The sequence below is a fragment of the Heloderma suspectum genome, chromosome 14 (assembly GCF_057233095.1).
Source record: "Heloderma suspectum isolate Gila_16-S chromosome 14, 16-S_ref, whole genome shotgun sequence".
Classification (NCBI taxonomy): domain Eukaryota; kingdom Metazoa; phylum Chordata; class Lepidosauria; order Squamata; family Helodermatidae; genus Heloderma; species Heloderma suspectum.
In genome coordinates this window covers 13,153,904-13,442,261 of record NC_139471.1, presented here as the reverse complement: position 1 = coordinate 13,442,261, position 288,358 = coordinate 13,153,904, and the positions used below count along the sequence as shown (strand labels likewise).

The window sequence follows — 288,358 nt, the reverse complement described above, 5'->3', positions numbered from 1 at the left end:
GCCAGAATGCCCTCCCTCAGTTGCTTCCCCTACCCTCTGTGAATGGGTTTGAGAATTGGCGGATGGCATATCTCAATAGCCCAGTGTAACACAGAGATAATTTTGTTCCTCTCTGGAGGTCCTCTTCCAGATCCCCCACTCCCACCAGCTGCCATCAAAGATACGATGTAAGTACCCAAAACAAGGCCCAAGACTTGGGCCAAATGCCTGAGAGAGGTCGGCACAGCCCCAGCATGGCTCGCTTTTAGATGGGCACAGCCCCAGCGTGGCTCGCTTTTAGATGGGCATTTAGATGCTTTTATTTCAGTGAGCATTTGCAGAGCTTGATCTTTATGGGGTTGCTGCCTTTCAGGTTCGGTGTTTTCACTGAGGTTATCAGTGCTGAGGGGAAAGAGTTGTCTTTACTGTTGTGGTTTTTTATGACTATTTGTGTGTTTTAATTATGACTGTAACACGCCCCCCCCGCTTTGAATGTTGTGTAGAAAGGCGGGTTATAAATCATGATAATAACCTATGGAACTCATTGCCACATGTTGCATTGATGATGGGTACAAACTTGGAGGGATTTAAAAGGGGGATTAGGCAAGTCAATGGCCATTAGTCCAAGCAGACCTTATGATGTTGTTGTTGTTGTTCAGTCGTTCAGTCGTGTCCGATGCTGGGGACAAAAAGGCCCTTTTGAGCTGGCAATAGAACGTTGGATGAGAGGGGCCTTTGGCGAGATCTAGAAAGGCTGTTCTTATGATGCTTCCTACCTGCCTCATCAGGATCTGGGCCCGCTGCTTGAACACCGAGGCACTGGACACATCGAATCTCTGCTGCAGCCCTTCCAGCTTCAACTGGTCCATCTTCTCGTAGCAGGACTGCATCTTGACAGTGTGGAAAGCCAGTTGGGAAAGCTTCTCCATGTACTGGGAAGGCAGGGGAGAAGAGAAAGAAAGCCAAGGTTTAGAAACCGAGGCAGCAAGAAGAACCTGCTCGTCAAAGGACAGAGACTAACCCCCTTCCTCCCCTACAAACCTGCCCGGAACTTCCCAAGACAAAAAGTCCTGCCACAAAATGTTCAGTGTGGAGCATTCCTGTTTAGCATTCCAGCCAGCCTTACCCTCTTCTGGAATACTCCATTCCGCTCCCTCTCCCCCAATAGGCAGTCAGCACTCTGTGCCCCAGCATGCTCAGCCCCTCCTTGAGCTATTCTGTATCCTCTCCTCCTCTCAAGCTTTTTGTACTTCTGCCAGCTTTGGGGTTTCCCCCAGCCTACCAATTCTCCTTTTTGTGGTGGTGCCGTTTTGGTGACATGTTAAACATCTACAAACTTTAAGCCATGACCGCTGAATTACTGGGCACAACCAAAACCCCCCACAACACATAGGTTTTATGTTTAGGAGGGGTGACAGAGAGCATCTGCTTTGCATGCAGAAGTTTCCAGGCTCAGTCCCTGGCACTTCCAGTTAAAAGAAACCAGGTAGCAGGGGCAGGAAAAACCCTCCCTCTGTCTGAGACCCTTGCGAGTCACCACTGGTCACAGGTGCAAATCCTGGGCTCATTGGACAAAAAGTCTGATTGGGTAAAAAGCAGCTTCCTAAACAAATGAGTGTTGTCTATATCACATAGGCAACCTGGTATCCTCCAGATAGCTTGGACCACCACACCAATCATCCCTGACCATTGAGGATGATGGCTGGGGCTGATGGGAGTTGTAATCCAAAGTATCTGAGCAGCAGCACACTTCAGGGAGGTTCTTCGTCATTTCCGTCTTGTTTTGGTCATCTCTCTGCAGCCTTCGACTGATCTAGCAAGACCCTCCCTCCAAAACACCTGTTCTTCCATCCCTCGTCCCCCTTCCCCAACACCTGTTCTTCAGGACCCTCCCTGCAAGATACCTGTTCTTCCATCCCCTGTCCCCATCTAAAGATAGATAGATAGATAGATAGATAGATAGATAGATAGATAGATACTTTATTGCTTAAAGCCATAGGCCACTACAGTGTACATTAAAAAAGGAGAATAAAACAGTCCAGTCCAGTAATATATTTGTATATACATAAATTCACACATCCAACAGAATCATCCCCACTAGGCTGTTTGGGCTTTGGCACATATTTTCCTTGCTGCCAAGGCAATTTTTGCTACCTGGAGAGTGGTAAAAGCATCAGTGCCAGAAAAAAGGACACATATCTGTACTAAGGGCGGTCTATTTGAGAGGCACTGGAGAATGATGGCAAGAAATGTATGCCTAGGATGGCCATAGAGGGGACATCTTAGTAAGTAATGAGAGACATCCTCAACCTCCCCAGACCCACAGATACAGAGTCTCTGATGGACTGGGGCCCTGTCCCCATCTGTTCTTCCATCCCTCATCCCCCATCCCCAACACCTGTTCTTCAAGACTCTCCCGCTGAAACACCTGTTCTTCCATCCCCCATCGCCATCTTTTCTTTCTGCATTGGGACCGCCAGCATCAGTCTTACCTCCCCCAGCTTCTCTGTTCCCCCTTCGTTGACAATGTTCATGTTCAAGTCGGTGACCTCTTTGAAGAAAACCTCCCGCACCTCGGCAAAACCCTGGCTGGTGGGGATCATCAGAGCCTCCAGGATGGATGAGATGTAAGGCTGGACGTGGTTCCGGACACAGACCTCGGCTTTGGAGAAGACGGAGGCTGGGCGAGGAAGCAACAGGGAGGTTGGGACCATACCCACCGTCTCTACCCCCCCCCAATCTGAACACTCTCCGAATGCGGGTGGACCGCCACATGTTAAGAGCTCAGTTGACCCTTCACTCTGCTCTCCCTCCCTTTGGGGAAGGCAAAACTTCCCAATGTTAGGTTAGAAAACAGGTGAGTCATAACAGGGAAACAGAGGTAGGCAAGGGACTCTGGTCCATATGCGGTGGGACTGTCCCCAGGTTCAACACTTCTGGTCTGGAGCATTTGGGGTGATTTCAGGTCTTGCTGGTTGCATCCTTGCGCCAGATCCCCTCCTAACACTGCTATCGCTAAAGGATAATGTGAGAGGGAATTTGCCACATCGTGAAGATGTCCTGTTTTTGTTTCTGGTGGTGCGCCTAGAAATAGTACAACAATGGAAAACAGGTTCCAGCTGCACGATGCAGGACTGCTTCACCAATAGCTGGAAAATCACACTTTCAGGGCTCTGCCATGGTGGGTTAGTGTCTCTGAGAGGGGTGGCCAAACACGACCACTTCATAGAGATCTGGTTTCCCTTCGCTGCATTTGTCAACAAAGGGACGGTGGTCTATAAGCCTCCGATACCTGAAAAATCATTTTGGAAGGATCTGCTTAAATGAGGGGTGCCCTAAGGACATTCTACTGTTAACGTAACTCAGATAAGAATGGGAACACAGTTTCTTTTTATTTTGTTTGAATAGTTGACTGTTATTTGTTGACTATCAGCTCATTGTACTGTGAGCAATAATTGAATAAAACAAAGTTTAAAAAAACAGGGGTAGGTGAGCAAAGTTAAAAAAAACAAACCCAGAGGTAGGCAAACAGAGTTAAAAAAACAGAGGTCGGCAAACAAATTTAAAAAAACCAGAGGTGGGTAAACAAAGTAAAAAAACAAACAAAACAGAGATAGGCAAAAAAACTGAGGTAGGCCCTCCACATATTTTGGACTACAACTCCCATTATGCCTGGCCAGTGGTCATGCAGACTCGGGGTGAAGGGAGTTGCCCTCCAGATGTTTTGGACTATACAAGGTTGCCCACGACTGGGATCATGGTATATAAAAGTATGCATGGTGTGGAGGAAGTGGACAGAGAGAACCTTTCTTCTCCTCTCCTCATACTAGATCCCAGGCTCATCCAATAAAGAAGAATGTTGGGAGATTCAGGACAGACAAGAGAAAATACTTCTCCACACCGTGCACTGTTAAACTGTGGAATGTGCTACCAAAAGATGTGATGGCTACCAACTTGGATGGCTTTAAAAGGGGATTAGATACATTTATAGCGAAATATTCCCTCCAATATCAGAGGCTGTACGCCTTCGAATACTGGTTGTGGGGGAACACAAGCTGGAGGGGTGCCACTGTACTCATGTCCTGCTTGTGGGCTTCTCATCGGGGTTCTGGTCAGACACTGTGAGAGACAGGGCTGGAACAGATCAGCCTTTTGTCTACTCAGCACTGGTTAGGCCTCATCTGGAGTACTGTGTCCAGTTCTGGGCACCACACTTTAAGAAGGATGCAGACACGTTGGAGAGGGTTCAGAGGAGGGCAACAAAGATGATTAGCGGACTGGGAACAAAGCCCTATGAGGAGAGACTGAAAGAACAGGGCATGTTTAGCCGTGAGGAGGGAAGACTGAGGGGAGATAGGGTAGCCCTCTGCAAGGACTTGAAAGGTTGTCACAGAGAGGAAGGCCAGGATCTCTTCTCAGTCATCCCAGAGTCAGGACACGGAATAATGGGCTCAAGTGACAGGAAGCCAGATTCCGGCTGAACATCAGGAAAAACCTCCTGACTGTTAAGAGCAGTACGACAATGGAACCCATTCCCTAGGGAGATGGTGGGCTTTCCCACACTGGAGGCATTCAAGACGGGGCTGGACAGGGATGCTCTGACTTAGATTCCTACATTGAGCAGGGGGTTGGGCTCGATGGTCTTGTAGGCCCCTTCCAACCCTACTATTCTATGATTCTATGATCCAGCTTCAGGCCTCTTCTTATGAAGCCAGGCAACTGAGCAAAGATGGAAAAGGGGATCTGGAAGCCCCCTCTAAGTGGCTCGCCTTTCCCTACCTCGGATTTTGCTGGCCAAGTGCTCCTTGGACTGGATGATTTGGTCCATGTCAGTGCGGATGGTGCTTCGCATCTGGGGACTCTGAAGCTCACATTTCGCCATCGCCGCATCATAATGGGCCTTTGTCTGGTCGTAGACCATCCTGTACACAGCATCGGAGACCTAGAAAAAGGAAGGTTTGGAGGCAGGATAGGGAAGGGGAGAGAGAGGGCGGCTTCGTGAGCAGTCTTGAGATCCACGGGGTCACCCATCCAGACAGGGATTTTAATCCTTGAAGGTAGGCAACCTGGTGCCTTCTGGATGTTTTGGACTACATCTCCCATCATTGCTGACCACTGGCCATGCTGGCTGGGGCTTATGGGAGCTGTAGTTCAAAACATCAGGAGGGCATCAGGTTGCCAACCCCTGCCTTAAAAGGTTGCGTACCAAGGCTGTAGCAAACAACCAAAAAAATAGATCCACTCTGCAGCTCAAGACAGAACGTGTGCATGTGGGGGAATTATAACAACTCATTTTAAGCTGTGTGTTCACACACACCCCAGTCACCTCTGAAAGTTAATATTTTGCGGCCACACAACTCAAATTCTGCAGTCAAAAGGAGAGCTGAATTCTGCAGGCAAAACAAATTAGGTCATGCGAATTCCTATAGTTTGCATGATTTATCCTGGTAGGGGACAGGTAGGAAACGTGTTCCCTCCAAATGATTTGGACTACAACTCCCATCAGCCCCAACTAGTATGGGCTGTAGTCAGGAATCGTGGGAGTTGCAGCCCAAAACATCTGGAGGGGACCAGTTCGCCTACCCTTGCACGGACATCATGAGGAAAAGCAGGGCACAACAGCGGGGGCTTCAAACCCCAGTCCCCAAACCACTACAAGTTTTACGCAGCTGCTCTGTTGCCCTCTTTAGCTGCCACTGCCCACACACTTCAAGAATGTCTACACAGACATTCATAAGGGCTAGAAGCTTGATTTTCTTTTGTGAAATTGAAATTCCTGGAAGGTGAATTCTCAGCCCAGTTATCCATTTCTGTACCTTCTTGGCATGCCTGCATACCCAAACCCTGGCATATCATCTGAAAGTAACCAGAAATTTGTGGGGTGGGCATGGCAGAGATGCAAGGAAAGAAACTGAGGGGAAGGAAGAGGAAGACAGGGCACTTTCGACAAGGTGAGACATTGGTACACTAGAGGGAGTGTTCTAATTCCAAGTCAGGCTGAGAAGTAGATGCTGGGAATGGAAAAGTTGTTTTAAAAGGTGGTTTCTGCCCAGTTATTTTTAAAAATGGCTCACGTGGAAATATTTATGTTGGGTTTTCTCTCTCTCTCTCTCTCTCTCTCTGTCTCTCTCTCTCTATATATATATATATATTTCCTTCCCACCCAAAGTCTGACATTCAGGGCCAGAATTCTCTTACGGTGAGCTAAAAGTGTATTTACTAAACATAGTCTGGAGAAGGGCAGGCCCCAAAGAAACTGGGTTCCATCCTACACAATGGGCACCGCGGAATCTGGTATGGCAGGGGGCAGAAAGTATTCTTTGGGAGTTGGGGGAGTGACAGAGAGAAAAGGAAGATTATTTGCACTGGAATGAGGCTGGAGTTAAAAGAACAAAACAGAAAAACAGGAAGGCTTGTTCCGTCAGGCCTTCAAGGTGAAATAGGATTAAGGAGGGTGCGGCTCAGAGCAAAACCAGCCAGCAAGACAACCGAGAGAGAAAGAGAGAGAGAGAGATGTGTACACTTTGCGTGGAAGAAGTAAAAACCTCCATACCAATTGAAGCCAAGATATGAATATTAGAGTTGATTATGCTAGTTGAGGAAACCCAGATGGACTTATTTTGCACCATCTATCCAACAACTCTTCCTACGGCAATTTGAGGATCACCAGTCCCTCCTGAGATTTCTCCTACGGGCAGCCCAGGTTCGCACGCCAAAAGGACTAGCCACTTAAATATGAAATGGTTCTCAGGGCACTGTGGGAAGAACTACATGCAGAGCTCCCTGGACCCAGTGTTTGAGGGAGTGGGTATGCAGAGGAGCGTAGCACCTTCGTGGACTGCACAGAGAAGGTCCCCGGTTCCATATAGCCATTATTCCCTCTATTTCCAATGTTCAGGAGGCAACCCACCCCACACACACACACGAGAGAGAGGCATTTTCATGCCCCACTGGAGGGAACTGAGGATAAGCTACAGCTCCCAGAGGCAGATAACGCCAAGACGTTGCCCATGTCGGGAGATCTGGGGGAACCTGGGCCCTCAGGGAAATCACTGCTAGTCCATCCCTGCAGAAGGAGGAGGGGAGTTGCGCCTCTGAGAGTGTTGTCACTTCAAAAGGCAGGCCGGTAGGGCTGCTTTGAGAAGAAGTGCTCAATTACAAAGGAAGACTCGTCAGGAGCAAGGCCTTCCTCCTGAGTAGGACTTTTGCCAGAGGGCCTGTAACGCGTTGCAGCTGAGCCCTGGGTGGGGCCCAGGAGCTCTGGCTACATAAGTGTTCATTGCTGGAACAACTAAATTCTACCAGCTCCAGTGCTTCGTACCTTGTTTTCCTGACCTTGCCTTGTGACTGAACCTCTGCGCTACTGACCCTCGGACTCCTGCTCGACTCTTCTTCTTCGACTGTGCATTGCGTCTGACTGCTTAACTGTGCTTCGACCTTTGCTTCTTTCTTACCCACTCCTGCCTTAGCTTGATCCCACACTGGACTGAAAGCTTTGTGCTTGACCATTTGCCTACTTTCTTGCCTCGCCCTGTAATTTGCTCTAATGCCAAGTCTGATTTAGCCATAGCAGGACAGCCACCGGCAGGCTTGGGGGGAACCCCACGGTTGGCAGAAGTTAAAAAAAGAAAAAAAAAACCTTTAGGGAAAAAAACCCTAAGGAAGGGTGAAGAGAATGAGTGTGTGTGTGTGTGTGTGTGTGTAACAGAAAACAGAGGGCAAGGGGAGGAAGAGAATGGAACAGAGTGGCTGGAATCTTGAACAGGGGCATTCTGCACTGGAACATCTTGTGGAAGTGAGTTCCATCAGTTTATTACACACTGCTAGCTTTGGCACGCACTCAGCACGCGCTCACCTGGATCCACACCCGGTGCCTCTCCTGGGCTTTGCCCTTCAGCCGGGGTCCAATCATGTTCTTCAGCTCAGGAAGAATCTCCTCCATCACCAAATTGCTCAAGACCTGGATGGGTGAAAGAAGCCTTCAGTGACCAGCAACCTCCAAAACTGTATATTGTTTCGCAGGATCTTCTCTTCTCTTTGTTCTTTGCTGCTCCCCTTCAAATCCCCCCATCACCCCCACCCCCAATCTTCTCATTCACAAAAGGCCCAAAGCTTGAGAGAGCCAATTTGCCCCAGGACAAAGTGCATCACATGAAGCAGATGGACACAGGGTTTTTCTACATGAAGCTTTTTAACCTTTACCGAGGCTTCTGCTTCCCGTTTCTTTACAACAGAGCTGTGTGCAAATGGCCTCTTGAAATTCTCCACCTTACATGTGGCAGACACATTTGGGAGACAATTTCACCTAATTTCTCCAGGGGGAGGAGAAATTCTCCACAGTTTCTCCCAGTTGGGGCTCCCCATTGGCAGGGCTCGTAGCACAGCTTCTTTCTTTTTTGGTAAGGGTTTTGTGGGTTTTTGTGCTGCAATAGCATCAACTGTCTCAGCAGGCTGGCCCCCAGTTGCATCCACCATGATCCAGGTGGGGGCAGTGTGGTGTCTGGCTCCAGGGATGAGGTGGAGTTAGTGCGCTGTCAAAATCTATCCTCCAATATCCTGATTTTTTCTCCCTCCATGAAAGAGGCTTCCATTGTTCTGCCTCATTCAGGAGGTTTTATCTTTGTGGTGTTTTTGAGCTTACCTAATCACAGCAAGCCTCCCAGGCTGCATGCACGTCCTGGTCTGAAAAAGCCCTATGGGAGGAATGACCTCATGGTGCCTTAAACAGGGTTTAATTGAAGTGCTGGAAGCTAAGGAGGCTACAGGCAGCCAGAGAGATAATTGTACACTGAAAAACTGAGAGAGCCAGTGTGGTATAGTGGTGAGAGTGTTGGACTGGGAGTCGGGAGTCAAGTCCCCACTCGGCCATGGAAGCTCACTGGGTGACTTTGGGCCAGTCACAGACTCTCAGCCCAACCTACCTCACAGGGTCGTTGTTGTGAGGATAAAATGAGAGGAGGAGGATTATGTACGCTGCCTTAGGATCCTTATGGAGGGGGAAAAGGTGGGATATAAATGTAATAAAATAAACAAATAAATAAATAAATACTGGACATTTGCACTCACTCCTCAGTTATCTCCCAAGTAAGGTAACCCAAGAAACCCAAACTCAACCCATGAGAATTTCTCCAAAATTTCTTCACGACTGACTTTCTTTTCAGAAGTAATTTCTCTTCTATCAAATTGAATGAGAATGGTAGAAAAAAATGTGGGAGCAACGTTCGGCACAGCACTACTTTACAAGAGTAAGATCTGCTCCTTTACACATTTTTTCCCCAGGGTTTTTCTTTCCCTGGCTTTTTATAGGTTCCATTTTACAACACTAGGTGGCACTGTGGTACAGTGGAATTCCACAATTACACAGGATTCCTACGGCTCTATAGAGGCCATGAAGAAAATAATACCACACATTCCCTGTTAAGGGAAAAAGACGTGATGACAGTTTAAAAGCACGGGAGAGGCTGGTAGAGGACAATAAATCCACAAAGGCCCCACAAACTACCACAAGTGAGTAATTGCAAGCACACAATAAAGGCCTCATGTAGAAAGGCTCACTGCCACCCCTTGCAAACAGGAAAGGCTTGGGCAATAGTCAGGTTTTCTAGAACAAAAGTGTCAATCTAGTCCAGTGTGCTGTCAACAGCCAGATGCTTCCAAGTGGGACCAAGTCTGCTGCTCCCCTCCCACAACTTGGTGAATGCATAATCCCCAGCCATTGGTCATGCTTCCTGGGGCTGATGGAAACTGTAGTCCAAAACTTCCAGACAGCTCCAGGTGGAAGATGTGACCGGCCACGATGCACCCTGCATTGTCAAAGGCAAACGAAGCAGACACTCCCCAAGTCAGCATCACGGTGTCCATTCTTGTGCAGGTTTGTCCAATCAACGAGCTCATACAATTAAACCGATGTAAGAATTATTCCGTTCAGTGACTGCACTATTCGTTTGTGGCATTGGCTCCTCCCACCTTCCCCCAGCTGGCATCCCTCGGGGTTGTGTGGCTAAGATGCTGATCCTCTCCAAGACTCACCTGGCCTTCGTTGCCACAAAGCATGTCCCAGGTGCCATACTGCTCCTTCGACTGGCGGTACATCCGGACGGCATCAGTGAATGCAGGTGCCTCCACTTTGGAGTCCTCTGAGATTCCTGTGAGGGGAAAAAGATCGGCAAGTCAGTTCATTTATTTTAGGAGGGTGGGAATGAAAGGGAGATTAGAACCCTGTTTTGGCCTCCAATTCCCATCATCCCTCACCTTTAGCTATGCTGGCTGTGGCTGATGGGAGTTGTAGGCCAAAACATCGGGAGAGCTACCCATCTCTGGGACAAACATTAAACCAGTTCTTTCACCAAGAAAGCCCTATGATTTCATTTATTTATTTGCAACGTTTGTATACTGCTCCTCATCTAAAGAGATTCCAGAGCAGTGAACAAGAAGAGACAGAAGAATAAAAAGATAAAAAGAACAGAACACAATTTTAAAATTATTGTTTTTAAGAATGGAGTGCCAATAAAAACTGTGGCTGGTCAAACAAGGAAGGCTTCCTGGAATAGTGCAGTTTTCAGAAGGAGCCGAAAATGACACAGTGGTGGTGCCTGCCTGACCTCCAGAGGCAGGGAGTTCCACAGGAAGGGGGCCACCACACTGAAGGCTCTTCTCTGGATGGACTCCAATCGAGCCATAGGTCCATGTGGAACCAGCAGGAGCATGCCCTCTGATGCACTCAGTGACCAGGCAGGTTGGTAAGGGAGAAGGCGTTTTCCACTTTTCCAGACTGAAAAGAGGTACAGCTTTCCTGCACACATTTCTCTCCACGGCACTACCGTGAAAATGCAGCACTATAGCAATGGGGGAAGGTAGTAGCACCTAGACAGGAGAGTGAGGCAGTCCCTGAAATCCTCACCTACCAAGTTGGACTGGGAAAACTGGGTCCCCAATGAAGACCAAAAGTATGATGGAACCTCCAACCTAAGGTGGGTCAGACCAGGGCCCTAAACTACCATTTTATTTTGTCTTTTTAAAAAGTCATTTAAAAAGAAGAAGAGAAAGTGTATTTATTGAATGTATAACTGGCTTTTCCTCCAAGGAGCTCAGTGTGGCATCCCTGATTCCCTCCTCTTCCACATTATCTTCATAAGAACCCTGTGAGGTAGTCAGGCTGAGAGATAGCGACTGGAGCTTCAGAGGCGAGTAGGGATTTGAACCCAGGTCTCCCCAGGCCTACTCTAACCTCTATACCAGGCAATGTGGTGCCCTCCAAATGTTTTGGACTATAATTCCCTGAATCCCTGACCATTGGCCATACTGGCTGGGACTTATCGGAGTTGTAGCCAGGAGTGTCAGAGAAATCCACAATGGAACCAAATGAGTTCAGATTTTCATGAATCCAGCCTATGGATTCTGCAGCGGACCGGCTTTCCCCCTATTGGGCAGATTCCACAGACTTGTGGACCAATTTTCTAACTTTCTCGAATTTTGCAGAAATTTTGTTGTAGAAAAATACACAAAATTTAAAAAAAAGAAACTGACCAGAAATGTGCATTTCCCCCATAGGCTAAAGCATGAAAATGTGCATTCGGGTGAATGTGCACATTTCTGCACATGCATAAATGTAAATCTGCACACATTCGGGGGGGGGGGGAATCCAATTCCTTTGATGGCTGGACGGCAGAACAAAAGGCGCCTGACAATCCGCAAAACACAGATGGAATGAATTTCACACAATCCATACGTCCCTAGTTGTAGCCCAAAACATCTGGGGGGCACCTTTGCTTTATACTCTTACTTACACTATGCTGGCTCTCGAGAGGGTAAAACCTGAAAAATGGGATATTGAGAAAAATAGGGAGAAGAAGGGGATTAAAAGAGAGAAAGAAGCAAAAAGAGCAGCGCATATGGGAAACCAGCAGATGGACCCGGCTTCGCACAGGTGGGAATAGCCTTTACGCTGATATACTGAAGCCTTCAAGCAAACTTACATAGCTGTCAGAGTAGGACACATTGTGCCTGCCCTATCTGAGTGAAGCTCACTGACACCCCTAGGCACAGCCCCTGCCCTGAGGGGTCTGAACTTCCCCACAGCAGGGGGAGGTTCAGAAGTATAAATGTGTCCCTTGATGTACTAATCTGTCATGGCTTCAAACTGTATGCAGTGCAAAGCTATGTGCTGGTGAAGTCTCCCCTGGCGGCTGAAAATCTAACTGCAGGCTTCAACCACACAGACACACTAAAATTAATTAAAATTAAAGCATTTTAAAAACAAAATAACCCCAAAGTGCACATTCCTCGGGTCCCCTTAGTTTATATGCCACATTTCAGGTGTCTAGCTTTCATAGTCTTGGAGCTATGGCGATGACAGAGAGACAGACAGACAGTGACACATCCTCTTTTTTATTGTAAGTAATGTATGTATGTATGTATTACATTGATATCCCACCTTTTTTCCTCCTTAAGGAACCCAAGGCTGCTTAGGCAATCCTCCTCCACCATGTTATCCTCACAACAACAACCCTGCAAGGTGGGTTGGGCGGAGAGTCTGTGACCAGCCCAAAGTCACCCAGTGAGCTTCCGTGGCCGAGTGGGGACTCAAATCCGGATCTCCCGACTCCTCGTCCAACACTCTAGCCACTACACCACACTGGCTCTCAAGTAATCATATGGGTATGCTTAAAATCTGCTCGCCGCAGTGCTGAATCGTCATGTCAAGTTTAGTTGGAATGGATCACCTGTATTCATATAATCATAGAATAGTAGGGTTGGAAGGGGCCTACAAGGCCATCAAGTCCAACCCCATGCTCAACCCAGGAATCCAAGTCAGAGCATCCCTGACAGATGGCTGTCCAGCCTCGTTTTGAATGCCTCCAGTGTGGGAGAGCCCCCCACCTCCCTAAGTAATTGAAGCAGTAAATCTGTAAAAACACGGATCGGCCGCCATTTTGTTTCAAGATGGTGGATAAAATTGCCACTATGCCTAAAACCATCCCAGACAGAGGAAGAACAAATCCTAAAGTCTCATAACGATCAGATGTCAGACATACAAACAAACAGTTCCTTTCATATATGTATAAGAAGAAGATGACGTGAATCCCACTTAGAAAATTGGGGTTAAAGTTGAGTCCATGGTCTAAAAGGCGAGGGTGAGGAGAGTAGGGTACTGACTGGCACAAAAAGTCATCCCACTAGAGGTTTCTGGGTAGGCTCAGAGGAGTCTAGTTTCAGCCACAGGACTATTTGGGGTCAGGTTCCTTCCAGACAGGGTAGAGAGGCTGGAAGGATTTGCTTTCACCCAGGGCATGCAGCTTGGCTCGCTTGCGTGAAGTCACCTGGAGCCCTACGTGTGCTCTAAAGCACCTTCCGCTGCCCTGCAGTGGCTCTCCAGCACCCAGCATGGTCTAGGGAGAGAGCAAGTCCACTTGCACAGAGGCGGTCCGGAAGGGTTGCAGCCCTGCACCGCAGCAGAATGTATCCTTCTGGTCCCCAAGTAAGTTCGCAACCATTAAAAGATCACGGTCAATTTACAACAGGAGCCATACCAGCTTGCAAGGGACAGGGAGTGGGGGTGGCGGGGGGAGAAAAATGCAAGGCGGCTCAGGAAATCAGGGTTAAATCCACAAAGGAAGATTTATGTCTGGAGGCCCAAGCTGGCGGAAGTGAAGTCTCAGAAAGGAAATTGCCACATTCTGGCAGCGTTATGGGGAGGGGGGAGGAGAGAAAGTGATGAAAAATAGGATGACGGGAGGATGAATCACAGGCAGCACATGATTTCCAAAAAACTGACAAAACCAAAAAGAGAGAGGCACCCCCGTGGGGTGGAAGGGGTGCCTTCTGTGCTGTGGCTGAGATGCCTTCCGAGTGATTCATAGGAAGGGGTTGGGGAGGGGTGGGCTTACTTTTGCCCGGTCCCTTCTTTTTCCGACCCCTGCTTGGAAGAGACCAGGCCGCTTTGTGGGTGGGGAGCGAGGCCAGGAGATGGCCGGATCTCACAGGGGAAAGGCCAAGGTTGCACTGGCAAAATCTACCACAGTGGTGTAACCCACTCTCCTTTGGGAGAAGCGGGGGGTGGAATTAGAGCCACCCTTTCCCATATCATTTTAATGACTCTAACTGGCAGCCAGCCGTCACAGAGCACCGGAGGAAAAGGGAGGTGGGGGTGGGCAAAGAACTCTTTCTCTTTGCGACATTGGTCTCGGCATGCCTTTGGCTTCTCTGTAAGGGGTAGGGGGTGGGAGGGAGAAACTGGCTACTGGAAAGCATTCACAAAAGAGGTGTGCTGGAGAGGGGCAGTGTTCTCCCACTGGGTAAAACGGGAGATGCCGGAATCAGAAAGTGCATTTTTCTTGTCTTCAGGGAGAGTGAAGGAGGTATGCAGGATGTGACCGTGACACTCAGGGTTACGAAGACCGTCTCTCCCGCCAGAAGGATGCTGAAGTGCCAGATGTTGTGGCCAAGCCGTGTGTGTGCGTGAAATCCAAAGGCTTCGTTTCCTTCCCCCCACTGCCCCCTCCAAATCCAGTGCCGCCACCTACCCATGGGTGGGCCTTAGGGCATGAATGCGCCGTGGGAGGCGGAGGGAGGAAAGAGCCTCAGGACGTCATGCTACCATTTGGCAAACGAGGGCAGCGTCAGCTGAGCCTGGAGCAGCTTCAAAGGCAGTGCAACCATTTCCCCTTCCCGCGTCAGTGGCAGAACGCATGCGGGGCACGTACGGCAAGCCCCGTGGCTGGATCCCTAACATCTCCTCTGAAGCCCCGTGGAGGTTCAACCTTCCACAGCCACCCTGCCACAGTCCTGCCTGGGGCTGGACCACTCTGACCACAGATAAAGGAGACCCACCACCATCGGCAGCACGTTTGGTGGTGACGCAAAGGAGGGCCTCCTCCGTGGTGGCTCCCAGGCTCTGCACTCTTTGCCGAGGGAGGCTAGCTTGGCCCCCTCGCTGCTGTTCTTCCACTGGTGGACGAAGATGGTCTTATTCAAGCAGGTCTTTGGCATGAAAGCCGGTCTGCTGATGAAGAGGGCTTCGAAAGAGACGAAAAGGCGGGATAGAAGTTCAAAATAAACGGGAAACTGCTGGTCTTACATGTGCACAACCCCCCCCCCACAACAAAGTCATGAGGATGATATCCCCTGACTCCCTGGCATTCAGCAGGCAGGGAGATTTTCAACAAATGACATCCCATGTGCCTGCCAAGGCAGTACGGTTCACTCAATGAGCCTCTCTCAATATTTCAATCATGCGCTCAGGGAGTAGAGCTGGAAGGGGAAAAGGAGGCGATTCTACCTAGAATCAAAGCTACAGCCTCTCTGATAGATGGCTATCCAGCCGCTGTCTGCGTACCTCCAGTGAAGTAGAACCCAGCAGCTCCAGAGGCAGACTGCCCCACTGTCAAACAGCTCTTCCCATCAAGACATCCTTCCTAATGTTTAGCCGGAATCTGCTTCCTCGCAAATTCCACCCACTGGTTCTAAACCTGCCACTTCAGCTTGGATAAAGAGCTATTTGCATCTCACAAATGAACCATAGCAAAGGGCAGTGTTTGGCAATTTCCATGTAAAAAGAGAAAGAGCGGAGAGAGAGAGAGAGAGAGAGGGAGAGAGAGAGAGAGAGAGAGAAGGAAACTGCATTAAGATTCTAGTCCTTATGGCTACAGAAGGTAAGGCTAAAAACTGTAGGCACTCCTGCAGTCCAACTGCAATACCTTTGACTTCACTTGTCTTTATCTTCTTCTTCTTCCTCCTCCTCCTCCCCCGCCCACTTGGCTAAGCGAAGACAAGACTCTTCAAGGCTCTTGGCATCTTCCAGCTGACCCCACAAGCCACAATAAAGATGCTAACCCAAGATTAGGACACCAGAGCCAATCAACCCCATACTTGAGAGCAGTACAGCACAACACAGTGGTCAGTGTTTAACCAGGGGGATCTGGGTTCGAATCTCCACATGCCACAAAGCCCACTAGGTGAATCAATTATAACAGTAAGTAAATAAACAAAGAAAGAATAAATATAACCTCTCAGCCTAACCTGCCCTGCAAGATTGTTGCGAGAGTAACACACGTGTCTCCTCATGTGTACACATGCACGCATATACACAAAGCTCCATGGAAAGACACAATCTAACCTAATGTCCAGCAGATGCTTTGGACCACAATTCCCATGATCTGTGTCCATTGGCTGTGGCTGATCAGAGCTGTAGTCCAACACAACTGGAGGATGCCAGGTTGTGGGGGAGTTTGATCTCAAGCATCAGAAGGAAATAAAATAAATGAAGCAGCTCTGTCCTGTACCAAATTTCTGCCCCCTTCCCACTTGGGGAGTGGTGCTTATCGATAAACTCTCCCTCTTTATCAGCCACCCAGGAAAGTCATCCAGATCTCTCCCCTTCAGAACCATTCATGGTAGGCGACGAATACCACTGTAGCCATTTTGCTACTGGCTTTAAATTAATTTATTATGTAGGTTTAAATGTTGCTGTCATGGTGTGTGTCTTGGTTGTTGTTGTTTTTTTTTTAATGGATCCTATTTTAAATTGATGTTTGGAAACCCCTGGGGGACGGGGGAAGAGGAGAATTCTTTTTGAAGAACAGGGTATACATTTGTAAAGGAAGAAATAAAAGACGGAAACCCAGTCACGGGGTTCTCAACTGCCCTTCCCCTCCTGCTCCATTTGACTTTGCCTCATCTGGTCAGTTCTTCAACAGCCAGCCAAACCACTGCTTCATATAGGAAGATGGCCGCGGCACAAGAAAACGAACCTTGATGGCAATACCATAAATCCATATGCACTCTGCAGCCGAGCGCGAACTCCCAAATGCTCCAGCTCAAAACGAGAGAGGGAGACAGGGTGGCTATTGTGAGCAGGGCCAAGGGCTCTGCCCAACTCGGGAATGTCAGAGGGAGTTTCTCCCCAAGGGAGGGAGTGGGGGTGACGGATGGCCTTTCACTCACGGAGCCGCGTTAAGGCTATCCCACCCGCACAGAGCATTCCACACGGGCCCCAGAGCAGGAAACCTGCCAAGCCAAGGGATAGAGCGAGATGGGTGGGGATGACCGCGTACAAAATGCCACCCTCTGCCAACAGGGCCTCACCCTGGGCTGGGCAAACTTCCCAGCCTGCAGAGAGGTGTGCACGGTGTGTGTGTGTGTGTGTTTCGACCCTGCCAGAACACGTTAAGGGCCTGCTCAGGATGTGTGTGGGGGGTACGACAGGTTGCCATTTCGAAACGGGAAACAGCGAAAGGAGAGACGGACGTTGCTAGGAGAGCCTTGAGCTTTGAGCAGCTTGCCAGACTCTCCTGTAAGGGGACACCAGGGAAGGAATAACCCTGTCCCAGGGGAAGAGAGAGGCTCACAGCGCAGGTAGATTCTCAGAATTTAAATAAATCAGTATTTGATTCTGTGCCCACACAAGAGCAGTGTGTGTGTGTGTGTGGGGGGAGGCAGGGCAGGTTGCCACAGAGGAAGGTGATGCATTAGATGTTCTGAAAAACAACACTGAAAAACACATTATGTTAAGTAGTAATTTGTCACATGTTTACCCCTTCTCTAAGTAGTTCAGGGTGGCACCCATATGAGGCTTGTATCACAGCCACCCTGTGGAGGTAGGCTAGGCAAGAGCAAGAGACAGATATGCCTAAGGAAAGCCCATGAGCTCAATGGCTGCAGGGGGATTTGAACTCAGGTCTCCATGGGTCAAGTCCAATTCAATATTCACTACACCTCCCTCCCTCCCTCCCTGAGCCGTTCTACATGAGGCTTTTATTGTGTGATCATGCTTCCTCACTCACAGTAGTTTGCAGGCCTTTTACATGACACCATCATCCTCCAGGGCCTCTCCTCTGCTTTGCAACCATTACTGCAATTTTTACCCAATGAGGAAAGTCTAGTATTATTTCTGAATGGCATTCTAGAAACCTAGTGTAATTGCATCATTCCACTATTCCACAGTGCCACCTAGTGGTTGTGCACTAGAACATATAGAAGAGAAGAAAAAAAAAACCTGGAAAAACCCACGTGTAAAGGAGCCAATCTTAATCCCGCACCTTGGATAGCACCTTTAGAGTTCTGACTGAAACCCGGCGTGGATTCACCACCCCGCTGACATTGGAGCCTCCAAGCTCCACTGACTGCTAATAATAATAAATACATCATAATGATAAACAAAAAACAGAGCATGATTGCAAGACACTGCATGCCCAGTTGGTAACTTTGGACCCCTCCTGCTCTCTTCAGAAGCATCCCTTTTGTCCAAGCAGTCAGGCATGTGTTGGAAGGAGACTCATCCATGGAAAAACTCCACACTGTAAATTGTTCCAGCTGCCATTCATTCTCTCCCCCCAGCTTCTCTCTGAAGCTGGTCAGAGGCCAACAGAGAGTCTGGAAGGCACCAGATTGTGTAAGCCTGGGTTTGGGTGTTGGTATTAGATTGAGGATGTGAAGAGAAAACTCTTTGGAAAAGACCCTGATGCTGGGAAAGACTGAAGGCAAAAGGAGAAGGGGACGGCAGAGGATGAGATGGCTAGATAGCATCACCGATGCAATGAATATGAACTTGAGCACGCTCCGGGAGAGAGCGCAGGACAGGAAGGCCTGGCGTGCTGTGGTCCATGGGGTCACGAAGAGTCGGACACGACTGAACAACAACAACAACAACAACAACAACAATTAGATCGAGGAGTCCCAAGCTCAAATCTCCACTAAGCTATCAAGTTTGCTAGGTAATTTTGGATCAGTCTCTCACACACTCACTCTCACTAGCATACCTCTCAAGGTTGTTGTGTGGATTGGAGGGGGACAGATGTCACCCTAGGAGGAAGGGCAGGATAAAAATGTAACAAAACAGGAGGCGTAAAGGAGCATTTGTCTACCGTACAGCAGAAGCATGGGGTCTGGGACTGAATGAAGAATACAGAATCTGGAGGACTTCAGGTTTTGTTTAAATTTAAAATAGAAAGCAAGTTCCTGTTTGTGTATATTTTAGATTTGCAAGTATACGGGGGAAGTCCCAGAAATCTGAGTGTGACACTGGAGGTGGTTAATTACACCCACACAACTACCTACCTTGAACCAGGAGGAAGCTGGTGAAGAAGAGCAAGCAGGGGGGCCACATCCGAGAGAGAGAGAGACAGACAGACAGACAGACACAGAGAGACAGACAGAGACAGAGACACGAAGACACAAACACACACACAGAGAAACAGAGACACAAAGACACACACACACACAGAGAAACAGAGAGACAATGACAGAGAGCGAGAGACAGGGACCCAGAGAGAGACAGGGACACAGAGAGACACAAAGACACAGAGAGGGAGAGACAAAGAAAACAGAGACACAAAGACACAGAGAGAGACAGGGACACAGAGAGAGACAGGGTCACAGAGAGAGACAGGGACACAGAGAGACACAAAGACACACACAGAGGGACAGGGAGAGACACAGAGAGACAGCAACACAGAGCAAGACAGGGACACAGAGAGAGACAGACACACAGAGAGAGAGACACACAGAGAGAGAGACAGAGACCGCCAAGCCTACCGTTGTTGCAATGGCGCACACAATCCTGGAAGACAGCTCTCCACTTCTCCTGCTCCTTGCCGGTCATCAAGCAGAAGTAGTAGTGTCGGGCGTAAGGGTGCCAGAGGATGAGGGGGAACTGGGTAGGGCATTTCAAGATGGGGGCATTGCCTGATTTGGGTGCGGGACCTGAAACAATGAAAGGGAGAGGGAGATATATTTATGTAATTTCACATTTCTAACTCACCTTTCAGGACACACTGCCATCACAAGGCGGCTTACAAGAATCATGGACACACATCATCAAATCCACTAGTTTATAAGCAGCAGCAATTAAAAACAAAAACAAATCAAGCACAGCACATTAAAATTAATCAAATACAAGCTGGAATGCAGACATCTTTTAATGGTCCCTTAGCGATCAGCAATGGTGGGGCTATACGTATTTCCCTAGGAAGGGAGCTCTAAAAGTGTGGGGCCACCACTGAAAAGGCCCAGTCCCTGGGACTGATGGAGCTTATTTGAGATGGGATTATGAAGAAAAATGAAGCCGACCCACAATGGCACAGCGCCCCATTTTCAAAGCTTGGATCAAATCATGCAATTTATTCCAGCCTGGAAAACACACACAAGCACACATGCAGAAGTCCCAAGGAGAACACAAAAGGATCCAGCCAAATAGGAGTCTTCCTGTTGCTGCTCTGCATGATTTAGCACTCTCGGCTTGCCTCCTTCCAATATGGGCAAATTGGCCACACCTCTGTGCCATCACAGGGGTGCAGCAGGATTATCTTAGCCTCAGAGAAGGCTGCCCATCACATCTCTGCATGTCACTGTTCACAATCTGGAGGACGGCGCAGAGACAGAGTCCTCACAGGCTGAGCAACCCTACTACACACTTCATGTCAGGCATGGCTAGATCATTCAAGATCACTGTGAATGCAGAGAGGTGGCAAGAACCACGCACCCTCGGGGAGCTTACCTGCCATGCATCTGCATGAGTTGTTCTGGGTTCACTGCCTAGTTAGGAGACGCAGCTCAGATCAGTGACTCATATACAACACAGAAAGAACAGGCTCCTCCAAACGCTGGCAGTATTTACATAGTGTAAACCTTTCTGGGTGCAAGGCTCAAGTATGCCCTCAGTTTTAAAATCAGAAAATAAAAAGTTTCCAGAGCTAAGCAGAGATTTAGGAAAACACTGCCTTTTAACCAAGAGCCTTGGGTGAGGGAAATTGTGACTTTCCACTTGTTGGACTCCAGTGCCGATCAGCCCCAGCTAGCCTGGCCAATGGCCAGGGATGATGGGAACTGTAATCAAAAATTTGGATAGCCACAGGATCCTCAACCCTGGGGTAAGAATATCCCCCTTAATATGTGTGTGTGTGTGCGTGTGTGTGTGTGTGCGTGTGTGTGTGTGCGCGCGCGCATAATTAAATAAACAAAAATAGAATTAAGTAAAATATACAAAAATGACATTATTCATGATACAGTCATTAACTTAACTATTATTTAAATTCTAATACAATTAATCCTCCCTGTTGATCATCTTATCCTGCTCCTAATTCAACCAGATCAGACTAGCCATCTTAATATCCTTTTGTCCACTGAATAATTCCTAGATTTAATCCAAATTGTTCCAGCTAATGTAGATGTTTTGGCACAGTAATAGGGGGCAGGGGAATGTGAATGATTCATTTCCCCCCTCATTTTTGCAACAAGAAAGAGGGAGAGGGGCATACCTTTCTAGTTCTCTGTAAAAGCATCCAGATCCTTAAGCAGAAGTAGACTTTGGCAATATTAACCCAACATCAACCTGTCCCACGTTATCTGAAAGACCACCTACACCTGTATGAGCCCGCCCAAGCATTACGATCAGTGTCAGAGGCTCTTGCTCTCTGACCCACTAGCAAGAGGCATTAGGCTGGTGGGTAAACAGAATAGAGCTTTCTTGGTGGTGGCCCCACACCTATGGAACTCCCTCCCCAGGGAGAAATGTATGGCCTCATCACTGCTGGCTTTTAAAAACAAACAAACAAACCTGAAGACACATTTATCCCAGACTGCATTTGGTGCTTGAAAATTTTTTGTTGCTGCTGCTGTGTGTTGCATGCGTGCGTGTTTAATCGTTATGTTCATGTTTTATAATATTGTAAGCCACCATGTGAGGGCAATGCACCCTGAAAGACGGTCTGGAAACAATTCCATTCCATTCCATTCCATTCCCTCACTCACTAATAGCATTGGTGCCTTTATTCTGATTTCGTATTTTTTTAAAATGTTTATTGTGCTGTGAAGTGTCTTAGGAATCAATTGGTGTTGAGAGATGGTGTAGTATCATGATTACAGCCATTTATCTGGGAGGAAACATCACAAAACTCAACAGGACTTACTCCCAAGTAGAGGGGCAAAGAACTGCGCCATAACAGAAAAAGCTGCAAACCACAAAGTCCCCAGTTCAAATCTTGAAGGCTAATCTTAATAAGGCTAATAAGTTTCAGCTCTTGGGCAGTATAAAAATGAAATAAATACATAAATAAATAAACCAATCTACTTTGCATAGTCATTTTAAGGATTACAGCTAGAGAATGCATGTGAAGCACTTTGAACCCCTGTCAATTATTATTATTGAAGGGTGGTGTAAATATAAATAAATGCAATGTTTAGAGGAATTTTAGATGGGTGATACTTGGCTCAACAATACTACAAGCGAGAAAGATCCTGGAATTGTTGTAGATCACAAGCTGAATATGAATGTGGCTGCAAAAAAGGCAAATGCTATTTTGGGCTGCATTAATAGAAGTATAGCTTCCAAATCATGTGAAGTCCTAGTTCCCCTCTACTCAGCACTGGTTAGGCCTCATCTTGAGTACTGTGTCCAGTTCTGGGCACCACACTTTAAGACGCATGCAGACAAGCTGGAGAGGGTTCAGAGGAGGGCAATGAAGATGATCAGGCGACTGGAAACAAAGCCCTATGAGGAGAGACTGAAAGAACGGGGCATGTTTAGCCTTGAGAAGACTGAGGGGAGATAGGATAGTGCTCTTCAAGGACTTGAAAGGTTGTCACAGAGAGGAAGGCCGGGCTCTCTTCTCGAACATCCCAGAGTGCAGGACACGGAATCATGGGCTCAAGTCACAGGAAGCCAGATTCTGGCTGAACATCAGGAGAAACCTCCTGACTGTTAGAGCAAGATGACCATGGAACCAATTCCCTAGGGAGGTGGTGGGCTCTCCCACACTGGAAGTATTCAAGACAAGACTAGACAGCCATTTGTCAGGGATGCTCTGACTTGGATTCTTGCACTGAGCAGGGGGTTGGACTCAATGGCCTTGTAGGCCCCTTCCAACCCTACTATTCTATGATTCTATGAATTCGCATATTCGCACACACCTTGCCCAAAACAACACCAAAAGCCACACTTGAATTCAGGAATTGGAACAGAGGGGCAAGGGATGCAGGCGACGGCAGCACAGAGGGCCGGAGAGATGTTCCTGCCCCCGAGGACAGGCCAATGTGCAGCCCATCTGTGCTTCTGGATTGAACTGCCAATGGCAGAAAGCTGGAACATCTGGAAGCTGGAACATCTGGAAGCCTTAGTATCTTTCCGGCAAGAAGGATGCAGCAGGCAGAATCCCTTTTGCCAAGTGCCCATCATGTGAGGTTGCCAAGTCGTGCCTCACACCAACAGGACGCAAGCGACAGGAGTCCATATTCACTTGGGTTGCACCACTGTTCATGCACTATGATGTCTCCTAGGCAAAATGGCGTGAGCAGCTGGACAGCGGGACAGAGCACCTCAGGAGGTGGTGGAAGGATTTAAGCAGAAGCTGGATGTGCATTGCCTGTCGGGCATGCTGTAGTTGCATCCCACACTGCAGATCTTGCATTGAGCAGAAGGGTGGACTAGATGACCTCCACGGTCCCTTCCAACTTCCTGAATCTCCTCCCTGCTCCTGATCCTCTTGGGGCGGCTCAGAAAGTAGACTTTGCTCACGGCCAGGGGTCTGACTGGTCAGATTGGGCAGTGTCCTTGGGGATTTTCCAAGCATGCATTTCAGCCTGCTTGGAGGGCCATTTCAATTACTTCCTATGGTTTGCAGCCCTGCCTCACAGTCCTAACAGCTCCCAAGTGGCTTTACAATAAAAACAGAATTAAAGCAATTCACCGTTACAGCCACTCAAATCTGAAAAATAAAACAGAAGTCGATGGCAAAAAAGGTTTGCAACTGCAAAGACTTCTGGAAAGGGCAGAGCACACATCCAATGCGCATTGCATCTTTGTGATCTGCCCATGCTGGGGACCTGCGATGGCTCTCCTTCCTCTTGCCTATGGCTGGCAGACAGATAAGGTGGACACTCCCCTCCTCCCATGGCTGGGTCTGGGGCTCTGGCTGACTCACGGTTGTCTTAGGGCTGCTCACACAACAGCCAAACACAGGAAGTGACTGTTGGAGTAGCGGAAAAGGCAGTTGCTTCTTCCTACAGCAGAGATGGGGAACGTGCGACCCTCCAGATGTTGCAGGACTGCAAGTCCCATCATCCCCACCCATACCATTGGGTATGCTGGCTGGGGCTGATGGGAGTTGCAGGCCAGCAACATCTGGAAGGCCAAACATTCCCCACCGCTGCCCTAGAAGATCCTCTTCCCGCAGTGACCATCAGGGCTATTCTAGGAGGTGGAGAGCCTGCAAGGGGAGAAGGGGAAAGGGGTCGAGCCTCTCACCCTCTTTACGAGTGGAGATGTACAAATGGATCCATGGCCTGCACCATGGGCTTGGTGCTCCTCCTTCTCTCATGCATTCAGATGCCTCCCCCCTACACCCAAGCAGTCCCTTGCTTGCTGTGGCATTCGAACCAGGCACACAATAGTTACCGCAAACCATAGTTTGCCTCCAAGCTGCCATTTCCCCAGTTTGGCTTTGGTAGCGAACAATGGTTTGCGGCAACCAGAGCCTGCCCAATTTGGACATCCTGGAAAACTTGGGATGGATGAAATCGGAGCATGGGGGCGGGGCGGGGGGAGAAGGAGCACACTGCCCTGAAAGCTACTCACAACAGCCAAACCTAGGTTTGGGCCTTCTGGCTGAAAATCAGACTACTGTTTAACAATTGGGTGTGCTTTAATACGCGATCAAAATGAGTTTTTAAAACAGATAAATCTAGAATTTTTTTTTTTTCATTCTACTGCAAACACTGCAGGCATAGTAGTTACACATCCTGCTCGCGCCCTTGTTTTCTCTCCGTACAAACTTTACTGCTCTACTCTCGGTCCAATTAAGTAGCCTCGGCCACCGCCTGAAGAGGTGACCTCATTATTCCAAGTGGGAACCTGTAGAGCATGGCCAGCTTCTCTCTGAACAAACGTCTTTTCAGCCCACTGGAAAAGGACACCCTCATTCCACCCCACCCACCAACCGCATTCCCTCACCGCTGTGCTTTACAAGTGGCTGACACAACAGTTTGTCTCAAAACTTGGTGACTCACGCAAGGCCATGCAGCTGACTTGCTTCTCCTCATTAGCCCACGGATATTTGTCTGGAAGTAACCCTTCTCTCTGTCCCCATTCCACAAAAGAGGGAGAAAATGTGAGGCCATACCTATCACCACCCGACACCCTCACCCTCACCTTTCCAGACCTAAAGCTAGCTCCCTGAGAACCAGACGTTATTTAGGAGAGCTTCACTGTGGCCACTGTCACACCAGGGCATGGGGAAAAAATAGGCAGCCATAAAAGCTCTTCCCAGTGGAAAACCTCTGGACAACATCGCTTGGCTTTTGCTCTAAAGAGACAGAGGTTTGGCTTGCATAACTCACTTCTGCCTGGTAAGTATGCTGAAGTTTCACAGAATCATAGACTAGTAGGGCTGGAAGGGGCCTACAAGGCCATCGAGTCCAACCCCCTGCTCAATGCAGGAATCCAAGTCAGAGCATCCCCGACAGGTGGCTGTCCAGCCTCATCTTGAATGCCTCCAGTGTGGGAGAGTGCACCGCCTCCCTAGGTAATTGGTTCCATTGTCGTATTGCTCTAACAGTCAGGATGTTTTCCCTGATATTCAGCCGGAATCTGCCTTCCTGTAACTTGAGCCCATGATTCCGTGTCCTGCGCTCTGGGATGATCGAGAAGAGATCCTGGTCTTCTTCCCTGTGACAACCTTTCAGGTACTTGAAGAGCGCTATCCTATCTCCCCTCAGTCTTCTCTTCTCAAGGCTCAGCATGACCAGTCCTTTCAGTCTCTCCTCATAAGGCTTTGTTTCCAGTCCCCTGATCATCTGCATTGACCTTCTCTGAACCCCCTCCAGCTTGTCTGCATCCTTCTTAAAGTGTGGTGCCCAGAACTGGACACAGTACTCCAGAGGAGGCCTAACCAGCGCTGAGTAGAGGGGGACTAGTATGCTGCACACGAGTGCAGGAGAATTCTTTCGCCAGTGACGTATTCCTGATCATTCAAACCTGTCCCCAAGAATTCAAAGAGTCTTTTTTTTAAAAAAAAAAAAAAAGAGGAAAAACCCACCAACGGAGCAGAGGAAGACAAATAAAGCTTGTGGATCAACATTATCACTTGCATCTGAGACAAAGTTGGGAGCTGGATGTGCAGAAAGGCCCTGCTGTGCACTTGAGTGAGGGGAACTCTACAAGGCATGCACATAAATAAGGCATGTACGTAAGTGGTGCCTCCCACAGCTCTCAAACAGATAGTGACTCCATGCCCAGTCCTGCCTTCTTCCCTTCCTTCCTTCCATACCTAAGGGACACATCTGACCACGATCAAAAGAGCCAGATTCAACTTGAGAAGCTTATTCTTGGCCCGGCCTTCACCACAGTTCTTGCCACCCAATTCTTCAGCTCGGGCTTAAAAGATGAGGAGAAGGAAGCCACTGGATGGGATTTTGCATGCCGACAAGCAAGGTGGGTTTGCCAGCCCGGTCAGCTAGCCCATTGCCCTCAAATGTCCACATGCCCAGGCACTGAACAAAACCCAACATGAAGGTCAGGAGAGATGGAAGAGCCCCCAGCTGTGAAAGAACAACAGAGAGCAGAAGGTTGTTCTCAGAGGAAAACTCCTCCCTGGAAAGAAGCACCAAGGAGCATCTCTTGTAGGCCAGGGATGGGGGATGTGTGAGCCCTCCAGATGTTACTGGAGTACAACTCCCATCATCCCTCACCGTTGGCTATGCTGCCTGGGGCTGATGGGTGTTGCAGGCTACCAACACCTGGAAGGCTACATGTCCCCCACCCCATACTCCTCTGTGCCTGAAGGATGAGTTGGAGCAATCCAGGTCTCCAAGTCGAACTCACCTGGCAAGTTGCTGTTGACCAGTTCCAGATACTGTTCCAGGGAGGTGAGGATCTTGTAGCCAGCGCTGTTGATGAGGATTCGGGGCTGCAGCCCCCGCTCGAAGGCCTGTGGGAAGGGGACAGTCACACGTGAGCCCTGCAGTCCTTCTCACAACCTCACCATCACACTACATTTATACGCCCGCCTGTCTTCCATGGAAATCTAGGTGGTGTTCATGGGGTTGTCCTGGTGGTCTCCCACCCAGCCGTTGTGCTTAAGAACACGGGAAGCTGCCCTAGACCAGGTCACACTGTTTACTCTGACTGGTGGTGGCTCTCCAGGATCCCAGGCAGAGAAAAATCTTCCCCCATCACCTGCTCCCTGGTCCTTTTCAACTGGAAATGCCAAGGATGAAACCTGGGACTTCCTGCACGCAAAGGCCCACTGAGCCCTGGTCCCCCCTTTTAGGTTGTTGAGTCGTGTGCCTTGAAGACCACAGCTTGAGCAATGGGCTAAAACACTGTTAGGCCAACATTCAGCACTGTGGGCGTGATTATTCAGGATAGATCAAAGGAAGGACTTCAAACTATGGAATTCGCTACCTCAAGATGTAGTGATGGCCACCAACTTGGATGGCTTTAGAAAGGGGTTGGACAACTTCATAGAGGAAAAGGCTATTGATGGCTACTGTGCTTGAGGGCTATGTGCTAACTCCAGTACCAGAGGCAGTGAGCCTGTGTACACCCGTTGCTGGGGAACATAGGCAGAAGGGTGCTGTGGCACTCATGTACTGTTCGTGGGTTTCCTGCAAGTAGCTGGTTGGCCGCTGTGTGAACAGAATGCTGGACTAGATGGACTCTTGGTCTAACCCAGCAGGGCTCTTCTTATGTTCTTATGATTCATCTTCTTTAAACTGGGGAGAGGTGAGAGGCATATATGGTAGAAGAAGTTTTGAAAGCTCTCCCTTAGACTACGGAAGAACTTTCAAACCCTTTCCCCCCACATATGCCCCCCACCTCTCCCCCAATTTAAAGAAGACGAATAATCACACCTACAGTGCTGAATGCTGGGTTGTTCATCCAGCTAGGGGCCAGAGAATAAATCAGCTCCCAGCCACATCCAAAATATTCAAAGATGCGAAAGTCACTTTTTGGGTTGCGGCGGGGGAGAGATGGCAGCCATCTTAGTGGAACACAACGTTTGCATGCGAAACCCAGGGAACGGCCTTATTTTGACTCGCTGGTGCCCTCCAGATGCTTCAGACTACAACTCCCAGCATTCCTGATCCTAGGCCTTGTTGGCTGGGGCTGATGGGAGTTGCAGTCCAAAACACCTGGAGTGCAGCAGGTTGCGGAAGGCTGATCTAGAATGAACTACTGTATACGCCGAGTGCCAACAACTTCCAAGGTCTCAGGCAGAAGTCTACTGAACCTGAGATCTTCCGTGTGGTTGCCAGCCCTGAGTTGTGGACATCTCTGAGAAATCAAAAGGAAATCACAAGCCAGCCTACCCCTTCCTGCATGGCGATACATCAGCCAGGCTAAGCAAGTTAGAGGGCACAAGATGTCCTAATCCAGAAGTCTGCATGGCCGTGCAGAGTGCTGCTCCCGCTGCAATTATCCCCAGAAGCCGCTTTGAAAAACACAAGAGATCTCAAAAGGCACTCGGATGCCTACCGAGAGAGCTCCCATGGGGCAGGCCCCTCTCTGCCCAAACGGCTGCCCTCCCCCCTCCACCCACGTGAAGCAAGGGAGGGCCTCACCAGCTTATTCTCGTACAGCACCAGCCCATAATTGTGGGGGACGACGCTGAAGCGGTTCCTCCACTTCTTGTTTTCTTCCAAGTACTGGAAGAGGTTCCCCGAGAAGATGGTACGGTCCTCCAGCGGAACCTAGAGAGGGAAAGAAAGAAGGAAATATTGTGAGCTGGGGGGGGGAAAGGGTGCAGCGGGGATGGTTAGGGCTTTGGTGGCAGGCATCATCTTAGAAGATGCTTGCTTGCTTGCTTTCTCTTTCTCTCTCTCTCTTTCTCTCTCTCCCCCCTCTCTTTCTCTCTCTCTCTCTCCCCCCCCTCTCTCTCTCTTTCTCTCTCCCCCCTCTCTCTTTCTCTCTCCCTCTCTCCCCCCCCTCTCCCCCTCTCTTTCTCTCTCTCTCCCCCTCTCTCTTTCTCTCTCTCCCCCCTCTCTTTCTTTCTCTCTCTCTTTCTCTCTCCCTCCCTCCCTTTCTTCACTTCTCTCTCCCTCTCTCTCTCTCTCTCCTCTCTCTCTCTCTCTCTCTCTCTCTCTCTCACACACACACACACACACACCTCTTCCAAAATGGCGTATGGTGTGTGTGTGATCTTTTTTCTGTTGAGGGCCAGTGGAGAGAGCAGCCAGAGCCAAAAGCGGGTGGCCCCTTTCTCTCTCTTTCTTTTGCCACCTCCCCTGCTCCTTTTCTCTCTCTCATGCTTTCTCCCTGCCACCCCTTTTCTCCCTCTCCCCCTCACTCCTTCCTACCCATTAGGCTGCTGGAGAAGGGACAGATCATTCTTGCCTGTAGTTCGAAGTGATCACTTACGGAGAGCTTCCCCCCCCCCCAAGTAACAATGAACAGTAACAAATCCAAATACACTGCATGTGAGTCCATTTCTTTACAGTCTTTCTGATCACTCAGGACCTCTATTTGATGCAAGCAAGATTATCTGAGAAAGTGATCCCTAGTCATCCTAATAGATCACACCATAGAGTTCCATATGTCTTAGGAGGTTGTTGTGTGTATTCTTCTCAATATTCGCAAATTCAATAAATGGATACCATATTCCATAAAAAGTGTCACTTCCTACTTGGCCTCTTTGAACTTGAAGATGTTCTCCATTAGTGCAAGGTCCCAATTTTTCTGTTTCCACAGGATAAGAGAACGTTCATCTGCTGATTTCCATTTAGCAGCTATGACCAACCTGGCTGCTGTTCAGAAGACAGCCAGGAGCTCTTTGTGTATTAGAGTCCATATAAAGAGACAGTGGTCCCAGTTTTGCAGATAGCATTATATCTTGTTGTGCGACCGCACTGGCAAAGGCAAACACATGGATCCAAATCCTTTGCACCACTGGGCAATCCCAGCACACAGGCCGGGAGGTGCCTCTGAGGCACCACCCCCCACCCCAAACGATATGGGGCCATTCTATCCATCTACCATAATCCAAGCTAATAAAACTTGCTACAAGTAGAAATGTGTGCGGAGCCGACAACACAAGCACACAACCTCATCCACAGACTACACATCAAGCCACATAAATATACAACAAGCATATACACAGCAGTGTCAAGGAATTAAACATTTGTAAAATGAGTATATTTTTCTAGCTTGCCTTTAGACTAAAAAAGCTTACCTGCGATACAGAGGGAATGCGTCAGTGAAATTTAATTTTGTAAATGTTTATGCTGCTTTATGTCAACCTAACACAAGTAAAAGGTGAAATACTGAGGCCCCCGAGACAATAACAGCTAAGTAGGCCCTCCCTGCACTAACTTCCAACCCCACTCCGCAACTCAAACTCATATGATTACATTCATTTTTATTCATTCTATTGGACCGCATATCAACATTAAAGGCACGATTCTATGCATGATTAGACAGAAAAAAATCCCACAACTCCCAGCACTCCCCAGCCAGCATGGCCACGTATCAACATTAAAGGCACAATCCTATGCATGTTTAGACAGAAAAGAAGTCCTACAACTCCCAGCATTCCCCAGCCAGCATGGCTACGTATCAACATTAAAGGCACAATCCTATGCATGTTTAGACAGAAAAGAAGTCCTAGAACTCCCAGCATTCCCCAGCCAGCATGGCCATGTATCAACATTAAAGGCACAATCCTATGCATGTTTAGACAGAAAAGAAGTCCCATAACTCCCAGCACTCCCCAGCCAGCATGGACATGTATCAACTTTAAATGCGCAAACCTGTGCATGTTTAGACAGAAAAAGTCCTACAACTCCCAGCATTCCCCAGCCAGCATGGCCATGTATCAACATTAAAGGCACAATCCTATGCATGTTTAGACAGAAAAGAAGTCCTACAACTCCCAGCATTCCCCAGCCAGCATGGCCACGTATCAACATTAAAGGCACAATCCTATGCATGTTTAGACAGAAAAAAAGTCCTACAACTCCCAGCATTCCCCAGCCAGCATGGCCACGTATCAACATTAAAGGCACAATCCTATGCATGTTTAGACAGAAAAAAAGTCCTACAACTCCCAGCATTCCCCAGCCACCATGGGGAATTCCAGTTGCCACAGGCAATCAGGAGGGTGGCATGGATTAAGGGGTATGCTCCAGATTTGGACCTTCACATGCTCTGGAAGCCTCGCTAGCAGGATGTTAGGTCAGAGTAATAAATCAGATCTTAAGCTTTAACTTAACATAAGAAGAGCCCTGCTGGATCAGACCAAAGGGCTATGTAGTCTGGCATCCTGTTTCCCACAGGGGTCAACTGGGGGCCTCAACGGGAAGCCCAGAAGCAGGACATGCGCACAACAGCTTAAGCTCGTGTTCCCCAGCAATTAGCATTAGGAGGCACGCTACCTCTGACTGTGCACACTACCTCTGACTGTGAGGATTCCACAGGTTAACTATGCACTTTCATGCTTGCAACGGCACATCCCAAAGTTAGCACTTAGGTTGAAAGATGCAGGCCACACACACACTGCATGGCGTGCAGAGTGTACACACGGAGTACACTCCGCACACACGCAGGGGTGCATTCCACTCCTCAAGAAGACAAAGAAAAACAAATTCTCACACATAAATTCAGAAAACTTCATCCCCCTCCACCCCGAATGCTACAAGGAATTGCCTAAGGGTGCAATCCGATATGCACACTTACGAGGGAGTAAGTCCCATCAAACTCAGTGGTGCTTATGTGCCTTTGCAGAAAAGGGTAGCAAAGGGGATCACAGGGTTGGTGAAGCTTCCCTATGGGGGGAAGGCTGAAACCTTTGGGCTTCTCAAGTTTAGAAAATGGAACCTGCAACAAAATGTTGCAGTGCAGAATGTTCCCTGTTCAGGAATCCAGCTGCTCTATTCTATTCCTCCTCCCTCAATTTCTGTTCCCACCCCAACAACTGTCAGCATTCTGTGCCTACTGAGCACACTCAGTCCTCAATGTGCTGTTTGGGGGGTGGGGGTGGGGCACCCTGGGGCATAAGATACTGGGGGCCAGCTGGACCTTTGCTCTCAGCCAATGGGACAATGGGCATTGCGTAAAACTCTAGGCTGGCCCCCAAAGCCCATTCACAGAACTAAGACCCCCCATTCCGATCCAGGCCTACCAGCGTTGGGTTCTTTCTCCCAAGAACTGCCTGCCCTGGGAACGTTCTCAAACAAGGTTTGATGTCAACACCCGATCAGCCCTTCAGCACCCAAATATCAAAAACACCGCCTCTGTAACATGGGGGGGGGGACTTGTAGCCACCATGGCTATTAGCCTCAAACACACCCATCTTGCATGAGGTTTGGTTGAGTTACTTTTAAGAACGGCCAGTGGAACATAATGGCTAAGAACAGAAAACCTGGTTCAGATCTTACTTCCGCTAGACAGGCAGCCACAAGCCTCTCTCCTGCTGCCTTCTTAGTCCCAACTTCAAAGGGGGGGGGGAGACTGGCCTGCCTCAGGGGGCTGTTGTGAAGATGCACGGAACACTTGAAACGTGCCAAGTAATTATTACACCAGCGACCATCAAAATATCCAGAGGCAGGGAGTTCCACTGGTTGGGTGAAGCGTGAAGCGGTGTTGCTGGCCTCAACCCTGCCACCCATTAATTTCCGCAGAAGATCCTGCATTTATGCATTCTGGTTACACCGGAATTTAGTCACTCCTGGGCTTTACCAATTAGTTCTTTCTCTTTTGCTGTTGTTATTGTTGTTGTTAAGGCAGTCTTTGAGCAATTCTGGGAGTCCCACAGCAAAGATCTCCCCATGAGTCAGGAGCATTCACTTCCTCAGTGGGTTTGGGTGACCAAGGAACATAAAAGAGAAATAAACACACACAGAGACATCTTGCAGAAAGCACAAGCACAAATACTGAAACATCGCCAAAAAGGACAAATAGAGATTGGCAACAAAAAGGAGAAGGAAAAGACAAAAAGAGTGGGCACAGGGACCAGGGGGTGGGGAGGAGAGAAGCTAGCAATCCTAGACTTCAGCCTTCCTCAACCTGGTTTCCTCCAGATGGTTTGTACTCCAACTCCAATCAGCCCCAGCCAGCACAGCCAATGGTTAGGAATGCTGGGAGTTGTAGTTGAAAGCAACTGGAGTGTGCCCAGTTAGGGAAGCAATAAGCCCTGCTGAGTGCAGTGGGACTTGCTCTGGATCATTCGCGTTGGTCTTTGAGCGGCTTGGCATGCCAATAAGCGTGTTTCACAGCAGGGGTTGATATGGACGATGGTTGTCTCACAGTCATATCCCCCTTCCCACAGCGAGGGGATGTAGAAACCTCCCCGTATTGGGAGGTTCGAGGAACCAAGCCTCACATCACCTCACACCGCAGGTGGAGGCTCAAGTGACGGGATGCTCCTCAGGGCAAAACAAAGATGATTCCCTGCACATACAAAGCTAGCATATCAGGGGGGAGCCTAGGCTAGAACCTTTCCCCTGACACACTAGCTTTCTATGTGCAGGCAGAAGCATTCACATGAGTGCTATGTGCAGGCAGAAGCATTTATATAAGCTTGTTTCACAGCAAGGGTTGATATGGATGATGGCCGTCTCATATCCCACTTCCCACTGCGAGGGGATGTAGAAACCTTCCCTTATTGGGAGGTTCGAGGAAACAAACTTCACATCGCCTCACACCTCAGGTGGAGGCTCAAGTGACGGGATGCTCCTCAGGGCAAAACAAAGATGATTCCCTGCACATACAAAGCTAGCGTATCAGGGGGGAGTCTAGGCTAGAACCTTTCCCCTGACACACTAGCTTTCTAGCATTGAGCAGGGGGTTGGACTCGATGGCCTTGTAGGCTCCATCTAACCCTACTATTCTATGATTCTATGATTCTATGTGCAGGCAGAAGCAATCACATGAGCGCTATGTGCAGGCAGAAGCATTTATATGAGCACTCCTATTCCATCATGCTTAAGGACTGCCTTCATCGCTACGGTGCTGCCCATACATTCAAGATCTACTTCAGAGGCCATGCTTGTGTGCCCACCAGAAAAATAGGTTAGGCTGGCGAGCACCATAGATAGAGCTTTCTTGGTGGTGGCCCCAACAGTTATGGTACTCTGTTCTGGGGTTGATTCTCACTTAACCCCTTCAGTACCCTTGGAGGGAAACAAACCCTCTCTCTTTGCTGCAGCCTTTCCTCAAGGCTGTGAATGGCAATTCTCCTCTTAGTAATAGTACAACAATGTGATCTTCTCTCATTTCTCTCTGTACATTGCTCTGCAAGGGCCTGGCTCTCAAAAGCAGCTTATAAATACTGTGCATAAATAAATACAAATATGAGACCCTCCCTCCCAGAGGCTTATCACCTCAGTGAAAACTAGGCCAGAGGATGTTTATGGGAGACAAAACACACACACACAGAGGACTATCCAGTAATAAGACAGGCACAGCCAACATCCGCCCTCGCCAAGGTCACCCTCAGCCACAAGGGTGGGGCACCAAAAGGGTGCTTATTAAAGCCCAAATGCTTGTTTGCTGCAGGGCCCCCCGCGATAAACAGGAGGCCAAGGCAGACACAGCAGAGGGACAAAATTCAAGATGCACCCTTGGCTGTTTACGCACCCCAGAATTAAAAATGGATCTACCCCATTTCAAGAGACAGGATGGCAGACAAAAGAGCTCTCATTTGCAGCTCAGGGTTAGACAGGAAGCAGACGGAGTGGGCAAGCCAGCTGCCACATCCAGGGGAGGGATGCTCTGGGGCAGGGAGAGGCAACCTGGTGCTCTCCAGAGGTTCTGGGCTATAATTCTCATCATCTTCAACCAGCATGGCCTATGGTTAGGGATTATGGGATCTGGAGTCTATAAACATCAGAGGGAACCAGGTTGCATACCTCTGATTTAGTTAGGACAGAAGACTCAATTCTGGATTGGCCTTTTTAGTCCTCAGATGGTGATGGCCAGAACTGCTTGCCCATGCGCATATACCAACTAGTCATGCTTCCCATTTTCCTTCTGCACCCTGGCGTGGGAGCAATCAATGCAGCATTTGCTACTGCTTGCTCCGGGGGTGGGGGGGAGGAGGTGTCAGCCCTTGTGTCTGTTTTTGCTGTGGTCCCATGCTCGACTTGAAAGCAAATCACAGGCCACAAATGTCGAATCACTTCCCCACCCGATGCACATCAGGTTATTACCCTTGTAATTAAGAGGAAGAAAAAGCAAAGCTGATGGTTTGTTTGCCCTTTGTAAAACTGTGTTTGCCTTTGCTTTGCTTTTTTTTTTTTAAAAAAAAAACACCAATCTGCTTTTAATACGCAAGTTTCCAGCACCAATTTGAAAGAACGGCCATGTTGATGCAACCAACTCAAGTCAAATAGCGACAGCGCCTTCTTACAAAGCAACAACACACAGCATAAAATAAACACAGTGGTGAAGTCAAACAAAACGGCAACGGCACACCATGTAAACAGAAAAGAAAGTGACCTCTCAGACCATCCAACTGCCTATTAAAAAGCTGGGGTCTTAACCATGCACCCAAAACCTCACCAACAAAGAAGGTGCCAGGTCCACCTTGTTAGGGAAGGCACTACAGCATGAACAGGGTGCCACCACCGAGAAGGTGCCTTGTCTTCGAAGGCCAGAGCGCCCAGGGAAGGACCTCCTATGATGATCACCATGTCTGGGCAGATTCGTTCGAGAACTCGCTGTCCTTCAGATAGGAACATAGGAAGCTGCCTTATTCCAGATCAGACTATTCTGTCCACCTGGCCCAGTAGTATGTACTCTGACTGGCAGTAGCTGTCCGCTGTATAAAATCTATGTCATTCCCATCAACTGCCACCTGATCTTTTAACTGGAGTTGCCAAGAACTCAACCTGGGATTTCTGCATGCAAAGCAGATCCTCTGACAATAAGGTGAAGCCCTCCCAGAATACCCGGTTTGCAACCCTATGTATGGAGAAGGCTCTTACGAGTCCCCTGGACTGCAAGGAGGTCAAATCAGTCCATCCTAAAGGAAATCAACCCTGACTGCTCATTGGAAGGACAGATACTGAAGCTGAAGCTCAAATATTTTGGCCACCTAATGCGAAGAGAAAACTCTCTGGAAAAGACCCTGATGCTGGGAAAGATTGAAGGCAAAAGGAGAAGGGGACGGCAGAGGATGAGATGGCTAGATAGCATCACCGATGCAATGAATATGGACTTGAGCACGCTCTGGGAGAGAGCGCAGGACAGGAAGGCCTGGCATGCTATGGTCCATGGGGTCACGAAGAGTCGGACACGACTGAACAACAACAACAAACCCTATATATGGTTTTCAACATTTGGCCCAAACCTGGTCATTTAGACAAGGCCTTCGGCTGAAAAACGCACCCCCCCTTTTTATAAATACGTTAAGGCTGTTTTCCTTTCTCTGTGCCTTCCTTCATTTCTGAGCTCCAGGAGTTGCTGTTTTTATTGGTTTGGATTTTTTGTTTTTGTTTTTCATGGTGCTGGCATCTTCTGTTGGTTGTTTAATATATTGTATCAATTCAGTTTTACTGTATCTATGCTTTACTGTTGCAAGCTGCACTGAGTTTCTCTTGGGGTGGGTGGGTGTGAGAAACGTGGGATAGGTTTGAAAAAGAAGGACATAAAAATGCATTGTATCTGTATTTTGTTATTGCTAATCCCCTTTAGCACTTTTTTTTAGTGGATCAGTGGGTATAAATTAAATAAGTAAAAAAATAATAATACAGAAACAAAAGGGATTTAGGCTGCAATCCAATGTACCTGGCAGTTTCCTAACTCAGAGACTGCAGAGTATCCAATCCAATTTTTGCCTCCGTGCTCCAGCCGCCCTGCATTTCTGCTAGACAGGCAATTTTGCCTGTCTAGTAGCGCCACCTTGGAGGGAGAGGGAAGGAGTTTGGGGCAGCCATAGGATAGGCTGTAGAAGAGCTGCTCTGATCTCTCCCCACATCCTCTGGGAATGCCCCCTTTTCCCCATCTCCGTGCTCCATTTTCTGAGCACAGAGAAGTAGCTGGCACAGTTCTCTCTGCACTGGTTACGAGGGGGAGGAGGCAGGGAGTGCAATTTCCTTGCTCCGACCTCAGAGCCAGGAAACCAAACTATTCTATGCCCCCACCAGACACTGTTTGGGGGGCAGAGGATTGCTTCCTTCAAAGCACAAACCAGCACTTTTCGAATCATGCTTCCAACCAAATAGGAAGAAGCAGTGGGATTATTTCAATACTGGTGGGATACCCGTGAACCCACTGCATTCTCCACTAGCGGAGGTTTTCAGAACAGCCTTGTGGGGCTGCCCCACATACAATGTATTGCAGTAGGCTATGCTGGATGGTTAATAGGAAACAGACAGTAGTAGCATCTATAATCCAAGTTGGGGATACTTATTATCCAAGTATAGCCCTATGGGATCTGAGCTAGCGGTGACTGACCAGGAAAGAGATCTTGGGGTTATGGTGGACAGCTCAGTGAAGATGTCAACCCAGAGTGTGGCTTCTGCAAAAAGGGCAAACTTCATGTTAGGCATAAGTAGAAAAGGAATGGAGAATAGAACTGCCAATATCATACTGCCCCTATACAAATCTATGGTGCGTCCACACTTGGAATACTGTGTCCAGTTCTGGTCACCACACCTAAAAAAAGATATAGTAGAGCTGGGAAAAGTGCAGAAAAGGGCAACTAAAACAATCAAGGGGCTGGAGCATCTCCCCTATGAGAGCAGGTTACAACAGCTGGGATTGTTTAGCTTGGAAAAAAGGAGAGCAACGGGAGACATGATAGAGGTGTACAAAATGATGCATGGTGTGGAGAATGTGGAGAGGGAGACATTTTTCTCCTTCTCTCAAAATACTAGAACCCAATGGGGTCATCCCATGAAGCTGATTGGTGGGAGATTCAGGACAGATCAAAGGGAGGGCTTCTTCACACAGTGCAGAGTTAAACTATGGAATTTGCTACCACAGAAGGTAGTGATGGCCACCAATTTGGATGGGTTGAAAAGGGGGTTAGACAAATCCCTGGAGGAGAAGGCTATCAATGGCTATTAATCCTGATGGCTGTGTGCTACCTCCAGTACCAGAGGCAGTGTGCCTATGTATGCCAGTTGACGGGGAACATGGGTGGGAGGGTGCTGTTGCACTCATGCCCTGCTTGTGGCTTCCTGGTCAACCGTTGGTTGGCCACTGTATGAACAGAATGCTGGACTAGATGGACCCTTCGCCTAATCCAGCAGGGCTCTTCTGATGTTCTTATCCTTTATATAGGGGTATCGAACCTCTTCAGGCCCAGGACCAAATTCAGCTTTGGAGAAGCTCTTGGGAGTGGCATTCGAGTAGTGAGCAGGGCCAAAGACAAGAAGGGTGGGGCCAAAGATACCAAAACATCATGTTTTAGCTCAAGGTGCTTACTGTCAATAACAAAGCTTTAGGGAGAGACATGCTAACCTTTTAGAATGGAAAGGAATGTGTGCAAAAGCTAGGAAACCACCAAATGACTGGTAGTTGGAGAATGAGGGTCCCACAGGAAGTGGGTGTGGCCATTAAGGGAATCCTAGGGGGCCAGATGGGGACCTCAAGGAGCTGGATTTGGCCCACGGACCTGAGACGTCCTTGCTTTATGTACTTGCTTTTATATTCTCCAAAAGGGTTTTTGTTAAAGTGGGTGGGCAAAGAAAACAGCCATTGTCGCTTCCTTGTCCCAGTAGCCCCCAGTGGAACCCAAAATCCATTTAAAGTGCTGGTTTTGACCTTTAAAGCCTTAAATAGTTTGGGGCCAAGATACCTGAAGGACTGCCTTCACCCATATCAGCCTGCCTGCACTTTAAGATCAGAAAGAGATGCCCTTCTCACTGGCCACCCGTGAGAGCAGTCAGGTGGGTGACCACATGTGAGAGGGCCTTCCTTCTCTGTAGTGGCTCCGCACTTTTGGGACAAGTTGCCATCGGAGTTCTGCCATGCTCTGTCATTCTAGGCTTTTAAGAAGGCCTTGAAAACTTATTATTTTACTGTGGCCTTCTCTTGATATGATTGCTCTTGTTTCTGTTTTTACTCTTGTTGGTGGTTTTAATGTCGGCTTTTATTGTTGCCTTTATCACTATTTTATTGTGTTTATGTCTTTATCGCTTTTAATATTTTAACTGTTTTTATGTATTTTATTGCTGTGAGCCGCCTTGGGAGGGCTTCTGCCCTGAAAGGCGGTCAAGACATGTTTTCAGTAAATAAATAAATTTCACACCAAGCACAATTTGCCCTAATGGAGTCCTCCACTCCATAAAGGAAGGATGGTAGCTCAGTGGTAAAGCACTTGCTTTGGATGCAAGAGAGAGATCCCAGGTTCAGTAAGGCATCTCCAGATAAGGCTGGGAAAGATTCATTTCTGAAACCCTGGAGAACTGCTGCCAGTCAGTGCATGGTGGACAAGAATATGTCAGATGGAATAACTGTCTGAGTCAGCATCACACAGCTTTCTGTGTTTCATCTCATAACTGTTACAAGCTGCAAATGTTGAGACACTTCATCATATCCAGCTTTCTCTCTCCCACTTCTCTGTCTTCTGTTTTGCTTAACATCCAGCTTGATGAAGAATTTTCGGGGACAGGGAGGACTGGACCGTGGGGCGGGGGGTGGGGGGAAGAGCCTAAACATTTGCTCACTACTTTGTGGTATTTTAGTTGCCCCCCATACATTTTTATTAAAGAAATTCTATTACCCAAATGCAGCCTCTGGATTTTCTTTTCTTAATGGACCAACACAGCTACCTGCAATTTTGGAGTGCTGCTTTCTGTTTACCCCATCACTTGGGGGCCCATAAGTGGTTCGCCACTATGCGTTATAATCTCTTGCAAACATTGCCCCATATAACAATATTGAATTCATTCACTGGGTGTAGAACCTTATGTAGCCCAAATGGCACCATACACGAACAAGAGGGAGGTATCAGCAAGTTCAAGGTAACCCCAAGGTTTGTGGAAGTCCAAAAAAATATTCCCAGGGGAAGGGAAACCTCCCCGAACAGCCCAATCAAATGGACACTCAGCATTTTGTGTCCACTTGATTGGGCTGTTTTGCGTGGGTGGGGAAGACATAAAACCTGTGTGTGTGTGTGTGTGTGTGTGTTTGGAATGGAGTATCCTACAAGAGGGCATTATTGCCTGGCTGGCACCCTGAACTCCATGCGGCGAGATTTCGCTGCAGCAAGTTCCCACTTTTTCAATTATTTTCCAGCATCAAAATGCTAAGCATAATTTGTCTGCCCCTTTCGATAGTTGGTTTTTCTTGCCTTTTACGAAACAGCGGCATTCTTGAATGTTCAGTTTTCATTATATTTCATACAAATGGATTTAAAGATAGCTCTTTTTGCATAGCACCCCCGAAGAAAGATTTCTGTATTTGAGATACATTGGGCTCCATAAATACACTTCTGTGCACCCAGAGTCATCCACAGTCCTTTCTCTGCGTTTGGTGCCAGCCCATCTTGTTCTTTTCCTAGCCTGCAGTGGTGGTGGTTGCAGGGTGTGTGTATGTTGGGGAGAGAGATCTTCCAGAGTCCCCAGCTGGTATCGCAACATCTCCTTCCACCCACCCCATGCTCTAGGGTAAAGTCTGTCAGCACCTGGAATGGTATGCAAAACAGAGCTGGAGGCCCGTCTGCTACCAGCTCCGTGGCATCCTGTGCCGAGGGGTGCTGCAGGACTGCAAGCGCGCAGGAATCCGTCTGGATCAAAGGCTCAGGACAGATGACACACTGCACAGCCTGTCCGCGTCTGGGCGTCGCTTGCCCCGTGGCAGACAGACAGGGTTGCAATTAAGCTCTTAGGGTGTTTACACTGAGAAAAGGATGGAAGGTCAGCCGCAAAGAGACATCACTGATGCCGTTTTGGAGAAGGAAAATAAAGGAATAACTCTGGCTAACAATACAAACAACCAAACAAGGGGTTCTCTAGCAGCCTCTGGTTTCAATTTAGCCCAGTCAAACACAAACAAGCTACTGTTCCCGCAGGAGAATTTAAAGTGCCTTTTGACAGATAAAGCCAGCCTCGCAAGTTACTAGTCCACAATTAATTAACTAGCCCACTTGACTGAACATACCAATGCAAAAGGCTGGATGCGCCATATCTTGTCTGATCTCAGAAGCTAAGCAGGGTCAGCACTGGTCAGTACTTGGATGGGAGACTGCCTGGGAATCAGGCTTCCTGCATTGAGCGGGGGGTTGGACTCGTGGTCTTGTAGCCCCCTTCCAACCTAATGATTCTATGATGTCGAGCAAAGGGCTGGATGCGCCCAACCTCATCTGATCTCGGAAGCTAAGCAGGGTCAGCCCTGGTTAGTACTTGGATGGGAACCGCCTGAGAATCAGGCTTCCAACATTGAGTGGGGGGTTGGACTCGATGGTCTTGTAGACCCCTTCCAACCCTATGATTTTATGCTAGCCATTTCTTGTACACAAGCCACCGGAACCAAAACATCTTAACTTTCTTAGCCGGACAGTCATTGATGCAACGGTGGGCACCCTGCGACCATGGCTGTCTGCAGGATTTTTTTTTTTCCAGGGGGCGGGGGGAAGCTACACAGCAGCATGCAATTGTAATTCGCATGCATCAGGTGCGCCACTACAACACACCTGCACATTTTCCCTGTGTGCGCGCTTTGTGGCTTAGCGTCACATTCCATGACATTTAGAAGCCTACACAAAGCAGCAGAAAATCCCAGGGATTTGATAGCACTAAGGCAGAGGAGTATTCTAGTCAAGTTTCACACAAGAGGCATCATGAACTCCAACAAAGCTTTATTTGGAGTGAAGGATATTTAAAAAATAAACTACGAACAAGGAAAAAAACACACACAAAACAGATGCACACAGTACACCAGTCTTCAGATATTGGATATCTTATAGTATCCTATTTATTCCTTTGATTTGTACCTCACTTTTCCAACAAGAAAAATGGCACTCAAGATGGCTTACAATCCTAAATAAAACAAATGCATTAAAACGCAATTAAAAGCACAACAATAATGGAACAAAAACAGCACCCAACCCAACAGACCCACTTACACGCTAAAGCTCTGCTCGAATAAAAACATCTTTGCCTGCCGGTGGGAGGACAGCAGAGAGGGAGTGAAACTAACCTTCCTCAACAGGAAGTTCCACAGTTTGCGATGGCTACCGGGAAGACCTCTTTCATGTCCCCACCAAACACGCCTCTGAAGGCGGCTGTCTTGAAAGAAGGGCCTCCTCCTGAAAATCTGAAGACTCAGGCAGACCCATATGGGAGAAGGTGGTCTTTCAGGTAGCCTAGTCACAAGCCATATAAGGCTTTACAACTCATAACTAGCACTTTGAATTCTGTCCAGAAACAGATCGGTAGCCAGTGGAGCTGTTAAGAACATCAGAACATCAGAAGAGCCCTGCTGGATCAGACCCAGGGTCCATCTAGTCCAGCATTCTGTTCACACAGTGGCCAACCAGCTGCCTACAGGAAACCCACAAGGAGGACATGTACAACAGCACCCTCCTGCCCATATTCCCCAACAACTGGTGAACATAGGCATACTGCCTCTGATACATAGCTGTCAAGGGCTCCTTGGAGGCCTCTCTCAGTCTAATCCAGTAGCCAAGTCCAGACACAGACAAAGGGATTCTTTTCAAAGCTTTATTCTTCTTTTACAACTGTCAAGGGCTCCTTGGAGGGCTCTCTCAGTCTAATCCAGTAGCCAAGTCCAGACACAGACAAAGGGATTCTTTACAAAGCTTTATTCTTCTTTTACAACTGTCAAGGGCTCCTTGGAGGGCTCTCTCAGTCTAATCTAGTAGCCAAGTCCAGACACAGACAAAGGGATTCTTTTCAAAGCTTTATTCTTCTTTTACAACTTAACAACTCTACAGGTAGCAACTAGATCTGAGCAGCAGCATCCCTATGCCCTAAGTTGGAACAGTTGGTCCCCGTTTGAAAGGGAATTACTGGCAGACCCCTGAATATAAGGACTAGGGAGAATCCCTCCCCTTTTCCCTTGGATCCTCTGGGCGCAACCGTTCTTTGAGCGCCAACCGGGTGCTACACCTCCTTTCCACGCCCTCCATTTGGCGCCGCTCTCTGCGTCTGCGCCGCGCATCCACCCAGTCTACTATCTGTGCTGGGTCACTTCCTGGACTGCTTTCTAATCTAGGAATGTTGGTGGGAGGAATCTCTGTCAGCTGTGGGCCCTGGGAAAAAGGGGCGCGCTCATCTCCCAGGAGCGACTGCTCTTCCTCCGAATCAGAACTACTCTGGGATTCTATGGGCTCAGTGTCCACCCTGACAACAACTTAACAACTCTACTGTTAGCAACTAAATATGAGCAGCAGAGTACCTATGCCCTAAGTGGGAACAGTTGGTCCCCGTTTGAAGGAGAATCACTGGCAGACCCTGAACGTATGGGCTAGGGAGAGTCCCTCCCCTTTTCCCTTGGATCCTCTGGGCGCAACCGTTGCTTGCGCGCCAACCGGGCACTACGCCTCCTTTCCGCGCTCTCCATTTGGCGCCGCTCCCTGCGTCGGCGTCATGCGTCCAGCAAGTCTCTTCCCATGCTCTCTCACTCCCGGGACTGCTATCTATGCTAGGAATGCCAGTGGGAGGAATCCCTGCCAGCTGTTGGCCCTGGGAAAGATGAGTGCACTCCTCTCCCAGGAGCGGCTGCTCTTCCTCAGAATCAGAACTACTCTGGGATTCTATGGGCTTAGTGTCCACCCTGACAATAGCCATCAGGACTAGTAGCCATTGACAGCCTTCTCCTCCAGGAATGTATCTAACCCCCTTTTCAAGCCATCCAAATTGGTGGCCATCACTTCATGGTATGGTAGCGAATTCCATAGTTTAACTCTGCACTGTGTGAAGAAGTCCTTCCTTTGATCTGTCCTGAATCTCCCACCAATCACCTTCATGGGATGACCTTGGGTTCTAATATTATGCAAGAGGGACAGAAATGTCTCCCTATCCAACAAGGGAGTCACATGCTGCCTGTAACCAGCCCTGGTCAACAGTCTGGCTGCAGCATCCTGGACCAGCTGAAATTCCTGAAGACTTTTTGAAGGATGTAGAGCATGTTGTACAACTAGGACATCCGTGACAGGGCTGGATATGGTCTGAGACAGGCCCATGGTTGACATGGTGACCATGAAATCCTGAGACACTCCTGACAAGGTAGCCTCAACATGAATTTTGAAGTCCCCCAAGGCCACAGGCTTTGGGGTCCTCAATTCTACACTTGAGACCACCTCAGTCAGCTCAGGCACAGAGACCACAGGGCAGCGGAGTGGAAGGTACACCAACAGAATCCTAGTCCTGTCTTGGGTGCCCAACACCAGGTGCAGACACTCAAAACTGGTTGACTGTTGGATGGGGTATCTAACCAGAGGGATGGAATCCTTATAGACCAAGGCTACTCCTCTCCCCACACCTCTGGTTGAGCTTGGGCCATGGTGTGAACAGAATGCTGGATTAGATGGACCCTTGGTCTGATCCAGCAGGGCTCTTCTTCTTATGTTCTTATGTTCTAAGAAACCCTGGTGGACACATTTGGGAGAGACAGACTCCTCCCCAATCACCCAATCAGTTTTCAGTGGCACGGGCCAGGTTGGCCTGTTCTTCAGGTATAAGGATGACACAACCTTTCCCCCTAGCTGGCCTGACATTCATCAGCAGCACCTTCAGGTTAGAGGGGACCGCAGGCAAGCCACCAGAATTACTGAGGCTGGGAGGTGGGCTGGAAGGGGATAAAGCACACAGATGTCTCAGTCACTGCCCCCAGTTGGCACACTAGCCTCAGCTGCGCAAATGCACTCCTGGCCACCGCTGAGACCTGGGCATCCAGGTTCAAGGCCGAGTCCAGGAGTGCACCCAAACTGCAAGCCTGAGTCTTCAGGGGAAGTGTAACCCCATCCGGCACAAGATGAATCCCTATTCTCTGATCTGCCTTTGGACTGACGAGGTGCACCTCTGTCTTGCCTGGATTAAGCTTCCATTTGTTTGCCCTCGTCTGGTCCATTACTGACATGGGATGCTGGCTTAGAACTGTAACGACTTCCTTGGATTTGGATGGAAAGGAGAGGTAGAGTTGGGTGTCATCAGCATGCTAGTTTTTCACAAAACGAATGGGCAGAATGGGGGCTGCACAGTTTGACTCCTATCTTAGGTTCTACAGGGGCTAGTGACTTGCTTTTTAGAAGAAGAAGAAGAAGAAGAAGAAGAAGAAGAAGAAGAAGAAGAAGAAGAAGAAGAAGAGCAGGAGGAGGAGGAGGAGGAAGGAAGAAAGCTGGGAATCTGGTGATTTGGGGAGATCAGCTGCCCTGCTTGCTTGCTTGCTTCCAGATGCCCATGTTTGCTGCTCACAGTCTAATTTCAAAAGCCCTCTGCAAGCGATCAGTTCAGACTTATAGAATCATAGAATAGTAGGGTTGAAAGGGGCCTATAAGATGACCGAGTCCAACCCCCTGCTCAATGCAGAAATCCAAGTCAGAGCATCCCTGACAGATGGCTGTCCAGCCTCATCTTGAATGCCTCCAGTGTGGGAGAGCCCACCACCTCCCTCGGTAATTGGTTCCATGGTCGTCTTGCTCTAACAGGAAGTTTTTCCGCATGTTCAGCCAGAATCTGGCTTCCTGTAACTCGAGCCCATGATTCCGTGTCCTGCACTCCGGGATGGAACTCTGCTGGGTAGGAAGAAGAATTAGAAAAAGAGGGAGTGGCCAAGATTAAAGTGGTCACCCATTCAGAGCGAGGGTGGGAAGCACTGCCTTTGCTCTAATTTGGCTTTGCATCACCATTATATAGGCTGGGGATCACCTCAGCAGAAGCCCCCCATTTAGAGTACAGGGAAGTGGTGCTGAAAAATAGCTATGATCAGAGAAGGTGAGGGCTGAAAAATGTTTCACCCCAAATTTTGATGCCACTCTAGATTAGCCTTCTCCAACCCCCAGTGCCCTCCAGATGTGTTGGACTGCAACTTCCATCACTCCTGCCACTGGCCCTGCTGGTTGGGGATTATGGGAGATGTAGTCCAACACATCTGGAGGGCACTGGGGGTTGGAGACGTCTGCTCTAGCCTATATCCAACAGTCTCTCAACCTTGTTGAGAGAGTGAGAGAGCGAAAACCTCTTCCCTTCCTCTTACTGAATTCCCCCCCTCTACAGCCCCAAAATCTGAAACAGCCCCCTCCACAAGTGCTCCTACAGACCTGCCCTATGTCTCAGAAGGTCCCTTTCCCACCCAGCCCTAAAACAACACCTCCACTGCTTATCTGAGGCACACAATCTCTTTCCCCTTGCAAAAAATGGGAACGGTTCCAAACGCACCTCCTCAAATCGTGCTGGATCTCCTTATGGGGTGCTCAGGGTGGGAGGAAGAACAAGTTTCTTTTCGGCACTGAAAACACACACTTCCCAGGGGATAGGCAGGAGTCATGTCAGGTGAACACCGCTTCTCCCACCACAACTCTCCCAGGGGCCTCTCGGAGTATCGCCACCATCTTCTGGGTTTTCACAAAGCATGCTGAGGACGTGACGGCTCAAGTTTGTTCATTTTTTCCACCTCTTTTCCTCTCTGAGTGCTATTTGGAGAGGCTCGCGTGTAAAATTAAACCCGAGGACGCTCGCAGAATACAATGCCTCATTAACTACTTGGGCTGCCTGCCAAGTCACAGCGAGAGAGAAAAGGAAGGAAACGGACATCAAAAGCCGGCCACAAGGAGGACAGCAGGGTCAGGAAGCCAAGGTGGGTCTCCTCTGGATTCCCAAGGGCTGGTGGTAAGAATCCCAAAGCAACTCCTTGCCAAGCCGGGTTGGCTACCCTACTGCACATGAGCTACCTGGAACGCCAAGCACCATCACACCAGGCCTTTCTAGAAGGATTTAGAAGAGGATGCAGAATAAGCGATGAGTGCAGTGCAAGTCTGTGAAGCTTTCAGGCCTACAGAGGCAAAGGGGGAAAAGGTCAGGCTTAGAGGCCTGGAGTTTTTGTTGGGAAGGGAGCGACCCAGAGAGGAGTAGTTTCATTTCCCTGGTTATGTTTCATTTCCCCAGTTAACTTCCATTTCTTCAGGTTTGAAACAGTACTGCTGGTTTTGAGGGAGGGGGGTATATAAAGAGAGCGAGAGAGACAGTGAGAGCAGAGTTGGGGAGAGCAGAGCCTGAAGACAGAGCAGGAAGAAGCAGCCTGGAGAAGTCTAAGTACAGCTAGAGTAAAGTACCCTGCGTTTTGCAACTTTCCTGTTCTCTTAATACCTTTTTGTATCACTCAGCTCTATTGTGTAAATGCCTTTAGTTGTGATTTGCTTGCTTTAATTTACCAGTAAACTGTTGTGGCTAAACCCTGTGACTAGAGTGTCAGTCACCCCATGTGTACAGCTTAAACCCCACGTTATCGGAAAGGGAAAGGGAAAAGAAGGAAGGTGGGACTCTTAAGGAGGCAAGAGATCCTTAAGGAGTAGTTCAGGGGGTCCAGGTCCTAAGGGGAACCTTGACAAAATCACTACTGACTCCTGTGGAACAGCCACCCTGGATCAAAACACTTTCACACCATCTCCTGTCTGACACTTTTTAGCAGCAAGGTAGTTCAGTGCTCAATGGCCCAAAGGCCAATGTGTGGACATCCAGGGGAACTTGGCCCTGAATTCAATCATGTGTCTTGATTACATTATCATGCTGCCTTTCCTCCAAGGAGTTCAGAGTGGCATACTTAGAGATCTCTCTCCCACCCCTGCACAAGTTTTATCCTTAAACAATCACCCTGTGAGGTAGGACAGGCTGCAAAAGACAATGATTGGTCCTAAGTCACCCAGCAAGCATCATGGCAAGTGGAGATTTGGACCTGAGTGGGGGCGAATACTCACGCTCAGCCTTCCCCAACTAGGGGCGCTCCAGATGTGGTGGACTACAGCTCCCATCATCCCATAGCAGGGGGTGATGGCAGTTGTAATCTGGTGGTTGGGCTAACGACACCACACTGGCCCAGGACATCTAAATGACCAATCAAAGAATCAAAATAGCAGCGGACTGGACCTCCTTCTCATAACTAGTGTATAGATAATACTAGATAATATTAATAATTTTATAAGCATTTCTACAGCACTCAAAGACCCTTCTTGATGTTATCTCAGCAAACCTTACAACAGCCCTGTAAGGTAGGCCAGCGTTCATACCCCCATACAGCAGATGGGAGCTTGCTTGAAGCTTCCCAGCGATTTCAAGGCAGAGGGAAGATCTGAATGGCAGACTTCTTGGCCCGCGGCTCTCGCTCTTCTCCATTTTACCAGCCCTCCGTGGAGACAACAGACAGGAAGAAGTAGCACCTTCTGCCCACCCTCTCTCCCACAGGTAGGCAACCTGATGTTTTCCAGATGTTTTGGGCTACAACTCCCATCAGCATGGCCAATAGTCTAGGAATTTGGAATTGTAGCCCCACACAGAGGTTGCCTACATCTGCTCTAGGCGATTATTCATGCTCCCCCAACTTCCCAGGTGGGGAGAACAACCTCTCTTTTTTGGCTACCCTCCCTGAGGTCACAGAAAGCATCCCACCCCCACCCCTGCCCCATCCCATCATGAGCCAGGCATCAAAAAGACCCCAGCTTTAACCACTACAAGCAGAGGGAGCCGGGATCATAGAATCATAGAATAGTAGGGTTGGAAAGGGCCTACAAGGCCATCGAGTCCAACCCCCTGCTCGATGCAGGAATCCAAGTCAGAGCATCCCTGACAGATGGCTGTCCAGCCTCGTCTTGAACGCCTCCAGTGTGGGAGAGCCCACCACCTCCCCAGGGAATTGGTTCCATTGTCGTATTGCTCTAACAGTCAGGAGGTTTCTCCTGATGTTCAGCCGGAATCTGGCTTCCTGTAACTTGAGCCCATGATTCCGTGTCCTGCACTCTGGGATAATCACGAAGAGATCCTGGCCTTCCTCTCTGTGACAACCTTTCAAGTCCTTGAAGAGCGCTATCCTATCTCCCCTCAGTCTTCTCTTCTCAAGGCTAAACATGCCCTGTTCTTTCAGTCTCTCCTCATAGGGCTTTGTTTCCAGTCCCCTGATCATCTTTGTTGCCCTCCTCTGAACCCTCTCCAGTTTGTCTGCATCCTTCTTAAAGTGTGGTGCCCAGAACTGGACACAGTACTCCAGATGAGGCCTAACCAGTGCTGAGTAGAGGTCAGCAGTAGTTAAGTTGGGAAGAAAGACAAGACAACCTGTACACAAGCCTTGAGAAAAGAAGGCATATATCCCAAAACAAGACAGCTGCTTTCCTTGGGACAGGATCCCAAACTATGAGCATGTGCTGGACTGCTGAACCAGGGCACCAGGATCCAAGCCTTGCTCCAGCAATTTGCATTTTGTTCTGGGGCACCTCCAGGTCCCAGAAACAAGTGCAATGATAATGGAGTTGAAGGTGGTTTAGGACCAATGTGGCCTAGTGGTGATTCTGGGTTAGCAGCAATGCATTCCTAAGACACCAGGAGAGGGCAATCCATCGTCATGATCTAAAAATGCCTTTATTTCAGCAATACTTATAATGGAGTAAGAACGTCTTCGGAGCTGATTTTAACCATCTAAGCAAGAAGATGGAGGCAGGGTGAAGAGGAGGGTTATTACTTCTCCAGAACTTTACCGAGAAACTCCATTGTTAAAAGGTGATGGGTCTCTGCCACAAGAAGCTTACAGTCCCAAATTCCGCCAGTCAGGAAAAGGACAGAGGGAGGGATGTTTTATAAACATTTTTTTCTTTACATGAAATAAATGCGATGCATTAAAAAAACAGAACAGTTTTGGATTGGCATTGAACAATCCAAATTGAAAAAAGAAAAAGAAAGACTCAGAAGTGTGGACAGAGGGCCCAGTCCAACAAACGTAGCACCCAGGCAGCTGACCTTAAAACCCTGAGATCTGATCAGAGAAGCTCCTGTCATACCAGTTCTTCTCCATGTTGGTGCCATGGATGTGGTCTGAGGGCACATGATGCAACCACTTGAAGCTAAGCCAGTCTGGGTCTGGTCAGTGCCTGGATGGGAGACCACCTGGGAACCCTGCCTTGAGTTCCATGATGGTAGGATATCATGTAACTGTGCTAAACAAATAAAATTATTAGAAGATATAATCGGCCTGGCTTCTACTCCTAAGGTGGGAAAACCTGCTCATTTTTATTTGCAGCATTCAGTTGAACTTACTGAAAAAAGCTGTCCAAAAATCTTAAACCCTGAAGTGAATCCCTCTCCTTACTGCTGTTGCAACCAATAACTCTTTCTCCAGTCCTCGCAAGACATTTCAGAGTTTCCATCTCCAGTGCTTGGATTCAAATTTGCATTCTACCTCCTCTGCCCTTGCAACACCGGCAGGTTCAAGCCAAATCCCTCCTTTCTGATAGAGTATTGAAAGGGGAGGGACCATAGCTCAGTGAAAGAGCAACAGCTTTGCATGTTGAAGGCCCCAGGTTGAACCTCCAGCGTCATCAGTTAAAAAAGGACCAGGTAGCAGGCAACACAGAAAACCCTTCTCTGCTCAAGACCAGTCAGAGCAACGCTGCAGTAGATGGGCAAAGAGTCCAGCCATTTTTGCCAAACCCCAACGCACACACAGCTACTTGAAGAATACCAGCCAACAAGCTAGGAAGATGATGACACCCCAGCCAATATGGAATTGTGCAGGTTTTGACTTGGCCATGAGCCAAGCGGAGTGGGTACCTCCTTGGCAACAGAATTCAATTAAAGACAAACAACCATAGGGTGTTGACCAGCACTTTGGTAAACCATAAACCTTCTCCTACTACCCAAGTCTTCCCACAACACCAGCTGAACACTGACCTCTTACACGCACACACACACACACCCCAACACCACGTTTCCCCCCACACAATGGCATTTAATGCAGACAGTATGCACTATCCAAAATACAGGTATCTTTTCAGGTCGACTCACCACACCGAGAGACGAGCGAGGGCAGAGGTCCTCCAAAAGACAGAATTACGGAAGTACATGATTTCATGTGGGACCAGTGTCTCAGCAGATGCCCTCACGGCCATCCACCCACCTTCTAAAACCACCATCTTGTTGAGTGCCAACACTGCCCGCGGTCATCTCATGCCCTCAAATCCATCAACTGACTTACCTTGCGGTGCAGTAGCTGAGGTTGAGGCCCGCCACTGTCTTCGATCTCATACCGGACACTGTTGAAGAGTGCAACACCATACTGTTCCTCATAGAAGCGGCAAAACTCTGCAAGGATGTTCCCAGTCTTCTCTGCAACACAAAGAAATAAATATATGTGTAAAGAGAGGAATACAAGGAAAGCCCTTTGAAGTGGGGAGGAAAGTGAGATCCAATTGTTAGCACCAAAGCCAGATGAAGAAGATCAGGGGCTCCTTCACACTGAGCTTTTATCCTGCGACTGAGATTGCTCCTTTACGGAAGTCTGTGGGCTCTTTACATGACACCATGATCATTCAAGGCGTCTCCTGCACTAAATGCCCTTTGTTCCATTTTTAATAGATCTCAGATAACGAGCTATGAAATTACCCCAGTATGTTCCGCTTCAGTTTCCTCTGTGAAAAGAGTAAAAGTGCCAAGAACAGGAGTGAGATCAATGAAAGATAATGGAAGACTCAGATATGGGGAGAAGGAGGGGAAACAGGGTGGGGGGAAAGGAAGTATGTGGAAAAGGGAGTCGTCGTGATCCTGCATTTAAAACGGAAGCAGAAAGCCCCGTTTTAAACGCAGGATTTTAGGCTGGTGTAGAGATGCCCGAAGTGTTACCAATGCCAGAGCAATTCCTCTTTAAAATGGGGGTTCTAGGGGCATAAGGCTTCAGTGCAAGCCTCCCTCCGCAGTGTATATTTTTGCTGCCACACCTGTTTAATGTTCCTAGAAGCTCTGAGAGTCCCGGTTCATGGCAGATGCCAATTTTCCTCAGGAGGCAAGCACAACTGCTTCCTTCCATTGCTCTGTGACCTTGTGGGTGATCGGTTAATAAATACAGTGGCAGCCCAGCAACTGGGGACATGATCCCTGATGCCAGCAAGTACCTGGGCAACTTGAGGAAAAGACATGATGCAAATGTAATGCATAAATAAGAGAGGAAGCCAAAGAAAAAGCAAGTCGAGCTAAAATAAGCTGTGCTTTGGAATGAGAGCATCCTGCACCTTAGTAAATCAAATGCTCCATTGGCTGTGAATGATGGGAATTGCAGTCCCATCTGGAAGGTGCCAGGATTGGGGAAGATGTCTGGCCTTGCTCCGCATCTTGCCCAACTATGACGACAAATCATGCAGAGAGCTGTTGACGGGAGGCCTTGTGACTTTGGGTGGGTTCCCTAGAAATCAACAGTTTGAAAAACAAAAGAAAAAGAACACAGATCTTGAATGCTGGGCGAATCTCCTTATTTAGCATTTTTGGCCTCTTCCCAGAAACCAAAACCTCCCACAATGAAGGCAGGAAGTTATGCCCATAGAAGTTTCAAAGAGCCAATAGTCAGAAATCAGCATTCTCCAAACTCCCGGCATCTCCTCTCCTCTCCATCCCAACAATTTAAAAATTGGCAGCAACAGCGAGGAAGGGAAGAGACCACCTGTTGGGGTGTGGTCCCCAGCATGTGCCTGACTATGCCAACCTTGGAGGAGTTCACCCCCTGTTGGTCTAGGCATAGCTTCCAAATCGAAAAGAGACAAACTCTGCACAGCCATTCTGACCCGGAGGCTAACGGACAGCCTCCTCTCAGAGGAAGTTGCTCCAAAGCAGATTCTAGAACAGGCTGAGCCCTGAAGGAAAGCGAGACAGGCTCCTTGGAAAGACACAGCGGGTCATGCAGAGACACACAGCAGACCGGCCTCCTCTGTGGATCACTACCTTGGGTTCCATGGAGCGTTCATTTATTTCGGTTCATTTATTCTGTTTCCATACTGCCCCATAGCTGAAGCTGTCTGGGTAGTTCACAAAAATCAAGCTTGGCTTTGCCCAAGTTGAGTCAGCTCTGCCCAAGTTGAGTCAGCTCTGCCCAAGTTGAGTCAGCCTCCCCCAACAGGGTGCCTGCCAGATGCATGGGCTACAGCTCCCATCATCCCCAGTCAACAGCTAAGAGACTGAATTGTACGTCACTAAGTGCCACACTTCTCTCAGCCTTGGTCCCTTTCCCTGCCTCTGTCTGCAAATATGGGGATATTATTGACCTATCTCACAGGGTTGTAATCATGAATGTGTTCTTAAAAACAAAATGTTTTCCTTGTGTTTCTACCTGCCTTGTTTTTTACGGGGGGAGGGGGTGGGGGCGGGGGCGTTGAGGGGAGGAGGTTATAGTTTTATTGCATTTTATTATACTTATATTACTGTTAGCTACCTTGAGCACCATTTGGTAGGAAGGCAGCTATAAATTTAAACAAAAGCAGCAAAATGATGTCCTCTGAAATGCTATACCAATTGTAAGTATTGGGATAAGTCTAACAATGCCTGGACCATATATGGAAAAATTCAGAAGCAATTTCTCGTCATCGAAGGTGGCGGACCTGTAGCCCTCCAGATGATGTTGGACTCAAACACCCATCATCCTGGACCATTGGCTATGCTGGCTGGGGCTGATGGAGTCCAACAACATCTGGAGAGCCATGAGTCCCCCACCCCCGTTCTTCACTGAACACATGTGCAGAGATGCAGAATAGATCACCTAGGCTGTAAGGGCCTTGAACACGATCCGCAGGAATGTTTTCATACGACAGCCCCGCTGAAACTAATAGTTGTGCAAGAGCACGGAACGTGCACCAGAGAACTTCCCAGTAGACCAGCCATCCCCAACCTGGTGCCCTCCAGATGTTTTGGACTATAACTCCCATCAGTCCCAGCCAGGATGGCCAATGGTCAGGAATTCTGGGAGTTATACTCTGAAACCTCTGAAGGGCATTAGTAGGGATGTACAGATTGTATAAAATCCATTCCATCTGTGCTTCACAGATTGTCAGGCACCTTCCGTTCCGTGATCTGCTCATTGCCAGAACTGGATTATTTTGTTTCCAAATTTACGCAAATCCATATTTGCAGAAATGCGCAAATTTGTGTGTGCAAAAATGCGCAAATTCCCCCCAAATGTGCACTTTCATGCTTTAGCCAATGGGTATTTTTGGTCAGGTTAAAAAAAATGTGTATTTTTCTATGATGAAATCTGCACAAAATTCGGGAAAATCAGAAAAGCAGTCTGCAAGTCGGCAGAATTGGCCCGACGGGGGAAAGCCAGTCCCTTGCATAATCGGCAGGTCGGATTCATGAAAATCCAAACTCATTTGATTGCGCTGCATGTTTTTCCAACATCCCTAGGCACTGGGATGGAGCAGGCTGCATAAGACCACGCTTCTCAGTCATCACAGCTGTAGTCTCTGACTAATTTGGCATATGCTCAAAAAGTTACATAGTTTCTCTCGCTCGTCCAACAAGAGTCCAAATAAAGGCTCGTTTCATACCGCAGGAGGTATCGTGGGTTCTGTGAGTTTCCACAATGCAGGTAGGCACATCAAAACAAAAGAGGATGGAGAGAAGAAAATATTTGTGGGTCGTTTCTTCCTCACGTAGTTGTCCTCCCAACAGGGATTTTTCACCCCAAACCATTGGGTAACATTCCCCATTTTTCCCCAAATCCGTCTGGTAACATTAATATTGCATACAGAGAACGAAGACCAGTGTGGTGTATGGGTGGGGGGGAGGAAACAACAAATTATCATCTCAAAATGCAGGCAGCAATGTCCCAGGAACATCCAACCAAGCCAAAACACACAGTGGTTTGTAACATCCAGTGAAGGTTTTAGGCTGGCTCTACAAGCCTTGGGCTGCAAAATGGAGAGTGAGACCTAGAAATGCATGCAATCTACCTTCCCTGAATTATTATCTCATAAACCAGACGGGTAAAGCCGCAGTACAAAGGAAAACCAAGGTTAGATGGATAGGAATGGGCAAACTTGTCAATTTCAATTTCTTTCATTTTCTCATTCTTCCAATCTTAGCTTCATTCTGTCCCATTTCTGCATCAGTTTGTGATTTTTTTTTTAAGATGCCCACCCAAAAGTTCTGTGCACCTTTTCCGTGGTCATTTCTCCAAATACACACAATTTTTGGTAAGCCATTTTCCATAATGAAATGCATTTTTGTACATTATTTTCACCGATAGGCACCTGTTGGTATGCATTTTCCCCTCCCCACAATCACAAAATTAAGAGAAATACTGAAGGAGAATTGCATCTCAGTTCACATTTTGGTCCACAAAATGCAAATTAGGTGAGTTTGTCCAGCATCCTGTCCCCCATGGTGCCCAGCCTGATGCCCTTGCTTTTACCCCCCCTCCACCAACTAGTATTCAGAGGTATACTGTCTCTGAGCCTGGAGGTTCTATTTAGTTACCATGGCCAACAGCAGTTGATTGAGACCCTCCTCCTCCATAAACATCTGCAAGTCCATGTTACCACCTATCTCATCCAGTGCCCATCACCAAATCCCGTTGCAGCCAGTTCTGTAAGTTAACTCATTGTGCAAAGTAGTATTTGCTTCCCGACATTCCTGGTCAGAAGGAACAAGAGGGACCTCCAAAGTGTGGCAGTGTGGAAAGCTCCTGTCCAGGGTTCCAGCCAGCCCTGCCCTTGTCCCAGATGCTCCATTCTGTCCTGCCCTGCCCTTGTCCCAGATGCTCCATTCCACCCTGCCCTGCCCTTGTCTCGGATGCTCCATTCCACCCTGCCCTGCCTTTGTCCCGGATGCTCCATTCTGTCCTGCCCTGCCCTTGTCCCAGATGCTCCATTCCACCCTGCCCTGCCCTTGTCTCGGATGCTCCATTCCACCCTGCCCTGCCTTTGTCCTGGATGCTCCATTCCGCCCTGCCCTTGTCCCGGATGCTCCATTCCGCCCTGCCCTTGTCCCGGATGCTCCACTCCAGCCTGCCCTGTCCTTGTCCAGGATGCTCCACTCCAACAAGCCACGCTCTTGTCCAGGATACTTCACCACCATTCCACCACTTCCACCACCCGCCCCCAACAGACACTAGGCATTCTGTGGCCATCAAGCATGCTCAGTCCTCACTGGGCTGTTTTGAGGAGGGGTCCCCCTAAAGATTTGGGGCATTTCTGCAAACCTCGGGACCCCTGCGCCTGCTGTGCCACTGGGCTACATGATAATCCATGCTCAAGGTGCTGTATGATACAGGAAGGCCCATATTTGCTTTTATCTTTCATTTTCATCCACTTGGGAAATGTGAAGCGTCTCCTGCGACATTCAAACGGGGCCTTCAAAGTCACCTGATGAACTTTAGTCAAGTGCGGGTCTGAAGCCGAGGCACCCCAGTCCTAATGCGGCCCAGCCTTTCCTAACCTGGAGCCCTCCAGATACGTTGGACTGCAAATCCCATCATCCCCACTGGCTGGGGGCGATGGGAGCTGCAGTCCAACAGAGGTTGGGGAAGGCTACGCTAGCCACTACAACACATTGGCAAATTAAAGATTGCAGCTCTAGAAACTACAGCAGCAAGGGCATCCCAGGAAAAAAGTGCCCCCCCCCCCGAGCTTCTTGTGGGTTCTTCTCAGTCATACTGAAATGGAATGTGAGGCAGATGATACAGAGCCTTGGTGAAGTAGCTTATCCAGCTTGTGTCGTAATGCACAGCTCAATGCCTCTGACTCCAAGCTTCCTCTTGAACATTTCAAACCCGGGGAGAACATGTGGTTTCTTTGTAGGTCAAGGATCCCAGACGGCTGTGACATGCAAGGAAAAGACAAACACAGACACACGCGGCAGCGTCAAGAAATCCGGGCTGTCAGGGAAAGCCTAAATCTTATTTGTTGAAAGAGATGGAGCTCCTGGTGCGTACAAGGCCAGGAAGACTCTAAAACAGGCTTCCCGGTGGACTCCAGATGTTTTGGACGACAGCTCTGGTAGCTCGGGCTAATGGGAGTTGAAATCCAAAACATCTAGAGGGCTCCAGGTGGGGAAGGCTGTAAAAGGATGCTTTTCCCACCCCTTTTGGGATCACCAAAGGCCTGTTTCCAATTCTCCAAGAGAACCCAAGAGCGGCCCTGTTGAGTCACCACCCGAGGTCCATCTCATTCAGCACCCTGTTTCCCCACAGTGGACAACCAGATGCCTGCAGGAAGCCCTGAAGCAGGACAGGAGAGCAATACCAGCATGACCCCTTTGAAAGAACATACACCCCTTGTCATTTTTCCCCAACATCTAGTGGTACAATGCCTCTGAAGATGGAGGTACTGTTTAGCTAACAGTCATTGGGGCTGTTTACACAACAGGCTAACTCACACCCAGTGGTTGATTGTGGGTTGTTTTGAACCGTGGGTTGTTTGCTGAACTGTGGGTTAGCGTGTTGTCTGAACACAGCACGTTTTCCGCAGGGTGGGTTATCATGTTGTCTGAATGCAGCCAGGGGGGCTTGTTAACCATGCAGTGTGACTCGTTAACCACCCTGAACAACCCAACAACAAACCATGGGCTCTCAAGTGGCTTGTTCGAGAAAAATAAGCCACACGGCACGGTTAACAAGCCACCCTGGTGCGTTCAGACTGCATGCTAACCCATGGTTCAACAAACAACCCACGGTTCGAAACAACCCACATTCAAGCACTGAGTGTGGGTTAGCGTGTTGTGTGAACAGCCCCCGAGACTATTCTCCATCAGTCTACTCCATCCCTTTGCTTATTCCTCCCTAAGTCTTCCAAGCCAAGTAGCTGTCACTGCGCCTCATGGTTGCAAATACGATGCATCTGATAAACATCTGCTTCTGCTTTGTTTTTGTCTGCTCCCTGCAACCCCACTGCTACCACTTTGCCCTATTTGCTTCCAGCGAGAAGACTCTGGGGTTCCATTAAACAAACATACAAACAAAGCAAGTGGATCCCACAAGCCTGAAGTCCACCCACCCCTGATTTAACTGATTAAAGATTCCAACCTCTAATTTATGTATTGTGTAAATAACCACCAGCTTAGGTATTCAAGTCACTCGGTGTGGACACAACCTCTTCTTCATAAGCACTGCATCAGAAAGGAGGGTCTGGGAGAGGGCGAAGTATGTACAACAACAGGGACTGGGGTCAAGGGTGTGAAAGACGACGCACACACATCCACACGGAGTCATCTCAAACAGGCAACCATCAGTTCCGCTTTGTGGGGATCCCAGTTCCTTACTGGCTTAGTCACAGCGTTTCTTTCCTAACTGACCTCACAAGGGCTGGGGGAGCTGTATTTTCTTCAGAAAGCAGGAGGATGATTCATAGCCCAAAACTGCAAACCATGCAGGGTATTAACAAGGCCAGAAGAAAGCCATGATCCTCCTTTGGTGCTGGTTATGCAAAAGCAGCAGCGTAGTACCGCGTAAGAGAAGGGATGCACAATCCAGGCTGCCCCCTCCCCGAAGAATGCCAGCTCAAAATGCGCCTTCCCTGCCCTGTTCCAACAGACGTCCGTGGAAGAACCAGATGCCAGGACTGCGAATAGCAGGGAAGCTTTACAGATGTTTTGTACTTTTCCTCTGTTTTAGGCCAGCTCACGACTAGCACAGGCACACATAGGCTAAAAATAAAATTGTGAACTAGAAACTTACGTGGGCTTACTTGCGAGACTGCTTTAGACACCACCATACTCCGCCCAATCCTGTTTGCGTTGCCATGTGCCTGGCATTCGTCTTTGTGTGCTTAAAGTGAGAGATCTGTTTCTCTACATGGTCTCCCCGCACACACCCACACAGTTGCACTGCATCATAGGCTTTAGTCTCCAAACTTGTGTTTGTGTTCCAAGATCAAGAGATAGGTGGTCTGGTAAACAAAGTGGCATCACCAGAACTTGGTTGCTACAAGAAATGTACCAGAAAATCCCTTCTATGGATTGGGCTTTTTAACGTACCATGTGTGTCCTGGAAGGAATGCCATTCCTGAACACGGTATGTGGTGCCACCTCTCTCCCCAAATCCCTCCTCAAAACTAATTGTCTGCTGCTAGTCCCGATTGTCAATTGAATCAATGTGAATTCAGTTCAATGTGAATTGAATACAGCCTAATGACTGTATTAATTTGGGGTCCTGACCTTGTCTGGACCCTTACCAGATGAATACCAGAGGAGCCCTCCTTACCTTCAGCCCTCCTTACCAGAGGAGGGCAGTGAAGATGATCAGGAGACCGGAAACAAAGCCCTATGAGGAGAGACTGAAAGAACTGTGCATGTTTAGCCTTGAGAAGACTGAGGGGAGATAGGATAGCGCTCTTCAAGGACTTGAAAGGTTGTCACAGGGAAGAAGACCAGGATCTCTTCTCGATCATCCCAGAGCGCAGGACACGGAATCATGGGCTCAAGTGACAGGAAGCCAGATTCCGGCTGAACATCAGAAAAAATGTCCTGACTGCTAGAGCAATACGACAATGGAACCACTTACCTAGGGAGGTGGTGGACTCTCCCACACTGGAGGCGTTCAAGATGAGGCTGGACATCCACCTGTCAGAGATGCTCTAACTTGAATTCCTGCATTGAGCAGGGGGTTGGACTCGATGGTCTTATGGAAGGCCCCTTCCAACCCTACTTCTCGATGGAAGGCCCCTTCCAACCCTACTTCTCAATGGAAGGCCCCTTCCAACCCTACTTCTCGATGGAAGGCCCCTTCCAACCCTACTATTCTACGATTCTAATACATTTGGCGTCACAAACAGGATCTTGTGAAGAGTTGTGTCAGGTTCTTTGCCCTGCTTTATTTCTGCATCCATTTACCATTGCATGTGTCATCAATAACTGTTAAACTGATCCATTTGTGGCTTTGCCCCACTTCAGCTTATCTCAAATCCATTTTGGTGAGGATCCTGACAAGGTTTAGACCCCAGATTAATACACCAGCACGTCATGGTTTCATCACCAATTGAAACCACGCTGTGACGCACTTTCAACTGAAACCATTACCTTCCTTGCAATGTCTCCTCTGCTGTCAACATTTTGGGTTGTAGGCTTGCTGGCTGTTCTTTCCCTCCTTGCTTATTTGACTCTGAATTAGTGCCATCGACACCCACAGCGCTTTACGGGGGGGGCGGTGTCAAGAGGGCAGACACGGCTCACTCCTTCACCCCAAAAGGAGGACCCTCTCCCAGATTTGTTCCAGCCACATTGCAAACTATGCAGACCCCCCGCTCCTTTCCCGTTTTCCGCATGTGGGCCTCCAAACTTTTGACACGCATAGGTGCCAAACCCAATAACTAGACTAGCAGGTTTGGAAGCGAGGGACTCTTGCCAATAGAGGGAAAGGAAAATAGCTGCCACCCCCTTCTCTTTTTCTCTGTCTTAAAAAAAAATCATGTGAAAATGAATATGTTCTTTAAATAGCCGCAAAAGTGGCTCAGTGCCATCAGCTGACCTGGCAGCAGGGAGACAGCAGGACATAAGAGACAGGATGCTGCTGGATATGGACTGGCTGAAGCCAGCTGCAGGTTGAAAGAGGAGGCGGCGGCGGAGGAGAGAAAAGAGGAACGTTTTCGTCCATTCCTGTTCCAAGTTTACACAGCAGCCTTGTCAATAGCAGCTGGTTTCCCAAACAGCCTCTGATTGCTGCTTGCATCCTCCCAGCACCTGCGGCAGTGTGTTCAGTTTTTAACCTACCTTTCCACAGTCTGCACTCAAGACGGCTTACAAAACAAAGCTTCCCTTGGATTATTAAACATCAGCCACATAGCGGTAAAATTAAAAAGCTACCCAGCAGAAATTAATAATCCAAACCACGACAAATTGCCGAAAGCAATAGCAGAATTCAAGTTGGGCTACCAGGGGTGGGCAACTTGTGGCCCTCCAGACTACGACTCCCGTCAGCCCCAGCCAATGGTGGAGGGTGACGGGAGGTGCAGTCCAACAACATCTGGGAGTCATCTCTGTGTTAAACAACGAGCTCGGGAACGTAAGATAGCCTTCACCTGGTGTATACTATGACCACTATGCCAAGTGGACGCTTCTGGGGAGGTTGCTCCAAAGTCAGGGGGCCACCACGAAGAAAGCTGTGTCCCTAGTTGCCACCTGCTTAACATCTGGAAGCAAGGAACTCCGGGGTAGGGCCTTAGATGAGACTTCGACACTGGCCTGGTTTAGATTTAACAGCAAACCACAGTTGGTTGTTACAAGCATACCCGGTGCCAGGGGTCAGCATGGGCGGGCAGCCGCTGAGGACCCAGGGACATGAAAGGGCCCATTTCAGCCACTGCGCTGCCTTCCTTGTCTTCCTCCTCCTTGCCCCATTTCAAAAGAAAGATTTATCAACTTATATTTTGAGTAGCTGCAATCTGAAGCAATCTGATGATGCCTTTTGGGCGAACAAAACCAATGAGCGCACAGGATAGTTTTTACATCAGTCCTGGGCCCTCATTGGCCATGTCTCCTACCACCACCACAAGACTAACGTTATTTTTCCTTTCCTTTTTTAGCTCTGTTGATTTTTTATCATACTTTGCTCTCCGTTTCCCATTTGATTCAGTTTTGAACATATTTGGCGTTTTAAATGCCATGTTTGGTTTTTATTTCGTTTCGAGTATTGCCATGTTTTTACGCTTGTTGTTTTATCATGTGAACTGCCCAGAGAGCTTTTCTTGTAGGGCGGCCTACAAATAATGCAAATAAAATTAAATTAAAAAGTAAGGATGTATCCACAACCCTGGCCCAGCTGCGAAAAACATTTCCAGAAACCTTCAGGCGGGACGCCCCTGGAATGGGAATGTACGTTCAGCCTAGGCTCAAGATATTTATTTATTATTAAATTTATTTATTAAATTTATTAATCGCCCATCTGACTGGTCACCCAGCCACTCTGGGCGATGTACAACCCACCATAAACAATTTAAAACAATACAATTTTACCATAATTTTTTTTTTAAAAAAAATACCCTAACCCACCCCAAATGCCTGCCTGAACAACCACGTTTTTAATGCACGACGGAAGCTCATTAAAGAGGGGGCATGACGGAGTTCCCTAGGGAGGGAGTTGAGAGAAGGGTCACCATATGAGAGAAGGGTCACCATCACAGCAGGCCAAACCACAACCATGCTGTGATCATTCACGACAACGGCGGATTGATGGTTTGGCAATCGTTGGAGGCTTCCAGCCCAGCCTTGCACGGAGTTACTGGGTGTGGGGATAAGCATGCACAACTCCAATGCTTCCTCTTCTGATGTTGAAGGGCAACTGGATCATAGAATCATAGACTAGTAGGGTTGGAAGGGGCCTATAAGACCATCGAGTCCAACCCCCTGCTCAGAGCAGGAATCCAAGTCAGAGCATCCCTGACAGGTGGCTGTCCAGCCTCGTCTTGAACGCCTCCAGTGTGGGACAGCCCACCACCTCCCTAGGTCATTGGTTCCGTTGTCGTACTGCTCTAACAGTCAGGAGATTTTCCCTGATGTTCAGCCGGAATCTGGCTTCATGTCACTTGAGCCCATTATTCCGTGTCCTGCACTCTGGGATGATGGAGAAGAGATCCTGGCCTTCCTGCCTCCGACAACCTTTCAAGTCCTTGAAGAGCGCTATCCTATCTCCCCTCAGTCTTCTCTTCTCAAGGCTCAACATGCCCAGTTCTTTCAGTCTCTCCTCACAGGGCTTTGTTTCCAGTCCCCTGATCATCTTCGTTGCCCGCCTTTATGGAGGCACTTTATGGCAGGCACTTGGGTAGAGGGCGAGTAGCACTCTGCTTGGCTGATGCAAGCACAAAGGGAAAAGTCTTGATCAGCAGGAGAGAAGGGGTACCATAAACAGAGGTTAGAATATAAGAGCTGGATGAGACCCACGGTTCATCCAATCCAGCATTCTGTTCCCCCTGCCCATGGTGGCCAGGAAGATGCTTCTAGGAAACCCATAAGCTTGAAGATAACAAGTTCTTCCCCACTCTTTGTTTCCCATAGCAACTGGTATTTTTTTTGGAGGTAGACTCCTTCTGAACCTGCAGGGTCTGTTGAGCTAGCACAATTGAGCCCCCTCCACAAGTTTGTCTAATCCCCTTTAACAGCCATCTAAACCACATCCTGTGGCAGTGAAACGGAGTTAATCCTGCATTCTGTCCTGAATTTACTGCCAAGCAGTTTCATTAGATGAACCCAAGTCCTGGTATTATGGAAGAAGGACATTTTTTTTTTTTTTATGGTTACCAGAATGAGATCCATTGGGTTGGAACTAGAGTTAGACATGCTTAGAATAGCCCCACTGAAATCAATGGGTCAAGTTAGTCATGACTTAAGTACCACTGAAGGGATCTACTCAAAGCAGAACCAAGTCTGAATCCAAACCAGTATATGCAGCATAGTGACAAAGAACAATTATATATATATAAAAAAATTTGGGTAACCAACTACAATTGGACTACAATTCCCATCACCCCAGCCAGCATAACGAACGACCACGCTGGCTTGGAATGATGGAAATTGTCATTCAAGACGTCTGGAGGGAACCAGATTCCGGAACACTGCATTATACCGTGTCGAAAACTGAGCACACTACAGTTTTCCAAAGGGACCAAACAAATTAAAATGGTTTATTTTTCTTTCTCTAACCTGAATAGCTCAGGCTAGCTTTATTAGCTCAAACTGAAACTGAAAATATTTCAGATTCCTGCACTGGACAGAGCAAACTATTTGGGTCTAGGAAGCTGCCCTATTAGAATTCAGATCACTGATTTATCTAGCTCAAAATACTCTACTCTGGCTTGCAACACTTCTCAAATGGGGCTCTTTCCCAGCTCGGCAACCTTTGCCTTCATAAGGGCTAGAAACGTGTGTGTATGTGTGTGTACTTTAAAGAAAGTGTAGATCAGCCTTACTCAACTTGGTGCTCTCTAGATGTTTTGGACTACAACTCCCAGCATTCCTTGTGCCCTGGCCATGGTGGCTGGGGCTGATGGGAGTTGAAGTCCAAAGCATCTGGAGGGCACTAGCTCATGGAAGGTTGTTCTAACTGGGGACTGAGCTGTTGCGCATGGCAAACGTGTTCTCTGCTCCTTTCCTTTAAATCTTCTACAGGGCAGCATATGTATATATAAATATATAGGGGGCTGGGATGACCTGGGACCTGAAGTCTTTCCAAGCTCTGCTTGAGCTAAACAATCCAAATAAACATTTGGCCACACTAGAAAAAAGAAAACCCTCTGCACAGCTGTTAGCCTCAGAAACAGAAGGGGCAGCAAGGGAACTGCAAATTGCAGTTCAGAACAAAATCTCCTGGGGGGTCTAAGGAGAAGCCTGGAAGGTGAAAGAGAGAAAGAGCAAGCCCTGAAGGCAAAACAGAGTCATTTTCTTTGTCCCTAAGGTTTCTTCGTCCCTCCCCTGCTGCTTTCCTGGAAAGGGGTGGAGAGAAGATCACCCAAGGGCAGTAACCTACCAACCGGCGATTTTCCTAGGAGGCAGTTCAGAAGGTTACCTGCTCCTGGGTGCAGATTGTGAACAGCGATCAGCATGAAGTATATGAGGAAGGACAGATCTGGTGGGAAGACGTGGCTATGTCTTCACCACGGAGGGGCAAGTCCACTTGCTCCCCAGCCATTACAAGTCCACACAGCTATACAGGCATCTAAGGTGAATCATATCTACCAACCTGGGATCCCTGCAAAGAGCAGGAAGGCATTTCAAAGCTCACTGGGTCTTCTCATCCTCATCCCATAATCCTGTACATACCAATCGCAAACTCATTCTCCGAGTGCAGATCCTTATGTAGCCAAAACGATACCACCCACACACAAGAGGGAGGTAGTAGCAGGCTCAGGGGAAGCCCCAAAAGATTTTTTTTTTGGGGGGGGGAACACAACAACCCAAACACAGCCCTATGAGGACTAAGGGCTTCTCTACACCAGCAATTTATTGCATGCTTGTGATTGGCCACTCACAGAAGTTTGAGGGTCTGTCACATGACAGCCTCGACATCCAGGGCCCCTCCCACGCATTTTCAGGTTTTTCCCACTGTAAAAAACACGGAGCTAAATCAAGTCTTTAAAAAATGTGCAGAATTGGTAGCATGTAATGCCACATAGCGCTGTATTTCACCCACGAGATGGCGCTGTCCCGAGGAAAACAGTGCCAAAACGGAAGGTTTCAATTCAAACCACATGGTCGCCCATGTCCACCCGTATAATGGAACTGATTGTAATCCCCCAAAGAATCCAAGAGCAGAACGTCCGGTAAGGCAGCGGGATTTTCCATTAATGTGGAGAAGCCTAAACATGCACAGCTGCCACAGAATGCTGGCTGACTACTATGGAGGAAAAGATGGAAAATTGGGAGAGGGGAGAGGATGGAATGGAGTATCCTGGAAGAGGGTATGGTTGGACAGTGACCTGAACAAAAGCACTCGATGCAGCAACATTTTGTTGCAAGTCCCACATGTCAATACCAACGGTCCACATTGGATCTCTGCTGGTCCCTCTTTCCCAGGATCTTCCTTTAACAGCAGGTGTTGTGGACTAAAACCTGGGACCTTCCGCTTCCAAAGCACGTGTTCTGTCACTAAGCTGTCATCCTTCTGCTTAGCAATTCCTTTTGCCTCTTTTAAAATGTCAGCATTAGCTTGCACCTCCAAGTCTTGCTAACCAGGAGCCCTCCATTTATTCTTGCACCGAGAACGCTGGATTTGTTACCAAGAACATTCTACAGACACATTTCGAGGGGAAGGGCGGGGGGAGAGAGCCAGGCTCATGTTCCATTTTCAATTACACACAGAAGAAATGTCAAAGAGCGTTTCCATGGTTTTTATTTTATTTTTTTAAGGGTCCCTTCCCAACTATTCTTTGTCCCTCTTTACTCCAAGGGAGAACGGAACAGGAAGAAACTGAGAGCACTCACTTACGCTTTGGATTCCATCAGCAGAGAGGGAAAAGAAATCTAGCGATAAAAGATTTCCAGCCAGCTTCAGACATGAGCTATTTACAGTATTTCCTGCTTTCTTTCCCCCTGCCCACGGTGGAATGTATCCATTCCAAGAGCTGAAGCAGGAAGGCTGTTAGCCGCAACTTGCAATGGCTGGGAGGGGGGACAAAAATTTAAAAGGAAACATTTGCTTAAAGGTAGAAACTCCTTTGCATCACTCCGCAGACAACTGGACAGGTGAAAGGCCCCAAGGTTGGAGTTTCGGATTACGACAGCAAATGATTTAGAGACAGATCTTCTTGTGTGAAGGGGGTGCCGGAGGGGGTGGGGGTGAGAGCAATCACATCAGAACCATGTGTACATTACCCTGGAAGACTGAAAAAAATCTTGCACCTAAGTAATCCAAATTCCGGACTAAAAGCACTGGATTCTGTGAACTGGATACAACTCCACTGTATGTGTATACAACTCCACACACCCTTTATTTGCATAGATTCCACAATGCTTACTCTTTTTCTTACCTGTTCTGGGATGGGGCAGGGAGAAGCATCACGTACTGGAGCCTCCCTGGAGGCAAGGCCCTATCTCAGGTGCAGAATGCACTCTTGTTCACCCTCTGCAATAATCCTTCTGATTAAAGCCATGAGACTAGATTCGCACGCCCTTCCATAAAGCTGCAATCCTACATGCGCTTATGGACGAGAGGTGGGGCGGGGTGATATTTCCATTCTTTGTGGCAAAAACGTTTGAGGAAGAGTTGGAGCTCAGCAGTAGATCACATGCAGAAGGCCACAGGTTTGATCCCTGACATCTCCAGGGAGGGATGAGAAAGACACCTGCCCCAAACCCTGGAAAGCTGCTGCCAGTCAGTGTAGACCAGGGTGGGAAGACTTCAGGCTCGTGGGATCTACTTTATAGAAACCCAAGATTTACCAACCAGTGCAAAAGACAGATACGTAGAACTAAAGAATCCCAAGCCCAGGGATTTCTTTTTTTTTATTATTATGTTTACTGAGTTTTAATCACTTGTTTTCAATATGATCAATGAGCACATAAAATATTCTAACAAAACACAAACATTACATAGGAAATCCAGTTACAATCAACAGGGATCACAGGAGTTTCAATGTATTAATAACATTATATTTATCCACAGAGGTTCTTCAGGGGTTTAAGATTTTGTTGTGATTATCTAAGGGAGCAATCCTATGGCTGCTAGTCAGCAGCTAGACGGTCATAGGATATGCCGGTTTCCGGGAACCAACCTTCCCCCCACCACCGCTGCCTCGTAGGCAGCTTGGAACCACCCCGCGCTCAGAAGAGGAGCATGGAGCAGCGAAAATCGGGTGTTCCAGGGGGCGTTCCGGGGTGGGGAAGGCGGAAATGCTGGTATGGCAGCCCAAATCAGCTGTCTAGCTGCAAATGCAAGCCAGCTGAAGTGCGGAGGGGACAATCGCCTCCGTGCTTCTCCTGCCCTGCATTGGATAGGCGGTCACCTCTGAGTTTGGAGGCAGCCACCTATCCCCATAAGATTGCGCACTAAATGTACGGGGTGTTTCAAAAAGATGGCCCCGTTTTGAAATCGCTATATCTCTGCAACCACGAACCGCCCATGAATGAAACTCTTACCACTTGAAAGGGTGGGGCACAGAGTTTCAAATGATTACCGCTAGATGCCTCTCTCAGCACACAAACAGCCCCTAGCCTCAGGCGTTCGCAAGATGGTGACCCCGCAACACAAGGCGTTTTGCATTATGCAGTTCAGCAAGGCTGAATCCGCAATCGCGGTGCAGCGCGCATTTCAACGGCCCCCAAGATCTCCAGATGTTACACCCTGCGACTTTTTCTTGTGGGGAATGTCAAAGAACGTGTTTTTGTGCCACCATTACCGACTAATCTGGATGACCTCAAAAACAGAATCACGGCAGCGGTGACTTCAGTGGAAGAAGACACTTTCAGAGGCGTTTGGGACGAATTCAACTATCGTCTCAATATTGTCCGTACAGCAGGTGGAGGGCACATAGAGCATTTATAAAATGGTTAGTAAAACTTGATAACTCGTTAAACCATTTGTAACTTTTGGTGTAATTGTAACATGTTGCCAATTTGAAATATACTGCTTTGAAATTGGGTCCATCATTTTGAAACACCCTGTATAATTCCGTATCTGTCATGCTGGTGGTTTTCTCTGGGAACCTTGATTATTAATAAAGTCAATGGATTTATACCCTCCACCTTCCATATTTCTATGCCTGCAACAGTGTGTTTCCTGGAGCAAAGGGTCAGGGTGTGCATCTGGCAAACGTGACTGGGTCAGAAATGGCCAGCTTCATATGCACAAGTTTTTAAATGTGAGTGTTAGCCACACTTTGTGCATTCAGTGCAGGTAACACACACCAGCAAACATATTTGCATGTCGGTGCCCGAGGTCCCTCTGATTTTAGTGGCGGCCTGATCCCCCCCCCCAACAAACATTGGATCAGGCTGCAAAAGCCTCTTTGCATGTTATCCTTTCAGAAGCTGCAACAGAGGAAAGAAAAGAAAAACACGCCCAGCTCAGGTGACACAGCAGGAACATGCCTTCTTGGCAGCCCCTTTGGGACACGGTTAATCTATAATTTAGTAAATGTTTAGCTGAGCTCAAACCTCTGCAGCTTGCTCCCCCTGCCCCTGGAACCCAGGAAATATGCAAGTTGTTTGCCAAGCCAAGTCGCCAACCTGTAATTCCCTCCCCCACTTTTTTAAATAAAGGCCTCTACTATGCATCCCCTTTCAGTTTATACACATCGCCAGTTTTATGAATAGACGGAAACAGATTTTCATCTCGGTGCAAACACAGCAAAACAAAAGCCACAGAGTCCTTTTACACACACACCCATCTCTAGAGGCTATGCCACTTCCATGTGTAAACACCAAAAGCAACCTCCGTACCAATTCACACTCTGCCTGAGCACTATGGCAAGCACAGCTCCCCTCCGAGAGAGGCAGCACCGAGGGGTCAGCTTACACAATTCAAAATACATCACCCATCCAGACAGAGGCCCGGAGCTTATCTGTGCAAAGATACCTCAGGTTCTAAAGCCACCAGAATTTCATTGACGGGATGCATTGTTCAAGATATCGGCACACCCAGAAAGAGGTGGCATGCACATATTTCTCTCTAGAGAGACCATGGTATTTAAGAAAGGGGGGTGGGGTGGAGAAATTGGTGGGGTTAAAAAAAAAAAAAAGATGAATCAACTCAAATTTCAACTGATTAATCTATCTGGGGCAGATTTTAAAAACAGGCTGTGAGTTAAGGACATGCTGGTTTAATTTGTGTTTATGTTACTGTAATAGAGATCAAAGAGGATATTAAAAACATTAGAAGGAGAGGCCAAGAAGCAGTAACTTTTATTTATTAAATTATGAGATTACACCTCCTTTACTATTTCAAAAATGGAACCTTTTGAGTGGTTGGTGATATGCACATTTCAGTTGGCTGATCTGTTAAAAAGCAGGCAATTAAATAAAAAGAAAAATCAGTCAACAGGCCTAACAAAGAAAAATTATGCTCCAAAAGTAATCCAGATTTTGCACCAAGCAGAACTGTATACCATGACCTAAGCAGGTTATAATTAAACAAGTGCTGGTATATAGAAAGACATGCTATATACAAGCTCTGATACAGATGCTCTGATGTCCTGCTTCTTGACCAATGTAAGTCCTGCTTAGTTATTTTTATTTGTTTAAAATATTTCTAGGCCGGTTTTCAGGGGAGAAACTTAGGTCCCCTCACCTAATCTTTTGGCTTCTAACATTTCACTGCTTTGGCAAACAAATTTGAACCTTATTTTCAAACCCATAAGGACTAGAAACTTCCCCCCAAAAGGTTAAAAATGTCAAGTTATATGCTCCAGTACCATAGCTCAGTGATAGAGCACCTGCGGTGGATGTAAAAATGTCCAGGTTGAATCACCAACTTCTCCAGTTAAAGGATCAAATGTGGAAATGATGATGCGGAAGACCTCCGGCTAAGACCCTGGAGAGCCACTGCCTGAGTTGGCAATACTGGGCTAGATGAACAAATAGTCTGGTTCGGTATAAGAGAGTTTCCTGTGCCTACATTTCTATGTTTGCACCATGGGACTGAGGGACCCCAACAGCTGTGATAACAGTTCCCTTGATGTCACACAGCATCCAAGTCATTAAGTGCTTTCTGAATGGAACAGCCGGAACACTTACTTCCTCCATACAGCCTTTTTCGTGGACAGTTTACTCACACATGTCCTGCATTCTCATTAAAATACCCCGGCCGTTTTTTTTCCCGCAGGGACAGAGAAGGGATACCTGAACATGAAACCCAGGGCATTCGTAAAAAAAACCCATCCCGAGGTCCTAGAAATTCTGCACAATGCCATGCATTTAAGGTTTCAGGAAGCATTGCCAACTTTCAGTTCTATCTTTTGAAAGGAAATGTTGGCATTCTCAGAGGCATTCGGAGGCTGAAAGAAAACTCTGCACTTGCCCAACTGCAGAACATACGGCACTCTCAACCCCATTTCACCATGGGGCAGGGGAGAGACCATGATAAAGGCCCTTCTCTATGTCAAGTTTATGGCTGAGGTGGACCTTAAATGCAGGAGCTAGGTTCAGCTGTCTTGCCCTGATAGTAGGTACCTCATCCAAATGCCTGGCTTAGGGGCTCAATGCATTCTGGGATGCCGGTTTTGAAGCAAGACCAAGAACCCCGCTATAGACTTATAGACTCATAAGGTTAGAAGGGGCCTACCAGACCATCGAGTCCAACCCCCTGCTCAATGCAGGAAGCCTGATTCCCAGGTGGTCTCCCATCCAAGTACCAACCAGGGCTGACCCTGCTTAGCTTCCGAGATCAGACGAGATAATGTGTTCTCACACATGCGGACAAATGCCACAGGGCAACGGATGAAGCTCAAGAGCAGATAAGGGTACAAGAACCGGTTCGGGCAGAGGTAGGGCGAGCCCATCTTCTCTTCCACCAGCACCACGCCTGTTGTGAATCAGCGAGAAGAAGAATACCTATTGCCTAATGTGTTGTCCTCCAACCTCTCTGTCATTTCTGAAAACCTGCCTAGGGTCTCTGCGGGGGAATCAGCCCATGAACAAATTGCAGAGACGAGGAATCACTGCTGATCTAATCACTGGGCCAGACCTTTAGTTGATGCAGACCAAAGGCTTTATCAATGCTCACAAGGGGGGTAGTTTTGGAGCAACCAGTCTCCCACGCTTTCAGCAAGTTGACTGAAGGTATTGTTGCACTCATGCCCTGCTTGTAGGTTTCCTGTGGGCAGCTGGTTGGCCACTGTGCGTGGACTGATCCAGCAGGGCTCTTCTTATGTTCTTACGTTATGTTAGCTTCCTGTAACACACAAAGCTAGTAGTCCAGTCCCCCAAAACACCAGGATAGGTGGCTCAGACCAAGACATTGCCTTTCTTTTTGCAGGAAGCATGCAGAGAACATCACTGATGGACACAATCCAGAAAGAAGGTCTCTTGAGCATGCCCCTTTTGTTTCAGTGGAGTTTGCATCAGAGGGAAATATAGGTAGCCCGGATCTCGCTTACAGGCCTCCAATTACACACTGAGAATGTACTGCTATCTCTAGTGAATTTGAGGAAGAAGAAGAAGAAGAAAATACAGAGCTGCATTACTCTCTCTCCTTTTGCTTCTCATCCTAGTATGGATAAAAGATTGCTTGAAGGAAAGGGTGCAACCAAGTAAGAGTAATGATTCACAGTAGCAATATGGCACAGTCAGCTACCAAAAACATTATGATGGATCTGTCTTACTACGCAGAGTGTTTATTATTTATTTATTTCCTTTCTATACTGCCCAATAGCCGAAGCTTTGTTTGGCTCACAAGGTTTGCCATGTTCAAAATACCAACCTCGTTTAGAAGGTTATCCTCCGTTTCCTTTTAACTGAGAAGAGCCCTGATCTTACAAAAGTTTGACATGATTCCAGCAGTTGTTTTGGAAGGGCCATTGCCCTTGTCCCATAAGAATTTAAGAAGACCCATGCTGGATGAGACCACTCCAGCTGCACAGTGAGCAACCAGATGGCCTTTGGGAATCCCACAACTAGGACGTGAATGCAGTAACACTCTCCCATTTGTGTTCCCCAGTAGCTGGCATACAGAGGCATACTGCATCCAGTCCTGGAGATAACACACAGGCATTGTAACATACAGGCATCATAACTAGTAGCCGTTGACAGTCCTAACCTCCATAAATTTGTCTAATCTCCTTTTCAGCATATCTGTGTTGTCAGCCATCAGTACATCTTGTGATAGCGAATTCCGTAGTTTAACTACATGCTGCATGAAGTTAATCTTTTATCTTTCCTGAATCTCCCCCCATTCAGCTTCATGGTTCTCCCTCTCCACGTTCTCCACATAATGCATAATGTCATACATTCCTACCCTATTTCCCCTGACTTGTCTTTTTTAAAAAGCTAAACAGCCCCCCAAATTGCGACCCTTCCTCATATGGTCATTTTGGTTGACCTTTTCCATATGAAGTCAGTTTGTGTTTATGGCACAGGAGAAACAGAGGACCTTGTACCCTTTATTTTTAAAAAATGTCCCACCTCGCCTGTTGTTTGACTAGGTCAGATCCACATAGTTTTTATTTATGTTAGCTAACTGAAGAAATATCTTTTAAAGCAGCAGCTTACGCTTTAGCATTAATTAAAGATTGTGCTGTTTTTATTGAATAATACATTCCAAATTGCTACCATAACTGATTTTGGCTGAGGCAGCTTTTGCACATTGCTTCAGTTTGTAAGATATGGGTTCCCATTCTGTTTTTGTACTTTTGTTGCTTGAGGGGTTTGAGTGAACAATGTCCAACATGCCAAGTAACCAGTTGAGTCCTGAAGATGGATGCCTTTAGAGTTCAAGATCCATTGGATCACCAAGATCAGCCTCAGATGGCCTTCACTCTGTCCCATCAGCCAGGACAGCTAGGTTGGTGAGGACAAGGGAGAGGGCCTCCTCTGTGGTGGCCCCCACTCTGTGGAACTCCCTCCCAAGGGAACTCTGCCATGCCCCCTCTTTAATGAGCTTCCGCCACACATTAAAAACGTGGTTGTTCAGGCAGGCATTTGGGGTGGGTTAGGGTATGTTTAGAAATACGATGTTTTAATGTGAAATTTCATTGTTTTAAACTGTTGAATTATTGTACATCGCCCAGAGTGGCCGGATGACTGGCCAGATGGGCGATTAAGAAATTTAATAAATCAGTAAATAAATAAAGACAGCCCCTTGCCTCAACAGATAAATCCACCTCTGTTATGCAGCTATCACAGGGCTACCTCCACAGAGGAAAGCAGGAAAGCCATGAGGAATGCTTTCCCAAAACAACCTCCCACGGCCGCCTCAACACTTCAGAAAGTTTTCAGCCAGCAGCCCCCACTAAGGCCTAGTCTGGGAGAGAAGACCACCATCCTGGTTGCTAGGCAACCACCATCACTCCCAGACCTCCCATACAAACAGCAGGAGGAATATGGGGTGGGCACCTAGCTGTGCCTCCCCCAATTGCCAGGCAGAGGGGGAAGGAGCAGGGGCTCCCAACACCCCAAGCACTGAAACTCAAGTTCGGAGCAACACACCCCACTTGCAATCCTGCCAAGCAGAGATCTGATTTATGTGAGTGCTTTTACCTAGGCAAGCTTCGATGTTGCCTAGCGTGCTGCTTATCGTTAGCAGAGGAAGAGGAGGAAAAGGAAAGGAAAGGCACGAATGCAGAAATGAGAGAAAGCCTCCAAGGTGCACTGAGGTCTCATTCATTCAGTTCAACGCGTTTCAAACACCCTTTTTTTTTTTTTGGCCAGGGGAGCCAGGATCCCTTTGTAAGGCAGAGTACATAGAAAAAGAGAGAGTTACTTTGTTTTACCAAAGCGCCCCTGACAAAGAGCGCATTCAAAACATGTAGGGCAGAATATATTATCCTTTAGTGTATCCTGAAGAGAAGGTTTCTCTTCTCTCATTTCTGCCCCCACATTTGCAGACTCTGGCCCAGAGGAAGCTACCTGTTACGTATAGAAGTTGTTTGTCCGTGTGGTCTGCTATTTTTGTCCCCTATGACTGGCATGTTTGTGCCCTCAGGCTTTCAGGCAGAGAGAGGTCTTTTCCATGCCCTACTATCCGATCCTTCAAACTGGATATGGCACAAAGTGAGCCTGAGACCTTCTGAATGCAATGCTTGAGCTATGTTTCCCCTCCCTTACCGTGCTAATGGAAAACCATAGTGCCCACACCACACGCAACGGGGCTGTCTGAAAAGTAAACACAATGTTAGAGTACGAGGACCACGTGGAACCTCGCTTTTGCTAAATCTGCTGGCAAGCATAGGCCAAAAATCTGGATGTCTGCTTCTCTTCTTTTCGTAAAATAATAAGGGGCACAGAAGGCATCCAGAATCCTCCAGCCATTTTGAGAGTTCCACGTGAAAGCAGCCTCATGGGATATATGATTTAACAAGACAGTCTGGAGTTTGGCATTTTCCCAGACTTCAGGAGCTTCTAGAACAGGGAATACACACACCCTCGGGGAAAAGAGAGATTGCTTCCTGTTGGGAAAGAAAGGCCTTCCTGTACGTAATGAGCGTTCTACATTTGGCGTTAGCCCTTTGCTAGCGGACAGGACCACACGTGCTGGGCCCCTGCAAGACTACAACCATTTGCAAGATCGGGGCGACTAAAGCCCTGGAATGATCGGCATTTCCTCTCGGGGTATGTCCTCCAAACATCCTACAGCTTTGCCAGTTTCAACGCAGCATGCCAAGTTATACATCCCTCCACAACAGACATGGAGAGGGACTTCTGAGAGGGACTTAATGTGATCGTTTCGGAACGCAATTATTCCCCAAGACCCTGATATACTTACCCCAAGGCAGCCATGTAATTTGCAGCTTGCCTGGGGCAATTCACAACTGCTCTCCAGGCTAGCAACCAAGTGGTGTTACGTGCTGTGTAAGAATGACAGCTGTGCACAGCACGCACACACACACAGTCTCCTCCTTTCTCTCTGCCTCCCACCCACAACAGGGAAAGAATACCCAAGGCACACAACAAGGCAGCCCTGTACTACCCTGTTCCTCTGGACCTTTAAGGCCAGAAGAACCTCAAAGAGCTACCCACAGTGCTTCCATCTATTTAAATACAGGGCCCTGCTTGACCAGCTGCAGACGCAGCATCACACATGGGACATATTACTACTATGTCTTGCTTTGAGTGACCAGAGCAACAACATCCTCAATCCCTACTTACAAGGCTTCAAGGGAAGTGGACTTCCAACACCAATGTCGAGACCCAATCATAAGAATGTAAGAAGAGCCATGCTGGATCAGAACCAGGGTCCATCTAGTCCAGCATCCTGCTCACCCAGTGGCCAACCACCTGGTAACGGGAAACCCGTAAGCAGGACACGAGTGCGATAGCACCGGTGTCTCCGTTAAGGCCAGTCTCTCTTGGCCCAAAACCGCCTACAGTGTGACCGTCATGAGCCACGCAATCCGCACAGCCACATTTCAACAGCCAGAACAGATGTGTCTTAGCGAAAACAACACAGAACTTAAAACCACCATCAGCATACCTAGCTGCGCACCAAAAACCATAACTGGAAACTGCTCAGCTCCTTGACACACCGCCCATGCAGCTCGCCTATTTCTTGAGCACCCTTGACTCCAGTTTTAATGGGTCTCTGAAAATGATGCCCATCCAGGAGATGTTGTGCCTGCAGCCAGCCAAACAGCGCCTTGCGTTTCAATACGCAGCAGCACTCCGGCAATGCACATGTAGCTTCACATACATTTCTAGCCATAGATAGCTAGAACAGGGTGGTATCAGTTTGTGGGTCCCTACATCACATACAAAGGCAAACACTGGCTGGAAACCATCATTGGCTGGAACCAATGATTCCACAGGGCTCTATTTTATCCCCCATGTTGTTCAACACCTACATGAAACTGCTGGGGGAGGTCATCCGGAGGCGTGGGCTGAGGTGCCATCAATATGCAGATGACACCCAGCTCTATCTCTCCTTTTCATCAAATCCAGGTGAGGCAGTGGCTGTTCTGAATCAGTGCCTGAGCACAGTAATGGACTGGATGTGGGCGAATAAACTGAGACTCAATGCAGCCAAGGCAGAGGTACTGTTAGTGGGTGGCTCATCTGCCCTGCTAAGTGATGTTCAACCTGTTCTGGAGGGGGTTGCACTCGCCCTAAAGGATCAGGTCCATAGTTTGGGGGTGCTCTGTGATCCAGAGCTGTCACTCGAGGCACAGGTGGACTCAGTGGCACAAAGCATCTTTTATCAGCTTAGGCTGATATACCAACTACATCCTTATCTGGGCAGAGATGGCCAAACTATGGTCATCCATGCTTTGATAACCTCTTGTCTGGGTTACTGGGATGCATTATACATGGGGCTGCCTTTGAAAACAGTCCAGAAACTTCAGATGGTCCAAAACAGGGCACCGAGATTGTTAACAGGGACTGGCCAACGTGATCATATTATGCCAGTATTTTTCCATCTGCGTTGGCTGCCAGTCCATGTCTGGGGTGAATTCAAAGTGCAGGTATTAACATTCAAAGACCTAAATGGCTTGGGGCCAGGTTACCTGAAGGATCGTCTCCTCCCATATGTACCTGTTGGGACCCTAATATCATCCTCAGCAGTTCTTCTCCGGGAGCCCCTGCCAAAGGAAGTCAGGTGGATGGCTAGCAAGAACAGAGCCTTTTCTGCCGTGGCACCCTGGTTATGGAATGAACTTTCCAGAGAGGCTCACCGGGTGCCTACTTTGAGCTTTTTCCAGCACCAGGTGAAAATCTTTTTATTTTCCCAGGCATGTTAGTCCTTTAGCTCAGTTGTTTTAAATCTGTTATTGTATTCTAAATCTCTGCATTGCTGCTAGGTTTTATTCAGGTTTTTACTTCATGTTATACAGTAGTTTTATACTTTAAATTTGATAATGTATTTTTACTGTACTGTATGGTTTTAATTGTTGCGAAGGCCCCAGAGAGCTTCGGCTGTTGGCCGGTATAGAAATCTAATACAGAAATACAGAAATTTAGAGCTTTCTTTTGGGACTAGTTTATGTTATCCAGGGAGGGAAACCAGATATGTGAATTATTCCCACATGCTTCATTCTCCAGGCCATAAGGTTAATGGTGCGAAGGCAAGGATATGGCGCATACACCGCACATGGCATTTTCAAGGGGACTAACACATGGGAATGACCCCACCCTCAAATACAAAACACAGCCGAACTTTGGTCAAGATAAACATACGAAAATTTACACATATGCAGGCATATCTTGCATCGCCACCTCCTCCCACTGATGGCAGGTTCAATATCCAAGTCTTGCCAGTAAGTTGCTAAACATAGCAATGTGCAGATGTGAGAGAACAGTCATGTCTCAGTGCCGCCTAGAGTGCATTAGGGGTGAACAAAAACACTAAGCCACCCCTGTAAGTTGCCCGCAGAGTTCAAGCAGGTCTCTTCCCGGTCCTTGCATCAAGCGATACCTCCCTGTTAGTGTTGAGACAGGTTTCGACCGTTTTCCCGCTGTGAGCGTGCCAAAACATCCGGAAGCAGGCAGAAGTGCCAAGGCAGAGACCATTATTGTCGAAGGCGTTGGCAACAGCTTTGCACAAGCTGCAAAAACCCTGAAGCGCCATCTGCAAGGATTAGCCATTCTTTTATTTTCATTCATTCATTCATTCATTCATTCATTCATTCATTTCTTAAATGTCTTAATCGCCCATCGTAGCCAGTCACCCGGCCACTCTGGGTGATGTACAATCGAGCAAACCGTTTAAAAAGAATAAAATTACACATTAGAACATCATTTTCTAAAATTTCCCTCACCCACCTCCAATGCCTGCCTGATCAACCAAATTTTCAATGTGTGGCGGAAGCTCATTAAAGGGGGGCACGACGGAGTTCGCTAGGGAGCGAGTTCCACAGAGTGGGGGCCACCACAGAGAAGGCCCTCTCCCTCGTCCTCACCAGCCTAGCTGTCCTGGCGGATGGGACAGAGAGAAGGCCATCCAAGGCTGATCTCGTTGAGCGGCCTGTCTGGTGTTACTGGAGGCGCTCCTTGAGATAGGCAGGGCTGGAACTGTATACGGTTTTAAAGGTCAAAACCAACACCTTGAATTCGGCCCATTACATAGGTTGCTATCTCATATCTCACCCCAAGAGGTTTATCTTTTTGGAATCATTTTCACCACCGCCCCTATTTTTTTAAAAAAAGAAGTTAGACTTGCATATTTCCTGGCCAGACAGGAAATAATCTCAGATTTTTCCATATATTCATTCAAATAGCCAGGTTTTGGGGTAGTTTTCATCCATTTAGGAACAGCTGCCAATTTACTCTCTCTCTCTCTCTCTCTCACACACACACACACACACACACCCCACAGATGAACCCCAGCCTTCATTCAAACTCTGTTTTAAGTGTCCATTTTTGCCATGAGCTGCCATTTTTAGGTTTCCCCTCCTATTAGGAGCCTTTGAGCTTGTCATATGTAGCAATATAGGGACAGCTGACTTGCTCTTAATATGAGAAGAGGGAGGGAGCGCATCTCACAAAATAGTTACCTAGGTATCCATCTGCTTCTTGCCACCTCTCATGATACATGGGAATCACTTTGGGCCCAGCACAAGGGTGAAAATCTGTTGACCTCCAGGTGTCGGTGGACAACAACGCCCATGACTTGCAACCATTGGCCATGCCAGATGAAGTGACAACATCTGGAGAGCCACAGATTCCCCACCTCTGGCCTAAAGGTTTCTGTGCATATCAAGCTTCTGCAGGGACACAGAATACCTGCAGAATGTGGTACAAGATGAAGAATATATAGTTTCCTGGGAATCCCAACCTTTAAAAACAGAAGTAGCAAGTGAGCATCATGTTTCTAGTCCTCAAAATTCCATAGGGGTCAGGGATCAGTGGTAAACTACATGCAGAAGAAGTTCGTAAGATCAGCTGTGGCATCTCCATTCAGGGCATCTCCGGTAGAAGGGCTGGAGATGACCTCTGCCTGAAGCCTTGGAGAGTTGTTGCCACTCAGAGCAGACCAGGGGAGGGCAACCTGCGGCCCTCCAGATGTGTTGGCCTACAATTCCCATCAGCCCTAGCCAGCATAGCCAATGAGAGCTGGTGGGAGTTGTAGGTCGAAATATCTGGAGGGCCACAGGTTACCCACTCTTGGAGATGACAGTAAGCTGGATGGAACAGTGATGGTCTTCCTGAGCAGAAGGCAATAGAAGGCCATAGGTCAGTGGAAGATGACATGATTTGCATGAAGAAGATTCTGGGTCGAATCCCTGACATCTCATCAAAAAAAGATCCTGTTTAGCAGGGCTGGGAAAGGCCTCTGCTCCCTGATTACTGCTCCTTATGCTAGATAATGCCGGGCTAGATGGAGCAATGTTCTGAGTCAGGCGAAGGCACCCTCACACGTTCTCATGGAAGACATGCCTGAAAGTGTATGGGCAACCATTGCTGAGGTCATCAGAACCCAGAGGGCAGATGATGCACAACAGTAAGACAGCAGTACACCAGACAACAGTGCACGCCAGTTGCTGGGGAACATGGGAGGGAGGATGCTGTTGCACTCATGTCCTTCTTGGGGGTTTCCCACAGGCATGTAGTTGGCCACTGTGTCAACAGAATGCTGGACTAGATGGATCTTGGTCTGATCTTATGCTCTTAACAGGTAAGGCCTGCAACAAGATGTTGCAGTGTGGAATATTCTTGCTCAATGGTCCAGCCAACCACGCCCTCTTCCAGGATACTCCATTCTATCCCCCCCCAAAATTTTCAATTTATCTCCCCTCTTTCCCCAACTGACAGTCAGCATTCTGCTGCTACTGAGCATGCTCAGTCCTCATTGGGTTCTTTTTTTGAGAGGGGGTATTTGCCCCACTTAAGTTCCCCCCACCAAAGACAAGTAAGTTTGTACTTCTGTATGTCTTAGGGTTTCTCAAAGCAGGTCGATGCCTCCCTCTTGTTTCCTAGTGGGTCCTTTACACCAACAATCCTGTCGTCACATGCCAGCCAAGATCGCTACTAGAGGGAGCGATGTCAGAACAAGCAATGCAAAATAGGAGACAATGTACATTTGCTCAAGTTTGTACAGGTCCCCGAATGGAACTGTGCATGGCACAGAATTTGTGGAGGGTTTTCAGAACAGAAAATAGGCAAAGACTTCTGTGTGCACAAGACAAAACCCTTCAATGTGGAAGAAGGGGAGCTCTCGGAATCAGCGCTGTTCCTGAAGGTCAGACAGGAAGCCTCCATAAATGGCAGCTTGGATCCTCGGGCTGCCAGCTACTGACCTCTACTAAAGATGCTACATTGGTGTCATTTTTCCTCATTGTGACAGTGAAAGAACTGGGCATGTTTAGCCCTGAGAAGAGAAGACTGAGGGGAGATAGGATAGCGCTCTTCAAGTACTTGGAAGGTTGTCACAGAGAGGAAGGCCAGGATCTCTTCTCAACCATCCCAGAATGCAGGACACGGGATAATGGGCTCAAGTGACAGAAAGGCAGATTTCGGCTGAACGTCAGGAAACTTCCTGACTGTTAGAGCAATGGAGCTACAATGGAACCAATTGCCTAGGGAGGTGGTGGGCTCTCCCACACTGGAGGCATTCAAGACGAGGCTGGACAGCCATCTGTCAGGGATGCTCTGACTTGGATTCCTGCACTGAGCAGGGGGTTGGGCTCGATGGTCTTGTAGGCCCCTTCCAACCCTACTGCTCTATGATTCTATGACACAGAGGTCACAGGTACCAGGGATCAGATGTTCAACCCCAGCTCTGCACAGGACTCATACCTTTACAAATGCAGCCTCAAACTTCTAACAGTTTTCCAGCCCCACAGACTCGCTTCAAAAAGTCTTCGCAAAAGTTTTCGTGTGAACACATTCTACACCGAAGCTCCAACGCATTTAGTTTGGGGTGTCTGGAATTGCATCGCTAGAATTCTAACATGCCAACAAACCTTGGTTGAGGCAAAGAGGACGAAGCAGTGGCTGAAAGAAACCGGTTCTCTCACATAGCAACCAGCTGAGTGCAAGAGGGCCGCCACAGAACAGGGTGTTCCAGGCAAAGCCCAGGCATGGCACCCCTCTGGGCAGCGTCAAGAGCCAGGAGTTCCCTGGCATGCCACAAATATGCACAAGTCTGCAGATAGCCTTCACTAAGGAAAGGAAGCCGCTTCTCTCAGCAAGGTTAGAAAACCAAAAAATGAACAAACCCACCAAACCAACTACAACTAAGCCTCAAGCTGCTTCAGCATTGCTGACACTCTCTTGGCTGCCCCACAGCCTCTTCACACGTACTGTTTCATACTCTAGAATCAGCTTATAAGCATAAACTAAAGTGTCTACTGTATGCTCACCTTTGGAAAATAGGAATCACTTCTGGGTAGGGACGTTGGAGAAATCCACAACACAGCCAAATGAGTTCGGATTTTCACGAATCCGACTGGTGGATTCCACAGCAGACCAGTTTTCCCCCTGTCAGGTAGATTCTGCTGACGTGCAGAACAATTTTCTAACTTTCCCGAATTTTGCGCAGATTTCGTCACAGAAAAATACGCAACATTTTAAAAACCCAGCCAGATATGTGATCCCCCCGCCGCCGCAAAAACAGGCTAAAGCTTGAAAATGGGCATTTCAGGGAAATTGCGCATTTTTGCATGTGCAAAATTGTACACTCACACAAATGCGAGTTTGTGCAAATTCGGAAACAAAAATAATTCTGGCGATGGGCAGACGAAGGAACGAAAGGTGTCTGACAAGCCACAAAACACAGACTGCACGGATTCTACACAACCTGTACATCCCTGCCTCTAGGCAACTAGATCAGGACGTCTGTGTCAACTGGAAGAGAATTAGCACCCTCCCTTTTTTTTACATGTCTTTTAAGCAAGCAGTGCAACATACATGTCTAACCATACGTTTGGGCAAGCAGGGTAGCAGGAAAGTGGCATCCGCAAAGTCACTGGCAGATCTCAACTGTGACTTTGCATCCTTTGTGACTTGTACATGTGTAGAGAAAGTTGGCAACGTGCATGGAAGCGGTGCCCCCACCCTTCCCTTCCCCCACCTCCAACCCACTAAGACCAGAAATATTGTAGCCAGGGACATCCCTGGCCATGCAAGCACGGACGGACATCACCGCTGGGTTTCGCTTTGTTTGGGTGAGAGAACACCAGAGGGACTCAAGGCACCTCCCAACTGGTTTCTACAGTCCAGTCCAGTGTGTGGTGTAGTGGCTAGAGTGTTGGACTGGGAGCCGGGAAATCTGGGTTCTAGTTCCCACTCAGCCATGGAAGCTCACTGGGTGACTTTGGGCCAGTCACAGACTCTCAGCCTAACCCACCTCGCAGGGTTGTTGTTGTGAGGATAAAATGGAGAGGAGGAGGAGGTGGAGTTTGTAAGCCGCCTTGAGTTCCTTGGAGGAAAAAAGGTGGGATATAAATGCAATAAAATAAATAAATAATTTCTACCCCGCTGGCTTTAAAGAAACTCCTAGTGGCTCGCAATAAAAACAATATGATCCAGTGCAGTAAAAGGTTTCAATAACCGCAATAGATGAGACCAAGCTAAATTTGAATTTTTTTAAAAAAAAAAAAATCAGTGTTATTTGAAGGCCAGTCTGAAAACAGCAAGAGGTCCTTAAAAGCTTTTCCAAACAAGGGTACGACTCAGTGTTTTGCAGCTTCTTGGGTGGAACTTCGGTGAACTTGGGCGATGATGCCTTTTGCAGGGCTGGAGCTGCTGCAGAGAAAGCCCCACCTAACCATTGTAAGACCTTTTTCACAGGGGGCATTTCTGGGAGCTGGTGCATAAGCGCTTGGCATCAAATTTGGAACAGCCGGGCAAGGTGGGAACGAGGTGAGTTTTCAGTCTATAATGTGCCTTGGCCTGTCTAGTCCATTTCTACAGCACGCATAAGCAGACCGGAAGGGGAAGCCAACAGACATGCCCTCAAAGGCAGATCTCCTCCAAGGGGCAACTTGGTTACAAAGCCAAAGCTGCACCCCATCAAAAACAAAAAAAACACAAAATACCAGCCATCTCGGCTCCCTCGACTTCCATTCCCTCCAGCACGGCCACCTCCATTTCACACACGCCGACCCAGTGTACCTGCTGGGGCCTACTGCTGACCACCACACACCCAGAAGCCCCCTCACCCATCTTCAGCTCTTGTTCACTGTTGCTGCCCATTCACCAGCCTTCTCAGAGGGTAAAGGATTTACCTGGAACAAAGAAAAACAGCAAGGGCTTCTATTTGCTTTGCCCTCTCCTTTGGAGCAGTGGGGTGAAGTGGGCCCAGAGGGAGAACACAAGCAAATGGGCGGTGGTGACAGAGGCCAGGAGCAGGCTCCCATTCAGGGCATGTTGCTGATGGAAGTTGTAGTACAAAACATCTGGAGAGCTCCGGGCTGCCTACTCCATAGTCCCTGCCCATGAATGAGACATCAACCCCACCTTCCCAGACCATGAACCCGCAATCTGCCTAAGGGATGAAAAACATATATTCTCCCAGGGGTCTCCGTGAAAATATCGCACACTCATGCAGAAGTTACGACCTGACTTTATAGCCGAAGAGCGACATCCAAAAAGAACCAACACAACCAAACAGCAAATGCCTTTCTGGAAAGTCAGGGCTTCATCACCCGCCTAAAATTAAAAAATGAACAAAGGCAGCCAGCCAGGATACCCTTTGGAAGCAAATTTAAGGGGTGTGGGAAAAGAAGAGGAACCCCGGCTATGGAATGAGCTCCCTAGAGAGGTTCGCCTGGCACCTACGTTGTACTCCTTCCAGCGCCAGGTGAAGACCCTTTTATTCTCCCAGTATTTTAGCATTTTAGCTTCTTAGTCTTTTAGCTCTGTTGTTTTCAATCTGCATTTTAAATCTCTGTATTGCTGCTAGGTTTTATTCTGGCTGTACTGTTTTTTGTGGTTTTATGCTGTCATAGTTTATATTGTTTTATGCTGCACTTTGTGGCTTTAATTTTTGTGAACCACTCAGACAGCTTCGGCTATTGGGCGGTATAGAAATGAAATAAGTATTTATATTGTTGTTGGCTTTTTTAAATTCTAAAATTTTATACAATTAATATTATTGATGTAATTCTATTTTTAACTTTTGGATATATCTATTTATATGTTTTAACTGTACAAGTTTTTAATGCGGTAAAGTCACCTTGAGTACCAGTATTGGGAAAAAGGAGGGATAATGAAGAAGAAGAAGGAGAGAGGTGATAGAAGGAAGGCAATCCCTTAATTTCTGCTTTCGAGGTGTCCCGGGCTGCCCATGCCACCGCACAAAAACGGACTGCTCTCTTAAATCTTCACGGACATGCTCAAATCTCCAGCAACTTCCACACACTAGCAAGATGAAGATGGACGAGACAACCCATACAGAGCCTGCAAAACCAGGCTGTTCCATGGGGGCAGGCAAAGAAAAGGAGAAGTCACTTAGCTAGGACACGGCAGGCCACGTTCCATTTTCCACAGAACAGGGAGGCAATGGAGCTCAACGTTGCGTCTCTTGCCACAGCTTCGCCTGGCATGGTGTGCTTCTCGTTTTGGCAGCATGGCCTGCTCAGGGAAGAACAACATGGATCCAGCCAATAGCACTTGAAGACAGGCCAGGGCACCATACAGACTGAAAACCCACCTCATTCCCACCTTGCCCAACTGTTCCAAATTTGATGCCAAGTGCGTATGCACCAACTCCCAGAAATGGTCCTTGTGAAAAAGGTCTTAAGACAGATAGGTAGGGCTTTCTCTGCAGCAGCTCCAGCCCTGCAAAACGCATCATCCCCCAAGTTCACCGAAGTTCCACCTGAGAAGCTGCAAAACACTGAGTCATACCCTTGTTTGGAAAAGCTTTTAAGGATCTCTTGCAGCTTTCAGACTGGCCTTCAAATAACGCTGGGGGTTTTTTTTAAAGAAAAAATCTTTTTTTTTTTTCCAATTTAGCTTGGTCTCATCTATTGTGGTTATGAAACCTTTTACTGCACTGGATCATACCGGTTTTATTTTAAGCCGCCAGGAGGTTCTTTAAAGTCAGTGGAGTAGAAATTAAAGACAGCAGCACCTGGAGAAGCAAAGTCCAGCTCTTAAAGGCAGGAATAAAACTGCAACTTAAAATACATTGAACCGAGGTAGGAAATGTGGTGGCCTCTGTGTATTTCAGACTACGACTCCCATAAGCCCCAGCCAACACAACCAATAGTGAGGAATTGTGGGAGCTTATTATATACACATACACACACACACACACCACATTTTTTCCTACTTAAGGAACCCAAGGTGGCATACATAACCCTCCTCCTCTCCATTTTACCCTCACAACAACCTTGTGAGGTAGGTCAGGCCAAGAGTCCGTGACTGGCCCAAAGTCACCTAGTTAGCTACCATAGCCGAGGGGGGACAAGAACCCGGATCTGCCAACTCCCAGTCCAACATTCTAGCCACTACACCACACTGGTTGCAAGGTTTTATTATTTTAAAATTATTGTACATTGCCGTGATGACTTTTTAAAAGATAGGGAGGCATATAAATGCTAATAATAACAAATGAATAAGTTAATAAAGATGCAATCCCATAAATGCTTAGACCAAAAAAAAGCCCCACAACTCCCAATCCAGAACATCTGTAATCCAGAACATCTGTAATCCAGAACATCTGGAGGGTGCCAGATTGCCTACCTGTGAAATAGCATTCCCATGTGTTCAAAATGCTTCACAAGCATTATCGAGTTGGAATACTTACAACCCCGACCTGTTGTACTCCAGATGTGTTGGACTGCCACACCAACCATCCCCAGCCACTGGCTGGGGATGGTGGGAGTTGTAGTCCAACCATCTGGAGGGCACCAGGTCAGAGAAGGATGCTGTAGGGAAACTCAGTATTATTATACACCATATTACAGATGGAAACTGAGGCGGGGGGGGGGCATGCTGAAAACCACCTAACGCTTCACCTCCATTAGGCTTTCCGAAAGCCCCTTGGCTACTCCTAACTAGCGCTCTCCCCTCCCCAAACCAAACTCCTACGCTGAGACAGTACAAGACTAGAAAAACAAGCCCCATCAGAGTGCAGAGAGATGGATTTTTTTGCTCCTACGCTGTCCCCTCCCTGTAAGAGCATATTTGGAGGGAGAAAGACACACACACACAGAATCTGGGCACACAACCAGCAGCTCACGGCACAGCTCCTGGCACAAAAGCACCGATCCTCAATGCCAGGCTAGAAAGTCCAGCCCATCTGAGCCCAGCAGGGAAGGGAAGGGTCAAACAGACACCCTCCCAGAGCTTTCTCGCAAATGGAAGGGTAAATGTAAAGGGGAGGAGGAGGAAGAGAGCTTACTCGTCTCCCACCCAGACTGCAGAGTGTACGGAAAAAGAAAAGAAAGAAGTCTGGCTGCATTCAAAGGGCAACCCTTCTGGCAGCTTGGCGTGGGACAAGAGACGAGTGTTTCAGCCCCAGAATTTCTCTCCTCACTCCTGTTGCAAAAGCACAACACAGCTCAAAGCAAACACACACAGATCAGACCAAAAAAAAAAGGACTATTGCCCCTTTACAATGATGGGAAAGCAGTTTGGACAGTGCCAAGGGAAGGTGGGGGGGGAGTTGGTGTGGAAAGCCCTCCAACAGGCAACAAAAACAGGACCCCCCACCCAGGAAATGGGAATTCCCCCATAATGGAGGCGGGTGGCTCCGATGTCCATCGGGTGCTGTATTCACTCCAGGATTCGGTCAGAACCAGTCAGAACTCTAAAGGAGCTCTCCTGCATCAAAGGCGCAGAAAAGGGCAACTAAAATGATCGAGGGACTGGAGCATCTCCCCTACGAGAGAAGGTTACGACAGCTGGGATTGTTTAGCCTGGCAAAAAAGGAGGGTAAGGGGAGACATGACAGAGGCGTACAGAATTATGCACGGTGTGGAGAAAGTGGAGAGGGAGACATTTTTCTCCCTCTCTCAAAATACTAGAACCCAAGGAAGCTGATTGGTGGGAGATTCAGGACAGATCAAAGGAAGGACTTCTTCACACAGCGCAGAGTTAAACTGTGGAAGTCGCTACCATGGGATGGAGGGATGGCCACCAGCTTGGATGGCTCAAAAGGGGTTGGACAAACTCCAGGAGGAAAAGGCTATCAATGTCTGCTAGTCCTGATGGCTATATACTACCTTCCGTATCAGAGGCAGTATGCCTGTGTACACCCGTTGCTGGGGAACATGGGTGGGAGGGTGCTGTTGCGCTCCTGCCCTGCTGGTGGCTTCCTGGTCGACAGCTGGTTGGCCACTGTGTGAACAGGATGCTGGACTAGATGGACCCTTGGTCTGATCCAGCAGGGCTCTTCTGATGTTGTTATGAGTTAGGCCAGAGCCTAATGGTGCTTCATTGCCCCAGTAGATGGCCATATGCTACCTCCAGTATCAGAGGCAGTGTACCTATGAACACCAGTTGCTGGGGAACATGGGTGGGAGGGTGCTGTTGCACTTGTGTCTTGCTTGTGGGTTCCTGGTCAACAGCTGGTTGGCCACTGTGTGAACAGAACGCTGGACTAGATGGACCCTTGGTCTGATCCAGCAGGGCTCTTCTTATGTTCTTATGTTCCAAGGTGCTATCCAAGCTCCATACCTTAGAGAGCTCTGATGTACCTTCACTGAAATGTAGTTCCACAAATGGAACTCTGACTGTTACGCAAGGAGCCAAGAAGGCGTCAGATAGAGAACCGGTGTGGTGTAGTGGTCAGATCAGCCCTCCAGACGTTTTGCACACAGACTCCCAGCATTCCTGACCATTGGCCACACTGCCCGGGGCTGACGGGAACTGAAGTCCAAAGACATCTGGAGGGCATCTGGAGTGGCAAGAAATTCACATGTTGGTGGGAGGGCCCATTACGTAAGTACTAGGAAGGTGAACTGATGGAAGGGGAGGGCATTTTCTTTGCCTCTCAGTGTCAAACCAAGCTGTGCCATGCAACGTCCAAGGCCAAACTCAATGGAACGCAGAAGATGTGAAAAGGTTCCTTTCTGAGAAGGCTTTCTTCCTGATCAGCACCACCCTGCCTCCCCCAGCAGTTTCTCTCCCCAAGAGGAAAAGCTATAGGGGATGCTGAAATAATAATATTTTGTGCCCCACCCTGTGGGAAACACAGCTGGGAGAGAGAGATTTGGGGCAGAGCAACAGCAAGAAGAGAAAGAGAGAAGAACATACAAAGAGCCCTGCTGGATCAGACCAAAGGTCCATCTAGTCCAGCATTCTGTCCACACAGTGGCCAACCAGCTGTTGATCAGGAACCCACACCAGGACATGAACGCAACAGAACCCTCCCACCCATGTTCCCCAGCAACTGGTGTACACAGACATACTGCCTCTGGTGCTGAAGATAGCACATAGCCCTCAAGCCTCGTAGCCATTGTTAGATTTCTCCTCCAGGAATTTTTCTAACCCCCTAAGTACACACTAATCAAATTTGCAGCCTCTCATCTTCCTGGCAGCTATTATTATTATTATTATTACAACTACTACTACTACTACCACCACCACCACTATACCACCCCATAGCTGAAGCTCTCTGGGCAGTTTACAAAAGTTAAAACATTAGAATGTTTAAACAAAGTTTACCAAAGGTTTTAACAAAGTTTAAAACCATTTACATAAAACATACCGACAAACAACATATAACTAAAAACAACTATGAACTAAAAACAATTTGTTTAAAAAATCCAGCAATAAAACACAGCTTAAAATAACACAGTTTAAGAATAATATACAGAAGTCCGCAAAAGAAACAAGAGTTCTAAAAAGGAAAGGCCTGCTAGAATAACCGCGTCTTTAATGCCTGCTTAAAAACCTTCAGTGTGGTCAGCAGGTGCATTTCAACCGGCAGGTCGTTCCACAACTGAGGGGCAGCGAAGGAAAAAGTCCCCTTGCGTGTGGCTGCCAGTCTCACATTAGGTAGCCACAGCAAAGACCCCTCAGAAGACCTTAGGTGGACTGGGACATAGGGGAGAAGGCGGAGCTCCCTAAGGTACCTTGGACCTAGGCCATGTAAGGCCTGAAAGGTAAGAACCAGCACTTTACAATTCGCTCGGAAACAAATTGGCAGCCAGTGTAAAGATTTTTAAACCAGTGTAATGTGGTCTCCACGGGGGGTCCCAGAGACCAACCTGGCTGCCACGTTCTGTACCAGTTGAAGTTTCCAAACTAAATATAAAGGCAGGCCCAGTTACAGCGCATTGCAGAAATCAAGCCTAGAGGTTACCAGCGCATGCACCACTGTTACCAGGTCCGCATGTTCCAGGAATGGGCGTAGCTGAAAGTTGATAACAGGCACGTCTCACTGTCACCTCCACCTGATGTGCCAGGAGAAGGGTTGGGTCAAGAAGCCCCCGCAAGCTACGTACTTGCTCCTTCAGGGGGAGTGCAACCCCATCCAGAACTGGCTGACATACCTCAATACCTGAATTAGGACCCTTCATGATGAGCGCCTCTCTGTTGCCTGGATTCAATTTCAGCTTGCTCTCCCTCATCCAGCCCACTACCGACTTCAGGCAGTCATTCAGAGGAGTCATACCTTGGATAAAAATGTTATGAAGAAATAGATTTGGGTGTCATCAGCATGCTGATAACACTCAGCCCCAAACCTCCTGATGATCTCTCCCAGCAGTTCCATGTAGATATTGAACAGCATCGGGGACAGAATGAAGCCCTGAGGGACTCGACATAATAGTTCCTTTTTTGAGGAACAACTATCCCCGAGCGACACCATCTGGAACCATCCTGAAAGAAAGGAGCAGAACCACTGCAGAGCAGTGCCCCCAACCCCCTCAGGCGATCCAGAAGGATACCATGGTCGATGGTACTGAATGCTGCTGAGAGATCCAAAAGAATCAACAGGGATTTGTTCAGTCGTTCAGTCGTGTCCGACTCTTCGTGACCCCATGGACCATAGCACGCCAGGCCTTCCTGTCCTGCGCTCTCTCCCGGAGCGCAACAGGGATGCACTCCCCCTATTAATTCCCAGGCAAAGATCACCCACCAAGGCGACCATGGCAGTTTCAACTCCATATGCCACCCTGAAGCTGGTTTGAAATGGGTCCAGATAATCAGTTTCATCCAAGACTGCTTGGAGTTGAATGGACACTGCCTTCTCCATTACCTTGCCCAAAGATAAATATAGTCCTGAGTCTCCCATCTCTTTTCTAAAATTTGGCCCTTATGTTCAGAATACTGGCCATCTCCCCACCACCCGCTCCATCCCAGTGTCACCGGGATAGGTTTGAGGGTTAGGCTGGAGCACAGATAGAAGAATCCTGTTGTCCCTTTAAAAAGAAGCAGCACCATGTTTTATAAAGGCACCGAAAAATAGTTCTGCTCTGTTTAGCATGGGTTTTAACTACAGCTGGAGTCTTCTGACAATTTAATTGTTAAAGTTGCAAGCAATTTGGAGAAGATGCCAAGGAGAACAAGAGAATGAGGATGGTGGGTATGGCACAGACTGGCAAGAGCATAAAAACATAAGTCCAGAGACCAAGCAAACAGGAAAAAGGATAAAGAGTGACATCTTTTAAATATTAAGAACTGCACTTTGATAGTGGCTCAAAGCAGAAATCAAGCTACCAAGAGGTGGCTTGATTTCCATAAGACAGAGTGATGGCCACTAATGTGGACAGCTTTAAATGGGGGTTAGACAAATTCCTGGAGGAGAAGGCTATCAATGGCTACTAGTTCTGATTGCTCTATGCTACCTCCAATATCAGAGGAAGTAAGGCTATATATACCGGTTGCTGGGGAACATGGGCAGGAGGGTGCTGTTGCACTCAAGTCCTGCTTGTGAGATTCCCATTGGCAGCTGGTTAGCCACTGTGTGAACGGAATGCTCGACTAGATGGACCCTTGGTCTGATCCAGCAGGGCTATTATGTTCTTAAGCCAAGCCACGATGAAGACAGCTTAACTACAGTTTAGTGTGATGGCTGAATTTCCTAACTGGGCAGCAAACCAAGATCAGAAACCATGATCCAAAGTGGGTTTGCAAACCAGGGTTTGCATTAACTATAGTTTGGTATGATGCCTGAATTGACAAGCCTGCCTCAGTTATGGCCATCACTATGATGCCAGAGCAGAGAACAGATGCAGACAAGGATCTCTAGGCACTGGCATGCCTGGGATTCTTGGATGTGCAATCTTCAGTGCGATGCGCAAAGGGGCAGTTGATCACGTTCCTGTGGAAGGATATGATCAACCCAAAGCTATAATACATTCTTCCTCCCTTCCCTGTATACACTCCTAAGGATCCTAGCAGAGGGTGGAGGGGACAAGAGAGGAGCTTGTATGGGCAGGGAGGAGAAGCAGGCAGGAGTGAGGTCCTAATGAAAGAACAAACCACAGGACATGGCACCTGACTGCAGGATTAAGCCACTCCCAAGCTTGGGGACATGGAGTCAGCTGGTTTTGCGTAGCACACGTGAATATGAATCCAATATTCATGGTTGAGGTTCTCAGTGACAGTTAGCACAAACCATGGTTAGAAGCACTGACTGAATTGCACCAGTGAGAGTTAAGTACTAATTCCAACACAAAAACTGAAACGTAGCAAACCCGCATTTTCATGAAGAATGACTGGGACACTGGGACCTTAGGCATGTGCTTTGAAAGAAGAAGATCCCATGTTCACTTCCTGGCATCTCCAAGTAAATGGGAGAAGCAGTGGAGGCTGGTGGCTCCAATGTCAGTGGGGTGATTAATTCATTCCGGGTCCCAGTCAGAACTCTACAGGAGCTATTTGGAGAGCTCCTTTAGAGTTCTGACTGAAACCTGGAGTGGAATCACTGCCCCACTGACATTGGAGCCACCAGCCACCACTGGGTAGCAGGTAGAGTGAAAGACTTGTGCGCATGATCCTGGGGAGTGGCTGCCAGTAGTAGACCAGCCTTCTCCAACCCGGTGCCCTCCAGAGTAGACAGTACTGGGCTATAGGAACAAAGAGCTGGACCTCTTTGCTCCTATACAAAGGCAGCTCTTCGTATGTTCTACGTTGAATTTCCAGGGAAAATCAATGAATAGATTAGCTTCTTCCCCTCCCAGACTCAGAGTTATTTTCCTACAAAATCATGGCCAATTTGGCATCACATCCAACTTAATAAAATTAAAAGCAGAACCACTTCTTCACATTCCTTCACAGATATTTCTCTTTGGTGGCGAAAAACATATTGCTGGAATTGGCTCTCGGACCTGAGCAGCAGACCGAAATCCAAGGAAGACAAAGGACCAGTTAAAATGTTCAGGGACAAGGTTCAAAACGACCAAAGAGATGGGCAGGAGACAAACCGCTACCGGAATTGGTGGGGTCGCCCGTTCTGAATGAATAGTTCCCTCTCGAAGTGAGTTTGACCCAGTCAGTGAATAGTCCCCAATCCATCTCACCCATCACTTAAGACACAAAGGCTCTCTCATCAGCACAAATCATGGCGGGCAAGGCTGTAATGTCCAAACTGACAAACCATGGTTTGCAGTCAGCCAACAGATTACATTCAGAAACCATGGTCTGTGGTGGCTTTGCAACTAGGGTGAGACACAACGTCTGAAATGACAAACCAGCATTCTGGCTGCTGTTCTGCCTCCGGAGCGCGTTGTGCCACAGAAATGACAGTAAACTTACAAAGCAGGGAAAATGGAAAACGAACTCAGAGAACCATCTCTAACCATAGTTTGCATACCGGGCATTTGGAAGCCTGAGCAACGCGTTCGGTTCTCAGCGATGGCTGGTATAAATAACGACTTGGCAGGATGCCTGAACCGAGCATAAGCCTCAGGGCAGGGCCTGTGCCTTATTTCAAGCGCAGGGCCTCATTTACGTAGGCACTCGAGAAATAATATTAAGAGTAGTCACAGTGAATGCCTGAGTCAGGGCCATTCCACACATGCCACATGCAAACATGTGGAGGCACATTATGAGTGCGCCTGCATGACCGCACATTCACGCATTGTATTTTTAGGAGCGATCTTCAGTGCGATGCGCAAAGGGGCAGTTGATCACGTTCCTGTGGAAGAATATGATCAACCCAAAGCTATAATACATTCTTCCTCCCTTCCCTGTATACACTCCTAAGGATACTAGCAGAGGGTGGAGGGGACAAGGGAGGAGCTTGTTTGGGCAGGGAGGAGAAGCAGGCAGGAGTGAGGTCCTAAAGAAAGAACAAACCACAGGACATGGCACCTGATCACAGGATTAAGCCACTCTCAAGCTTGGGGACGTGGAGTCGGCTGGATTTGCGTAGCACACGTACAGCTGCAATAAACTGAGGGGCGGCACTGGGCCTCAGAGGGACAACTGCCCAGAACCAGCCCCAAGGCATCAGGAAGGAAGAGATTTTGAGCTGCAAACATTCGGGGGGGAGAGGAAAGACCTTCAGAAGGATTCTTGGAACATATTATTGGCTCCCACATCCACTGAGAAAACTCCTTGGGACATCCAGGCCTTTAAGGGTTGAGATTATATATAGTTTGTCAGCCAATGCTACAGAAGGAAAAATCATTTGATTTACTTTTCTACAGATCTGTGCTGGGGCTTTGTTATTGCTCCTGTGCCCGTTTGAAACCCCCTTTGCTTGGGTTTAACCAAAGACCTGTCACTCGAACCATAGTTCACACTTGTGATTTTGAGAAACTAGTCAGCAAATCTAAATTGATTCTTTTTTAAGATTACAGATTAATCTTTCAAATATTAGAGCAATAGGCAAGGGCAGAGGCTCTGAGGCATTTGTCTGTGGCCTATGGCATCTCCTTGGAATCTTAACAATCCAACTGTTCCAGTTTGTTCTTTAAAAAAAAAAAAGGGAAACAAAGTCTCTAGACCTCATGAGTAGTATGAAAACATGATGGCTGCTATACCAAGGAGGCAAAAGAGAGTACTGCTAGTACAAATGAAAGGTGTGTTTTGTTTTGTTCTGAAACTATTTGAACTAGTTTCCACGAAGATTTTCCAAGAACCCACTCATACATCTTGCATTTGTAGGGAATAATGTAAGGAAAATATGCTCCCTCTATTCAGACATCACACCAAACCAAGGCTAACAAATCAACAAGGCATGGTCTGTGATCCGATGGCAAACTAGACTAACAAGCCCTGGTTCCAAGTGGGGCTGCAAGCCACAGAGCGTGCTAAGCTTGGTTTGGTGTGATGTGACCAAGGCCATTTGGAAGATCAGATGATCCAACTGGCTAACAAGGCCATAGCCCAGGGCCTGGGATTTCCCTAATACGGGCTGGTGCAATCTACATATGTTCCATTAAGCCTCTCAGCCACCCACAGACTAGCAGAAATGCCTGTAGCTCCCAACACAGTTTCCTAAGAACTCTACAGCTCTGGCCAAGTTAAGACCCTAGAGATGCCCAGCTTCCACAGAAATCAATTCCACAATGATTCAGAGATCTGCGAGGGGGAAGGGATGAGGGAAGGCTCTAGAATGACCAGTCCTTCCTTTCCCACCAATGGGGCGACTCATCCGTTCCAGTTGGTCATGAAGCCACTTGAGTCATCATGGGATGACCCTTTCGGTATTCAGCTGGGTGCATGGCAGAGGAAATCACGACTGGAAGTCAGCTGCTCCTACCACGGCTGCCCTAGGATTTTGTGCAGGGTGGATAAACACTTTGAACATGCTCAGGAGCATGTCACACAATCAAAGAGCTGGAAGGGACCTTGGAGGTCATCTAGTCCAATCCCTGGGGCAAAGCCGATTCCATCTTCACTTCATCCATTTGAAGCTTTTCAAGGGGATGGAAGCAAACATAACACAAGCTGGAGGGCTGAGATGCTCAGGCGTCCTTTGAGAAGGGTCCAGAGCTCCATGGGAAAGCACCAACTTGGGAAGGGCCCAGCACTCCATGGGAAAGCACCAGCTTGGGAAGGGCCCAAGTTCAGTCATGGCATCTCCAGTTAAAAGGATCAGGGAACATGTACGGGGAGAGATTCTCTGCTCAAGACCTGGGACAGCCGCTGCCAGTCACAGTAGGCAGCACCAGGTTAAATCAGTCGAGCACTCTGACCTGTAGAAGGAAATTTCCCATGCATGCTCCTTAAGAGACAGATTTAAAAACAACTTAATTCCACTTGAATTTGGCTCCAACGCCTCTATTCCAAAAATTAGAGACAAGGAATTCTCCTCCCCCAACCACTGGGTACTTCTATTTTATTTTTAAACACTCTAGCACAAATATAATGGCCCTACGTGGTCACCTTGCCATGCCTTCCACATCCCGGAAGAGAGCACACCTTCAAAAAAAGGCCATTACGGGAAAAGGTGCATGAGCATTTACCGGTCCGCTGCAGGATCAACCCCTTTGCTCTCAATAACACGTGCAAGAAATGGAAGAGGTGCTGCAGGCTACGCTGAGGACCCATAAAGGGCATGAGCATTGCCCGAATTACAGCGGGGAGGCAGAGGGAGTCGCCGAGCCCCTTTACCTTTAAGCTTTTGTGGGTGTGACGGATGAGGGGGCAGGACTGGTTGGGCTGCATTTATGATTTTCTGTTTTACGAATCGTAGCTGTTTTACGGTCAAACTAAGCATGGCATTATTCACGTAATTGCGTGCGTGGGTATGTGCGTGGGAGAGAGATGGGGGGGCGTGTTAACTAAATAGCAGTTGCGTTGAGACCTATCCAGAGCACCCCATCCCACTCCCACACCCTTGGCTATTTGTGTCAGGAATAGAAATTATTGTAAGAAATAAATTAAATTAAACAGTGACTGGATAACTGGATTGGCTAAATGGATTTCCTTTAAGGACCACCCTACCCCTTCCTTCCCCACCCTCATAATTCAAGCACTTCCAGCATACACACACACACCCATGAACCTCCACTGACTAGAGCTGGAGGCTAAACATGGAAGACAAGCTGAGAAAGGCAAGAGGTCAAGGCGGAGAATTTACAGGGTCCAGGGAGGCTGGCTGCAGCCTCGCCAATTATTGACTTACAGGGGAGGGGAGAGAAGCAGACGGAGCTGACAGCTGACCTCTCCTACTCCACCCCCCCTTATTAGGGTCAATCCCGTATCTGCAGGCAGCAATTAGCATGGCCTCCCACTCCTTTTTCCCAGCCTATAATCAGTCTGACGCCTCCTCCAGCAAAAGAGCAATTGTGTAGACCGGCTACAAAACAGTCCAGTTCAGAGGGAGCGGGGGAAGGATGGGGGACGATCCCTCCCCAAAGGAGCCATACATCCCACTCCCCACACCCCAGGCTCCAGGGCTGGGGAGAGCGCAAGGCGCTTTTGCCGACCAATCTGTCTAGGAAAAGTAAACTCAGGTTGGCAACTCAGCCAAGGCCAAAGAGTGCTAAACTGCACACACCTGCAACACACAGTTGTGTAAATTATATATTATAATATAAGGGGGAAAGGGACAAAAACTGTATGTACACAAAAAGGACCCCAAGAGTAACAGCACAATAGCTTGTCCCCTTTCCCTGTATACATATTGTTTTTGTCCCCTTTCCCCTTATATTATAATGTCATATAATTCAGACTCGTGCCGCTGTGTGCAGTTTAGCATTCTTGGGTCTTGTTTTGGTACAACCGGCGACTCAGCCAAGCCTTGTGGCATAGTAGCCGGGGTGTGGGACTTGGCACTGGGAGACCTGGCCTCAAATCTTCGCTCACACACAACGCTTCCAGGGCCAGTCCGTATCTCTCAACCCAACCCACATTGCAGGGTTGTTGTTCGGCTCTTTGGGAGGGGAGAACGCACCCCCTATATGCTGCATCCAGCTCCTTGGAGGAAAAGTGGGGATAAAAATAATAGACATAATCGCTTTCATGTTATGTTTTAAACAAGATTTGGTTCTGATCTGTATTTTATTGTTAGCTGCCTTGGAAAGGTGAGATACAAATTTAAGAAATATTAACTCCAGCTGGGAAGGTGTGCGTCAGGAGAGGGGAACGTGAAGCCCTGCGGATGTGGTTGGGCTCCAACACCCATCAGCCCCAGCCAGCAATGGTAAGAGGTGATGGGAGTTGTAGTCCAGTGACATCTGGAGGGCCACAGGTTCACGGCCCCTGACAGACACCCAGATCCCTCAAGCTGAGAGGGGGGTTGACCCTTTGCCAACACTCCTACAGGCTGTCCACCTTTGCCTTAAAAATGGCAGGTGTGTAGGCTGCTTGTGGTTTCTCTGCAAAGGGGGACCTGTTCTCCACCCATGCTCAGGGGCATTTTTCCAGCTGTTCCAAGCCTGTGCTCCTCACCATTCAGGCAAGGTCCCCAAACTCATCCTTGGCACAAATTAAACGCTGCCAGGAATGCTGCATGCATGCAAACACAGCCCCATACAGGAGGGGTAGACAACCTGTTTGGGCCTCCAAGTATTTCATAGAATAGTAGGGTTGGAAGGGGCCTACAAGGCCATCAAGTCCAACCCCCAATTTTGGACTACAACTCCCATCAGCCCCAGTCAGCATGACCAATGGCCAGGGATTAAAGGCGTTGCAGTCCAAAACACCCAGAGGGCACTGAGCAGTCTCCCTCTGGCATCTCCAGAAAAAAAGGCATGGGGGGGGACCGGGGCGGGGGCAAAGAAGCCAGCTGCAAAGATTTGGGCACCTAAGATTTTTCTAGCCCTGCTTGGAGATAAGCAGCCAGGTAAGCAGTTTGTGATCTCAAGCACCTTGAAAGCAAACCGCTTCGGGAAAAAATCAACAGGGCATACCACCAGGGAAGAAAGCTGAACAGGGCTGGCAAAAGCTCTTATCGGCTAATGGCTCAAGTTTATGACCACTCGTAAGGCTGCCTGCGCACAGAGTTGCACCCTCTGCCGCGCCACGGTGATCCACCCAGAAGAATGGCCGCTCCCCGATTTTGCGATCACCATGCCGAAGCAACGAATTCCTGCTTTGCCAGCAAACGTTCACCGAAACTAAAAGCACCCCCCCAGACCTGCCCATGTGACCCTTCCACCAGCAGAAATCCAACAGGATACCCCTCCCTCGGAAACTGCTTAGCCTCCAATGCCATGGAAGAAGCGACACCTGTGTAATTTCAGCCTGTCATGCAGTTTGTATAGGTTTGGAAGCCCTACATCGCACACTCAAAACCTCTTAGTGAAGGGCACACACATTAAGTACGATGATATTTTCCCCCGTTTTATCCTTATCTCTTTTCCCTCTTGCCCATTTTACACTGCAAGCCCCTTGGGAGCAGGGACCTGTTTATTTCTCAGGCCCATAGCCAGAACTGTTTTCGTGGCAAGGGCATCTCTGCAGGACATTTGAAGCATTAGCACAGGTAGCTCATTACATTTAAGAAGTGAGCAATCAGGCAGAATCCAGCCTGTACTTTTCCGTCCACCTACACAGCCTTATATTGCGACAAACAAAAGGATCTATCAGCTTACTTTTTCTAAATAAGTGAAGGCCAAAAAGTAGAGCGTTGTGGCAAGATTGGGAAGACCTGGGTTCAAATCCCTACTCAGCAGTGACGTTCCCTGGCAGCACAACCCTATGCATATTTCCTCAGAAACAAGTACAGTTTGTGTCCAGTGAGACTTACTGCCCAGTAAGTGTGTTACCCAATGCAGCCTGGGTGACCTTTGGTCACTCTCTCTGTCAGCCTGAACCACCTCACAGGGTTGTTGTGAGGATATAGGAGGGGAAGACACCACATACATTCCTATGAGCTCCTTAGCGGAAAGACAGGATAAAAATGTAACACAAATTAATAATAATAATAATAATAATAATATGCTTGAGGGGAGGGCAGTCCCCGTCTGCCCTCTTCCCCCATGTCCGTTACTGCCCTGGTTTTACAGACACATAAAGGCCCTGATTGTACATTTTAAACTGCATGCTCCTCAGGGCAGAAACCTAACAGTTTTTGCCTACTGTAATACGGAAAAGTCTTCCCATAGGGCAGCCTTCCCCCCCCCCACTGGGCACACTGGGGATGTGGGGATGCTTTGGACTACAGCTCCTAGCATTTCTGACCATTGGCCATGCTGAATAGGAATGATGGGAGTAGAAGTCCAAACCTTCTGCAGGGCGCCTGGTTGGGGAAGGCTGCTGTATGATGTCAGGAGGACTAGAAGTCTGGCTAATAGGTGGCCACAAGAGCGCCAGCCTCTTTTTTCCTGACCAAGGGACAGCACGCGGGGGTCGGAAGGTGGGGAGGGGGGAGAGAGGGGGGGAGGGAGAGGGAGGGAGAGAGAGAGAGAGAGAGAGACGGGCTCCTCCTTCGCTCCCCCCCCAAACGCAAACAGCCTTTGCACAGACTTGCTTCTCAAGCAGGCGGCCCCGCTCCTCCCCGCCCCCCGTCTCCCTCCCTACTCCAGAAGCAAGGAGAGGGCGAGGTTGTAGAAAACTTCACAAGACTTGCAACGTGGAGAAAAGGGACAACACCCCCCCCCCCGCCTCCAACAACAGGAAAGCTACAAAAAGCCAAGCAGGAGCTGGACGGCTGGGGCGCTGACCCCCCCACCCATTGTCTTTCTTCTTCTTTTCCCCCCTCGTTCGCGCCTTGTTCATCTTTCTAACCCAGCCACCCATCTCCAAAAAACCCCTCTCTGCTTAAAGTCGCCGACCATACTTCGTATCACCCAGAATAGGTGATACAAACGGTCGCGTCATCCGCATCAGAATTCTAGTGAAATAATCAGGATTATTCACACACACACACGCGCACACGCGCGCCCCCCCCCCCGCCAGTTTTGCAGCCACGGTTCCCATCCCAGAATTGAGGGGCTGGCGGGGGCGTCCCGGCGACACCAGCGCGCCCCCCCACACACACACAGACACACCTGGAACCCAGCTGCGCCCCTGCCGGGCTCACCTGCGATGAACTGGCGGCGGCTGTCGTCCAGGTGCGCCGAGACCACGTCTCCCATGGCGGCGGCGGGTGCGAGGCGAGCGGGCGGCGGCCACGGGAGCGGCCGGAGGAAGGCGGCGATGCCCGGCTAAAGGCGCAGAGGAGAGGGGCCCCGGCGGGCGCTCCGCTCCATGGGCGGGCGGATGAGCGAGCGAGCGAGCGAGCCCGTGCGCGCTGGCCCGCCCTTGCGCCCGCCTCGCCCGCGGCGCGCTCCTTCCTCCTCCCCACGACACGCCTCCCGCCGCCCGCCCCCGCGCTTCTGCGGGGCTTCTTCGCGAAGGGCTGCTCGCGTGGGCTCCGGTGCGGCCGCCCCGGGGGACCGGAGGGCGGGCGCGCCGCGCGAGCCGGATCCTTCCCCCATCGCCACGGCCCCCAAGAGTACGACGATCGCGGTGGAGGGACAAAGAGAGAGGCAGGCGGGGAGGGAGAAAGAAACAAAGGACGCAGGCAACAGCGAACGTCAAGGGTCGAATCCGCTGTTACTCCTACTTAGAGTAGACCCACTGAAATGAAGGGGGCGTCAGTTAGTCCTGGACCCATTGAAAAGACTGGGAGTTCAGTTAGTCCCAGACCACTGAAATGAAGGGGGAGTCAGTTAGTCCTAGACCCACTGAAGAGAATGGGAGTTCAGTTAGTCCTGGACCCACTGAAATGAAGGGGGCGTCAGTTAGTCCTAGACCCATTGAAGAGAATGGGAGTTCAGTTAGTCCTGGACCCACTGAAATGAAGGGGGCGTCAGTTAGTCCTAGACCCATTGAAGAGAATGGGAGTTCAGTTAGTCCTGGACCCATTGAAAAGACTGGGAGTTCAGTTAGTCCTAGACCCACTGAAATGAAGAGGTCGTCAGTTAGTCCTGGATCCATTGAAAAGAATGGGAGTACAGTTAGTCCTAGACCCACTGAAATGAAGGAGACATGAGTTAGTCCTGGACCCATTGAAAAGACTGGGAGTTCAGTTAGTCCTAGACCCACTGAAATGAAGGTGGTGTCAGTCCTAGACCCATTGAAAAGACTGGGAGTTCAGTTAGTCCTAGACCCACTGAAATAAAGGGGGCGTCAGTTAGTCCTAGACCCATTGAAAAGACTGGGAGTTCAGTTAGTCCTAGACCCACTGAAATGAAGGTGGAGTCAGTTAGTCCTAGACCCATTGAAAAGAATGGGAGTTCAGTTAGTCCTGGACCCATTGAAAAGAATGGGAGTTCGGTTAGTCCCAGACCCATTGAAAAGAATGGGAGTTCAGTTAGTCCTAGACCCACTGAAATGAAGGTGGCGTCAGTTAGTCCTGGACCCATTGAAAAGAATGGGAGTTCAGTTAGTCCTGGACCCATTGAAAAGAATGGGAGTTCGGTTAGTCCCAGACCCATTGAAAAGAATGGGAGTTCGGTTAGTCCCAGACCCATTGAAAAGAATGGGAGTTCAGTTAGTCCTGGACCCATTGAAAAGAATGAGAGTACAGTTAGTCCCAGACCCACTGAAATGAAGGGGACGTCACTTAGTCTTGACTAACTGAAGTCCCCTTTCAATAGGTCAACTCTAAGTAAAATCCACATTGGATACTACCCCCTCCCCCTTCCCAGACTAAGCGTGACTACACGGAAGTAAGCCTCACTGAGCTCGATGGGCTTTACTCCAGGGCAATCACCTGTGCAACGCATTTTGGCTGAACAGCCAGCTCCCCCGTGCCAGGTCTACTCACAAGGAGTTTGGTGGGGCTTACTCCCAGGTAAGCATGCCTAGCTGAACATCTCAGGTGGGTCTACTTGGAAGTAAAACTGCCTCACAGCTGTTCGGGCTTTAATACCCAGGAAAGCGTTCCTGGGACTGCAGCCTTGTTGCTACGCCACGCTGTATGTGGCTACTCAGGAGTAAACCCCATTGACTTTAAAGGGACTGAGTGCCAGGTCACCCTTTATTAAAATCGCAGCCTCGGTCTGTTGCAGCCAACCACTGCAGTCTTTCCACAACCTGGGGAGCTCGAGATGTGTGGGACTACAACTCCCATCACCCCCAGCCAACATGGCAATTGGATATGCTGGCTGGGGATGACGAAAGTTGTAGTCAAACACGTTTGGAGGCCTCCAGGTGGGGAAAACTGGACTAAGGCAATCGTATGCACACTTACTTGGGAGTAAATCTCATGGAACTCAGTGGGACATACTTTGGCACAAACATGCACAAGATCTGGGCTGTTGGGCTGCAGGAGGAACTGGATGCAGGGGGGGTCTTACTTCTGAGTAGACATGCCTTGCCATGCCAGATCAAAGAAGAAAGGAGATGAGGATGGCATGTGTGCTTTACAACGTGAGCATCATCTTTTTGTCAGCATGTAGTCACTGATTTTAGAGAGGTGCATCATACGTTATCTCAGCAAAACAACAGTCTTGTAAGGTAGGGCAGCTTTATAATCCCACAGAATTGATTGGTATTTCCGGTGTCATCGTCCCTGCATTTTGATGGTGGGGGAGGGGGGACGTTTCTGCTGCAAGCAACTAAACATACAAACCTATGTCCGGGATTCTGTTAGATAGCCACTACTCTGTAATTATTCTTATATTCCATATTTCTTTGAGGGGGGGTCTCCAGCTGTGGAAGTCCTTCCCCAGGGTGATTAGGTGACCCCCTTTTTATCGGCTTTTGGATGGCTGTTAGAAACGATACTGTTCCACTGAGCATTTAGTGTTCGATGCCGCGCCTTGATTTTGGAGGGTCCCTCTGCCTTCACGTAACGTTATGTATTTCATCCGTCTTGGCTTTGGTTTTTGAAATGATTGCACGCCAGCCTTCTCCAACCTGGCACCTTCCACGTGTGTTGGACTACAGCTCCCATCACCAGGGTTGTCCAGCACATCTGGAAGACTCCAGATTGGGGAAGTCTATCGTACTGTGTTCTTTTTAGGGTTTTATTGCAAATTGCCTTGAGCTCTGAAAGAGCGCTGATGGACCGGAGGAGTTATTAAAAAATACATGAAATAAATACAAAACCTGGAGATGCCGGGACCTCCTCCATGCACAGCGTGTGCGTCACCACTTGGCTACAGCCTATCCTGGTTGAAAGGACTCACTTGTGCAACTTGATCCTATGCGTGTTTATTCTAAAGCAAGGCCCATAAAGAGTGAATAGTGTCTTGGCTTTGCTGTTTCAAAGGCTGGTGGCTACTAGGTACTGGCTTAACTATGTCTTGGCTTTACTGTTTCAGACTGCAGGTTATGGGCTTGTAAAATAAATAAGATCCCTGCTCGTAGAACACTAGCAAATCTAGCACTCTTTCCCCTGACAGGAGAGCTTTCTATCTGCAGTGATTTGCTTTGTACAGAAGTGCATTTAACTGCGTTGAAATGTCAATATCTTTGGGGATGGAAGCATTTGGAAAATACCAACTGCTAGGAGAGGGCAGGGCTAAGCAGGCCTATTGAGGCAAGAGAAGAGGAGCTTTAGAAAGGCCCTTGAACCCTCCCCGTGACTAGCAAAAGCGGAATTATTCCAGTATATGCCAATGTGGATGATTTGCATAATATATGCAGGTCACAGAAATCAGGTGACAAGAGGATAATGAACTTGCCTCCTGTTGGCTTTTGTATAATTGTTTTATTTTTAAATTCATTTATTTAACCAATTAAAAGATTTATGTACCACCCTTCAGCATGGCTGCCAGGGCGGCTTTACGTAAACAAATAGCTCCAACTGTTTCTTTCGTGGTCACTCAAGGCTAAAAGATGCTTGCTTCAATTTTCATTGATGGCCGGTGGCTACTAGCTACTGCATGTGTCTCACCTGCTTGGCTCTGGGTGGTGGCTGAAGAAAAACAAATAGTTGCAAGGTAGCCAGTAACAGGGACATGAAGTCTGAGCTTTTGCCGTCTTGGGGCTCAAAGGGACACCCGTTTACTTCCCTGGCTAGTGGGACTGCCGCTGCTTTAAAGACTAGTGTTGTCTTACTGAATGCTTTCCTGTGCCCCCCCCCGCCCAACTTGTATATTTGTGTGTGTGTGTATTAAAATTACAGGGACGCTATAAGGGTAGCAGATGCCCCCAGAGCTCCCTTTCCCATTTGTGGAAGCAAGGAATGTGAAACAATACCCGTGAAATGCATCCTTTGAGCACTTATTACAGACACTCATTTGTTTGAGCTGGGAGAGAAATGTACTTGCATTTGAAAAACAGAGCCCATCTTCTAAATGGCAAAGCTCTGCGACGGAATGATTCTAAAACACAGTTTCTCCCACCCTTTTGCAGAGCCCAAACCATGTGCTGTTCTTCTGACAGCCGAAAGTCGTCACTGGGGAATTTGTCAGCAGCGAGAGTTGCCCAAAGTAACCCTGGAACAGAAATGGACCAGTGGACCTCACGCTGCAGAAAGCTTTCAGGAGGGGAGGGGTTTTCCCCCTTTTGTCTTCCCAGAGGAACTGCCTAAACGGTCTTCCAGGAGGAGGGATGTTGCCAAAAATCCAGACTTCCTGGCTCGGAATGACCAATCTCAGCTGCTTGTCGAGGCAAACATTATGGCCCCCGAAAATCATCCCCAGTTTGGGTTCTAAATCTGAGCCAGAGGGGAAAAATCAAGGCCACCCACCTCCAGAAACCCCACCAACTGACCAAACCTATTGCTCTAGCGAAGGCAGGTTGGTAAGCAGGTGGACTGAAGAGAGACAGGCGGGTAGGTGAGAGATGGAGGGTGGGCGGGCATTTGGGGGCTCACTGGGAGGGGGGAGGGATTGGACCCTTAATTAAAACATTTATATCCCACTCTGCGACACAACTTTCAGGACAGTTTACAAAAACAAGTAGCTGCATTCACAGGCACTCGCAGCTCTAAGATGCTTGCTGAAATGGGTATTGATGGCTGGTGGCTACTAGGAACGGTGCACATTTTACCTGCTTCAGTGCAGGTGGTGGCTGAAGAAAAACAGTTGGAATGCAGCCAGCAATAGGGATATTAAGCCAGCTTTTGCAGTTGGCTTGGGGCTCAAGATGTTTTTCTCTCTCTCTCTCAAAATACTTGAACCCGGAGTCATCCCCTGAAGCTGATTGGTGGGAGAGTCAGGACAGATCAAAGGAAGTACTTCTTCGCACAGCGTATAAACGATGGCATTTGCTACCACAGGATGTAGTGATGGCCACCAATTTGGATGGCTTTAAAAGGGGTTAGACAAATTCCTGAAGGAGAAGGCCTCCAGTCCTGATGGCCATGTGCTACCTCCAGTATCAGAGGCAGTGTGCCTATGTACGCCAGTTGCTGGGGAACATGGGTGGGAGGGTGCTGTTGCACTCACATCCTTCTTGTGGGTTCCTGGTCGTCAGCTGGTTGGCCACTGTGTGATCAGAACGCTGGACCAGATGGACCCTTGGTCTGATCCAGCACGGCTCTTCTTATGTAACGGGGCATGGTTGGGGTCAGAATAAACAAGCTGTCTTCTGAGTTTTGAGGAAGGACTGTAGCTCCGTGGGTGTGCGTAAGCTTTGCCCATAGACGGTCCCAGGCTCAGCCCCGGGCATTTCCAGGTAGGCCTGAGAAAGACGCTGTGTCTGAAACCCTGGAGAGCCCCTCTCAGTCAGCATAGACCAAGGGTGGGGAACCTTTTTTTTTCTGTCAATGGACACATTCTCTTGAGAGTGATCTGTTGGGGGCGGCATTCTGGCAGTAAGCAGAGCCAGAGCCAAAGTGAGCAGGGCCCACCCTTTTCTCTCTCCCTCTCTCTTCCACCCCCTTATCTCTCTCTCTCTCTTCCTCCCTCCTCGCCTGGCAGGATGCTCGAGGAAGGACAGATTGCTCTTGTCAGAGCTTTGAACTTGCCTAGGGTTCAAATTAGCCTGAGGGCCGCAGGAAAGTCTGGCTGAGGGCCACAGGTTGCCCGCTGCTGATGTAGACGCCATGGAAGTAGACACCCCAGTGGTATAAGGCAGATTCCTTGGAGGAATAAAATCTGCTTTTCTGAGCCCAATTCAGAGCCTGTTCAGGAGAGTTTTCCCCATCACTAGCCAGAAGCCTCAATTAGCAAGGGCTATGCACGCACAGGGCTATGCACGCACAGGGCTATGCACGCACAAGGGCTATGCACGCACAGCATATTTCAGCCTGTACCATTATGCCTCAGGCATATCTATATCTTCAGCCAATTCAGTGCTTTGACAGTGATGATTATTCTAGATCCTTCGCCTTTACCCTTTTCAGCCCTGGGACCCCACCTAGAGTCACAACACCGGACCCGCATTTAAGTTTCTTGCCCCTGTATGTCCATCATTCTCCTCTCTTGAGGGTGCAGAGGAATTCTTTCGATTCTGACAACCATATAATCAAGAGATGAGCTTTCTTCTGGGCTTTTGTATAGGAAAGAGCTACGGCTGTGATTTGTCAATGGTCACCCATGGCTAGAAGATGCTGGCTTAAAGGAACATGGGTGGCTGATGCCTACTAGCTACTGAACGTTCGTCATCACTTTGCAACCGCGCTCCTGCAGAAGAGGGAATTTTGTCCAATGCAGTTTCTCTCACCCCCGCAGAACAACCTGCAGCTGCCATCATTCTCCAAAGTGAAGATGTTCTCGTTCACTTTTCATCTGATCTTTCTGTTTCTTTCTTTTTTAAGCCCTAAAGAGGGGGCAAAACAGTGGGGCACACTGGCATGAAGTGTGTGTCCATCCAGACCTGCCAGTCAAAGACCAGCACCTTAAACAGAAGTTGAGTCAATGGGCCAATAGAAGTTGGATGAATGCCAAAACCATAGATCCCATTGTTGAATAAGAACGGGGGGAAGCCCAAAGATGATCGGCCTAGGATGAGTCAGCTGCTGCAGTTATTATGACATATTTAAAAAGTAACCCCCCCACTTTTGCGATGCTACATTGCTTTAAAAAAAATAAAAAGAGCATTCATTCTTGCATATATCCATTAGTGGGTCTTACAATCCCCTGTGTGGCTGCAGCTGAAAGGGGACCCATAACCACCTATAAGTCCTTCTGGTAGTTCCTGCCCCAGGACCATGACACCAGCTGCTCCTTCCTGCCATGAGGTTCTACTTCTGATATTGCCTCAGCCGTGATTGCAAGATCTGCCCTTCCCATCCCGCCCGGAGTTATTCTTCTCATAAACCCGTCATGCAGGCTTCATCCTTCCCTAATCTTCAGGTGTGTGTTGCCGAGACAGGATACAGAGAGGGTGGGTGGGGAAGGCATGGGAACCCGAACCTGAGCAAAGATCTAGGGGAGGAACGATGTGGGGTGGGAGGTGGAGAGAGATTCTTGGCCCAAGGCCTGCGCGCTCGCTCTCTCTCTCTCTCTCTCTCTCTCTCTCTCTGTATGTAAGCATAATATGGCTCCGTCTGCTCCTGTCTGAGCTCTCTCTTGGCCCAGGGGCAGGTGGCAAATTAATGCAAATGGCTGTGGAAAATCGGAAGAGGTGCTCTACACACCCACACACCAAATGCTCGTGTGCTTTGGCTTTTTTGTCCTCAGAACGTCGTCGTTGCTGCAAATCTTCCCGTGGAAATGGCAGCAGTTTGGATGATGCGGAGAACAGGCTCGTGCTGACAGGAGTGCACTGTTCGAGACGTTCCGGCCCGCTTTAAAACTGGAAGGGAGTTACCAGCATTCAGAGCAATCTAGGTGGGACACACACACTGCCCGGACAAATGCATAGCTCAGTCTGTAAAGATAGGCAAACACCCTCCATTAGAGACCCAGATCTCCCCCCCCCTTCCCCTTAAACATAAACGTTTGCAGGAAACAAACAGCATGGTCTTATCTTCTGCATATCATCAGTGGTGTCGCCAGAGCTCACAATGCTGGGCTTGGGAGTGTGAATCCCAAGAGATATAATGCTTGCATCAATTAAGTGGTGTGCATTAAGAAACTCCTTCCTCCTTTTTCTCCAGCTTGGGTTTTAATCCAAGCTGGAGAACTGTCTCTCCTCTGACCTTTCTCCCATCCAGTCCATCACCAAACCCCTCCCACCAATCTCCCAAATCCTTTCGCCTTCCATCCCATCTCGCTTGCCAGTTAGGAGGTGCCACTGCTCTTGTTCCGGAAGTGCAAAGCCACTGGGAGAGGGAAGGGAAGGCGGCTTCTTGACTTTCCCCGCTCTGACGCCTGGTGAAGTGCATGGCCCCCCGGGAGCCCTGCAAAGGGCTCATGTCATTGCCTCACCTCAAGACTTTCTGGGATGAGGCGATTGGCACATTGCTAGAGACAACGGAATTTTGGACTTTTGGGGTTCCGTTTCCATCTCTGCCACAGACAAACTGGGCGGCCTTGGATAAACCACTTCCTTCACCTCTGTGCCCCATCTGTAAAATGGGAATTGCCAGAGACTCGCTTCTAAAAGTTGCTTTGGGAACAAAAGACCAAAAGGGGGAAAGATTCAGCCAAAGTCAACTCTCATGTTTGCTTGGCTGGAGAATAATTCAAAATACACAGAACTCTCTAATTGATTTTAATGGGATTTTAGTGTCCTTAATGTTGGGGTGGGTGGGAGAGAAATACAGCTCAGTGGCTGAGCACATACCAAAGACTGCAAGATTCATCCCTGGTCCCTCCGGTTTTGTTGTTCAGTCGTGTCCGACTCTTCGTGACCCCAGGGACCATAGCAGGCCAGGCCTTCCTGTCCTGCGCTGTCTCCCGGAGCATGCTCAGGTTCATATTCATTGCATCGGTGATGCTATCTAGCCATCTCATCCTCTGCCGTCCCCTTCTCCTTTTGCCTTCAATCTTTCCCAGCATCAGGGTCTTTTCCAATGACTTTTTCCCAAGATGTCGATGTTCAATCTTGCCATCTCATGTTTGACCACCTCCAGCTTACCTTGATTCATTGATCTGACATTCCAGGTTCCTAAACAATATTGTTCTTTACAGCATTGGATTTTCTTTTCACCACCAGACACATCCACAGCCGAGTGTCCTTTCGGCTTTGGCCCAGCCGCTTCACTCTTTCTGGCGCTACTTGGAAATTCCCTCTGCTCTTCCCCAGTAGTATATTGGACACCTTCTCAAAGAACAGGACTGAGAGTTAACGTCAGGGTTGACGGCTAGTTAAAAGAAGAAAAGAATGGCGGCCTAGATTAGGCACTCGTGGTGGGCCTTGCTGGGGTGTGCCTTGTCTGAAACCATGGAGACCTCCAATTTCTGGATCAACTCCAGAGACTGTAGGGTGTAGTGCTTAGAGTGTTAGACTTGGACTCAGGAGACCCAGGTTCTAGTCCCCACTTGACCTTGAAGCTCACTGGGTGACTTTGGGCCAGTCACTGACTCTCAGCCCAACCTACCTCACGGGGTTGTTGTGAGGATAAAATGGGGGGGGAGGGGGACCATGTAAGCTGCCTTGGGTTCCTTGCAAGAAGAAGAAAGGCGGGATATAAATGTAATCATAAATAATAAAAATAAGAAGTGTCATATCAAATGTAATATTCCTAAAACAAAGTAGTGAATATTTATCAGGTTTTAGATGGAAGATGGAAGATGTAAGATGAGAGAGAGAGAGAGAAAGAAAGAAAAAGAAAGAAAGAAAGAAAGAAAGAAAGAAAGAAAGAAAGAAAGAAAGATGCAAATTAACATTTTGCCCAGATATTCACAAGTGGCCACTATGTGAGATATAGTAACATTTGGTTTGGGCATCAGGTGAGGCTGTACCCCAACAACACAGAAAACACACACAGAAAACACACACAGAAAAGGCAGTGTCTGTGTCCTCCCCAACCCCCCACCCCTTCCCTTGACGTGGGCTGAGATTGTGTCCAAAGAGCAAAGAGAGAGAGAAACTGTCAAAAACGTTTGCTGGGCATGATCTTAAGGCCCTGTGTTTCCACCCAGCTGCAGTGTTTACCCCGGACTCGGCTGCTTAGGTGAGAGCGCAAGATTTTATGGCATGGCTGCCCTGTACAGAAGGGATCCTGTTTATTCTGTCTGGCATTGCTTTCCTTGGCAGACAGAGCAGCGGAAGATTCGAGTGACTTTGCCAGACCTTGGCTGGGAGGTGCCCTTCTCTGCTGCCTGTCTGAACATGCTTCCCGACCGCTTCCGGGTTGAAGAACATGCTTGAACCAATGCAACTGGTGACAGTGGGTTGGTGTTCTCCTTACTTGGTGCCGTTAGCTAGGAGGGAAGGATGGGCCTGAACCACAGCTAGAAGCATCCATCAAGGAGTATAGCCAACACATGTGGAGTAGTGCTGTGCCGAAAATTTCTCCCACTTTTTTTCAACCGTTCCATTTAATTTGATAGAAAAGAAATGGCTTTCGAAAAGAAATTCAAAGGAGGAGAAATCTCGGAGGAATCCTCAGCAATTGGGTTTGGGGTTCTTGTGCTTACCTTACTTATGAGGTGGCTGAGGAATGTGCGTGAGTGTCCTGTCGGCCGTTGTACAATAATCTATCTGGCAGCCAGTAGCCTCCTCAATTTCCCGCACTTCAGTTATAGCCATCAAGAGGAAGATGTCCTGAGGCCATTCCTCCCATGGGGCTTTTTCAGTTCAGGGAGTGCAGGTGGCCTGGGAGGCTGCAGAGCAATGGAGAGATGTGTAGCAGAAAGAGAAGACACGCACGGCACCCTCGGCCACCTCGCAGGGATTAGGTAAGCTCAAAAAGACCACCAAAAGAAATTCAAAATTCTGCCTCAGAAGAGTGGAAGTCTCAACACCGTTGATGCTGTTGCCACTTGCAGGAGCAGTGCAATAAACCAAAAATCCCTTAGGAAAAAGAATAAACCTGTGCTACAACCCCTGATAATAGTGAGCCCTATCTGTGAGAAACTGTTGGAGAATTTCTCTGCCCCTAGGAGAAATTTGGTGAACTTGTCCCCCCCCCCTTTCTCTGCCCTCAAATTTTGGAGAATTTTGAGAGGCCATTTGCACGCAATTCTAGTGTGGAGTGCTAAACTGGAATCTTCCAACCCCCTTGGGAAAAAAGGTGACCGCCGCATGTTAAGAGAACCAGCATGAGCTTTGCAAAAGGTGAGCTGCAAGAGCAAACCAGAACGTCTGCCAACAGCTCAACTCCTCTGCAAAGTATGTTTACCTCTTAAAGCACAATCCTATGCATATTTAGACAGAAAAAAAGCTGGCTGGGGAATGCTGGGAACTGTAGGACTTTTTGCTCTCTAAACATGCATAGGATTGTGCCTTTAGATTTTTATTGCACCCTCCTTCCAAGGACCTCAGAGTGGCATACATGGTCACACACACACACACCCTCCACCACCTTGTCAGAACAATCCTATTGTATTTGCACGACTGCTGGTTTTTACTTTGATTTTATACTGTAGTTTCAAACTTTTAAAAGTTTTATATTATGTTTTATCATGCTTTATTTCATGGTTTTAATTCTTCTGAAATACCTAGAGCGCTTCAGCTATTCAGTGGTATAGGAAGGAAGGAAGGAAGGAAGGAAGGAAGGAAGGAAGGAAGGAAGGAAGGTTAGGCTGAGAGGCAATAATTGAACCAAGGTCAACCAGTAAGCTTTGTGGATGAGTATGAATTTCAGTCCAGGTCTCCCCAGTCTAAATTCAATGCTCTCTATCCATTGAACCACAAGACAATCTGAGCAGTCCTGAGGCAAGAGGTGAATTGAATACATCAAAGTCAGATGTGATTCTTACCTTTGTTCAGTATGCAACATCATTTTTTTTTTAAAAAAAAGACATTTGTATCTAGCAGAGCAGAATGAGCATTTACCAGTCCCACATGCACACAAGGCTGAAAAAAGAGAGACCACACTCTTCTTTAGTAAAGAAAAAGTAAAATGGTTTACTCACAATATCTTGCATAAAAATGCAGCTAGCGCGTAGAGTTTCAGACAAAAGTTTGTTTAGTCCATTTCTTTGTGTTCTATAACACCAGCAGGAACAAGAGAGCAAACACAACTGCTCCCAGCAATGGCGGAGGTCAGAGAGAGAGAGAGAGAGGAAAAGGTGGGAAGGAAGGAAGGAAGGAAGGAAGGAAGGAGAGGAGAGGAGCAAATCACAGGAAACCACACTGTAGGCTATAGAGATCCTAAGGCTAGCTATGCCCAAATTCCCATGAAGTAACTGCAAGACTGCCCCCTTCCTGTAACTTCCAGACAAGGTTGCAATATTCCCAACTGAAGGTTACACAAGATTCTACACAAGTCCAGAACATTAATCGAAGCCAGGGCAGAGTGAGGAAACCTTTTCCTCTCAAAGTCTGCATTACCTAGGTCAAAACCTGCCGAGGTCCACCTTCCAGCAGTGAGCATGGCCAGTGCTGAAAACTGGCAGGACCAGAGCCAAAAGTGGTTCAAGATACAGATGTGTCTCTTGCTTTTGTTCAGTATGCAACATCTTTTGTTTATGAGACATTTGTATCTATCACTCTCCTTCCCCAATATGTGCAAGGCTCCCTCGTTCAGCTTTGTAGTTAGGGACAGAGCAGGACGGAGTAGGCAATATCAGCAACCCAGAGCAGGGGCAGTGAGGGAGCGGAGACGAGGCAGGGCCTGGGCAAAGTCTGTAGGTCCAGAATGAGGGGCCTGGAGGTCCGCATTTGGTCCAAGGGCTGAAGGTTCCCCCCCCCCGCCCCAATCTAACAGGTGAGTGGAAAACAAACCCACATATGGCATACCTGAAATATTTGACCTCAAGCATTCCATTTTCCTCTGCTGAAACTAACAAGAAAAACAGAAAAAAAATGTATGTATTGGCCCTGTTCAGACGCACATTGGGGAAGGGTGGTTAGGCTAACCATGGTGCCTGGTGGTTACTGCGAGTGCTACTGCCACACGTGCAGGCAACCATGTTCCACAATGTGGTTAGACTAACCATTCTCTAACCACCCTCCCTCCCACAGGAACCCACAGTCCCCCAGATGGACAGCCATGCATCCCAGTAGTCTTTGCACTGTCGCCATTTTGGTGCTGCTCCTCCTTTGGCCGCTCTTGCCATGGAGCTGTATGGCAGCTGTCAATTAACCACCAAGGATGTTCAGACATCACGCTAAGCCATGGTAGAGCCAACTAACCATCTTGCAGCAAGTGGTTAGTGAACGTGGTTAGTCTGTGGTTAATAAACCACCATGGCTGGGAAAGATGCCTGTTCAGACAACACACTAAGCCAACATAGTTAGCTCAAAACTTCTAACCATCATGGCTTAGCGTGCTGTCTGAACAGGCCCTATTAACTTGGGTTTGGACATGAATTCTCATGATGTTGGGCTATATTTATAATACCAATGATCCCACAGTCTCTCTCACATGCATACCATTTTTTTAATGGGAACAATTGATGTTGTAAATTTAGGGATGCCGCGGGCACCTGACTGGGGTCGGAAATTTGTCGGGCAACCCCCACCCTCAACCCCTGAACTGCGCCTGCCAAGACGCTGTCCTTGTTCGCCCCCCGCTCGTGCCAGTTTGCCCTCCCCAATACTCACCGTGATCCCGTTAGATGAGCGCCACCATTTTTGCGCCTTTGATTTCTGCACAGAACAGGAAGTTAAAAAAAATGTGCATATTCAAATATGCACAGTTTGGAGCTGGGAAAGCTAAATATTAGAGGTATAATCCCTCTAATGTTGTGCTAATTTAGCTTTCCCAGCTCCAAACTGTGCATAATTGAATATGTGCATTTTTTTAACTTCCTGTTTTGTGCAGAAATCAAAGGCACGAAAATGGCAGCGCTCACTGAATGGGTTCACGGTGAGCCCGGGGAACTCACCGAAGTCACGGGTGGCCCGAGCACAGGTTCGGGGGGGTGCGAGCAAGGGCGCTGCTTTGGCGAGTGCCCGGAGAAACCGAACTAGGGTGAGTTCTTACATCCCTATGTAAATTATCCAGTGAATTCTTTAAAAACCAAACTAATATTAATGCAACACTGGCAGCTTGGCAAATGAAGAGGAACTGTTTCTAATATTTGTTTCAGCTGTTGAGTGCATAGTTGGACAGACAGCCCAGGACAGGTACCTAGGGATGTACGAAAGTCACCTTTTTGAAGGGTCACATTCGCGGTGGGGAGGGAGGCGCTCTGTCCCTCCCCCCGAAATTCTCTTTAGCCGGCTCTGCTCTGCAGAGATTCCGCAGAGCCGCTGGCCGGGGCCACCCGCTCTGTCCCTCCCCCCGAAATTCTCTCCAGCCGGCTACGCTCTGCAGAGATTCCACAGAGCCGCTGGCCGGGGCCACCCGCAGCCAGACATCCGGCCGCTGGGCAGCCTGCAGTGACACAAATGGCGGCTGCTGTAGCCGCCGCCATTTGCATCCCTGTATTTTGCCGTGATAGGCATGACGTAGCCTATCATGGGGGGGGGGAACAGCGGACGCAAATGGTGGCGGCTATGGCAGCCGCCATTTGCGTTCCCTTTTTTTTTTGCCGTTTTAACCTACGTAAATATCTACGTAGGCTATTACGGCAAAAAAAAAAAAAAAGGAACGCAAATGGTGGCCGCCGTAGCCGCCGCCATTTGCTTTCCCTTAGTTAAGCCGTGATAGGCTACGTAAATACTTGCATAGCCTATCACGGCTTCTGCAGGGATGCAAATGGCGTCCCTGCATTAGCCGTGATAGGCTATATAAGTATTTACGTAGCCTATCACGGCTACATGGAAGAAGCGAATTCGCAAGTCAGCGCAGACGGCAGCAGGTAGGTGCTCCGTTCCGGGCCCATTTCATGGGGGGGGGGCTTCGTTCCACCACAGATTTCAGGGGGCCAAATGCACTGGCATTCGGCCTCACCGAGATCCATGGCAGAATTCTCTGACATCCCTACAGGTACCCCACCACCACCACAAGCCCAGTGCCCCTTGTGATTTTCTGGTTGGCCTTCTCTTAAATTCACTCCAGCCCTAGTTGAGAGAGTCCTGCAGGATCTGCAGCCTGCCGAGCCAAATGCTTCCCAACAGCCTCATGAGAGACAGTGGGGTTCTCCACACAGGGCTTTTATCCAGGACCTCTCCCGTGCTTTGTGACCATTTCTGCAACTTTATTTGTAACACAGAAAATGAGCTATTAAAAACTGGTGGTTTGAACTGATTTGAATTTCACCATGTAATGATGGAGTTACACTATAATAACAGCACCATCTAATGGCTGCATAATGAAACATATAGAATTTACAGATAAAGCAGGGGCAAAACTCAGGGGCTTGGACTCGATGGCCTTGTAGGCCCCTTCCAACCCTACTATTCTATGATTCAAAGACGGAGTGCATGATCTTAATCCCACACAGAATCCGGAAGTGTCTTGAGTTTCTTGGAGGAAAGACAATATATGCAATGAACAAACGGGGTGTGTGTGTGTGTGTGTGTGAGAGAGAGAGAGAGAGAGAGAAAGGCCTGACAGCCCATAATGTCACCTTGGGGGAACAATAAATATTGATGAAGAAACAGCCATCTCTCTCTGGGTCCTGAAGTTAGCTGTTTGAAGGAAAGCTAGATGGGGATGTTGCTTTGCTACTGTTTATATCGGGCTTGGCAACCCAACATCCTCCAGAGAGAGCACCTGCTTTGCATGCAGGAGGCCCCAAGTTTAAATGCTGCTCTTCCCAGTTAAAAGGATCAGCTAACAGGAGATGGGTAAGACCCCTGCCCAAGACCCTGGATTGCCACAGGTAGTCAAAGAATAGACAATTCCCAGTTAGACAAGCAAAGTTTCTGACTCAATAGTTTCCAGACTGCTAGGTCCACATCACTGCAGACAATACACCAGGAACATAAGCTCAGCACTTTGCAGCAGTTCAAACAGCCTGTTGGCAATGGAGACTATTGAGGGAGACCGAGAGCCTCAACCTTTATTCAAATGATCATTATTTTTATACTAAGTATGGATGTTTTGCATCTTGCTTCGTCCCTTCTTGCTACAATTTTGTACCTGGGAAAATTTACCGCCCTGTAAAATGGGAAAGATAAGCACCAGTCTCCAAAATGATCAGAAGCCGTAACGCCATCCTAGGATAAAACTACATACTGAAATCTAATTGTGGCACAGGATCGCAGTCATGCTAGTCCGATCCACAACTTTCCAAGCATGAAAACAAATTTTCATGATCGCTTGGCTGCTCTCACTTCACTCCCCTTGTCTCCTTGAGTTGACACTACTGGTGAAAAAATGTGGAAGTTCATTAAAATAACATGAATGCTTCATATGGAATTTGTTTTTGCTTTTACAGTCTTTTCCTGCCAAGGCTCTTTGTGAAATAAGCAAACACTGTCTGTCTCCATTAATGAACAAGTAAAACTTCTCAACTAATTTTCCTTTTGCAAACTTCATTAACCATGGGGGATGGGGGGAGTGAGAAGAGAACAACTTTTTTTCCTACTCCCATTAAAATTCCATTTATTAAAAATCTTCCAAAAACAAGTATATTGCAGCAGGAGTGCCCTGGACTGCAAGGAGGTCAAATCAGTCCATCCTAAAGGAAATCAACCCTGAGTGCTCATTGGAAGGACAGATACTGAAGCTGAAGCTCCAATATTTTGGCCACCTAATGCGAAGAGAAAACTCCCTGGAAAAGACCCTGATGCTGGGAAAGACTGAAGGCAAAAGGAGAAGGGGACGGCAGAGGATGAGGTGGCTAGATAGCATCACGGATGCAATGAATATGAACTTGAGCACGCTCCGGGAGAGAGCGCAGGACAGGAAGGCCTGGCGTGCTATGGTCCATGGGGTCACGAAGAGTCGGACACGACTGAACGACTGAACAACAACAACAACAAGTACAAATTCTTAACCACACATCCATCACTTCCTCCTCTTGGAGAAGACGCCCAAGTGACTCACTGGTGCTCTCTAGTGGCTGTTTGGTTAAGAATTTGAATGCAATAACTGATGCAACAAATGAACCTTTCAGAAGGGGCTTTAATCATGTCATCACCCTGCTTCATGCATAGAATTTTACAGGGGGTCCAGATGATGACGTATTCCAGTCATAATCCTCCCATGTTTTCCCATCGCCTCTTCTATCTTTTTTTCTTATCACGGAAAATCTGTTAAGAGAAAAAGACAGAATTGCTGCACAATGTCTTCTGACTGGTAGAATCATAGAATAGTAGGGTTGGAAGGGGTCTACAAGGCCATTGAGTCCAACCCCCTGCTCAGTGCAGGAATCCAAGTCAGAGCATCCCTGGCAGATGGCTGTCCAGCCTCGTCTTCAATGCCTCCAGTGTGGGAGAGCTAGGAGGCCTCCATCTGGAAGCACTCCAGTATTCTGCATCTTCATTACTGTGTCTGTTCACAGGGAGAAGAAAACACACTTCTATTATACTGTCCTTGAAACAAAACAAAACCCCAAGCACAATTCTAGAAACTATCATTCAGTGCTGCACATTTAAAGTGGATTTAAACATTCTGGCTCTCACATGGGGGCCTCTGGATTTTGATTCCAGGTCAGCTCGATTTTCATTCTTGGCAGAGGTTTGACCATGCAGCAGCACCCCTTGAAAGAAAGTTTCTCCTTTCCTGGCTGCTATCCAGCTTCATGGGTGCATACCAATTAACACACAACCCCTGATATTAATTTGGTTGTTTTTTGGCCCAACAAGAAAGGCAAACTAGACAACTGATAAAACATCAAAAAGGAAAAATCCCGAAGTGCCAATGAGTATGGACTGTAGTAATAATAATTTATTGTACAGATCTCTAAAATACTTGTGGGCTATAACAATAGTTTATTATGCAGCTCTCTAAAAATGTTCTTTGCGTTTTGAGACTAGGTCTCTTCCTTAGGAGCAATTAATCTCTTATATGGGCCTGGTTCTGTTGAAACTCGTCTATTCTATCGGCTGTGATTTTTACAGTCCATACTCAGTGGCGCTTTCGGATTTTTTCCTTTTTGAAGTTTTGTGCATACAGCATCTTCCCTCTCAGTTTCCCAGACTAGACAACTGCTAACTTGGCAGTCTATTTTTCAAAGAAGAATGTTAATATCTTATTTCATTCTTTTTGAGAATGAGTTTGTTGTTGATTTTATCTCTTGTTCGCCACTCTGCAATCTGTCTGGATGTGCAGCACTATACAAATGTTGTAAATAGATACAGTGCCAAAATACTGCCTGATTTATATAAATGCCACAGTTGGAGAAAGAGATCTGCTGTCTTTTGGATTTACCTGCTTTTTTAATGCCTACTTGTGCCCAAATTAGAAATGACGTTAACTATGTGAATGCAGTTAGAATGCATTTGGGGGGTTATGTAAATAACAGCAGTAAGGATGGAGGTTTCTCTTGAAATGCAAACAGCAGCTTCAGAGAGGTGGGGGTTTTTTGGCAACTATGGCAGGGAAAGAAAGAGTTCAGCTCCCCCTCCCCTCCCAAGCAGCTATGGTCCTGAGGTTGCTCAAGCTTCCCCATGGCTATAAACAAAAAAACTTGCATAATTACGATTGCATTCATGCAGTTAATGTCATTGTCCAGTTTGGCCTTTAAAGGGATCAAATCTATGTTAGTGGTGGTACACAGGAATCATAGGGTGGGTGTGGGGGAGACACATTTGGTCCAGATGAAATCTATGTGGAGCACAACAGTATAAATATTATTATGGAAATTAAAACTGAAAATGAGAAAAAAGTATCCTGGGCAACTCTTTCTCTTCAGACTAGTCTTGAACTAGACATGCCTTCAAAGAGAGGATACCTTCAAATAGAGGACTGTTCTCTGGCAGCCCTTCAAATAGAGGACAGTCCTTTGTAAAGAAGGATAGATAGCCGCCCTAGGTGCTCAACATATGATAAAACAGATACATATGGACACAGGAAGGTGGTGGGATTAAGGTAGCAAAAACCCTACTACGAGCCAACCCTGTCAAAAGACCTGAGATTATCTGTGCAATTCAGCAAGGTAGGGGATTTATTTTAAAGAGGAAAATACTGTGTCCTATGGCAATCCTTGGCTGCATTTTTCAAACATACCTTCATTCAGTTTGCCATGTTTCTAAAGGATGCATGGTGCCTTTAACAGCAACATATCAGGCTCAAATCAACAGGCCAGGTGGGGAGTGGGTGTGTGTGGAGAATTCCCCCTGTTGATTACTAAAGAAGGGTGAGAAATTTGCTCAGTTCACAATTCAATGCGCACTTACCAATTTCCACTTCCTGAACCTAAACACGAACCCAGAATGCAGTTAGACGCTGAAATCTGGCCATTTCTGAAGTTTGAGATGGAGTTAGGGAAAGGAAAAAATGTGTATGTTTTAAGATGCATGCATGGAAATGAATACATTTGAAAAAAATGTTTTCCTCAATGGGAAAATTGCTAGCAAAAAAAAAAGAGGAAATTTTAAAAAATGCATATGGAAATACGTGCACATTTTTGTGTGGGCTAAAAACATTGCGATCAGATGCAGAAATGAGACAGAATGAACTTAGTAGTGGGAAAATGAGAACCTGAGCAAAACTGAATGTGACAGATCCACCCATCCTTACTGATGACCAAATCCAGATCTGTTTATTGCAGTCCATGCCCAGACTGAAAAAGCAAGGTATACAAGATATTTTTACAAAAACATATAAAGCAACAAAAATATACAAAGACATAAAGAACAGTGTATCATCCATGCTGAGCGAATCAAAAAACAAGTTAACTGAGGTCTCAACTTAATTGCAACAGAAAAAAAACTTAGCAACTTTCCCAGTAACTACAGGAATGGTGTCAGCTAAACAGTAAGATACATAAAACAGATTGTCTCTGCCAGGAGACTTAGATAATAAAGGTGCAATCAAGTTCTCTCCTAATATCCCAATAGAAATTGCAATATAATAAAACAGGTATTACAGTCTCTAAATCCCCTGAACTGCAGGGACACGTTTGCAATGAAGAATCCTTATTGAATCTCCTCTCTAGAATGGCAGATGGTAGAGCATTCATACAGACCAGTGTAGATGCAACCTGAGGCTTATAAAAATGAACAGTTTTTAGATAGTCCATTTGCTCCCAATTGGGAACTGAATGTCAACAATAGAAGGGGAACAAAATTTAGCTGCCAGGGATGTAAATTTTTGCTGTTCAATCATAACAAAAGAACTTATTTTACGTGTTCTGTGCCCAAAGAAATAAGTCCAAATGGAGAAATACTCAGTTCCATTATTTTACAGTGTACAGCCTTCAACCAGCTGTTTCTGTAAGAGTTTTGTCAGATCATAGAAAAGTAGCAAGAATCTTGTTGGTCAAAACAAAACTTAATCCATCTAGCTAGACACCCGAGCTCTACATGTTACAGAGTTTAATCCAGTTTCTAAGCACAACACTGCATTAGTGACTCACCTAGGGACCGCAAGAGTTATTCTTGTAAAGGTGGCTGAAATCTTTCAACCTTATTATTTATGCCAAATAGCTATCCCATATAAGAGCTGGCTTATAATCTTAGTACGAAATACTCGTGAAGCCATATGTATCAATGGACCACTCCTTGAAAAATAAAATATTTGGAAAACTGATAGGCAGTTCTCCAAGAATGAGGACTATCTTTGAAGGTTCCATTTTAAAGTATGATGAAAATAAATATCAATTTGCACTAAACATGAAACCAGAATGCAGTTATCTGCTGAAATTCGTAAATTTCTGAAGTTTGCAATGCAGTTAGCCAAAGAAAAAAATGTACCAAAAATGTGTACATTTTAAGAAGCATGGACAAAAATGTATACATTTTTTTAAAAAAGAGCTTTATTCAATGGGAAACCCATTAGCAAAAATGTGAACATTTGAAAAAGTGCGCAATTTGAAAAAATGCATACAAAAACACGTATATTTGGGAAAATGAGCACAAAAATATGTACACATTTTTGTGTGGGCTAAAAAAAAATTCAGTTAGATGCAGAAAGAGGACAGAATGAACTTTGCAGTGGAAAAACGAGAACCTGAGCAAAACTGAATGTGACAGATTCGTCTCTCCTTATTGATTACTGATGGTTATGTGAACTATGCAGATCACATACAGAGCATAAAAAGAGGACACGACCCTCACCAAGGCAAATGGATAATATCTCCATTGTTACTTAAATTAACATCTTTTATACATATATATATTCATAAAGAAATGCAACTTTAAAACAATAACCTTGTAAACACAAAACAATAGTCTTTATCCTTCAGAAGGGAGCATAGCCTGTGGCATAATGCAACTATAGACAAGGAACTCATAAATAGGAGACATGGTTTTTAAAAGCCAGCTGGGTCTGCAGGGGGTCTCTTGGTCTCTCTCCAATCTTAGCTAAAGCAAACCGGCCCAACCGTGAATCCAAACTGATGGGAGGTGTCGCCATTGTGAAACACAGCCAGATCGCGCAGAGGCAAAAGCGTGAGGTCCTCCGTGGAGAAATGAAAGATAGTGTCGATGATGGAAGATTCGTTGTCCAGCTGAAACACACAGAAAGTGGCCAGGGCTATTTCTGGTTGTTGTGATTCTGCTGGAACCAGTATTATCGGGCAAGAAATTCAGCTTCCTTACCATCAAACTTTTCATTTAAAACAGACCAATTGCTAGGTCATATTGTTTTGAAGCTATGCAGGCCATGACGGCTGAAACCTCAGCAGCTAGCCATGGCTGAATAAGATGTCCAGAGCTTTGGAAACTAGAGTGGCCATGGTGCTCAGGACTCTGCCAAATTAGCTGGCCTTCCTCATGAGTGCTGTGCAGGCAAAAACAGATGTGACATGGAAACTGCATGATCCAATCTCTAGATGAAGTTTAAAGCAGGTGTGTGTGTGATTTCAATTGCAGCAGTAGTGTTGGGCGGGGGGTGTTTAACAATTTTCCTCATGACATATTCTTGATCTGACGCCACCCGCTATTAGATTGACTGTGGGGTGAGGTTGGAATTACAGGGACAATATAGGAATCCCCCCCCACACATGTGAGTCTAATGGCAGCTTTGCAGAACGGAGAGAAAATTATATTGGGAAAATGTTGCTGGAGGTAGAGTTAAACACATCATCCCTCAGTGTTGCAGCTCTGATGGAAATTGGAGACCCCCACAGCTGTGTTAAAGCTTCCCCCCACCAGAGGAAAGTGTGTAGCTGCTGCAGGACCCCCCCCCACCTTGCGCTTTGCATCATGTCTTTTGCACCCTGGCGAGGGAAGGAGCTTCTTCATAGTTTGAGGACTACGAGACTGGAATGCATGGACTGTGTGTTTCAGACCGCCCCCCCCATACCACTGAATTGTCAAGTGAGGGGCTTCTCCTCTTCTACCCTCTTACCATGCAGCCCTGAAGGGTGGCCACGTAGCTCTGCTCCCACGAGTCGGCAAGGAACTTGATCTCCTTTTCCAGCTGCAGTTTACGCCCCTCTGGATGGGGCCTACAGGAGTAGGACACTTTCTGGGTGGCCAGGGTGCTGTGAAGCTTCAAGAAGCGAAGCTGGACGGTGCTCAAACCCTGGTACTCCAGCTACAGCAGTAACGAGAGCATGGAATGGTTAGGGATTGCTTAAGGCTGGCAGATCTTGCAGAACTCAACACTCTTCCACATTTAAAAAACCACACCAGCCCTCAGCCTTGCATGTGGAAAGGCAGCGTGTCAACGAGAAGGGTTTTGACCTACAGGTGTTCCCGAGATCCTTCTTTCTAGCTACTGTTGGTGCTAGTAGCATCTAGGACTGTACCTCGTTAGCCTCTGCTGCTTTTAATGGATAGTTTTATAAAGCTGTTCCTGTTTTTATGTAGATTTTGGAGAGTTTGTGTTTTTATTCTATGTCACCTTGATAGCTATCAGCTATGGGGCGACTAATACACCCTAGAAATAAAATAAATAATAAATACCATTTCAGAATGCAGATAGGGGGATTGTGTGTCTGAATGGTCTCTTGGGTAAATATCTCCCTTAGCTTAGGAAACTAGGAGGTGAGGGAAAAAGCCAGGGCAGAACCTTTCTCCCCAGCAAGTTCAAATCTCACCTCTGCTATGAACTCACTGGGTAGACTTAGACAAGCCTTGCCCTCTCGACCTCCTCCCTCTGTCTACAATATCATATATATATGGATAGTGAACTCAGGTGCTGGGTCTTAGAATCACAGAATCATAGGGTTGGAAGGGGCCTACAAGACCATAATGTCCAACCCCCTGCCCAAAGCAGGAATCCAAGTCAGAGCATCCCTGACAGAGGGCTGTCCAGACTCATCTTAAATGCCTCCAGTGTTGGAGAGCCCACTACCTCCCTAGCTAATTGGTTCCATTGTCGTATTGCTCTAACAGTCAGGAAGTTTTTCCTGATGTTCAGCCAGAATCTGGCTTCCTGTAATTTGAGCCCATGATTCTGTGTCCTGCATTCTGGGATGATCGAGAAGAGATCCTGGCCTTCCTCTCTGTGATAGCCTTTCAAGTACTTGAAGAGTGCTATGTAGCCAAAATGGAGCTACTGAGAAATGAGAGGCAGGCATCAGAATGGTTGGGGGAACCCAAAGGTCTGCAGAAGTACATTTTAATCCTGCCCTTCTTTGAAGACACTCAAGGCAGCATACATAGCCCCTCCCCAGTTTATCCACCTGTATGATATCAAGGAGGGTTTCAGCCTGTGTACCCCCACCCAACTCTGGCTAAAGGCAGGAATTGCAATTTAAGGAAGCCTAATTCATTTTACTTTGTTCATTACATTTCTATACTGCCCCACAGCCAAAGCTCTGTTATTACACCAATAGGCCAGAGTGGTCAGGTGACCCTCCCTGATACCTTGTCAGGAACGGCTGACCACCTCCCCATGTGGTGAACTGTGTCACTGCAGCTTCTCCGCAAACAGCCTTCCAGAATGACTCCGCCCAGGCTGGCCAATGGCTCTGGCTGGACAGGAAGGAGTATAACAGGGCTTTCTGTCTTGGTGAAACTTTGCTTGTGCAACAAGGTGGATTTGCTGAGGTCTATCGTGTCTCTGGTCTTGCTCTTCAGTCCTGACTCCTGGCTTCTTCTCTAGTTCTGGTTTCTGATCCGGATCGCTCCTTGGTCCTGACTGCTGCTGCCCAGGACCCAGCCCTGACTCTCCTGTAAGGATTTCTGGGTCAGGGGTCTCAGAAAACTAGGAGGCTCTGGATTTGCTGTTCCTTGCTGGCCAAGAGAGGCTTTGCCTCTCTCAGCCCTCAACTTAACAGGAGCCAGTCTGGCAAAGGAACACCTCTAAGTTAACAGGAGCTCCTTGATTGGCTGGAAGAGTTCACATGGCAGTCTTCCAGCCCTGAGAAGCTTCTGCCTGACACTTGCTGCTTTAGTCTGAACAGTCAGAAGGCTGCCCCTTGGTTCAAAGGACAGATCAAAGGAAGCCCTTCATCACATAGCACATAGCCAAACTATGGAATTTGCTACCACAGGATGTAGTGATAGCCACCAATTTGGATGGCTTTAAAAGAGGGTTAGGCAAATTCCTGGAGAAGACTATCAATGGCTACTAGTCCTGATGGCTCTATGCTACCTCCATTACCGGAGGCAGTGAGCCTATGCACACCAGTTTCGGGGGAACATGGGCGGGAGGGTGCTGTTGCACTCATGTCCTGCTTGTGGGTTTCCTGTTGACAGCTGGTCAGCTGCTGTGTGAGCAGTATGCTGGACTGGATGGACCCTTGGTCTGATCCAGCATGGTGCATCTTATAGTCTGTCTTCATCACTGGGAGCTGAACCTCTGCTGGCTACCTTCAACTTACACTGTCCTGGTACTCAGGACCAAACTTGCAGAGTTTTTGTGCTGGAAACCTTAGTGTACTACAGAGAAGCTTACCACGAAGCCACCAGGCAGGGAACTAAACCACTGGAAGGTGTCTTCTGAAGTGTATGCTCTCAGCCAGGCCTTGATAGGGACCTGAGGGTTAAACACAGAGTTCTCACAGACAAAATTTTATTTTTTATTTTTTAATTATATCCCACCCTTCATGATAAAATGATCCCAGCGTGGTCACAATATATCATATATCATTATAAAATCCAATAAAATACACAAAGCCAGATTCAGTATACACCACCTTTCAGCTAACCTGCTCTGATACACTAGGCCCAACTGTTAATCCAAGGAAAAGATGGCAAAGAATTGCTTTCATCTGCTGCCATGAGCCAGGACCGTGAACCCTCTGAGACAGGCCACTTAACAAGATCAGCCTCGGATGGCCTTCTCTCTGTCCCATCAGCCAGGACAGCTAGGCTGGTGAGGATGAGGGAGAGGGCCTTCTCTGTGGTGGCCCCCACTCTGTGGAACTCCCTCCCTAGGAAACTCCACCATGCCCCCTCTTTAATGAGCTTCCGCTGCACATTAAAAACGTGGTTGTTCAGGCAGGCATCTGGGGTGGGTTAGGGTAATTTTTTATGATGTTTTAATGTAGCATTTTATTGTTTTAACTGTTTTATTGTTGTACATCGCCCAGAGTGGCTGGGTGACCAGCCAGATGGTCGATTAATAAATTTAATAAATGAATGAATGAATGAATGAATGAATGAGACTGAGGTTTCCAGTGGCAGTAACTCTTGAGGAGGAGTCAGAACCAGTTCCGGGACCTTCGCAAGCAGGGTCCTCCACCTTGGAACCCACAATCTGTCCCCAGGAGGTGACACTTCCCCCTTGAGTCTAGGAGCAGACCTCATACTCCTGCTGTGAACAGGGAGGCCCTAGAGAGTGCAGCCAAAACAGCTCCTCATTCCCCAAACCCTCGCCATGCAGAAGAAGCCAGAGACTGCGGGAAAGGGCACTGGTTCTTTAAAAAATACAGCCGTAGAGGAGGCGGTGCTATAAAACCCCGCTAGATGCTCCAATGGTTTGTCAACTTGTCTTGCTTGGCTGCAGGGTTGCTCTCCGTGGTTCTGAACCTGCTCTGCTCTAGAACTACTTCTGCAGCTGCCCACTTGAACTGTCGCCTAGTAGGGACAATGGAACCCGCAATGGAACAAGACACCTGCAGGCTAAAACTAACCAATATCGGTGTCAGTCTAACTCCTTCTGGCCCCAGTGGCACACCAGCACATCTTCCAAACTCTTGTTGCACATGCATACATGACTGAGCCTCTGTCCCACGCAGAAGCCACATCTCTTACCTGATTTTGCACGGGGGAGATACAGCTCTCTCCCCCTGCCGTGAAGTTGCAGAACACCATGAAAGAGTCTTGGGGGCTGCCTTGGTTGGGGTCTATGTAATAATATCCTGAAATGAAATGGGTAATCTTTCTCTTAGCCATGGCAGCCATGATGGAGGCAGAACGTCCAAATCACAGCTTCCTGGCCCCAGTGAGAACCAAGCTGAAATTGCGTGTGGGAAGGGGAAAGCATTTTGGAGATTTTTTTGAGGTGGGGGCAAACTTACCCCCTGGACACCTTGTGTTCCTCTCAGTGGCTGCTGGCCTTCATACCGCCCCTGCCCCCAAATGCCCTGGATATTGTGTTATTTGACAGCATTCTGGGAGTGGGGGAAGGCAGCTGTCATAACTGGAACTGTTTCACCACTGCTGCCACCATGAAAGAGAAGGCGGCATCCCAGGTTGAGCCCCTCTGAAATCCCACCCAATTTTCCTAGCCCTCAAAATGGTCTCTTACACCACCCACCTCTGGCCCCACTCCATTCTGGCCCCACTCCATTCACTCCATTCTCCATTCTCAGCCATTCTATGCTGTCTTTTCTGGGTTATTCAAAAAAAAAAAAATGGTGCAAGTCTCTGGGCAGAATTCAGCAGAATTCCTGCTTCTGTTTCTTCTACATTTTAGACACGATCCTCCAACAAATTATGGGGGTGGGGTGGGGGAAAGTAGAGAGCCCTTCATGAATTAAACAAGCTCCAGCCCTGGTTCCCCCTGGTTTCAGCCAAATCATGCCCCCAATAGCCTTCTAAAGGCAAAGGGGGAACTATGGTAAGGGGTCTGGACCCATAAAGGGTAAGATAACTTGGTGTGGATTGGGCCTAGGGATGTATGGATGGTGTAAAATCCATTCTGTCTGTGTTTTGCGGGTTGTCACACACCTTTCATTCCGTTGTCCACCCATCAACAGAATTGGTTTTTTTATTCCAAATTTGCACAAATTTGCATTTGCCTAAATGCACATTTGTGCACATTTGCATGTGTGGAAACGCACAAATCCCCCCCCAAATGTGCATTTTCACACTTTAGCATATGGGGGGAAATGTGCATTTTTGGCTGGTTTTTTTTTAATGTATATTTTTCTATGGCAAAACCCGGGAAACCAGTCCACAAGTCTACGGAATCTGCCCAACAGGGGGAAATCCAGTCCACTATGGAATCTGCGGGTCAGATGCGTGGAAATCTGAACTCATTTGGTTCCATTGTGGATTTCTCTCACATCCCTAACTGGGCCCAGGAGAAGAGATAAGCAAATGGGCAGTGACAACAGCGGTGAGGAGGAGGAGGAGGCAGCTTTGAGCAAGAGAGTATCCAGCCCCCCCCCCCCCGCAACCTGGAGCATCACGTGCATATTGAGGGTCAATTCATACAGCTGCTAAGTAGACATGCCTTCATATTCCAGCTCCTGGCCTGTGAGATATCTACAACTGCCCCCGTAACAAGCAGGATGTGCCTGATCTCAGTAGCTAAGCAGGGTCAGCCCTGGTTAGTACTTGGATGGGAGACCGCCTGGGAATCAGGCATATTGCATTGAGTGGGGGATGGACTCGATGGTCTTGTAGGCCCCTTCCACTCCTATGATTCTATGACATCGAGCAAAGGGCTGGATGCACCTGATCTCATCTGATCTCAGAAGCTAAGCAGGGTCAGCCCTGGTTAGTACTTGGATGGGAGACAGCTGGGGAATCAGGCTTCCTGCACTGAGCAAGGGGTTAGACTTGATGGTCTTGTAGGCCCCTTCCAACCCTGTGATTCTATGATTCTACCCCAGAGGCATCTGGTTGGCCACTGTGGAAATAGAATCCTTGTCTAGATCAGCCTGTGGTCTGATCCAGCACAGCTGCTTTTACGTTAATGATACTAGAGTTGTGCACAAAGGGCCTCTCAACATTCTCCAGCCTATTTGTGGGAAGAGAAAATGGGGGGACAATTTCACCAAATTTCTCCTAGGGGAGGAGAAATTCTCCAGCAGTATCTCACAGGTAGGGCTCACTGTTGGCAGGGGTTGCAGCACAGCTTCTTTCTTTCTTTCTCAGGGTTTTTGATTTACTGCACTGCTTCCTTAGGTGGCAACAGCATCTGTGTTGAGGCTTCCATAGGGATGGGGGAGAATTTCTCCCCAAAACTTCGGGGGGCCGTGTGCCAACGCATTCGGTCCTCTGAAGGTTGTTTGGGGAGAAATTCTCTGCCCCCCCCCCAGGATGGGACTTACCTTTCACGAATGTCCCTCCCGGCGGTGGGTCCCGGTGGCTGTTCGGCAGGTCTTCGTCAGGGGCGGGGGCAGCAGCCGGTCTTTCGACCGGCTGCCGCCGCCGCCATTACAAGAAAAGTTAAAAAAAAAACGCCCCTGTGATAGGCTACGTAACGATTAATGTAGCCTATCACGGCTAGATTTGCAAAGTCAGCCGTGATAGGCTACGTTAATCATCATGTAGCCTATCACGGGTGACTTTAAAAAAAAAAAGCGCGTACGGCTAATGGCGGCCCCATAGGGAGCCGCCATTCGCGTTCCTTATTTGGTCCCTGTAGTCTACGTAAAGATTTATGTAGACTATGGCGAAAATAAGGGCAACGCAAATAGCGTTGCCCTTATTTTCGCTGTAGTCTACGTAAATCTTTACGTAGACTACAGGGACCAAATAAGGAATGCGAATGGCGGCTCCCTATGGGGGCCGCCATTTGCGTACGCATTTTTTTTTTTTCAAAGTCACCCGTGATAGGCTACGTGATGATTAACGTAGCCTATCACGGCTGACTTTGCAGATCTAGCCGTGATAGGCTACGTTAATCATTACGTAGCCTATCACAGGGGCGTTTGTTTTTTTTTTCTTTTCTTTTGAAATTCGTGGCCGGGGAGACGGGGCGCTTCTCCCCGGCCTGAATTTCGGCCGGGCGAGGCGGAAAGCCTCCCCCCCAGCCTGAATTTCGGCCGGGTGAGGCGGGAAGCCTCCCCCCCCGGCCTGATCTTCGGGGGGAGCAGCGAAGCGCCTCCCCCCCACCACGAAGCAAGCTGCGAGACCAGGTAAGTGACTTTCGTACATCCCTAGGCTTCCACTCTTCTCAGGCAGAATTTTGAATTTATTTTGGTGGTATTTATGAGCTTACCTAGTCCCTGCGAGGTGGCCAAGGGTGCCGTGTGTGTTTTCTCTTTCCATTCCACATCTCTCCATTGCTCTGCAGCCTCCCAGGCCACCTGCACTTCCTGAACTGAAAGAGCCCCATGGGAGGAATGGCCTCAGGATGTCTTCCTCAGGATGGCTTTAACTGAAGTGTGGGAAGCCGAGGAGGCTGCAGGCTGCCAGAGAGATGAGTGTACAGTGAAATACAGGACACTCACAGACACTCCTCAGCCACCTCCTAAGTAAGGTAAAAGCACAAGAACCCCAAATCCAACCCATGAGAATTTCTCCAAAATTTCTTCTCCTTGGAATTTCTTTCCGAATGCAATTTCTTTTCTATCAAATTGAATGAGAATGATCGGAAAAAAATGTGGGAGAAGTCTTTGGCACAGCACTGAATATTTTTTTTATTTTTTATTTGTTTGTTTGTTTGTTTATTTCATTTACATGCCACCTTTCTTCCACTGTGGAACTCAAGGTGGCTACGTGTGGCTCCCAGGTGGTCTCCCCTCCAAGCAGACCCAGACCTGCTTAGCTTCAGCAAGGTGGCTGCATCATGCGACTTCAGTCCATGCCCATGATGCTCCATATGATGGTGGCTCTGCCTGGACAAAGCATGCTTAGGAAAGTTAAGGGGTGCAGGCTGTCTGGTGACAACCTGTCCAGAGGTGCAGTGGGCAAGCCCTGGGGTATGGCATCCACCCCTGGAATTGATGCATCTTGATTCATGTTACTCAGATGCTCATGGAGGCTGCCCCTGAAAGGGAGAGGCTGGTCCTTCCTACCGTCTGGCAGGTCAGGGTGAGCCAGCAAAAGCTCTTTGCAGGAGGCAGCAGGGCGGTCTTTGGTGCCATTTGGAGGGTCTACTAGCAGCTTCAGTTCCCGGCCCAGGCTGTCCATGAGAGTCCACACAATGCTGTAGTTCAGCTTGCTGGCTGAGTAAATCAAGTGCTAGCAAAGGAGAAAGAGAACCAAGTAAAAAAAAAAACTGGACAAAAATTAAAGTTGCCTGTACTTTGCTTCTCTTTGCCAGCAACTAGAAACTCATAAAAGTGACTAATGAAGTGGCCAGTTAAAATCACTTCCTTGACTAAGCATGAAATACAAACACGGGAGCAAATACATAGGATCCGAAGCATTCCAAATTCTAATCAATAGCTGAACTAGAACATACAGAAAAGAAATCTAACAACACTAGCAACATCTGAAAGAATGGTATATAGGCAGATATTTGGTCTGTTTTTATTGAAGCATATGTATAATCTATTTTTCCCTTTTTCAGAATGTTATGACTGAAACAGAGACCTTTAAAACGTGTTGATACACTATTGTTTTTTTCTCTTTACTTTTTTGTTCTTGTTTTTTCCTGTTTTGTTGAAACTTACAATAAAAAATTGATGAAAAAAGGAAAGGAAAGGAAAGAAACCTGGTAGACTTCCAAGGATAATTTATGCTCCCCCATACCGAAAATTCCCTGTACACAGAAAACTACAATGGTAGGGAAATGAATATAGCCTAGTCTTTACCCTGACATGCTAATTTTATACAGGAAGAGATTATTATTTGGAGGGGGGGTGAGTTAGGAAGTATTCAGACATCAATTCCCCCTCAGCATTCTGAAATGGTATAATGCTTGAAAGACTGTAGCTCATAAGACTGAACGTGTAGTTCAGCTTTTAGATAAGTTCCCATATATATGCTGTTTAAGATCTACATGAAACCGCTGGGGAGGTTATCCAGAGATGTGGGTTACGGAGTCACCGGTATGGGGATGACACCCAGCTCGCTCTCTCCTTTTCATCAAATCCAGGTGATGCAGTGGCTGTTCTGAATCCGTGCCCGGGCACAGTAATGGACTGGATGAGGGCCTATACACCGAGTCTCAATCCAGAGAAGATGGAGGTATGGTTAGTGGGTGGTTTGTCTGCCCTGCTAAGTGATGTTCAACCTGTTCTGGAGGGGGTTGCACTCCCCCTAAAGGATCAGGTTTGTAGATTGGGGGTGCTCTTGGATCCAGAGCTGTCACTCGAGGCACAGGAGGACTCAGTGGCACAGAGCACCTTTTATCAGCTTAGGCTGATATACCAACTATGTCCTTATCTGGGCAGAGATAGGCTAGCTATAGTTATCCATGCTCTAGTAACCACTCAACTGGATTACTGCAATGCGTTATACATGGGACTGCCTTTGAAAATGTTTGAAAATGGTCCAGAAACTTCAGATGGTCCAAAATAGGGCACTGAGGTTGTTAACGGGGGACTGGTTGATATGAACATATTACCCCGGTGCTTTGTGATCTGCACTGGGTTCCAGTCCATTTCCAGGCTCAATTCAAAGTGCTGGTATTAACTCTCAAAGCTCTAAATGACTTGGGACCAGGTTACCTGAAAGATCACTCCCATATATAGCTGCCTGGACCCTAAGATCAGCTTCAGATGCCGTTCTCTGGGTACCCCCACCAAAGGAAGTGAGGTGGACAGCTAACAAGGAGAGGGGCTTTTCACTGGTGGCACCCCAGTTGTGGAATGCCCTGCCCAGGGAGGTTTGCCTGGCGCTTATGCTGTGGTCTTTCCGGTGCCAGGCAAAGGCCGTTTTGTTTCCCCCAGATTTTTAGTCCTTCAGTTTCTGTTGTTGTATTTTTAAATCTTTACATGGCTGCCTGTTTTTACTTCGGTTTTATATTGTAGTTTAAAACTTGTGAAAGTTTTATATTATGTATTATCATGCTGTATTTTATGGTTTGAGTTGTTGTGAAGTGCCCAGAGAGCTTCGGCTATTGGGAAATATTATATTACATTGTTATATTATATTATCATATTATCGTGTGTGTGTGTGTGCACACGCGCACACACGCGCGTGTGCGTTACCTTCTTTCTCTGAGATTATTTCATTAAAAAACAAGAAAAAATCACCTCTATGCCAAACACTGGTAACCTATACTCCGACTTCAACTGTTGGGGCACGTAGAGTTTTAGGTGCTGCTGAGGAATTACTGCATGTTCATTTCTAACCCCTTTTAAAGAACCCAGTAATACTATCAGTTGAACCAACAATCCAGATGTGGTAAATCATCTTATTGCTGTTGTTATCTTAATTCACAAAGATATCAGTTAGAGATTTTTAAAAACAGGGTTTCTCTCTCCAGTTATTACAAACAGAGGCTACAATACCTTTGAGTAAATATTTTATTCTGGTGAGGTGCCACAATCAGCTTTTCTTGCATTCTTTAACATTTCTGTTTAAGATTATTACCACACAGATGGTGACCAGATGCTATGTGGAATATATTCTTGATAGCACTTATTTGGATTCTTTTTGCCCATTTAATAGTTCCCTCCCCTTCAAAACAATTTGGTCATAGAAGAAGGCATGACTTTGATCCTTAATACAGTAATTCTTTAGCCTCTCCATATCAGAACTAGAGCTGAGTGGGAAACATATCCTGGAACTGTTTCCCTCACCTATGTAGACTATGGCGAAAATAAGGGCAACACAAATAGCGTTGCCCTTATTTTCGCTGTAGTCTACGTAAATCTTTACGTAGACTACAGGGACCAAATAAGGAACACGAATGGCGGCTCCCTATGGGGGCCGCCATTTGCGTACGCATTTTTTTTTTCAAAGTCACCCGTGATAGGCTACGTGATGATTAACGTAGCCTATCACGGCTGACTTTGCAGATCTAGCCGTGATAGGCTACGTTAATCGTTACGTAGCCTATCACAGGGGCGTGTTTTTTTTTTAACTTTTCTTGAGACACAACCTATTCTCGTGGTCATGGTGTAATCATGCTCCCTGCTGCTATGTGCCATTTTTCAAAGTTCCTTCCTTCACGGAAGATACCAGAGTAAGGGCAGAAAGCACTACTTCCTATTTCTACCTTCACTTCGAGTTGGCTTAAGGATGCTTCCTTCTCTCTCTCTCTGTCTCTGGTGTCTTCTGGATGAATGTCCTAAAGCCAATTCAGAGCAAGGTCAGAAACAGAAAGCACTCTGTCCTGTTTCTGTCCTTATTCAGAATTTGCTGTCACGTCTTCTGGGTAGAAACAGATGAATTGTCCTGAAGTCAACTCAGAGTGAGGGAGGAAACAATCAGCAATGCTTCCTGCTCTTGACTCTGTTATTTTTTTGGAGAGGATGGAAGCGTGAAGAATAACCACACACACCAGCAGCAGTAGGGTGGGTAAGGTAAACACATTAACCCCTGTTTGTCTTCTTCTCCCCACTGCAAATCATAAGAATGCTCCCTCAACTTTTCATCCTATGAACAGGGTGTGTGTGTGTGTGTGTGTATGCATAGAGGGATGGGTGGGATGTTTCAGCTCAACTCTAATTGAAATCATAGTGGTGCCCACTATGGGGTATAATATTCCCCGAGATTAGACATACACTGACAATTTCTATTTTTAGGCATATGTTAAAAACCTATCTTTTTATGCAAGCTTTCCCAGTGTAGTTTAGCCTACCATGTATTTTACTCCCCCAGATACAATATAGTTACTCTATGTATTTTTTAATGTTTTTATGCTTTCTGTACACCGCTTTGAAATCTGTAGATGAGAAGGGTTTATAAATACGTGTAAATAAATCATTGAGTGTTTCCCACTTGTATTAATTTAGGTATGCTTCAGAAGGTGGGCTAGTAAAACAATTCCATAGGCTACTAAACAGTGCAGACTTCCTTTCAAGGTTGCATTACCTGGGAAAGCAATGTACATTGGCACACATGGCCATGGAATACTGGATCAGAACTGTTTCTGAGACCTAAAAATATGCTCCATTCACTACAACCATGTGCAGCAAAACTCCATTTGACCTACTCACCTTCAGTTCTTCCCTGGAGATATTCAGCGAAGGTCCACGGGGTCCAGGAACACCAGGTATGCCCTAGAAATAAGCAGTACTGATAATCCTGCCCTGGAGGAACTGTTGGTCAGTGCCAAGGTCCTCTGGCAGTTACCTTGGTCCCCCTGGGAGTTGGGAAATGGAGGATCCGAATGACATGCAATCCACATGCTCACAGGTTCACCACACAAGTTCTGAAACCTAACACTCTGAGAAATATTTACTTTCCTTGTTAATGAAACAAACCACATTTCTAGTCATCAGTACAGAATCTCTCAAATAGCAACTGGACCCAGAAACCAGAATGGGCTTTGGGTAGGGCTTCCACTGATCAAGGCTTCAGTAGCCAGGATACTCCTCATCTCTCCTCTTGTTGTGAAAATTTGCTGCTCATCTGAATACCTATCAACTCAAACGTGGGCCTCTTCAATCGCAATTCTGGTGTTTTTCTGTTGTAGACGACTCCATGGTCTTGCTGGTCCCGCTTCCCCATGAAGATTAATAGAACAATTAAATCATAATTAGGCCTCACTAGCATGTATGCAGTGTGTGTGTGCGCGCGCGTGCGCTTTAAAGGATGCTGGATGTTTCTAGTCCTCATGGAAGTGCACGGTTAAAATAGAAAAATGGCATAATAACTTACGGGGAGGCCTGGTTTGCCTTGTGGTCCTGGGGTGCCCTGCAAGCCTTTGAGGCCCTGGCAAAACAAGAGGGAAGATGATTAAAGAATCAAGACGTTTTGAACAGTCCTCCTATTATTGGGGGGGGGGAAGCGTGGTGGCACTGCAGTGCAGCAAACATCAGGCCAGGAGCTCCCTGCTTGTGAAGCTGCTAGGACTCAAGTGGCCCAGCCCAGCCCACTGCTGACACCATCACTGACTCCTCACAGCTGGCGGCTGGGTCTAGCAGCCTCCCACAACGCCCTGGAGCATCTGACATAGTGGGAGCTACCATTTCCTGCACTGTGCCCTGGAGTGACACTATGCTTGTGGGGAATTCAAAATGGTGGCCCACTGATGCAGGAATGGGGCCACTTTTCCAAGCTCCCTCACATTTGGAGCCCGCCATGGGATTGGACAAGAGCTTTGAAGGAATGTTTAGTGTCACCAGAAAATGACCCCCAACCATGGAAAGCATATATGGAAACTAGATAGATAGGTAGATGGGTAGGGGGATAGAGAGATAGGGATGGACAGACAGGGGGACGGACAGGGCGACGGGCGGGCAGACTGGGCAATGGGCAGGCAGACAGGGCGACGGGCAGGCAGACAAGTGTGGTTTTGAGGACCCTAGGTGTGCAGGGAAGCAGAATAAGTGACGTAGCGTGCTTCCAGATGAGGCTTTTATTGTGCTACTGCCCTGCCTCATTCACAGTCTTTAACAGGTGGGACCCTGTTACAACATCATCTTCCACTTGTAACCCTCCACTTGTTTTGTCACCGCTCCTTCCGTCTTTTTTTTTTTTCTTACTGCAGAAAATCCATTAAGGAGAAAAAGACAGAATAGCTGCACAGAGCCTACTGATCGGTAGTGCTAGAAGCCCTCTGTCTCAAAGTACCCATAGTACATAGCACTGGGGGAGAAGCGAAGTACTTACCTTTTGTCCAGATGACCCCTGGGGAGAAAGGTGGAAAGGATAGATACAAATCAGATATTGAAACTGGAAAACTCTCAAAATTATTGTGTACGACACGTGCCACTCCTACCACATTCCATTGTTTCAACTTTTGAAACGTGGGAAGCTGACTTATATCAGGTCAGACCATTGGCCTGTGTCACACAGTATCAGCTACTCTGATTGGCAGTGGCTCTCCAAGGGGTCAGGCAGGGAGGGGTCTTTGCCATCACCTGCTATCTGAACCTTTTTAACTGTCAATTGAACTTTGTACAGTCTTCATGCAAAGCAGTTGCTCTAGCATGGAGCTATGGAGACTCTCAGTCACTTTATGTAACCACCAAAAACAGGAGGGGGGGTTGTCGGGGGGGGTCTTCTCAGAACTACCAAAACCAGCATATGTTATGCAAAGCAGCAAAAGTGGCGAAATCATGCAAAAATAAGACAGATCATGCTGATTTGCATGGTTTACAAAACATAAGCGAGAATTCCACAGATCCTGGTGGAAAATTTGTATTGGCTGGGTTCAGAATTCTGATTTGATTGTGTGTGTGTGTGTGTGTGTTTTTAATTTAATTCATTGTTATCCCACCTTTCCACTAAAAATAGCGCTCAGGGCGGCTAACGACAATGAAATACAGATAAAGATGTTACCTAACTAAAATGCAACCACATTAAAAACACATCAGTTAAAATGAGATAAGAAAGAAATGGTGCCCACCAGCTAAAAACGTAGTTTATCAGCAAGATAGATAAGCGATTGTAAGCCTGCCTGGGGGTGGGGGGAATGTATTTCCCTGATAGCAGAAGGACAACAGGGTGGTTTACTTGCTTGGAAGTGCCTGAAAGCGGAAAGGAAACCCCACAAATGCACACTGTACTATGCAGTTGCTTCATCTCAAAATCCTTTGGCTAAAAGGAAGAACTTACTGTAACACCAGGGTATCCAGTGTATCCCGGCGCACCAGGTGGTCCGACAGCACCCTGGAAACAAACAAGAGATGGGCTGCTATAAAAGCCAACTCTACCATGTCGGGGGTATTTATTTCATTGATTGATTGCATTTATACCCTGCCTTTTTTCCTCTTGCAAGGGACCCATGAAACCACATCCAGGAAATAAAATAGTGAGATTTAGATAACTGGCCAGAATGTATTGCTACTTGGACGTAATTAAACAAATCTCCATTTAAACTTGGAAACATGAATGAATGTTGATTAACCCCATGAATCTGCATACGATTTGGTTAAGCAGGTTGCACGGCTGGCAGAGAAAAGGCAGCCGGAAGAGGAGACACATCCGTCAAGTTACACCTGTGCTGGTACAGGTGTGCCCAAGGGTTTGGGCACAGGTGTGTATGTGTGTGGGGGGGCAGGGGGGAAGGAAACGCTGCACATCTGAGGGCCAACAGAAAGGTAGGATGGTGGCTTTCAAAGACTGTGTTCCGCAACCCAGTTGTAGTCTAACACATCTGGAGGGCACCAGGTTGGTGGAGGGGAGTAGTATCCTAGATGGGGGATTAATGCTGGGGCAATGCATTTCCCATCTCCAGAACTGTGTGCCCCTCTCCTCTGCTCTATAGCTATACAGTACTCAGGGGGTTGTATTCAGGATCTGCCATTTTGGGGGATCGCTCCCCCCCACACACACACACACCACATTTATTTATTGCATTTATAGCCCACCTTTTTTCCTCTTGCAAGGAACCCAAGGCGGCTTATATTATCCTCCTCCTCTCAATTTTATCCTCACAACAACAACCCTGTGAGGTGGGTTGGGCTGAGAGTGTGTGACTGGCCCAAAGTCACCCAGGGCTGAGTGGGGACTAGAACCCGGATCTCCCGGCTCCCAGTACAACACTCTAGCCACTACACCACACTGGGTATGAGCACTCCATCAGTCTGTGTCAAGGTTCCTGGACCCAAAGTCCTCCTTTCTCCTCCATATCTGAAGCCACATTCACAATTGAATGTGGCTTCAGACATTCACAACTGCGCCCTACTTTTCTCTCCGGTGCTGCTGTGGCTAGAACAAGGTGTTCACAGTTCCCTGTGCACAGAACTTGCAGGACAAGCTACACCTGCTGAAATGTCCTCTTCTCCACAGCTATTGATGGTGCAGGAGCCCCATCTCCTCTTTTGCACCTGGCCGGCCTAGGTTCGGAGCACAGTTCCTCTATGTGAAGAACCTACCAGGGCTGCAGGTGGGAGCATCTCTCACAGTGGAAAAAGGAGTCCCAGGTACTTGGGAGACTTCATCTGCCCAGGCTAGCCCTGTCCTAGCCAACTTGGTTCAAGGCACCCAGAGGTGCTAAAAGCAGCAAGGTATGTCCACGCAAGGGCTTGTCAGATCAGGTCCAGGCAAGTCTAGGCAAGTCTAGGCAAGACCAGTCAAGTCCAGTTTGGGGGTGCTGAATAGCCAGGTGAGTTGGACCAGGCAGTGTGTTCCAGGACCTTGGCCAGCTCCAAGCTAGCAGAGACTCAGACAAAGAGAGCTATTGACTCAGCAACAGTCAAAGGCCTTCTGAAGCCTTATAAAGGCCAGCAGCTCATGACCGGCAGTCAGCTCCACCCCCTCAGAGAAGCAGTTTGTTTCTTAAAGGGCTATTGCCTGATTTGTAGCCACTGGCTCCTGTGGGATGAGGTTGGTGAAGATTGTAATGGGGGAGTGTCCTCTGCATCTGAGGAGTCAGGTAGAGGCGCGTCCTCTGGTCTGAAAGGCCCTGGCCTAGCGGGGATTGGATTAATGGAGGGAGTTGCCTCTGTCCTCTTCAGAGCCAGTGGATGGGTCAAGGCTGGGGAACATGACAAGCCTGGGCTATCCTCAGTGGGAAGGGCATTGCATTGAAATCGACCTGCCCTTATATACCTGTGTACAAGCACACTACAAAAACAGGCGTTGTGGTACAACTTTCACCCATGAGGTAAGCCCAGCTTCTTCCCACATTCCCAGTGCAAACTGATGTGCCTGAGCATGTTTTTCTCATTTGTCCTGGGCAGAATAAACAAAGCCTGTAGGATGGGGCAGGTGGGGGGCAGGAGTACAAACCAGACTGCCTAGTCTAGAGGTGGGCCACCTCACATTTTTGTATCTTGTGATGTTTCCATAGGAATATTTGTCCTCGCCTGCTTCCATCATGCATGTATGATGCCCAGTGATACCAATACCAAACTCCTGCACATGTTCAGTGTAAACTCTGCATGGCAACCGCTGGTTAGGGTAGTATCATCTCAGCTACTGAGTGGCATAACACACCAGGCAGATGATTATTTCAGGAAGAGAGAGAGAGAGCGTGCGAATGACAGCAGTTTACCTCTTCACCCTTGGATCCTGACCTCCCGGGTACACCCACACGACCTGGCTTGCCCTGAAAGAGGCAAAAGGTGCTCACTGAGGACTAGGTCCGTTATCGATATATGTGCTGCATTTCAACAAAAAGTTCTCAAAATCTTTTTTAAAAAACCCATTAACACAACAAGAAATTCTCATATGCACCTTAAAGCCAGTATCTCCCTGTGGACCAAGATCCCCCATGCTGCCTTTGTCACCCTAGAAGGAGGCACAAGAAATTGAAAATGAGTAATGGTTTCCAGTGATGTAAATTAATTTAATATTATATCAGCTGTTAAATGCAAATTTAAATGCAAATTTAAATGCAAATTAAATGCAAATTTAGTGCAAATTTATGATGCAAGTTCAGCCGGAGGTGTACACAGTAGCAGTCAGCACCCACCTTTTCCCCTTTGCGCCCTTTGACTCCCTTCACCCCTCTGAGTCCAGGAACCCCCTGTAGACACAAAAAATGAGGAACACTATTCATTACAATGCTTCATAGTCCATAACACCCCAGACAAGGTCACCGTGGGCAGAAGGACATTCCTCCAAGGCAACTGTATAAATTGCAGTATTTCAAAAAGCTAAATGGCGGCTACAGCATCCTATGGCGATCCTAATGAGGCACCCTTGGGATCCATACTCACGTAAGGACCTTGGGGTCCCAGGGGCCCGTTGAGACCTTGCTCGCCATGAGAGCCCTGGAAGGGAGAAACAGGAAAGGAAGGAAAACTTCTGTGATTCCCAATTCAAGCATAACAGCAAGACCCTCCCTGGCTTTTGCACTAAGGCACCAGCTCTTGAACTGTCGGGTCAGGACCCATAGCTGGGTTGCAGCATGACCTACACTGGGTCACATCAGCAGCACTACCACCATACACGTACATGGTAAAAAAACCCACAAAAAATAAAGAAGTGGGTCCCATCATTCATCATCGTTATTGTTAATATATGTACCACCAGCGTGCATGGTTCTTTACATCAAAGGAAGGCAACTTGTAGGGGCCATAGGTCCATTTGGCAATTTGAGAAACTGTCCTGAGCACCACCACAAAATGGCTGCCATGGGAGGCATGGGGAAAGACAAGCAACCGACCCGAAAGACTGAGTACAAGGCAGAGGTGGGGGTCTGAGCACCAACTCACTAAACAACTCCTGTGAACCCACGGCTTCCAGCACCAGCAGAAACCCATTTCACAGCAATCCCAGCTGCCATTAAGAAAAATGTGTTAATTAAAAAAAAAGACAGAGGGCAAGAGCACCATGTTGGGTGTCAAGAAAGGTGCCCAGGGGCACATTGCCTACCCCTGCTTTATATAATACAAGAGAGGAGGTCTCTGCCCCTATGAGCTCATAATTTAAAATTCAACAGAGGGGAAATTGCAGCAGAGGAAGGGGGTAAACAGGGAAGCAACATGCGGCGGTTTCAGTTGCATGTGCTCAGGGATTGGGTTTCTCTACACCAGGGGAAGACAATGCTGACAAAGCGGTGACATGCAACCCATGGGTGAGTTATCAATTGGCCATCTGTATCCACCCTTGACACCTGAGAAAATGGGAGCATGGCTGATCTGGCAGGACAGTAGAACAATACCACAAAGACCTTTGCCTACCTTGGGGCCTTTGGAACCTCTTGGGAGCCTGGACCCAGCTTTGCCTCTCTTGCCCTGGGGGTGGAGGAGAAACAAACAAACCAGAAAGGAGGTGGGTTGCCAGAACTCAGATTCTGACCCCAAATTATGGAGATTTTGTCTTCTCCTCAAGGCATCCAGGGGAAGATTTCGGATCAGGGTAGCCATGCGGGTTTTCTGGAAGCTTTTGAACAGGGCTATATTTTTTTTTTTTTTGCAAATTAGGCTAATTTGCATAATTCAGCATCTTTATTTAACTTTTATCTAGTAAACAGCCAAGCTAAAAAACATGGCACCCATGTTGATGTTTTGTAAATTAAAGCACACTTAATGTGATTTAAAAATTATATCATGTGAAAATTGCATTGGGACGCTTTTAAAGAAGAAAATCAGATAATAGCATGGCGTTCCTTTACATTGTTTACATTTAAAAAACACACACGTGTACTGAAAACTGTTGACACAATAATACATTTTTAACATTCCAAAGAACTGAGCATGATACGCTGACAGCCAGTTACCTATTTCAACTTCTGCAGCTTGTACAGTCATTAAAAATGAGTGCAATCCATAATGATTTTCCACAGCAAAGTAAAGCACAGGAAATTTTTCACTGGATGAGGGAAGGCTTCTTTTTCTCTAGGGCGCCAAATCCATTTTGCTGCCCCATTCGCAGGTGGCAAAACTGAGGCTGGCTATTTGGGCAGCTTTCAAGGGTGGGGGCAAAGGTGGGGGCACCCTTATCAGCAGTAGTGCTGCTCCTCTAGGCAGCCACCATTTTTATTTCCTGGACGTCCGCTGGGAATGGCACTAGGCCGTCACATAGCATTGTTCTGAGGGGACTTCTGAGACAGCCAGTGTGGTGTAGAGTGTTGGACTGGGAGTTGGGAGATCCGGGTTCTAGTCCCTACTCAGCCATGAAGCTCACTGGGTGACTTTGGGCCAGTCACAGACTCTCAGCCCAACCCACCTCACAGGGTTGTTGTTGTAAGGATAAAATGGAGAGGAGGAGGATAATGTAAGCCACCTTGGGTCCTTAAGGAGAAAAAAGGTGGGATATAAATGTAATAAGATAGATAGATAGATAGATAGATAGATAGATAGATAGATAGATAGATAGATAGATAGAAAGAAGTGACAGCCACCGTCCATCCAAAGGAGCAGGGTTACCACCAGCAGATGCACTACACCACTGCACAACTGCTGGTAGAGAAAAAAAGTGAACTGGGGGGCACTCTCAGGACAACCCCCCCCACACACACACACACATTTTTCTAGCAGAGTTCTCCCAGGAGTACTTTTAATTTTCTGTTTGGCTTAATAGGAATCTTTCCTATGAGCTTCACATTCCCCCCTACACACACACACACACACACACACACACACACCCCAGTCCACCCCAATCCTGAATATCAAAGGAAGTGTGAGCAGGTTTTGTTTATCATTTTGTGAGTCACTCCATCTTTTATATTTTCTTTCTTCCCCTATTCCAATAACCGAGACAAAAAAAAAAATAGCATCAAGAACTAGGGATGTACGAATCCCTTACCTGGTTCTGGTCCGGGGCTTCCACGGTGGGGGGGAGGTGATCCGTCCCTCCCCCTGGAATCCTCCCCAGCCGGCTCCACTCTGCGGCGAGTCCACAGAGCCACCGGCTGGGGCCGCCCACAGCCGGACCTCCGTTGGCTGTCAGGCTGCGGCTGCAAATGGCAGCTGCCATAGTGGCCGCCATTTGTGTCCCTGCATTGCCATGATAGGTTACGTATATATTTACGTAGCCTATCACAGCAAAGAGCAGGGATGCAAATGGTGGCTACTATGCCATTTGTGTCCCTGCTCTTTTCGTGATAGGCTATGTAAATATATACGTAACCTATCACGGCAATGCCCTGCGTTAGCTGTGATAGGCTATGTATATATTTAGGTAGCCTATCACAAAAAGAGCAGGGACGCAAATGGCATAGCAGACGCTATTTGTGTCCCTGCTCTTTGCCATGATAGGCTACATAAATACCTACGTAGCCTATCACGGCTAACATAGCGAGGGAAATGGCAGCCGCAGACTGGGGCAGCCATTTGCAGCTGCAGACGAGGGCAGTGGATGGCTGACAAAAGGTAGGGTCCGTCCCGGGGAGGTTTCGCGGGGTGGCAGGGGGGATTGCTCCATTCCTCCATGGACTCCAGGGGACTTCATGGACATCTTTAGAATCCAGCCTCACTGGAGTCCATGGCAGAATTCTCTAACATCCCTATCAAGAACTAAACACGTATGCCCTTATTTAAGGTTTGCCTATACCAACGCTTGGCTGATAACCAAGGAAATACCAGTTTCCATTACTGAGTCCTTTTGCCACTCGTCAAATATAATCAGATCAGGGTCAGAAAAAGTAAGGTGGGAATTACCCTGGGTTTCTTCCACTTCTACTGTTTCTGGCCATGTCATCCCCTGTCTTTCCCAGTCCAGCAAAAAATCACTCACACAGTCCCTGAGGTCCTGTTTATTAACAAGATACGTATCAGCCTGCGCCTCTCTCAGATCAGAAATGTTATCAGTTTCTTGGTTGAGGGATACTGGAGAAGGAGCTATTGTCAGAACCCCAGTCTCCATAATCGATTAAATGTTGCTTTGTGTCTGCAGTGGCACAGCCAGGGGACACATTTTCTATCCCATCCGCTAGGCTTCTGTTTACCAGATCAATGCTGGCTCTTAGCAACACACTTCTTATTTAATTTTTCTTTGTTTGGTTGTGGCATTTATATACTGCTGAATACCATAAAATCCCTCAGCAGTTCACAATATGAAAATACAATATGAAAAAACACAACATTAAAAAACTGTGTTAAAGCACAGCGTTAAAAACACTTCCAACGACAGCAAATAATCAAGGAGCAGTAAAATGGAGCGGCGTAATTAATATACTTACAGCCCAGGGAAAACCTGGGTGAACAAGTGTGTTTTCAGGAGGCGTTGGAAAGAGGTCATGTTTTCTGCCTCCTGAACTACACGAGGGAGGGTTTTCCAGAGGGTGGGTGCCGGTACATGGGCTGAGCTCTTATGGACCGGTTGCATATGTAAACACAGGAAGTAGAAGATTTCTTACCCTTCTGCCAGGACTGCCAGGGAACCCTGGACCCCCATCACGCCCACGTGGCCCCTAAGGGAAGAGAAAGACAAAGGGAGAAGACAGGCATGGCCTTTGTAGAGCAGTGGGCTAGTCTGGAATCAACTTCTCTGCATTTAATTCAGACATACTTATTCCTTTTTTATGGTGCGCTTTGTGGTGGAGGGATCTGCAGATTTTTAAAAAGAGTGACTAATCTGAATTGGGGAAAGCAGGGTGTGGACAGCTGAGGTTCACTAGTGGCTGATGACAGCCAACCCCCCTAAGCAGGCTGGCGTCAGCCAGGTCGGGCACCTGCCAAGGGCCCACACCTCAATTGGAGGGTCCCTGGGAAGAACCCCCTCCTCTTATTAATTCATTATTTACTCATTACATTGACACCCCACCTTTCTTCCACTGTGGAACTCCAGGTGGCTACATGTGGTTCCCCGGTGGTCTCCCCTCCAAGCACTGACCAGACCCAGACCTGCTTAGCTTCAGCAAGGTGGCTTATTGTAACCTGCTTGTTCGTCCCCCTCTTGCTCTGGCCCGAAGAGCACGAGTGAGAAGGAGAAGCTGCCACTGCCTGCTTGCTCACTGCCTCTCCGCCCAGCCAGCAAGCAGATGGTAGCAATGCAGAGGAAATGGGAGCAACGGCAACAGTTGGTAATAATGGCAGTGAGGAGGTAGACCCACTAAGGAAGGGGGCCCATTGAGGGTGCCTTGCCCAAGGGTCCTCCAAAACCTGGAGCTGGCACTGCAGGCTCCGAGCCGTTCTAAAACACTTCCAAAATGTCAATGGGTAAATACCTTTTCTCCTTTACACCCTTCCTGACCAGCCAGTCCCGGCAGCCCCGGCAGCCCCTGAAACACAGAAAAGAGAGATACAGAAACTGGGCTAGGACACAGGTGGGAAAGGGCAGTCAGGTCGAGAGCTGTATAGGCTGTTGGGTGGGCGGCTGACCAGGGACCACACATCCACATGCAGACCACATGCAAGCATCCATACATCCCCCCCCACACACACACACACACTCCCATTCTACTGCAAATCACTGCGCACGGGAGGCATTAATCTCATCCCCAGACCAGTGATACTGGTCCGCAGGCCATAGTTGCCACCCTGGTTCTAAGAACCTTGCCATGTCCCCCCCCCCCAAAAAAAAAGAAAGCAGAGAATCTCATGCTGGTGTATTCTGGCTCAGGTACCAGATTAGCCATTATAATCCACTTGGTCCCTATGGTATCATCCCTTTTACCCTGGTCCCTCTAAAGCCATGATCGCCTTTTGCCATACATTCCTTTATTCCCCCGCCCCGTCCCTCAGATGGTACTGGGAATGCTGAGAAGGGAATAGCTTGTTTGGGCTGCACCCCTATACACACTTATCAAGGAGTAAGTTCCACTGAGCTCAGCAGGGCTTACTTCTGAGTAGACAAGGACAGGATTACAGTGTTAGGAAGGCAGGTTTTGGGGAGCTGATAAGTATGGTATATCGGGGAGGAGGAATATGGAGTGAGGAACAATCGGTTTGTAATTTGGGTTTCAAATTGGTTGGTTGTTTTAACTGATTGGTTCTAAGTAGTTAAAATGTGTATTAGCGGTTTATTTAATGTGTAATTATTGACTTCGTTGATATTATTGTGTTGTATGTTTTGGGGTTAATTGGAATGAGCTCTGGTATAGAGTACAATATAAATTTGTATATTATTATTATTATTAAGCTACGGAAAAGGATTCTGCCCCATTCATCATCTATGATAGTGTCAGTAAAAATATGGGAATTCTGATCATGCATGTAACCCATTTTCATTGCTGGCTGTTTTTAGGGTATTGAGAAACTCTTGAAATAAGGGGGAAACAGAGGTTAAAAGTTGAGAATGCGATGATTAATACTCTAGATTTCAACACATGGTACTTCACCTTTTGGCCTGGTTGCCCGATTGATCCTGGATCCCCTTTCTTGCCTGGGGGCCCCTAAAAGGGGAAAAAAAGGGTCTACTTTGTGCCAAATAAAGAGAAGTTTGTAACATGAATTCCTGTTCTCGGTATCTTCTGGAGGGTATTCCAGACCTTCGCTCAATGGGCAGGGTTCAATCTCATTTAACTTTGGGGGGGGCAGGTTGGCTTGGAAGAGCCCAGGCAACCCCTCCCCCCACCCCGAGAATGATAGAACCTGAAACAGACTGTCCCTCGAAAAACTATTACAACATAACCATAATTGGATGGGGAGGAATTGACCCAGGGTAGCTGTCTACTTCCCCCACATATAAGATGAAGGCAAAACCCCAGGAGAAAGGACCTCAGTCCACTGCAGAAAGAAGGGTGGGATGGAATGCTGTCCAGAAGACACTGAGAATAGGAATTCATGGTAAGAAACGTCCCTTTCTCTTGCATCTTCTGGAGAGCATTGCAGGCTTTCGGTATGTACAAGAGCAATCCTACACTACGGCAGGGCTGCGGTGGAGCTCCTTAAATAACTTGAACTCTGTGCAGTACTCCCCTTGACAAAGGTAGCACCTGCAGAACAAAAGACCTCAATTTTGTAATGTTTCGAGTATGTATGCAGTGAAGCCCACATTGCCGTCCTGCAAATCTCTTCCATAGAAACATGGCCTCTAAAGCAGCTGAAGTAGCTGTTCCCCTGAGGGAAAGTCTCACAATATGATGGTGTCCGTAGTGATGATTGTCTTCTCTGGGGTCACCAGACTGACCCCCCCCCCCTTAAGGCAATCTCCCCGGGGAAAGCCACCAGGCCCATGACATTTTCAGGGCTCAGGGAAAGGAGATCCACTTGTGAGACTTGATGGCAATCTCATCCTGGATTAGAAGCAGCCTCTTCTGAAGGTCCCTGGTGTGGAGAACATAACAACAGAAGAAGGATCCTGCTGGATCAGACCAAGGGCCCATCTAGTCCAGCGTTCTGTTCACACAGTAGCCAACCAGCTGTCAACCAGGAACCCACAAGCAGGTCATGAGTGCAACAGCACCCTCCTGCCCATGTTCCCCAGCAACTGCTGTACATAGGCATACTGATACTAGAGGTAGCCCTGTGCAGCCATGCCACCAGATCCTGGCCAGAAACCATGAGGCCTAAAAGGCTAGGCCGGACCATTAGATCTGCCCCTTCTGCTTTCTCCACAGATGGAACTGCTCGCACAATCTTTTCTCATTTCTCTGATAATAGGAACATGCGGAATTCTTGTGTGTCCAACATCACCCCAAGTGCTCCAGCTTCTGTGCTGGGACCAGAGAGCTTTTGTTGACGGTCACCACAAAAATGTGGGCTGCTAGGTGTCAGGATGGATTCTGAGCCCAGGGAGATAGTTAGCAGCTCAGATTCAGAAGAGGAGCAGCCAGAAGTGGGGGAGGCTTTTTCACAGGCCAGTTCAGATATGGGTAGGCGTGCTTCTCGGGTTACCAACTCCCAGATGGCCAGGCATGAAGCTTCCTCCTTACCCCCGTCTGTGAGAAGCAGCGAGCAGGAGGAGGACAGGATTGAGGACTGTGACCTAAGAGACACTAGGCGGAGATGCAGAGCTAAGAGGGAAACGTCAGGGGCTGAGCTCAGATGGTCGAACCAGTTAGCAATGCATGAGAGGCTACGCAGGGAAGCAGCACGCAAGGGGTGGGACCTCCCTCCCTAAGCTGGCCTAGCCAGACAGCCGCCCTTTCAAACTGCGGGCAACTTTCAGTGATCCCATTTGAATCCCCTGGAGGCATTCCTTTGTAGCCAGAGAGTCTTCAAGGATTTGCATCTGTAATGAACCTGTGAATAACGAATTAAAGGTGTGAGGCTGAAGCCTCTCCTTTCATGTGTTTGTGAGTGCTTAAGGAAAGCCAAGGGAATCGTGACACCAGGCACTTGAGTATGGACCGAACATCCTTCCTCCTTTGCTCCAAGGACAGGGACATGATGAGGATGTCATCCAGATAAGGATAAAGAGCAATGCCCTGGGATCTCTAATGGGCTACCAGAGCCACCAGGATTTTGGTGAACACTCTGGGGGCCGAGGTCAATCTGAATGGCATGGCTCAGTCCTGACAATGAAGACTGCTGTAGGTAAAACGCAGGAACCTCTGGTGAGTGGCATTGATTGCTATGTGTAGACAGGCTTCTGACAACTACACTGAAGCTAGGAAGTCCTTTTCCATGATGGCAGCCACGGTGGAACAAAGGGTTTCCATTTGGAAGTGCTTCTGAATAAAGAACTTGTGAACTGCTTCAGATCCAAAATGGCCCTGATTTCTCTGTTTCTCTTTGGCACTAAGAAAAGCATGGAATACACCACAAAGCACCTCTGAGCCTGAGGAATAGGTTTTGTGGCCCTGGTGTCTATCAGGTACTGGATGATATGAAGTATGGCCTAATGCTTCATAGAATCACAGGATCTGGTGGAGGGGGTGAACAGATCTCACGGTTAGTTGCAAAATTAGTATGTAGCCCAGTGCTACTGCCTCCAGAACCCAGACATCCGAGGAGGTGCACGTCCAATAAGTTTGCAAAATGGAGGGGGGAACCCCCCCATGCAGTGAAGGCTGGTAGTGCCAATTTCGGTGGGGCTGTGAATCCATTCTGGGCTTCAATCAGAACAGCCAGGACTCTAAAGGAGCTATCTCAGGTGCTGACCCCTATCCCCAAAATAGGTTCAGCAGCTTGAATAGCTCATTTATAGTTCAGGCTGGTTCTGACTCAAACCCAGAATTAATTCACAGCCCCATCAAAATCGGAACCACCTCTTATGGATGCAGGGTAGGAAGTGACTTCAGGAAAGGGTCTGCTTTTTTGCCCCCATGCTGAAAAAGAAGAAGAATTAGCACTGGAAGAAGCCTGGTTAAGACCCCTGCCAAAGCCCTTAGGACAGAACCATTTGAGTCTGTACTTATTAGATGCCTGCGGTTTCTAATGGAAGGAGGAAGATCAAAAAGATTGTCGAGTTTTCTGCTTGCGAGCCTTCTTGGAAATTCGCAAGGCTTTCTTTTTGTCTCTGGTCTCCACCAGAACAGGATCTTAGACTTATCTGAACAACTTGGAGTCTCCACCAGAACAGGATCTAAGACCTTGCTGAACAACCAGCAAAGGTGTAGCATGCAAGATGGACCTGGGAGCCAGGGTCTACTTCCTAAGACTGCAACCACAGATTTTCTCCTTGCTGCTACATTAGCTGCCATTGCTTGAGATTCCAGCTGCACCACATGCAAGGAGGAGTTGGCCATAATAGCCGCTGCAAGCGCTATCTTTTGAAGCCCATCTTTGATGGGTTTGGAAGTACCAGAAAGGGAAGCCAATTCTTTTGTCCACAAGTAAGTGGCCCTTGAAAAGACGGAATTAGTGACCAACACCCTGAACACTGTGGTGGAAGCCTCAAACCCCCTATGAAGAGCCATCTTGACTCTGTGACAGGGATCTTTAGGCCCACCCTCCCCCTCAGAGGGATTAACAGCAGATGATGCCAAGGTGGCGACAGAGGCATCCTCGGGAAGAACATACAGTGTCTTTGCCGCTCACAGGGAGGCCTTCCTTCTGGATTCATCTACTCACCTTTCTGACCCTGTCAATAAACTCAGGAAAGGGAACAGTGAGAGGCTTATGGGAGCCCTGAGGGATAATTGCCTTAACTCCCCAAGGAGTTGGTTCAGCTTCACTTGTCGAAGGCTGTAAGGTGGAGTTGATCCTCAGAGTACCTGTGGCCTTGGAGAGCATAGCAGGAAAATGCTCTACTGGGAAGAGGTGCTCCTGATTGACTGTGACTGCCTTCAAGTCCTCCTCTGACAACTCCCCTTTGCCCTATCCTCTGCAATGCAAGTTCCCCTTATGAAGGGAAGAAGAAGACTTGCTATTATGTATTTATTCATTTACTACATTTATATCCCACCTTTCTTCCATCATGGAACTCAAGGTGGCTACATGTGGTTCCCAGGTGGTCTCCCCTCCAGGCACTGACCAGACCCAAGCCTGCTTAGCTTCAGCAAGGTGGCTGCCTCATGTGCCTTCAGGCCATGCCCTGGGACTATTAGAAGCAGCAGGATGCCAGTACCCAGCCTCCCCCTCATCTTCTGTCAGCCAGAGGGAGGGGCTAACACACAACTCTGCAATGCCCTCTAGAAGATACAGGAGAATGTATTTTCTTTACCAATTGCTAGTGCTAGCCTTGTAACAGTTCAATCAATAACTCAGTGAAGTGAGTTAAAAAATTGATAGATTAAAATGTATTCCTGATTCCTGGCTTACCATGAATGAGTTCCGTGTTGCTGCATGCAGCCCATTTGCTCCTGCTTTTTTCCTCTCACTCATGCAAGCAGGTAAACAAACTAGAACATGGAGGTTTTGCATTGCATGCAAACCCGGGATCCTGGTTTGTTGCTCTAAAACAAGCCAGGATTGCAAGCCAGGGTTTGTTGGCCATCACTTCCTAGTTTGCTTACCAGCACACAGCTCTTTCACAGTAAGTCAGGATTAGGGATGGCGGAGAATTTCTCCCCGAAACTTTGGGGGGCCGAGCGCCGTGTTCGGCACCCCGAACGAGTTTCAGGGAGAAATCCTCCGCACCCCCCGCACCCCCCCCGGGACAGGACGTACCTTCGCCGAATGTCCCTCCCGGCGGCGGGTCCGGCCGGCGGTTCGGCAGGTGTTCGTGCGGGGCGGGAGCGGCAGCCGGTCTTTCGACCGGCTGCCGCCGCCGCCATTCCAAGAAAAGAAAAAAAAAATCCCCATGATAGGCTACGTGACGATTAACGTAGCCTATCACGGCTAGATTTGCAAAGTCAGCCGTGATAGGCTACGTAAATTGTCACGGGTGACTTTAAAAAAAAAAAAAGCGCGTACGGATAATGGCGGCCCCCATAGGGAGCCGCCATTCCCGTTCCTTATTTGGTCGCTGTAGTCTACGTAAAGATTTACGTAGACTACGGTGAAAATAAGGGCAACGCTATTTGCGTTGCCCTTATTTTCGCCGTAGTCTACATAAAGATTTACGTAGACTACAGCGACCAAATAAGGAACGCGAATGGCGGCTCTCTATGGGGGCCGCCATTAGCGTACGCGCTTTTTTTTTTTTAAAGTCACCCGTGATAGGCTACGTGACGATTAACGTAGCCTATCACGGCTGACTTTGCAGATCTAGCCGTGATAGGCTACGTTAATCGTCACGTAGCCTATCACGGGGGCGTTTTTAAAAAAAAAAAAAAAAACCTTTCGAGTTCGCGGCCGGGCGAGGTGGGAAGCCTCCTCCCCGGCCTGAATTTCGGCCGGGGCGAGGCGGGAAGCCTCCCCCCCCGGCCTGAACTTCGCGGGGAGCACCTCCCCCCCACCGCGAACAAGCTTCGACGACAGGTAAGTGACTTTCGTCCACCCCCAGTCAGGATTAGCTAGGAATCTTGGCTTGCGGACATGTGCATATATGGCCACTGAGTCCTTTATGGAGCTGGGCTTTAACCAGTCTGGTGACTCTGCTGTGCATTATTACCCGGCATTTGCCAATGCATGAAATCTACTCACTGTGATCCCTTCCCTAAACAACTATTTTCTGTTACTTCTCATTTTCCTAAGATGTAGGGGCTTCCTATCGCAGGGAAGGGGAGTAATGAGGGAAAATGGACTGCAGCAGGCCTCACTAGAGGGCTGAACATCAACCTAGGAAATTGGTCAAAGCATAGACCCCACCCACTATAGATGTATCGCTCAGAACCTGGGAAAGGTCCATTCCATCTTAGTCCTCCCCCAATTCCCCTCTTTCCTAAATGAACAGAAAATGCAGCAGTCAAAACCTACTCACATCAAAGCCAGATGGCCCAGGCCCTCCAGTTTTACCAGGTGAACCACAATCACCCTGAAATCATTGGGAGAGAAAACAAATATGTTGTTCTTAAGGTATTAAAAAGACCAGTATAAATGCAACCTAAGATCCCACCCTGTGCTTGCAGTCAAAAGGGCCAGTCCATTCTGCCACTCCAGGTAGCTCCCCCCTCAGTCCACTGCACCTGAAGGCCACGCCATGTCAAACAGCTCTATGATATTACAAAGCTGATATCTCTCTCTCTAATACATGCTTCTCTGTCTCTAACACATCTTATGCCTCACTGCTACACCTCCGTCTCACCCCACTGCTAAATTTGTTATTAGAATTCCTCCAGTTTCAGTTAACTTCATCAAAAGTATTAAGTCTCTGCCTTCTACTTGTTTCTTTCAGAGTCCAAATTCAGACCCTGAAAACTGGATCATTTTTCTCTGTCCCCACCCACCTGGAGAGTGTTGTCTCCCAAAGCCTGTAGAGAGATGCCCTGCTATTAAAGAATATTATGTTTCTTTCTTTTCTTTTTTTTAAAGTTTCTAACCATTCATCAGTCACTCATTCACAACAAAATGTCCAAACACTGTAACTGAGATGACAAGACTCAACAACATTATCATCCACGAGCTGAAAGTTACCTGCTGACCATCTTCTCCTTTCTCGCCTGCATTTCCTTTGGATCCTTCCAGGCCATCAAGACCTCTGAGTCCTTGAACTCCCTTGGCACCCATCAGGCCTGCTGCACCCTAGGGAGCACAAATCCAAGATAAAATCATTTATGACATTTCTTTCCAAAACCAGCATTGTGATATAGTGGGGTTGCACTGTACATGAAAAGAGCAGCAATAAAAGGTGGCTTCACCTGTTCCCCCCAAAACAGCATGATGGGAACTTTAGTTTTTCTACTGTTCTTCTCTCTTATTTTCACCCTTTGACAGCAAACGGTCACTTCTTTTTTTTTCGTTCTCAATTACGTATAGTTGCCCACAGTTCTTTCATTTTGGGGAGAGTGCTACTACTGTGGAACAGAGACGTGTGTATGTGTGTGTGTATACACACCCACCCACCCACGCACACACCCACACACTCACACTACATTTATATCCTGACCTTTATCTTTACAACAACCCTGGTAGATGGGTGACTGGCCCTCTGTGACCCAGTGAGCTTTGTGGCAGGTTGGGGATTTGAACCCAGGTCGCTGTGCCCCCTAGTCCAACACTCTAACCACTACATCACACCAACTGGACATATACACTGGTCATGGAACCAGGATTACTTGCTGCTTCTGAGCCCAGCTGCATCTTCCAGCATCAACCAAGAAAAGTCATGCATAAAGCAGACCCAGAAATTGCAGGACCCCAATTCTAAGCCAGACTAACAGCACAATCCTATGCATGTTTACTCAGAAGTAACTCTCACTGTGTTAAGTGGGGTTACTACTTACTAAGTGTGTTTAGGTGTGTGAAACTCTATGTTTGCCATCAGGGCTTGGCCGTTTCCACCTGGCTTGCCACACCCCCAGCCCTAGCAGAGGCGGGGATGAAGGTGCTGATGTTGTCCCCAGAACAGCTTCAGGGACTTCTGCTTTTTGGAGGCTTTTTCCATCTTCCCTTTCCTGGTGCCCTACTGACAAGAGACAGCCAGAAGAGGAGTTGCCTTGGGTATGAGGGTGCCCTTTCTCTGTACAAGACATGGGATACTAGTGAGAGGGGGTTCTCTTTCTACTGCTTGAAGTGCCTTGTGCTTTTATTCTTTCCCTTTTTTGCCATGAGTTTGATATGGATGAAGCATCTTATTGTTAGGTCTCTTAATATGAACTGCCTAGTGAATTGTTTAGGGTGTGTAAAATCTGCTCTGTCTGTGTTTTGTGGATTGTCAAGTGCTTTTTGTTCCATCATCCACCCACAGATGGATATGAATTTTTTTTTTGTCATGCAGAAAAATATGTAAATAATTACGTATTTATGTAAGTATTTACATAATGTACTGCAGTACGTAACATTTAGCATATTGTCCCCCATTCCATTCAACGTTTCCTCAGCAGAAACTTAGGTATTTTCCTACAAATTTATATGCGTAAATTTTGGGAAAGTAAAAAAATCACCCGAAAGTTCACAGACTCCACACGGCCTGGGGGGGCCACCCTGCAGCGGATTCTGCAGGTCAGATTCTTAGAAATCTGAGCTCATTTGAGTTCGTCTCAAATTTCTCCAGCATCCCTAATGTCTTGCACTTACTTAAATTTTTGCTATGTTTGAAATTAACTGTGACTGAGTTAAAGTTGTATTGTAATTATTATAACTAAGGGTATTGTATTAGTTTGTTTTATGAACTGCTTTGAGAACAATGTGTTGTGGAAAATGCGGTATACAAATAAATTGACTAGAACAAGGAATGCAGCCATAAAGGATGGCGCAGTTATTACCATGGAGCATTACTTACAGAAGGACCTTGCTTGCCCTGGTCTCCCTTCCTCCCATCCTCTCCTGGGAAGCCCTGAAATAAAATAAAGTAAAATGAAATAAAACAATTGCAATAGAATGTATATTCTTATTTCATTTATACTATGCTTGAGTGTTCAAAGCACTTCAGATACATCGGATTGGATGTAGTCATGCTTAGAGTAGACCCACTAAAATTAATTGGAGAAGTTAGTGATGACTAACTTGAGTCCCATTGATTTCAATAAGTCTACTCTAAGCATAACTAAGTCTGAGTCCATTAGTTTGTTGTGTGGTCCTTCCGAACAACAACTCTGTAAGTAGGAAAAGGAGTCTGAAGAACGTCTCCCACAGGATCCCCCTTTCACAGGAGCAGAGCTAGGAACCACGTGATGCCATGGTTTGGTACCACTGACAGCATTTGGTTTTACAGATCTATTGTTGTGATGGCAACGTGATCAGCTTATGTGATTAATTTTATGATTGTCAGTGGCTTGGAGAACCACTAGGGTCAAGAAACAGTGCACATAGGTTGCAAAATAATAAACTCAGAGCACATAGCTTGAGGCGACTTTCACCTGTCAGCCAAGCCGCAGGGGAAAGCAAGACCATTCCCACCTCCAGACTCACGGATTGATCTAATCTGGGGCTGAACACCTACCTGACCACAAATATAGCGATCAGGTAGACCTTGAAGTCCTGTTTGGCGGTTCAAGCATCCCGTGTTCCCCATCCATTTCTTATCACGTCAGGAGGAAAGTGGGGATACGTTCACCAGACTTGCCCCCTCCATTGCATCCCAATTGTGTAGGCTCCCCTGACCACTGGGATCCTAAATGTCATGAGATTTAGATGCTCAACCCCAACGTGTGGAAAGCTGTAGGGCCAGGCTGTCAGGAATACGATGGAAGGAGTGTATCTCCTGAGTGCATCTTTGATCTTATTTTATTTAGTTTATTAACAATATTTATATACTGCTCCATATCTAAAACAGATTTCGGAGCGGAGAACATAAAAAGGCAAAACAGTAAAAAGATTGAAGGATTAAAACAGCATATTAACATTATTCTTTTTAAAAACAGAATGCCAATCAAACTATGGCTGGTCAGTTAAGGAATGCCTCCTGGAACTGCTGTTTTCAGGAGGTGCTGGAAGCAACATAGTGTTGGCACCTGCCTGACCTCCAGGTGCAGGGAGTTCCAAAGAAACGGGGCCACCACATTGAAAGCTCTTGTCCTGGTGGAGTCCAGTGGGGCCATCGGTCCATGTGGAACCACGTTTTCAGGCATTCCCCCTCACATGATGGGGAACATGTGAGGGGGAATACCTGAACAGGGCTCGAGTGTAAGAGTAATCCCATTGGAAAATTCAGATGCATCTCTGCTCCACACTAGCCCGCACAGTAGTTCTTAGGTTCATCAATCGAGAGAATGGAAACCACTGAAGATATAGCTGCACACTACACTGCAGTCCTGTCTGCTGAATGCCTCATTCTTCTTTCCACTGTGCTCTCAGGTAGGAGTAGTTTTGCAGACCTGTCCTTTGCAGTAGGGCCCTAAAAACAGATTTACTCCCTGTGGACTTAACCTGACAGTTTTGGGGGGCTGCTTGCTGGAAATTGTGTTAGTACATGACTGATTTTAATGCTTGTATTTGGTGTTAGTCCGATTGTTTGGTGTTTATTAGCCATTAACTTGTTAGTTGGATTTTAGCTGTGTTATTACTGATGTTTTATGAATTTTGTAAGTCATGCTGAGAGGGCTCTTTTGTCCTATAGGTGGCCTATAAGCATTTTAAAATCATATAATAAATAAATACATTAAAAGGAGTACAGGGAGGAGAGCTCATCTTTCTTTGGCAACTGCTTTTCCATTGAAACATCCTCTTCCATGCTGCTTTGCATGCAGTGTTTCCTGGTGGGGATGAAAAATGTGTGTGTGTGGGGACATCAGTTTCAGGGGGAAAGGCAAGGGTTAACCTCACATTTCTCTTCATGCCCTTCCTCTGGTGCCAAGGAGTACCTCCACAGGGTGCAATGGGCCATTGGATTAATGGTACACACAGCTGTGTGTACATTTTGGCCCACGCAGAATACCTGAAATGAGGATGTGTACCCATCTGGGTTTCTGATTCTGTCAGGTCCCAGTCTTAGATTCTTTTGATTACTAAGATGAAACAGAGTCACTTATGCAAAAAAGATGACACTTTATTGATAGAAAATGGATGCAGAATATATATGCAAAGAAAGCTGCTCAGAACTGTCTGCCTGGACCCCCCGCCCCCCATCATTCCTCGGATTGGCAAAAGTTCTCTAAGCTGACAGCACGTATTGCCCCTTGGAGTGAGGCCAAAGCACAAGACCTGAGGACTTGCTTTCCTGGGTGTCTCTCTGTCAAGGGCTCCTTGGAGGCCTCTCTCAGTCTAATCCAGTAGCCAAGTCCAGACTCAGACGAAGGGATTCTTTTCAAAGCTTTATTCTTCTTTTACAACTTAACAACTATACCGTTTGCAACTAGATCTGAGCAGCAGCATCCCTATGCCCTAAGTTGGAACAGTTGGTCCCCGTTTGAAAGGGAATTACTAGCAGACCCCTGAACTTAAGGACTAGGGAGAGTCCCTCCCCTTTTCCCTTGGATCCTCTGGGCGCAGCCATTGTTTGCGCGCCAACCGGGCACTCCGCCTCCTTTCAGCGCCCTCCATCTGGCGCCGCTCTCTGCGTCTGCGTCGCGCGTCCACCAAGTTTGCTATCTGCTCTTTGTTACTCCCTGGACTGCTATCTAAGCTAGGAATGCTGGTGGGAGGAATCTCCGTCAGCTGTTGGCCCTGGGAAAGAGGAGCGTGCTCCCCTCCCAGGAGCGACTGTTCTTCTTCAGAATCAGAACTACTCTGGGATTCTATGGGCTCAGTGTCCACCCTGACACTCTCTCTGTCCAGCTCAGGAGCTGACAGGTTCATACGGAAATACACTCTCTTCCCTGAAGAAAAAAAAAAGGGGGGGGCTAGGCTAGCTTCTCACAGGAAACAAAACCTCTCTCTGCTCAGGCAGAGTGAGGTTGAAACACCTTCAAGGTTGCAGGCTGTAGATTGCAGGCCTGTGTGAAAGAGCTTCTCAATTAACTGTTAAGCTGCTGGCTAACCAAATTACACAGGTCAACTACCAGCACGTAGGAACTCTGTGATGTTCACTTTTTTGCTCACTAACCAACTCACTACAGGATGACTTCAGGACTTCTCACTTTAACCATCAATGGGTGTCTCCAAGAATCAAGGGGAAGCAAACATCAAAACAGGAAGCGAATTAGGTGGAGGAGTAAGATTTGGATCCCAAGCTCCCCGCCCTTACCACCATCCCAGCTGTGCCAGTTGGTCCAATCACACCGCAAGGTCCTGGATTTCCCTAAAAGGAAGCAAAACAAAAACAGTGATACGCAAAGAACTGCATTCCCGGTGGTGGCCCTAGGTTGGTGGGGCTCCCTCCCAACTGCTGCGTGCAGGACCCCATCGCTACAGGCCTTTAAATGGGCTCTAAAGAGTTATTTAATTTCAGGTTGTCTTATCTTGAAAGATGTATGGTTGTGCTAGCTATAAATTGCTTTGAAGTGTTTGCCATAGGTTGTACTGGTGCGCTGTCAGCCTGTTATTGGGTTATACTGTGGTTTTAAATTTTTGTTTTACGGTAATGTGGTATTGCATTTATGATATTGAATGTTATGTGTGCTGTAAGCTGCCTTTTGAGGGCTTTGGTTGGGAAATGTGTGGTCCGCCTGATATTGCTGGACTGCAACTTCCATCAGGCTTAGCCAGCATAGCCAACGGTGAGGGATGACTGGAGTTGCAGTCCAATGACATTTAGAGGGCTACACATTCCACATCTCTGGTCTAATGGGGGCCCAGAAATGAACAAACTCTTTTGCTACCTAGAAAGTAGATGACTAAACTCCCTCAGCTACGGAGGTGGTACTGATTCCATGCATGCAACATGCCCACATCCCAATGCCCCCTTTCCCAAAAGCTGTAAACTGTCTTGGTCTCCCACTTCTCGTGTGCTTCTAGCACTGCCATGGGCAGAAGGTGGCAAGCAGGGATTGCTTCTCTCTGAAATTAATTTGTCTCTGTACCTTCAGACCTTCAGGACCATCCACTCCAGAAAGCCCCTGGGGTCCCATTTCACCCTGCAACACCAAAAAGAAAAGATGTCTCCTGCAAGATGCATTTATCTGGCTTAATGCTATTTAACAGGAGGGCCCAAAGAGTGAGAAGTGCAGTATTGAACATGGAAGTGACATGGGTGGGGTGGAATGACTGACTAATGAGTAAAGGGCAGTGTAGAGGAGAGTCCAGTGCAGGACTATGGAATTTGCTACCACAACATGTAGTGGTGGCCACCAATTTGGATAGCTGTCAAACATGGTACAACAAATTCCTGGAGGGGAAGGCTATCAATGGCTACTAGTCCTGATGGCTATATGCTACCTTCAGTACCAGAGGCAGTGAGCCTGTGGATACCACTTGCTGGGGAACAGGGGTGGGAGGGTGCTGTTCCACTCATGTCCTGCTTGTGGTTTTCCCCTGGTTGGCTACTGCATGAACAGAATGCTGGACTAGATGGACCCTTGGTCTGATCCAGCATGACTCTTCTTATGTTCTTATGTTCTCTTGCCGTAAGATAGAACTGATGGCTTGCAGGGGGGTTTGAAATTAGGCCAAAGGCTACAGGTTGCCCACCCCTGCTGTGCCACGTGAAATTTCATAAACCTTTATCATGTTCCCTTTCAGCTGTCATTTTTCAAAACTAAAAAGCCCCAAATGCCTTTGCTCAACTAGCCAATGCAAAGGGGAGCCACCCTAAGGGAGAGGCGTAAGTGGCCTTTTGGGTTTTGCAGTAGTGGCTTATTGTCAATTCAGTGGCAACTTCTCTACCTTGCTAAAGTCTTCCCCAACAGAGAGCTCAGGATGAGCCATTTAGGCCCTAGGGTAGTCTTTGGGTTTCACTGAAGCTGTATTGAGGAAAAACTTGCCATTAGCATAATAAAGCCATATTAGCTTGAAGTTCCAGTCTCTGTTTTGCTGATTGTGTAGAGGGAAGGCTACTGTCCCTGCAGCAGCTGTCTAACCTTGCCAGAATGCGGCACCAGCAGGTCTCATCCGGGGCTACCTCTGTGAGCACACAGCTATGACGCATGACGCACCTGAGATCCTTGGACTCCTTCATGTCCTGCCACTCCAACCGTGCCTGCTTGGCCCTATATGGAAAAATGGAGGAAGAGAAAGGGAAATTATTAGATTCCCTCCAACGTATCCATGAAGACAGAATCTGCCGAAGCTGTTAACATTCCTGCCTCATATAAAAGTCCCATATATCAAAAGGGGTTGGAGAATCAGCAAGGCCCAACCTTGTCTGAGTTCCATCTCAAAGCTTGGTCCACCTTGTTCCTGTTCCTGATTGTGAGCTTCTCCCTACCACTCGAACAGGAAAAGTATGCATTTGGGTGTGCATTTTTTAAAGTGCACACCGAAATGCGTACTTTTTCCCCATTGACAAGAGCATGAAAATGCGCATTTACCAAAATACACACTTTTATAGTGTGCATTGTTTGCTCATGGGCCCATCAGCAGGTGCAAGCTGGGCAGATATGAATGGAAATGAAATGCTAATCCATCCCTGTAGATCAGGCATAGGTGCAATGTCCTGAAGTGGCAACGCCATCTAGTAGCAGGAAGTTCCTCACAAATGTCTTCACTGACTGCAGCTGAAAATTGTCAGGATTCCTTTTGCCCCCACTGAACTTCAAACGCCCAAATCAAACACAGACAAGAGGCTTCAAGTTTCCAAACAGTTTTCAAAGGCAGGTCCACTTAAAGCCCATTGATATAGTCCAAACAGGATGTAACAAGGCATGTGTCACCGAGGCCAGATCAGACATCTCTTAGGAACAGGCACAGTTCCTAAGCTTCCACAGTTCCACAGTTCGCACTAGCTTCAGGTGTGCCAACACACTTTTGGCCACCACCCAACCCTGGACATCCAGGTTCAGGGATGAACCCAGAACTACATGCAAACTGCAAGCCTGAGTCTTCAGGGGGAGTGTAACCCCATCTAGCATAGGTTGAATCCCTACTCCATGATCTGCCAGGTATCATGGCCATTGGCTGGGACGATGTGAGTTGTAGTTCAGCATACCTGGAGGGCACCAGTTTGGGGCAGACTTGCATAGATGGTGCTACATACACAACTATAATTAGTAGATGTCAGCCTAGCAATACAACATCAGACTGTACTTTTCTTTTCCTCCAAATGTCACAAGCACATCCCAGAAGTGTGCTTCCTATATTCTAAAGGCTATTGCTTTAAAGTTAATATTATGTTTTAAGGGGCTCAAGATAGTGTACATGGTATGCTTCCCTTTGTATTGATAACAACCCTGTGGGGTAGGTTAGGCTGAGACTGAACAACCAGCCGAAGGTTTGGTGAACTTCATGGCTGCGGAGATTTGGATTCTGGGTCTCCCCACTCCAAGGCTGACACTGTGCCCACTATGCTACACTGGCTCACCACACGTGCTCTATATTTCTAGTTCTGCAGGTCTAGCATGGCTACTTAGGAAAGACCCAAGACATGGTAGAAGAGAGAAAGTGAGTTTATACTCACCAAGAAGCCGTCTTGCCCCTTTTCGCCTTTGTGACCCTTTCCGCCAACTTTGCCCACAGCTCCAGCTGGCCCTGGCAGTCCCAAAGTTCCTCTGGTGCCAGTGATTCCCTGATTCCAGGAGAGACAAAGGGACAGGGAGAGATTATTCCAAAAAGCTGGAGAATCAAAGGAACCAAGAATGCTGATCTGATTGCATGACCGCATACAATCTAATTAACTATCTTTATAAAGACACGCTGGAAGTACAACAAAATATGGCAGTGTGGAGCACTCCTGTTCCCCGTTCCAGTCAGCCAGCCCTCAGTTCCTCAAAATACCAAGGTGTTGATATGGCTCTGTGATTAGGTCAATGATGCTCGGGAGCAACTGGAGTGATGGCCTGGGTCATCTCCCCATTCTAACAGAGACCAGGGCCTCAGCAGAACCACCAGCTAAGATTGAAGGAAATTCCCCAAGAGACCCTGGGAAACCATCTGGGTCTCTCAACCTCTGAGGGCAGACCATAAAAATTGGTTCCCACACCTCCAAGAGCTAAGAGTGGCCAATAGGTCAAACTTGATTGGATAATGATCTGTCCATAACAGAGCTATTGCTAGCTCCCACTCATCCACTAATTGTTGTCCCCTAAACCAGTGTATAAAACCAAGTCCAATGTATATCATACCACATGGGTTGGGCTAGATATTGAACCAGGCCCACAGTTGTCATAGTGGTCATGAAATCCTGAAATGCTCCAGACAAGGTGGACGCAGCATGGTTGTTGAAGTCCCCCACGAGTGCAAGCCTCAGCATAACTCAGACCACCTATGTCAACTTGGGCAAGAAGACTGTTGGGCAGGATGGTGGATAGTACACCCACAGAATCCCAGTCCTATCTTGAGTCTCCAGTGACAGGTACAGACATTCAAAACTGTCTGATCACTGGATAGGGAACCTGACCAGAGAGATGGAATCCTTAAAATCCAAGGCCACTCCAACCCTCAAGCTAAGTTTGGTGCTCTACCAGATAACCTGGTGGACACATCTGATTGCTGGACAGGGAACCTGACCAGAGAGATGGAATCTTTAAAGTCCAGGGCCACTCCAACCCTCAAGCCAAGCTTGATACTCCACCAGATAAACTGGTGGACACATCTGGGAGAGATATACACCTCCCCTGTCATCAAACCAGCTTTCAGCTGTATGTGTCAGGTTAGTATGTTCTCCCTGGATTAGGTCACAGGGGTCATTGCCTTTCCATTGGCTGACCTGGCATTCACCAGAAACACTTTAAGGCTGAAGAAGCCCACAGTTAAGACACCAGAGTTGTTGAGGATGGGAGATAGACTAGAAGTGCAGATGGCACATAGATGTCTCTGACTCACCTTCTCTCCATTAGATATTTCCACCTCCCACCACCACAGCACCCTCTGCCCATCATAAACCTAATGTTGGCCTTCATAATCCCTGTCTAATGTTGCTCCCCTACACCCAGACACCTGCAGCCGAAAACCTAATAGATTAAGAAAGCCAAATCAGAATTGCTCTTCTACACCTTTTCTCCCTTTGGCCCCAGCTCGCCAGCATCTCCAGGGTCTCCATCATCACCCTGTAGAGGGGAAGCACATTTTTAGGCATGGAGGTTTACACATGGGGCCAAGCCCTGCTAAAAAAAACACTCATCAGGCAACCCCCCTTACAAAGCCAGCTTACTGGACACTTAAGCCTCGCTCTCCATTCCTTGAGGTGCATCAGAAGCACCTCCCCCACTCCTCCCATTGCTAAGCTGGCCTGAGAAACCCACACAAACAATTCTGCACAGGTACCTCTTTCCCCAGCTCTCCATATCCTCCAGGCTGCCCTTTTGGGCCCTTCTCTCCAGTCTCCCCAATGCCTCCTTGGACACCTGAATCTCCTGGGGCTCCTTTAGCACCCTGGAAAGGGAGGAAGAGGAGGAGGAGGAAGGGAGGGAGGAGGAGGAGAATAGATATCAGGCTATTTTCAAGTCTGACTTTACTTACTGCATTCAGAAAGTGATTGCTGTTGTAAATTGCAATGACCTTGTCCCTGTCTGGCATAGCTGGAATATTGGACACTAGACTCTGAGCCTTGTTGGGGCTCAGGGGGTACTTTCACCTTGTCAAAGCCTTCCAATGCAGAAGGGGGGTTCCTGACTGAGGTGGGGGAGGGCAGGGGAGAGGACAAGGAAGGCCTAAAGATGAGCAGGGAGATGAGTGTGAAACCAAAAGGGGCCTCCTCACATGTGGCAACCAGCTTGCAAAGGCCTACTCATGAGCAAGGCAAGGGAGGCAGGGAATGTAGGTGGCAGTGGTGGGGAGGCAAGGCAGCCATTTACAAAAGGCAGAGGAAGTAGTAGGCTGAGGAGGATGGAGCTCCATGGTCAGGAAGAGAAGCAGGGGTCTGTGTGGGTGAATAACCCCCTTCCCTTCAGCATAGGCTAAAGGGTCCAAGACCAGCCCCCTTTCTTTCTCACAAGTCTCAGAAAAGACTTTTCTGTGACCTTGTGACCTCACAAGGTCACAGAAAAAGGGCGCAATCCAACAAACGTTGAGACAGAAAAAAGGTCCACAACCTCCAGCATTCCCCCAGCCAGCCATGCCGGCTAGGGAAAAGCTGGGAGTTGTTGCACTTTTTTTCTGTCTCAACATGCATCGGATTGCACTCCAAGACTTGAATATTAGAGTTATAGAATGTCATGCATAAGAAGTGTTCCTTTTGCGATACAAGCATAGAAATTGGTAGCCATATTCTAGAGACTATGAACAATCTAGATGTGGAGCCAGATTATTTTTGTTCATTTTGAAAATGGCTGCCAAACTGAATGCCCACGATAAGAAAATTGCTATCTCGTCAAATGTGCATGCACCAAAGACAAGATCTGGTTTAAGCCCCACTTTGGCACTTCCGAAAATAGGGCATTTCATCTCTGGTCACTTCAGGCATGACCTGCTTTATCATGGTACTGAAGCAGAGCTTCACTTTGGACATCTGAGGCTTCGTAATGTCTCCCTGTTGACTAACAACTAAATAAATAGTGATAATTTTTTTTAAAAAAAATTATTTGTCACTAACCCCTTTAGAGTGGATGAAGCCTGCCAATGTCAGTAAAAAAGCTGCAGGGGTTTCTGTGTTAGGTGCCTTTACAGCAGGGGTGGGCAATCTTTTTGGCCCCCAGGGATCCATGCAATGCCAGCTCATGGGGTGGGGGCTGTGTGCACAAATACACACACAAAGATATACACAGTTCAAGATGAGGGGTGAGGAAGTCTCAGTCTGCCCTCCCTGCTCGCGGAGATCAGGGGATGTGAGGCAGGGGTTGTTTCAGATCACCACTTCCTCACCACTAATAGCACCATGATTACTGGGGCATGAGATTAAAGTTCTTCCACTGATCCTAATGCAGATCTGCTGCTTTCTCACTGCAGACTGCTGCTCCTTCATGTGGGATCTGCATCTGCTACTACCATAGAATCACAGAACAGTAGGGTTGGAAGGGGCCTATAAGACCACCGAGTCCAACCCCCTGTTCAATGCAGAAATCCAAGTCACCCTGACAGGTGGCTGTCCAGCCTTGTCTTGAATGCCTCCAGTGTGGGAGAGCCCACCACCTCCCTAGGGAATTGGTTCCATTGTTGTTATTGCTCCAACAGCCAGGACATTTTTACCTCATGTTGAGTTTGACTCCAAGAGAAGCTTTTATTGGTTCCCCAAGTTCCTCTTTTATTCCTGTCCCTTCTGACAAACCATAACAGTGATATTTCAGGATGGTGGGTGGGTTAAACATCATGTGATACCAGTGACAGCTGGTGTCTCCAGTTCTGGAGGGGCTGTGATCCAATTCAGGGTTTTACTTACCACCAGCCAACACTCCTAACACTGCTATCCAGGGTTCTGAGAGATGTTATCCAGGGTGCTGAAAGCTGCTATCCTGGGCACTTAAAGGTGCTATCAAGGGTGCTGTGTCTGACCCCAAAATGGGTTGAGCACCTTGGACAGCGCCGTTAGAGTTTTGGCTGATGGTGACTAAAACCCTGAGTGGAATCACAGCCCCTCCAGAACTGGAGTCAACCAGCCACCACTGTGGGATACACATATTTGCCCATTGTCCACCGTTATTGATAAGGGGTTAGGGTTCTCACTAGCCTTCGCCAGAGTTGTTAAGCATAAGTAAGAGACCCTCATTTGTATGTCGGCTACCACAGCCACAAAAACCATCGGGGAGAAGAATTAATTTGGCAAGTGCGATTCCCATGGGTGGAAGAGTAGTTGTCAGGCTTCTGCCTCTAGAAGAATGCATATATTACACACACACACACACACACACACACACTGAATTTGAGGTTTTCAAACCCAGGTGCAAGAGGAGGCCTGTTAGCGCTTGTTACCCAAAAAAGGCATATGTGGCCCAGGTCTTCAAAGCTCTTTTGAAACACTGACCTGTTCCCCTTTTGACCCAGGCTGACCTTCTCCTCCAAGTGCGCCTGGGGCACCCTACAGGAGAAAAGCATTAACAGTCCTCAACTCTTACTAGACAAGTCTTTTAAACACAAATATGCAGAAAAGCTAGAGTGCCGAATAAGGGAGGCCACTGAAGCTCATCAGGTCAGGCTTGGAAATTTATTTATTACATGGATTCCTTCCATCATGGAAGTCAAGATAGTGTGCATGGGGGTTCCTTGGCAGTCTCCTATTCAGGAACTGACCAGGTACAATGAAGACTGCATCATGTGCCCTCCGACCATGCACTGAGACATATTATGATATGCTATGATATGGATTCAATCCTAAAGGAAATCAACCCTGAGTGCTCATTGGAAGGACAGACACTGAAGCTGAAGCTCAAATATTTTGGCCACCTAATGTGAAGAGAAAAGTCACTGGAAAAGACCCTGATGCTGGGAAAGACTGAAGGCAAAAGGAGAAGGGGACGGCAGAGGATGAGATGGCTAGATAGCATCACCGATGCAATGCATATGAACTTGAGCACACTCCGGGAGAGAGTGGAGGACAGGAAGGCCTGGCATGCTATTGTCCATGGGGTCATGAAGAGTAGGACACGACTTAATGACTGAACAACAACAGGATATGGATATGAACTTCAGGGACACATAATGTTCACCTCAAGAAGAGGCAAGCACTATGACCCCCACCCTTCCCCCAATTTTTGTTCTGGCTCAAACTAAAGGCTGTCATGTGATAGCCTGGGATCTGGGAGGCTTAGAAGCAGGAGCAGCTGGTCACTCTAGTTCTGGAGGGGCTATGATTGCATTCTGGGTTTTAGTTACCACCAGCCAAACCACTAAAGATGCTACCCAAGGTGTTGAACTGTATCACCAAAATGGGTTCAGCACCTTGGACAGCACCTTGATAACTTTGGCTGGTTGTAACTAAATCCCTCAATGGAATCACAGCCCCTCCAGAACTGAAGTCCCCACCCACCACCACCTGGAAGACGAAGCACTAACTTTCAAATGAGGTAGGGGGGCAGGAATTGAATTCGGTGTGGCTCAGAAATGAGCTAAGCCATTTCCCGAAATGGCTCTGCTTCTTTCCAAGGCATTCTGATGTGAGCCAGGAGTAGCTTGCCCATCTCTAGTGGCAAACGCTGCCCCAGGGGTGATTTGGAAGGGCTAATAGCTGAAGTCTTCTTGATTGGAAGGAGAAGAAGGGGACAGATAGCAATGTTAATCTTTTAATGTATTACAGATATTTTCACACTGCTCTTCAATCATGTTCCCAGGGTGGGAAATTAGAGAGGACCTAATGGAAGCCAAAACAGAGAGAGAAAAGTTGGAGAGGGACATCCCTCTGTCTTCTGTACCTGCTCTCCATCCAGCCCACTGATACCAGCTCCTCCATGGTCCCCAGCTTCACCCTAAAGAGACAAAGGCATTCAACAAGGTAGAAAAGTCCTGGGTAGCCAAATATGGGTTGGCATAGAACAGTGCAACTAAAACTATGTTTTGTGTCATCTTTGGCGTTCTCAACTCAGGCCTCTCAGTGAGAAGACCAGAATGTATTTATTTTTATTTCATTTTATTAGGCAACCAAGTACAGGTTGGAGCCAAAGAATGTATGTATTTGTTACTTCTTCCTAGCCTAAAAGAAGCCCCCTAACAGCCAAAACATGTGTGACATCGGAGATCTTTCCTTCTTCTTTTTTTTTTTACTCTAAAGAAGCTATGGTGGTATGCATGTGTACTCTGAATTGGATTAGAGCCACAAATTTAAGGGGAGGGGTGTTTAAACTTTCCACCGTCTTGTTTTCCCAATCTAAATACCCTTCTCTGCAAGTTTCTATTAGCCCCGGTCCCTGTATTTATTTATTTTCTGCTGGAGGGTTAATAGCAGCTTAAATAGAGAAGGATTTTGACCAGGAAAACAGCACAAGGGGAAAAAGTTAAACATCCCCACCACCAGGGCTACTGCACTGACCAAAAACAGAGCCCACACACCAGCATTTAATCTTTAATCTGTTCCTCTGATTATTGACAGTACTGCTGACTCTTTAATATTTGTATTGTTGTATTTATTATTTTGGTTGTTACTGTATTGTTGTTTGGGTTTTTTTTAATGAATTAAAAAATGACTGATGCCCAAGGGCATCAGTCATTTCGGCAGTATATAAATTTAACAAACAAACCTAGCTAAATCAATTTCCCCCCTCCCCCACTGCCATCCTGGCCAGTCTCATACAACCAGATTAGTGGACTCATCCCAATTTAACATAAAACGGCTGACCTAGCATTTATAAGACACACCTGGTGTCTAACCTAGCATATACTGGTTTGGGAAGAGAGCTGGAAGAGAGTGTTAAATTGTGCTTGGATTGACTCTCTTCCTTTTAAAAACATAATAATAATCTCAACCTTCTCCATGATGTCATTATTATTATTATTATTATTGAATATATTTTTATTTATTTTATCTTTATAAATGAAATAAACAATACCCCAAATACCAACAACCTGATCAATACTACAATTTCCCAGCAATACAATATTCTAAAGAGGACACCACAATAACAAAATGAAAAGGAACGGGGGGGGGGGGAGAAAGGAGGAAAGGAAGTAGAGAAAAAGAAAAGAAAATTATTTCACCTTCCCTCCATCTCCCTCCCCTTTAGAGGATTAAGTTTAAACTCCAATACCCCCCAGCCTTCGATGCCATTCTGTTTTAAAAACTATATCTATAACCTTAACAATCTTACAGTTTAATAAAAAAACCTTACATTTCAATATCATATCATCAATCTTATATCAAAGAAACAGGTCTACAGTTCGTTCCCAGTAGCCTATATTAATAATAATATTAATAATAAAGAAATATAGTGTTATATAATAATAAAACTTAAAATAGACCTTTAACGATCAGTACTATATTTTCTACTAGATATATAAGTACATATGCACAATACACCCTCAAGTAATAAATTTAAATACAGCATATCATATCTGTTTTGAAATAAAAAGAAAAAGAAAAGCAAGAACAAAAAAAAAGCAAGAAAAGAAGAAAGATGAATGAGAATAAACGAATATATGTATAATCGTTTATCTTCTGACCTAACCTGGATCATGTAGACTAAACACAAACAGTTAACAAAGCTTGTTTACAGATTCCAGTTCATGGAGTTGTAACAGAAATCTCATGCATTTTTACGTTCAGCCATACCTCTGCCATTTCATGATTTAGAAACTTCTCCATCTGACCTTCAGACACAATACACAGTGTAGCAGGATATTTTAAGTAATATTGTAAGTTCATTTGTTTTGCCATATTTTTCACTTTGGTAAATTGCCTTATTTTATTCACCACCTCTTTGATGTAGTCTGGAAATAACATACGTAACTCTATCTTGTTTCCAGGAAAGGCTTCCACCCTCTCTTGACAAACGCAGGATATAATTCTTTGTGGAGACTTTTGCAAATTGGACTATGATCGTATAGTCAGTCCCTTTAGCATTTGGCACATGAAATGCCTGCTCAATATCAAGTAAATAATCAGATGGGATAGGGAGTACCTCATGCAAAAGTTTATCCACAAAAATAGGCACTTTTACATCATCAGATAGATTTTTAATCCCAATAATACGTACGTTGGATCTGCGCGTGAAGGCCTCCAGTTGAGAAATTCTGTCAGAGACATTTTTAAAACAAACCTGTGTTGTAGTTTCATTCCCTGCCATTCGGTCTTCTAGCTCGTTAATTTTCATCTCCATTTTTTGCCATGATGCATTAATTAGATCCACAGCTCCTTGCAAGGCGGTGATGGAATTTTGGATTAAACCCAACATTTTGGCTTGCTCCGTAAATTGCGAAGATAAAGTCTTTATCAGAATAAATAATTCCCCTATATCTTCTGTTTTCGAAACTTTTGACACAGGAGGTACGGGGGGGAGGAGTTGGCGGTGATGCCAGCCCCTTTCTTCTCCTCGGTGTAGTCATGTTTCTCTCAAACAGTTCTTGCAGGTCCTCAGATGTTCTCAAATATTGTTAATATTTCTTAAATCATCCCTCAGGAGTTGTTGATATTTCTTAAAGCATATATTATTATGGAACACGTCAGCCCTGTTTTCTCCTATGAGATAGGAGTTTCAGAACAGCTTTTTGCATTGGTAAAGCTCTGGGGAGATAATCCTGGAATCCAGCCCCCCCACTATCTCGTGGGGGGTACTTTTCGCCAAGATGTTATCCAGATGTTGCCTTGCCCCCCTTTAAATTGCAGGGGGGAGATGAAAAGGTTTTTCAACCTTTTGAAAAGTTGTTTAAGAAAGCTCCCATGGATGGCCCATGGGAAGCTGCCAGAGCGACATTGGTTCCAACCGGAAGTCGATGTCATTATTTATTATTATTATTATTATTTACTTATTTCATTTTGATACCACCCAATCACCGAAGCCCTCTGGGCAGTTCACAAAAAATAAAACCACAAATATTGAAATCATAATATTTCCTTAAACCCTAACATTACGTACAGTGCAATCCCATACATATCTGCCCAAGGTACATTCCCCTGACTTCAATGGGACTTAATCCCAAATAAGTGTGTATAGGATTGCAGCCTTAGTACCTGGGAATAAGCAGAATTGGACACAGGGCAAATTGCTTCCAAGAAAACATGCACAGAAACAGACTGCTAAGGTTTTATTTTCAATAAGTGGGCTTCAATACCAAATTTTAAAATTTATTTTGCTCCTCCCGCATAACCACACCCAGAATGTAATGTTTCTATTTCAAAAATGTTGTAAATCTGGCCAAATCCTGAATGCGTCCAAAAATTTTATTTCGGCCATACATAAAACACACAAATGACTTCATTGTATAATGTTCCCAGATGTGTGGGCTGCATTGGATACTCTTGTTACCACCCTTACCTTTTCTCCTTTCTCCCCCAAGGGCCCTTCAGGACCAGTCATTCCTTCTCTTCCCTGTAAGGATATGATACTGATGCTGGTTAGGTAGATGTCTCACATTCTGTGTTGTTATTAAAAACATAAGAAGAACCCTGCTGGATCAGAGCAGCAGCGGCCAACTAGCTGTCAACTGGAAATCCACATGGAGGACATGAGTGCATCAGCACCCTCCCACCCATTTTCCCCAGCAGCTGGTGTATGTAGGCATACTGCCTCTGATACATAAGGTAGCATAGAAGCATCAAGACTAGTAGCCATTGGTAGCCTTCTCCTCCTGTAATTTGTCCAACCTCCTTTTAAAGCTATCCAAATTGGTGGCCATCACTATGTCTTGTGGTAGCAAATTCCATAGTTTAACTATGCTCTGTGTTTAGTTTAACTATGTGCAAATTTAATAAATACTCCTTCCACCTCATTATCCAAAATTAATAAAAAGGCTGAAGACTACAAGGGCCAGGACTAAGCCCTGCAACACCCCACTGGATACTTCCCTCAAGTTTGATGAGGAAATACTGGCAAGCACTCTTTGCATATGGTTCTCCAAGCAGCTTTGGATCCACCTAGCAGGAGCATCATCCAGCCCACACTTCACTAACTTGCTAATACTCTGGAGCTTGAGGCACTGAAGCAAGCTGGAAGAGGACTAGAACGCAAGTGGAGAAAGAGTCCCGACTAATGGAGTCGAACTCCTGGCTAATACAATCAAATCCATGATCAACATCAAGCCTACTTAGTGGTGGTGAAGGCAGTGAAGAACTGCTAACCCACTGCCTCCATGGCATCCTCCCTATGCCAACTGGCGGAGCTTTTCCAAGTAGTTCAGGGCCTATTACAGAATGGCCCAAAGGAAGTGGTTGAACCCTCCGCAGCCTGTTGTGATCTATTTGCTCAGCATTTGGAGGATAAAATTGCTTGCATCCATCAGGACCTTGACTCCACTGTTTTAGCAGATAGATTTCATGAGGAGACCAGAGCACAGTCTAGTCTAGTATTATTGGCTGAGTTTCAATTCAGGCTTGAGAATGTGGTCAAGATGCTTGGACAGGTATGTATGACCACTTGCATGTTTGATCCTTGCCCTTCTTGGCCAGTGAAATTTGGCAGGGAAGGGACAACTGGTTGGGCCTGGGACATGATAAATGCCTCCTTGCAAGAGGGAGTGGTCCTGGGTCGCCTGAAAGAGGTGGCAGTAAGACCACTCATTAAGACACCCTCCCTGGATCCAGAAGTTCTGACCATTTATAGGCTGGTTGCAGATGCCTTTCTGGAGGTTGCTGGCCAGATCCAGGCACTCTTGAACGAGACTGATTTTCTGGATCCATTTCAGTTGAGGTTCAGGCCTAGCTTTGGTACTGATACTGCCTTGGTAGCTCTGCATGATGACCTGTGTCACGAGAGACAGGGGGAATGTGTCCCTGTCGATACCCCTTAATCTCTCAGCAGCACTCAATACCATCTATCACGGTAGGCTTCTGGAGCAGCTGTCTGAGTAGAGGGCATTGCTTCGTAGGGGTTCTGCTCCTGCATGGACAGCTGTTTCCAGAGGGTGGTGCTTAGAGGGTATTGCTCAGCTCCATGGGTCCTCCAGAGTGGGGTTCTGCAGGGGTTGATTCTATCCCCCCTATTGTTTAACATCTACATGAAACTGCTGTGTGGGATCATCTGTAATTTGGGGGTGCATTGTCATCGGTATGCTGACAACACGCAACCCAGCTTCTTTTCATCTCAGGCAGGTGTGGCTGTGGATGTGCTGAATAGGTGTCTGGTCTCAGTAATGGACTGGATGAGAGCCAATAAACTGAGGGTCAACCCAGACAAGTCTGAGACTCTACTGGTAGGTGGTTCCTCTGACCGGATGGGTGAACTGCAACAGGCTCTGGCTGGGGTCATACCCTCCCTGAAGGAGCAAGTGTGCAGCTTTGGGGTACTCCTGGATCCATCATTGTCACTGGAGGCTCAGGTAGCACAGAGAGCCAGAAGATTACATTTTTAAAAAAAATATTGACATGAGGCTTGGCTTGCTTACACAAGCCATCTGGGTGTTCTGTGGTACACAGAGCATCCTCCAACCCTGCCTATTGAAGAAAGTCCTTCTGCCCAGTGGCCCACCTAAACCAGGCTCCAAACTAAGCAGCACCCAAAAAGAGGTATGTGCACAAACTTACCTGATATCCAGCTGGACCAGGAGCTCCCAGTGGGCCAAGAGGCCCCAGCTCTCCTGCTGGTCCTCGTTTCCCTGGAATACCATTTTGTCCATGTATACCAGGAAGCCCCTAAGGAGTAGCAAAAACATTTCTAGAAAAAAACACACCAGTGCATGTAAACAAGTGTCATAAAGTGGGGGTGTGAAGGGTTGAGACCTACAGAGGCTAAAGGAAAAAAGGTCAGGCTTAGAGACCTGGAGTTTTCTGTTGGTTGGGGGTAACCCTGAAGGAGTAGTTTCATTTCTCTGGTTAAGTGTCAGTTTCATTTATCCAGTGAAGTTTCATTTCTTCAGGTTTGAAGGAGTACTTTTGTTTTTGAGGGAGAAGAGTATATAAAGAGAAGGAGAGAGCTGGTAAGAGCAGGAGTCAGGAGACCAGAGCCTGAAGTGAGAGCAGATTCTGAAAAGTGAGCAGGAAAAAGAAGCCTAGAAAAGTCTAAGGGCAGCTAGGGTAAAGGAACTTGCGTTTTGCAATTTTTATTTTCTTTCAATGGCTTCTGTATCACTCAGCTGTATTACGTAAATACCTTTAGTTGTAAATTGCTTGTTGTAAATCTACTAACTAAACTGTTGCGGTTAAACCCTGTGTCAGGACTGTCAGTCACCCCATGTCTACAGTCTAAACCCCACATTATTGGGAGAGGATTAAAAGAAGGAAGGTGGGACCCTTAAGGAGGCAAGAGATCCTTAAGGAGTTGCTCAGGGCATCCAGGTCACAAGTGGAACCTTGACAGGGAGTGAGCAACCTGTGGCCCTGAGGACACATACGACACTCACCCTAATTTTCAAAATCCTTCTGCAAGTGATCAGTTTGGACTTCTGACAAGAGCAATCTGTCCCTTCACTGGCCAAAGAGGAAGGAAGGAAGGAAGGAAGGAAGGAAGGAAGGAAGGAAGGGTTGGCAGAGACAGAGAGAGAGAAGGAGAGGCCACACTGCCTTTTGGCTCTGGTCCCACTCACCTCTGAGAAGATTCCCCACCCCTGGTCATGAAGCAGCAGAAGCACCTTTTGGCTTGTGAGCTTCAGAGGCGACGGCTGGCCACTGCAGGCCTGAAGCCAAAACACAGAGTCTTCTGCCACACTCATACAATTCCTTCAGTTTACACACATCTCTTCTGGTGCATTAACCATCACACTGTCCTTACCATGAGATGAACTGAAGGGGTGAAGAGATTGGGTGAGTGCGCACTCCTCTTTTAGGAGGAGGATGTGCTCTTTTAGGAGGAGGAGGTGCCATGCCACCAGGGCCTTGCTTACACCTTCTGGGCATGACCAGCCAGACTGAGAAAAGTGATTTCCAGGTTTTTCTGGTTAGGGCTCAGTCAAAATCCCCCTGTCCCCGTTTCATTGTCACTAATCAGCCGGGTGCAAGGAAAAGTGGGTGGGGCCCCATGAGCTACAAGGAGAGTGACTAAGGGCGGTATGTGGTCCATGAGTATCTAGGGATGTTGGAGAAATCTGCCATGGATACAAATGAGTTCATATTTCTATGAATCCAAACTGAGAATTCTGCAGGGGACCAGCTTTGGGGGGGAATTTGCATTAGTTAATGCACATTAGCGCTAATCCGTATTAACTAGTGTGCATTTGTGCAAGTCTGCAGTAGCGTTAATGCGAATTAGCATTAATGCGAATTAGGGCTAATGCAAATTAGTGCTTCAGCTATGGGATGGTATAGAAATGTAATGAGTGAATCAATGAGGTAGAACAAAATTCTGGTTAAAGAAATGAGCAGATGATGGACCAAAAGACACCCGACAATCCGAGAAACACAGGCAGAATAGATTTTTAAAAATCCATACATCCCTACTAATATCCCATCTGTCTTGACAACTCTGATGATATCCTTACTCCTGAACTTTACTGAAGGGCCCATTCTACTTCTCCCCCTAGGGTGCCTCAGTCCACCACAATGAGGGGTCTTCTGTAGGGAAAATGCTTGCTGCCATTTCTCTTGTGTGTGTCTGTGGTGGGGGTGATGGGATGGTTTCTTTCCTCTTAGAAATTCCTCTTAGGACTTCATTTCCTCATTTCTTTCCTCCTAGGACTTCATTTACAACTATTCTCACTGAGTGAGGGAAAGGCAAGAGGTGGATTCCAGTCTCATGGGAATGCTCAATTAGTATATGTGAAGGGCTAGATACACACACACACACACACACACACCCCGAAGCAAAGGGAAAGAGCTGGCTCAGATACTGCATACACAGACTTTTTGGAGCGGCAGCCTGGTTGCCTGGGCAATGGGCGGCCTTCCTCTCACCACTATAGCCCAGGGTGCAGAGAAGCAATTCCAGACTAGGGATATATGAACTGTGTCAAGTCCGTTCCGTCTGTGTTTCGCAGATTGTCAGGCACTTTTTGTTCCGTCGCCCGCTCACAGACGGATGCGAATTTTTTCGTCATGCGGAAAAATACGCAGATAATTACGTAAGAGGTTCCGTAACAATTTACATAATTTACCTCAGTACGTAACATTTAGCGCATTGTCCCCCATTCCTTAGCAGAAACTTATGTATTTATGTAAGTATTTACATAAGTATTTACATAATACTTCCATTATTATGGAATTCCATTCAAATTTTCCTCAGCAGAATCTTGAGTATTTTCCTATGAATAAATATGCATACATTTCAGGAAAGTAAAAAAAAAAAATCTGCAAGTCCACGGACTCTTCGCAGCCTGAGGGGGGTGCTCCGCAGCGGATGCCGCAGGTCAGATTCTTCGAAATCCAAGCTCATTTTAGTCTGTCTCGAATTCCAGGCACCCATCCTGGTGACCAGGGCCGGCCCTACCATTAGGCAGAGTGAAGCAGTCACCTCAGGTGGCAGACGCTGGGAGGTGGCAGCAAGGAATTGGAGGAGAGACCTGTGTGTCATGTGATCTGCTCTGCACCTCCTAATTTAGCCTGCTGCCTTCATGTACAGTGGAGGATGCTGTCTTATCAGCAGTGTTAAGACAGAATCATCTGAGTGGCCGCCTGTTTGACCTTTGCCTCAGGCAGCAAAATGTCTTGGGCTGCCCCTGCTGGTGACCCATGAGTGAGGCAAGGCAAGGCAACCCTGCCACCATGATTTAGATGCTTCCCTGCACTGCTGCGAGAGCAGGGCCCCAGGCAGTGATCTGGGGAGCATCTGCAGCCCAAATGGGCCACTTACAAAACAACAGAAGAGCCACTGGCCAAAGATGATCCTTCTGCAGCTTGAACAATGAGCCGAAGGAAAACCCAGGATGGAAGAAGAGGAAGACAAGAGCCTAAGGCTACAAGGAGGGGGAATAAAAACCATGGCAGGATCAGAGCCAAGTGGAGCTCAGCACTATCCTTAGATAACTACATCTTACCGTTGGCCCGGGGAATCCTCTAGGACCTAAGGCGCCCATCTTGCCCTGAAGGAGAGAGTTATTTTTGCAGACAAATGACATGAACTATTATTGTGACAGATCAGTTGAAGTGAACACTTAAATAAGGGAGGGGATAGTTGCATTTATTATTTAGTTATTATCTGTTGAAATTATTTATAGACCACCTTTCACCCTAAAAGGTAACAAGGTGATTTACAAAGTAAAAGAGATGCAATAAAACAAAAGTAAAATGCACAGCAAATAACCAGGATTCCAGCCGGTACTAAAAAGCAGGGTTTAGGCATGCCTGCATGAATAGGTTTGTTTGACTAACCAGCGGAACACCTGCATCATAGGTGCCCATTGGATCCCTACGGGGCGGTCATTCCACAAATTGAGGACCACCACACAGAAGGCCCTCCTTGAAGTCATGATAAGATGTATCTCCGGTAATTGTGGCATGGCTAGGAAGGCCTCCTCAGATGACCTCAATGAATGGGCTGAATTCCATATATTACCACTTCAGTGAATTTGGTATATTATGGAAGGAGGCATACCCTCAGGCGTATCCCCCCAACTTCCTTCCTCAGTGCCACAGCTCTGATCAGCTAATCAACATTTACGTGTCCTCCTTAGTTTACAAAAGGGAGGGGGAGCCTCAGGAGATCCAGTCACTAATTTCTTGGGCCTCTTTTGCTCCAGAGGAATAAAGTGAAGGGGGGGGGGGCATTCCACAGCATTAAATGTAGAGAGTACTGATGCACTCCCATCTGCCACTATGATGTCACACACAGATACATACACATTGTTGCTCAGTCGTTAAGTTGTGTCCGACTCTTCGTGACTCCATGGACCATAGCAGGCCAGGCCTTCCTGTCCTCTGCTCTCTCCCGGAGTGTGCTCAGGTTCATATTCATTGCATCGGTGATGCTATCTAGCCATCTCATCCTCTGCCGTCCCCCTCTCCTTCTGCCTTCAATTTTCCCAGCATCAGGGTCTTTTCCATAGGGATGGCGGAGAATTTCTCCCCGAAACTTCGGGGGGCCGAACACGTTGGTGTTCCTTCGCCGAATGTCCCTCCCGGCGGCGGGTCCGGCCGGCGGTTCAGCGGGTGTTCGTGCGGGGTGGGAGCGGCAGCCGGTCTTTCGACCGGCTGCCGCCGCCGCCATTCCAATAAAAGAAAAAACAAAAACGCCCCCGTGATAGGCTACGTGACAATTAACGTAGCCTATCACGGCTAGATTTGCAAAGTCAGCCGTTATAGGCTACGTAAATCGTCACGTAGCCTATCACGGGTGACTTAAAAAAAAAAAAAACGCGTACGGATAATGGTGGCCCCCATAGGGAGCCGCCATTCCCGTTCCTTATTTGGTCGCTGTAGTCTACGTAAAGATTTACGTAGACTACGGCGACCAAATAAGTCGTATGCGCTTTTTTTTTTTTTCTCTTTGCATTAGGTGGCCAAAATATTTGAGCTTGAGCTTCAGTATCTGTCCTTCCAAAGAGCAGTCAGGGTTGATTTCCCTTAGGATTGACTGATTTGACCTCCTTGCAGTCCAGGGGACTCATAAGAGTCTTCTCCAGCACCACAGTTCGAAAGCATCAATTCTTTGGCGCTCAGCCTTCCTTATCGTCCAGCTCTCACAGCCATACTGGGAAAACCATAGCTTTGATTATACGGACCTTTGTCGGCAAGGTGATGTCTCTGTTTCTTACTATGCTGTCTAGGTTTGCCATAGCTTCCCTCCCAAGGAGCAAGCATCTTTTAATTTCATGGCTACAGTCACCGTCTGCGGTGATGTTGGAGCCCAAGAAAGTGAAATCTGTCACTGCTTCCATTTCTTCCCCTTCCATATGCCAGGAAGTGATGGGGCCAGATGCCATGATCTTAGCTTTTTTAATGTTGAGTTTTAAACCAGCTTTTGCACTCTCCTCTTTCACCCTCAACAAGAGGCTCTTGAGATCCTCTTCACTTTCTGCCATTAGGGTGGTATCGTCTGCGTATCGGAGGTTGTTGATAATTCTCCCAGCAATCTTAATTCCGACCTGTGATTCATCCAACCTGGCATTTTTCATGATGTACTCTGCATATAAATTAAATAAGCAGGGTGACAATATACAGCCTTGTCAAACTCCTTTCACAATTTTGAACCAACTGGTTGTTCCATGTCCGGTTCTTACTGTTGCTTCTTGACCCTCATACAGGTTTCTCAGGAGACAGGTATGGTGATCTGGTACTCCCATCTCTTTAAGAATTTGCCACAGTTTGTTGTGATCCACACAACAATGTAGTGTAGTCAATGAAGCAGAAATAGACATTTTTCTGGAATTCTCTTGCTTTCTCCATGATCCAGCGAATGTTGGCAATTTGATCTCTAGTTCCTCTGCCTCTTCAAAACCCCACTTGTACTTCCAGTAGTTCTCGGTTCACATACTGCTGAAGCCTAGCTTGTAGGATTTTGAGCATAACCTTAGGGATGTCAGAGAATTCCATGATGGATCTCGGTGAGGCTGAATGCCAGTGCATTCGGCCCCTCGAAAACCATCATGGAATGAAGCCCCCGCCCCCCCCCAAGAAAGGCGCGTGGGACAAAGAGCTCGCCGCCCCCAACCCAAGAAAGGCGTGTGCAATGGAGCACTTACCTGCTCCCGTCCGCGCTGCTGTGCGAATGGCGGCCGTCCTGTGGCCACCATTCGCTTCCTCCTTCTTCAGCCATGATAGGCTACGTAAATACTTACGTAGCCTATCACGGCTAATGCAGCAACACCATTTGTGTCCCTGCGGAGGCCGTGATAGGCTGCATAAGTATTTACGTAGCTGTCAGGGTGGACACTGAGCCCATAGAATCCCAGAGTAGTTCTGATTCTGAGGAAGAGCAGTCGCTCCTGGGAGAGGAGCGTGCTCCTCTTTCCCAGGGCCCGCAGCTGACGGAGATTCCTCCCACCAGCATTCCTAGATTAGAAAGCAGTCCAGGGAGTGATCAAGCGTGGGAAGCAGTCTTGGTGGACGCGCGACGCAGACGCAGAGAGCGGCGCCAGATGGAGGGCGCGGAAAGGAGGCGTAGTGCCCGGTTGGTGCTCAAACAACGGCTGCGCCCAGAGGATCCAAGGGAAAAGGGGAGGGACTCTCCCTAGTCCTTAAGTTCAGGGGTCTGCCAGTAATTCCCTTTCAAACGGGGACCAACTGTTCCAACTTAGGGCATAGGTACTCTGCTGCTCAGATCTAGTTGCTACCTGTAGAGTTGTTAAGTTGTAAAAGAAGAATAAAGCTTTGAAAAGAATCTCTTTGTCTGTGTCTGGACTTGGCTACTGGATGAGACTGGGAGAGCCCTCCAAGGAGCCCTTGACAGTAGCCTATCACGGCGGGGGGGGGGGAACCCCAGCATACGCAAATGGCGGTAGCTACCACTATTTGCGTACGCTGGGTTTTTTTTCCCCCTGCCATGATAGGCTACATAAATATTTACGTAGCCTATCATGGCAAGGGGGAAAAAAACCCAGCCTACGCAAATGGCAGCGGCTACCGCCATTTGCGTACTCTGGGGTTTTCCCCCTGCTGTGATAGGCTACGTAAATATTTATGAAGCCTATCATGGCTCACTACAGGGACGCAAATGACGGCAGCTACGACAGCCACCATTTGCGTCCCTGCAGGGCTGCGCAGTGGCCGGATGTCTGGCTGCAGGCGGCCGGAGCCGGCCGGCGGCTCTGTGACTCGGCTGTGGAGCGGAGCCAGCCGGCCAGGATTCCGGGGGGAGGCATGGAGCGCCTCCCCCCCTGGTGAGGATTCCGTGGGGAGGGACGGAGCACCTCCCCCCACCTGTGGAGCCCAGCGGAGCCAGGTAAGCAGGGTTTTGTACACCCCTACATAACCTTGCTGGCATGTGAAATGAGCGCAGTTGTGCAGTAGTTTGAACACTCTTTGGCATTGCGCTTCTTTGGAACTGGAATGTAAACTGACCTTTTCCAGTCTTGTGGCCACTGTTGAGTGTTCCAAATTTGTTGGCATATTGAGTGCAGCACTTAAACAGCATCATCTTTTAGGATTTTAAACAGCTCAGCTGGAATACTGTCATCTCCGCTAGCTTTGTTGTTACTAATGCTTCCTAAGGCCCATTAGACTTCACTCTCTAGGATGTCTGGCTCAAGTTCAGTGACCGCACTATCATGGTGTCAGGGTGGAAACTGAGCCGATAGAACCCCAGAGCAGTTCTGATTCTGAGGAGGAACAGCAATCCGTGGGAGAGGAGCGTGCTCATCTCTCATGGGCACAGCAGCTGGCAGAGATTCCTCCTGCCAGCATTCCTGAGATAGATAGTGGCCCTGGCAGTGAGAGAGTGCGGGAGGGGGGCTTGCTGGATGCTCGACGCCGATTCCGGGAGCGATGACAGCTGGAGGGCGCCGAAAGGAGGTGTAGCGCTCGTTTGGCGCGCAAGCAACAGTCACGTCCCGAGGACCCAAGGGAAAGAGGGAGGAACTCTCCCTAGCCCATAAGTTCAGCATCTTCAAGTGACTCTCTTTCAAATGGAGATCAACTGCCTACTTGAAGCTTAGGCCACTCTGCTGTTCATTGCTTAGTCGCTGGTGATTAGCATCTGAAAGAGTCATTAAGTTGTAAAAGGATTAAAGCCTTAAAAAGAGTCCTTTTGTCTGTGTCTTGAGTTAGCTATTGGAGTAGACTGAAAGAAGCCGCCAGGGCGCTCCTGACACATGGCTATCAGGGACATTAAGGTCTTTCCTGTATAGTTCTTCTGTGTATTCTTGCCACCTCTTCTTAATCTCATCTGCTTCTGTTAGGTCCCTGCCTTCTTTGTCCTTTATCATGCCCGTCTTTGCACGAAACATTCCCTTGAGATCTCTGATGTTCTTGAAAAGATCTCTAGTCTTTCCCATTCTATTGTTTTCCTTAATTTCTTTGGATTGTTCTTTTAAGAAGGCCTTCTTGTCTCTCTTTGCTGTACTCTGGAACTCTGCATTCAGTTGGATATATCTTCCCCTTTCTCCCTTCCTTTTCGCTTCCCTTCTTTCCTCAGCTACTTGTAAAGCCTCATCAGACAGCCACTTTGCTTTCTTGCATTTCTTTTTCTTTGGGATGGATTGAGTTGCTGCCTCCTGAACAATGTTACGGACCTCCATCCATAGTTCCTCAGGTGCTCTGTCTATCAGGTCTAATCCCTTAAATCTATTCCTCACCTCCACTGTATATTCATAAGGGATATGATTTAGATCATACCTGAATGGTTTAGTGGTTTTCCCTATGTTCTTCAATTTAAGCTGAAATTTTGCAATAAGAAGCTCAAGATCTGAGCCACAGTCAGCTCCAGGTCTTGTTTTTACTGACTGTATAGAGCTTCTCCATCTTTGGCTGCAAATGACATAATCAATCTGATTTCGATATTGACCATCTGGTGATGTCCATGTGTAGAGTCGCCTCTTGTGCTGTTGGAAAAGAGTGTTTGCTATGATCAGCGTGTTCTCTTGGCAAAACTCTATTAGCCTTTGTCCTGCTTCATTTTGTACACCAAGGCCATGCTTGCCTGTTATCCCGGTGATTTCTTGACTTCCTACTTTAGCATTCCAATCACCTGTGATGAAGAGGACATCTTTTTTTGGTGTTAGTTCTAGAAGGTGTTGTAGGTCTTCATAGAACTGATCAACCTCAGCTTCTTCAGCCTCAGTGGTTAGGGCATAGACTTGAATTACTATGATGTTGAATGGTTTGCCTTGGATTCGTACTGAGATCATTCTATTGTTTTTGAGATAGTACCCCAGTACTGCTTTTCCCACCCTTTTGTTGACTATGAGTGCTACTCCATTTCTTCTAAGGGATTCTTGCCCACAGTAGTAGATATAATGGTCACCTGAATTAAATACGCCCATGCCTGTCCCTTTTAGTTTGTGATTCCCAAGATGTCGATGTTCAGTCTTGCCATCTCATGTTTGACCACCTCCAGCTTACCTTGATTCATTGATCTTACATTCCAGGTTCCTAAACAATATTGTTCTTTACAGCATCAGACTTTCTTTTCACCACCAAACACATCTACAGCTGAGTGTCCTTTCGGCTTTGGCCCAGCCGCTTCACTCTTTCTGGTGCTACTTGGAAATTCCCTCTGCTCTTCCCCAGTAGTATATTGGACACCTTCCGACCTGAGGGGCTCATCTTCCGGCGTCATATCTTTTAGCCTTGTGATACATTCCATGGGGTTTTCTTGGCAAGAATACTGGAGTGGGTTGCCATTTCCTTCTCCAGTGGACCACATTTTGTCAGAACCCTCTGCCATGACCTGTCCATCTTGGGTGGCCCTGCACGGCATAGCTTATGGCTTCACTGAGTTACGCAAGCCCCTTCGCCACAACAAGGCAGTGATCCATGAAGGGGACATACACATTACACATGCACAGTCTTAGAAAAACCACCACCTTTCTTGTGGCACAAACGATGAATGCCCATCCCTGTGTATGAAACAGGAAGCAGCATGTCCACCAGATGAAAGTATAAAATGCACCAATTTTTCCTGAAGAGTGTTTTCTAGGGAACGCTCTACATGCAAAGACCAGAGGCACTGAAATAGATAGCGACCATGGATAGGAACCTGATGAGACAGGGGAGCCATGTAGCGATACTGTGGAAGATCAACACAACGCAGGCACTCTTTAATGGATAAAGGAGTCTAAAACAGCAGAAGGGAAGGCTGGCAGGAATGACAATAATGAAAAGTTACCTAAAGCACAGACAAAAGGTTTTATCAGAAGAACATACCTGTGGGCCAGGGAGGCCTTTCAGGCTGGGTGGCCCAGGTGGACCCTAAGGAGAGAGGAAGGTTGGAGAGAATAAAAATGTGATTTCTGTGCTGCAAAGTGCTCGAACAGGCCTCTCCAGAAATTGCATCGACTTTGAGACTCGGACTGAGGGTCTCAGCTCCACGTGTTTTGTGCCACTGTGGAAGTTTGCTAGAGCAGATGGCCAGTGGGCTTATTGCACCTTCCAGCTAAGCTACAACACCTCTTGCTGGACTGTTGTCAAATGCTTTTAAGAGCAGGAATGTCTGCAGACCAACAGGGTTGCATGCACCCCAGGTCACACATACACAAGGGTAACCAAACTGTTTCCATCCTGTAACCAGTCTGGAAATCAGATTGAAAGGGATCTAAATCATCCGTTTCCTCCAAGACTGCAGTTATTCTTCCAGTCTCACACCTTCCCAAGTTTTGCAATATAATTCTTGGCTCAAAAAATGTACCAAAGTGCATATAAAATGGATATTTTAGGCTAAAATCTGCACAGAAAAATCCATATTTTAGGGTAACGTGCATACAAATAATGCATATCTTGTTAAAAAATAAAGCAAATTTTCATGCTGTTTTGTTTTTAATGCAGAAAACAGGATGGCATTGATTTATAAAAGAATATAATCAAAGCTGGCACAGAGCAGAAACAGAACGATCTGTCCATCCCAACGTCCAGGTTAAGTTTCATGTAGGGATGGGCAGGCACTACCCCTGTCTGGGATCTCTGGGTGCCCACCCAGCCCCTGCCTCTGTGCACCCGGACCTGCGATTGAGGTCCCTGCTGCTTGCTGAGCTGGCTTCATTCACCCAGGCGGCCTCATTGAGCTCTGCGATTGCCATTTTTTGAAAAATAAAATGCGTATTTGCAAAACTGTGCACATTCATGCATATGCAAATATGCACATTTTTGCGGTCGCGGAGCTCGACGAGGCCACCTGGGCGAGAGCCGGGGGTGAGCAGGGCTGTGGCTCAGCGAGCGCAGCTCGGGGGTGCAGGCAAGGGGGGGGTTTCCACTGGATTCCCGGACGTAATCGGGGACCCGCACAATCCTTAGTTTCATCCCTGCCTGTCACCCCTTCCAGCGCAATGAGCAGTAGCAGCAGGACGTTGTTCAGGCTGCACAGCAGAGAAGGACACTCACTTTGGAACCAGACTTCCCTGGAAACCCAGTGGGCCCTCGGATTCCAGGCTGTCCCTGCAAAGGAGGCGAGGGGTGGGGAGAGAGGGAAGAGAGGTTTTACTGTGATGTCAAGGACCTCCTTAGATACACCAGCAGCAACAGCACCCACCAGGCTAGCAAGCAGGCAGAAGTGGGAAGCAAACAGAAAAATACACTTGGCTGACTCAGCTCCCATGTTTACACTTGGCTGACTCAGCTCCCATGTTTAGGGCTAGCATCAGTGCTTCATTTCTTCAAAACAATGTGTGAGATGGTTCAGGCCCAGATGCAGCTATGTTGTGTGAGCCTTTATGCGAGAGTCCGAAGTGGTTGGCTGCCAAGGGCATAATTTCAGGCCCTACAAAGTAGTCGGGCCTGGGGCCCGACGCACGCCACAGTTGAACGGGGATATTCTTCATCCTCTCTCCTCAAAAGTTACGCCATGCTCTTTTGCGAGAGACAGTGACATCAGAGGTCACTCCGTCAACCTCTTCGCACTGTGGGCAACTTCCTGTCAGCACAGGAAGTGGGGCTTTGCTCTCCCCATGGGCTGCCTCATCCATGCTTCTGGCAGCACTGGCCTGCTCTCCCTCCTGGCTGGGGCTCATCTACAGCACCACCCACCCACCCACCCCGGATCGTGCATGATCCACTACCAGTTGTGTAATGCTTGTCTCTGAAGGCCTTGGAATATGGGCTAAGAAAAATGGAAGGGGTATGGAACAGAGAGAGCGGAGGTCAGTTTGAAAAGGGGAAGGAGGAAGAAGAGGCAGAAAGACAGTGAAGGAGGAGACAAGAGAAGAAAGGATGGAAAAAGGATGGAGAAACCAGCAGCTTCCACACAAGGACAGGCAACCAAGGTCCAGAGAGTGCTAAGCAGCTGTTGTTGAGACAGCAACAATCACACTGCTCTTCACAGAGAACTGTGGCTTGAAATTGGAGTTGACCATATTTGGTTCATAGTTGTTAATTGTTTTCTTATTTATTTGTTTGTTTATTAAATTTATTAATCGCCCATCTAGCCGGTCACCCGGCCACTCTGGGTGATATACAGCCATCAAAAAACAGTAAAATTAGACATTAAAACATCCTGTTCTAAAATACCCTAGCCTACCCCAAATGCCTGCCTGAACAACCATGTTTTCAATGCACGGTGGAAGCTCATTGAAGAGGGGGCTTGGCAGAGTTCTTTAGGGAGGGAATTCTTAACGTTATTATTCACCAAACTTTCTTAAGTTCAGTAAATATTGTTCAATACTGAGTGGTTTGCCTCTGTGGTCATTGCAATCTGCCCCCCCCCATCCTACTTATTAAAAACAACAACCCTGAAACATCACAGTTGTCCACTCCATGACCGCCCCCTTCCTGGCTTGTCCTCATAACATATCCCTAACTCTGGGGATGTGGCATCTATCAGTCCCCCCGCCTCATCATTCACCCCTCACTCCACCCCAAAATCTTCCCCAAAGCTGATATTTACTGCAAATAGAATGTGGGGGGTGGCGTGGGGAATGGCATATTGCGAGGGGTGACTTGGTAGGAAAACAGCACGGGAAAGAGTTAAACCACTTAGCCTTGGTCTGGATCCAAATGCTCCGCTCCCTGCAGCTGCTTTATTGTTAAGAAAGAGAAGTGGTAGGTTGTAGCTGAGCTTTGAAATAGCATGTTTAAAATAGTTTGACCCTAAAAACCATTTCCCCTACATCCCAGTCTGCCACCTAAGGTCCTCTTGAGGGTTATTTGCTGTGACTGCCTAATGTGAGATTGGCAGCCACATGCCAGAGGACCTTTTTTTTGCCGCCTCTCAATTGAAATGCATTTGCTGACCTCTTTGAATGTTTTTATGTGGGAAATAAAGACTCTATTATTCCAGCAGGCCTTCCCTTTCTAGAATCCTTATTCCTTTTCGCTGATTGTTATATACCATTTTATGCTGTATTGTTTTTATTGTTGATGTTCTTGTTTAATTGGTTTTTAACTTTGTATGCTGCCTACGCTATTTTGTATATATTTTGTATTCAATATAAATTGAAATAATAATAATAATAATAATAATAATAATAATAATAATTTCCTCTCAAGTTACCAAACATTGAGCCAGCCCTTACCTTTTTGCCCATGAGCCCTGGTTCTCCTCTGTTGCCAACGGATCCTGGATAGCCCTGGAACAGAGGAGTTTATCAGCATCCAGTTAAGAAGCTCTCCTAATTCGTTGCCTCTGCACTGGGTTATCTACATTTTGCCACCAATGCTGTTGGTGAGAATTGTGGGGCAGAGGGAGGGGATCCTGGGAAACCACTTCGGCTTTCTGTGGTCCAGTTTCCCTTGAGTACACCCCACATTGCAGATGATCCATCACTTACGTTGATGCCGACAAGTCCTTGTGGCCCTTCCAGGCCAGGTTTGCCAGGAAGACCCTGCCCCAAAAAACAACAGTGAAGAGGCTTGAACTGTCCTCCACAGAATTGATTGAGTCATTTAAATTTAAAACATTTGCATGAGTTCTTACCATCATCCCCGGGGAACCTGGGTCTCCATTGATTCCTGTTTTTCCCAGAGGACCCTATTTGGAAAGAGAAGTCATCATAGCAAGGCCTCCAAAATGTTGAACTGGGTTGGAGAATTAATGGATGGCAGCTTGCTCCCAACAGCGTAAATATATTGCCACCATTGGGGCATTTGAGAAAGGCCTTGGGCTCCCAGCAAATGCTTGACCTCACTGCCCTCTGGAGCTGGACCTGCACAAGAGACCATCTGCTGGCAACTCAGCTACTTTTTCAGGATTTTTTCTTCAGCACCTCCCAGGGTCAGAATGCGAACCACAATCATGCCCCAACAATAGGGATGCACGAATCCCCTTACCTGGGGTCTGCAGGGGGGTCCGCAGGGGGGGAGGCGATCCTCCCCCCTGGAATCCTTGCTGGCTGGCTCCACTCCATGGTGAGTCTGCGGAGCCACCGGCTGGCTCCGTTCCACAAGCGATACAGCTGCCATTGCCGTGCCGTATCGCTGATGATGAGAAACAGGAAGTGATCCGGATGCAAATGGCGTCCGCTACACCATTCGCATCCATTTTTTTCATGCGATAGGCTACGTAAATATCTACGTAAATACAGACGCATAGCCTATCGCGAGAAGAAACAGGGATGCAAACGGAGTAGTGGACGCCATTTGCATCCAGATTGCTTCCTGTTTCTCATCATCGGATGGCAATGGCAGCCGTATTGTTTGCGGAACGGAGCTGCTGGCGAGGAGGATTCGGCTCCGCAATGGTCCGGCGGGAGGCGGAGGTGAGTGGGATCGTTCCGCCACGGACTCCGGAGGCTGAATTCCAGGGAGCCTCATTGAAGCCTGTGGCAGAATTCTCCACCATCCCTAGCCGACAATGGTTCAAAAGCAAGCTGGGAGATGCTAGGGAAGAAAGCTGAGGAGTGAAGCAGGTTCATATGCAGTGAGCAAGGGTTAGGGTTGGTAATTGTGGCCTGTGTCTCTATAATCACATAGACAAGCGGAGCATAGTGGAATTAAGAGTCTCCTATAAGCAGGCAGAGAAGCCATTGTTCCTGCCTAAGATGGCCAGAGTGAGAGCAGTTCTACACCAGCCTAAAATCCCACAACTTTACTGGGGCTTTTTGCTTCTGTTTTAAATACAGGATCACGATGTGCTCCCTTTACACATGCTTCCCCACAACAGTTCCGTCCCTTATCTGCGTATTCTATGTTTCATTATACAGCCATTAGATGGCGCTGTGGTCTAGCTCCTCTTATTGCACAACTTTCTCTTTTCACGAGGAAACTCAATGCGCTGTAATTTGATAGCTCATTATCTCCAATCTTTTTTAAAAAATCAGATAAAGGACATTTAGTGTGGGAGATGCCATTGAGGTTGACGACATCATGTAAAGGGCCTGCAAACTTCTGTGAGTGACCAATCTAAATTGCAGGATAAAAACCCCATGTGGAGAAGCCCTGAGTCCTTGTACTGCAATCCTCTTCATCTTTAACCATCTCACAGCTCCACCTCTCTCTCCAGGACCCACCTCTCAAAACTAGCTCCAGACCATTGGTTCCATATGACAATGGAACCACTTACCAAGGGAAGTGGTGGTCTCTCCCACACTGGAGGCATTCAAGACAAGGCTGGACAGCCATCTGCCAGGGATGCTCTGACTTGGATTCCTGCATTGAGCAGGGGGTTGGACTCGATGGTCTTGTAGGCCCCTTCCAACCCTACTATTCTGTGATTCTATGACCCCGACTCTCTCCTGAGCTCTGAGAGGTGTCACTTTCTAAAGGCAGTGGGGAAGATGCCAGGCCATCAGGAAGTCGTCAAGCCTAGGTCCCCAAGCAGGCCTCAGTCAAGTAGGGAGTTTCCTCGCTCTCCGAAAAGCTACCCAACCACCCCAGCTGGCAATATACCACTGGAAGCACCAGTGGGTAACCCCTGGCAGAACTGCAGCTGTTACACAAGGAAAATGAGCTCCCTGCATTCCTTGCCCCCTGTCAGAGTCTATTTTGTCCAGACTTTACGACCACACCTTATTTTGAAAAATAACACTAATAAAGCACCTCTGTATTATAAATAGAAATTATTATTTTATTAATACATACAATAATAAATAATGTTCAAGAATAAATCTCCAGGGAGCTCAGGATGGCTTACACAAGCTAATGGAGTGGCTTCACTTGATTGCCTTGCATTGGGGGGGGGGGGAGGAATCTTCCAGGCAGGAGAGGCTGGTGGGGGGGGGGGAATTCAATTCTGGGTTTTAGTTAGAACCACCCAGAAGTCTAAAGAAGCTATCCAAGGTGCTGGATCCACTTGAGGGATAGGGTTCAACATCTTGGATAGTCCCTTTAGACTTCTAGCTGGTTCTAAGTAAAACCCAGAATGGAACATCTGCCCCACTGAAATTGGAAACACCAGCCTCCCCTGCCTCCAGGGGTCAAATCTGTGGGTGGGGGCAGGGGCTTGCCCCATGCTGATGACCAGCCTGTTCCACTTACTGTTGATCCGGCAGGTCCATCATGTCCTCGGTCACCTTGAAAACCCATGAAACCCTGAAGAGGAGGAGGAGGACAAAAAGATGAAACTTGTACGACACTGCAGGCAATCCTGGGCAGAAGGGAGACATCCCTTACGGGGACAGCCTGGCCAAACGGGTGGCTGTTGGCTGCAGATGTATTGTCTGCAGCCCCAGTTTAGGAGGGAATTCCCTCCAAAATTCCTCTGTGGAGCAGAGGGAGGGGTTGGGCTTTTTAAAAAGGGCTCTTCTGTGTTGCCCTGGGATGTCCAGCTGTGTTGCTGGCTCAAGTGGTTGACAGACACCATTTCCTGGAAAAGTTCTGTCCTGAAGAAAAGAACTTTTCTCTCCTCTTTTCTGGAAAGTAACCCTTCTCTTCCCCAAGCAAGTTCCATGATGAATAGCGGAGAAACAGCAAGTCTCCCTCACATCGGGTATACTTTTGCTACCATCATGCTGGGAAAATTAAGATTTTAACATTTGGACATGCACACACAGGAACACACAAGCAAGCCATTCTACTCACAGACAGACCATTCTGGCCAGGGCTCCCCACAGCACCAGCAACACCCTGCAGGACAATTCAAAATGACATTAAGGATCAGGAGAACCAGGCAAGGGAATCTCCTTACCCCATTGGCCATAGTGGATCAGGTGATTCTCCCTGATCCATATAAAGCCTTCCACTCTGGACTGAACAGCAGAATATGCCACCCAGATTACAGAATATGTCTCCCAGATTACAAACTGCCTTTGCCACACCCTCAGCTGCTCAGAACGCAGGTCCTACAAGCTGATGGTGCAACATGCAGCAGCTCAGGACCACAAACCCCAAGCATTCTGCCCAGCATGGCAAGGGCTGGGCAGTGCAAGCCAAAAGGAGAGTGAAGTAGGTAGTATAGAATGGGAACCTGTGTACCAGGCTTTCCTTCTGGGCCCTCGATTCCAGGAGTGCCTCGTAAGCCCTGCAAGGAAATTGGAGGGATGTTTGGGGAGTGGGAGTGGGGAGAAGAAGAGAGAGAAGCACAATAATAATAATAATAATAATAATAATAATAATAATAATAATTCAGGGTGCTGGTGATCATCTTTAAATCAGGGATGTGGTATGTGTGGCTCTCCAGATGTGGTTGCACTAAAACTCCCATCAGCCCTCACTATTGGCTATGCTGGCTAGGGTGGATGGGAGTTGCAGTCCAGCACCATCTGGAGGGCCACACGTTCCCCCAACCCCCAGCCATGAACGGAGGAGGAGGTCCTTTAGAGGAGGTCCTTTTCCATATGCTATGCACATACGAAAGAGATGCCCTTCTCTGTGGTGGCGTCCTGACTTCGGGATGTCCTCCCAAGGGAGACACAGTTGGTGCAGATTCACAGTGCATTTCCCAAGTATTCAGCTTTAACTGAATTTAACTTCCAAGAATCAAGCAGGGAGGCGGGGGTGGAGGGTGGATCTGGTAGCAGAACTTTGCAGAATGTTTGCAACAAATTCCAAATTGCAGAGTTCAGCCATGCCCTAATTACTGGAGGGAAAGCCCCCTTACCTATCACGATGGGCTTCTTAGAGAGCAATCCTATGGCCCCTAGACAGTATCTGCGGGGGGGGGGCATAGGATTGTTCAGCTTATTGGCTCTGAGGTTGGAGACAGGGCTCCAGAGCTGGATCCGAGATCTGGAGACATGGACCCAACCTCGGAGCCCGTAAACCGCACTCCCTACCCTGCCCCTTCATAGCCGGCACAGAGAGAGAACTGTGCCAGCTACCTTTCCATGTTTGGAAACCTCCGTGCGGAAATGGGGAAAAGAGGGCAGTTCCGGAGATGGAGGGGGAGAAGACCAGGGAAGCTCCATTATGCAGCTTCCTATGCTCGCCCCAGCCCACTTTCCTCCTGCTCTGAAGCGCCGTGGCTAGACAGGCGAAATCGCCCAGCCCAAGCACAGAGGCGAGAAGCACAAGGCGCTGCTTTAGGTTACTCGGCAGCCCCCGACTTTGGAGGCTGGTGTCTATCAACGCTGGATTGTGCCCTTCGCTACTGTTTTTGGAAGGCGATGGGAGGCATGATTTGGCTAAAAGTGGATGAGTCAGGAGGTAGGGCTTATGGATGTCATTAAGTCCCCCACATACACACTCACACTTTTTCTCCCATAATTCAAGCTCTGACCTGTACCAGCTCCTGAACGGTTTCCAGAGCCAACACTGATGTCTGGAACACGCAGTTGAAAAGCAAACCATGTTTTGGAACATGCTCTCTTAACCATAGAGCCAGCGCCCACCCACATCCGGGTTTAGTCTGAAGACCTTTCAGACTACGAGGCATGGTTTCTTCTCAGGCTCAAGCCCCAGAACCTTTCTTTTTTACAAATAAACAATTGCCAAATTATTATAAATTATTATAAAGGGCACAGCGGTGCATTCCAGGTCGTGTGGTGAACGTAAGACAATGAGGGTGCTTCCGGAAGAAGGGCTTCTACCACTACCGACCAAAAGGCGCTGTGCAGCTATCCCGTCTTTTTCTTCAAGAAAAAAGGTTGAAAGAAGTGGTGGAGAAACACAGGAGGGCTAAATACAGAAGATGTTGTCATCGAAATCCCATCAAACTTTGTGAATGAGGCACTGTGATATCACAATCACAGCTTTGTCTGGAAGCAAACCCTTTTCTCTAGAGCAGCAGTAAGTAACATGGTAGCCTCCAGATGTTTTGGACTGTGACTCCCAGAAGCTTCTGCCAGCATGTCCAAGGTCAGGGATTATGAGAGCTGTACTCCAAAATCTCTGGAGGGCACCAGGTTGCCTATCCTTTCCCTACAGCAATATTGGCATAATTGAGGCTGGTCACAGTGGGGATCCTATTACTTACTGGGAGTCCTGGCATTCCAACAAGCCCTCGCTGGCCCATCCGGCCCTGGAGAGAAACCAACAGTTACTCGAAGTCTTTTCTCTCATTAATCAATGCCCACGCTCAGGAAGCTTCCAACCTTCCATGCTCTTGGGCCAAAGATGTGCGTCACTGCTGTGCAAAAGTGCAGACACAGGGCATCAACCAGAATGGCGATGTTCACGTTGGGATTATTATCCAAGTTTTTCTTTCTTCCATACGATTGTGACGATTAACTACCAAATGCCCATCTGTATGACGGCTGGGTTGTGTGTATGCCAAAGGAAGGTTTGCAGATTCTAAAGCAAGGGCAGGGAACCCAAGGCTCTCCACTCCACTTGTTGCTGGACTACAGCTCCCATTACCTCTGACTATTAGCCATACTAGCTGGGGCTGATTGGAGTTGGGTCTAACATAACTGGAGGGCCACAAGTTCCCAAGTTCCCATGAGTCGGAGGAAGGTGGGTTACAGTGCAGCTCTGGGTGCTTGGAACACAACTGTAGCCGGGCCCGGCTCTACCATTAGGCAGAGAGAGGTGACCGCATCAGGCAGGAGATGCTGTGGTGCAGCAGTGGCAGCCCCATGGCTGCTCTTCAATAGCTCTCTGCCTGTTCATCTCAGTTGGAAGACATAGCTACACAGCCTGCTCTGGGGACACTATCAGGGACACTTCAACAAGCCTTGAAGTCAGTTTCAACTGCCAGTCCAGCTGGGATGAGGCACTTTCTTGTCCTTTGACTCAGGCAGCAAAATACCCCGGGGTGGCCCTGACTGTGGCAACGTAAGGGTCTTGCTGGACCACACCAAAGATCTATCTAGTTCAGCATCCAGTTTCCCACAGTGGCCAACCAGATGCTTCTGGGCAACCCACAAGCAGGACATGAGTGCAATAGCCCTCTCCTGCTGTTGTTCCCTGGCAGCTTGCATTCAAGAGAAATGCTACCTCTGATTCTGGAGGTAGCATAGAGCCATCACAGCTACCAGGCATTGATAGGCTTTTTCTGCATGAATGTATCCAATCCCCTTTTAAAGCCAACTAAGCTGTTGGCCACCCCCACCCCCCACGTCTTGCGGCAGAAAATCCCATAAATGCATTGTGTATAAAGAAGGATTTTCTTTTGCCTGTCGTGAACCTCCTGCCAATTAATTTTGCTGGATGACCTTCAAAGTTCTTGAGGGAGAGGGAGAAAAAATCCTCTTTATTCACTTTATCGGCACCATGCTTATTTTTGTTTTTTAAAAAGGTATGTCATGTCCAGGTGTCTTTTTTCTCTAAATTGAAAAGGCCCTGATGGTTTTTGCCTTTCTTTGTAGGGATGTTGCTGGAACCCCCCATTATCGTTTTGGTTGCCCTTTTCTGCACCTTCTCCAACTTGAGAAGAACATTTTTGAGATGGGGCAACCAGAACTGTACACAGTTCTCTCTCCCTACCCGCTCCATCCAGTAGGTGGCAGAAAAAGTACAGATCACTCTTGCCAGAGGTCTGACCTGATCACTTGAAGAGGGCTTTTGAAATTAGGCTGAGTGCTACAGGTTGCCCACCCCTGATTTAAAATATAAACAAAACACATTAGCAACAAAAATTTAAAGTTGCTTTAGATCTTTGCCACTGAAACCTCCTTGGGATCTGAAACATAGCATTAAGAGTTGGAAAGGTTAGGTTTAGGGTCATTTAGTTAGAGCTAGAGGTCATCTATTCCAACCCTATGTTCAATAAAGAAGTCGTGAAACCTAAGGAGTTATGAGTTACCCTGCTTCCTCGTGGCCCTGATCTTCCTTTGGTGCCATCCAGGCCCCGACTGCCCTGCAGTTCAGAGAGAAAAATCCAATCATTTCATGCAATGCTCATTTCCTTACAGCAATCTCTATAGCAGAGAAGCCTGCTATTGCAAACAGGGAGAAGTGGCCAGAAAAGGAGAAAGGGATGGGACCTCTAATTCTCTGACTGTTGTCTGGAATGGGGCAAAATTGCAATGGTAGGGTGCTGTCATGGGGAACCTTCAGTTGCTGTCAGCAATAATAATGTGGTAGCTGGGGGGCGGGGAGCCTGGACAGAGGCAGGAAACAAGCCTCTCTCATTGGTTGAGCAGCACCTGCTGGGTTGATGATGTTCAGTTCTACTCCCCCCACCCAGCCTGGACGTCTGTTGCTTTCAAGCATTGTGTGACCTGTGAAAAGTGGATTTTTAAGGTATAGTATGCTTGGCTTTTCTTACTCCATGTGTCCCTGATGGACCAAAGCCGATTCCATGAAAATCCAGATAATACTCCAATGTGCTTCTCATTCCGTTGTTGTGAAGATCCCCCCCAGGTGCCCTCCAGATGTGTTGGACTACAATTCCCAGCATCTCCAGCCAGCCATGCTCACTGGGGGATGCAGGGACCTTATTTCTCAGTATAATCCCCAGCCTGTAACAACATGGGTAGAGAGGGCAGCTGCCATGGGGTAGCTTTCATACACGCTATTGCGGGGGTGTCAACTCAAGGGACAAATTCAGTTTTGGAGATGTTCTCGGGGGCCACAATCCAGCGGTGGGTGAAGCTGAAGGCAAAAAAGGCCACATGAAAAGATCAGCATATTTTAGTCTAAAGTTCTGACTGCCAGTAACTAAGAAATTTCAAGCTTTAGAACGGGGGGAAATGGCAAAACCTGGGAAACCTCCAAATGATCAGCTGTTCGGGCCCTGTGGAAGGGATCATGGCCCTCTGGGGAATGCTAGAAGGCCAGATTTGGGATTTCAGGTGGACTGAATTTGGCTCATGGGCCCCTGTCCTAACGAGTCACCGCACCTGCAATTAGAAATTGTGTGAATGTCTTTCTAAAAGTAAATTGCAGACATGGCAGGCCTGATCCAGATCAGGGCCACAGAAGGGGGTAAATAATTAAAGCCCCCCTCCCTTCCCCCATGCCAGGTTCCTGATCCAGATTACCCCCCCCCCTTTTGCAATTTACCTTAAAAATGCCTTTTAGTTGCCTTCATGTCTCGTTTGGCCCAAGAATGTCAGAAAAACATAACTTTTACATAGACCTAATACGGCTTTCCAAGTAGTCTCTTGATAAAGGCTGAGTCAGCCTTGCAAGAATCTTCTCTCTTGACAAACCTGCGAGGTAGATCATTGCTATTCTCCGTTTGCCAAGGCAAAACTGAGGTTGAGAGGCTAATCTGCTCAAATACACACTTGAGTCCTTGGCCAGAGGTCTATATCTAACAGGCACTCTCAGGAACATGCTATGTAAGACTTCATTATCTTTATTAAATGGAAAGGAAGAAAACAAATAAGGCTTAGACTAACCTTGAGCCCTTCTGTGCCATTTTGACCAAGGGGACCCATTTGCCCCTCCTCTCCCTGGAATGGCAAAGAGATTCAGTCAATGCGTTCAACACAAACCATTTTGAAACATCATACTTGGACTGAGTGGGATGTAGTCTAACTCCAGTGGTGTTAGTACAGAAACAGAGTATGAATATTATCGTTCCCACTAATAGCAAACTCAGGAGTTGAGTGCCAACAAGACTGGACCTCAAACAGGGCAACTGAACCTTGAAGTTTGCCAGAGTACAAACATCTACCCCGAAAAACCTAAGGGGGAAATCCTACTAAAAAAAAGAAGTGCCCAATGAGGACTGAGCATGCTCAGTAGGCATGGAAAGTTTATTATTTACTTTATTTATTTACAGCATTTATATACCGCTCCATATCTACCAAAGTCCGGAATGGTGAACAAAAAGGGTAAAAACAAATATATGTAATAATTAAAAAAAAGAATAAAAACACCATTATTAAAATTGTTCTTTTAAAAACAGAGTGCCAATAAAAACTGTGACTGGTTAGTTCAGGAGGGCCTCCTGGAAAAGAGCTGTTTTCAGGAGGTGCTTAAATCAACACAGTGTTGGCACCTGCCTGACCTCCAGGGGCAGGGAGTTCCAAAGAAAGGGGGTCACCACACTGAAGGCTCTTCTCCTGGTGGACTCCAGTCGGGCCATAGGTTGACTGAATGTAGGAAGAGAAAAATGGAAAATGGGGGATGGGAGGAAAGAAAAGACCTGCTACGGAAGGGCAAAGCTGGCTGGCATTGTGAACTCTTATTAGGGGGGTGCATTTTCTTTCTCTTGTTCTTGTGGTTATGAATCTGTGAATACAGTTTTGCTAACTGTGAACCAAAAGTCTTAGCTCAGAAGTACAGAAGCAGCAAGAAGTAGGTGTGTGTGTGTGTGTGTGTGTGTGTGTGTGTGTTCTATCTTTGAGAGCTTCCAAATGATGATTTTATTGTGCAATCACACTATCCCATTCATGGAATTTTATGGGGCCCAGATGACGTTGTCTTCATTTTCTAGCCTGCCTGTATTTTCCCACCACTACTTCTGTCGTTTTCCTTGCCAGAAAAATCTGTTAAAGAAGAAAAGACAGAACAGTGGCACGATGCCTTCTCAGTGTTTATGCTAGGAGTCCTCCATCTGGAAGGCCCCTTCATTTGTTGAATCCCCAGGAAGTTACCAACAGGGGGACCCCTTATCCCATACTTAGTCTCTGTGGGAAAAAAAAGAGCAACACAGAAAGCTAAGGACAAAACACACCAAGAACTAATGCGTGAACTTTGGATTTTACTTGAGCCTGTCAACTAGTGGAGGAATACAGAGCACTACTAGAAAACAAATACATAAGACCTTTGTTTGTTTGTTTGAACTAGAGATTCAGTCAATGCTCCCAAACTATGTTCCAGATACTCTGACAAAGTGGAGTCCAAACAATATTCTGTCACAATTAGGGTTGGCGGAGAATTTCTCCCCGAAACTTCGGGGGGCCGAGCGCCAACGTGTTCGGCCCCCCGAACAAGTTTCGGGGAGAAATCCTCCGAACCCCCCCACCCCCCGCACCCCCCCCCCGGGACGGGACTTACCTTCACCGAATGTCCCTCCCGGTGGCTGGTCCGGCTGGCGGTTCAGCGGGTGTTCGAGCGAGGCGGGAGCGGCAGCCGATCTTTTGACCGGCCGCCGCCGCCGCCATTGCAATGAAAGGAAAAAAACAAACAAACGCCCCCTGATAGGCTACGTGATGATTCACGTAGCCTATCACAGCTAGATCTGCAAAGTCAGCCGTGATAGGCTACGTGAATCGTCACGTAGCCTATCACGGGTGACTTAAAAAAAAAAAAAAGGGTGTACGGATAATGGCGGCCCCCATAGGGAGCCGCCATTCCCATTCCTTATTTGGTTGCCGTAGTCTACGTAAACATTTACGTAGACTACAGTGACTAAATAAAGAACGCGAATGGCGGCTCCCTGTGGGGGCCACCATTAGCGTACGCGCTTTTTTTTTTTTTTTAAAGTCACCCGTGATTGGCTACGTGACGATTCACATAGCCTATCACGGCTGACTTTGCAGATCTAGCCGTGATAGGCTACGTGAATCGTCACATAGCCTATCAGGGGGCGTTTTTTGTTGTTTTTTTTAACTTTCGCGTTCGCGGCCGGGCGAGGCAGGAAGCCTCCTCCCCGGCCTGAATTTCGGCCGGGGCGAGGCGGGAAGCCTCCCCCCCGGCCTGAACTTCGCGGGGGGATCAGCGAAGCGCCTCCCCCCCACCGTGAACGTCCTTCGAGGACAGGTAAGTGACTTTCATCCACCCCTAGTCACAATACATCTCTTCGAGCATCAGCCTAAAATCCTGCATTTAAAATGGAGCTTTCTGCTTCTATTTAAAATACAGGATCCCTTTACATGCACTTCCTTCCCCACTCCTTTCCCTCCTTATCTGAGCCTTCCATGTATTTCATTATATAGCCACTAGATGGTGCTGTAGTCTAGCTCCTCTTATTGCACCTTTTCCTTTTTCACAGAGGGAACTCAAGTGGGGTAATTTGAGAGCTCATTATCTCCGATCTTTTAAAAAATGGAATAAAAGGTCATTTAGTGTGGGAGATGCCCTTGAAGTTGATGACGTCATGTAAAGGACCCACAAATGTCCGTGAGTGAGCAATCTCAATAGCAGGATAAAAGATCCATGTGAAGAAGCCCATAGACTCCAAAATGCCACAATACTCTGCTGGTTTGCTGCAAACTGACAAATACATCTCCCCACCCACCTCCAGAATTTCTTAAAACAGCTTTGGCTGAGAGAATAAAAATCCTCCTTACTTCGGATCCTTGAAGTCCAGCCAGCCCTTTGGGCCCAGGGAACCCTTGAAAACCAGGTGCACCTCGAACCCCTGGTAGTCCTCTGGCTCCTTGGAGGCCGAGGGTGCCCTGAAAAAGACGACATGTCACAGAGGATGTAGCAGAACAACCCTAAGGTTATTTTTTAAGAAAACATAGCTGCATGGGGTCCCATAAGAAACCATGCCCTCTAAACTGGAAAGCCCATCTCTAACCCTAGATGTGAAAGTGTGAGCTGGGTTTACTCAGTGGTGGGGAATAGGAACTTTGCACAGGCCCAGCGTGCTCTCTTTCTATGATTCAACCTGTCCCAGGGCTGAACCCCAACACTAAGGAAAAGTTCCAGGAACGAGCTATGGTAAACCTTGGTGCAGCAATGCCAACAGGTCATGATTTGGGGGTGTATACTCCACGGCCCTGCTCAGTAGAATGACCAGGAGGTCCCCCAAATTTGGCAGAGCTAAATTATCACATTTTGAAGTAACTAAAGATACCCCCCACCCCATTTGCCACCACCATGGATCATACATTGGGTTAGATCCAGATTTAGTCATGCTTAGAGCCAGACCCCTTGAAATCAATGGAACTTTACTTCATCATGACTAGGGAGGAACTAAACGCAGTAGCTCTGCCTCTAGAACTCTGTGCCACTTGAGTTAGATGTCAAAAATTAAACCAAACACTGGGCTAACCACTATGCATTCCTTGCCACAGCATGTTACCGTACCTGGTCGCCTTTGGTTCCCGCATCCCCTTTTGCTCCCTCTGGGCCTTTTGCCCCCTGGAAAACAGCAAGACATTAAGAAGAGACAATGAAGAACTCAAGAAGGTGGAATTATCTGAACATAGTTGGAATCAGTAATCAGCTTCTGAATTCTGTTCTCTTAAAAACAAACCTTCCTTTACAAACTTTCCTTAGCAAGGCTTTAAGAAAAAAAAAAAAAAACTGGGTGGTGAGTGTGTGTGTGTGTGTTAAGCCAGAACTTCTCAAATATTTTGTGTGCAGACCACCTTCTAAGCTTATTCTAGCTTCAGCCCTCAACCCTGACGCAGCACCAATAATCTGCTCAGGAGGTGATCCTGAGCGCCTTGTAGTGACAGAGATCTTTTCCTCCTGTTCACCCTCTTTCAGGGTTTAGGTTTTTCCTTCTACAGTTTACTTGGAGAGCAATCTTGTGGCCCCTAGACAGAGTCTGTGGGGCCACAGAATAGTTTGGATTCCCGGTGGGGCCACAGAATAGTTCGGATTCCCGGTGGGGCCACAGAATAGTTCGGATTCCCGGTGGGGCCACAGAATAGTTCGGATTCCCGGTGGGGCCACAGAATAGTTCGGATTCCTGGATCCGAGGCTGGAGTCAGCACTCCAACCTTGGACCCAGGGCTCTGAGCTCCCCCCTCCCCCCACAGTGGATGTGGAGAGAACTGCGCCAGCTGCCTCTCTGAGCTCATACAAGTGGAGAGGACAAAAAGGGGGTATTTGTGTGGGAGGGGAGGGGACTGGGGAAGCAGAGATATGCGCTATCCCCAGTCTTCCTCAGCCTCCATCCCTCCCTCTCCCTGATGCCTTTGCAAGATGGCTGAAAACACCTGCCTAGCACAAATGCCTCCACTGCTCCTCCCACTCTCCACGGGATGGTCGTAAGCCTCCACATTCGGAGGCTTACAGCTAGGGATGTACGAAAATCACTTACCTGTTCGCGGATTATGCTGATGGTGGGGGGGGAGGCATTCCGTCCCTCCCCCGGAATCCTGGATGGGGGGGAGGCGCTCCCTCCCTCCCCCACCCCGGAATCCTCCTTGGCCGGCTGTGCTCCACGGCGGCTCTGCGGAGCAGCCGGCCAGGCCCAGCCAGGCCAGAGCCGTCTGCAGCCGGATTTCCAGCTGTGGAGGGCTCTGGGGAAAAAAACCAACAACCACATACGCAAATGGTGGCGGCTATGGCCGCTGCCATTTACGTTCCTTATTTTTGACGTCTTAATCTACGTAAATATTTACGTAGACTAAGACGGCAAAAATAAGGGGAACACAAATAGCGTAGTGGATGCTATTTGCATTCCCCTTATTTTCACCGTCTTAGTCTACGTAATTATTTACGTAGACTAAGACGGCCCAAAATAAGGAACGCAAATGGTGGCGGCCGTAGCCACCGCCATTTGCATACATTATTTTGTTTTTTTTTACCTAGTCGTTTTAGGCTACGTAAGTTTTTTTTTTTTTTTTACCTGGACGTTTTAGGCTACGTAAAAACGTACGTAGCCTATCACGTGGGTGTAAAAAAACCCCCAAAAACCTGCAAATGGTGGCGGCGGTAGCAGCCAGTCAGAAGACCAGCCGCCGCCGCTGCTGCTGCCAAAGCCGCCGCCGGAGCTGCTGCCACCCGGAACATCCACCCAAGGTAAGTCTCGTCCCAGGGGGATCCGCAGAGGGGGGCGGGGGGCAGGCTGTTCCGCCACAAATTTCGGGGGGCTGAATGCACTGGCATTCGGCCTCCCCGAGATCCGTGGCGGAATTCTCTGCCATCCCTACTTACAGCCATCCCCATAGGACTGTGCCCTTAGTGCATGTACATGTATGTGTGCAGATGTGTGGCCCATGGCGCCCAGCTGACACTAGATGTGGCCCTCCGGGCACAAAGGTTATGCACCCCAGTTGAGCATTGCTGGACTTACTTGCTCCCCAGGAAGTCCTTGTGGGCCTGGAATCCCAGTCATGCCCTTGAATAGAGACAAAATGCATTAGTAAAAGATCCCCCAAATATACAGAATCTCACCCTCCTCTCCCTGATTACCTGTCCCCGCTAGAGGCCTACTGTTTCTTAAGTGGCACAGTGGCACAGTTAAATGCTCGACAGTCACGAGACAAGTTCTCCAAGAGCTTTCAGCTCAGCCTTTGGCACTCCGGCACTCTCACCTTTTTTTTCATTGCTGCCTATTTTGCAGAGGTGAAGCTCTTCTCTGTGGCTGGTGGCTACCATTCCCAGACTCCAGGGAATGCTACATGATGATGATGTACCATCAATCCCAAGGGTTATCTGGTGGTGGGGTGTGTGTGTGTGTGTGTGTGTGTGTGTGTGGGGGGGAATAATGGATGCCAGGCGCCTAGAGGACTGCCCTGCCACCCCATAAAAAGTTCACCCCATACCCCGAAAAAGCTGCAATAACCCCCTCCAACTTTGCTGCCTGGGGCAGTGAAACTGGGGCTCATTTTGGCCCAGCACTTCAATTCAGCATGAACTAAAACAGGCCAAACATCCCTGTCCCCTCTTTTGTGGGGAAGTGTGGGGAGGAAATGGAGAAGGAGGAGGTGAGATGTCCAGGAGGCTGAGTAAATTGTTTGCACGTGCAGGCTGCTATTTATGCAAGTGGCCTCATTTCTCAGTTTCGAGCACCTGACATATTCAGGCTTTGATCAGCAAACAGGCAAGAGAAGAAGCAGAAGCACAGGCAGAAATGCTGGAGAAATGGAGGCCTCCCTGAACATTCTCCAGGAACATGACCTCAGCGAAAACACTCACAGACCCAAGAGAGGAGGAGGGAGTAACCCCAAAAGGAAAAGCTCTACATTTATCACACATAGAGCATCTCTACACCAGCCTAAAATCCTGCATTTAAAATGGGGCTTTCTGCTTCCGTTTTAAATGCAGGATCACAACGACTCCCTTTACACGTGCTTCCTTTCCCCCATCCCCTTTCCCTCTCCTTCTCCCCATATCTGAGTCTTCCATTATCTTTCATTGATCTCGCTCCTCTTCTTGCCACTTTTCCTCTTTTCATGGAGAGAAATCAAGTGGAACATTAGGGGGTAATTCGATAGCTCATTATCTGCAATCTATTTAAAAATGGAACAAAGGGCATTTAGTGCAGGAGATGCCCTGGAGGTTCACTGCGTCATCTAAAGGGCCCGCAAACTTCCGTGACTGAGCCATCTCAATAGCAGGATAAAAGCTCCATGTGAAGGAGCCCCTCCACACATACATGGGGCTGTTCTCATGTAAGAATAACCCACTGGTTCAAAAACTGGTGGGTTGTTTGGGACACATGGGTGTGCTGCCTGCAGTGTGACTGACTCTTTTGCTTTAGCATACAACCCACGATTGGGTCCTTTATAGGTTGTGTAGAGCGACGTGCAAACCTGTGGGTATTTTCATGAGTATTTTTCTAAATGTACACATCAATGGTGCGCACCTTCGAAATGTATGCATTCGTCTCTCATTGATTAAAGCAGAAAAGGGTAACTGAGGGCGCAATCTGCATGTTTAGACCGAAAAAAGTCCTACAATTTCCAGCATTCCCCAGCCAGCATGACTTTTTTCTGTCTAAACATACATAGGATTGCACCCTAAAATGATCAAGGGGCTGGAGCAACTCCCCTATAAGGGAAAATTACAACAGCTGGGATTGTTTAGCTTGGAAAAAAGGAAGGTAAGGGGAAACATGATAGAGGTGTACAAAATTATGCATGGTGTGGACAATGTGGCTAGGGAGACATTTTTCTCCCTCCCTCATAATACTAGAACCTGGAGTCACCCCATGAAGCTGATTGGTGGGAGATTCGGGACAGATGAAAGGAAGGACTTCACACAGTGCATAGTTGAACTACGGAATTCATTACCACAAGACGTAGTGATGGCCACCCATCTGGATGGCTTTAAAAGGTGGTTGGACAAATTCCTGGAGGGGAAGGCTATCAATGGCTACTAGTCCTGATGGCTCTATGCTACCTCCAGCAATCAGAGCCAGTAAGTCGATGTACAGCAGTTGCCGGGGAACATGGGCAGGAGGGTGCTGTTGCACTCATGTCCTACTTGTGGGCTTCCCGTGGGCAGCTGGTTGGCCACAGTGTGAGCAAAATGGTCTCTTGGTCTGATCCAGCAGGGCTCTTCTTATGTTCTTAAAGCATGTTTGTGCACATTTTTCAAAAGTACACTATTTCATGAGCATTTTTCAAACATGCGCATGTGGTTGAATGCATTGGGGGGGTGTCTGTGAATCACATTGCAAGCTCAGAAATATATGGACTTGGACTACAGATTGCATATGAGTCCATGTTTGATCCAGAAAGTACAAACTGGGTAAATCCTGATAAAAAATGAACTGAAATGAATTTCTCATACATCCCTACTTTCTATACAGATTTCAACACATACCCGTAGGCCTTCTTGTCCAGGTGTTCCTCTTAGTCCAGGGGGCCCACCTACCCCCTGTAACAAGACAAAGGAGGTGTTATGTCAGAGGCAGTGGGTAGTTGAGCAAGGGAGGGGAAGAGAGGGTGGTCTGAGACCAGTTCCATCTGCCAAATCAATGAGCCCCAAGACATCAAGCCAACTAGGAGGCACAGGCCAAACCAGCCTGTTGTAACATCACATTTTGCCTTGCTTTAGCAACTTCATCAATTCATGACACAAACAGGGGACACAACTGGGGCCTCACCTGGGCTATGCAGGAACCAAAACAAGAACCTTGAATCAAAGGTGGCTTGACACAAACTTGGGATCCTGGGCTATGCAGGAACCAAAACAAGAACCTTGAATCAAAGGTGGCTTGACACAAACTTGGGATCCTGGGCTATGCAGGAACCACAACAAGAACCTTGAATCAAAGGTGGCTTGACACAAACTTGGGATCCTGGGCTATGCAGGAACCACAACAAGAACCTTGACTCAAAGGTGGCTTGACACAAACATGGGATCCTGGGCTATGCAGGAACCACAACAAGAACCTTGAATCAAAGGTGGCTTGACACAAACTTGGGATCCTGGGCTATGCAGGAACCACAACAAGAACCTTGAATCAAAGGTGGCTTGACACAAACTTGGGATCCTGGGCTATGCAGGAACCACAACAAGAACCTTGACTCAAAGGTGGCTTGACACAAACATGGGATCCTGGGCTATGCAGGAACCACAACAAGAACCTTGAATCAAAGGTGGCTTGACACAAACTTGGGATCCTGGGCTATGCAGGAACCACAACAAGAACCTTGAATCAAAGGTGGCTTGACACAAACTTGGGATCCTGGGCTATGCAGGAACCACAACAAGAACCTTGACTCAAAGGTGGCTTGACACAAACATGGGATCCTGGGCTATGCAGGAACCACAACAAGAACCTTGAATCAAAGGTGGCTTGACACAAACTTGGGATCCTGGGCTATGCAGGAACCACAACAAGAACCTTGACTCAAAGGTGGCTTGACACAAACTTGGGATCCTGGGCTATGCAGGAACCAAAACAAGAACCTTGGATCAAAGGTGGCTTGACACAAACTTGGGATCCTGGGCTATGCAGGAACCAAAACAAGAACCTTGAATCAAAGGTGGCTTGACACAAACTTGGGATCCTGGGCTATGCAGGAACCACAACAAGAACCTTGACTCAAAGGTGGCTTGACACAAACTTGGGATCCTGGGCTATGCAGGAACCAAAACAAGAACCTTGGATCAAAGGTGGCTTGACACAAACTTGGGATCCTGGGCTATGCAGGAACCAAAACAAGAACCTTGAATCAAAGGTGGCTTGACACAAACATGGGATCCTGGGCTATGCAGGAACCACAACAAGAACCTTGAATCAAAGGTGGCTTGACACAAACTTGGGATCCTGGGCTATGCAGGAACCACAACAAGAACCTTGACTCAAAGGTGGCTTGACACAAACTTGGGATCCACACTGTTCAGCCATGGAGCAAGCCACTGAGAGAGGCTGTGGGATCAGGCAGTGTAAACCTCCCCACAGTTTAAACTGGCTGAGGATACCACACTTTAAGTTCCATTATATTTGGTGGCAAGATTAGTCTTCACAAGAAACAGGGCCTTCTCAATTGCTGCCTTAGAGTTGTGGAATGCCCACTGTACAGGCGGTGTATTTTGGTCCTTACTTCCCGGCACTCCACAAGCAGATTAAGGCTACAATCCTCTACACACTTTCCTAGGAAGAAATCCCATTGAACTCAGTTGAACTTTCTTCTGAGCAGACCTGTATAGTATTGCACCGTAAGATGCTTTGGTTTCACTATGACTTCAATCTCTAGTTATGACAGAGCCAGTGTGGCTTAGCAGCTAGAATTTAGACTTTGGCTGGGGAGTTCCAGATTCAAATCCTCGTTTGGCCACAAAGCTTGTTAGATGACCATTGGCCAGTCACTGTCTCTTAGCCTTGCCTGTCTCACAAGGTTGTTGTGAGAATAAAAGGGGTGGCTGGGAAACCATATATGCCACTCTGAGCTCCTTTGAGGAAGGGCAGGATAAAAATGTGAATTAATAACAAGCTGGACCTGCGACAAAAGGTTGCAGCGTGGAGTGCTTCTGTTCAGGATTCCAGTCACCCATGCGCTCTTACTCCACTCCATTCTCCCCCTCCTGCAGTTTTCTGTTTGTGTTTTCCTCACAACACTAGTGAGCATTCTGTGCCCAATAAGCATGCTCAGACCTGACTGGGCTATTTTGGCTGCCTCCCCTGAACATTCTCTTTCTAAGTTTTTTTAGAAAAATATTATTATTTCTGCAAACTTTCAGGTTCCCCCAAGCCTGCTGATGCCTCCCTCTTCTGTGTAGGTGGTACCATTTTGGCTACATAAGGATCCACACTTTGAAAATTAACTTTGTTATTAATATATAGGAAGTTGCTGCTTCTGTTTTCTTGCTGGTGCTTGTTTTGTGGTTTGTTTTGCATTTGAATTAGTTTTAAATTGTTAACATCATTGCGTCTGACTTTTAAAACAGCAACTTGTTTTACCCACCGCCTTGCAATCCTTGGGTGAAAGGTGGCATATGAACTTAGCAAATAAATAAATACGTCAGCTTCCTTGGCAACAATTAATTAAGGGAGCAATCCTATCTGGATCAATGGTCACCTCTGACCCCAGGGGCGACTGCCTATCCAGTGCAGGGTGGGAGGAGTGGTGAGGAGTGGATCTCCTCCTTGCCCCCCCCCCTGCCCTGCTTTCATGGCTAGACAACTGATTTCAGCTGTCTAGCCCTGGGTCCTCAGAGTGCGGGGAGAGGAGGCTGGATGACACATAGGATGCGATGTGCCGGCATTTCCGATCTCCCCGCTCTGCCCCCCGGGAAAGCCCCGTTTTCACCACTCCACGCTGCTCTTCTGAGCATGGGGCTGATCCACATTGCCTACCAGGTGGCACGGGAGGGGGTGGGTTAGTTCTCTGGGAACCGGCCTATCCTATGGCCATCTAGCTGCTGACTACTGGCCATAGGATTGCACCCTAAAAAAAAAAAAAAATAGACAGGCATCTCTCAGGAATATCTTATTTAGGCAAAAGATATTCTGCCTCAGGTAGGGATGTCAGAAATTTGCAACAGATTCAAATGAATTTGGATTTCTATGAATCTGACCTACAAATTTCACAGAGGATCGGCTCTTTCTGAGTTGCCTGGACTTGTGGACCCATTTTTTTATTTCCCAGAATTACAAACATTGTTGGAAGATAAATAGTGATTTAAAAAATTATCGCTATTTTTATTGTGTTTATGTTTTATCATTTTTAATATTTTAATCATGTTTATGTATTTTATTGCTGTGAGCTGCCTTAGGAGGGCTTCTGCCCTGAAAGTTGGCTCACAAAATTTTCAAATAAATAAATAAGGTACAAGAAAAGATATATGCCATTAAAAAAGAAACCCCACATTTTATACATCTCTGATCTCTCTTCAGCCTCTGCTCTGTAGCAATATTTGTGTGCGTGTGTGTGTGTACGTGTGTGTGTGTGCACGCTCTGCTCACTGTTCGTATGCTGAGCTAAGAAAAATATGAAAAATGTTACGTGCCACTGAAAGTTCCATAAATTGTGCCTCACATTTTTGCGTACTGTTTCTGAAGAGTGGAAGAAGTCAGAATCCATCACTGAGCAGATGATGGAGCAAAAGACCCTGGACAATCCACAAAACACAGACAAAATGGATTTAACAAAACCTGCACATCCCTGGCCTAGGACAGTGGGCCTGAACTATATGATCGATTGGATTTTTCTTCTTCTTTGTCTTTCCCTGTCTCTGATGATTTTTGCTAGGATGAAAAAAAAAAAGTCCAGATAACTGGCTTGGGGCCAGGTGATCTGAAGGATAGCCTCCTCCCATATGTAGCTGCCCAGACCCTAAGATCATCTTCAGGAGCCCCTTCCAAAAGAGGTAAGGCGGGTGGCTACCAGGAAAAAGGCATTTTCTGCTGTGGCACCCTGGCTGTGGAACAAACTCCCTAGAGAGGTTCGCCTGGTGTCTACGCTGCACTCTTCCCGGTGCCAGGGGAAGACCTTTTTATTTTTCCCAGGTATTTTTAGCATTTTAACATTCCAGGTTTTTTTAGCTCTGCTGTCTTAAATCTGCTATTGCGTTTTAAATATCTGCACTGCCACTAGGTTTTACTCTTGTTTAGGAAGTATCCAAGGCAGGTTAGGCTGAACAGTGAGGAAGTTATTAAAGCACAGACACAGCTGTGAAGAGTCAGTCGAAACCGAGTCCCCCCAAAACAAAGAAACGGGGTATATTTATACATGCTGAAAGTTGGAGAGCAAAGAAAATATACTACGTATGCTCAAAAACTAGAGGAGTACGAAACCCCACTTACCGTGCTCTGCTGGGGTCTGTGGGGGGGGGGGAGGCAATCCGGTCCTCCCCTCGGAACCCTCGACAGTGGGGGAGGTGATCCGGTCCTCCCCCCCGGAAACCTGCCTGGCCGGCTCCACTCCGGAGCCACTGGATGGGGCCGGCCACAGTCAGACTTCCAGCCACTGCCGGGCTGCTGTGGCCACAAATGCGTCCTTGCAATAGGTCGTGATAGGCTATGTAAGTATTTACATAGCCTATCACAGCAAAAGGCAGGGACGCAAATGGCGGCCGCTACACCATTTGCGTGCCTGCCTTTTGCCGTGATAGGCTATGTAAATACTTACGTAGCCTATCACGGCAAAGAGCAGGGGCGCAAATGGCATAGCGGCCGCCATTTGTGCTTCTGCTCTTTTCCATGATAGGCTACCTAAGTATTTAGGTAGCTTATCATGGCCTAATGCAGGCACGCAAATGGCGGCCGCTACGATGGCCGCCATTTGCAGCCACAGCAGCCTGGCAGCAGCTGGAAGACAAGCTGGAGCCGCCGCCGCAGTATCTGCCGCTGCCGCATCCACCGCCAGGTAGGTCCGTCCCGGAGGGATTTCGGGGGTGGTAGTGCGGGGAGAGGCCGTTCCGCCATGGACTCCAGGAGGCCAGATTCCAAAGAATCTGGCCTCACTGGAGTCCGTGGCGGATTTCTCCAACATTCCTATCAAAAACTAATTTTTACTCAGTAATAGACTTATTAGCACAGCTGCATCATCCCTTGCTTCTATTTTCCTAAGCTACTCTTTAAAGAAGGAATTTCCTGCCTATAATGCGCAAGTTACAATTACCTTCCCATGGTCAGACACATATACATTCTCTCAATCCCATCAAGCACCTCAACTATTGCTTGAACCAAACTACTCAAGAGGTCTAGTCAGGCCTACCTTCGCACTCTGATTGTATTTTTATTCTGTAGTTTTAATCTATTATATTTTACATTGTATTTTCTGTTGTATTTTTGTGGCTTTCATTTTGTGAACCACCCAGAAAGCTTCGGTTATTGGGCAGTATAAAAATAATAAATAAATAAATAAATAAATAAATAAATGTATGTATGTATGTAACTGAAGAGTTTATTTTAAAGGTAAGGGGGAAAGGATATTGCACTTACTGGGGCTCCTTTGGCTCCAGGGAATCCTTCCCTTCCAAGGGGACCCTAGAAAGAAAATACGTTTGTATGCTTCAGATTCAGACTGCCTATTTTGGCCGTAGACCAACACACGTAAAATATAAAGTACTAAAAATTAGAGCTGTGCGCAAATGGCCTCCTGAAATTCTCCAGCGTACTTGTGGGGAGAGAAATTTGAGAAGCAATTTCACCCAATTTCTCCAGGGGGAGGAAAAATTCTCAACCGTTTCTCACAGGTGGGGCTCCCCATTGGCAGGGCTTGTAGCACAGCTTCTTTCTGTTTTCCTAAGGGTGTTGGAGTTTTTATTGCCGAGACAGCATCAACTGTCTTGGCAGGCCGGCCCCCAGCTTGCATCCACCACAATGCAGGTGGGGGCAGTGCTGTGTCCAGCTCCAGGGATGAGGGGGAGTTAGTGCTCTGCCAAAATCTGTCCTCCAATTTCCTGAAAGTTTTCTGCCCCCATGAAAGAGGCTTCCATTGCTGTGCCTCATTCAGGATGCTTTATAATGTATCCTTGTGGCGTTTTCGAGCTTACCTAATCTCAGCTTTCCTCCCAGGCTGATCTGCAAAAGCCCAATGGGAAGAACTACCTCATTGTGCCTTAAACGGGGCTTTAATTGAACTGTGGGAAGCTGAGGAGGCTACAGGCGGCCAGAGAAATGATGGTACAGTGAAAAAGAGGACAGTTGTGCTCACTCCTTGGCCACCTCCTAAGTAAGGGAAGCCCAAGAAATCCAAGCCCAACCCAGGAGAATTTCTTCACCACCGAATTTCTTTTTGAAAGCGATTTCTCTTCTGTCAAATTGAATGAGAACGGTTGAAAAAAATATGGGAGACATTTTTGGCAAAGCACTACTAAAAATACGGTATACAAGGAATCCAAACCAAATAATTACAAAACAGTGCAACAAGAACGTGAAAATCCCAATGTAAAAAAAAAACTTGATAAAATGTGAAAAGAATATTATGTTATCATCACCATCCAACAAGCGATAGCAGCTGCACAGAAACTAGCCACTTTCACTGTGACCTGGGGATTCTGATTGGGCAAAAGAAACGATAAATAAAATACAACAGATCTACCGGGAATTTTCTGTAAAATTGGGGCGATAAAAGTGAACCGAAGATCATGATAAAAGGAGCAATAAAATAAAACATGTCCAGCTGTCTCCACTTCCTTGCAAGGGCATAAACGCTCTTGATGAAGAACCTTCTTGGATCTTCCTTCCAAAGGTGCACATGGCAGAACATTGAACCTAGCTAAAGTAAATGCTTTTCTAAATTTGGGAATAGCCAAAATGGGAATAGTCAAATTGGTCAAATAACTTGCAGGCACAAATGCCCTCCCATTGTCCCTGAAGTCAGGGTATAATGCAGCCAGACTTAGATGATTTTGCAATTCAATATCCCAAATTCTCAGATGGATAGTAGCTTTAGCTTTGGTATATCCAAGAGCTAAAAGAACATTGGGAGAGGATCCCAGATTCCATAATTTCTCATTCAATGCCCTTTTCCATTTTGTCTGAAAGTCATCAGCTAGCATTAGTGGGGCCAATCCCATCAGAAAATCCAGGTTAATTGCACCCCCGACATGCATCTCCATAGAAGGCACAAACTACTCACCTGCAATCCCCTGAGACCCGTGAGTCCGTGCCTCCCTTCCAAGCCCTGTGGGCCCTAAAGACAGGGAGAAATCCAAAACACCATATGAGAGCAGAGTAGGAAAGTGCAATACATTTTGTTTCTTTGTTTAGATACTCCATTTGTTTTGCTATTTAAAGTTTCATTCATTTTGTTATCTGCCTGCTTTTTGTTCATTTTCAAAACTGACATGGAAGCAGTTAATTTGTTTTCATTATTCCCATTTGTTTCCATTTCCTGTCTATTTCAGTAGGAAACCCAACCACTCTTCTTTTGCCTGTGATTTTGGTGTTTTCGATGCAAACAGCATAACTCTTCTCTCAGGCATTTTACTATTCCCACAAGGGATCAGACGTGCCCACTTTCAGACAGACTAGAAAGAGGGTAATTTAGGGCGCAATCCTATTCAGATAGGCGGCCGCCTCCGAACTCGGAGGTGACCGCCTATCTAGTGCAGGGCAGGAGAAGCATGGAGGGGATCATTCCCTCTGCGCTTCTCCTGCCCTGCATTTGCAGCTAGACAGCTGATTTCGGCTAAGTGCGGGAGGGCAGAGCCGGGGGAGGAGGCTGCTGTACGACACATTGGATGTGTTGTACAGGCATTTCCGCCCTCCCCACCACAGAATGCCCCCAGACATGCTCCTTTTCGGCCGCTCTGCACTCCTCTTGCATGCGCGGAGGATGGGGCTGTTCCACGCTGCCTCCGAGGCAACACGGCAGTGAGGGGAGGTCGGTTCTCCAGGAACCGACCTTGGAGTGCGGGATCCAAGGTCAGTTTCCGGAAAACCAGATATCCTATGGCCATCTAGCCTCTGTCTAGTGGCCATAGGATTGCTCCCTCAGGTAATTTTTTTTAAAGTGCACACATTGTATAAACTATCAAACATCCCATTGCTTTCAATGGGAGACTCAGCTGCTCCTCTCCTGCTTATACCTTCTGCATTTTAACTCCTATTGGCATGATGTTTTCAGACATTCTACTATACTTCGAAAGGATCACAGCCACCAATGTTCAGACAGACATGACAAAAGCCTCCCATTCTATTGGCAATTTGAAAAGGCAAATAGATAGCCTAACTGCTCTCCTTCCTGGGAACCTTTCTGTGAGCTGTACAGGCCCTTCCAGACTCTTTGAATTATTTCTCAGAAGAAATAAATGAGGAAAGAACAGATTTTTTTTAAATTCAGGACTCATACATTTACATACCTATATGGGTGTATAAACTAAAACAAATGAAACAAAAGGGGCTCTTTGTTTCATTTTTCACTTCTTCAAAAAAAGAAATGCACAGCCTGAGAGCTCAGCTGGCATTACACAGTTGTGACAATGTGAATGAAACCAGACACCCTGCCTTTTGCAAAATGTTAGGAGCAGCTAACAGGTAGCATAAGGGGGTCATTCTAGGGCCCAGCATGTCCCCCCAGACCCAACAGAACCAGATCCCCTTATTATGCACCTCTGCAGCTTAGGTTTCATTAACTGATATCTGTACAAGTCGCGATACAGGCAAAGGGCTCCAACTTCTGCCTTGCCGGCATGAACAGCAACAAAATCCTTGGCTGAGCTTTCTGTTTGATTACCTCAGATCCCAACTCCCATTTGCCTTGCCTTGGCTTAGACGTATGGAATCAGCTGTCAAAGTGCATAAACAGGGTTAGGCCTCAGGCAAAACCTCTGTTGCCGGGCCTGGCATCTGCACTTGGCATCACAGGGCAGCTGCCAAGGGTCTACCAGCCTGCTGCCAAGGACCCACAAGCCCTGGTGAGACACCACTTAAGTTTCCTTATGGTGACTTGTTTCCTTAAGTTAACTTAAGTTAAGTTGTTGAGCCACCACGCAAGTTTCCCAGAATGCCCAGGAGAGCTAGGGGGGCACTGTGAGCCATTTTAAAAATGGCAGCTCCCAGCCACCCTTGCAACACTGCTGCTGCCCCCACCGCTACCACGCATAGCTGAGGGGGCCCATCAACGTAAGAGGGGGGCCACCAGACGGCACTATGCCCAGAGCCCCCTCAAACCTGGAGTCGGCCCCACTTTTCACACTGGAGTCCTTTGACTCATACAAAAGTGAGTTTGTGGGCAGAGCCAATCTCACCCCCCCCCCTAAAATAAGCCCCCTGTGTGTGTGTGTTTTAAATCACTTGTTGATCCGGGCAATACAAATTGTATACTATTAAGCCATAGCAACGGAAAGTTCTAGTGCACTTTTCATAAGGCTGACCCTACGGCTGGACAGAAAGACGCCTTAAGTGGCAGATTGAGGTCTCAGGGAGTAGATTTTGGAAGTAGCATTAATGGACAGCAAAGCACCGATTATTTAGTTTATTTATATTTCCTTTATTCCCTGGAGACAGGGCACTATTTGGGTTTTCTGCCTCAGGAAGCCAAAAATGAATCGGGACATCTCTGCTGTGTTCCCATAGCAACTCCAGAAACAGACCAAAAAAGGAATACATACCTGAGGGCCTCGAGGGCCCGGCAAGCCTGAAGGCCCCATTTCTCCCTAAAGAAAACAACATTTCGCACATATTAAGTTTTCTATCTATATATCTACGAGCTTATACTAGAGGGGAAGGGAAGGAGAGGGAACAAGGAGGGTCAGGTAGCAAGCCCTAATGCTGGAGAAATTCTTCTCACTGGCATACTATTCCTTGTTGCCTATGGCTACCAAGTGAGTGGTTAAATACAAGAGGACCATCCTATCCTCACGCCAGAAGTTTTAGAAAACTTTTAATATGGCCTTTAAAAAAATGTTAAATGGCCTTTTTAAGTTGGCTTTTTTTTAAAGTCAAATGTTCTTTTAAAAGTGGGACACAGGGAAATGTTTCTTCCTGCACCTTCTCATCTGTTTTATAGTCGTATGTTCTTTTTCACGCTCTGCGTTTTTGTGTGCCCATGTGTGTGTGCTTTTGTGCGCGTGTATGTTTCTGTCTGCACATGCTTGTGCGTGCGTGCTTGCATGCTTGCATGTTTCAGTGTGTGTGCAGATATAATCCCATTGAATAAAGTGAGACTTACATATAAGTAAACTGCTTGCAATTTTGTTCCATCCATAAACAGGATGGTAAAACAAAAAAGGCAAGTAACTTTTGAGGGCTCATTTACAAGGCTGTAGGAGGGAATATATTAAATGTGTGTGACTGTCTTGGAGTGTGTTTACAAATGTTAATGCTCCCTCCCACCCCCTGTAGAATTGCCACCAGAATTTGGACAACGGTGAAATCAAGAGCAAATGCAAACATTTCTGCTCAGGTAAAACGTCTGAGCAAGTTTTGGAGGGAAGCCAAAATAAGCTCAGTTACATAAGAGAGATTCCCAAGGTACAGGAAGAGACGTGTGTCTGTTTGTGTGCATATCCTTGGTCTGTCATCGAAATTTTGCCTGAAATAAAATTTGGAATGAACATTGGAGGAATTTCAAGATGAGCCCAACGAGTTTTGAGAAGTTTCTCGGAGGGGGTGGGTTCATACATCCGTACTCACAGCATCCTCAAGACACCTCACCTGGGAGCCGTTGACTCCTTGCAATCCAACCAGGCCTGGTTGTCCTGGCTCACCCTGTAGAGTACACACCAACACACAGTAAATGTATTTGTTTTTAGGGTGCGCGCGCCCACACACACACACACACACACACGCACACACTCATTTGTTGCCTTGCATAAACATATGCTCAGGAAGAGTCCTACGGGACAATCTATCCTACAAATTAATCATTGCTTTTAAAACTGCCATAGGTTCCCCTAAAGTTCCTGGGAACTGATAGAGACCCTTTATCTCCCACTCACAAAATTACAGTTCCCAGAGTTCACTGGGGAGAGCAAATGATTATTGGACCAGTATTTAAGTCTGTATTCTAGAGATTCCCAAAGTCTGGAAACAGGATTAGATGGCTATACGGCCCCCTCATGACTCAACAGTCCCATCAATCAATGGCCAACTGCCATCTTGGTTCTCAAAATGGCCACCCACAGGATGTTTTGGCGTATGTCTGAGTCTCAAAACAGCTCAAAGTTAAAAGGTTAATGGAAAACACTGGGGTGGGAGAATACAAATGGGATTTAATGACCGGTCGAAGAAACTGTGAAATTATTACCACAGGTCCAAGAGGTCCTGAACAGCCTGTGGAGCCGGCCTCTCCCTGAAACATGATGGAATAGATAAATGAGACACTCACTTCTTAAACCGTGACACCCCTTTGAATATTTACTTCTTTGGTCCTCGGTAGACTGGCTGCTGAAAATACAATGCGGTGGGTTTGGAAGGCACAGCACAGAAATTAATTGATGGAACTCACTGCCACAAGATGTGGCCATGGCCACTGACTGAGGCCTGGTCCACACATGCAGCAAAACGAGGTGGGAGAATTTAAGTGGCTGAATGGACTCTGTCATTTCAGACTGCAGGTGGGTAATCACAGTTTTGAATGGTCCCCTATGGAGAAATCTCCCTTCAAGTAGAAAACTAGCACAGCAGGGAGTGGATTAGGATACAACTTTTCTCCCTGAGGTGTTTGAACCTGTGTGCAGTACATTATGTGAATGTTTGTGGTGGTGGTGGTGGGGAGAACATAAAAATGGCATCCACTCCCTGCAGTCTGACGTTCCATAAGGTGGCTAGGTGTCCTGCTTTACAGAGGACAGATCTTTATTTGAAGGGTTGTTAGGGGACAGTCCTCTCTGAAGGTGTCCTTTATTTGAAGGGCTGTCCAGTCCAGGCCCAGTTTAAAGATAAAGAACTATCAGAAGGAGAACCTAGACTTTGCTCAGCAACAGATAGTAGCACTTCGATAACAGACCGAGGAGGCATACCAGGCAGGACACCGGGACTCCTTCACACGAGGCTGTTATCGTGCACTTGCAATAGGTCAGTCATGGAAGTTCACAGGTCCTTTCCACAACATTGTCAATTTCCTTGGCACATCCAGTGGTTTTTGAACTTTATCCCGTTTTGTAAAAGATCAGAGATAATACACTATTTAAACATAAATCTGCTTTAATGGCTGTGTGCAATTGCGCAGTTCCGCTATAACCACAGCCAGGGAAGAAGACACAACTGCCCCCCCCCCCAGCATGTCTGCCTGTTGACCTGGGCTGGGAGGAGAGTTTTCTTGGTCGGGCTAGGAGAGGCTCAAAGCGAGTGTAGAGCTGGTGGGGGAGGAGGAAGAAGACAGTGCCCCCCCTGTAAAAACTGACAGCAATGAAACCCCACACCACTTTGCAGAGAGAGAGAGAGAGACTTGGATCTGTTGGGAGATCCACTGATTCGCGGCTTGCTCTCTCGCTTTCTGCCCCGAGGCTGCGGAGAACTTGCAGCCTGTGTAAGGAGCTGATCTTTAATCCTGCATAGATACCAGAAGCAGAAGCCCTTGTAAATTGGGGAATAAAAAGCTTGGTTTGGTGAAGCCCCTGGTCACAGTCTTCTCCACTAGAGTGAGATGTACTGTATTTCTATTTTAATTTATAGCCATTATTTCTAAATGTGCATCTATACATATCCATGTGTAAATGGCCACCCTAGGTACTGTACAGTCTATTACTTGAGGATTCTACTACCTCATCCTGCTGCATGTTTAGACCAAGCCTCAGATGGCCTTCAGAGTGGATTCAACAAATTCACTGGGGAAGAGGAGACGGTTTGTCAAGGGCTGTTAGACATGACAGCTAAATGGCAACTCCAGGCTCAAAGACAGTCTGCCTCTGAATTAGCCGTGGAGCAAAGCACCTTGGATAGCTCCTGTAGAGTTTGTGCTGGTTCTGACTGAAACCCGGAGCAGATTCACCGCCACACTGAAATTGGAGCCACCAACTTCCACTGCCTGGAGGGCAAACAGTAGGGAAGCTGTTGCCTTAAAGCTGTGTTTGTGGACTTTCTCGATGCATCTAGACAGCTACTGTGGGAAGGGGGAGAATGACGAAATGGGGGCTTGGCCTGATCCAGCCGGGTCCTTCTTATGTTTCACTAGCAAAAGCAGAACACATTATGCAAAGTGAGAGCAACTGTTCCATCTGCTCAGTTTGAATGTATTTATTTAGGCCACAGAAATCAGCTTTGGGCTGGTATGGAATTCTGATGATTTCTCTCTCTAACCACAGTGTCAACACAGCCCTGATCCCATCAATGGTCTTGGCAGAAAGGCGGGCGAGGAGTTTTTAGAATTAGTGAAAAATGAATAATCTCACGAGGCTGCTGAGGTGGCAAATTCAGTCAAGACGACAGTCAGCCTTGCACAATTAAGCAACACCCTTGTCACTGAACAAGTGCTCACAGTAAGGCCTGTGCAGCAGCGAACCGACTGGCAGTAAGCAAGACTGATATCAAGGTTGCCTGAAATTAATAGAAATTGCAAAAACATCCTCCCCAGAGCAGGGAAATGAAGGAGATGAATGGAAACCACTCACCACTGGTCCAGGGACCCCCTGGAAACCAGAAAGGCCTTTGCTGCCCATCACACCCTGTAAGACACAACCAGTATGTCCGTGAGATTCCATGCCAAAAGCCAATAGTGTCTTATCATATTTTGAGGAGATGATGATGATAATAATAATAATATAATAATATAATATAATATCTATCTATATTATAATGACAATGACAAAAACTTGCTTTTTAAATTAATATTTATATGCCGCCATTTATTTATTTATTCATTCATTCATTCATTCATTCCATTCCATTTCATTTCTATACCACCCAATAGCTGAAGCTCTCTGGGTGGTTCACAAAAATTAAAACCACACGTTACAGCATAAAACAATATAAACTATGAAAGCTTAAAACCACAATATAAAAGTACAGCCAGAATAAAACCTAGCAGCAAAACAGAGACTGAAAATTGTATTGGCCCCAGGAGTGTAGCCAAATCATTTATAGTGTTAGAGGGGCCTAGAGATCCATAATGCTTGCTTAAGTTCATAATTGGTGCAATTCCCATGCTAGTAAGCCTCTGAGCATGTGCAGATGAGTCAAAAGGCTGATAACAGCCTTCTCAGAACATTCCTCGCTAATGAGGAGAATGTCTTATTACTGATGAGCTTGAGAAGCAGAGTTTCTTTACCTTAAAGCTGCAGGTGGCTGAGCTTGAGAACCAAGTGCTGTTAGTTTATGCTGGGAATGACCGCGAGGGGCGCGTGCTGCTGAAACGCTGCTTATTGCTAACCTGTAGAGTATAAGACCCATTGCGCCCAATGGCTCGGGGTTCAGAGAAGCTCTCTGATTGAATCATTGTGCACGTCTGTGTGCTGTAAGTTACTTAATAAAGTCTTCTTGTAAGCAAACCTTTGAGTCTGATGTATCACTATCTCGGCACTTCTAACCCAAGAGTTCAATGCCCACAGCCGAGGTGATACAAAAATACAGATGTAAAACAGCAGAGCTAAAAGGCTAGAATGCTAAAATGCTAGGAAAATAGAAATCCATCAATCAAATTATCTGGCATAATTAAAAGCAAGCAATTAAAAGAGACAGAGGCAGCAGGAAAACAGGCCAACGGGTAGAAAAGAGTCAGCTAACACATCTGAACGCTGGCATAAACAAAATGTTTAAGGAGGCAGCAAATACGTGATCAGGGATGTGCAAACCCACCCCCGCCCAGGTTCTCCGGGCGCCTGCCCAGCCCCTGCCCCTGCTCACCGGTCCCCGGACCACGCTCGAACTCCTCCCACACTCGGCGAGCAGCCTGCACTCACCCCGGTGGCCTCGTCGAGCTCCGCAGTCACCATTTTTCAAAAAATAAAATGGCGATCGCAAAAAAGCGTATATTTGCGTATGTGCAAAAATGCGCTTTTGCAAATGCGCATATTTCTGTAGGCATGAAAATGTGCATTTTTGCAAAAAATGCACATTTTCGCATATGAAAATATGCACATTTTTGCAATCATTTTATTTTTCAAAAAATGGCAATTGCGGAGCTCCACAAGGCCACTGGGGTGAGTGCAGGCTGCCTGCCAAACATGGGCAGTGGGTGTGTGGGGGCAGGGGGGGCTCCGCTGGATTCCCAGACAGAATCTGGGAATCCTGCACCATCCCTAATAGGGCCAGACATATCTCCTGGAGGAGGGGGTTCTACAAACTGGGTGCCTCTGTGGAGAAAGCCCTCTCCTGCATTCCCACCAGATGTACCTTGGATGAAAGTGAGAAGTGCAGGAGAGCCTCTCCAGATCACCTTAGGCCAAGGATAAGGGAACCCTTTTTTCTGTTGAGTATTGCCAGGGCCAGCCCTACCATTAGGCAAAGTGAAGCAGCTGCCTCAGGCAGCAAATGCTGGGAAGCAGCATCAACATGTTGGAGCAGAGTACTGTGTGCCACACGGCCTGCCTTGCACCCCCATAAGCTTGCCTCCTGCCTTCAGGTGTGGTGGAGGATGCTATCCCATTGTCAGAGTTGAAGAAAGAATCAACTTACACAGTCCAGTCAGGTGTTTGTATATGGAATGGGGAGAGCACCATTTTGTTTTTTGCCTCAGGCGGCAAAATGTTTTGGGCCAGCCCTGAGTATTGCATTTTCTCAAGGTAACCTCTCAGGGGCAGCAAGCTAGTGGTGGGCGGGGCTGAAGCTGGCAGTGGGTGGAGCTCCAGCAAAAAGTGAACAGGGTCGCCTTTTCCCCAGTGGGCTGCTGGGGAAGGAACAATCACTCTTGCTAGAGGTCTGAAATGATTGCTTACAGAGGGCTTTTGAAATTAGACTCAGGGCTGCATGTGGCCCTTGGGCCATTGGCTGCCCACCCCTGCCTTAGAAATTGAGCAGGCTTGCACATGAGGAGTCAGGAACTCCACTACCCCAGGTGGCAAGGTGCATCACTGCCGCTTCTTGGAAAAGAGCCTTCCAGACTGACTCTGCCAAGGCTGCCCATTGGCTTCTCCCAGGCAGGAAGGAATATAAGAGAAGCTTCCTGTCTCGGTGGAATTTTGCTTGAGCAACAAAATCTACCTAAGGTCTGGTGTGCCTCGCTGTTTAGTCCTGACTGCTGGCATCTTCTCTGGTCCTGCCTCCTGGTTCACCCTCTGATCCTGATTATATATGGAATCTTGGTTCCCAGCTCCTACCTTGCTCCAGACTGATGCCCACAGCCTAGTGCTGACAGCCTAGCCCTTTCTTTGCCCAGTTTTAAGAAAGCTTGATTTCAGCAGGCATCTTATTTAGATCCCCTAGACTAGGGGAAGGAAATCTGGTGCCCTCCAGACCTTTTTGACGACAACTCCCACAAGCCCCAGCTAGCATGGCCAGTGGGCAAGGATAATGGGGTTTGTAGTCCAAAACTGCTGCCCTCCAACTACAAATCCCACCATCCTTGAGCATTGGCCAATCCCCCAACCATGCCCTAAATTATGCCTTTTTATCTGCCTTTCCTGGTGTATTCTATTATGCTGTTTTATTCTTGCTGGTTCTTGAAGCTTATTTCTTTACTATCTTAAAAAAAAAAATCAGTATGCCACCTTGAGTATGCTTCTGGAATAGAAAGCCAAGATATAAATACCAAAATAAATTAAACAACATCTTAAATAATGAGAAGACTGAAACAGAGGAGCTAAAGAATGTAAATATCCTGAAGTCCACAAATAGAAGTTGAAACTGAACGTGTTGTGCAAAGGGATTAGAGAAACCTGAGCAAAATAAAGATGATGAAGAAAAGTTTAGATGGCATGCAGCATTAAGAAGAGAAGCAAAATGACCACACAAAAAAAGACACCAGAAAGTATGGCATTGCAATTAAATGTATTAACATTGCACAGGGGCTTAAGAAGTTGCCCATCCCTGCTCTGTAGATGGCTTAAGTTGGAAAAGTGATATAGCGAAATGGCTTACCTGGAGCCCAACAGGCCCAGAAGGTCCATGTTCTCCTTTGACCCCCTGAAGAATGACACGAAATTGAGGTACTGAGTGAATGCAAGCAACTTTCTGAAAGTGCTAGTTTTAACCTTTAAAGGTTTGGGAATGGGTCATCTGAAGGACTTCTTTCACTTATACAAGTCTGCCCATGATCTAAGCCATGCTCTAAGTGACAACAATTGGCAAACTACCTATTTTTGGTGGGATTTTTCCCTTCAGCAGTGTGGTGTTGGCAGGAGTGTGGCCCGCAGGGGGGGCCAGTGAGGGAAGTTGCCCATCTCTGTTTTCAGCAGCCCTGCTCAATTGCCCACTTGTAAGATCGTTCAGGTTGGTGGGAACCAGACAGGGCCTTTTCAGTGGTGGTCCTTAATTTATGGAACTGCGTCCTACTGATGTACATATGGCCATTACAATGCAGGCCTTCAAGTAAACCTTAAAGACTCACTTGTTTCGGGTCGCTTTTTCTTAATGTTTTGATGCTGCAATTTTGATACTCATCTAGCCTGAATTGTTCATTGGTTTTTATAGTATGATCTGCCTTACGTATTTGATTTTAAGCTGCTGTTTAAATTGTTTTATACTATCTCTGAATTAGTTTTAAATTTGTTGTTTGTTTAGAATGTTATTTTATTATGTTTTTTATCTATGTACCTTGTCAAGGCTAGGCCCTAAAAGGTGGCCTTTAAAACCCTATATAAATGATAATAAAGCCATACCCAAGAAAGAGCCCTCCATAACCAAATTGCCACACTCACCTTTGCTCCTTTATTCCCCTTTTCACCAGGAGCGCCAGGATTCCCCAGAAAGCCCTAAAAGAGGAGCATTTGACTGACTTTATTTGACCCACTTGATCTCCAATACTCCACAGGAATGCATATATAAAATGTAACAGTATCAATACACTCATCGTTGATCTAACCCTGGCTTAACCCTAAATTAACCCAGGATGCTAAGGTTAACCCTAGCTAAATCCTGGACAGCAGAGCTGGTCCCCATGTACATTACTCGGTTTCTCATCACTTAGGCCTGAACTACACATGCAGCAGAAATGAGGTGGTAGAGTTTTGGGGGGTGAGGGTAAAAGGGGGTGTACCACTTCAAAGTGCAAGTGTGGAGGGGGGCTACATTTTTGAACACTCCCCTACATAAATTACCGATCAACCAACTAGTAGGTGTGACTACTCTGAGCAGTGACTGGATGCTGCAAGTCAGCTTGATCTGCCCATGACCACATGCTAATGTTCAGCTTGAATACCACAAGGGTTTGCAGTGCTATGCAAAAAAATAAGGATTTGTGCCTGGAACGAACATGTTTCAGATCACCATATAGCTGTGCATATGGTGAACAACCCACTCAGCAAGCATGGGGAGGGGCTGGGGGAGCACATATGTGCATGCACGCTAGGGATGTCGGAGAAACCCAAAACAGAATCCAGTGAGTTTGGAGTTTCAAGAACCCAACCTGTGGATCCCGCAGTGGACTGGCTTTTCCCATTGGGCGGATTCCGTGGACTTTCAGACAGTTTTTCTAACTTTCCTGGACTTTTGTGTGAATTTTGTCATAGAAATATACACAAAATAAAGAACCCGGCCAAAAATGTGCATTTCCCCCATAGGGTAAAGCATGAAAATGCGCATTTTGGGGGGGGAATTCGTGCATTTTCGCATGTGCTAATTTGCGCAAGTGTGAATTTGCACAAATTCGGAAACAAAAAAAAATCTGATTCCACTGATGGGTGGATGACGGAACGAAAGGTGCCTGACCGTCTGTGAAACACAGACAAAATAGATTTTACACAATCCATACATCCCGAAAGAAAACACAGACAAAGTCAGCTGCATTGAGAAGAAAAGAAGACAAGCAGGAGCCCAAGAGAGTGCATCTAAAAATTCCAGAACGTCGCACAGCAAGAGATTCTGTGAATGGGGAAAGATACTGTTCTGAAGAAAGGCCCTCCCTTGCCTCTTATCCCAGCTCACCTCATCTCCTCTTTCTCCAGCAGGTCCGTGATCTCCCTTAAACCCTTGTGGACCCTGTAAAAAGAAAATGGGACATGCCCAGTTACATAAACTACACTGCAAGCTCTAACCAAAGTCTGGTCCTTGGAGGCATAGCTGAAAAGTGACCCATGTGTGGATTTTATGTCAGTGCTGCAACAAAAGAGGTCCTAACCTCCCTGCGGGCCGTGGTGGCTTAGTGGTTAAGACGCTGAACTGCAGACCGGAAGGTCGGCAGGTCAGCAGTTCGAGACCTGAGTGCTGCGTGACGGAGTGAGCTCCCGTCTTCAGGCCCAGCTCCTGCCAACCTAGCAGTTCGAAAGCAAGAAATTGCAAGTAGATAAATAGGCACTGCCTTGGCAGGAAAGGTAACAGCATTCCGTGCACCTCGGTGTTCAGTCGTGCCGGCCACATGACCACGGAAGCGTCTTCGGACAGCACTGGCTCTTCGGCTTAGAAACGGGGATGAGCACCGCACCCTAGAGTCGGACACGAATGGTTGGGGACACCTTTACCTTTTTTTAACCTCCCTGCATCTTCCTTTCAATGTCTGGATGACCCTTGTGCCCAATGCCCCCTTTCAAGCTTGCTGCTTGAAAATGTCAGATTTCTACTACATTTATTTGCCGACAGGTTCCCCAGCCTACTATTTCAAGAGTCAAACTGGGGTGCCTGCTGGTGAATAAATCAATATGTGAATTGGTCTGCCATTTTGAGCAACATATTTGCCCCTTTCTGAGTCTCTTGCTCCTTATCACTCCCCTGTGCTGATCTTTCCAGGGGGTGGAGCAGGGGACAAATCACAACAAAATGGAGAAAGAAGAAGCACAAATAAAAGGAGCTCCACTGAGGACAAGTCACTGCTAAGTGTTAACTCCCAAATGCAGTTGCAAAACTGCTGCAAAGATCTGGGCAGGGGAAAAGGTGTCGATGGCTTTTCAAACCAACTGTCAGGAATTGGGCCCAGGCTCCCTGTGGAGTCCAAAGATTCCGATTCAGAGGCAGAGCTAGGGGAACAGTTGGGTCAGAGGGCAGGGAGGAAATTCCCCAAGAGTCTCCACAAGTCAGGGAAGAATCTTCCCAAGGACACAACAATCATTTGGGCTAGGTACAGATACTGCCTCCCTCTTCCATAGGAAAACAGCTTCTCACACAGGAGGAGGGGCATGAATTGGCAGACGCAAGACCCCACCATCACTCAAAGAGGGCAGACCTTATTAGAGAAGTGAGATGCTCTGCCAGTTTAGCCACCCACAGGAGTCAACAGAGGGAGGAACCACCCTGAAGGAAGGGTTCAGGAAGCCCCTTGCATTCTGTCTAATAGCCTATAGTTTAGCTGCAGCTGTCTTACTCTACTGAAGTCTTCCTGTCAGAGAACTCAGAATTAGCCAGTTAGGCCCTGGGACAAACTTTAGGTTTCTACTGAGTCTGTTTAAGAACATAAGAACAGCCCTGCTGGATCAGACCAAGGGTCTATCTAGTCCAGCATTCTGTTCATGCAGTGGCCAACCAGCTATCGATCAGGAACCAACAAGCAGGGCATGAGCACAACAGCACCCTCCCGCCCATGTTCCTCAGCAACTGGTGTATATAGGCTCACTGTCTCTGGTACTGGAGGTGGCACATAGCCATCAAGCCATTGATAGCCTTCTCCTCCAGGAATTTATCTAACCCCCTTTTAAAGCCATCCAAATTGGTGGCCATCACCCCATCTTGTGGTAGCAAATTCCATAGTTTAACTATGTGTTGTGTGAAGAAGTCCTTCCTTTGATCTGTCCTGAATGTTTGTTTGAAAGACCACTGTTAGCTTCATAAAGGAGTATTGACTGGAAGATCCAGTCGCTGCCTGTTCATTACACAGCGGGAGGGCTCATATTTCTGACACCAGTAACCAATACCTGCCCCTCACAATCAGCCTTTTGCCAGTTATTATGCAAACTCCTCTGAAGGTGTGAGTGGGATGGGAGAGAAGTTTGTTCAGTTCTAATTTCAGTGGGTGGCTTTAAAAGGAGATTAGACAGGTTTGTAGAGGAGAAGGCTATCAGTAGCTACGAATCATGATGGCTATATCAATAGCTACGAATCATGATGCCTCCAGTATCAAGGGCAGTATGCCTCTGTAAGACAGTTGCTGGGAACCTGAGTGGGAGGATGCTACTGCACACATGTCCTGTGTGTGGACTTCCCACTGGGACATCTGGTTGGCCACCATGGGAAACAGGATGCTGGACTAGATGGGCATTTGTCAGGGGTGTCTCTGAGCATAGGCAGTGGCAGAGTAGTTCAGATTCCAAAGAGGAACTACAAAATATTGGGGAGGAACCTTCCCAGACTCTTCCAGGCAGGGAGAGACAGACTCCTCAGGTTTCAATAGTCCAGCTGGACAGAGAGGGCCTCTCTTCACACACCCCTTTGAGAGATAGCGAACAGGGAGAGGTGGGGCTTGGAGAGCCTGAATTCTTAGATGCCAGGTGCAGACACAGAGCCAAGAGAAAGATGGCAGGGGAGGAGCTTAGGTGATCTGCCTGACTGGCCCGGTGGGAACAGCTACGCGTGGAGACCTCACAAGATAGAGGGAGATCCCCCCCCCTTAAGTTTAGATAGCCTGCCCGCCTTTTCTCAAATGGTGGGCAACTTTCAACCTTCATAGCTTCCCTTTGAACTCCCTGAGGGCATTTCCTTTGTAGATTGTGAGTTACTGACAATTTACATCTGTATGACCCATTGAAGTAAAAGGATTAAATTGCTGTGGATAGAAGCCTCTTGTCTGTGTTTTGATCTGGCTATTTGAAGTTCAGCAGGGACAAAAGGGAACGCTGACAGAATTGGTTTGATCCAGAGGGGCTCTATTTATGTTCTTACATACCAGATTAGCATTTCCGAACCAATATATTGACTGAAACACAGTTAAACATTCATATTCACACTTTTCTGAATTTTGCAATACAGTTCTCCAAGCAAAGAAGTGGGCACACAAATGCCCAGAGAAAATAACCTACACAAACGCATTATATTAAGAAAAGTTGCAGGCAAAAAAATGTGCCTGTACGGGAAAACAGAGTGCAAAAATGTATACATTAGGAGAAATGCTCACAAAAATACATATGCATTTTTATGCAGACTTTTCAATAACCCCAAACTGATGCGGAAACAGGACAAAATGAGTTTAAGAGTAGCAAAAATGATGAACTGGGCAGAGCCAAATTTGACAATTTTGTCCATCCCTAGCTGTCAACATCATTGTTGGTTTTATTGTTGGCTTTTATTGTTGTTCTTACATTTTATCAGTTTTAATATTTTAATTGTTTTTATGTATTTTATTGTTGTAAGCTGCCTTGGGAGGGCTTCTGCCCTGAAAGGCGGCCAATAAAATGGGCAGAAGATAAAAAGAAGAAACATGGTATTAAGATTATTCTTTAAAACACACACACACACACACACACAGAATGCCAATCAAACCGAGTTTCATACCTGTTCACCTTGTGTACCAGGTGGTCCAGGCCTTTGATCTATGCCTGGAAGTCCATCTGCACCAGGAAACCCAGCATGCCCTTGAAGGCCCGATGGCCCAGGTTCACCCTTGAGAAAGAGGCAATGTCTTACTTAAAGGATATTGGAAGATGATGCCCATTATGCTCTACATTTGGCAGCACATGATGAGTTTTAATTGGTCCTGGATGTGTCTTTAGTTATGTCTGATAGTTCAGTGTTGTTTTTAATTATATGTTGTTTGTGTATATTGTCTGTGTGCTTTTATGTGCTTTTTTGTAAATGGCTTTTAAACTTTTTATATCGTATTTAATGTTTTAACTTTTGTAAACCGCCTAGAGAGCTTCGGCTATGGGGCGGTACAGAAATGCAAATAATAATAATAATAATAATAATAATAATAATAATAATAATACATCGCAGAGGTGGGCAACCTGGTTCCCTCCAAATGTTTTGGACTATGATTCCCATAATCCCTGACCATGCTGGCTGGTGGGAACTGAAGTCTAAAATATCTGGAGGGTACCAAGCCGAGGGAGTCTGATGAAGGGGTTTGATGGCAGAGGCAAGATTTGAACCCAGGATTTCCTTAGTCACAGCTCAAACTCTTACCCACTATGCTACACTATGAGATGGGGTATGTTCTTACCTGGTACCCATTCCATCCTTTTTCACCTGGCTCCCCTGGATATCCGGGAGGGCCCTGTAGATACAAGTTCAACCTAAGTACAGTCGTGCAAGTGTAGGTTCCACTCCTCTTGTAACACAAGAAAGTCAGGGCCCCATCCAGGCCCTGAAAAGAAAGCCATAGATGCCGGGGGGGGGGGAGGCCATCTTGGAAACCCCAGTTGAAGGGGGGGGCGGTGAGCAGCATTCAAAATTCCCAGAACATTTGGAGCCTTGGATCATCATGCTTGCCGGAATCATAGAATCATAGAATAGTAGGGTTGGAAGGGGTCTGTAAGACCATCGAGTCCAACCCCCTGCTCAGTGCAGCAATCCAAGTCAGAGCATCCCTGAGAGATGGCTGTCCAGCCTCATCTTGAATGCCTCCAGTGTGGGAGAGCCCACCACCTCCCTAGGGAATGGGTTCCATTGTCGTATTGCTCTAACTGTCAGGACGTTTTTCCTGTTGTTCAGCTGGAACCTGGCTTCCGGTGTGGCTGCTACTTTGCCACAAACAGAAAGACCATTTCCCCTTCTCTAATGTTGGGTCTTGGTTCTAGGAAATGCAGAAAGCCTGTTCCAGTCTCATGATTGACACTCAACAAAGGGGATTGCTTTTGGAAGTACAGACACATTCACATAGAAAAGTGACATGATGGACCAACGCTCTGCAAGACAGCAAGAAGAGGACGAGGTATGATTTGAAGGCGCATGATAATGCTTGGGTCCGGGGCCTGTGTATGCTGCCTTGAGTTCCATCATGGAAGGAAAGCGATGACAAATAAATAGGTGCAGAATCCAGCTTTCATTTAAACAATGTGGCTAGCCCTTGAGCCTGTCAAATAGGTTTGAAGATGTGAGAGCAATGCCTGGAGAAATTTCGGAAGCCAGACGGGGGGTAGGGTATGGGTAGGGTGGTGGTGGTTCTGAGCAGATGTTTGAATAGTCAGGGTGACCTCCATAATTCTTTATTTTTACTCATGGCTAGCCAAAGCAGGATAAAGTGTGCAACATCTTACACACACCCTCAAGTTCATAATCCCAAATTTCTCCCGAATATTTGTTTTTCTTACTTACAGGAAATCCTGGCTTTCCTGGATGACCCACTGGTCCTGGAGGTCCCGGCCGACTCTGGATTTTGTTTATGAAATAAAAAGCAGCACAATAATTCATCAAAATGTTCCGAGTGAACCTAGTGGAAGCCTATTTATACTTTACAATCAGACAGGGGAAGCTGGTGGTTCTGATGTCAGTGGGGCTGTAAATCCACTCTGGCTTCCAGTTAGAGCTCTCAAGGAGCTATTCAGGGTGCTGAACCTATTTTGGGGATTAGGTTCAGCACCTTGGAGAGCTCCTTTACAGTTCTGACTGAAACCTAGAGCAGATTCATAGCCCCACTGACATCAGAACCACCAGCCTCCACTCCAATCAGACACGTATTTTCCCTCTTCTCTTTCTCCCCCCGCCCCAGCTCTGGTGCTAATATCCCAGAATTATCTTGGACCTGGGAATCAGGTGATCCCAAAGAGCCCATCTGGTGCTATGGCCTTCTATAAAGCTCAAGATCTGCTGGACTCCCTCAGTCTGGAGAAGTCACTGCTGAGGTGGGTCATGGATGTAGCTGCAGATAGTTTCCTTTCCTCTTTCCCAATGTCTTGGTGTGCATATGCATGATGAAACTGGGAGGTGAAACTGCCTTCCCCTGTTCATGTGTTGGAGGAATGAATTTCAAGAATGGGAGGTATTCGCGTTTCCAGCTTTTTGGTGCTTCCAGCTCTTTTTGATGCCAGCTGTCATCTTTACAATACTCAGAACAGCCCCTTCAGAACAATACTGTGTCATGACACATACTAGGCCTTTGAAATTCATCCCCCCCCCATACCACACACTCCACTTTTGTGGCCGCTGAATGGGGTTGCAAAAATGGGGGGGGGGTGGATTTCACCAGCATGTCATGTAATATTTGACATTTATTCACCGTGCCTGAAAGCATCCAGTAAACACGCTGCTAACTTATCTTTTATTCTTGTGCTATGTTTATCCTATCTTGACTGGTATTGATGCTTCATGTGATCCTTTTTTCTTTTGGGGCTGGTTTTTATGTGTTCTACCATTATTTTGTTTTGATGGCATCATTTACTGTGTTTATGGTTAGCCCCATTGAACATTTGAAGACAGGTGGGATATAAATGCTTAAATAAACAAACATAAACTAAACCAAATCACCAAAGGGCACATTCCAATGAATATGTGAAAATATTGTGACAATAGCATGTATTTAAAAAATGAAATAAAAAAGTGCCAATTGGGCTTGAATTTCAGAACATTATTTTGAAAAGGCTCTGCTTTTGAGGATTCTTCAACCCAATTTTGACTTACTTTTTTAGATGCTACACATACATCCCATTTTCCTTCCCGAGTGCTCTGAGCACTTTGAACCTATGTAGCTTCACAGCAACCCCATGAAGTAAGCTACAGTGCCCTAAAGCCATCTGAACAGCTTGATGGCTGAATGGGGATTCAAAACCAGATCTCTTAGGGCTTCTCTACACAGAGGCTTTTTATCCCACAGCTTTACCGGGGCTTTTGCTTCTGAATTCTTTGCAGGATTAAGATCAGCACTTTACATGCATTTCCACTTTTTTTCTCTGGGGAGTTCTGCAAGTTCTATATGTTTCATTATTCAGCCACTAGATGGTGCTGTGGTATAGCTGCTTTTATAGCATAATTTCCTCTTTTCACGGAAAAATTCAGCTCACAATATTTAAATAGCTCATTAACCCTGATCTTAAAAAAAGGGGGGGATTAAAGGTCAGAAACCAGGGGAGAAACCCTGGAGGCTGATGGAATCATGTAAAGGACCAGCAAGCTTCCGTGAGTAGCCAATCTCGATCGCAGGATAAAAGCCTCATGTAGAGCGGCTCTCAGTTCATATCCAAAAGTCTATTCACTGCAGGTTTTCAGAATTTTTGACTCGGTTTTTCATAGGGCATTTTATTGCTTTTATAAAAAAAATTAATTGTCCCAGAAATGCTGTTTAGTGAGAGCGCAGGGATCCTTAGTCCCCTCCCCCTTCCCCTCCCCTCCCCTCAGAATGGCAGCCCCCCAGGGAGACAGAATAATGAATGAATTTAAAGCTGTGGTGTAAATATGTCCAGAGAGTAACTTCTGTACTATTGCTGAATTCAGTGGATGCTGTTACTTACCGGCCAGCCAGCACGAAGAAGCTGATAGAATGAGGATTGCTAAAAAGGGGGAAAGAACAAGGATGAAAATGTGTAACTCATTTTGTCTTCCAAAGATGCAAGGCTGGCCCAAGACATTTTGCTGCCTGAGGTTAAGGACAAGATCCTGCCCCCCCCCCTTTTCATGTATAGAATCTGACTAGACTGGGATCTTACTTCAAACCTGGTGATGGGGCAGCATCCTTTACTATAGCTGAGGGTAGCAGGGTAGATTAGTGGGCACAGAGCAGGTTAACTTAAGAGATTCAAGGTTCTGCCATCCACCAGTACCTCTTGCCTGTTTCACTGTCTAATGGGGGTAGAAGGGTGGGCAACCCTGCAAAGATGACCGAATCGGAAATCAGCAGAACAGTTTGGGACTTCACACAGAAAACGCAAAAACACAGGCCTCTTTCTAGAGAGAGATGAGCAACAATGCCTGCTGTTTTACCTAAATTCATCCACCTCCCAGAGAAAGAGCAGCTGCAGGGAGCTCACTTCCCCCTCCCTGCCAGAAAGAACACTCAGCTCCAACTAAACGTTGCCTTGGGACTGCAGAAATAAGGGGAAAGGACACTCTGGATCCATTCCATGGGCCTAAGGAACAACAGCTTCATTCAAGAAAGAAATTTTTAAATTGATGTGAGCCGTTAGGGGATAGAAGAATTGTCTGAATAGTGGGATAAAAATGTAGTAAATAATAAATCAATTCCAGGATCAGGGGCACTGGAAGTCACAGAAGAGCATCCCTTTTATTTTCGATGTTCAGGCTGTGAGTGCTGCTGTTTATGTAGCCAAAACAACACCACAACAACATCAGCAGACTTAAGGAAACTCCAAGGTTTGGAAAAGTTTTTTTTTTTGGGGGGGGGGGGACTAAAGCAGGGGAATCCTCTAAACAACCCACTGAAGACTGAGCATGCTCAGTAACCACAGAATGCTGACAGAAAGAGGGGGGCAGAAAATAGGGTGGGGCATGAAGCCAGTATAGCATGGAGTTGCTGGAATCTTGCAGAGCAAGCACTCCACACTGCAACATTTTGTTGCAGGTGCAACTTGCACCTTCCTAAAGAGAAATGAGCAACAATGTCTGCTATTTTACCTAACTTCTAGGGTCAGGGATATTAGTTGTCTGAGAATATTATGTTTCTGAAATGGGAGGAGGGGTGGAGAGGGAGAGAAACTTGAGCTAAGAAATCTCTTCTAGGAAATAACCCAAAGATCTTTCAACATATGGAAATATTTCTAATAAAAAACAAAGCGGCTCTCACACAGATGACAGATGGGCAAATTTCACACAGGACAAAGCAACAGCAGGCCTCGTGGCTCCTTTAAAGTTTATCCCAAATTGATTAATGTGAGCAGAAACTGGAAAAAAAATACTCTGACAATCTGTCAAGAAGGGCTGAGGGCTGGTGAACCCCCTCCCCTCCCCAGCCAGTTAAAGACTTTTTTCTCTCTCTCTCTCCAACCCCCCCCCCAAAAAAAAACCCCAACAACAATCCAAAAGGAGAGTTTGCAGGGGGAACTGAATAGCTGGAAAGAGCTTTCTTCTAAGGCAAGGGGAGGAGGAGGTTGGGATGGAGAGAGAACTCCATTCATTGGATGCTTTGGGATTCTGTTTCATTGAATGCTAGCCCAAAAATGCTTTCCCACCATCAGGCTCTGAGAATGAGGAGCCCCTTCTGACATTTTTCAGGGATGGAATGGTCAAATTTTTACACATTTCAGAGGTGGGTGACTTAGGGCGCAATCCAATGCAGATAAGTGGCCGCCTCCGAACTCGGAGGCGACCACCTATCCAATGCAGGGCAGGAGAAGCGCAGAGGGGATTGTTCCCTCCGTGCTTCTCCTGCCCTGCATTTGCGGCTAGACAGCCGATTTCAGCTGTCTAGCCACAGGATGGCGGAGCAGAGGAGGAGGCTGCTGGACGACACATAGGATGTGTTGTGCCGGCATTTCTGCCCTTCCCGCTCCAGAACGCCCCATTTTGGCCACTCCACGCTCCTCTTGCGAGTGCGGAGCGGGGGGCCCTTCCACACAGCCTACAAGGCAGCACAGAAGCAGGCAGGGGGAGGTCAGTTCTCCAGGAACCAACCTCAGAGCTCAGGCTCCGAGGTCAGTTCCCAGAAAACAGGATATCCTATGGCCATCTAGCCGCTGACTAGCGGCCATAGGATTGCCCCCTTATTTTGGCAATGCAGAGCAGCAGAGGTCTCCTTCTCCTCCTCCTCCTCCTTCCTGCATTGAGCAGGGGGTTGGACTCGATGGCCTTGTAGGCCCCTTCCAACCCTACTATTCTATGATTCCTCCTCCATTCTTTCCACCATCAGGAAAGCAGCAGTGGTGTGCCTAGCGATGACCAGACCCGTTTTGCGCAACAAAGCCTCTGCAGAAGGATGCTACATCATAATGGAGTGTCCTTCCAGGTGTGGTGTTGGAGGACAAAATATGGCTGTCCCAGAGGCAGACAACTTTTTCTCCCATGAAAGACATTGCAAGGAGTGCCGTGGGTACATTTCTGCAGCCACAAAGACAGTCCCAAGTGGCTATGTATTGCCTCCAATACTGGAGGCAATGTGCCTGTCAGGGTTCCCCTTATGACCTGGACCCCCTGAGCAACTCCTCAAGGATCTGTTGCCTCCTTAATAGTCCCACCTTCCTCTTTTAACCTTCCCCTTCCCAGTAATGTGGAATTTGGGCTGTAGCCGTGAGGCGACTGACACCCTAGCCACAGGGTTTAACCACAACAGTTTACTAGTAGATTTAAAGCTAGCAAGTCATAACTAAAGGTATTTACACAATAGAGCTGAGTGAAAGAAAAGGCATTAAAAGAAAATAAAAGTTGCAAAATGCAAGTTCCTTTACCCTAGCTGTCCTTAGACTTCTCCGGGCTGATTCTTCCTCCTCTGACTGACTCTCTCGCTCTCTTTATATACCCTCCTCCCTCAGAACTGAAAGTACTGTTTCAACCCCAAAGAAATGAAACTTCACTGGGAAAATGCAACTGAAACTTAACCGGAGAAATGAAACTACTCTTCTCAGGATTACCCCCTTCCAACAGAAAACTCCAGGCCTCTAAGCCTGGCCTTTATTTGCTTTGCTTCTGTAGGCCTTAAACCCTCACAGTGCCTCTCAATACCAGTTCCTGGGGAACATGAGCAAAAGGGTGCTCTTGCACCCATGTTTGTGGCTTTCCATCTGTTCACAGTGGAAACAGAAGGATGGACTAGATAGCATGGGTCTTCTTGAGTTTATTTACTACATTTATTATGTTTATATGCTGGCTTTTTTCCTCCTTAAGGAACCCAAGGCGCCGTACATGCTCCTCCTCATCTCCATTTTATCCTCACAACAACAACCCTGTGAGGTAGGTTGGGCTGAGAGTCTGTGACTGGCCCAAAGTCACCCAGTGAGCTTCCATGGCCGAGTGGGGACTAGAACCCGGATCTCCCAGGTCCCGGTCTGACACTCTACCCACTACACCACACTGGTTCTTAAGAGAAGCCTCGGCTGTGGTCTATTTGAAACGTAATCCCCACCCTCACCCCCCAAAAAACTTGGATGAATTTCACCAGCCCACCAAAGACTGTGGACTTCTTCACCTACCCTTACCTTCTCATTCCCCCAGCCTATGAAGGAGCCAGACATTTTGCACAGCATTAGATTAGATTTCATTACATGATGGAGGAGGAGGAGGAGGAAGAAGAAGAGGAAGGAGAAAAAGAAGAGGGAGGAGGAGGAGAAGAACCCTGAAGGGTTCAAGGCAGGCCTCATGGCCACCCACACTTCTGTCCTCTAACAGAACAGAATGGTGGTGGTCACAATTCAAGAAGAACATCTGGGGGGGTGGATATCACTTCTCCCCTCCCCCATCATCCATTGGCTGAGGTAGATAACTCAATCTGCCTTATGGCAGGCTTTCTGGGACATATATTTGCATGGGGGGGGGAAACCCCACCAATCCCCTTAGCTTGGAAACCTTGCCTCCTAAATCCCAAATATGTGGGGTGAGCTGGTTCCTTCTCTGTTTGGTGCTCTTGAACCCAATCCAGAAGACCACCTTATTGGCTCAAGGAAGGCTCAACTAGAACAGGAAGCAATTTTATATGCCTTCCTGTTCAGGAGGATCTAATGACAATTTGGGTGGGCAGAGTCAGTCCAGGGCCAGAAGGTACTTCACTGAGAAGCTGCCACCTACAGTTCAGTGCCTGACCACACAGGGGAGCTACATACTGATCCAGCAGGTCCTGACAGCCCCCAACAGCAGTCTGAGGCTCTACAGTCAAGACACATCACAAAAAGTGCTCTCCTCTATCAGAATGAGGGAGAGGAAGAAGACAGGTATCCTCCATTGTGCCTGAATAGAGAGCCAGGTAAGATCCCCCTTCCTCCAGTTACCATTGCTAAAACCATGGGGGGGGGGGCAGCAGCCCTTCCATTGTGCTTAGATCCAGCTCCATGACCTCCTGAATTACGTATTTAGTACCTACCGAACTTTATAACTAAGAACCTGGTGCCTGAGTTTGCTCTTGTCCTCTTCCCTCCCCATCCTTTCTCCTTTGCATTATTTAAATTGTAAGCTGGTAGGGACTTTGTTTCTGATCTTTGTAGTCTGCTCTGGAAGACTTTTTGGCTGAAGGGTGCTTTAAAGTTTAGAGTAAAAGTGCTTTAAACAAACAAACAAGGGACAATTTAGCCCAGCATGCACTTTACACAGAGACCAACCAGATGATGCCAGTCCAGGAAGCCCACAAGCAGAGCACGAAGGCAACGGTGTTCTGCCACTGTTGCTCCCCAGCCATTGCTATTATGTGATAGACTGTCCCTGAACCAGGAGGTTCCGTTCCTAACTGTCATGGCTAACAGGTTCTTAATTTTCCATGACCACTTCAAGAAAATTAGGTCTTTGGTGTTTTCATTCTAGCCAAACCACACAGCATTGAACAATTTCATCTAGAAACCAGTTTTAAAAAATATCTAATGAACAGCTGCAGAAAATCCAAGGATGGTTTCCTCCAGCACCACACGAAAGCCACAGGGCCATGGAAACCAAGCTTGGGAGTTGGATGGGGAGTAGAGATGCTGGAGAAATTCGAGATGGTCTAAAATGGGCTCGGATTTCTAAGAATCTGACCTGCGGAATCTGCTGTGGAGTGACCCCCTCAGGCTACATGGAGTCCGTGGACTTTTGGATTATTTTTTTTTACTTTCCCAAAATTTACACATATGAATTTGTAGGAAAATATGTAAGTTTCTGCTGAGGAAACGTTGAATGGAATGGGGGACAAACAATATGCTAAATGTTGCATACTAAGGTAAATTATGTAAATACTTATGTAATTATTTGCATACTTTTCCACACAAAAAAATTCTGAAAAAAAAAATTCGCATCCATCTGTGGGCAGACGACGGAAGAAAAGGCACCTGATAATCCATGGAACACAGACAGAGCGGATTTTACACAGCCCATACATCCCTAGTGGGAAGTCTTTGCCAATTCCATGAACACTTGTTGTTCGCAAAGCAGGGCGTGAGGCTTGCCCCAAGATGAGGGTCTGGGAGGCAGAGGAGGGGGGTCTGCTCTGCAGGAAGCACAGCTGCATGTCTGGAGCAGCTCACACGTGAAAAAGCCATTTGGAGAGATATGAAGATTATCAAAGGCAAAGCTCAAGGCCCTGGAATTGGAATTCCCTCTCATCTCTAGCCAAGCTCCTGGTGGGCTCCTCTCTGAAGGAGATCCCCAGGACAAAGGAACATTAATTTTCCCTTCCCAGCTCCAATATCCTTGCGTACTTAAGTCAAAGTATATGTAGCTGAAGCAATCAAGTCTTCCCCCACCCTCCTGATACACACACACACTGACACGTACAACGTCAGACAGCGTTCTGTGCCTATCGAGCATGCTCAGGCCTCCTGCAACTGTTTTTGGGGTTGCTCATCTTAGGGGGGGGTGTTGTTTTTTTTAAAGATATTTTGTCCTTCTGCAAACCTTGGGTGGCTGATACCCCTGTCTTGTGTGTGGGTGGTGCAGTTTTGGCTACATAAGCAACACGCTCACACCTGAACATCAGAAATAGAATGTCGTCAGTGGGCACTTTCAAGCGAAGAAGAGGCAGCGAACTTTTCCACAGCTGGCCACTTCTGTGCTCCCCCACTAACCTTCCTCCCAGCCACTTCCCCCCCCTCCCTTCATCTGAGCTTCAACCTAATTCACACTTCATAAACATGCAAACCACACTGCAGTTATCCTTTGGTATTTGGCACTACTCCAAAATGTCTAGTGCAGTTCTCTGAAGAAAGAATGAGTCTATTAGAGAAAAGTGCACACACAAAGTACAAAACAATATACAAAATGCATTGTTGTTGTTTATTCGGTCAGTCGCTTCTGACTCTTCGTGACTTCATGGACCAGCCCACGCCAGAGCTTCCTGTCGGCCGTCGCCACCCCCAGCTCCCCCAAGGTCAAGTCTGTCACCTCCAGAAAATGCATTACATTAGGGAAAATGCATGCAAAAATGTGCATATTAGGCTAAATTGTGTAGAAATCTGCATATATTAGGAGAAAAGGTACATGAAAATGTGCATGAGGTTTAGTGTAGAGCACCTTTTCTTAAAAAATATTGCAAATCCGTGTGGAAATGGGACAGAGCAAACGTAATGAGAAGCTGAAAGAAAATGAAATTGACACTTTTGTCCATCTCTGCAACATATACATAAAGGGGTTCACTGTGCCAATGTCCTTTCAGGCAGTTGTTTCACAGGTGTTGACTTCAAGAAGACTTCTTCCAGGTTTCTACAGCATCCCTGTTTTTCCCTGATCCCCTAATCCTTTTTAAAGGGCCCAGCCTGCATGCCGAAGGTGCCAGATTCTGAAGAGGCCGGCATTTGTTCGTTACTTCTGGCCACATTTCCATCCCACCAAGGTACAGTCGTAATGGAGACAAGCTGAATTCTGAATGGTTGTATGTGCAAGGGAACACGCCTGGGCTTTTAAAAGCCTTTGAGCATTAAAGGCTCGAGTATATCTTGCCTAATTTCATGTCAGACCAACACGTGGCACTGGTTGTGACCGCGCAAGTGAACTAAAACGAAGAACAGACTGATGGCATTCTGCAAAAGGACAAGTCAGCAAGAGCACTTGCTTGGATTCCCTTAGTATTCTGCCTCCTCAGATACTTCTGACCAGGAAGGTGTACACTTTACTGCTGGCTGAGCTAGAGAATGCAGGCTAGGGAAAAAATATGGAATGCTGAGCCATTGGCATCCATACTGCTGGGGAGATGAGAGGGAACGTAGATCCAATTAGGGATGTACCGACGGTGTAAAATGCGCTCCGTCTGTGTTTTGCGGATTGTCAGGCGCCCTTCATTCCATCATCCGCCCACAGATGGATGAGGATCTTTTTTTTCCATCATGCGGAAAAATACAGACGTAATTACGTAAATATTGACGTCAGTATTAACTTAAGTATTTACCTCAGTACGTAACATTTAGCCTAATGTTTGTCCCCCATTCCATTCAATGTTTCCTCAGCAGAAGCTTATGTATTTTTCTACGGATGTATATGCGTAATTTTTGGGAAAGTAAAAAAAATCACCCGAAAGTCCATGGACTCCACGTGGCCTGAGGGGGGCGTTCCGCAGAGGATTCCCCAGGTCGGATTCTTAGAAATCCGAGCTCATTTGAATCCATATCGAATTTCTCCAGCATCCCTCGATCCAATCCACCAGCCTACTGAAAGACTACTTCCATGAAGGCTCTTCCTTCCGCACCTGTCACCATCTGCAACCATTCCAGCAGGCTGTACAGAAAGAGGGGAGAGGGGAAGCAAGGCCACTCCACCAGCCAAGGCCGGCCCTACAATTAGGCAGGGGGAGGCAGTCACCTCAGGTGGCAGATGTTGGAAGGCAGCATCAAGGTGTTCAAGGAGAGAGCTGTGTGCCTTGGACTCTACTCCGTGCCCCTCAAGTTATCCTGCTGCCTTCAGGTTCAGTGGAGGACATTGCCTCATCATCATGACAGCTTCATCTGCCCGACCAGACAGATTTTGTACATGGAATGGGGGCGCCCTCTTGTCCTTCGCTGCAGGCAGCAAAATGTCTTGGTCCGGACCTGCCACCAGCCCTGCTGAAAGGGCACAATCCTGTGCATGTATAGACAGAAAAAAAAAGTCCTACAACTCCCAGCATGCCCCAGATAACCTAGCTGGCTGGGGGATGCTGGGAGCTGTAGGACTTTTTTTCTGTCTCAACATGCATAGGATTGCACCCTTAATTATTTTTCCTCTTCCCTTCCCATCCCTTTTTCCTTGTGTCTTTCTAGATTGAAAGCCTGTGGGCAGGGACCATCTTGTTTTATTGTTTGTATGTCAGCTACTCCAGGAGACTTGTGGCTGAGGAGCAGAATAGAAATGCTTCAGATAAATAAATAAGTCGCCCTAGGTTGAAGTACCAAACATGATGCACTTAGGGATGGATGGATCGGTCTGCTCCACTTCCCATGTTTGCATTTTTTCAAACACAAGTTCGGTCTGTCCTGTTTCTGCATCTGTGTGAATGTTTTTCTTCTAAAGTCAGAATTAAAAATAGTACATGTTTTTAATGCAATTTTTCCTAAGAGACACATTTTTTGCATGCCGCTGATACAGATGTAGCCCTCCAGGTGTGGTTGGACTGTAACTCTCATCACCCCCTGCCAGCATAGCCAATGGGGAAAGATTATTGGGGCAACATCTGGAGGGCCACATGTTCCCCATCCCTGCCCTAATATATGCCTTTTGGTACCCTATTTTCCCCGAATGTATGCATTTTTATATGAAATTTCCCCTAATGTACTTTTTTTTAAATCAGAGAACTGCCCTGTCTGACTTGGTTCAAGGCACCCAGAGGTGCTAAACCAGCAAGGCACATACAGCCAAAGACTTGGCAAGTCAGGTTAGGTTGCCAGTCAAGGCAAGGCATCTCCAGTTTAAGGATGCTGAATAGCCAGACAAGTTAGACCAAGCAGAGTGTTCCAGAACCTTCGCCAGCTCCAATTTAGCTGAGACTCAGACAAAGAGAGCTGTTGACTCAGCAACAGTCAAAGGCCCTCTGAAGCTTTATAAAGGCCAGCAGCTCAAGACCTGCAGTCAGCTCCACCCCTTCAGAGAAGCAGCTACTGCCTGATTTGTAGATGCTGGCTCCTGCATCTGCACAAACACAGGCCTTTTGGTACTTTGTAAAAAAAACACAACATGGTTGGTTGGTTTGTTTCACTGAGCTTTCAGGTTGGTTTTCTTGTCTGGGCTCCGAGACTGGAAAATGGCCCAATGGCCTTGGGTGCCAAGAATCCAGCTTCATGCATCCAAGAGACTGCCAATAGACAAGGGATCAGGGGGGCATTATTTCAGTTGCCCCCACCCTCCAGCAGTTTAATCTCCAGCTCTGGTTTCCAGCTCTTCGTTTCAACTGTATTTTCCTTTAATTTGAGATTGTGAATCACCTTGGAGGGCCACCAGGATATTAATACTTTAAGTTATTAACTAACAAACAAATACTTACTGTAAATGCCAGCCAGTCCTCCCTTGAGTTTCTCCAGAGAACCATGACTGGGATCCCAGGGACTCCGGATTGACCTGGATTGCCTGTAGGGCCTGTTCGTCCAATTGGACCAGGGTATCCCTAAGAAGAAAAAGATCATAGGTATGTATGTTTTGGTAGAAGGATGGGGCTTTAATTTCAGTCTATATCAGCAGGACACCAGTCACCTGAGCTCAAATTTCTCTTTGATCAGGTCTGTTCCACACAGGACCGCGCAGAGACAAGTTTGAGGGGGTTCTGGGAAAGGTGCCTTCTGGGACACCCCTTGCACCAAGGCTTACTCAACTGTAGATGGAAAGGGGTGGAGATGGCAGAGGGCACTGAAAACAACACAGCTCCATCCACCTGATCCTTCTTCAGCCCAGTGCTGTTAAGATGAGCACTGGGCAAGGGGGGTGCTGCCGCTAACTTCATTATTTGTAATATCTCTGGGGCTCACTGCATGTAGTATAAGTCAGGGCTGGAGCCCAGAGGCATTGTGGGTAGTGCAGATGGCAGCAGCTGCCTGACCCATACCTTCACAGTGGCAGACTATAGAAATTAAAATGAGAGTTCAGCTGCAGTGTGCCTTAGCATTTAACCCATGATTCAGGGTGCTGATACCAGGTAACATACATGACAGGGCAGGGGATACACTGCCCAGTCACACCTGTGCACATGGCCGGGAGGAAGAGCATACCATAGTTCTCCCCCTGACCCAATCTCTGACATCCACACGGGGGTGAGATGTTCTCACAGGGCTCACATACAAGTGAAATCCTGTGAGTACATGTCTGGATGACCCAGATTTTATCTAGGAAAGAAGCCGTGCAGTCTGGGGCTATATAATATATGTTGGATTTCACCTGCACAGGCCCTTTTCATTCAGCTTTGTTGCTCTGCTGTTTTTCAATATTTTATTGTTCTGTTGGCATTGTATTGTTTTGTTTTGTTTTTTTACTGATCATTAGGGAGACTTTAGGCCGCTGAGCAGGCCTGAAATCTTGCTGAAATAAATGAAGAAATATATGAATCAATAGGAAAATTACTGTAGTAATATAAATTCAGAGGTGTTATCTGGCTTCCAGAAAGGACAGACACAACAGCTTAATCTTTCTATTTTAGGATTGACCCCTTACCCCTCCCTCCACACACATAACTTCGGCTATTGGGCAGCACAGAAATGAAAATAATAACAACGGCCCTGAGCCTCAAACGGCAGTCAGCCATTTTAAAAGCGACAACAAAGGTTCTTTTCCCACAGGCCCGTCCTCCAAGAAGGAACTCTCCTTGGTGCTTTAACAGCACGGTATTGCTTGCATAGAGTTTACCACAGTTATGTCCCCATTTGGATGCCCACCAGTGTCACCCAGCAGGGAAGGCCTGCTGGGTTCGCAAGGAGGACACCTGGTACCCTTGAGAGGCTGCCAGGGCCCACTGGCATTGATATCTGCCTTAGGCCTCCAAATCTAAGCTTACTGGACCATCGCAGCAACAGGCAGCCATTTTCCACAACGCCCCCACTGTAGCGTCACTCTGGTCATTGTGGGAAATAAACATGCATCCAGTTTTTAGTCTTCTTTGGATGAAGTAAGGGAGAAGGAATCCTCCAGAAAAGCCTCTAGAGGTTTTTCCCTTGATGAAGACCTGTGTCAACAGATGCTGGGAATTCAGTTGGTGCAGCTGTTCCTTTTTTAAAAATTAAAAGGCCCCAGAGTGATGGGACCCAACAGAGGACACTTTGCCAAGGGCCCCCTCAAGCCTGGCCTGGCAGTGAAGGAAGGCACACTGTCACTCTTGCTTCCTACCACGCCCAAAGAGTGACTGGGCAACACCACATTGATTCGGCCTACCACGTGGCAAGCGAGCCTGCATTTGCCACAGGGTATGTTGCTCAGGGAGTTATACCCAGGCCTACGTCTCTCTGAGGCGGTAAATCTGTGCACCGCCACAGAGCGTTGGCGGGAGGGCTCACATGACAGAATGCTCCTCCAAGCAAAAACATTCTCTACCTATAAAACACCCTCTATATAGAACATTCTCTACACAATCCTCACCCCTTGCAGGCCGCAATCTGTTGAGTGTCCCAAACATGAATTTATTTATTTTTTTAAAGAAAAAAAAATGGCAGCCGTAGCACTATGGAGCACCGAAAAGGTCAGATGTAGCTTGCAAACAAGCTACTTCTGACCTTTTTGGTGCTCTGTACTGCTACAGATGCCTTTTTTTCTACTTCTTTAAAAAGAGAACTTTTTCGGGCGGTGGGGGGGGGGAGTCACATGTAGCCCTCCTGGCCTCTGATGCAGCCCCCACCACCCCGCCAGCAAAAACCATAGAAAAATAGGTGGTTTGCTGCCAAATTTCAGCAGCAACCCACTACGGAGGCTTAGAACTGACAAATTTAGCTTGCAAACCACTGATTTCTTGTGGGAGGGTGGTGGTTGGCACTGTGCTGCTGGATTTCCCAATCAATTGCCCCCAGGCCCCCTGAAGTGACACCCCCCCATGCTAACCCACCTCCTCCACACACACACACCATTCCATACTCCTTGAAACAGCGTCGAGCAGAACTGCATAACACAGGGCCCACCTTCCCTGCTCCGTGTTTATGGTGGGCGCCCAGGAGAAGAGGCAGGGAAGGCAAGGTTGGCAGCTACCTGAGGTTGCCACTGGCCCAGCAGGGGCCATACAAAAAGGGTAGCAGTTCCCTATGTTGGGCATCCCTGCTCTAAGCTGCATTTACGCTGGGGTCTTCTCTCCTCCATGTTCAGCAAAAGAAAATGGCTCCTGGAGGCAATTAAATCATGCAGCCCTGGCTTAAGAAAGGAAAGCCAGGAAATTGGAACGCCAATTCCAACAACTTGGAATTGTTGTCAATCACAAGCTGAATATGAGCCAACAATGTGATGTGGCTGCAAAAAAAGGCAAATGCTCTTTTGGGCTGCATTAATAGAAGCATAGCTTCCAAATCCCGGGAAGTACTAGTTCCCCTCTACTCAGCACTGGTTAGGCCTCATCTGGAGTACTGTGTCCAGTTCTGGGCACCACACTTTAAGAAGGATGCAGACGAACTGGAGAGGATTCAGAGGAGGGCAACAAAGATGATCAGGGGACTGGAAACAAAGCCCTATGAAGAGAGACTGAAAGAACTGGGCATGTTTAGCCTTGAGAAGAGAAGACTGAGGGGGGATAGGATAGCACTCTTCAAGTACTTGAAAGGTTGTCACAGAGAGGAAGGCCAGGATCTCTTCTCCATCATCCCAGAGTGCAGGACATGGAATAATGGGCTCAAGTTACAGGAAGCCAGATTCTGGCTGAACATCAGGAAAAACTTCCTGTTAGAGCAATACGGCAATGGAACCAATTACCTGGGGAGGTGGTGGGCTCTCCCACACTGGAGGCATTCAAGACGAGGCTGGACAGCCATCTGTCAGGGATGCTCTGACTTGGATTCCTGCATTGAGCAGGGGGTTGGACTTGATGGCCTTGTAGGCCCCTTCCAACCCTATTATTCCATGATTCTATGAAAGGAAAGACCTTGGTGAAAGAAGGGTGTTGGCAGCTGGGGGGCAAGACACCGCAAACAGCAGGCCCATCTCCCAGCAGGAACACTGCTTCTGCTCCTGCCTGAGGCTCTCCTCCCCGTTGAGGCCAACAGTGAATGTCGGTTAAGGAGGTGAACAAGCAACAGGCTTTTAGCGGGCCAACAGGTGGATTGCTTGCTCAAGCAGCCAGAGAGACCTGGAGTGAGCCCTACGTATGGGCAGGAAAGAAGCAGAGGTGGTAGAGGGCTTGGTTCTCCAATGCCATTTCAAGGTGGCCTGCTGGCGGAAACAGTTATTGCCCAGGGACATAGACTGCAAGACTCAGATGGAGATGGAGGAGTTTTTTCAGAGAGCTGAAGGCCGTTTCAAAACGGAGACCGCTGCACACATCTTTTCTTTTGCCGCCCCTCAGTTGTGGAATGACCTGCCGCTTGAAATGCACCTGCTGATCTCCTTGAATGTTTTAAAGTGGGAATTAAAGACTCTATTATTCCGGCAGGCCTTCCTTTTTTAGAATTCTCTTTCCTTTTTGCTGCTTGTTATATACTGTCTTTATGCTGTATTGTTTTTACGGTTGATTTTCTTGTTTAATTTGTTTTTAACTTTGTATGCTGCCTTGAGCACTTTGTATATAGGCGGGATATAAATGGAATAAATCGTCACCATCATCATCTCTCTTCTACCTCTGCTAAACAGGTCTGGAAGATTTCCTTGTTGTTTCAAAAACCTGCAAGACCTCTTTGATCAGAGGCAATAATGGGACAACAGAAACATGTGTATCACATAAAAAGTGATGCAGTTTCCAGTTCACTTAAAAATTATTGCCTGTCTCCAGCCTCAAGCTCCTTTATTCTACCCAAATGGGGAGAATGTGCGTTCCTGTGAATGAGGATAAAGGGGAGCCGTTTTAAGCTATACATTGACACCCTTCGAACATTACAAGTGCTCCATGGTTAGCTCACCTTGTCTCCTTTTGGACCCGTTGGTCCACGCCTCCCTGGACAACCCTACAAAACAGAACATACCAGTTATTTAACCTGACAGGACTAGCAGTCTGAAATGGAGGAACTGAACATCTGTGCTGGCAATCTGTTGCCTTACATCTCTTCTGGATCACTTAACTATGAGCACACCAGGGGAGCTTCATTCACATGAATAGCGTTGAGTGAGGCTGCACGACAGGGTGGCTTATTTTGAGTGAGTCAAAGCTGAGCTATAAGCACATATAGGTGAGCTGGGAATCAGGAGGCAGGGGTGTGCCAGGGAGTCAGAGCCTGGGGGACAAAGCCAGAAGTCAGAGCCAAGGGACACACCAAAACACCAGAGTCAGGAAGTCCAATGTTACTAAGCCCGGTCCCAGTCTAACCAGGAAGACTTCTGTAGCCTTTCCTGTCTGCAAGGGCCCAGTAACCAGCTTGTGTGGATGGGGTCAGTCCAGAGCCTAAGAATACTTAACTGCCATGACAATGTCCCAAGCTGATAGCAGTCCCAATAGCTCACCACGTGGAGCAGTTGCACGCAGGACCAAAAAGTCCCCGGTTCTAGCCCGCATAGCTCCTGACACTCTGGTTGACCCAATTCAGAGATCTCGTCTAGATGCTCTTTGGGACCAAATTAGATGCTACTGTAAAGGCTTGGCCACTTCTGGCTGCCAGGAGCATCTGGGATCTGTGGATAGCTGCCCTGTGTGAACCATGCAGAGCAGTGCTGGCTCCAGAACATTTTTTTTTGGGGGGGGTTCCTTGGGCAAGTTGAATGGGCCCCCTATCTGAGCGCGTCCATCTCCTTCCTGCTTCCATCTCTGCTGCACATTCACTTGGCCTTCTCCCTCTGTACTCAATTTGTACAACAGCCCAGAGGGAAAGCGCAAGGCCAGTGAAGGATGCTACTCTCACACCAGCCACCATTCACATGCTCGGTGAAGGTAGTGAAAGCAAGGAACAGCAGCAGGGCCAGGAGGCTATGAGGGTTGGCATAGGGCCCCCTGTAGGAGTGTGGGTCTCAGCAGGGGCCCAGTAAGGTGACCCCTGTCCTGACCCAGAGAGCTTTGCCTGTTGGGTGGTATAGATATGCAGCAAATAAAATAAAAATTAAAACACTAAAGTAGCTCTTCCTGCCAGCAGGAGCAGATTCAGGAATGCATCAAGAGGAAAAAGCTTAGTATGAGGTCTGACTTGGGATTCCTGATTTGTTGCTCTCCTAACAAGCCAATCAAGTTGGCTAATGATCCCTGGCTTGTCTGGGAGCATCAAGTCAGGACTTGGGTTCAGATGTGTGATACAAAACATTTTCATGTTGCTGAGTTCCTGTTTACTGAAGCTGCTCATGCTGGCAGGAGGAGTCAAGTGGGAGCGATTGGGCAGACCGTACTGGTACTTTTGCTTGCGAATTATAAAGCCAGGATTCTCCAGAATTCTGGTTATTGTCTTGTGTGAACGCAACCACCCTCTCTTTGCCTCCGTCCACCATATTTATGCTAAGGCTAATCATACTGGCCTACATCACAGGGTCATCATACGAATTACTGAGATAAAGCCTGTAAAAATTATAAGCACTACTGTTTACATCTGAAACTATAGGTCTATGAGATTGGTGTAGCCTGGGTGCTGATGAAACAAAAAGAAAAAAAAAATGTTCCCAGTAGGGGTACGCATATATAGTTGCCCGCACTGACTAGAAATGTAATTCCGGTGACCAACAGGAAAAACCTGCTATAATGTGTAAGAGATGGCCTTTGGTTGCTCAGTGGCGAAGGGGGTGGAAGAAAGATAAAGAACATCATACTGTACATGCTCAGAGGTACTCTTGTTCTGATCACTAGTTCACATAACTCAAGGCAGAACTTGCTTGGCACTGAAACACTGGTTCCAGAGCTCAGCTTGACTCAGCTTAGAAGGAAGAGGAACTACCAGCATTGTGGTGCACTGGAGAGTCCCTACACTGAACAAAGCTGCAGGCACCAGCCCATGTCTAGAGACGGTCCCATTTCCACTTACAGGCAAACCTGGCAGCCCGGGTGGCCCACGAGGTCCTGGTTTAAGGTGGATCCTTTGCACATCCATCGACTGCGAGAAGCTGATCGGTTCATAGTTCTGCATGGAGATCCCTTTCGGTTGAGTCCAAGTCCTATGTCTGTGGGCATCTCCACTGGAACTTACAGAGTAAGTCTTCAGGACCGTTTGTGATGGTTTCATGGCACTGTCACGGCCTGCTGATGCTGCAGTGCGGTTTCTTGCAAGCCCTCTACCAGCAGAGGCAGCACCCTCTGCATGGGAATTAGGGAGAGAAATTCTGGGTCTATTCCCTGGCAATTCACTCCCCTCCACAGAGATATGGAAGAAGGCAGAAGGGCTGTCAAGGTCTATGATGGGGTCACGGGGCTGCCTCCAAGACACCACATCCCCCTTGAGCTTGTCCTTGGTGAAGTTCTCATCCAGGGGTCTTGAGATGTCTGCTTTCTTGTCACCCAGATGACTTACTTTGGGAGGAGTTCCTGAATGGATAACCTTGTTCTTAGCCATGCGAAGGTCTTTGAGCTCCAGAGAGCGCCATGGGTTGGCAGCAGTATGGGACTCGTCAGTGTTTTCGGTCCTCTCTGAGCCAATACTTCCAGGTCTGGTCATTTTATTATAGGTGGAATTCAGGGGTTTGAGGTATTCCTCCTTGAGTGTGAACACTGCCTCCTCTTTTTCCTCCTCCTCCTTCGGTCTTTTAGAAGCCACGTTTGAAACTGTAAGGCTTCTACTGGAGAGAATAGTGAGGTTCTTCTGAGCATCCTCCCACTCCATGGGAGACTTCAAAACCACATCTGAAACAGAAAACTCTGTGCCCTAGGAAAGAAAGACAGACAGACAGACAGACAGGAAATTGAATATCAGGGATTATACATGTCTGCAATAGAAAAGCTAAAATGTGCTTTAGGTGTCACTTGGCCCTAGTAACGCAGTGGAAGAGCCAGTGCTTTTCATGCAGAAAGTCTACAAGTTCAGTTCCTGGCATCTCCACTTAAGGTTGGGAAAGGGTCTTGTCTGAAACCCTGAGAAGCCACTGCCAGTCAGTGTAGTCAAGACTGAGCTAGATGGACCACTTGTTATTCAGCCCTTTACTCGGGGCTTCTCTATACTATGGTTTTATCCTGCACCTTTACTGGGGCTTTCACATCTGGATTCTTTGTGGGATTAAGAGTGGCTGCTTTACACGTGCTTACTCATGCTTTTGGGGAGAGATTTCCTTTCTTTGCAAGTTCTGTATGTTTCATTATATAGCCACTAGGTGGCACTGTGGGATAGAAGAATTGCGGAAGTACACGCAGCCATTACAGCGCTTCTTTGCACTTCTGGAAAAAATGCCTGACTTTCCCCCATCTTAAAAAAAAAAAAAAAACTGGGATAAAGGTTATAATGCACAGGAGATGCCCTGGAGGTTGCCAGTGTCATGTAAAGGACCCACAAACTTCCATGAGCAACCAATCATGAGCACACAAAAAAAGCCTCATGTAGATATGCCCTCAGAAACATGAGAATAGGAATCTTACTTTATTTTTCGGTGAAAGAAAATAGCTCAGTGGTAGAGTACATGCTTTGTATGCAGAAGGTTCCAGGTTCAACCCCTGGCATCTCTAGCCATAGTGCAATCCTATTACCCTGAACATGTCAGAGTAAACAACACTGGTCTGACTCAGTGGAATGCAGTTTGACATGTTCTTCTAGAAACCAAGTCCTGTGAAGAACAGTTGAGAGACCTGGATATGTTTAGCCCGAAGACGAGAAGATTAAGGGACTGGTTGGTCTCCCTTCGTGGCTCAGAATTCTCTCTCAGTAGGAGTTCATGGTTGAAGTGAATGCCCAGGATGTGAGAGCTGTTTTGGAGAAGGTGACAACCCACCCCCCAGCAGCATAAAGAGGGTCTTGAGATCTGTGTTCATAAAAAGGAGCATACACTGGAGGTCTGTGTCTAGTTCTGGGCACCCTGTTTTAAGAAGGACATTGGCAAAGCAGAACATGTTCAGAGAAGGGTGACTAGGAGGATGGTAAAGGGTGCTGGAAACCAAGTCCTATGAAGAATGGTGGGAAGAGCTTGGTATGTTTAACTCGGAAAGAAGACAATGATGGGGAGATCTGACAGCAGCCTTCAAATATCTGAAAGGCTGTCTCGCAGAAGATGGAGCAGACTTGTTTTCAGCTCCTCCAGAGGGCAGGATTAGAATCAATGAGTGATCTTGCAGGGAAGCAGATTCTGGCTAAAGTTTAGGAGAAACATCCTAAATGTAAGAGCTGTTCAAAAGTGGAACAGTCTGCCTCAGGAGGTGGTGGGCTCTCCTTTGCTGGAGGTATTTCAGCAGAGGCTGGATGGAAAACTGTCAAGAATGCTATAGTTGCCTCCTGCATTGTACATCTGGCACTGAGCAGGGGCTTGGACTACATGACCTCCATGGTCCCTTCCAACTCTATAATTCTATGCTATCAGGATCTCCCTTCCTTGAATGTTACATCTGATTTTGCACATACCGACACATTTGGCCCATCCCTTGTTGCACTAGACACCAGTTTTCGTCTGCCTGACTTTGGTCTCACCTTCACTTTAAAAAAGTGAACTTGTTGGGTTTTGGAAACCTGGTGGTTCCACGTGGACCTATGGCCCAACTGGAGTCCAGCTGGTGAAGAACCTTCAGTGTGGTGGCTCCCATCCTATGGAACTCCCTGCCTCTGGAGGTCAGGCAGGCACAAACAATGGGTTGTTTTCGGCACCTCTTGAAAAAAGCTCTTTTCAAGGAAGCCTTCCTTGGTTGACCAGCCTCAATTTTAATGGCACTCTATTTTTTTTTTAAAGACTAATCTCAATCATGTTTATTCTTTTGGCCTTTTGTTCATTTTATCTCTTGTTGACCACTCCAGAATCTGTTTAGATGTGGAGCAGTATACGAATATTGTAAACAAATAAACAAGCAAGTACACTAACGATATCGGGGCTACCCTCAAGATGACCCATCACACCCTTTCCCTCTGTTAGTCCACAACTTTTACAAAAAGAACCCTTTGAGTACCTTTTACTAAAAAGAATGGCTAGCAAAGGAAGGAGAAAGAAGCGGGGAAGGGGGGGAAGAGAGCAAGTATATCAACCCCTCGCTATTTTGCAATCCTACTCCTGTCTTGGAGATGTCCCCTACTTTATTTGCATAAGGGAAAAATAACCTACCATTAACAACAAAACATGGCAAACGAGGTGCCTGGAGGGGCGCTCAGCTGTTGGTTCACATATTTAGCAGCCGTTTAAAGAAATCTGATCCCCCACCCCAGCAAAAGATCCACCAGTCCTGACAACCGTGTCGGTTTTGGGAAGTATTCCCTCTGTTCCCCCTCACCACTGCAACTGCTGCCCATTTGTGTGCCCAGGGCTGGCGTGACCAATCAGCACTGTTGGTTGTTTGCTAAGACCCATATTGCACTTGTAGGTCCACTGCTAATACCTGGAGGACTTGGCCCTGCTGCTCCTCCTCTTGCGGAGGTCACTGTGCCATCTCCTCTTATTGCTTGTGTCAAGGCTCCCCTTATGACCTGGACCCCTTGAGCAACTCCTTAAGGATCTCTTGCCTCCTTAAGAGCCCTTCCTTCCTTCTTTTCCCTTTCCCGCAACGTGGGGTTCAGGCTGTAGATGTGGGGTGACTGACACTTGAGACACAGGGTTTAACCACAACAGTTTACGAGTAGATTTAAAGCAAACGGATTACAACGAAAGGTGCTTACACAATAGAGCTGAGCGATACAAAAGGCATTAAAAGAAAATAAAAGTTGCGAAATGCAAGTTCCTTTACCCTAGCTGTACTTAGACTTTTCTTGGCTGCTTCTTCCCGCTCCCTCTTCAGACTCTGCTCTCGTTTCAGGCTCTGGCTGCAGCCTGGTCTTTCTCTCTCTTACTCTGGCTCTCTCGCTCTCTTTATGTACCCTTCTTCCTCAAAACCAGTAGTACTGCTTCAAAGCCGAAGAAATGAAACTGAACTGGGGAAATGAAACTGCTCCTCTCAGGGATACTGTCAAGGGCTCCTTGGAAGCCTCTCTCAGTCTAATCCAGTAGCCAAGTCCAGACACAAAGGGATTCTTTTCAAAGCTTTATTCTTCTTTTACAACTTAACAACTCTACTGTTAGCAACTAGATATGAGCAGCAGGTTCCTGGTTCCGAAATCAGGCGCATCCAGCCTGGCCTGCCTCCCCCAGCCCAGCTCAGCCAGCAGCCTTAGCACTGTGCAGGAAGCCTCCTATGGAAGGTCATCAGTAACCTTCTTCTTCCCCATTAAATGGTTGCCACCATGCCAGAAGCATCCCAATAAAGCCGGGCAGTCCCCAAGAGGCAAAGGCATTATCATGCTCCCCTCAAAAGCACGAAACAGCCTCCTCGTCATTCTCCCTTCTCACCCCACCTTTCCCCTCCAGTCCACAGGATATTCTTGGGAAGAGCAGAAACAGGTCCGCACATGGGCCCTGGTGAAGAATGGGTGGCCGGCTGTAGCTACACGAGTTGAGGAGGCTGCTACTGCTTGACTGAATGGCCCCGTTGTATCACGGCATGGCTGTACACCAAGCAGAGGGTTTTAACAAACCTCCTATGGGGACCACTCCACTCAATGTGCCTCTAGGGTTCAGGACTGCAGACAAGGGTGGGAACCCTGCACACTTTAGGGTGGCCACTCATGCATCACCAAAGAAAAGGCATAATTTTTAAAAGAGGGCAAAAGAGGGCTCCGATTTTCATAAAAATTACACACGGTAATGGATAGGTAGAGATGCACATTTAAAGATAATTACTGTAATTTAAATAGAAACATGATACATCTCAGCACAACACATGGTCCCAAGGCCTTGTCTGAAGGCCCATGAGGCAGCCACCTTGCTGAAGCTAAGCAGGTCTGGGTCAGGTCAGTGCTTGGAGGGGAGACCGCCTGGAAACCACATGTAGCCTCCTTGAGTTCCATGATGGAAGAAAGGTGGGATATAAATGTAATAAATAAATAAAATAAAATCTCACCCCATAGTGGGGATGACCATGACCAGGTGAGCTGTGAGCCTGCTGTCTAGGTGTTAACTGTAGAAGGGAGACTCCAAGGCCCCTGCTGTTCTCCCTTCTTAGGTTCATTGTCTTTAAACAGGACTTGGATCAGGCAAAAAGAGGATGCCTTCAAATAGAAGGTCATCTTCTGACAGCCTTTCCTTTGTAGAGTAGGACACATGGCCATCTTAGCACAATTAAGAGCTACTAAAAACAGGCAGGGTTTACTTCTGAGTAAACATACACAGGCTTCGTCTGCAGATCTTTTAATTGCTACTGGGATTTGGATCGCACTGAACTCGAATATCCAAAAATCTGTTTCTAACATTAGAAACTGGCTTACAGAGCTTTAGGAATTCATATCACTCAAGCCAATTTAATTGTATCAAATTCAGAGCATGTCAGCTTACAATGAGATGATAATCTTGAAGGAATATGAACACTTACGCACAACTAAAAACTGCACGATAAGGCCCAAACGAATGCTCAGAAGGACCTACTTATCTTATCAGTAGCATTAATTTGTTGTGATGTTCTTATAGCCATGAGCGTACATTGTTGATTTGTGCCAGCCCTGGTTTAGAGAAAAAGTCAGTTACAGATACAGTAAAGCAGGGGTGGGCAACTTGTGGCCCTCCAGATGTTGCTGGACTGCAGCTCCCATCACCCTTTACTCTTGGCTGCACCGGTTAGAGCTGATGGGATCTGCAGCTCAACAATATCTGGAGGGAAGCAGATTCCTGACCCCCGTGGTAAAGAACAACAATAAAATGCAATACAAAGAGATGCTAAGATGTTCACCCTACCTTGGAAATGCTGGTAGCTGCTCCAGTGCCCCACAAACCCATCAAGAGAAAGCCCAAGGAGAGGATCTCCATCCTGCTCTGACCAGGGGCAGAGTGTTCTGAGCAACAGTCAGGCTTTGACTGGGCATTCAGAGTCAAAGTTTGCGGGGAGACGTACGGTCCTGCCCACTTGGCCACTGCTAAGACAGTTCTCCTCAAGAGTCTCTGTCATCCCATCAGGAGGAGAGTAAAACCACAAGTATGGCCTAGATCCCAAGATGCCACAGCTGCTGATTTGTAGCAACGTTCCAAGGGAAAGGGGCAAGGAGGTTCTATCCACTTTACTGGCACCAGAATCTCCTGGCTGCTCTTTGCCCTTCCTGGCAATTTTGTGACTATGTTAGGAGGTTCCAGAAGGCAGGATGTGAGGGGTGGGAATACTTCATTTTAACTGAATAATGGCACTCGTCATTCCTCTGCCGGACAGGTTCCTGCTGGAATAGAACAAGGAGTCATTCTGTACAAATGAAATGACAATAAAGAAGGGAGAAGTTCTCAGTGCTTGATTGGGAGCCCACATTTACCAGCGCTCATCTCAGCTGCAAAAGGCTGCTCCACACCATTTCTGCCTTCTTCCTTCCTTCCTTCCTTCCTTCCTTCCCTTCCTTCTTTTTTTTTTTTTCAAACAAATATGAGAGCTCAGGTTCCCATTAAAAAAAAAAAAAGTGGTAGAGACTTCTGGGACCATACTACTTCAGACACTGGAGGTGAGAGTTCATGTGACTGAATGTTTCCCCGTGTCAAGTTGAAGGGATCCAGGCCCGTCTTCTCCATAAAGTGCTACTTCTCCATGTGAAATTAGGCCTTCTCTCTCTCCTCCCCCCCCCCCAACACAGGGATTTCTCCCCCATGCAACTGGGAGTGGTAACATCTCAGAAGGTCTCTGTCCTACCATTTACTGAAATGTGTGAATCAGTCCATAGCATAGCATATGTTTTGCACACACATATAGGGATGCTACGAGTGATCGAAGGGAGGTGGGGTGCTCAAAGAGTTCATAAAAGCAAGCTCCTCCCATTCAATTACTTGTGAGAAAGTGTGGGCTGTGTGGGGTCCTGCTCCTAGCTTGATACAACCAGAGCCCTGTTAAACCCATGGTTTGAACACCCCCTGGAGTGTGCACGTAGAATGGAGCCCATTTGGGGGCAAACACAGGCAAGCTCAGGCACCCCTGCACACATATATCAATTCTACTACTACTATTTAGCACTTCTTGTAGTAGTAAATAGTAGTTGTAGTAGAACAGCAACAACATAGTTATCTAGGAAAACATACACAGGCAAGCTCAGGCACCTCTGCACACATATATTAATTCTACTACTACTATTGAGTAGGACTACTAGTAGTAGTATAGTCGTAGCAGAAGAATAGTAGTAGAATATTAGTAGTAGTAGTAGTAGAACAGCAAGAACATAGTTACTTAGTAGTATGTACACAGGGAAGCTCAGGCACCCCTGCACACATATATTAATTCTTCAACTACTATTTAGTAGTACCACTAGTAGTATTTATTAGTAGTAGTATAGCAGTAACATAGTTATTTACTAATATGCACACAGGCAAGCTCAGGCACCCCTGCACACAGATATTAATTCTACTACTGCTATTTAGTAGCACTACTACTAGCAAATAGTAGCAGCAGAATAGCAATACCAACATAGTTATTTAGTAATACATATTTCACAGAGCTGGTCTCAATGTTCCTCACCTCGGTCCAGTAAGGCTGCTCAGTATTATTATCTGTATATCAGAGAGAGGGACATGTATGTTTGTGTGCATATACACATTTGCTGAAAGTGAGAAAGAACAGTTTGCCTAAGGCCTACTCCCCAGGTATGAATTGGTCCAGGATCCCTCACTCCATGTTGCTTCACAGTGGAGGCCTACCTCAAAGGGTGCTCTGTCCTCCCCCCAAAGCTCTCAACCCAGCACACACCGGCTGCTTTCCTTCTGGAGGAAGCTTTTTGTGTTCTCTCTCTCTCGAGCTCCTTGTGAGGTAATTAAAGAGGAGCTTTCTCTGCTACGCCACAGGCAAAGAACCGCTTGCCAAGGCAACACCCAGAGGCATATAAATAGCCACAAGGGAAGTTCTGAGGCTGGCTGGTTTTCCGTACGGTTCCATATTAAAAAAGCTGGCAAGCAAAAGGAAACAACACTTCAGCCCCCAAGTGTTGGTGGTCAGAGGTATAGCAAAGGAGGTCAAGGCACTGGAACCTTTAAGAGGTTTGCAGGAGAGTGGTCCAATGTTCATGTTCAGGCGGTGGTGCAGTTAGGTAATTTTAGACTCTTCTGGACTTAATGGTCTTACACCATTAGGCGAGAATGCATATTCTTTCTCTTAATTCAAAATGTGGTGAGCCGGCCCTGCCACTCCATTTGGGGTCCCTTCTATTAATTCTCGGGGGGGGGGGGTGGACGTCTGCCCCAGCATTCTGCCATGATGGAACCACTGCGCAGAGACATTTAGCTACATGTGCACCAGAGACAAGATGCACTCACCCACCCATTCAGGCTGTCTTTACACGAGCGATTTATTACACACTTGTGATTGGTCACTCATGGAAGTTTGTGGGGTCTTTCCATGATGCTGTCAACGTCCAGGACCTCTCCTGCACACTTCCTCCCTTTATCGCACTTTCAAAAAGATTGGAGGTGAGCTGGTAATAAAAGTTAATGGTGCCATATCAGCAGCGTGTAACGCCGACATAGTGCTATGAACTTGCTGGGGAAGGAGTTTCCTCGGTTCAAACCACATGTCTGCCATGTAAATACCTGAGTGCATTTCTCGATCGTACGCCGATCGGAGGGAGAAGAGGGTAAAATGCCTTCGTGCAATGAAGGGAGACAGATCTGATCCCCCACCCCATCAATCTCAGAATCAACGTCCTCTGTTGATTCAGAGCACCCCATTAAGTCCAATGGGGCTTACTCCCGCGTAAACATGCCGAGGAGTTGCAGACTTACAGCGTGATCTTATGTCTATTCAGAAGTGAGTCTCATTGAGCTCAATGGGGCTTACTCCCAAGTAAGTGTGCTGAGCGTTGCAGACTTACAGCATGATCTCATGTCTACTCAGAAGCAAGCCGTAGCTTTCCTGGGGGCTGCGAGGAAATACAGCACAAGTTCAGCATCGAAAACAAAACTCTCCCCCTGCCCTGCTCCTTTGCACACATGCCAGGGAGAGAGGCACTCCCTCGATTCAAACCATGTGTCTGCTTGTAAAGGTGCCCATCCCATCCTAATCCTGCAAAGAACCCCAAAGCAGAATGCCCCAGAAAAGGATTTTTTTCTGCAGGGTTTTTGCTTAATGTAGAAACACCCTCAGAGAGAGATTTAACTTCCCTGGGGAGGGGAGCTGAAACCAGAAGAACGACAACTCCAGAAATTCACACCCAATAATCCTTTTAGCAAGGTGTTCTCAAGCCAGATTCTGGCTGAACATCATCTTCCGGACTGTTAGAGCAATACGACAATGGAACCCATTCCCTAGGGAGGTGGTGGGCTCTCCCACGTGAGGCATTCAAGACGAGGCTGGACAGCCACCTGTCAAGGATGCTTTGACCTGGATTCCTGCACTGAGCAGGGGATTGGACTCGATGGCCTTGTAGGCCCCTTCCAGCCCTACTAGTCTATGATTCTCCAAAAGGCAAAATAAAGGGACAATTGTTTCCTTGAAACAGGGATGGGAAAACAGAGGCTAAACAGGGACAACACCGCAAAGCATTTGCTGCCTAACATCAGATCTGAGGGGGGTTGGGTGGAAGATGCCCTCCCAGCATGCTCTCCAGGGAAATGAAGATGGCGGCAGATAACAGCCTTGCCCATCACTTCTCTTCAGAGCACCAGGCTGAACCCCCTGCCCTAAAAGTATTATTCTTTTGATAAAAAGGGACATCAGCATCTGACATCAGCCACCAAGGGCCCTGGCATTTGCCCCAAAATGCCAGGTGTTGGCACTCAGCTGCCTAATACCATTGCAAATAGCCTGACTGACTGTTACACCAGCTTGAAAGACGGCAGTCTCATCCATGGCTTGTTGCCTCATTTAAAGATCCCAGCAGCAGGCAAATTGCTGTTGTTGGTGGTGGCGGTGGCAAAAGAAGAAAGCTATGTCACATCCTAGAGTCAAATTCAAGTGCCATAATTAACAGCCTCTGACTCATTCTTCCCCACGCACTTTTCAAAAACCACCCATCAGGAGCAAAGAGCACAGCCAAACCACAGCAAGAAGGAAAGCCTGCAATGCTTGGCCACTCCGTGTCCTGCTAGCCTGTCTGTTTCTTTAAACCTAGCTAACAGAAAATGTCGCGACTCGCGTCTTTTTTTTTTTTGCTATTCCTCCCACCCCTCCTTCCATTGACAAACATTTCTGTGAGCTGTTCTCAGCCGCTCCTTCAGATCACTGGAGAGCCCAACATCTCAACCACCAGGAAGTCCAAGAATACATTAGCAGAGAACTAAAAGCACAGAGAGCTTAAAAGATATTCAAGAATAGGCAAGGGAGGAAAGGAGTTCTGGGCCAAACCCTCATCAGTGCAAACAACCAGCCCAAATTTGGAGAAGGCTTAGCATGCAAAAAAAGGGGGCACATATTGTTCCCTTCTTTCACATTTTAAGAGCTGGGGGCAGGTTTTGAGGGTGGGCAAACTTGTCACCACTCCCCTGGCTTCTTGCTACTTCCAGCCACCTCTCCCCCCCCCAAACACCCCCTTGGAACAATGCTACATGACAATGCTGTCATGACGTAGCTTTATTCTGGTGAATTCTGGGGGAACAAAATGGAGGTTGATCGTCGCGAGGCACAGGGAGCCCTAGCTGATCCTCATCCCAACCCACACACACTTTCATAGCCTGCAAATAGGGCCATGAAAGTTGGTGGGGGGGGGGACATTTTCACTCAGCCCCAAGCACCTAAGTTCCAAAGACCTCAGTGGCTACGCAGACATGATGAACAGCAGACTCCAGAGAGAATAGTAAGAAGCTGGAGGAACGCCAGTGAGCTTTGAACCAGCCACCCTTAACAATTACCCCTGGATCAAAAATAGCTTCTCCCCCCTGCCCCAATATCTACAGTCTGTAAATGGAGCTGTGAAAATTGGAAGGGGCAGCGTTTTTGCTCAGCCCTAAGTACATAATTTCCAAAGACCTCTGGCTACCCACATACAAATAACAATTGGACTCCTGGCTGAGAGAGCATTACAGTCTCTCAGACTGTGAGCATCTCTACACCAGCAGCGTAAGATCCCACATTTAAAAGGGGGCTTTCTACTTCTGTTTTAAATGCTGGATCACAATGGACTCCCTTTTTTATTTTTTTATTTATTATTAAATTTATTAATCGCCCATCTGGCTGGTCACCCAGCCACTCTGGGCGATGTACAGCATACAATAAAACAGTTTAAAACAAGAAAATCCTACAATAAAAACATTTTCCAAAATACCCTAACCCACCCCAAATGCCTGCCTGAACAACCATGTTTTTAATGCACGGCGGAAGCTCATTAAATGGGAAGCCTTTATATGGGCTTCCTTTCCCCCTTCCCCTTTCCCCCTCCTCCTCCCCCCCCCCCTTATCCGAGTCTTCCATATGTTTCATTGACCTCGCTCCTCTACTTGCGGCTTTTCCTTTTTTACGGAGGGAACTGAAGCAGAACACAAAAGGGGCAATTTGATAGCTCATTATTGCCGCTGTATTTAAAAATGGAATAAAGATCTTTTAGTGCGGGAGACGCTCTGGAGGTTCATCTAAAGGGCCCGCAAACTTCCATGAGCAAGCAATCTCAATAGCAGGATAAAAGCTTCATGTGAAGAAGCCCTGTAAGCCTCCTTGACCCAATGGAGAACCATGTATTTTATGCAACTGTCCAACAGGGAGGCTGTCACCTCGGCAATAGAAGATCTCAGGGTGCACAGCATCCACAGAGATCCTTTAAATGGTCTCAGATAGCACAATTGGCAAGAGCTCAAAGACTCGAGGGCCACTGCCAACCGGAAGAGACATACAGGCCAAGATGAGACATACAGGCCATACAGGACAGACTTCGTTTGCATGTCCGTAAGTTCAAGATGAGTTATGCTGTCTAAGACCATTAGGCATTGATTCTCAAGAAGCCCTCTGGTCCTGTTATCTTTTCTCCTGTCTGCCAAGACAAACATCTTTAGCTGGCTGGTGCCCCTTCCAGCCAGCAGAGAGGCTCTTGGCCTTGGGATGTGAGGAGTTCTCTCGACATAATCAGGTTAGCCTCACTCGGGGATTTCTGGAAAAGAGAACAGCAAAGGAGAAACTGGCTGTGCTTCAGATTCATGAAGTGAAATGTGCGTCGGCTTGGCTGCGTGCAATGGTGGGAAATGCTATTGAGCAAGCCAAGATGGAAATGCAGGTGGGCTTTGATGTGGTGCAATGACAGCCTGTGTGTGTGTGGGGGGGGGGGGGCTGGGATCATGGCTGACCAGATACAACCCCAGACTTGGAGTTCATGTTCCTATTACTACTTAATATTATTCTTTCTTCTTGTTTGCATTTATACCGCTTCCTCCTCCTCAGAGCTCAGGGCAGCATTTGTGGTCCTACTCTCTCCCAACCCATTTTCACAACAACCTTGCAAGGTAGAGGTTAGGCTGACAGATAGTAACTGGCACAAGGTGACCCAATGGCTGCCATGGCCGAGTAGGGATCTGAACCCAGGCCTCCCCAATCCATATTTGTCTGCCTGTTGACCCCCTGCCTCACTTTGCTCTGCCCCTTCCTCTATTCTTTCCCTTGTCTCACTGTAATGTGCTTCCTGTTTTACTTTGTAAAGCGTACTTCTATACTGATAGCAAAATAATAATAATTGGCACGCCGCACTAGAAACCTCAGGGTCCAATGCACACCGCACAGAAGACTTCATGCTGTTAATCAGACAACAACGGAAAGCCAGGCTCCATTTTCAAGGAAGAAAAAGGAAGGTGCTGGTGTAGGAAGAAGAGAAGAATAATTTTGCAGCAAGGCACACAGGATGTGGCACTGATTTGTTTTATCAGTGCACTGATGAAAATTATTCAAAACACATTTGGCTGAATAGAGTTTCTTTGCACTTTTAGAGGCTGCATTTTCCTGCATCATCATCTTTCTTGGCATTGCTTTAGGTATTTCCATTAATCTTGCAAAGATGATCCACTCATGTTTTTGCATGCACATCTAGCTATGATGGAATCATTGCAATATTGATGGTTTTATTCTTATATTTGCTCCTGGTATTGGCACAAGAAGTGACAGAGGACAATATCGGTAAGCTGGAGACCTCACAAAAATAATGCTCTATTTTCACGGCCGAATCTGGGCAGCCAAGTACGATACTTCCCCCCCCTCCCAGTAACTCCTTAATTCTCTAATGATTGAATATTTTACTTTTATTTATAAGGAAGTATTTGCATGTGCTGCTCTGTACACTCCATGGGGGGCTGACGCTTTAATGCCAGCAAATGGAATTATGGATAGCGGTGTTCATCTAGGATTTGGAAGGTAGGAAGATGTTGATCTAACTAATCTTACTTTAGGCTTACATTATTATCATTATCAGCTAGTGATGGATATGACACTTTACAGAGGTGGAAGAGGTTCCTGCCCAACGGAGGAAACCATCTGAAGTCTGACACAGTAGAAACAACCGTCCTCAGACTCCATTTATACCATGTCTGGCCAATGCAGAGGCTTCATGCTGCCTTCCAGTCACTGGGGCTGATGTGTCTGAAGAAGGCTGTGAGGCCCTTCCAGATAGTTCCGTAGGCTGGGCTGCAGCCGAGGATGAAAGCTCCAGAGTAGAGATGGATGACCTCTCCCAAGCTTGCCCCAAATTAACTTGCACGTTCTGAGAACTCCCTACCCAGCCCCAGCCTGCCAATTCTGAACATCTTCAAACTTTTCTCTGGGCCAATCCAAGGGCAATTACCTCAAATCTCAGATTTGAGATGTGAGGGCAATTACAGCCGCCATCAGGAGAACTACCCCCCCACCCTCATTCCAAGCTTTTGTATCTTGGCATGCTGCTGATCGGCACACCGGGGTGACAAGAGAAGGATTGAGCACCGCTGTTTTGCCACTTGAGAAGGAAGAAAAGAGAAGCGGGGAATGTGATTTTGGGGAGGGGCTACCAGGTTTGGGGGACCAGCAGGAATTCTTCTCCAGCTCAGATTTTAATCCAAGCCAGAGAAGATTTTTGTGGGTTATGAAAGAGCTGTGCACAAATGGCCTCTCAAAATTGTCCAGCCTATTTGTGGGCAGAGAAGGGGGGGGGGGCAATTTCACCAAATTTCTCCTAGGGGAGGAGAAATTCTCCAACAGTTTCTCACAGGTAGGGCTCACTATTCGGAGGGGTTGCAGCACAGCTTCTTTCTTTTTTCCCCTCAGAGTTTTTTTATTTATTGCACGGCCTCCACTTTTCTGAGGCAGAATTTTGAATTTCTTTTGGTGGTATTTCTGAGCTTACCTAATCACTGCGAGGTGGCCGAGGGTGCCGTGTGTTTTCTCTCTCTGTTCCACATCCTTCCATTGCTCTGCAGCCTCCCAGGCCACCTGCACTCCCTGAACTGAAAAAGGCCCATGGGAGGAATGGCCTCAGGATGTCTTCCTCATGATGGCTTTAGCTGAAGTGTGGGAAGCAGAGGAGGCTACACGCTGCCACAGAGATCATTGTATAATGACAGATAGGACACTCATGCACAGTCCTCAGCCACCTCATAAGTAAGGTAAGCACAGGAACCACGTACCCAACCCATGAGAATTTCTCTGAAATTTCTCCTCCTTTGAATTCTTTTCCTATCAAATTGAATGAGAATGGTTGAAAAAAGAAATGTGGGAGAAATTTTCAGCACACCACTAGTTTGTGAAGAAAAAAATACTGCCAGATTGGACCCAGTGCCTCCCCCTGTTTCCCACAGTGGCCAACCAGATGCCTGTAGGAAGTCCACAAGCAAGCCATGATGGCAACAGCCCAAAGTTGCCTCTTCTTTGAGAGTCCCCCAAGGTTAATTTCTGATCCCAGGGCCAGGGAACACAGTGGCATCCATACTCCAGAGTTCCTGACAAAACTCCTTTCCCCTCCACAGACAAGAAGATGGATATCCACACTTGCAAAAGAACAGGGAAACCACATGAGTAAAAACAGGGCAACCCCGTCATGACTACTTTGGCCTGGAGGGAGGGGAGGGCAACCACAGGCAGCCCTTGGCTTAATTTCATGTGCCCCTCGGCCTAATTTCAACATCTGTCTGCATGTGATCATTTGGACCTATCTGGTGAGAGGAATCTGTCCCTTCCCTGGCAAACCCCTTGCAGGGAGGGAGGGAGGGAGGGAGGGAGGGAGAAAAGGTGGCAGAAAGAGAGAAAAGGAGATGGCAGAAAGACAAAAGGGGTAACTTACCCACTTTTGTCTTTGGCCTTGTCCACCCCTGGCTTTGGCCCCACTAACCGCCAAGGTGTCGCCCCTGAGAGTTTACGAAGTGAACGTGGCCCTTGACAGAAAAAAGGTTCCCCACCCTGGCACTAAGGTGTGATGAGGAAACCAGGACACTTTCAGAAGACGCCAAGCAAAATAATCTGTTAATACATTAAAAAAAAAAAAACAACTGTCCTGCCACATGGAGGAAAAAATGGAAAACCAACTGTATTAGAAAGATAAACAACTACAAGAAACTATTTTTTACATCTCAGTGAAAGAATAGAATTGGGAACCTTTTTCTTACCAAGCAAGGCTAGAGCAGAGAAAGAAAAATGGGCCAGCAGCTTGTTGAGAACCCAAAAACTGCTTAATGTTCATTTTTACAAGCCAACCCCAAATCCTTTCCTTTGACTTGGAAAGAGCTCTTACTACCGCTGCTAAAATAAAAACACAGTATAATTTTAAAAGACCACAATTTTTTTTTTTTTGAGGGTAGAAAGCGAGAATGAATGTGTAGCTAAAAAGCTGCAAGGCCATGTCAGATACAAATATAATATTATGGGGCAAGAGTTGGGGAGACACAGCTATAGTTCACAGTCTGTAAAAACCTCCGAAGAGCATCTAAAAATACAGTTCTTTAAAAGTGTAATTGATATCCTGAGTGGAGTCGCGTGGCATGAAAGGACCCAAAGTTGGTCAGAAGTACGTCCTTTGCTAGACAAGTTTAACTTGCTCCAGTGATAGCAACAACAATATTTAGGATTAGATGTACTGCTTCACATACATTTTATTGTTGTGGAGATGCCACCAAAGTTCCGGTCCAGAAGTGAGTTTCAGGAGCTCAGTAATGCTCACCTCAGCTGTGGTGAATATTAAGAACCCCCCCCCCAATTCCTTTCCACCTTGTCTCCATGCAGTTGACAAACTTAAAAGTTAATAAATCACCAAGCCCAGATGGTATCCATCCTACAGTTATTAAGAGCACAATCCTATCAAGATAGAGAGCCACCTCCGAACCTGGAGGCAACCGCCTATCCAAAACAAGGCAGGAGTGGCATGGGGGACATCGTTCCCTCCATGCCTCTCCTCCCTTGCTATTTTTTGCTAGACTGCCATTTTTGGCTGTCTAGCGGGGGGGGGGGGAGAGACGAAGCTGCTGTACAACACATTGGATGCGTCGTATGCGCAGCTCTGCTCTCTCTTCCCCAGAACGCCCCCTGGAGCACCCCTTTTCAGTCGCTCCATGCTCCTCTTCTGAGCGCGGAGAACAGAGCTTCTCTGTGCTACCTTGGAGGCAGCACGGATGAGGGGGAAGGTCAGTTTTCCGGGAACCGACCTTGATCTGAGGTCAGTTCCCGGAAATGAGCGTATGCTATGGCCCTCTAGTCAGTGTCTAGTGGCCATAGGATTGCTCCCTAAAGAACTCAGAGATGAAATTGCTGATCTTCTAACAAAAAAACATATGTAACATCACCCTAAGATCAGCCTCTGTACCAAAGGACTGGAGAATGGCCAATGTAACACCAATTTTTAAAAAGGGATCCAGGAAATTATAGCACATGCGAATTTGTGCAAATGCAAATTTGTGCAAATTCGGAAACAAAAAAAATCTAATTCCAGTGATGGGCGGATGACGGAATGAAAGACTCTTGACAATCCATGAAAATCAGATGGAATGGATTTTACACAATCTGGACATCCCTACTTTTAAGAGATCCCCAGTGCTATGTCTTCACTGGCCTGGCCTGGTTCACTCTAGGTACGCTCGAGAAATTCTATCTTTGTGAATTCAAATGCAAACTGAGCTGATCTGCACCACTTGGACTAATGTGTCAATCAGAATGTAGCAATCCTGCTGCATGTCTACTCCAAAGTAATTCCCACACTGAGTTCAACGGGGCTTACTGCCCAGTGAGTGAGTGTAGTATCAGAGTCTGAGTTACTGATTGGCTTTCGCTCTTCCCAAACATTCTGATGCAGTCTCAACTCAGAAACATATCAGAAGATGTCTTAAAATGTGAATTTCTATTTTGAGAGGAAGTATGTTCAAATGGTGGTATTCTGAGGAAATTACACATTTAAAATCATGTATTTAAATGCAAATGTTCATGCAGATGTGTTTTAAAAAATATTGCAGACTGATGCAAAAATGGGACACAATGGACTTACGAGTGAACAGAAGTGTATGTCTTACAAACTGGAAATAGACTGATGCGTGCATTTCTAGTTCACAGTGATCATTCTTTACATCACCCCATACTTGGGGACAGTTCGAAGGGATCACGTGGAGCAGAGGTTGACCGGAGATAGATCAGGGTCTCCTAGTAGATCCCTGGATAATCTGCAGTAGATCAGCAACCATTTTGGACTCCAACAAAATTGTTTTTCTTCTTACCAAAGTACCAACAGTTGTCTCCTTTTGAGAGGAAATTATTATACGGATAAATTTTGTATTGGAAAGCTCTTTAATATCTGCTGATGTAAATGTTCTTTTAAAGTACTTACCTGCTTTTTAGAATGTAACACATGGACAGCGTAAATGGATCCTTCATGCCCTTTTGGTTGCTAAAAGACTGATACTACGATACTGGAAGGATAAAAGCTCACCGCCTATAATGCAGTGGACTGAAGACTTAACAATGCTAGCAACGTTTGAAAGAGTGGTATATAGGTGGAACTTGCAAATGGACTTATATTTGGATATCTGGTCTGCTTTTACTGAAGTTTACATGTAACCTAGTCTTTCTCTCTTTTTTCTCCCTAGAATATTGTAATATTTGAAACTGAGAATTTTAGAATATGTTGTTATATTTTTATTTTGGTTTTGTTATTTGTTGTTGTTGTTGCTGTTGTTAAAACTCACAATAAAAAATGGGGAAAAGTAGGCTGTTAGAAGCTCTAGTAACTCAGACATAGATCTGGACTTGTATATGAAGGTCATCCCAGTTATGGCTCATGGGATGCAGTAGGTAACTGACTACACCCTCTGAACCACCGTTTTGTATCTGGGTCCAGTTAGTGCACCTTGGGGTTCTAGTAAACAACACACACACAAAGTAGATCCTTGAAGCCTGAAGACTGTCCACATCTGAGGTGGAGGACAGGAAAAAAAAAAACAACCTTGCTTGGTGAATTTCTGCTGTCTTGAAACATTGGGCAGCCCATAGTACAAGCTGCACATGATTCTCGTATCAGCAGCCAGAAGGAAGACACAGAGACCAGAAGAAAGGGGCACCGCTTCCTCTGCCAAATATCTTCAGCTGAAAACTCCCAACATCCCAAGCTGCTCTTTGTCCCACTATGGAAGGATTTTGTATGTCTAGACGGCCTTAAAAGGATGGTCTGGTCTTTATCGAACAGCCAGTGCTGAAAGAATGTGCCGTTTCCTGCTAGGTATTGTTGTCAAGAAGGAATTTTATCTCACTGGTAGGAGATCCTAGGCTGTTGCCTAGGAGAGGCCTTCACTACAGCACAGTCATTTTGCCGGAGCAAATGTGTTAGAAGGAATGAAATATTGGTTGCAGTTAAAAGGAAGGTGTCCCAAGAAGAAGACGCATTGCAAAAAATAAAACAAAAACAGAAGCTCTTGCCCATGTTAAGCTGCTACAAGCCTTCAGTTTGTTTGTGGGTTAATAATGATAAACATTTCTAAAATGGAGTACCTGGACAGCTCAGATCTAAGGTCTTGCAAGAAGAAGAAAAAGAGGAGGAGGAGGAGTTGGGAGCAGGAAGTACTGTGCCCTCACTATGGCTCTTTATAGGCCTTTAGTTGCTTTATACATGACTGAAGATATATTTTGTTGAACCTGAGAGCTTGATAGGGATGGATAAATCTGTTAGTTTTGCTATTTCCGTATTTCATTTCTTTTTTAATCTCGAGTTCTTTCTGACCCATCTATGAAGAAATGTGTGACTTTTGGTACGTTCCTCCTCAGAATTCTCACCCATCTGCACCAGCCAAATTCATAACAGCTATTCCCAGTATGTAGAGGATCATATGCCTGCCTGCCATGTAACTGTTAAAGATAAGGAGCCTATTAGGGGGGAAAAGAGGTGGCAGCTAGGGGTGTACAGACTGTGTAAAATCCTCTCCGTCTGTGTTTCGCGGATCGTCAGGCACCCTTTGTTCCATTGTCCGCCCACAGATGGATGCGAATTTTTTCATCATGCAGAAAAATACACAAATAATTACATATATAAGTAGTTTATATAAGTAGTTACATAATTTACATCAATACATAACATTTAGTGTATTGTCCTCCATTCCATTCAATGTTTCCTCAGCAGAAACTTGCGTATTTTTCTATGGATTTATATGTGTAAATTTTGGGAAAGTAAAAAAATCACCCGAAAGTCCACTGACTCTGCATGGCCTGAGGGGGGCACTCTGCAGTAGATTGCACAGGTCGGATTCTTAGAAATCTGAGCTCATTTTAATCCACCTCGAATTTCTCCAGCATCCCTAGTGGCAGCCCTAATTCACCACCACAGACATGGTTGAAATACACATGGATTAAAAACCATGCTTTTAAGAGCTAAGCCTTCTGCCAGGATGGACAAACCTGTCAAGTGTGCTTTCTCTCTCCTACATTCATTAAAAACACACAACTCAAATTCTTTCCATCCTGTTTATGAAGAAATTGGCAAATTTTGGTAAGGTCCTATTTAAAAAAAACTGAAACCAACAAAAATCTCACTCATCCTTAGAAGCTGAACAGCTCAGATCTAAGGTCTCGTAAGAAGAAGAGATGGAGGAGGACGAAAAAGAAGAGTAATGCTCTCTCTCATTGTGGCTATCCAGCAAGGCTAGTAGTAAATTATAACACAGCTATGAAGGAAAATCATGGAGCAGCTCTCTCTCCAGCCCTGCAGGTACAAAACAAGGGCAGGGGGAATTGCATGCCAAGGTCACTGTGAAGGGAAGAAACTCACCTGCTTCTCATTATTTCTCAAGCCATAACCCCACAACAGCAGCTCTCTCTCTCTCTCTCTCTCTCTCTCATTTTTACAAGTCCAATTGGACCATTAAAACACCCCAGGAGTCTTCTGGTTCTGATTAAGAGCTTGAATGTGGGGGGGCTGACTTGTCCCAGTTCCAGAATCTCATTATATTTCTCTCCAGGCCTGTGAAACTCACTATCTCTCTTACCATGGCAGAAATGTAACTACAACATAAACCGACCCTCAGAGGCGGCCGCTGCGAGACATCACCAGTGAGCAAAGGAGGCAGTGGCAGACATGAAAGAGACCAAAGCAGGACCAGGACGATGGAGAAATTGTGACGGCGTGACCCTCCCCCAAAACGGAAAACAGATGACTCAGCAGAGGACATTTCACTCAGTTCCTAGGTAAGCCATGTAAGAGAAATGCCATCAAGGGCCCTTTGAGACCTCTAAGGAAGGGGAGCGCAAGACCGACCGGCCCACCTAGGGTGAACTATCATTTGGGTCCTTCCCTCCCAGAACTGCCCCTACCAGCAGCCGTTCCATCTGGCTGCATCAGAGGGACAGGCGAGACAACAAGGACCACTCCATCGGCCTGCTGGGACCAGATACCATTTGGATCCTCCCCCCTCCCCCAGAATTGCTTCCTGCAGTAACCTTTATACCTGGCCTTATTGTGCAACAATATGAACAAATTGGTACCTGAATTTACTTATTTTCTTCTCTCCCCCCACCCCTGCATTGTTTTATCCTTTTCTTTGTCTACCTTAGATTGTCTCAGGTGCTTTGGAGGCATATATAGATGTAGTAAATAAATGAAATGAACAAATAAGGATCTGGACCTGACCAAAAGGTTAATCTAGGCTAGCACTCTTACTCCCAACAAAAACTAGCCTTCTTCTGGGCAGCTAGCAGCCATGGCTTGATGGGAAAAAAAGCCTGCTGCCCTGGTTGTAAGTGTCCAGGCTCTGGTACTATCAGAGGTAGACTTCCTCTAAACATGGGGGTTCTGTGGACAAAACCTGTTCCACATTAGTCCAAGGAACTCAATTGTCATGGTGCCATTATCCCGCTTCCTTATTCTCCCCAAACTGATCCCCAAATTTATGCTAAGTTTATACTCGCATTCATTATTTGTTTGAATATGTAGAGAGCCAGTGTGGTGTAGTAGCAACAGTGTTGGACTGGGAGCTGGGAGATCCGGGTTCTAGTCCCCACTCGGCCATGGAAGCTCACTGGGTGACTTTGGGCCAGTCACACACTCTCAGCCCAACCTACCTCACAGGGTTGTTGTTGTGAGGATAAAATGGAGAGGAGGAGGATAATGTAAGCTGTCTTGGGTTCCTTGCAAGAGGAAAAAAGGCGGGGTATAAATGCAATAATAAATAATAAATAAATTTTGTTTTAGAAACGGCTGTGGTACAAACGTTAGCTGTTAAATAAAAAAGGAAAGGGAAGGAAAAGCAGAGGGTGGAGAGAAATAGTTCCAGAATATTCCCCTGCAATCATTCTGCACAACATGGAGTATCCTGCAAACACTGAAATCTTGATTTCACCTTTTTAAAAATTTCTAGTCCTTAAGGATGAACTTAGAAGCAGGTGGGCAACGGCTGCTGAAATCACAGGGTTCAAAGCAGGATTCCAGAGGTGCAAGAACCTCCATGCCTACGTAGCACTTTGCCCCTACCCATTATTCTCACAGCAGAGGAAAGACGACTGGGCACAGCAGCAAAGTTGTACAGATCCACCTACTTTGCATGATTCATGCAGCTCACATAATTTGTGCACCTTACAAAATTCAGCTATTTATGGAAAATCATCCTGATTTTTTTTTCAAAACACACACACACACACACACACACACAACCACCACCACCACCACCAATCACAGGATCTACAGCTCTGCTCAGTTCTCTGATGTTACTTTTTACATTTATTTTACCCACTAACAGGCAGAGCATCCAGAATAACCTCATTTGTCATCTGAAAACAAATGCTGCAGTATCTAAGTTTATTGATTAATTAAGGCAAACCCAGAATTGAGTCATTAGCCCCGGGTGGGTTGGAAAAAGCCATACCTGAGCGTCAGATTTGTGAATCTCATTGGTTTCATTTGGCACCTGCAGCGAAAAGAGCGGAAGCCAGAAAAACGTCATTATTTTCACAGCTGAAGACCATTTCACAGCCACCCTCGAGTGACTCCAGCGCAATTTAAGAGAACGGCCCTCCTTCCCCAACACCAGGGATATGGCCAGAGAGTCAGAGCTGAATTCATTTTTCTTGGCTGTCCAGGGATTTTTGTTCTTTAAGCCCATTTGTTAATTGGTTACCTTTTTAATGGGGCTGTTTATTTTGCTGCCCTCTTATGCCCTCTCCCCTTGCATCTTGTTATATGGAAGCAAGGGGTGGACCAAATTGAATTTCTTCCTCCAGGATTTTCCTCAGCTACTGTGAGGACTGCAGCTAAGTTCAGAGGGAACAGGGAAGTATGTGTGTGTGGAGGGGGGGAATGAGATTAGTATCCCTGATAATCAAAAAAGCCCACCACTTTGACCCTGGGAGCCCTGGGTCCACTACACTGCTGCCCTTCCCTTTTCACCATTCTATGCAACTGAACAAAATGAAGAGGAAGGAGAGGAAACAGGGAAGCCATGGGTAAAGGAAAGATGCCTCCCCCCTCCTAGACCTTTGGACCAACAGGCTGTGGGGCAGCAGAGGAAATGTGCACCTTCCCCATGGAAAAGTGTTCCCAACTGCATTCTTGTTTTCCTCCGCTCCATAGAAGTGAATGGGTAGTTTTTTCACACCATTCACTTGCACATGGATGCAAAAGGGGAAGGAAGGAAGGAAGGAAGGAAGGAAGGAAGGAAGGAAGGAAGGAAGGGACAAAATCGACAGCATGCCTCAGACACTGTTGACTAGGGCGGGAGGGAGAATTGTACCCCTCCTCCTAGACTGTGAGGCCCACCCGCTGCAAGCTTGGTGTCAGTAAACACCCCCAGGGGTAACCAGAAGGGGTTAACTGGGAATTCAGATTGCAGGTCAGCTAGGCTGGGAACCACACAGTGATTTCAGCTGAAGATCAAGTACTCTGGACAAGACTGGGGCCTTGTCCAGGGGAAAGACAGAAGGCTCAGCCTTTTGTGCCGAGGCAGTTAAGTAGCTTCAGCCCTGGACTGTGCACTGGATCCTCCTAGACAGGAAAGAGTATAGGACAGCTTCCTGTCCCAGTTGAGCCTTGCTTGAGCAACACCGTCTTCCTGAGCTCTGGCATGTTCCTGTATTCTTGGTTCTTCTCCAGTCCTGGCTTCTGGCTTGCTCCTCAGCCCTGTCTCCTGGTTTGTCCTCGGCTCCGGATTTTGTTGTTCAGTCTGGATGTCTGGCCTGCTTCTTGCTTACACCTCCTCCTTTCTCCTTTAGTCCTGACTCCTGGCTTTGACCTCAGACTGCAGTCCATGGCCCGGCTCTGGCAGCAAGAAAGCATCACCCTCATTCCAACTGGCTTCAGAAGAACAACGTGCCATCATGAAGCCCATAAGAGTGAGGGTAGTGCTTCCTCCCTCACTGGACGGCCAGCTGGGGGGGGGGGAACACAGCACCCACCAGCCCAGGGCCAGTCCTACCATTAGGCAGGGTGAAGCAGTGTCAGGAGCACCCCTGCTGCCTTCTGAAATCCTCAAGTAGCCAGAATCAACATGCAGACAAAAGGGCTCTTTTCCAAGGCTTTCTTTCCTTTCAACCTTTCAGTGATGTTGACAGATGCTAATTGCCTGAGACTAAGTGGAAAAACTCAAAGGAGCAGCCTACCAGGGATTCTAATCATTAGCAAGTCAGTTTGTCTCCATTTGGAGTAAAGTGTGGCAACTCTCTGAACTTAAGGAGTAGGAGGGGAGACTCCCCCCCTTTCCTGTGGGGCATCAGGGCACAGCTGTTGTCATCGTGCCAAGCAGGCTGAGCTCCTCCTCTCAGCGCCTGCAACCTCCCGCTTGTCTCTGTGCCTCGCATCTAGAAGCTCAAGCTGTCCCTCCCTCTCCATGCCCGGGTCACTGTTGCTCCAAGGAATGTGAGTGGTGGGGGGCTCTTCCTCCAGCTGCGCCTCTGAAAAATGAGTGGGTTCCTCTCCCACGGATTGTATCTCTTCCTCAGAATCAGAGCTGCTTTGGGACTCTATGGGCTCAGATCCAACCCTGACAAGCAGTCGCGTCAGCCAACAAATGCTCTGAGGTGGCAGCAAGGTGTTGGAAGAGAGGGCCGTTTGCCTCATGGCCTGCCCTATGCTCCCTAAACTAGCCTGTTGCCTTCAGGTCCAATGGGGGATGCAATTCCCTCGCCGGTGTTGAAGGAATGGTCTAGTCGGCTTTTGCACATGAAATGGGAGAGGGTGCCATCTTGTTCTTTGCCTCAGGCAGCAAAATGTTGGCCCTGAACCACCCAGGGTTGCCCTCACCACTGGCGGTGAGCCTGCAGAGCATTTTTGTTTCCTTTTGCACTCCTCTCCTCAAGCTGCTAGAACACCCTCCCATCCTCACACAGCAGGGTATCGATACTGAGGGAAACATTTCAACAAGCCTAAACGGCACCCACACTGGGACTCCTATCTAGTCAATCAATACTCATTTCCTCAGCTTCTCCTCTCTCCTTGTTGTTCAGTCGTTACGTCGTGTCCAACTCTTCATGACCCCATGGACCATAGCATACCAGGCCTTCCTGTCTTCCACTCTCTCCCAGAGTGTGCTCAAGTTCATATGAACTAAATCATATCCCTTATGGATAGATTTCATAATCTATTGTGGAGGTGAGGAATAGATTTAAGGGATTCGACCTGATAGACAGAGCGCTTGAGGAACTTTGGACACAGGTCCATAACATTGTTCAGGAGGCAGCAACTCAATCCATCCCAAAGAAAAAGAAATGCAAGAAAGCAAAGTGGCTGTCTGATGAGGCTTTACAAGTAGCTGAGGAAAGAAGGGAAGCGAAAAGCAAGGGAGAAAAGGGAAGATATGCCCAACTGAATGCAGATTTCGAGAGAATAGCAAGGAGAGACAAGAAGGCCTTTTTAAATGAACAATGCAAAGAAATCGAGGAAAACAGTAGAATGGGAAAGACTAGAGATCTTTTCAAGAAAATCGGTGATATCAAGGGAACGTTTTGTGCAAAGATAGGCATGATAAAGGACAATGAAGGCAGGGACTTAACAGAAGCAGATGAGATTAAGAAGAGGTGGAAAGAATACATAGAAGAACTATACAGGAAAGATCTTATGGCCTCTCTCCTGCCCCCTCCCCAAACCTTATTTCCCAGCCCTTCACCAAGTTCCACCTGAGTCCAAGCTTGGAGAAACGTCTCCCAGGAGCGAGACGGGTTGCGGCGAGTTTCCCTGCTCAGACTGCTGGCACAGGTGCTGTAATAGGCCTGACAGGATTCCTTTGCAGCTCTGGCATCTCCCATCCACAAGGTCAGTTGTCGCAGCGAACCCTGGAAAGAAAGTGTGTGTGTGTGTGGGAGGGGAGCAATTGGCGTATTTAATAGCCTGCAGAAGAAGTGGTGCGTGTGGCATTCTCAAGTGCGGCATCCCGCTTCCGATGGCGAAAATGACACCTTGTGTGGCGTGGTTACAGTGTCAGGCTGGGAATGAGAAGGCCTGGATTGAAATCCACACTCGGCCACAAAGCTTGCTGGGTGACCGTGGGCCAGTCCCCATCTCTCAGCCTGTCCTACCTCAGAGGGTTGTACTGAGGATAAAGTAGAGGGGAAAGAATAATGTCTACTACCTTGAGTTTCTTGGATAAGTGTAACAAACAAATGAGTTTATGCCACATGAGGTTAAAAAAGAAAAGAAAAACAAACTCTAAGTTGTCAGTCAGGCATCTGTGGTACAGCAGGGCACCTTCAAAAAAAAAGATGAGCACGTGGGAGTAAAATTCTGACATTCAACAGACTGCAAACAGCAAACAAGTCCTTCCAAATTTCTGAAATGTGGATGTTATTAGCTATATCAGCGGTGAGCAACGGTGGGAGGTCCAGGACCATTTTTTTTGCCACCCTGGCTCTCCTTCCTGCCAACTGCACTGGGGGTAGAAAAAGATAAAAATAACGTTTAAAAGAATCAACAGTTTGCCACCAGATTGTGATGGTGAACCACTCCACAGCATTCAGTAGTGCTAAAAGGATTTCATGTGCTTTAAATGGTTGTGGACTGCTGGAATTGTTGTAAATTGCCCAGAAAGCTTCAGCTATTGGACTCAGGCAGTGCAGAAATGAAAGTAATTAATTTTCTTTCTTTTAAAATATTTCTTGGCTGCTTTGCAGGGCAGAAGCCCCCTGTTATTAATAAATAATAATAATAACAACAATACATAAATTATTATTAAATAATAATTTCATTTCATTTCTATACCACCCAATAGCCGAAGCTATTGCAATAATAACTTGACCCTCTTGGTAATCCACAGTAGCGACAGAACACTAAAACGGACAAATTTAGCTTGCAAATGCCATTTATGGAACACCATTTTGCTTTAAATTTGATTTCGGTGCATGGTGAGGGCTGCACTGAGTGGTGCTGGCAGGGGTTGTACAGTAGCCCACAGGCTGTGTTGCTCACCTCTGAACTATATGATTTGCATGAATGCTGATTAATTATGAAATTCAGAGTTGTGGAAAAAGAAAAGAAAAGAAAGAAGAAACCCAATCCTGGTTCTCACCTCAAAGGGGATTTCAAAGGGTTCAATGAGACCTCCAATAATCACGAGGCCTTCTGTGGCCACCTCCATCCCAAAGTAGCTGGACCAGCCAACACTCTCCACCAGGTGACAGTCCACATACAGAACCAGTCTCTCTGCGGAGATGCCAAGGGCAACACGGTGCCACTTTCCATCTGCCAGGGAGGAAATGGGGAACCTACAAATCGCAGCACCGAAGGGGACAAAACACAAGTGAGAAAACGCCAGCAAGGAAGAGTGGCTACCAGATAGAGGGCCTTTTCTGCTGTGGCACCCCGGTGTGGAACGAGCTCCCTAGAGAGGCTTGCCTGGGGCCTACGTTGTGCTCTTTCCGGCACCAGATGAAGACCTTTTTATTTTCCCAGTGTTTTAGCATTCCAGGCTTTTAGCTCTGCTATTTTAAATGTGTCACTGCATTTTAAATCACAGCATTGCTAGTTTTTATGCCGGTTGTACTTTTATACTGTAGTTCTAATGCACTTCTATCTGATATTGTTTTTATGCTGCACTTGGTGGTTTTAATTTTTGTGAACCGCCCAGAGAGCTTCGGCTACTGGACGGTACAGAAATGTAATAAAGAAAGAAAAAAACACACACAATGACATTGTATAGAGCAGTCCCCACATGGTTGGATGTCAGGGTGGAGACTGAGTCCATAGAGCCCCAGAGCAGTTCTGATTCTGAGGAGGAACAGCAATCCATGGGAGAGGAGCTCACTCATCTCTCACAAACACAGCAACTGGCAGAGATTTCTCCTGCCAGCATTCCTGGGATGGTGACCCTGGCAGCAAGAGAGCGCTGGAGGGGGGCTTTCTGGATGCTCAGCGCAGACGCAGGGAGCAACGACAGACGGAGGGTGCCAAAAGGAGGCGCTCCACTCGTGTGGTGCTCAAACAACGGTCGCATCCCGAGGACCCAAGGGAAAGAGGGAGGATCTCTCCATAGCCCATAAGTTCAGGGTCTTCCCGTGGTTCCCCTTCAAACAGGGACCAACTGCCTTACCTGGAGCTTAGACTACTCTGCTATCTTTCCCCAGTGCTGTTCCTTGCTTAGTCGCTAGTGATTAGTATCTGAAAGAGTCATAAAGTAATAAAGGAATAAAGCCTTGGAAAGAATCCTCGTTGTTTGTGTCCTGAGTTGGCTATTGGACGGGACTGTAAGAGGCAGCTAGGGCGCTCCTGACATTGTATTGGTCTGGAGGCCTGATTCTATCAGGTCCCAGCCAAAGCAGTATCTTTAGGTTACCAAGAACCACTTGTACAAAAAAGATGACAATTTATTGATAGAAAATGGATGCAGAATAAATATGTAAAGGAAGCTCACACTTCTTTCCAGCTAATCAAGTTGTCAGATCCAGGTGTCTATCAGAGTCCCCATGATAGACAGAAGCCGTCCCTTGAGCCAGATATTTCTCAGGCTGGCAGTGCACACTGCCCCCTGGAGCGAGACCACCTTGGCCTGCTTTAAACAATGCTTGTATACCTGTTCTTCCATGCCCGAGTGGATGCATACAGCATCACAGTCAAGGCAATAAATTACAGAGAAAGAAGCCCTCTGGGCTTGGAAGCTTCCCAACTCATTATGGAGACATAACACTATGCTCTTATCTGAGAGGGACCAGAACAACCTGGCAAAAATCGGACAGCTTCACGCCTGCAAAACTGCCCTTGCCTGGTACCAACTTTCCAGTGTGAGGCCGCCTATTTAGGGAGCAATCCTATGGCCGCTAGTCAGCAGCTAGATGGCCATAGGACATGTGGTTTTCTGGGTACCGACCCCAGAGCCCACGTTCCCAGGTTGGTTCCTGGAGAACTCACCTTCCCCCATTCCGCACTGCCTCACAGGCAGCGCAGAATAGCCCGGTGCTCGCTGTTTGGAAGAGGAGCGCAGAGAGGCTGAAACGGGGCGTTCTGGGGCAGGGAAAGCGGAAATGCTGGTACGACACATCCTATGTGTCATCCGGCAGCCTCCTCCCCCACTCTGCCTTCCTGCAGCTAGACAGCCGAAATCCCCTCTGTGCTTCTCCTGCCCTGCATTGGATAGGCGGTCGCCGCGGAGTTCTGAGGCAGCTGCCTATCCCTATAGGATTACGCCCTTCATTATTGAAAAGCTGCTCTCTATTCTAGGTTAACACAGGTCTCAATGCACTCAATAAACCATGTAGAACGTGACTGTGAAAACTCACTATACTCTCCGTCATCTTCAGATGAAACCCACTACACTGGCCCTCTAAGGACACTTTTAGCATCTTAGCATTCCAAGGGTTTTTTTAGCTCTGTCTTAAATACCTGCACTGCTGCTAGGTTTTACTCTGGTTGTATTTTTATTCTGTAGTTTAAATCTATTAGATTTTATATTGTATTTTCTGTTGTATTCTTGTGGTTTTAATTTTGTGAACCACCCAGTGAGCTTCAGATATTGGGCAGTATGACAATAAAATAAATAAGGACTATACAGTTTAGAGCTAAGCCCTACAATGCTGTCAGCATGGTGTAGTGGTTAGAGCAGGTTTTGCCTACCTTGGGGTCCCCCAGATGTCGCTGGACTATTTATTTTATTTATTTACTAGATTGTGTTTTTCCACCACCCCCACTCAACAATAACATCAAGATGAGACCAGACTTAATTAAAACATAACTTAAAAAACAAATAAATTAAAAGCACAATTGAAAACACAATAAAGGAAATAAACAGCACCCAACCCATTAGGACCCCCTTCAGCAAAAGACCAGGTTACATGCCAAAGACCTGCCTGAATAAAAACATATTTGGCTGCTGGCAGAAGGACAACAGAAAAGGAGCCTGTCAGGGTCCTCCCTGAGCAACTCTTTAAGGATCTCTTGCCTCCTTAAGAGTCCCATCTTCCTTCTTTTAAACTTCCCCTTCCCAGTAACATGGGCTTTAGGCTGTAGACATGGGGTGACTGACACTCTAGACTCAGGGTTTAACCACAACAGTTTACTGGTAAATTAAAGTAAGCAAATCACAACTAACGGTATTTACACAGTAGAGCTGAGTGATACAGAAGGCCTTAAGAGAAAATAAAAGTTGCAAAATGCATGTTCCTTTGCCCTAGCTGTACTTCGACTTCTCCAGGCTGCTTCTTCCTGCTCCCTCTTCAGACTCTGGTCTCCCCAACTCTGCTCTTACTGGCTCTCTCACTCTTTATATACCCTCCTCCCTCAGAACCAGAAGTATTCCTTCAAACCTGAAGGAATGAAACTTAACTGGGGAAATGAAACGAACTTAACCTGGGAAATGAAACTACTCCTCTCAGAGATACTCCCTCCCAACAAAAACCCCAGGCTTCTAAGGCTGACCTTTTTCCTCTTTGCCTCTGTAGGCCTCAAACTTTCACAAAGCCAACCTAACCTCCCTCAGCAGGCAGTTGCAGATACTGGGAGAGGCCACCAAGAAGGTGGATTTCTCAGATCCCCAAGAAATACAACTCTGATTGTGGCAGGACTGAGAGAAGGGTCTCCATGGAAGATCATAATCCCCAGGCAACCTCATTTGGGAGAATGTGGTTTTTCAGAAAGCCTGGTGCCAAATCATATACAACTCCCATCGCTCCAGCCAGCATGGCTAATGATTGAGGATGATGGGGATTGGTCTATAGACCTATAGACCAACACCCCAAACCATCATCCCCAGAGGATTCCAAGCTTTTGTCCTCAGAAGAGGTGGTGCCCACAGCAGTATCTCAAATCCCCAGATGCATCCATGGAAGACTTGCTTCCTATCTTTGGTACAGGATAATTGTGAAGGAAGGAAGGGAAGAGAATGAGTGAAGGGAAGGAAAAGAAAAGAAACTAGCACAGAGCTCACTCATAATGGCGTCTCCTGCTGGCAACAAAAACCATAGCGTAAGGGCTAATCCGGATCTGAAAGAGGATGTCATTGCGAAGGCTGATGATCGTCAAGAGGCTGGTGTCCTCCTTCAGAGAGTACCTGAGCGTCAGCAACAGGCTCAGCTCATCCGCAAAGCTAGAATTGAAGCGGAGGAGGTGATCAGAAAGCCAGTATGATGTGGTGTAGTGGCTAGAGCTTTGTGCTCTGAGTGGGGATATCCAATCCCTGTTCAGCCATGAAGCTGACAAAGTGACCATGGGCCCAGTCACTCTCCCTCAGCCTAATCTTCCCCACGGGGTTGCTGTGACAATAAAGTGGGATGGCCCAGACGTGTGCCACTCTGACTTCATTGGAGGCAGAGTGGAGAACAAACATGAGAAATCATCAGGACTATGGTGCTAGCCAGGAATATGGGCACCAGCGTCTCCGTCGCTAACCTCTAATTGGAATGATCCTGTGATACAGCCAAGCTGGAAGGATACCACTTCAATACTGGTACATAAGAACATAAGAAGAGCAATGCTGGATCTGATCAAGGGTCCATCTAGTCCAACCAGCTGTCAACCAGGAAATCACAAGCAGGATATGAGTGCAACAGCACCTTCCCGCCCATGTTCCCCAGCAACTGGTGTACATAGGCATGCTGCCTCTGATATTGGAGGTAGCATAGAGCCATCAGGACTAGTAGCCACTGATAGCCTTTTCCTCCAGGAATTTGTCCAGCTCGCTTTTAAAGCCACCCAAATTGGTGGCCATCACTACATCCTGTGGTAGCTAATCCCATAGTTTAACTATGCACTGTGTGAAGAAGCCCTTCCTTTTATCTTTCCTGCATCTCCCGCCAATCAGCTTCACGGGGTGACCCCCTTGGGTTCTAGTATTATGAGAGAGGGAGAAAAATGTCTCCCTGTCCACATCATTCATAATTTTATACACCTCTATCATATAAGGGGGGTTCATGTCTGAAAGCTTCTGTGGGTGAGAAAGCAACTTTTTAAAGGGTGCAGCTATTCTGTCTTTAACTGCTTAAAAAAAAACCCAAAGTAGCAGTGGGAAAACGGGGGCGGGAATTACAAATAGATGAGAAGTCCCTGTAAATTTCCATGAATGAGCCAGGGCGCCAGCACAATAAAGCCTCATCCAAAATCCAAATTTATGCTGTGAAGAACTTCAGAAGAGCCCTGCTGGATCAGTCCAAGGGTTCATCTAGTCCAGTATTCTGTTCACACAGTGGCCAACCAGCTGTCAACTGGGAACTCACAAGCAGGACATGAGTGCAATAGCACCCTCCCTACACATGTCTACTCAGCAGTAGGTCACCCCGAGTTCAACAGGATGGTCTATTAAAGAATTCCCACCTTTTGGATTACATCTTTAGCCTCTAGTACAGGGGTAGGCAACTTGGTGCACTCCAGACATTTTAGACTTCAACTTCCATTAGCCGCAGCTCACATGACCAATAGATAGGGACAATGGGAGTCCAAAACATCTTGAGGGCATCAGATTACCTACCCCAGCACTAGGCTTTTAATAACATCTGTATTGTTTTAACATTCTAATCATTTGGATTTTAACAATATCCGACATATTATGGCTTTGGTGAACATAGGAAGAGCCCTGCTGGATCAGACCAAGGCTCAAGGTAAGGCTGCCTGCTGAGCTTCAGGTATAAGAACATAAGAAGAATCGTGCTGGATCAGACCAAGGGTCCATCTAGTCCAGCATTCTGTGCACACAGTGGCCAACCTGCTGCCAGAGGGGAACCCAGTGTGGTGTGGTGGCTAGAGAGTTGGACTGGGAGCTGGGAGATCCGGGTTCTAGTCCTCACTCGGCCATGGAAGCTCACTGGGTGACTTTGGGCCAGCCACAGACTCTCAGCCCAACCTACCTAAAATGGAGATAAAATGGAGAGGAGGATTATGTATGCCGCCTTGGGTTTCTTAAAGAGGAAAAATGGCGGGATATAAATGCAATAAATAAATAAACCTGCAAGCAGGAGACGAGCACAACAGCACCCTCCTGCTGCTTCTGTGCTCAGTACGATTGTGTCTGTGAACCAAAGTGGGAATTCAAACTTCTAACCTTCAACCCTACTGTCCTGCAGTAGCAATCCGGCTAAGGATAACCTGGACATGACACTCACTTCTCCCCAAAGACTTCTGCAGAAGGGATGCTGAGAGTAGCATACTGGCCAACCTCCAGGATGCTGCAGTTGGCTTCATCATAGCCAAGAGAAAAATTGCCAAACTCCTGGCTGTAGGAGACCAGTTTATCCAGCACGTTCACTTCAACTGCATTGGAAGAGAGCGGGAGGGAGGGAAAGAGAGAAGGGACAACATGAATATACTGTTTGCTGTGATAAAGCTGCACAAGAACAAGTCAACAGGAGCAAAGCTACATGATCAAACAGGCCCCATGTGATCGGACTCTGATTTCAACCGATTTCAGCTGTCTAACTGGAGCAGTTCGGGGTGGGGGACAGGGGAGGCCAGATGATGCAGTAGAAGCTTCATGAAGAGGCTTCTGCCATCCTGTCCCCTCCCCTCCCCCAGGAATGCCCTCTTCTCCCCTGCTCATTGGAAAGCCAGGATCTCTTCTCAATCATCCCAGAATGCAGTACACGGAATAACGCGCTCAAGTAACAGGAAGCCAGATTCCAGCTGAACATCAGGAAAAACTTCCTGACTGTTAGAGCAATATGACAATGGAACCAATGACCTAGGAGGTGGTGGGCTCTCCCACACTGGAGGCATTCAAGACGAGGCTGGACAGCCACCTGCCAGGGATGCTCTGACTTGGATTCCTGCACTGAGCAGGGGGTTGGACTTGATGGTCTTGTGGGCCCTTTCCAACCCTACTATTCTATGATTCATACTACCTATGAGGCAAGGTGGGCAGGGAGGTGGTTCTCCAGGAACCAACCTTGGAGAGCTGGCTCGGAGGTAAGTTCCCAAAAACTGAACAATCCTATGGCCATCTAGCTGCTGTCTAGTAGCAGTAGGATTGCACCCTAAGACACCTAGGTCCTTCACATATACTGCTGCCAAGACAAGTCTCCCCCATCCTATATTTGTGCCTTTTTAATTTTTTGCCCCTGAATTCAAAACGTTATATTTATCCCTGCTGAATTTCATCTTACTCGATTCAGCCCAGTGTTCCAGCCTCTCAAGATCCTTTTGAATCTTGGTGTTGTTTTCTATGGTGTTGGCTGTCACTCCTAGCTTTGATTCATCTGCAAATCATATAATTTTGATTGTTCTCTAAGTGCTGTCACTTATCTAGCCAAAATGAGGTATCAGCAGTCTCGGGTAGGGATGCTCTTGGTCACAGCGTAGAGCCCACTGAACCAGATGAACCAATGGTCCATAAGGCAGCTACCTACAGTCCCCAACCTGATACATGTTGGTTGATCCCATAAAAGACGACAAAATAGACCAAGAAATAGTCACCCCGCCCATTTTCTGAAGGGCAGTTAAGCCATGTCAAGACAAAAGGAAGGGACCACAACACCGTGGTAGACACATACTTTGCAGGGCGGTGAAAGCCCACTGCCAGTCAGAGTAGACCAGGGGTCCTCCACCTTTTTAGACCCGTGGGTGCATTTGGGAATTTGAGATACTGCTGCAGGCAGCATCACAAAATGTATAGTCAGTAGGTCACCTCTCTGGCATCTACCTTTTGCATCTATAGGTCTTAGGTTGCATCTTATTCAGCAAAAACTTTTGCTTCATGACCACTGGATACCACCATGTCTCTTTGCTAATGGATTGTCTAATTCAGCTAACTGCTGGTGGTGCAATACAGCTAATGCTTCTCTTAGACATACGCTTTGGCAGTGTCCAGTAGTTGCTTCTTTTTTGCAGGGACGTTATTACAAAGAAAAATTGCACAGCCTTTAATATTCACTGATGTATTCACTCTTTTAAATTATTTACCTGCTTCGTGGAAATTCACAAATGGTCAGCGTGAATGGACTGTTTGCACCCTCTTGACAGCTGAAAGACTGACAGTACAGCAGTGGAAAGAGAAACACGCACCTCCCTTAACACAATGGCTTGAGGACCTTACAACACTTTCAAAATTTGAACGGGTGGCATATAGACGTCTCCTTCAAATCGATACTTATGTGGATATTTTTGTTGCAGCTGAAGTATAATTGCTAGAAAGCTGTATGCGTTTCATACAAATCTATGCATGTATATTAAAAAAAATGGGAAAAAATAAAAAAATATTTTCAGGTGCTCACAGGCACCCTGTTAGGGACTCAAGGGTACCTCATTTGGGATACTGGGGGGCAGTACTGGGCTGGATGGACATACAGGGCTTCTCCACATGGGCTTATATCGTGCAATCGAGATTGGTTACTCACAGATGTTTTCAGGTCCTTTACACAACATTGTCAACCTCCAGGGCCCCTCACATGGTTTATGCCCTTTACCCTGCCTTTGTAAAATGTGGGGGAAATGTGATTTTTCTCTATGAAGCTCAATGAAGCACTTTACTTACCGTATACTTCCATAATGGTGCTATAACAGCAGCACCATCTAGTGGCTGTAAAACAAAACATATAGAACTTACCAAGAAAGAAAAGCCGCACATGTCAGCCTGTGTAAAGGAGCCAATTGGAATCTCACAAAGAATCTGGAAGCAGAAGCCCCGGTAAGGCTGGGGGATTGGGGCCTCATGTGGTGAAGCCCATTGTCTGACCTAACGTAAGGAAGCTTCATGTGCTTGTCATCTCCTCTTTAGATGCACATCCCTCTTGGCTTGAACCACATGCTCCCCATGAAACAGAAATCACCCGCTGCCAGACAGATGTGTTAGCCTGCCATGTCCAAGTTCACTTGAAGAAGCTGGATAGCGCTGTTGGCAGGGGGAGCGGGGAGTGAGAATCTTACACCCTGGCTTGCCAAGCATGAAGCTTGCCAGCACCATCTGCCACCACTTGGGAAGGGTCCAGACCTCGCACTCTGCTTCTAACTCCCACCAGAGACAAGGCAGAGATTGGTTTCAGGACAGATGAACACCCCTGGAGTGCATTGTGCACTGTGAGCTGTCAGTACAGATCAATGCATACCAGGCATGGCCTTGCCGCTCCACTGGATAATACGTCAATTGAGCAGAAAGTTGATTTCATCCAGTTTGTGTAGAGTAACAGCTCTGCCTTTGGCCTCCTAGGCAAATTGGGTTGTTTGGCCCAGAAGGAAGAGCTAAAGAGCTACAGGAAAGAAGTTCCACAGCAGGGATGGTGAACCTGTGGCCCTCCAGATGTTGGATCCCAATTCCCATCATCCCTGACCTGGAAAGCCTTACAAGTAGACATTTCTTCCAAGGAGTATGCTCATTTCACATTTTGGATGGTTTCCTTTGGCACCTTTTGGCACCAGCCCAACCGTCCTCCCTAGCAAAGATGTTTTCATTTTTTTATTTGCAATTCCCACCGACCCAAAGACACAAACATTTGCCAGGACAATCAGTTCAGCCTGGTTAATATTGTCTCCAGGGGAGCTTTACGAAGAGTGGGATATGAAGCACAGAAAAAAGAGAGAGAAAAACATCGGGGGGTGGGGAACCCCGCAGAGCAAAAGGTAGAGTGGTCTTCAGTGATAACTGATCACTCTTTGGATTGCTCACTGGAGCACCTGACGGAGGAAAGGATCCATTCGGAGCCTGATAAGATCAATGACTTAATAGATCCTATCCATCTGTAATTCTTCTGGATTACCTTTCAGAAAACAGCCTGGTCCAAGAGACTACACAGAATCATGAATGTACAGTTCAGTTAACAGATTTTAAACAATAGACACTTCTAAATTGTGCTGTCACTTTCTCATGCATGTTCAGAGCTAAATCTATCACCGAAGCAAACACTTCTGCTGAAGCCTGAAAATAAGCATTTGGTTTTGACAGCAGAAATTATCACTGCATAGAACTCATACCGCACAGACACGTTTTTTTACCTGCGTTCCATTATAAAGTAATCCCAAAGCTGGGTACAAAACCAATAAAACACAATAAATCTGGATCCAGACTTATGCTGGATCAACTGCGCTGACATAAGTGCATTTTATGGGTTTTAATTGTTGTGAACTGCCCAGATATGTAAGTAGTTCAACCAGGCTCTTGGTGGCATCTTTGCTGTGGCGTCTTGCAAACACCACAACATAGATTCAATTGAAAGCCTAGCTGAACAAACGGGCCTTTAGTTGGCATCGAAAGCTTGCAGGATTCCATGCCAAATGTACAGGCACATAAGAAGAGCCCTGCTGGATCAGACCAAGGGTCCATCTAGTCCAGCATTCTGTTCACACACTGGCCAGCCAGCTGCCAACGGAAAACACACAAGCAGGACATGAGTGCAACAGCGCCCTCCCACCAATGATCCCCAGCAACTGGTGTCCACAGGCATACTGCCTCTGATATTGGAGGTAGCACATAGACATCAGGACTAGTAGCCATTGATAGTCTTCTCCACGAATTTGTCTTAACCCCCTTTTAAAGCCATCCAAATTGTATGTGAATGGGGAGGGAATTTTGCAATCAGGATGCCTTTATCAAGAATGCCCTCCCTCTTTAACCACTTTATTGGTCCCACTGTGGCTTTCCTGAGAAGTAGATACATGCCTGACTCCATAGACACCTGTCCCTCCCACAGTGACATGTTTCTCAAAGCCAGTTTAGAACAGAACATTTATATGCTCCCTTTGCCCACCCAAAAATTCAGCTGTCCGGAATGCAAGTGGACGTGAAAGTAAGCTAAACTGTATGGATAGGATGACTCAACAAACATTGTCAACAAGCCAACAGAAGATTTATATTGACAGGCTTGGTCTGATCTGTAAACAGTGCATGCTGCAACACTCCAAAAGGAAACTTAATTAGCAAATGTAAAGGGATCAGCCTGTGGCTTTGATAGTTGTTGGTACTTGTCAATTAAGGCCTGAAAGTGTGCAGTTAAACTAACACAAACTATGCATTAATGTCTTTTCTTATTGTGCTGTCTGACCCTGGAGCACATTGTTGGAATATAATTTTCTCCAACTCACAGCAACACTGAAGTGCTGGCAGTGGGGAATTGGGGAAAACCGGAATTCTTAGGATTCTATCAAAAGTCTCCAGAAGTCTATAGAAAATGTCTCACCATTGCCCCTACACACATCCCAGTTGTTAGACTGTGGCTACTGCTGGTCTATACCTTATGTGTGGCACTGCATGCCATTTTAATGTTCCTAACAGAAGTTTTATCAACACCTAACAGGATGAAAAATCACAAAATGGCCCATTTAATGCCTTAGTGCATGAAAATTGATTCCTGACTCGTTCAATTAAGACCCCTGAAGCGAGCGGCCAAATGGGAATCAAAACCTTCTGCTACCACGTGACATAAACATTATGCAGTCAAGGCGGACAGGCCAAGGATGACACTGACACTTAGGCCGGTGGGTCATTTTGCTTGGGGGTGTGTGTCAGCCAATGGGTTGGCTTCCAATGGTTCCTGGTACATTATGGTCCCACTAACAAGTGCTGGGGCGGGGCAGGGGAGAGAGAGACAGACAGACAGACTCAATTGCTGGCATTATCTGGATTCAGTTCTTACTGTTGATTATATTATTATTTTTATCATATATTGTGTTTTGTGGTCTTAAACTCTGTACGCCTCCTTAGGAACACAGGGCAGAGAGAAGGGGGTGGGGGGAGACAGCATTCATTGCCCTTCCTCCATTTTTCCCCCTCTTTGAGCTATTTCCTTTCCATTGCTTGCAATAGGAGAGAAGTGTCCTTGCATTGGTTGTAGCAGCCTCAGCAACAGGGCTGACCACACGCCCAAGTACTAAACCATGCCAGTGTTCCAGCAGACAGGTGGGGATGCTAAACAAATTCCAGATGGATTAAAATGAGCTCAGATTTCTAAGAAGCCAACCTATAGAATGCACTGCGGACCAACCTCCTCAGGCCACGCAGCATCCACAGACCTCCAGATCTTTTCTTTCCTGAAATTTACACATATTTATTCATAGGAAAAGACACACATTTTTGCTGAGACTGGTAAATATACACAGGGAAAAGCTGAATGGAACGGGGAACAGTATGCTAAATGTTACACACTAATGTAAATTATGTAAACTATTGTGAACCCACTAACAGAATGATGTGCATATTTTTTCACATAAGGAAAACAATTCAAATCCATCTGTGAACAGACAGCAGAACAAAAGCCACCTGACAATCCACAGAATGCAGACGGAGCAGATTTTCCACAACCCATGCACCCCTAAGTCAAGGGAGTTCAGGCAAAGGCAGAAGTGATCAAGATAACAGGCACAGAGTCAAGCACAGGCAGTGAGTCCAGTACATGAGAGCCACTGTGGTGTAGTGGCGAGAGTGTTGCACTGGGAGCTGTGAGATCTGGGCTCTAGTCCCCACTCAGCCACGGAAGCTCACTGGCAACTTTGGGCCAGTCACAGCCCAACCCACCTCACAGGGATGTTGTTCTGAGAATAAAATGGAGAGGAGGAAGATAACGGAAGCTGCCTTGGGCTCTTTGCAAGAAGAAAAACATTGGGATATTAATGCAACAAAACAAACAAATAAATATATGGAGTCAGGCAAAGCAGGAGCAGTCAAACAGGCAGCAGTCAAACACAGTTAGGCAGTCAGATACATAGACAACCTACTGGCAGAGTCAAGCAAGAGTCCAAAGGCTTGTACCAAAGAGGTTCAAACACAAAACAGGATCAAGAACCCCAGAGACCAGGCAAGAGACGCCACTAAAACCTCATTTCCAGCTGCCCTGATGGAAGGCTTTTAACCACAAAGGTGGCTGAGCCCCACCCAGGCTCAGCTGCTGTCCATTAGAGCTCTCTGGCCAGAGCCCTACTCAAGAGGAGTCACTTTCTCCCAAGGAGACCATCTTTGTAAGCCAGCACTCCTTCATCCAGGAGCCCCACTGGCTTGTCGCTTGAGGCGACAATGCTCCTGGGGGTCAGGGGATGGGTGGGTTATTTATTTATTTATTTATTTGATGTATTAGCCACCCATCTGGCCAGCTACCCAGCCACTCTAGGCAGTGTACAATACTAATAACAACACAAAATACAACAAATTTACATAATCAACTGAACAAAACAACACTGCTCTAACAAACTCTAACCCACCCCAAATGCCCGCCTGAACAGCCAGGTTTTTAAAGCCCGGCGGAAGCTCATCAAAGAGGGGGCATGGCAGAGGTCACTAGGGAGGGAATTCCACAGAGTGGGGGCTGCCACAGAAAAGGCCCTCTCCCCAGTCCTCACAAGCCTAGCTGTCCTGGCTGATGGGACAGACAGAAGGCCTTCCCAGGCCGATCCCGTTGAGTGGCATCCCTGGTGTTGCTGGGGCTGCTCTTTGAGATAGGTTGCTCAGCATCTGCTCCAGAGTCCCCTCCCCCTGACAGGGAAGAACCTACAGCGGTCTCCCCTGAAGGCCCAGACTCCTTCTGGTCTGGTGCCAGAGACTGATCTAGTGTGCCCTGGATTTCTGGGGACTCTGAGGAGGATTCCTCTAGAGAGGGCATGACAGGAAGTTGTTCAGACCAGCTCCAGGGCTGGTCAAAATGTTTCCCCATGTTGCAGGCATGGTTGGGGGAGGGAGGGCTTTGGATCCTTCACATCCAAAGCTCCACTTGCTCTGCTCACACCATGCATGCAATCTCCCTCTCCTTCTTGCCAGAGCTCTGGCATTGGAGCTATGACATCGGAAGGGTGACACTTGCAGAGCTTTCCATGGGGCAGGGAGGAGGGGACCTGTGCTCAAATCTCCCCCTCTGAGTTTGGAGTTCTGTCTCCATCCTCAGATGGGGAGATCTGCTTTTTCCTGTGGATCCTAGGATTCTCCCCCAGGATGATAGGACTGTGCCTGTATTAAAAACTTCAGAGGGGCACATCATAAAAAGCAGATCACCGATTAAAAGCTACTTGAATTTTATGAAGTCTTCACCATCTGTCAAAAGCCAGGAAGAAATGGCAAATTTCCACTGGAAGAGAGATCCACAGTCATGAGGCCACCACTGAGAAGGCCTCATCTTCACAGGTGTAATGCCACACAGGGACTGGACGCAAAGCCGGTTTTCCGAGGCCAGGCTTAAAGACCCAGCAGGTTCATAAGGGATCAAAGAAAACGATACACAGCTTTCAATCCCATTTGTGGCAGAATGATTAGGGGGAAACCAGGATGGTCGTGTGTCCTACTTTACAAAGGGAGGTCCCCTGTTTGAAAGCATCCTGTATTTGAAGTGCTCTCAAGTCAAAGTCTGGATTAAAGATAAAGAACCCAAAGAAGGGAAAGCAACGAGGGGCTGTGGCATCCCTACCCATCCAAACTTAGCCCTTGGACTGCTGATTGAGCAGGAGGCAAACAGGACATCTGGTTACAGACCCCCCATCCCACACTCTGTATGTGAATGGGAAAGTTGCATACATACAAACATACATACATACATACATACATACATACATACATAAGAGAGCAATCCTATGGCCACTAGACACTGTCTAGATGGCCATAGGATTTTTCAGTTTCTGGGAACCGAGGTCATCCAACCTCAGCTTCCAGAAACCACACTCCCTCCTGCACCCTTGCAGCTGGAGTGGTTCTTTCCACACCGCAGTCATCTCCGTGCTCATAAACAAGAGTGAGAGAGGGTGAAAAGAGGGCAGTCCCGGGGGCAGGGGGACACCGTGGAAGCTGGTTTAGACAGCTTCCTATCAGGTCTCCGGACCCTTCCCTCCCCCTCCCTGAAGTCATGGCTAGACAGTGGAAAATGCATGTCTAGCCACAAATGCAGGGCGGCTGGAGCATGGAGGAGAGGATTCCCTCTGTGCTCTGGCCACCCTGCATTGGATAGGTGTCAGCCTCCAAGTTTGGAGGCTGACGTTTATCTTGATATTCTTGCACCCTAAATTAGCTTACGCAAAGCTGTGCCCTTCCCCATGAGAAGGACTTTGCTCACCAGGAGCCCCCCCCCCCATGCAGTTTCAAGAGAACCAGCTGATGGAAAGAGCCAACTGTTCAGTCCCCATTGGGTTGGGTTGGCCCCATCCCCCACCTTTCAGGTTTTGTTCTCTGAAGTTTTTTGTGTTTTTTTGTCCTTCTGAAAACTTGGGGTTTCCCCGAAGCCTGGCGATTTCTCCCTCTTCAGCATGGATGGTGTCATTTTGGCTACATAAGCATTCACCCTCCGATAATCAGTTTGCTATTAGTATATGATGACTAAATCTAATTATTGCCATGTCCAGAGGGGAGCAGATTGTGGATTACCAGCATCTAGGAACAAGCCACAGGGAAAGGCATCTCTATTAAGACAAGGTTGGGAAAGAAAGTGCCAGACTAGATAGATTATCCTTCCCTAACAAGGTGCCCTCTGGGTGTTTTGGACTACAACATCATTTATCCTTGTTGGCCATGCTGCTGCTGCTGCTGATCTGATGTGAAGGCTGGAATAGTTCATTGATCTGATCCATCAAGACAATTCTTGTATTGTTATGGCAATTTTTGCTTCATTTACAGAATCTTCCAATTTGCAAAGGGCAATATTTAAGAAGCAAGAAATGGCAGCAGACATGAATGAAAACCATTGTAATGATATGGTGTCTTTTTCACAACACCCTTTGTTACTCTTTGCCCAGTCCTACGAAAATGTCCAAATAGCGGTTTTAGCATCTGGAGTTGCAATCGGAAGCCTGCAGCTCATTAAACTTGTGAAGACCGTTGGCAACAGCACACAAGGATGATGTCACCAATCCCACAGAGCCGACACCCCTTCAATACCTCGACTGAAGATCAGTCACCTTGGGAAATATGCCGTGAAATTGGAACCTGCCATATGAAAACAACCCAGAACCATGCTCAAGGCTCCAATTTGAATGAAAATCAAAGAATGAAAAGGTGAACTGAAGATGCAAAAATCAAGTTTAAACGTCGTATCTGAGCCTTCATAGCAGGGCCGGCCCTACCATTAGACAGAGTGAGGGCAGTTGCCACAGGTGGCAGATGGTGGGAGGTGACAGCAAGGTGTTGAAGGAGAGTGTTGTGTGCCCTGCAGCCTTCCATGAGCCCCTTAAGTCAGGATGCTGGAGAAATTCGAGATGGACTAAAATGAGCTTGGATTTCTAAGAATCTGACCTGCGGAATCCGCTGTGGACTCTGCATGGCCATGCGGAGTCCGTGGACTTTCAGATCTTTTTTTTTTTTTTACTTTCCTGAAATTTACAAATATTTATTCGTAGGAAAATATGCACATTTCTGCTGAGGAAAAGTTGAATGGTATGGGGGACAATACAGTAATTGTTATGCACTAAGGTAAATTATGTAAATTGTTGTGAACCCTCTTATGGAATTATTTGCATAATTTTTCCACATAACAAAAAAAAAATTGAATGCGTCAGTTTATTTATTTATTTTTATTTATTAAATTTCTTAATCTCCCATCTGGCCGGTCACCTGGCCACTCTGAGTGATGTACAATAATACGGTTTTAAAACAATAAAATTACACATTAAAACATCATTTTCTAAAATTTCCCTAACCCACCCCAAATGCCTGCCTAAACAACCAAGTTTTCAACGCGTGATGGAAGCTCATTAAAGAATGGACAACAGAACAAAACATGCCCAGCAATCCACGAAACACAGATGGAGTGGATTTGACATGATCACTATCCTTCATCACTATCCTTAA

The 288,358-nt window shown here is 47.2% G+C and overlaps 3 protein-coding genes across 3 annotated transcripts in view; all 3 read right to left on the bottom strand.

Moving 5' to 3' along the window:
* Window positions 1-99,910, bottom strand: part of NIBAN2 (niban apoptosis regulator 2) — a 109,739-nt gene extending 9,829 nt beyond the window's left edge. Inside the window, exons 1-10 of the mRNA XM_084821412.1 lie at window positions 99,662-99,910; window positions 51,050-51,180; window positions 28,531-28,659; window positions 26,789-26,894; window positions 19,510-19,677; window positions 10,009-10,124; window positions 7,835-7,939; window positions 4,759-4,921; window positions 2,472-2,659; window positions 756-911 (exon numbers count right to left, since the gene is read on the bottom strand). Coding sequence (XP_084677538.1) covers window positions 756-911; window positions 2,472-2,659; window positions 4,759-4,921; window positions 7,835-7,939; window positions 10,009-10,124; window positions 19,510-19,677; window positions 26,789-26,894; window positions 28,531-28,659; window positions 51,050-51,180; window positions 99,662-99,716 — 1,317 coding nt within the window. The 5' untranslated portion in view covers window positions 99,717-99,910. The remainder of the gene's footprint in view (window positions 1-755; window positions 912-2,471; window positions 2,660-4,758; window positions 4,922-7,834; window positions 7,940-10,008; window positions 10,125-19,509; window positions 19,678-26,788; window positions 26,895-28,530; window positions 28,660-51,049; window positions 51,181-99,661) is intronic.
* A 19,133-nt stretch (window positions 99,911-119,043) lies between these two features.
* LOC146335707 (collagen alpha-3(V) chain-like) lies at window positions 119,044-143,338 on the bottom strand. Its single transcript, XM_084821278.1, has 15 exons — window positions 143,291-143,338; window positions 140,172-140,225; window positions 139,206-139,259; window positions 138,959-139,012; window positions 138,721-138,774; window positions 138,539-138,592; window positions 136,156-136,209; window positions 135,208-135,225; window positions 134,254-134,307; window positions 133,590-133,652; window positions 129,552-129,717; window positions 125,611-125,717; window positions 124,310-124,390; window positions 121,811-121,999; window positions 119,044-120,968 (listed from the first exon to the last, which is right to left on the bottom strand). The coding sequence occupies exons 5-15, from the start codon at window positions 138,757-138,759 to the stop codon at window positions 120,819-120,821; spliced, it is 975 nt and encodes a 324-aa protein (XP_084677404.1). The 5' UTR covers window positions 138,760-138,774; window positions 138,959-139,012; window positions 139,206-139,259; window positions 140,172-140,225; window positions 143,291-143,338; the 3' UTR covers window positions 119,044-120,818.
* COL27A1 (collagen type XXVII alpha 1 chain) lies at window positions 138,988-285,248 on the bottom strand. The gene is made up of 62 exons (XM_084820772.1): window positions 285,090-285,248; window positions 280,543-280,624; window positions 277,788-277,935; window positions 275,653-275,779; window positions 273,610-273,661; window positions 271,775-271,947; window positions 267,149-267,190; window positions 250,670-250,873; window positions 244,819-245,652; window positions 242,785-242,829; window positions 238,260-238,379; window positions 228,700-228,738; window positions 226,571-226,624; window positions 225,477-225,530; window positions 224,810-224,917; window positions 221,321-221,374; window positions 220,096-220,149; window positions 219,317-219,361; window positions 215,914-215,967; window positions 213,609-213,653; window positions 213,017-213,070; window positions 211,972-212,016; window positions 209,496-209,549; window positions 207,854-207,898; window positions 202,282-202,335; window positions 199,805-199,849; window positions 197,863-197,916; window positions 197,118-197,225; window positions 194,277-194,330; window positions 192,734-192,787; window positions 190,964-191,008; window positions 189,017-189,070; window positions 188,632-188,676; window positions 188,089-188,142; window positions 185,591-185,644; window positions 185,445-185,498; window positions 185,190-185,243; window positions 183,064-183,117; window positions 181,894-181,938; window positions 175,131-175,175; window positions 171,751-171,858; window positions 171,039-171,118; window positions 170,146-170,217; window positions 165,995-166,048; window positions 164,611-164,664; window positions 162,283-162,364; window positions 161,979-162,086; window positions 161,708-161,761; window positions 160,174-160,281; window positions 158,714-158,767; window positions 157,643-157,696; window positions 156,868-156,921; window positions 153,526-153,579; window positions 151,719-151,826; window positions 151,066-151,119; window positions 145,209-145,267; window positions 144,101-144,154; window positions 143,291-143,344; window positions 140,804-140,896; window positions 140,172-140,225; window positions 139,206-139,259; window positions 138,988-139,012 (listed from the first exon to the last, which is right to left on the bottom strand). Exons 1-62 carry the CDS (start codon window positions 285,246-285,248, stop codon window positions 138,988-138,990), a joined length of 5,055 nt encoding a protein of 1,684 aa, XP_084676898.1.
* Window positions 285,249-288,358: the final 3,110 nt, after the last annotated feature.

Coding starts and splice junctions, on each gene's coding strand:
- LOC146335707 (XM_084821278.1), bottom strand. CDS start 138,759: ATGGGGGATCTTGGTCCACAGGGAGATACTGGCTTTAAG. Junction 138,593..138,720: donor AGGGAGATACTGGCTTTAAG/GTGCATATGAGA, acceptor TGCCTCTTTCAG/GGCAAGCCAGGTCGTGTGGG. Junction 124,391..125,610: donor TCTCCCCCGTGCAAAATCAG/GTAAGAGATGTG, acceptor TTTAACCCTCAG/GTCCCTATCAAGGCCTGGCT.
- COL27A1 (XM_084820772.1), bottom strand. CDS start 285,248: ATGGGGAAACATTTTGACCAGCCCTGGAGCTGGTCTGAACAACTTCCT. Junction 280,625..285,089: donor GGCCTTCAGGGGAGACCGCT/GTAGGTTCTTCC, acceptor CTCTGGTGGGAG/TTAGAAGCAGAGTGCGAGGT. Junction 166,049..170,145: donor CTGGATGATGCTCCTGCTAG/GTGGATCCAAAG, acceptor TTGTCTCTTTAG/GGTGAAGCTGGGGACCATGG.